The 288,358-nt window shown below is 38.2% G+C and overlaps 3 protein-coding genes and 2 pseudogenes across 4 annotated transcripts; 3 read left to right on the forward strand and 2 right to left on the reverse strand.

Moving 5' to 3' along the window:
* Positions 1-7,287: 7,287 nt before the first annotated feature.
* LIN7C (lin-7 homolog C, crumbs cell polarity complex component) lies at positions 7,288-14,264 on the forward strand. The gene is made up of 5 exons (XM_037838852.1): positions 7,288-7,399; positions 10,884-11,002; positions 11,280-11,351; positions 12,941-13,150; positions 13,725-14,264. Exons 1-5 carry the CDS (start codon positions 7,363-7,365, stop codon positions 13,878-13,880), a joined length of 594 nt encoding a protein of 197 aa, XP_037694780.1. The 5' UTR covers positions 7,288-7,362; the 3' UTR covers positions 13,881-14,264.
* An 18,661-nt stretch (positions 14,265-32,925) lies between these two features.
* Positions 32,926-140,778, forward strand: LGR4 (leucine rich repeat containing G protein-coupled receptor 4). 2 transcript variants are annotated; one of them, XM_037839138.1, is made up of 19 exons: positions 32,926-33,486; positions 34,594-34,665; positions 90,377-90,448; positions 113,081-113,152; positions 114,378-114,449; positions 121,885-122,100; positions 122,926-122,997; positions 124,505-124,573; positions 125,490-125,561; positions 125,748-125,819; positions 126,168-126,236; positions 128,339-128,410; positions 129,535-129,600; positions 130,309-130,380; positions 132,045-132,116; positions 132,414-132,539; positions 133,395-133,510; positions 133,762-133,845; positions 136,031-140,778. In XM_037839138.1, exons 1-19 carry the CDS (start codon positions 33,302-33,304, stop codon positions 137,305-137,307), a joined length of 2,928 nt encoding a protein of 975 aa, XP_037695066.1. In that variant the 5' UTR covers positions 32,926-33,301; the 3' UTR covers positions 137,308-140,778. The 2 variants fall into 2 exon arrangements, with proteins under 2 accessions (XP_037695066.1, XP_037695067.1); XM_037839139.1 differs by lacking the exon at positions 34,594-34,665.
* A 1,097-nt stretch (positions 140,779-141,875) lies between these two features.
* Positions 141,876-174,967, forward strand: CCDC34 (coiled-coil domain containing 34). The gene is made up of 6 exons (XM_037838838.1): positions 141,876-142,269; positions 147,260-147,398; positions 153,323-153,430; positions 171,876-172,034; positions 172,584-172,725; positions 174,444-174,967. Exons 1-6 carry the CDS (start codon positions 141,923-141,925, stop codon positions 174,656-174,658), a joined length of 1,110 nt encoding a protein of 369 aa, XP_037694766.1. The 5' UTR covers positions 141,876-141,922; the 3' UTR covers positions 174,659-174,967.
* Positions 174,968-212,991: 38,024 nt separating this feature from the next.
* Positions 212,992-213,321, reverse strand: LOC119536930 (annotated as a pseudogene).
* A 33,771-nt stretch (positions 213,322-247,092) lies between these two features.
* LOC119536931 lies at positions 247,093-248,812 on the reverse strand (annotated as a pseudogene).
* Between the last annotated feature and the right edge of the window lie 39,546 nt (positions 248,813-288,358).

Below are 288,358 nucleotides of genomic sequence, written 5' to 3' on the forward strand. Positions count from 1 at the left end.
TTTATTAAATTTCTAAAGTGGTCTATTATTTTGGCTATTTGTTTTTTATTTTGATTTTGTTATATTTGATTTTTTAAAACTTTTAAATAATGACCATTTATTAATTATTTAAACTTAGTTTGATTTTTTTTACTTTCTTTATAAACTGGTCATTTTTCTGTTAAATTAAAAATACTCATTTTAACTTTTTTCTTTACTCTTTATTCATTTATAATTTTGAAAGATTATATCTCTTTAAATCTTTAATATCATTTACAAATATGATTAAATTCTCTTAACATAACAAAATATAAAAACAAATTTAATAACCCAATTCTCTTAAGCATTTTAAACATCAAATAATGCAGACCTATAAATCTAAAAAATAAAATTTTCTTATCATTAAACATTACATACAAACCTAAGTCTATGCTTTGTGAAATAAATCAGGTTCTCTTAAACACTCAAATATTGCTTACAATCAAATTCTCTTACACCTTTCAAGTAAAAGTTCCTGGCCCAATAGCAAACATTTCAAATTGAAAATATGTCTAACACAAATAAGTGATTTCAAAATAAACTATACCAAACAATCTCTTATTTAATATTATGTTTGCTAAATGTTTTACTATTATTTAATTTTCTTTTTTCTTAATGTACATAGTTTTTAAAAAGTCAAATAGCATTACAAGGTTTATAACTAATAAAAAACAAAAGGAAAAGCAATCACCTATCACTCTTTATGTTCTATGTAAATGTTATATGCAGCTAATCCATCTTTCACTCTATTATTACATTCCTTTCTTATACAAATTTTTGGTTTTCTAGAGACAATAATTACTTCATTTCCCCATGTTTATTTAGTTTTCTATGTTCCTATCACCAATTTATCCCCAAGCTCTTCACTAAAATGTATAAAAGTGTTACCAACATGGGTGAACCACGAATTTCACCCTGGGCTTCTGTTCTGGTTTGCTAATGCTGCCATTATGCAAAATACCAGAAATGGATTGACTTTTATAAAGGGGGTTTATTTGGTTACAAATTTACAGTCTGAAGGTCATGAAAATGTCCAAATTAAGGCATCAGCATGAGTATACCTTTACCAAAGGAAGGCCAATGGCATCCGGAAAACCTCTGTTAGCTGGGAAGGCATGTGGCTGGTATCTGCTGATCTTGGGCTGTGTTCCAGCTCCTCTCTCAGCTCCTGTGTGTTCTTCAAAATGTTGCTCTTGGGGCATTTTGTTTCTGCAGAGCAAACACTGGGCTAGCATCTCCAAAGTGTCAGCAGAAGTCTGCTTTTCAGCAACCATCTCCAAAATGTCTCCCTCGGCTGCTCTGAGGTCCTTCTGTTCATGAGCTCTTTTATAGGACTCTAGTGATTAAATCAAGACCCAAGATGAATGGGTGGGGCCATACCTCCATGGAAACAATCTAATCAACAGGTCACACCCTAATCAAAGGTGTTACAGTTGGGTGAGTCACATCTCCATGGAAACATTCAATCCAAAAATTCCAACTGAATGAATGCTAATATGTCTGCCCCCACAAGATTGCATTAAAGAACATGGTGTGTTGGGGGACATAATACATCCAAACCAGCACAGCTTCCCTTCATGATCATTCTGAAATCCTCTTAATCTCTCCAGTATTGGATCCTCTGCATCCTGGACCCCATACTTACCTCTTTCTTGGTAACTTCCCAATTTTAATGGAGAAGATTTTCTAGTAGCTCTTAAGAAAGCATACATGGAAAGTTAAATTATTTTAGAACATACATATCTAAAATATTTTTCTTACATACTTGATTGATAATTTGTCTGGGTACAGAATTCTAGGTTGGAAATAATTTCTCCTAAAATTTTAATTGTTCCCTGTATCCTAGCTTCCAGTGCTTCTGATAAGAAGTCCAAACATGTTCTGCTCCCCAGTCCTTAGAATGTGATGTTTTTATGCTTTCTAGAAATTTTGGGATTTGCTATTTGTCCCTGAAGTTCTTAAATTTCATGATATTGTGTGTTAAGAAATTGTCCAAGGACAGGGAAAGGACACTCAAAAGGAGCAAAGTGAACAATCCACAACCCCAGTTCATAAGAATAGTTCCTGTTCCATCTAGTCAGAGTAGATAAACACATAATTAATGGGATATGGGGTAAAGGACTTATAAGAGTCTTTCCTCAGTAGTGGGGAAAAATTAACCCTAGATGAAAGACTACACTGGCTCCACCTTAAAAAGCTTAAAATTAAGCCTCAAAGGAACAAAATTGTTTTCAATTGTCTTAACTGCATTCTCTAGAACAAATACCAAAAATATTTATAGGAATACAAAATTATCCAGCACCCAAAAAAGATAAATTTCACAATTTCTAGCATCCAGTCAGAAAAAATACCAGGTATGCAAAAAGCAGAAAATATCACCCATAAAGAGAAGATAAATCAATCAACAGAAACAGCCTTTGAAATATAACAGAAGATAGAATTAGTAGAAAGGACATTAAAATTATAATTATAATTGTATTCTATATGTTCAAGAAACTAGAGGAAAGACTAGAGCTATTACATAAAAAGATGGAAGGTGTAAAAGAAAAAAACTATACATGTGAAGGTATAATATTACTTGATTTTGATAAGATACTTGTACACTATAAACCATAAAGTAACTATTTTAAGAGAAAGAGACAGAGGGTGAAAGAGATAGATGCAAAAAATAAGCCCAAAAAGAAATAAAATGAAATCATAAAAAATACTTAACTGATCCAAAAGAATACATAAAAGGTAGGGAAATGAAACTAACAACAGATGGCTCAAGTAGAAAGCAAATAGCAAGCTGATGTATTTAAAACCAAATTTATTAATAATTACATTAAATGTAAATGACCTAAACACCCCAAATGGATCAAAAGCAAGACCTAAATATATGCTGGCTAGAAGAAACCTACTTTAACTATAAATACATAAATAGTTTAAAAGTAAAAGAACAAAAAAAGATATGCCATAGTAGCACTGATCAAAAGAAAACTCAAATAGCTATATTAATATCAGAGAAAGCAGATTTCAAAACAAAAAATACTACCATGGATAAATAAATAAAAGCATAATGATAAAGGGGTTAATTCATCAAGAGAAAATACAGTAATTCTAAATACTTATGTGTTTAATAGCAGAACTTCAAAATACATGAAGCAAAAATGAACTGCCAAAGTATTCATGATTTGCAATGGGTGGAGGTATCCTAAGGGTACATAGACTGAGGAACAGAATTGTGAACTGTGGTGTATGCATACAATGGAATATTGAGCAACTACAAGAAGGAGTGAAGCTGTGAGACATGCAACGAGGTGAATGAATTCTGTTCACAGCATTTTGAGTGAAGTGTGCCAGAAATAAAGGCAAACGCTATAATGCTTCACCAATATGGACTAACTACAATGTGTAAACTCAGAATTGAATCTTAGAACACAGTCTAAGAAGGCAACAATTGTTGTAATGTTCCCTAGATTGTAAGCTCTTACAGCAGTCAAATCTATTCCTGAATTGTAATGGCTATCTCCAAACTTTGAGATGCTGATCCCTTAGTGGACAGCCTGATTGGTCTCTGGAACATCGGGTATCTCTCTGATGCCTGAAACTCAGAGCTAGAGCTCAGCAGATATGAATGTCAGTATTAGCGCATACAGCGACTGTTAAAAAGAAAAAAAAAAAAAAAAAGCTGAGAAAGAGCCCAGACTTCAATTAGAGATATGAATGAAGCAGATCTGGTTAAGACTAGGGCAAACTGGCCAAAGGGTAAAGGTCAAAGCTGACTGTGTTAAAACTTCAACTTCCATGTGAGACCAAAGGAAGAGATGTCTATTTGGTGCAGGATCTACATTTTCTAAACAGTATAACTCTACAGTCAGTTTGTTCAAACATCACAATTACACGGAACTTTGAATAGGAAGTGAGATATGGTAGGTTAGTATAGGTTAGAGTGAAATAATGACAGATACCAAAGTAATTTGGGCAGAGAATAAAAATATATTTGCAGGGCCCCCCTGAGGAGCTGGGGGAAAATGCAGAAGTGTTGGACTTTTTCACCTGGACTGATGCTGATGTTGTCACAGACATTGAGGACTGGTGGTTTTATGTGTCAAGCCCTCTTTCATGGGACTTGCCCTTAAGTAAAGAGATGGAAGGTGTAAAAGAAAAAAAACTATGCATGTGAACATATAATATTAGGCACAATATAATTGTGCCTAAGAGTCTCCCTGAGTACCTCTTTGTTGCTCAGATGTGGCCCTCACTCTCTCTAACTAAGCCACCGTGAACTCACTGCTCTCCCCACTACGTGGGACTTGACTGCCAGGGATGTAAATTTCCCTGGCAATGCAGGATATGACTCCTGGGGATGAATCTGGACCTGGCATCATGGGATTGAGAGTATCTTCTTGATCAAAAGGGAGATGCAAAATGAAATGAAATAAAGTTTCAGTGGCTGAGAGATTTCAAATGGAGTCGAGAGGTCACTCTGGTGGACATTCTTATGCACTATATAGATAACACCTCTTAGGTTCTAATTTATTGGAATAGCTAGAAGTAAATACCTGAAACTATCAAACTCCAACCCAGTAGTCTGGACTCCTGAAGATGATTGTATAACAATGTAGATTACAAGGGGTGACAGTGTGACTGTGAAAACCTTGTGGATCACACTCCCTTTATGTAGTGTATGGATGGATGAGTAGAAAAATGGGGACAAAAAGTAAATGAAAAATAGGGTGGGATGGGGGGATGATTTGGGTGCTCTTTTTTACTTTTATTTTTTATTCTTATTCTGATTCTTTCTGATGTAAGGAAAATGTTCAAAAATAGATTGGGGTGGTGAATGCATAACTATATGATGGTATAGTGAACAGTTGTGAACACCATGGATGAGTGTATGGAATGTGAATATATTTCAATAAAACTGAATTTAATTAAAAAAAACGAACTGCCAAGAAAAATAGGCAAACAATTTTAATCAGATAAATTTTAACATCCTTCTTTCAATCACTGATAGAACAAGCAGAAAATCAGTTAGGGATTTAGAAGATTTTAACAACACTATCAGCCAGCTTGATCTAATTGACATTTACAGAACACTCTACTCAAAACAGTAGAATTTATATTCTTTTCAAATGCACACAAAACCTTTAACAAGATAGACCATATTCTGGGCAATACAACAAATCTCCATATATTTAAAATAAATCAAGTCATACAAAGTATTTTCTCTGACCACAATGGAAATAAATTAGAAATAAATAACAAATCCACAAATATTTGGAACTAAATAGCATACTTCTAAGTACCCCTTGGATAAAAGAAGTTATCAAAAGAAAAATTAGACCAAATTTTGAACTGAATGAAATTTATGAGATGTACATAAAATGGAAGTTAAGAGAGAAATTTAAAGTCTTAAAGTCCTACATTAGAAAAGGAAAAGGTCCCAAACCAAAGAACTTAGTTCCAACCTTAAGAAATCAGAAAAAAGAAAGCAAAGTAAGCCTAAACTAAGCAGAATTCTACCAAATATTTTATGAAACAAATACTGTTCATACTACACAATCTCCTCTAGAATATTGAAGAGGAAGAAATACTTCCCAACTCATTCTATGAGTCCACCCTTACTTACACTGATACCAAAACCAAAGACATTATAAGAAAACCTCAGTCCAATGTCTGTCATAAAAATAGATGTAAAAATTCTTTTTAAATATTAGCAAATCAAGTCTAACAATATATATTAAAAAGACAAGTGGGATTTACCCAGGAACTCCAAGGTCACATAACTGGTAAGAGACAGAGCCAGGTAGTACAAGAACAATGTCTGCATTTGTCTTGCTCCACATGATATTCCCAGTGCCTAACAAGGTGCCGAGTAGATATTATACATTTAATAAGCATTTACTGAATATATTTGTAACTGAATAAAGGACAACGATGAATAACAGATAAGCACAAGAGTGCTACTGCAGGGCATAAGGGCCATCAGAGGCCAAAGAAGGGAGGCAGTATGGGGAAAGGGAAGTCTTAGTGGAAGAGGCTGTGTCTTCAGCAGGGATCTGGAAGATGTGTCCAGTTTGAGAGCGTACACAGTTTAGACTACATCAGAGGAAATGCAGAAGAGCATTCCAGACAACAACAACATGAATGAAGACATGGAAGCAGGAATAAACATGGTGGGATAATAAACATTATGGGAGTGATGAGTGCTCTATGGAGCAATTAGAAAAGAGGTTAGATGGATGAGTTAGGGTCAGAGTATGCAAGGCTTTAGAAATAGGAGAGAAACCACTGGAAGTTTCTGAACAGAACCTTTTGATGATGAAATCAGTGTTCGAGAAAAAAGAGTGTGGTCCTGACATTCATGATGGATTAGAAGCAGAAAATATTACAGTTGGATGGAGAGGGTGGGCTGGGGGCAACCAGGAGGTTATTAAAACAATCTTGTCATGAAGCATGGAAAGCCTGTATGTGAAAGCATCTAACACGATGTCAGCAGATACTAGGGCTTGGATAGATGTTAGTGGAATCTAAATATTGGTGAAATTAATATTTCATTTAAATTAGGGACTAAAAGTTTCCTTAGTTCATAAAATTTTCAAAAGTGACCCTAAGAATTTGTAATGCATTAAGAATATTATTTGCTTTATAAAATTTCATTTATATAACTTTTATCAGCTATCAGAAATTATATTGTAGTGTATCAAAGTGCCTTGTTCTCTTCCTCACCAGGGTGTTTCATGCTCTTTGTACCTTCCACCATCCTTTCACCTTTACTCTCAAGCAGATCTGCAGGGAAGATTCGAGTCCTCAAGTTTTAAAATTGAAGAACGGCTTACCACAAAAAGAGAATTTGCCATGCATAGGCACTTTATTCACAATATCTCATTTACACAATCAATTGCCACCTTGTAGACAGGACCCCTTCGTCGCACAAATGAGGAAACTGAGGCCGAGAGCAGGCAGGTAAGCAGTCCAGGGTTGTAGCTGCTCATGGTGACGCCGGGACTAGAATTCCAGGCTTCCTAACACCTCTACCTGGAGCCAAGGATTCCAAGAGAGTAGGATAAAGCTAGAATCCCGAGGCAGGGTGCAGGAGATGGGAAAGAAGCTGTTCCCAATCTTCGAGGGCCGGGGGATTCGAGAACCTCGCGACTGATAAAGGAGCGATGCAAGGTAGACGGCAGGAGCTCCGTACCCGGATAGCCGCGACCTCAAGAAACCCCGGCATACCTCCAGCCCTCTTCCTGCTCTCGTGATACTGGCCGGCCCTCTCCCTCAGGACTCCCGCCAGGCCCCGCCCCTCCACCACAGCCCCTCTGTCGTCATTTCCTGTGGATCTGCGGGCAAAAGGAGAAGATGGCGGCTTTGGGGGAACCTGTGCGGCTGGAGAGAGGTGAGTGTGGCCGAACCCCGACGCGGGTGGGCGGAGGGGTTGGGGGAGTGCTGTGTCGCCGGAGGGGAGGAGGGCTGGCCCAGGAGCCTGGCACATCCCTGGCGCTGGCGACTGCGGTCGTCGCGGCGCCCCGCCCTGGCGAGGTCGCTTGAGGTATCTTGACTGATACCAGACCCCGCCTCTGCTCACACGGACTGTCCCGGAGCATTGTACAGTCACACACAACCTGTCCCCCTTCGTAGACATACGCCACACACGCGCTGCCTGGATGAGCACAGCAGACGTGGCATTCAGAGACGAATAAACCGGAGAAGTAAACATCACACTCCCGGGTCGTACAGACGGCACCTGTACACACCATGTTCAGCTTTGGTTATGTAGACTTCACGCGCTACCTGTATATATGCGCGCACAAACCCAGTGACCCCGCCTTCACCCCCATGTCGCACACTTCCCGGTCGCACAGCACATTCCCAGAAAACCCTACTTATTTACACACATATAAATGCCCTTATTAGTTTAAAAACCACAGCCTCACTTTTAGTTGGGGTGGGTCATTTCCTGGCTTTGTGCCCCTCCCAGTAGGAAGAAAGTGCTTTTAAAACAATTCTTATTTGGTCTTGGGGGGAGGGGGTACTGGGTTCCAGTTACCTAGGTGGAATAGTGGTAGATTGTAAAGTATTTGAGGGTGCGGTCTTAATCCTTTTTTATAAACCCTGCTGTTGCTAGCTGTGGTTGGTTGGTTGTTTTTTATAGCATGCTTTCAAGGAAAGTAGAACCTGTTCTGCTGAGTAGAGAGAGAAGAAAAAGCCTGTGAAAAATACCTGCCTATACCCGTACCGGTGTCTTGTTAGAGATTTTCAACGTTCTATACTCTTTTCTCCCCAGTTCCTTTGTTTCAAACAATTTCAAGCATGCTTTGACAGACCAGTATTAGACGTCACTGATCAGAGCCAAGAAGTACAAAATAAACATTTTGAATGCTAGTAGTAAACAAAGCCCAGGATGAAGATCGAAATTGTCTTGCATGTATTAATATTTGCAGTTACAGTCTGAATATTCAGTAACTGCTCTGGGAGGAATACATTTTTAGAATGATTCTACCTAAGGAAACCTCTTTCCTCATCACTTCACACAAACAAATGAGCATATTGTTAGTTTGTTCCTTGTGGTGTTCAACATTTAGAAACCTCTTATAAATGAGATTGTTTCTCTGCAGTTTACAAAGACATTAATTAAAGCATCCTTTCTGACAGAGGAGTAGTTACTCTGAGAAGATTTGCTAATTTAAGCCTAAAACGGGAACATCTTCCTCTTGAGCATAATGGCCCTGTGCTTTGTAGATGAGAACAGATCTGTTTGGTGTTAACAGGAGTAGGTGTTTCTTCCTTTGAAAGCTAGTTGTAGCATTCTAACATGTTGGCATTTGTATTTTTAAGTGCAGCACAGAATAATGTGGAACTTCACCTCTGACATTTAGTTTTGGTAGTTACGGCTTTGTTTTTTGCTGTTTCAGAATTATGTTCGTTGGTTCCACAGGCATTAGAATGCTCATCACCTTTAGTAGGATGAATTACTAATGATAGCCATTTAACAGGATGAGAAAGTCAGATTACATCAACTCTTAATTCTTATTTAAAATTCTATTTCACAGACTTTATTAACAAACACTTGTACCCATCCTACAGTTTAAAATTGGTGCACATAATCAAGATCCTGAGTGCCTTCTAAATCATCAAAAACATGATTCTTTGGAATATATTTGAGGATATATTAAGTACAATTTAGATTCAATAAAGAGAATTTAAATTTTTCAATCTGTTAATTGGAAGTTTTTATTTGGGTTATGTCCTATAACTTTCTAAACCAAAATAATTGTTGAACCAACAGTCCCCATTCTCCAACCGTTCTGGCAGTAGAAAATCAGAATAGAGAAGGTATGTTTGTTTACATTGCATTTGATTGGCATCAGTTTAAGCTTTTATTATTTGAAACTGAAAAATTTACTTCTTTCTTCACTAGATTTACTCCTAGTTTTCTAGCTGCAACCACAGAGAAAGCCATACTATTTCTATAAAGCAAGTTTTCCAGCCCTTAAGTGTAACATAAAATTCAGAACTTCTTCCACTTAAGACAAAAGGAGGCAAAGGAATAGTAGGAAAATATGGTAGCCCCCAGGGTACAGAAACAGTTAAGAAAAAAATAAAAATAAAAACAAACATAGTAATAGTGTTGTCACATGAGCGCAAATCTTATAAAATTTCTTAATTGATAAAATATTTGAACACCTTAACCTCATACTTCCCAATGAGAATTGCCTAACATGATTAATATGTTTGTATAAATGTAAAAAATCCCTCATTTTTTATGATTAATTAGCACCAATATAGCATTTATGTTTGCTATATGCCAGGCATTGTTCTAAGCACTTTACATGTATTATTTGGTTCGGTTAGGTAACTCTTATGATACAGATATTGTTATTTCCTTTTTACAGTAGAGGAAATTGAGACTTCAGGGAGGTTAAAGTAGCTTGCCCACGATCACACAGCTAGAATTGAAACCAGATGACAGAATTGTTTTTATTTTTTTATTCTGTAAACATCTGCATTTGATTGTGCTTGTTTTGCTTAAAACATCATGTTAATGATCCTAAGTTGAAAGCATGCCAATCAGGTTATTTCATTAATTTACTGTTGTTTCAAATGTGTCCCTGGCACTAGCTACATGTTATTAAGCAGTTCATATCTTCGTATGTGTTGTGTTTTTCCTTTGGAAAATAAATAGTGATTTTACTAGCAGACAGTGGTTTGTACTGTTCAGTGCTTTGATTACTAATAATGATAATTAGCTAAATTTTTTTTCTTAAAAAATTTTTTTATTAGAGAAGTTGTGAGTTTATAGAACAATCATGCATAACATACAAAGAGTTCCCATATGTCACTCTATTGTTAACAGCTTGCATTGGTGTGGTCCATTTATTAAAACTGATAAAAGCACATTTTTCTCATTGTACTATTAACTGTAGTTCATGGTAAATTTTTTTTGATTAAATAGCTCCTGATAATACTGTCAGCTGTTTTGAAGTCATGCAGTGTTCATGCATCTGTAACATTTGAGCTTCTGTCTTTTCCTGTGGCATCTATAGTGTTTTATTTTCAATTTTCCTTTGTCTCTCAAAGATGTGGTTTTCCAAGTTTATATTTGTGACATCAGTATTTCTTCCTAATCTGTAAAATTTAGCATTCTTCTCAGTTTTTACATTCCCACCCCCTTATGTGTACACACACACAGCTTTATTCCCTCTCATATACACATGCACAAGCTCATGCCTTACCCTTTTTTCTTCTGCCTTCTACGTATTTTTTCTTACTCCTCACTGAATGAATCCTCAAGGAATGAATCCCAGCTGCTGCACTGTTATATAAGTATTATGAGAATCCTCAGAGAAAATATCTTTCAGTGTGTGTTTGTTTAACTCTAGATATTTGTAGAGCAATTGAACTGTTGGAAAAACTGCAAAGAAGTGGAGAGGTACCACCACAAAAACTTCAGGCTTTACAAAGAGTCCTTCAAAGTGAGTTCTGCAATGCTGTAAGAGAGGTGAGTAAATGAGATTAAAATTTACTTTAATACTTGAGTTAGGTGCTACTATACGATAACTCCGAAATTTGGTTTCAGCATTTTTTTTAAGAAAATAAAACAAACTTCAGAAAAACACAGAAATTACCCCTCTCATTAATGGGATTCCTAATGGAAAAACTTTTTTAAAAGATGCATAGTTTTGCCTAAAATTTTAACACATTCACTAAGTTTACAAAGAACTCAAATGTGGTATATTATAAAATTTCAAATTACAGTATAACTGTGGGTTTTACAGGTATATGAACACGTCTATGAAACTGTGGACATCAGTAGCAGTCCTGAAGTGAGAGCTAATGCAACTGCAAAGGTAAATTTTTCGTTTACCAAAAGTGAGAGAATTCTTCCTAAATTAGAGGTTTAAAACATGTAAATATGCAATTACTAAACTGATAATATGCTTATTTTGGAAACTAACAGTATCTTTCAATCTACACTAAATTCAAGCAGTAAGGTAAATACGGCATTTTTTATTTGGATCTATATAGGCTATTTTATGCAGTTTAGATAATGCATTAAAATACACTCAAATGATAATTTTATATATGTTATGTCATTATTTAAATTAGTCAACATTCTAAAGTATGAATCATTATCCTTATTTAATTTATGAAGAAAACTATGGCATATGAGAGTCAGTTATTCAGTCCCCACAAACAGTAAATATTTTAGAACTTTGGGATACTCCTCCATGTTGCTCATTCTCTAAAGCCTTTTCTCTTTCCTTTACTTCAATTCGGCATATGAAATACAAAGTCAGTAATAGATTACCTCTTCAAAACTGAAAGTGGCGCATCTTATGTGCTTTTCTGTACTGGTGTTTTCCTCAGATAGCTTAAGCATTGACTTCAATGTTGATTGTCTGTTAGAATACGTAAATATCAAGAGTAAGTGAAATACTAGAATTAGTCATTAGCAGGTGATTTTTCGTTTCTAGTTACTGGTTCACAAAAGGAAATAAAGGATTCTCTGTTGCATACAAACCCTTCAATATGTGGACATAGTTTGACAAAGTATAAAAGACCATAGAGACTTAGGTTTAATTCCTGAGTTAAATGACTTTCACAGCGTACTGAATTATTTATATTACCTGTAAAATGAGGCCTCCTCAGAGCTTGGATCGTAGTAGGTGTTCAGCAAATCTTGATTTCCTTCCTCCCCCCTCCAGATTTTGCTCACAGACCAAGATCCATCACCAAAAATGGTACCAAATCACTTACCTTTAAAAGTAAACAAAACCAAAAATCATAATTTTTTGTTAGAATTAGTCTAGATTAGTCTAAATTTTAAGGGAAACGTGGCTGTTTCCATCCTCTGTGGGGTTTTAGTAGCAACTACGTAGTTGACTAAAGCAACAAAAAAAGTTCACATCAGTTATACTGTCCCTCTTTTCTTAACATTGGGTTATTCAGTGATGTATAAGTCCAAATAGTGTAGCAGCAAAAGTGACTTACTACGTGTAAGGATGCCTCCAAATGCAGTTATGTAAGTAGGTAGGTTATGCTTCTGCACAAAGGTCCCTGAGGAAACAGGGCTATCAATCCCAGAGCTCAGGGCTGCTGACATGCTAGAGAAGGGGTGCCCCTCGTTAATGTGCACAAAGACAAAGTTTATCTGTCAAGCCAGCATGCTGAGTGCTGTGAACATGAGGCTGCTCTGAGAGTTCTGGCCATTGGATGGGCTAGGAGTGACCTGAAAAGTCTTAACGCTTCTTCCATAATCCCAGGGTGTTCTATCCAGTCATCTTCTCTAAAAAGCCATCCACTTAGCTCATTTTCTTAGAACTACCAGTGATTATGTGGACATTCAAGTACTGAAAATATGTACCTCAGAAGGAGACACAAAAAGAACTTAAGTAAACAAAGGCCATATTTTTAAATATGTAATATTTTCTCTCAGGCTACAGTCGCTGCGTTTGCTGCCAGTGAAGGACATTCTCATCCTCGAGTGGTTGAGCTACCAAAAACAGAAGAGGGCCTTGGATTCAATATTATGGGAGGGAAAGAACAAAACTCTCCGATCTATATATCTCGAATAATTCCAGGTGGTATTGCTGATAGGCATGGGGGCCTCAAACGAGGAGACCAACTCCTTTCTGTTAATGGAGTGGTAAGGATGAATATTATTTCTATTTGTAGTAATGTGTTGTGACCACTTGGGGATGTATTTGAGTTAAAGACACAGAGAAGTTGATTTAGGGAAAAATGAAAGCGACTTTGTAGTTTAGAAATCACCTGGGAGAATCCTGGGCAGTGCTATTTAGTTCAGTGATCCTTCTTAAAGTACGTTAAGTGTGTTTTACTTCTTTCCAATGTAAATTAGCAATGCATAGTGTGATTTTTATGACTGAATTAAGCCCCTTAGTAGTTAAATTAACACATTTAAATTAGAAGACTTATCCTCATTTAGTCTTATAGAATGGCAATTGCTTGATTTACTTCTGATTGAGTGAAATAATAGAGCACGGAGATTCATAATTATTTGGAACTAAAACAGTACCTAAACTACAAACAAAATAGGATTTAGTAGAAGATTTCACAATGATTAAAATGATAAAGAAGGATTTAGTTCATAGTTTTATAATGTTGCATTTAAAATTTTTTACTTACATGCATTTTAAACATTTTTTGCATTTTGAGATACTTACCGTAACTGGAGACTAATTGTGTGTGTTTTTTTCTAGAGCGTTGAAGGAGAACATCACGAAAAAGCTGTAGAGCTGCTGAAAGCAGCTCAAGGAAAGGTTAAATTAGTAGTACGATATACACCCAAAGTCTTGGAAGAAATGGAGTCACGATTTGAAAAAATGAGATCAGCAAAACGCAGGCAACAGACCTAATGCAGTTCAAAACTTTATATTCCATTTTGCTTTTAGCTAGAGAAGGTTTACTTGTGACCTACCACAGCTGCAATGTCAATGATTGTAAAAAGCAAAAACTTCCCTTGAAATTCTCCATGCTATTTTATAAATACCTATTTTAACATCATGTATGGCTCCAGAGAGACATCACTTTTTTCTGACAAAATTAAGTAAAAGGTGATGAGGGCAATTCTGTCCTGCTGTTTTTACAGGCCTTTTTCAAATGCAGATTTTGTCATAAAATTGTTATAGATTTTTAAAAATACTTTTTTAATATTAAAATGTACTTTTACATTCTTAATCTTTTTTTAAAAAAGCTTTCATTTGGCTGCTTATTTAAAAATGACAATTCTCCAATTTCTTTTTTTGCTTACTCTTTTTTGTTTTTTTTTTTTTTACCTGTGAGATTCCTTTACAGTTCTCTGAGAAATTAAACATACAGTCTCAGCTACAGAAGTTCATTACACTGTCAGTGTTAACATCACTGCTGCATTTTGTAGTTTTGAAAGCACGTAATATATCTCATGAATGGTAAATCATAACCTAGCACAGTGGAAGTTTTTTACTTTTATTTAAACATAATGTATAATAAATATTCATTTGTACTGATTTATAAAAGTAAGTTTTTAAACACTGAACAATCATTGCTAAAATATGTGTTCTTTCATAATATTTGAGCAGTGATGCAAGAGGATGTAATTTGATTGTTAGCATTCCTGATTACATCCTTTTCTATTTATATTAGTATGTCATAAATTACAAATGCAAAAACAGGTTCAATTTTCATCTTTTACAATTTTTTTTAATGCTGTTCATTTTTATTTAAATATATATCTTATATTTTGTTTCTTTCATTCCTAGAGATGAGCCAGTTAGTTTGTAGTGGGAAATAGCAGAAGCAAAGATTATACCTTGAACCTCCCTAGCCTCGGGAGTTACACACTCTTCACCAGTTCAATTTAAAGGTGCGATTTTAAATAGGAAGAAGAGAGAAGGATATATTCGAGATGTATAGAAAGTATGAGGTTGATGTATTCATAAGAATCTGCAGACTCCTTGTCAAAATGCGCAGGAATTAATTCATGTTAAAATTACTGGATTTAGAAAATGTCATCTTTGTTTACAATTCAAATTATGAAAGGAATTTTGAAGGGTTTCTTTATTTCACTTGTCCACTGGATGTCACTGTTTTACCGAAAGGCAGCTATTAGTGTATGACTGTGACTGAACTCCTTTTTCAAGGCTGAAATTAGAGTTAAGGTTCATTTTTAGTCAGATCTTTCAGAACTTAAAGGAGAATTTGTACATTAAAGAAAAAAATTTAGCAAGTGACAGATCCTGAAAAGAAGATAATGGATTGGAAGATAATGGAAAATGGAATTTGACATAATTATCTACCCTGTATAAAAAGTGGGCATTTTGTAACATTCCTTCAGGAAGACTAGAAATATATACCTTTTCTGCATGTTTGTGAGCACTGTGAGTCTTAAAAGGTTATTCCAGTTTTCAGAGATTTTCGGAGTAAGAAGTCAGTCAGCATTGTTATTTATCATTTAGGTATTGAACACTGGATTGCATGGCTGAATGCATCTTTAGTCCACTACAAAATGTGCTTGTTATTGATAGGATCATGTTGTAAATTGTATATTTTCAAAATTAATTGATGTTTTTAAAATGTTGAGACCAAAGTAGTGTAGAAGAATTATGGACTTATTTTATTTAATTGTAAAATTATTAAAGGTATTTGCTGTGGAGATTTGTATATATTAAAGAGAGGTATTGGTACATATAAAAACAGTAATATCATTGTTAAGCTTGTATTCTTGGATTTACAGGGTGATGAAGCCCTAAAGAAATCTTTATTTAGTATAGCTACAGCTGCCATAGTTTTTAAGGGCGTGTCAACATTTCATTATAAATTATAGCTTCCTGGTTCAGTAGCTCAGCAGTTTCAGAACTTTCAGCCAAATTAAATCTTTTTTGGTGTTGAAATTTAGTAAATTGAGTAAGCTATTTTTTTTCCTTCTACAGTAATCCACAATCTCTTCTTTGTGTAGGTTGGCATCTATTTATAATTCTTGAAATTAGGATAGCTTAAAGGAGCCAGATACTTGCTACTGCTGAGCATGAGTAGCTGTCCGGCGCCCTCTCGATCTGTCCCGCGCGTCCTGTCCTCGGCCGGCGAGGAGAACAGAGGGAGAGAGAGAGAGACACAGACAAACTAACACTCGAGGCACACAATGGCTGTGAGCGCAAGCCTTTTACTGGAGTCAGGAAGAAACTTTCTCTGTTACATTTCCCACACGAGGCCTCATACCCCGTGGGAGAACAACCTCTGTGCGGCCGTCAGGCACGGCTCCTTGTGGGCTGTCTCCCCGAGGCTAGCCCGGGTAATTTCTTATATACAATAGTTACAACCAATGTGCTGGCAGTACGCAAGCGTGTACAATAGGCTAGCAGCAACCGCTGCCTCATGCGTCATATGCGGAAGCAGGATACGGGCGCCATCTTGGCTCAAACGATGGGCGGGGGCTACTCTGGAGCAGGTCGCGGCGTGTCCACTAGGCCCTAACCCGGAAAGCGGCTCTCCACAAGTAGCAGTACTTGCTACTTGCTACTGCTAAGCATGAGTAGCAGTACTTTTAATTAATGCAGTTTTCACAGTGTATCCCAGAATTTTAAGTCTTGATCATAGAAAAATTCAGTTTTTCAGTGGCAAAGATGTACAGTAGTGAGCTAGTATAGGGAGAAAATGAAGGCAGTTTTGGTCTTAGAAATGTATGATTCATGAACATAACTAGGCATATAGCAAGTATATAATAGGTGTTTGATTTATAAAGTTTCAAATATAAATTTTCCCCCCTTCTCAGTTTCCTTTTATTTTTTTGATATTTCAAAATGAGGTGACTCAGTGGTTTTCAAACTTGGATAGATAATAGAACACCCTGCAGAGCGCTAAAAATTATTGATACCTGGGTCCCATCCCACACCAACTAAATGAAAATATCTGGGAGTGGAGCCCTGACATTTATTATTATTCGTCTTTCCAGGTGGTTCTAGTGGATATCTAGGGTTGAAAACCTCTATTTTCCCCTTTTATAAAATATTCTAATTACACTGGACTCTGTTTAAAAGTATCAGAGTAATTCAATTTGCAGCTATGTAATGAGTGATTACATTTCTTAATAATTTCTTTAGGAATGAAAGGTACAGATGTTCCTTAACCTGGGAATAATTACAGTCTACCTTCATGGTTTATTAAAAAAAAAAAATCTGCCAGTAGCTTAAATGTAAAATTTTAATGTCTGGCACCTTTGTGCTCCCCTCACCTTTAAAACTTACAAAAATAAATATTATTTGAAAAAGTTAAAAATGCAGGTGAGAAATCATATCATAGGTAATAACCTACTTTCTTATATGGCCATTGCAACTGTTAGTATAATACTAGAATATAGTGGCCTAGTTCTTTGGGGTTTGATGATTCAGACGTGCTTTTTAAAAAATAATTTTCCTTCTTTAAATTTTTAAGTCATTTTGCCCAAGTACTTTGTTTACAATTAAAATGGATACCATAGCATTTAATAGAAGAAATGGTTATGATTTCCTTGAAAAGAATGTCTGCATGACTTGGTGTAGATTTAAGAGAATACATGTGAATATTTTATGATGTGGAAAGATCATTGAAATATCAAGGACTTGGTAATTGTATTTCCTGAGTAAATGTATGTTTAGGAGTTTTCTAACTTACATTTTGTTGTCATTTCCTCTGCTAACTTTTTGTTGCCAAAAATTTCATTAAAATTGTTTCTTCAAAGGTTGTCAAGATTCTCTAATTGTTAGATTAACCTGCTTGTTAATTATCCAGAACTTCCAAACTAATTTGTTTCTGAATATTGTTAATAATAGTGGCAAACAGTATGCTTAATCCCAACTTTAGTTTGAGGTAAAGAAATACATTACTAAAAAAGGGACTTAAAAATAACATTTTTTCAATAGAGTACTTCAATTATCAATTTAATTCTCATTCTAAGGCTAATTTAAATAAATTTGAATTAGTTATATTCTTGCTCTTTGGATTTGAAAAATAGCAGGTATAAGTTTACACAATAGATCTATTTCTGAAAGCTATGTGAGAAATAATTTTAAGTGGGGTAAAAGCATAATCTAGGATGGTTGCTGAAATGAAACTTAGAATTCATATATTTTACTTTTTCATGCATAAAATATAATACAGAAAAAATTCTCTTGTATTATTTCAAGAGCAGCAGTATGTCATGCTGTTGAGAGCACAGACTCTGTTTTGAATCCCGGGACCACCATTTATTAACTGTGTAAATTTTAGACAAATCATGTAACTTCTCTGTCCCTTAGTTCTCTTACCTGTCATCTTTAATAAGAGTGCCTCTGAGTGTTGTGCAGATGTTACTATTTGTAAAGCCTTTGCAACAGTGCCCCACATAATAAACATTGTTTGTGTTTGCTATTAGTTTCATGCAAAACAGCTTCATTAACTAAAAGAAGACGTAGTCAAATAATTCAGATTAGCAAGTACTTATTTTTGATGCCTAGAAAACCAATAACCTTTAAATTATAAAGAATAATATTCATGAAGGAATTTTTGGATTTGTTTTTAAGGGAGGAGGCCACATTGAGAATGCAAATCGTAGGAAAATAAGTCCTAAGTGATTTATTCCATCAGAACAGCAACTTGTAGGGAGGCTAGTCCCTAGCTCCAGAGACTGGATAGTTGATTCAAATTCAAAATTCGCCACAGAACTTTAAAAAGGCATGAAAAGTGGTCCAATTCAAACCAGTCTGCGCTCTCAACAGCATGACATGGGCAACTACGGGCACAACAGAAATCATTTATTGTTAAGACCTCAGTTTCTTTGAAATTTCAGTAAACCAAAGCATCCATTCTCTAAATCTTTCAATTCTGGCTTGTTATACTGTATTCACTATTATGATTTTTCTGATTTTAATGTAAAAAGGCAGTGACCAAAGTTTCTGTATGTTTATTTCTTTAGTCACAGATAACCTCCACCTGATAAAGTATTTAAGACTTATTTTATATATGGAGCAAAGGGTAAATTCATACAGAACTCATTGGTCAATTTTATTCCTTTTGATTTTTTCTTTCATAAGGACAAGTGCTTCAAGTCAACAATGTCAGTGTAAGAGCACTCTGAATTTTCATAAGCTACAGAAGTATATTTTGGAAACAGTCAAGACTTGGTCCTTTTAAAAAGTGTTTTCTAATTCTAATTTGTTACAATCTCTCCACAACAATCTCTCCACAACTGTTCTACCTAATTGGATAAAAAGAAAATTTAGTCATTGGCTGCAAGTAAGTCATCTTTGCATGTCAGCTATTGAAGCGAATTCATTTTATTAGAGAGTAACAAAAACCCAACCTTTATTTTTGTTTCATTTGGTTTTTTATTTGCAAACAAATACAATCTGGAAGCATGAAATAGCTTAGGAAAAAAATTTTATTACTGTTTTATTTGACATAATGTGGAGCTAACTTGTGAGGGAATCCATGTTTCAGTGGCGTCACAACCCAAACTAGGTACTGAAGCCAAGTTAAATGCCTTCTGCCATATGGCAGTATAACGTTTCCAGAAAAAGTGGCTTTGACCAAGAAAGGGGACGATTTCTTGCCTTTGGGCTTGAGGGAAATGCTGGGTTCTTTGTTTTCTGTGGTTGAAATGATTCCTTAGACACCTAGGCGGCTCTGGAATTAAACTTGTGCCTTGAAGTGTCCACCTGCGCTCACCAGACTCTTGGTGTAGCTTTTAGGTCCTCATTTTAGTTGCTGTTACTGCAGGTCTGCATCTTTCTCCACTCAAGGACTTTTCAAGTTGGCATAGGCAGGGGAGGATTCAGCTTTGAAAAGAGAAGTTCCTGCCGCAGCCCTTGTGGCAATTGAAGAATACTGAGGATTTCTCTCTTGCCAGGGTTATTTCCCCTTGTAAAGGTTTGTGTATGTTTCTTCTGATCTGTGTGTCTTATGAAAAGCATGACTTCAACTAGAACCAATTGGCTCCCTCAAAAAAAAAAACAACAACAACAAAAAAAAAACTCTTGTACTTTTAATAAAATCCAAATTCCTTGTCATGACTTGAAAGGTTCTGCATAATCCATTCTCTGATTTCTCTCAAACCTTAGTCCACTTTCCCACTTGCTCATGTTCAAGTCATGATCTATTTTGCTGTCTATGCAACTTAAAGATAGTTTCCTCATCCCCAGTTAATATCACAATACCTTATTTATTTCATATCACCTCGGTCTGGTTATTTTTAACATTTTTAAAACTTACAAGAAAGACATTGCTTACCATGTCTCACTAGAATGCAAGTTCTAGTCCATTCCTATTCTGCAAGTTCAGTGATGTTAAAATGCTATTGGTTTCATCATGGGGCATTACAAACTAGTTTATGTACAAAGAAGCATTTGCTATAAAATCGTATCTATAGTAATATCTGCCTTTTATAAGCATCTACTAGGCACTGAGTCTTAATCTTTAAAACCACCCTTCAAGGTAGCCATTATCTCTTTTACAGAGTCAGAGACACCAAATAGTTTTTGCAGAATCACAGTCAGTAATCAGCATAGCCAAGATTCAGTCCCAGGTCTATCCTCAAAATCCATAAATCTTTTTTTCTAATTTTACATTGCACTTTAAGCCAATTTTTGCCTCTTATTTTATTTTTTAAGGCTTCTTCATGTTTTTTTGTTGAGATGTTTTCCTTTTTGAGCTACTGTCCTGTATCACAAAAAAAAGATTGACTTTACTGAATTAGCTTATGTCAGTACTCACTTGGGTATTTTCAAATTGGCAATGTTTTCCCAGTATATAAGAATCCATTAAATTGCATTAGCACATTGAAAATACCACTTCTACCTAATGAGTTATTTTGTATGATGAAATTACAAATAACGAGTAGGTTGTAAGCAGTTAAAAAATTCTAAGCTATGAACCCTATAACAAATGGCAGGAATTTAAATGGATTATAGCCATAGCAAAAAAAGTTAAAAAAAAAAAAAAAAAAGGCATTTTAATGACTGTTTAAGGAAGGTGGAAGCACTAACTGAAAAAATGAGAATAGGAAAAGTGAAAAGCATAAAGTTACTCATTTTCATAAAATGACCTTGATTTTGAGTCCCATCTCAGTAAGTAGAAACCATAAAATTCATTCAGTCATTCAACAAGTATTTATTGAGCATTTATTATGTACTAGGCAGTGTACTTAGTGCTTAGGATACAGCAATAGTCAAGACAAAATCTTGCTGATACTGAGCTCATGTTCTGGTGGGGGAGATAGATGAACAACAACTCAATTTTAAGGTGTTGATGAGTCTTAAGTTGAGCAGGGTAGGAGGGCCAGAGAGTGGTGAGGAAGAGGAGACTTGGGGACATGAAATCACTTGTCAAGATTCACAAGTAGAAAACCTACATTCCCCTCTCCTCATACGAGACTGGGGCTGGGGTTGGGGGGTGAGGTGGAGGCTCAGGGACATGGGCCCAACACATCTGAGCAGCTACCTTTGTGGTTTTTGTAGGAAGCTCCATAAAGCAGCAACTGCACTTCCCATAATGCTTCCAAATACTAAGTACCAGTAGTGTTTTTTAAGCACCACATCCATTCCCCACCAAACGTTAGAATAAAAATCTAAGCACCTCACCATGACCCACCAAGCCCTGCATAATCTAGCTCCTGCCTCTTTTCTCCAAACTTCACTCATATTTTTCCCCCTATCTCTCACTTCTCATGAAGAAAGTTTGGCACAACATAAGAAACAGCTTTTTAAAAGTCAGAACTGCCCTAGGTTGAACTCTACTACCTGTGGAGGAATCCCTAGGTATACCCAGAAATTCACCATCCCTGGAGATATCCAGGGATACCAGCATCCAAGGATGCTGTTGGGCATTGTTAAGCCTTAAGTCTCCAACATGACAGGCCTTTACAATTGCTGTTCCTCTACCTGAACTTCACTCCACTCTTTGCTGATGTGTACTTATATGTCTATTTTGTCAGTCCACCCCCTCCCCAGAATTACCAAGATTCTTGAGGGAAGTCAGTGACTTAGTTGTTTTGTTCACCATCTATTCTAGTTTGCTAAAGCTGCTGGAATGCAAAACACCAGAAATGGATTGGCTTTTATAAAAGGGGGTTTATTTGGTTACACAGTTACAGTCTTAAGGCCATAAAGTGTCCAAGGTAACACATCAACAATCAGGTACCTTCACGAGAGGATGGCCAATGGTGTCCGGAAAACCTCTGTTAGTTGGGAAGGCATGTGGCCGGCATCTGCTCCAAGTTCTCATTTCAAAATGGCTTTCTCCCAGGACGTTCTTCTCCAGGCTTCAGCTCCTCAAAAATGGCACTCTTAGTTGCTCTTGGGATGTTTGTCCTCTCTTAGCTTCTCCAGAGCAAAAGTCTGCTTTCAAAGGCCATCTCCAAAATGTCTCTGTAAGCTGAAGCTCCTCTCTCAGTTCCAGTGCATTCTTCAAAGTGTCCCTCTTGGCTGCAGCAAGCTTGCTCCTTCTGTCTGAGCTTATATACTGCTCCAGTAATCAAGGTCCATGCTGAATGGGTGTGGCCACAGCTCCATGGAAATTATCCAATCAGAGTTATCACCTACAGTTGGGTGGGTCACATCTCCATGGAAACACTCAAAGGATTCCAATCTAATCAGCACTGAAGCATCTGCCCCACAAGATTGCATCAAAGAATATGGCTTTTGCTGGGGGACGTAATACATTCAAACTGGCACACCATCTGTTTTATTTTCCTAGGCTGCTGAAAGCAGATATTATGAAATGGGTTGGCTTAACAATGGGCATTTATTAGCTTACAGTTTCAATGCCGAGAAGAATGTTCAAATCAAGTCATCATTAAGGTGATGCTTTCTTCCCAAAGACTGGCTGCCAGTGATCCTTGACTCCTCTGCCACATGGCAAGGCTCATGGCTGTTTGCTAGTCTCTCCCTTCTCTTCCAGGTTTTGTTTCTTTTAGTTTCTTGCATTTGTGGCACTCTCTTTGTACTCATCCCATTTATAAAGGACTCCAGTAGGAGGATTAAGACCCATCCTGAAGGAAGTTGGTTACCCCTTAAGTAACTTCATCAAAGATCCTACTTACAATGGGTCCACACCCACAGGAATGGATTAACTTTAAGAATATGCTTTTCTGAGGTATATTACATATAGTTTCAAACCTTCACACTGTCATATACCCCAAGCCGAGAATAGTGTCTGGCTCATAGTAGACAATATTTGTTGAGAGAACAAACGATTGAAAGGATGTGCTATTTACAATAGGCCAGAAAAGGCCCCTCTGAGGAGATGATATTTGAGGAGACCTGAATGGTATGAAGAGAGGACGCTAGCAGTGGGAATATCTGAGGTGTTAGGGTTTTTGATGGGGCCCAATAAGTAGTATCTCTTTTCCCCATGAGGGTTATGAGTACAGTAGGAAATAAAGAGTGACAGATGTAGGCCAAAATATCACTTTTATTATTCACTCATACCACAAATATTTATTGAATGTCCTCTGTGTGCCAGTCATCCCCATTCTGCAGGGGCAGAGCTACTCACTCCCTAGAAGGAAAGGAGGGAGGTGGCACACTTGTGCCTGCTCCTTCTTCCCAAGTTTACCAACTAGATCCTCACTCCAGCTCCCATAGGGATAGGGAGATAAAGTTGCAGAGAAAAACCAGGAGTCCTCTTGTGCTGGTTTGAATCTGTTATGTACCCCCAAAAAGACAATGTTCCTTTAATCCATCCCTGTGGGAGCAGGTCTTTTGTTGGGTGGGACCCTTTGATTAGGTTGTTTCCATGGTGATGTGACCCAGCCCATTCAGGATGGGTCTTGATCCCCTTGGTGGAGTCATCCATGAGAAGAAAAAAGACAGATGAAACTCAGAGTGCTCAGAGAAGCTGAGAGAGAAATGCTCAGAGATGTTTTGAGACAGCCATTGAAACCAGAACCAGGAGATAAGGACGAGCAGACATTGCCATGTGCCTTTCCATGTGACAGAGGAACCCCATATGCCAGCAGCCTTTCCTCTGAGAAAGTATCTTCCTCTTGATGTCTTAATTTGGACATTTTCATGGCCTTAGAACTGCAAATTTTGTAACCTAATAAATCTCCATTGAAAAGCCAACCCATTTCTGGTATATATTGCATTCCAGCAGCTTTAGCAAACTGGAACACCCCTTAGAAGAAGGCAATGGCAGGAGTGGAGGAGAACTTTCCCATCTAATGAGGGGACTGCAGAGGACAAGTGCACAGACGCATACAGGCCATGTGGAAGGGAGGGACTCAGGATGTTAGAGCAGCAGCGAGAGGGCCCATGTGGCTATGGGAGGCAGAACCTTGCAAAGAGGCTAAAGCCCAAGGGAAGAACCAGATTCTAGAGGTTATCATGGGCCATGGTAAAGACTTTAGGTTTTATTTCAAGGTAAATAGGGATTCATTGGGGGCATTTAAGTAGGGAATGTATATAATCTGATTTATGTTTTTAAATACCATACTGGCAGCTGCATGAAGACTAGGCAGTCAAAGGTCAAGGAGAACCGGTTTGGAATGGCCATGACGTAAGAATTAAAACCTAGAAAGTATGGTGTCCCTGCAGCCTGGTACAAACATGGAAATATAAATAATTCTGTGTGCAGCAAGGCTGGAAACAAAATGAAAATATGTTTTTCATGACTTTTCTAGCAAATATTGGCAAAATTGGAATTTTAAAAACCAAAATGTAACATTTTATAATATGAATATTTTTCTTTTAAAGCTGACTGAGGAGGGGGGAATCAATAACATACACACACACACAGACACACACGCAATCTTTGTCCCTCACCTCCTTCTGTAAATACATATTGCCTAAAAGGTTTATTATACTGGATAGGGATAACCTTTTACTCGCACCTCTTCATATTTTATCACAAGGTGGCGCCAAAGCACTGTTGTTTCTATTTTGGAATTAAGTTCTCACTAACTGAAGTTCTACGCTTAAAAATTATACCCGATCTTTTCTTTTAATCTCAAAATTATAATCAAGTGTATTTTTTAAAATTATAAGTCTTGTAAATGTGGATAAATTAGTCTTCCCAAACATATCCTGAAACAAAACAAACCTATATAAATTACCAAACTACATGAATATCTATCACTCACTATATAAATTTTCAGCGGGTGAGGGGTGGAGAGGGAATGCATTTAGAATTGTTTTGATTCTCCTACTAAATGGAAATTATCTTTGGTTTTACATCCCTTAGATATCTTCACACAAGCTCAAACAGGATGTTTCATCCAGAGAAAAGTAGATTCAGAGACATGACAACTTCCTTTAAATAATCCAAAGCCCATTAGAGGTACTGACATTAATTTTTTTTGTATTACACTAAATTTGTCAAAAATTTTCTCTTCTCTATAAAAATTAAAATTAAAACAAAAATACAGTGGAAAAAGCAATTGACCTAGACATTAGCTCTAGCTCTGCTAGTAATTTAGTTATCCTCTATGGATCTGACTTCTCACTGTTAAATGAAGGAACTTAACAGATGATCTCCAAGGTCCTTGTGGGATCTGAAAAGCATTAAGAAGAAAGTTTGATGCAACATAAGATAGAACTTTCTAAAAGTCAGAACTGCCCTAGGTTGAACTCTACTACCTGTGGAGGAATCCCTAGGTATACCCAGAAATCACCATCCTTGCAGGTATCCAGGTATACCAGCATCCAAGTATGGTGTTGGGCATTCTTAAGCCTTAGGAAGGTGGTTGAGCTAGCTTTAAGGTCCTTTCTAACCTAAGTTTTTAAATTCCTTAAATTAAATTGTAAGCTGAAGGGCGGTAACTCCATGTAATCCCTTATATCTTCAGGCTGCAATGAAAACGCTCTCAGGATCTCTGACTTTGAGGAGACTAATTGACTAACAGCCCTAGCTGTGAAATCTTTCACCACATTTGTGCCAAGGCTACACTCACTACAGGCTGCTCCCAGCTAATGACTAAGCGTGGCAGAGGTACTAAGACAGGTCCATTTCTGGGAGACATGAGATTCATTTGATAGACGTTTTTTGTCTTAGGGACTTCCCACTGCCTTGCTGAGCTTTTATAGAACTGCCTACAGTCTGAGAGTCTTTCACCAACCTCTTTTCCTTCCTTCTCCCCCTTTCCGGGGGTCATGCCTGCATCTTGGTCTGACAACTCTCCAAGCCTCCTTTGCCTCCCTTCCCATTTTCCTTCACCAATTTTTACTCTAAAAAATTTCTTGCAAAAGTAATTGCATCTTGGTGACTGCTTCTCAGAAGACAGAAACTAACAATCCTCTAGCTGAGAGTCACAAATTGGATGGGGCAGGGGTAGGGGAATATATCAGGATCAGGAACTTCTTCACCTTTGAGAATCCAGGGCCCATCCAGGATCAAGGATACCCTGGAATTTCTATTCTTCAGAACTTCCCCAGGTGATTTGTACATAGCCCTGTTACATTAGTCTAAGCTGCGCGGCTCTTAGCGGACCAGATTCTGAGGAATAGGTGCATAGTAAATATTCCTTGGGAGAACTCCAAAAAGTGATGAAAAGCTTTACAATTTTACATCATTTTAGAATAAAAGGAGAAAACTGGAAAAGTAACTATAATTTGTTTCCCTAACACCTCAAGATCTTCCATTTTCTCTTTTGCATTGACATATTTTAAACTTTGCTCAGCAGTGCTCTACTAAGTAAATGCATATGTTTTAACACTTACATGAGGCCAAAAAAGAGTTTAATAATCAGTATCAGTTCTTGCCAACCAGACCCTGAGATCAGCATTTCCTGTCTCATCCCAATGTCCAGCACCATCCATCTAGTCTTGTTTCCTCCTCCCCAAAGCTTTATTTGTCTTGCCTCCTTCCAAGGAGAATTACAGATTTATGATAGTTTGCCCATGTTCTTAAAAGCATAGTTTCAGGATTCTTTATTTTGAAGGTTATTTTAAAGACATTTCCACAACCTTAGGATGTTTAAAAATTTCATTTTGATTGACACTCCTCTTATTTTGAAGCAAATCATGGTAGCAATCACTACATAAAAATAGAGGTTTGGGAATTATGCAAGAGGTGTTCAGGAGTATCTTTTTGGAGACAATATTAGGTGTTCAGATCGGGAAAAGAAAGACAATTTATAGAATGTGAAATCTTCCCTCCACATCCTTCCGCAGTTTCTGGGTCTAAATCTCTTATTCCCTCCTCCTTTTTTGGATGTCTTCCCACAATATGTTTATATAAACAAAGAAGCACTTTCCGGGACATTTCAGCAGCACTACCACCCCTCCCCACCCCACCTGTTGGTTTTCTGCATGTACATTTTTGGTGGGATGCATAGATTTTCCTTACAGTTCCTTGAACCAATTGCCTCATGCTGAGATCTTTTTAAAATGTTTAAACATTTATTTGGAATTCTGAAGGCATGGAAAGCAACCCATTTCCAAGACTATACTCTGTGTTGATATTTTGGTCTTAACAATTCTCAGCATGACCTCTCCTGGTTTTCTATTCTGGTTTTTGTACCTTCACTTTGCTGTTACAATGCCCAATTTCTTTAACACTCATTTAATTTTTTTTTTTTTTTTTTTTTTTTTGGCCTAGTTTTGTTTCTTACCAGTAGTTTATGCACCCAGACTTGGGGACCCACATATGATTCTATAATTCAGAAGTTGTTCCCTTGAGTAGCATTCTCAGTTTTCCTCTTGGGTTAGAATTGAAAAGGATAAGATAAATAAAATTAGATGTAGAAAGGATTAGGCATCAATAGGGAAGTATTTCTGAACTTTATCCAAATGTTTTGAAATTTCAGGTCAATGTGGGTCTTCAGAAATACTGAAAAAAGATATCTGGCCCCAAAAGTGCACCTCACCCCCTACCCCATCCCCCAACAAAGAGCAGATCAGAAGATAAAAGAGCTTTTTGGTAATGTCATACAAAGGGCTGACTTTAAGAGTGGCCTTCACCCGAGCACACCAGAAGCCTCACTCCCAGCTATCACATCCCAAAGATCCACCAGTTCTGCAGAAGTGGGGCCTGCTGCTGCCAAACATCCTCAAATCTTGCCTGAGCTCCAGGGAATTAGTGGAAAAGGCCCAGCAGCACAAAGCTGCCCAGGTATGCAGGTTAAAAGCTGTTTTTGATCTGTTCACAATTTTACACTGTTATTTTTTGAGCTTCAAAATAATTGTTTTAAATTATTCCTAAAACATAGGTGCTATTCCCAGTTTCTTAAAAATCTGTGCACAATAGGTGCACCCTGAGGACACTGAAACACAGAAGGACAGGACAGGTGAATGAAAGCACATCATTTAACAACCGGATAGAATGACCGTATGCCTCTGGGACCTCCATCCTAAGGCCCCAGATGCAAGTGTGGAGGCATTAAAGCACAGAAACAATCTGATGTCAATTAATGGTGGAAATAGCTCTTGTCTTGAGGACTCAGTTATTAGAATAGGTATGTATTAGATGCCTGATGGATAGAGATTAGACCCGATATTCTTTCTTTAGTCCCTGAATTTATTATGCTTGAAATGTTTATGTATGTATGTGTATATATATTATATGTATATACATGTGTATATGTATGTGTGTATATGTACATACATGTATATTTCTCACATACATATTCAACTTCTAACTTTGGCTGGCCAGTTTGGCACCTATAATTTTATTTAAATTCAATAGCTGTTTACCACAGGTCATGTAATTACAACAGGTCAAAAATACTTTGGGTGCCTTTTGGATAAAGGATAAGTAAACCCTAAGTACCCAGGACTTCCTCTGGGCCATTAATTTCAGAAAGAGGGACTTTTTAAAACTTGTAATGGATTCTTCTTGGCCTGATCTGCAACATACTCTTTAGCATGAGATCACCATGGAGGCCAGAGCTTTGAAAGTGCTTGCTCTCGATTTGCAAGAAAAGGTATTGATTTTTGAGGTGTGTTACTCTGAATTTTACATAATACTACAAATGGATTTCAAAATAATCAGTGGATTTCAACAAGGATCGGTATCCTATAAAATAGGTTGGCAAACTATGGCCAACTGGCCAAATCTAGTCTACGACCTGTTCTTTTCAATAAAGTCTTATTAGAACACAGCTGCATCTTTTGTTTACTTATTGTTTATAGCTGTCATGCTGTAATGGCAGAGTTAAATAGTTGTGACAGAGACCACATGGCCCACAAAGCCTAAAATATTCTCTGGCCCTTTACAGAAAAAGTTTAACAACTTCTATAAGACAGTAAAGAAAACTATGAACAAGCAAATAGAAAATAAATAAACAAAAGAAACAAATAGGCAGTGCATATTGGCACATGGAATAGCCAATAAATACATGAAAAGGTGTGGCTATAATTGGTGAAATTCAAATTTAAACCACACTGAAATTCCATTTCATATGCATCAGATTAGCAAATATTTAAGTCTGATGATTTCAGGTGTTGGTGAGATGTAGAGCCATGGGAACGTTTAATCTCTGCTAAGGGTAGCATAAATAAATACAATCACTTTTGAAAGCAATTTGGCAACATCTAATAAAGGTGAGTGCAGATAATCTATGACCCAGCAATTCTGTTCCTAGTTTCTCTCTCTCCGTCTTTCACACACACACACACACACACACACACACACACACACACACAGCAGTATATAAAGGAAGATACACATTTTACAGAAACTCTTGCATATGTACACAAGGAGACAAAAGAATATTCACAAAAGCATTGTTATAACAAAAAATAGAAATAAATTAATATTAACAAGAGATAGATAAATACTGAGTATATTTTTTAAATGGGATACCACATAGTAGTGAAAAGGAATGAATGAGTCATATATTTCATGAACATGGATAAAACTCACAGTGAAAATCAAGTTGCAGAAGAGTACAGCAAGATATTATTTAGTTATACAAAACAATACTATATATTGTTTAGGGATATATAAAAGAGTGAAAATATGCTTGGAAATGAATGACAAAACTTAGGAAGGAGCTCATTTCTCAAGGAGAGGAAGAAGGAAAGAAGGAATATGGTTGGGGAAGGGTACAAAGGGACTTTAAACTTCCTTTATAATATTTCATTTCTTAAGCTGGGAGCTGTGAACCCAGGTGTTTTCTTTTCTGCCTTTTTAAAACTGGAAATATTTCATAAAAGGTGAGATTCTATATATGTGAAGACTTATCATCCATTCAACCATTATAGCACTGCCTGAGAGCCCCCACTGTCTTCTAGCTTTTGTTTTCTTTATGGAGTACCTTGGACCATTTGCCCAGCATACACTGGCATAGGTTCTATGTTTAGAAGAGTGCCTGGATAAGGGGCCAAAGCCCATCTTGTCCAGCAGTCAGCAAGTACTGCTCCCTTTGCCCAAAGGCACCAAGGTGAGCATCACTGGGTGGGGTGGGGAGACCGTTCTTTGTCAAAGGCATGGTGCAGACTATGGCAGCACTGCAACCAGGCTCCACTTCCTCTTATCTAGCCTGTGGCTGCTCTAAATTTATTCATCCACTGCCATGAAAAACTAGAAAGAAGGACCAGACCTGAGGCAGAGATTCTATTAGGTTTATTTTTGCCTGTCACCAAATTTTTATTTGATTTAGCTGGATATCTTTCCAGGTCATTATGGTTTATATAAGAGCTGATCATTTTTTTCCAGTTAAGAGACAGTATCTTAAAAATTAGTAAATTTTTGCTCATTTGGGACCTCTTATCCAAGAAGTGAAGATTAATTGGCCAATTTATTTTTAATACTAAGGAAAGAGTATATTTAACATAGCAACTTAGCAGATCTCACCTCTTTTCTCCCCAAGTCCTTTGTTCCTGATTCTTTATCTTCTTGACTGAGCAGCACAACTGAATCCTTCTTTCTTTTGCTAGATAATAGGAATTTATTCAACAAACTTTACATTTCTCCTTTCTCAAAAATCTGAATCTCTCCTTTCGTCTAAGTTGCCTGCCATACAATTTTATTCTCTGACAGCAAAGCATAAAGTTCTCCAAGTGTGGTTCATGGACCAGTTATGAATCACTTTCACTTGGTGTGCATTAAAATGTTGATTCCTGGCCCCACCCACACCTATTAAATCAAAATATTTGTCAAGGGGTTCAGGACTCTGCATTTTTAATCAAGCATCCCATGTGACTCTTATGCTCACTAAAATTTGCAAACAACTGCTATAAAAGAAAGGAAATGCATGACTTGGGAAAAATAAAATTAATCAACACAGCCTATAATTGTTATTTTAAAAAAGTAGAAGTGATATCCTGGCAAGAGAAATTCTGTCTTTTATTGTTGTGAAAAAAGACAGATGTTAAAGGAGTCAATTAGAGAAACTAACTTGATAATTTTCTCTTCACTTCACTTGTTCATGAAATTTGGTAGAAAATAATGGAAAAGATTTAGGCAATGAAAGCCAATTTAGGGAAAGCTCCAAGAGTACAAGACAAAGTGCCAGAGGCTCAGGAGTTGTTCTGTAATGACCTTAGGCAGACTGCAATATCGGAGTGCTTCCGATTCCTTATCTATAAAACCAGAGGGTTGTCTACCTATCTTTATGTTCTCCTTCAGCCCTACAATTAGAGAAAATGTCATTCTGAAAACTTGAGGTCAAGTCGTGTCCACATTTATAGACTCTCTAGCATATAGATGGCTTTATTGTATGTTACTCATGTGCCCAGCCTGGCATTATTTTTAACATAAACTCTTGAATGCAAAGATGATGGAAAATTTTCATTTTAAACTTCTGGTTCTGCATCAACTTGTCTCCATTTTCTTTAAGTTTACTTACATGAGATGACTAGTATACTTTGTATGACAGCGAAATTTTAAAACCCTGCCTGCCTTAACTTTAAGTATTCATGAAAAAAAAAATGTCTCCAAGATAAAGTAACAACTCAAAGATAAGAAAGGAAGAAAGGAAGTGCCCATAAGTCAGTACTTGGTACAGATAATGGTTCTGCAGGCTAGATTAGGCCATCCCGACTCAAAGTCCAGAAGAGGAGGGAATGCTTATAAGTAATTACTTAACACCAAAATTGCCGCTGGCTTCTCAACTGCATTCACCTAGTACTCAAATGTTTTGTTGTCGGGAGGACTGTCCATTGTTCACCATCACCTGGTTCGACCCTTACAACAGCCCTGTGGTTTAGGATTTTAAACTGCGTGAAAGAAAGCAGTCTAATTTGCATCACCAAAACACTTTATCGAGGACGGTTAATTGCTAAGATTTAGCCGCCAAGTACATATCAAGATAGATCTAAAGATTCCAGGTGAAGGGAGAGGATGGCGGGGGTACATTGTTTTAATTTAGGATCTAGCCAAAACCTCAAACGATTTGTCAGCTTAAGGGAAACATTTTCCCTCATCTTCAAAATCTTTTTTTCCGTTTCCACAGCTCCCAGTGTCCTCGCCCTTTGGAACAGTGGAGAGTCATTTGAAACTTAAATGAATGCTGGAGGCAAGTTATAACTTTTCAGGTCATCCAATTGAGGAGCTCCAATTTCTGCAGACGGAAGAAAAAAGCGGGGGGAGGGGTGGTAGGGGGAAGGGAAAGCCAGACTTCTAGTCCTCAGATCCCTCTACCTTCAATCCACAACCTGCCACGCAAATCCAGTGAAGTCAGGGATTTTGCCTTGAACCACTACCACTACCAACACCACCAGCACCTTGTCACTCAGGCCCAAGAGACACACCCCTCTGGTCCCACTCTTGGCCAATGGCGGCCCCTCTCTCTGCATAGTAATGAGCTCGAGACCTTCCCGGGCCAATGGCGCTCGGAGAGAAGGGTTAGTTTTGCATGTACCTAAGTGATTTGCATAACCCAGCGGCCGGGGGCTTGGGAACCCGAGCGTGCAACCCTAGAAGGGAAAAGGACGCGAAGAGACTGAGCCTCCGCGGGGAGAGAGCGAAAAAGAGCCTGGGTGTTTGTGCGAGAGCCGGGGCGGGGGCTGGGGCGAGGGGCCGGCATGGCTGAGGGCTGCGCTCTGCAACCTTGAAGAGCGGCTGCGGCCGGAGGGTGGAGAGGGAGGCGGGTGCAAATGGCAGAGCGCGGCTTCAGCAGCTGCGCCCGGCCGGGCCGGCTGGCCTGAGCCACGGGGGAAACAGGGCTGCCTCCGCGCTTCCATGGAGCAGTGGAAAGGGCGAAACTCCCAAGCGCCGCGTCCCTGTGCCGTTGCCGCCGACTGTTGAAGGGGTCGAACCTGAGCGGATTGCCGAGGGAGGAGGAGGAGGAGAGCTCCCGCCCCAGCCCGCAGGCCGGCTGCCCGGGGCAGCAGGGCGAGTCGGAGGGCAGCGGAGGCGCGCGGAGCAAGCGGCGCCGCGGGAGAGGCCGGCGCGGGAGGCGGCCGCAGCAATGCCCGGCCCGCTGGGGCTGCTCTGCTTCCTCGCCCTGGGGCTCCGCGGCTCGGCCGGGCCCAGCGGCGCGGCGCCGCCTCTCTGCGCGGCGCCCTGCAGCTGCGACGGCGACCGTCGGGTGGACTGCTCCGGGAAGGGGCTGACGGCCGTGCCCGAGGGGCTCAGTGCCTTCACCCAAGCGCTGTGAGTGCGGGCGGCGGGGATGCCTGGGGGAGGCCGGGTACGGGGCGCCGTGGGGGCGGAGCCGATGATCAACCGCCCAGTGCCACTCCGGGGAGGGCACCGGCCACCTGGGGAAGGGGGAGTGCCTTGCACCCACTCCCGCACGACTGGCTTTCCAAACTTTGCCAGTCCGGGTCCGAGCCGCCGAGAGTACTCCTTTTCACTGACTTTTCGGGCACACTCATCGCCCCGCCCCAACTCCCAAGTGCATCTGGGGCCCGGGAGGAGGAAGCAATCTGGAAACGCTTGCCCCTGGCAGCCTTTTTACGCGACCTTCACTTCTCACGCGGGCCCCTACTCAGCTGGCAAGCGCTTCGCAACTGGCGGGGGTCAGGGCGCGGAGAACTTGGCCTGAGTCTGCAGACCCAGGCAAGTTTCGCGGGGAAGCACCTGGAGCCTCCTGGGTTCCAAGCACGTGGGGAGAGGAAACACCTGTGTCTTAGCCCGGACGACTCTCCTTACAGTTTGCCCCATCCAGGTAGAGCGACCTCGCATCTCGGCCCAGTTCCATTCTGGGCTCACCCACAAACGCCCAGGGTTCTGGCGCACGCAGGGAAACCGGGGCAACACAAGGGAGGAGGAGGAGGAGAAAATTACTTTCTTACCTAAAACTACTTTTCTTACCTAACAAGATTTTAAAAGAAGGAATGCTGGAAGAAAAAGTTTTCTGCTGTCCCTTAACTAGCAGAACTTTTCTTTTGAGCTGACCTGAGGCCAGGAAAGTCATTCACTTGGTTCTGCTTTATGAAATCTTCCTCCTCAAACAGGGATCTGAGAGCTTTAACTATTCCCTTCAGAAAAGAAATCTGAAATGGGTGTTGGAGGTACTGTTGGCAAATATCACCTACAGAAAAAGGATAGGGTAATTTGCTTCCCTGTTGTGTTGTGTGGCCAGTTGTGATTAAATCAAGAGCAGTGAAAGAACTGTTGGAGAGAGGAAGGGATTCCGAGAGGCCCTTGGGTAAAGGGGAATTTCCTTTTACGTTATAGCTACTGAAAGGGACCTCTTAGAAATACAGTTTTAAAGAAATAACAGACTCTGTGATGAAACTTTTTTTTTTTTTGCAGACCAGAACATTGCTGTATTTCCAGGTGGTTGTTGGTGAGGTGTTCTGCTTGTGTTCTGCAGATGGGTTTCCAGTGAGCATTGCTGCCTGTTTCCTTGGAACCTGTCTCAGTCTTTGGCCTACAACCCTTCTTTCTTGGTCTTTTCCCTGTCTCAGGTGTTAGTTACAGATTTGAAGTCATTTTCCTTCAGTATGGTGAAACTGAACTTGTAACCAGCAAGCTCATCTTTGCAGTGAAGAGCGGTTTATCCACAGAGGTCTATTAAATGGGAAAGTTTGGGCTGTGGTATGGAGAAGTAAGGGAAGGAAGATGTGGGTAGAGATGGGGCTCTTCCCCTCCCCCATTAAAAGTCCTCTAGAAGCTTTTAGGGAAACTGTAGAAAGAGGTATGCCTTAACCTGACCCTCTTTCAAGGCTCTTATATAGTAGAAAAGCATGATTTTACTATTTTGACCAGTTTTAAAGAACTCGTTTAACAGACTCCCTGAGTTTTAATGACTAGACTTGCCCTATAAGGAAAAAGGCTGTTTTGCCGTGTTACATTAGGTCCTATGATGACCCAGAAATTATCAAGTTTCCGTAAGAGTATGCCCCTTTCTATAGAGCAGCAGGCACCTCCTCCCTTTAGGGTTTACCAAAGAGAATGAAATGCGGTATCCTCAACTTTGAGTCTTAGAAACATTAACTGTTCATGCCTTGGGAAACAGAAAAATAATTGGCACCAGTCCAGATAGCATTGCCTAAACTGGCATCATCGTAGCATTTTGTGAGCTGTGGTGGTAAGCAAATGCCTTATACTTTCCTTTACAATTGTGACCGATAGGTAGGTGCCCATATATCCTGTAACTTATTTCATGCTAATACTCCTCATTTCACCCTTAGTATATCTGGGTATGATCACCCTGTCTATAGGGTAATTTTAAGGGCAGTATATTTTATGCATGAAGGAACCAGCTGGTTCAGCGATTCCCAAAAGGCATGAATGAGGAGAGGCAGGTGCTATGGGCTGTGCACACCAGTCTTAGAGGACAATTTGGAACCATCTAGGGTCTCTTACAACACTTCCAGGTACTTTCCCACAATATCTTTAGTGAGCCACAGTTACATACTAAAGAACTAAATCTGTAGTCCCCAAACTTTTTATCACCTATTCCTAATTTTTGAACATGTGCACCAAAGCCTATTTATTTGTTCTTCCATGTTAATGTTGTGTGTATTTATAAATGAATTTTATTTATACATAAAATTACATCCACATCTTAAAATGGTAAGACTATACTCATTAATAAGAATTCTTATTATTTTCTCATTCCTTAATAGATAGCCCTGTGGCATCCCGTTTAGAGACCCTAGGACTGATGGTTAAAAAGTAGGGATTTTATTTTACTCAACTTGATTCCACAGAGCCTGATACACGGAATAGGCTTAACAATGTTGGAGTGAATGAATAAGGGCTTAAGGTCACACCAAGAGGCAGAACTGGAGCTTGGAATTCAGACATCTTCCCCAAGTGAGATTGCCAAGTTCAGCATGCTCAACACTTATCCTTTGTCCAGAGATTTGAGAAGGCCCCTAAGGATGCCTGCTTCTTCTCCTTTAGGCTGGTTTGGACTTGTTGGGTTTAACAGTGTCTATTTCCTGCTGAAAGCTGCTTCACCAGAGCCTGCAGGCAGAGTAAGATGTAATCCTTGATATTGTTTGTGGGGTTCCCATTTTCCCATTTCCCATTTGTGCACCATTTGCTGCACCTGTAGTGATTATTTATATTTTAGAACAGCAGCTCTCAATCCTGTGTCACAATGCACTGGCTTGTCACAGTTCACCCCGAGGTGTGTTAAAGAAAGTACATGTTACTTACTAATATTAAAATTGCAAAGTTTATTTTTTTTTCCAAAGAATTCAAAAATCATTCTATTTAATGGTAGCTCTGTGGTAGGGTAACTCTTAAATCATCTATCTTCCAGGATTCTTGATTGGGGGAGAAAGTGCTGGTGGGGAGGGTATCCTGCACCTGTGTCCTCTGGTTGTGTTACTATCACAAAGTTTGAGAACTGTGGGCCTGGAGCACAAATTATCACCATCCGAGATTATATCTGACGCATAGTTTAAGATTATAAAGACTCTTTCTTTGGTTTCATGGAGAGGCCAATGGGTCATCACAGTCCTCATTACCACACCTCTGGGTAATTTGGTGGCCTGGGATAAGTCATTTCCCTTTTTTTGGTGACAGTTTCATCATCTGAAAAAGGAAGCAATTGGATTTACTAGATTATTTCTAAAGCTGCTTGTAGCTTCCTGAAATTCCATAATTTTATAATTTGTATACAATTTGGGGATGGTTAAGTGACTATATTAGGATCCTTTCACATGGAGATCCAAGGAGAAGAAGAATATCGTTCTAGTTGAAGTTGCACTAGGCTATTTATTACTGCTCATTTGGAGGAGTTCTTTGTGTTTAGAAGCGTGCGTTAGGAAATTTGCCATGGAGACTTGTTGCAGAATGCATGACTAGCTAAGGCGCTTTGCTAGGGTAGAATAACCCTGTTTGTTTCCTGTGGGTATGGCTTAACACTTGGAAAATAAGATCACTCTGTTTCAGTTATTTGGACACTGTAACAAAAGTTACTCAATGTCCTCACTTAGATACAATTAGTCTTAATCTTGCAGACCTTCACAATGTGACTGTCCTACTCATGAACAGGTTATTAAACTTTCTATATAGAACTGGTGGTTACCTGAGGGACTTTTAAAGTGTTTTTTAAGAATCTGTTGCTTTTTCTTCCCCTTTTGGAAAGACCTTTTCAGATTCTTTCCTAAGGTATATTTTTTCACTAACTCTACCACTTTTAATAGTATTGTTTGAAAGTATTTTTCTTATACTTCCTCCTATGTCTACTGTATTCTCTGGCAGGTGATGAATCAGTGGCTAAATAGATGTACCTTTATAGATCTCAGCAGTTTTGATATCTCTTAGTTTCTGAATTATTACCTGTACATTTCATTGTTAGCTTAGTTTGTGTAGTACATCTTTTAAAAGATGTATTGTTTCATGTGCAAGTGAACTTTGTTCTAAACAAGGCCAATATATGACGATCTTTAAGTGTAGATCCTTTGTTTTGCAAACTAGCTAACTACTGAGTTCCCTTTAAATTTTAAATACAAGGAGGGAAAGAGCATTATGCTGGGAGTACAGACAGCTGGGTTCCAGATCTGTCAGTAAATCACAGGAGTGACCTTGAGTGAGTGATGTACTGGACCAACTTCAGGGCCTTAGTTTCTTCATCTGTAAAACAAGGTTGTAAGCAACTCTACTGCCAACCATCTTCTTTTTCTGTTTGAGATCGGACATGCACGCATTTCTTGAGTCTCCTCTGTTGTGTTAAGTGAAGTAGAAGGTGTGTAAATCATGGATTCTCTTACCCTTCCAGAAGACTCCTCCATTTGTCCAACCTTTGGAATATTTCTGTTGAATGGGGGAACTCGTTGCCTCAGAAAGCAGTATGCTGGATGTGGTCCGAGCAGTCCTGAGGACTTGAACCAGTACTTCTTTTATCCTGAGCTCATTAAGGTGTGCATTAACCACTAATACCTTATCATTACCAGTCAAACTAAATGCTCATGCCAGGTATGGTATCATAACTATTTAATGTCCAGGGACTTGACTCTTCACATTAGAATTCTAAAGTAACATTTGAAAACTTAATCTCTTAGGAAAGATCAAAGTTCTGTATTAGTAGGTGGATCCAGGCAAGTTTAGGCATTTTCTTGGCCTCTCTGGGAGTCTCTCTCTTTCTCTCTTATATTCTTATTTTAGTCATCTTTATACTAGTGGAGAGCACTTACAACCTGGAAGTTTGCAGTTTGGTTTCTAGTCTCCTTGGTTGTGTGTACCCTTTTATTCTATCTCATTTTTCTTATCAATAAATAATGGATGTTGGACCACATGATAGCTGTCTCTCTCTGCTTTGAATTGCTGTGAATCTGGGTAGAATATTAAGCAGGTGAAGTTGTAGAATCCCTTTAGTGATTCTTTGAAATCTTTCTAAGATTGCTCCACATTGATATTTGCTGTCAAATATATATGTGTATATTCATAAAAATGTAATATTTGTTGGTGTTCCCATGTTTAAAGTTAAACCCTGCCTGCAATTAACAGCACTGAAATATACGTCCAAATATGATTAAAAGGGGAAATGTTGGATTGTATATATGGTAACAGAATTAAAACTTTAAAAAAATCCATGGAACTGTACTACACAAACAGTGAACCCTAAGTTAAACCATAGACTTTTTTTTAAAATTCAGTTTTATTGAGATATATTCACATACCATACAGTCATCCATGGTGTACAATCAACTGTTCACAGTACCATCATGTAGTTGTGCATTCATCACCCCAATCTATTTTTGAACATTTTCCTTACACCAGAAAGAATATAATAAGAATAAAAAATAAAAATATAAAAGAACACCCAGATCATTCCTCCCATCCCACCCTATTTTTCATTTAAAAATGAAAACGTGTCCCCATTTTTCTACTTATCCATCCATACACTGGATAAAGGGAGTGTGATCCACAAGGTTTTCACAATCACACTGTCACCCCTTGTAAGCTACATAGTTATACAATCATCTTCAAGAGTCAAGGCTGGGTTGCAGTTTGATAGTTTCAGGTATTTACTTCTAGCTATTCCAATACACTAAAATCTGAAAAGGGATATCTATATAGTGCATAAGAATGCCCACCAGTGACCTCTCGACTCCATTTGAAAACCATGGGCTTTATTTAATAGTACAATCATAAAATTGTGCTCTCATCAGTTGTAACAAATGTTCCACACCACTGCAAGGCATCGGTGGTGGGGTGGTACAGGGAATCCTGTACTTTATGTATGATTGTTCTGAAACCCATAACGTCTCTGTTAAAGGAAAAAAATAATTAAACCCTTCCAAGTAGGCTTTTAACTCTAAAACATGTAGCTAATATGCTCAAACTATTCTTGATGACAACTTTGCTCTTTTAATTTTTTAAAGTAGATCTCAAGGTTTTGAGTTTAGAAATGTGTTATTTATTTTGCTCTTTAGCTGTCTGGTAGGACCTTCAAGTTTTGGGCAATGCTAAAGCTTGTTTTCCTATACATAAAAGAGTATGGGTAAATTTTTCTAACTTTGTTCAGTGAAGTGTAGCTTTTAAAAAGCTTGATCAAAGATGGTGACATGCTGTAATTTTAAATCCTGTTAGCGTAAAAGAAAATCTGGAGTATTTAGCAAATTGGTACTCTTACACAATGGCTAATTTATGTAGCCTTTCTTGACATTTCTTTTGTGTCTTCAGGCACCTGATGGTCAAACTGTATCCCAGGTGTCAGCTCTGTGGTTTGAAATTGCACAAGTGTAAAATTGAATTTAGAAGTCAGTCTTAGCATGAGACAAATCATGATTTTTGTTGCATAGTTCATATTTTCTAAAGACCTTAGCAAGAGTATTTAAGACTCCTTTTAATTGGCGAGATATAATTATGTAGTAAACTCTAGATTCACCCACACATGAACAAATATTTGCTATTACCTTTGTATATGGCTGGGACTATTTTTAGTAAAATTCCTAAAGTGTACTGAAATATTGTGTCATGTACAGGCAATTACAACTCTGGATGTTTGGTGATTTTAGTCTCCAAAGCTAAATGTTTTATACCATCATGTTTTTATACCATCACATATTTTTAATTGCTAAAAAGCACACTAGCCAGGTCATCTCCCACCAAGTCTATAGCATTTCTATTTTAGATTCAAGTCACTGGGGTTCAGGAATGCCCTTCTAATAGTCTAGGCCCAAGAAATGAACATTTTTTAAAAAAGTATTTTTGTTCTTATAGCTTGCTGTTTTGAAAGGTTTTATGAATAAAACATTGAACCACCCCCATGTGTCAATATGTTGGCCCATAAGAACATATATCTAACAATATCCTTGTAAGGAAATATAATCATAGATATTTTGGGAGTCACTTAGATCCCAGGCTGGTCTCTTGTCTGTCCTCATGAGAAAACATGTGTGGAGGAAGCATATTTAATGTATTACAAGATATTTATTGACCTTGTGTCCTTCATATTTTATTTTGTATTTCAGTATTCTGAATCAAGATAAGTAAAAGGGTGTGTAAGCTGCCTTAGCTGATTCTTTTTTTATTTCTCTGTTTTTACACTAAGACAATGTAGTTTTTTCTTTTTTTAACAAAGTTATAAAAAATAAAGTTGACCATTGGAAGAATAAAATTCTCAATGCACCCTGACCAAAAAATATTTTGGATTTTTGAATTAGATCTGAGAACCCTGTGTCTGGCAAAATCATGAGTTAAATTCTCCTCCGTTCATTCATATTTTTAAAGTTCTATTTGGGGAAATTTTCGTTCCTAAGGAGAGTGACATAAATTTGGCAGGGAGACAGCCCTTCACCTTGGAGTTGTACTAGGGCATAGCTAAGGAATGTAGCTAGGATTGCTTCAGGTCTCACTTGCCCTCCATCTCCCTAGGCTTCGAGGTTCCCATGTGCAGCTTTCACTGTAAGCCTCAAAGTAATTTAGTATAAGTGGCAACATTGAAACTATCTTAACGAGCTTGATTAGAGAGAGCTTCCATAGGAGGTTGATGAATTTTATAATTCTTACTCTCCTCCTGTTTCTTGTTTTGAAGATGCAAGATGGGAGATATACTTCAAACTTGGCAGTCTTTTCTCTGACATTTAGGGATTGGGCTCTAACGCTGATTAACTTCATTTCCCTAAGGGGCAAGCTTCATGCTTAGCCTTTGAAGAAACTATATGGATAATACAGAATGCCTTTCTGAAAGGCTTGACAGGCCAGATATTTTTTCAGGAGACTGGAGACCAGTGTTGTCCTTCAGTTCTAGATTGTCATCCTTACTGTGTATCTCCATCTCCGAAAGCTGCTTTCTTGGGGAGGAATTCCGCAGAGAATGAGAGAGCACTGTCTCTTGGATAATTTCTGCCTTAGGGACACTGTCCTAAGGTTTGTCAACTCTTCTCTTATCTGTAGTGGACAGAGAAAAATCAAATCATGTCCATAAGGACCTTTAGGTTTCTGAATGTTTCTTGGAGACTGTTCATATGCTCTTCAGCCTTGTGTCTTATGTCTAAATTAATCCAGTCTTTGCATTTTCCAAGTTTGATAATTGCCCTTGGGGTCCTCTTCTAGCTCTCTATCTCATGTAAGTTTAGGCCCATTCAGAATTCTCATACATTTGAACTGAGTTAATTTAAGAAGGGAATGTTAAGTGCATTTAGTATATCTCAAATATTTCAGCATCATTTTTATACATTATGGGTTTACTAGCTATATTTAGCAGTTATCATAATCCCAGTTTTCACCCTATGCTACTTCTGCTAGTTCATCTCATTTGATTAGGATTTTTAAATCTTAAGAATATCTTGCTCTCTTTGTCTGTAGCAATGATGAATTTTCTTGTCGTCCTTCTGTTCTCTCCGAGGTCATTTTGAGTCCATGGTCCTGTAATCCAGTTTTTCATGTCACTGTCTACTGCCCAGTCATCTTTTAAAGTGTATTTGTATGAACAGGCTTTCAAAAATGGTTTTATTTTTGAGAGTGTGACACAGGGCTCAGGATCCCTGAGTTCATGAGGGCATTAAACCTGTGAGTTTGAGCAAGTCACTTAATCCACTTTGGACATGGGTCTTCCCGTCTACAAAAAGATGCAATTTTTATCTTCAAGGGGTTGCAACTGTGAAACACTCCGCGCTCTGAGGAATGCTCTTTGGCATGACCTCTCTGAGTGGCAGCGAAGGACCCAATTTGTTTTCGTTTCTTTTGTGAGTTAGCAGTTGAATAGGTGTGTTATGTGATTTAAAATTCTAAGCCCTCTTTCTCTAGTTCTTTGCGTGTCATAGAGTATTGTAGACGTCACAGGTGAGCCACTGTGCTAATGGAAAAAGACAACTCGTCTGGCAGGTTTGTCATTCAGAAAACCATAAACATCCTGGTGGAGGCAGAATAGTATATATATTTTTATAGAGATACCTTCTTGTAGGCGGAGCTACTCGCCTTCTAAGAAGAAAGTTAGGAGTTACAGGCGGGGAATTACAGTTTTTGTGGAGTAGCGAACTCGGGAAAACCTTATTGTCTTGCCTCCGTCTTTGTGACTTGACACTGCTTTTCTTAGATAGCTGGTCAAGTAGTTTCCTGAGATAGCTGGTCAAGTAGAAAGGTACAGTGTTAATGGAGGAGCAAAGAACTTGTGACCTTGTTGTTTAAAGTCTGGTTCTTTAAAGACAATATCAGTATGATCTTTAGCTACTGATTTTGTACTTCCAGACCTTAGACCTGTGGTTTCTTAGATCACTTTTTGAGGATGGATAAGATTTACTCAGAATTGATAATTCAGTTGCATTCTTATTTTTTCACATCACTTTGTTTCTAGAAATATTCAGATTATGAGCCAACTGTTTCTTTTAAACACCTTGAAAATGTATTTTGCTGGTTATTGGACACCTGTATATTCTTTTTTACATTCAAGACTAATCTCATGTTTTGTGGATAAAGAGAAGCTTATCTTAAAGTTTTTCATATTTCTAAAAAACTTAATCACATTCTTGTTAAGCACAATTAAATCTTTCTCAGAAACTTTAAAAACTTTTCTGGGTTTTGATCCAGACCAGATTTGAAAATGAATTATAAAGCCAGAACAGCAGCTAATGTATGCAACAGTGCCCACGGATTTGCTGAGTGTTTCAAATACAGTTGTGCATTTTCTACCCTTGGTCTCTTTCTTTAAAAAAATGTTTGAGATTTTTTCCCCATTACCATCTTGACATCTGCCTGGTTACACATGAATAGTTTGACCCAGTCCCTCAGCAGGGAGACTACCATGGCCTTGCTTTCAATAGCCATGTCACTGACAAAGAAAACATATGGAATATTTCATTCCTGTCTTTTGCGAACAGAATTTGGGGCTGTAAGGGCATGTAGCAGAAGGCTTTTTACTTCATGGTAGGTTGGCAAGTTTGTGAGCTAACCACAGGCTCTGCTGTTAGCAGTGAAACTGTTTTCCAAAGCCCTGTTGCATTCTTTTGAGAGGAAATCTCATATTATGGATAAATTGGTTCCTAATATCAGTTTGAGTTAAGTTCACATGCCCTGCTTCAATGGTGGGGCTTCTTACTTAGTCACACATTTCACCAAAGTAATTTGTGCATGTGTGGATGCAGGGCACTGCAGTGCTGCTCTCCTAGGTTTCATACGGGTGTATAAGTGATGGATGTACAAAGTGGAAACACAGATGTTTGATTCTCAATAGAACATGCCTTGAGGTCTCCACGCTTTCATGTTTATCTTCTTGTCAGTCTCCAGAAAGTGATCATTGATCATTCTCATGCTAGCCAAGGACTGTTGCAGTGACCTTTAAAAGTTTAAAACTGCATAGTACCAGTTTTCTACTTAGGGGCTCTGTTTCAGTTTAGCCAGCATTAGGGCTTTGCTTTGTGGCATCTGGACTTACAATGTGAATACTAGTCAGCAGGTGTGGCAGGAGAGGGCCAAGAACGTGGGAAGGAGGGGTAAGTTCATTGCTGTCTTTCTCAAGTCTTCAGTGTTAAAAGAATTTGCCCTAGGCACCACCCTGGCTAAGGTGGCATTCCAGAAGGAGAGAAAAAAACTGTGACATCCAAAGATGAGACAATTCATGACTTTGGCATAGGAAATAAAAGACATGCATTTCTTCAGGGTTCTTTCCAGTCTTTAAGTTACCCTAGCCTGAATTTCTAGTTTCATTGTTTGACTTGATAATTTATCTAAAAGGAGGTGAGCCCTTGTCAATTAATTTTCCCAGACATAGCTAAGTATTTACAATTATAAATAAATCTCATCAAGAAGCTCTTTCTGGATATTGCAGTTCTTGATTATAACAGATTTCCTTTAACTTTGTTGACTCTTAGAAGGTGAAATTTGTACGTTTCTATTTTATGGTTCCTCAAATCTATGAGAGGTTCCCCTTTTTTAGTGTCTCAGTATTTACATCTTAAAATAAATATTCAGTCTTGAATATCCTTCTTCCTTCAGTTTATTCACTCTGCACAGTTGAGGGACATTTGCCTTGTTTCTAGTTTTGGGAATTACAAGTAAAGCCACTATCAATATTTGCATAGTGGTTTTTGTATGAACACAGGTACTCATTTCACTTGTGTAAGTATCTAAGATTCAGACTGGCGGGTCATATGGTAAGTGTGTGTTTATAAGAAAATGTTTGGTCTAGATTTTAATGTCTCAGCGCTGTAGTGAAGTTTGATACCACCAATTACTATAGCCTTGATATGTTGTTATATGGTGTGTGGTAGTAGCAGAGTTATAAAAATTTTTTTTATATGTCTCCACTTCTAAAAGAGTAGTATTCTTGGCCTTTTTGATACCCTACAGTTACTGTGATACCCCCAAAGACTCCTGGAGAAACGATCACAATGTGGAGCATTTTGTTTGTAATGTAAAAACTTTGAATTAAGAAGTGAATCCCATGTTTGGAAAGTCTGATTTTTAAAAAATGGAAATTTGAGGATGAATTGTGGGGTCTGTTTGTGTATTAGGCATGCTACATGTGTTAACTATAATTTCCACAATAACCATTGCAGGTCTGTGGCATGGTTTCGATTTTATAGCTGAGCAAACTGGTATTGCAAAGGGTTAGTAACTTGCCCAAATGTCCCACAGTTAGTAGATGGTAGGTAACTTGTCTGTGAAGCTGAGGTGTTTACTATTTAAGTTTGTTCATCCCTGTAGTTTGGTTATTTAATAGTCTGAGAAAGCGAAAAAGGTAAAATGGGAAAGGAAATGGTAAGGAGCTACAGGATATTACAGGGAAAAAAATCAGAATTGAAAATAACACATCCCCAAGAAGCACACAAATGGATGTGGGAGACTATAACTTGATTAGAAGTAACTAATATTCAAATATCTATTTACTGTAAAATGAAGTTATGTTTTATTCATAGCAGGATAAGAAAATCTCCCCCTTAATCTTCCTGCTACTTGTACGTCTTCATTTAAAAGCTTTCACATTGTTTTCCATGTTAATGTTTTTCTGTTTCAGGAAAATGAGTTCTCAGTCGTGTGCCTATGGTTGCTCTCCCTTTCTTTTGTGGAATTTGTTTAGGAGGATCAGATCCGTTAGTGTACTCACTCTTGCATTTCTTAAGAAGCAAGTTTCTGAATGTGCTTTTTCAAAAACCAAAACCTGGAAGTAAATTAAAAAACAAAGTGTGCAGTATGATGGTTTCATGTAGCTGCCCCTTTCGCTCAATGGAATTTCCTGCCTCTCCTGTTGAAGATGTTTTTATAGGGAAGTCAGCATAAAAGTGAATCACCCATGGGCCTTTTTTCCCCCCAAGGCATTTCATTTAGTCAACTTGGCATTAATTTAGTTGGTACTCTTTAGTTGACTTGAGCACTGTGTTTGTTGATTGTGTGAGCTGATGTTTATTAAGCTGTTAATATTTTACAGACTTGATGGGTTCCTATTTAGATCTGCACGCTCTTTCCTTTAGGAGCAGAGCTGTTCATGAACAGATCTGTGGCCACAGTTTCAGTGTTGAATGTGCCAGTGATAGCTAGCCAGCCTCATCCTGGACAGTCATTTGCTTGGCGGCCTTTAAGGTTGTCTTCTGGAAGCATTTTGCTTTTTTATTTCATGCATGTTGCATCCTTAGTCATGGAGAACTTTGTTGTGGTCTGTTTTGGCATTCAGATACATCATCATCATCTTAACTTAGTTGCTAATGATAAAAGTTATTGAGTACCTGCTCTGTGCCAGGCATTGTGTGGAGTGCTTTACATGTATTATCTGTTCAGTTCTCACAACAGCCCTTTGAAGCACATGCTGTTTTTTCTCCCCATTTTAGAGATGAAGAAACCACAGAGGTTGAGGGCCCAGGTAATAAAGCAGTTTTTTTCAGATGGAGTCGGATCTTATTTTTTTTATTAGGTTTCATGGTGTGAGTAGGTTGAATGGCAGCATCCGTCAGTGTTCTGCCTACGTGTAAGCAGTCTTGTCTTACATGTCTTGGATATCACGATCTGCTCATTTTATAGATGAGGGATTAGTTCTGGAGAGGATTAAGGGACCTGGGGTGGGTACCAGAAAAATCAGAAGTGGAGTAAGATCCAGCCCCAGGAATTTGGCCTCCCCCTGGCTTGCTTTCTGCTTTGTCTTTTGCTTGAAGTGTTCTCAGCTCCTGAGAATGTAGGTTTGGAAGAGGTCTTCATGATCATCTAGTGCAGTGGTCTTAACACTCTATTATGGGGTCACCTGTCAGATGGGCTAGGTTCTGCTATGGGAGAAACAAAAAGTCTGTTTTCCCCAAGGATATATGTTTACATTTACATGTTGATAGAGATATTTATTTATTATTTACTAAATCTTTCAATTACATAAATCACAATCACAAATTCTCATTAATATTTTTGGGACTTTCCCTCCCTTCTCAGTCTACTTCCATGAAGGACTGGTAGAAAACTGTTGATCTGGCTCAAATTCTCCATTTAACAGGGGGGATATTCAGTTACATTTAGTTGTGTGATTTGCACAAAGCTACTTGTGGCCCTTCAGAGTACGTTAAAACAAAAACAAAAACAAAAACAAGATAAAGCAAAAAGAAGCACATTGTCAGAATAGATATTGGATATTGTAAACTTTCAACATTTAATAAGACTTTTGGTTTGTTTTGCTTATGGCATGTGCCTATTGGATTGTAAGATTTCCTCTGCTTCTCTCTTGTCTTTTATCCAGTCTTCTGTGGGCCCAGTACTCTGTTGAAGTTGTAGGAGATAGTTAATTTGTGAAGATGAATAAAAAGGCTTAATGTAAATCTGTCATTTCAAATTCTGTCTGTATTCTTTGAGAAATAATATTTGCATAGTGATTCAAGGAATCAATGATTTTCAACTTTAAAATAATACTTACTTTCAGAGATAGTAGGCCAGTACTTAAAAACTTCCATTTATTCGACATATTTATAGAGTGCCTTACGCGTCGAACTCTTTGGTGTTGAGGACATAGAATTGAACATATCTGACAGAGCCCCTGCCCTAATGTAACTTACCTGGATTGGGTATGGATAGTAAACAAATAAAGACAATAATATCTAAGGTCACATTAAGAACTGTCAAGAAAAATAAAATAGGATGAAGGGGGCTTGATATTTAAACAGGGTAGTCAGGGAAGACTTGAATGAAGTGTTAAGATAATCAGTCAATATCTGTGATATTTTGAATCCATCTTAAGCGATGGCAAAACATGGTGATTCTACAAGTTCTTCGCTGCCTCACAATGGTAATTTAATTAAAACAAAAACAATACGAATCGATATACCAGAATAAATGGTGGCACATATAATGGCATACAATGCACTAAAAGAAAGGAACGAATTCTTGATATATGCAACCACTTGAATGGATCTCAAGGATATTATGCTAGTGAAAAAAGCCAATCTCAAAAGTTTATATGCTCTATGATTCTGTTTATAGCAATGAAATGAAAGAGTTGTAGTGATGGAAAACAGATTAGTGGTCGTTAGCGGTAGGATAGGAGGAGGAGGGTATGCCAATAAAGGGGTTGCATGAGAAATTTTTTTGTGGGGACAGAACAGTTCTTTATCATGATTGTCTTGGTGGTTACATGAATCTATAAATGTGTTTTATAAAAGAGATGACTGCATATAAAATGTAGTGAAATCTGAATAAGTTCTGTAGTTTACTTAATGGTGCCTACCAACATAAATTTCCTGGTTTCGTTGATGTATTATGGTTATGTAAGATGTTACTATTGGGAAAAGCTGGGCAAAGAGTACATGGGAACTTTATTATTTTTGCAACTTCTTATGTGTCTTAAATTATTACAATACCACCACCACGATAAGTACACCACACCCGTTTGGAGTCCTGAAAAGTTTTAGTCTTGGCCTCAACCGCCTATTTGCAAATGAGGAAACTGAGTCTCTGAGGTGAAATAATAATCTGAGGTTGAAGAGCCAAAGTCTGAATCCAAACCTTTTAACTTGCAGATCAACATTATTCTGCTGCCTTAGAGCATAACCAGTTTTAGTTGCTATTAGGTAGTTCTTTGAAGATTGAGTGGTGTCTTCATTTTTCTCTCCAGCTTCCCCCTCATGTCACCCCCAGCTGTGTGTGTGTGTGTGTGTGTGTGTGAATTCTCTTCTATGTCCTGGCGCATAGGAAGTTTAATAGTACCACTGCATGGGTTCTAACATGCTTTGGATTTTGAGAAAAAATAAGCAATGGTTTTATAACTTAAATGGTTTTAGTCATATATTTGAATGACACACCTATGCATCTCTTAATATGGAGGTATTTTCATACTGAGCGCTTGCTACAGGCTAAGTAGTATGGGGAATGATGTTGGATCTCTGCCTGTGAGTTAGTAGCTGAGTGGTGTTTTACTTCTCATGATTCAGTATATTTGCCTTAATTGCTGGATTAACCAATTTCTTGCCTCCCACAAAAAGGACACACATTGGCACATTTTTATAAGACAGGATGAATGAATGAAATTTTAGGGACTAATTTTTGTGGTATTTAAACAACAGACCAGATTACCCACAAACTTTATTTCTTTTCATGAGTTCTGTAGCTGGGTTTTGTTACCATTTACACTTGATTACTTCATTGTTAACTCCAGTGATGTGATTTAGCATGCAAAAACCCAATTATTCTTTTCTGAACTAGTGAGAAATTTCCTTCCAATGATTGCCTCCACTGCCCTTTAGCCTCTTAAACTTTTAGTTTGTTTGGAACAACATGGTTGCTCAGTAAGCAGTTCCAAGGGTGGCAGTGCCTGGAGCTGTCCTTGGACCATAATTTATATCTTTGACATAGTAACTTAGGCCCCAGTTCCTGAGTGATGACTGGTGGGTGTCCTTCATTAGAGTAGTGTTGTGAAGCATTTGTCTAAAGTTACAGGAAGCAAAGTTCACTTACCACACGGGACTACGCAGTTCTGTGGTGGTTGCTTTTAAAAAAATTAACATTTCCTTATCTTAAGTGAAAAATTATGCTTGCCTTGGAAATAAGATGAGAGTCTTAAAATACTTAAATATTTTTAGAAAGTGATTTGGTCAGACAGTCACATGTAATTATAGTTATAATCAGAGTTACAGTAGAGAATAGACCATTATGGGACATGTCACTGGACGTCATTCAGTGAAAAGGAGGCGTAAGACTGATTGGATGAAATTGAGAAGTTTATCCCGAGTCTGTTGGCAAAGAGAGGTCTTTGTTTTATTTTGTGTTTTGTTTTGTTTTTGGTGTAGATTTAGTTGCATGTAGAGCCTTAAACCAAGGAATGGAGATGAGAGAAAAGCTAGGGAGCAAAACTTTATGTGAGAAACATTTTTTCTTTTTTCACAGCATTACACCATGGGAAGTTCTCTATTTATTTTCCAAGGGGCTGTCTGTGGAATTGAACCTGTATATTTTCTATGAGGAGGAATTGAAAATACTAATTCTTCTGAAGGCTGTGTTTCAAGTGGAGTAATATGCCAGTGTCTCTAAAGACAATTTACAAGGCTTGTTTAATATCATTTTTTTTTTTTTCTTTTTGTGGCAGCAATAGTTTTAGAACTTTTGTCCTAAAGGGCCCTTGTCACCCAGCTTCAAAGTTCTACGCCCATTTCTTTAACAATATTTACTGCTCCAGTTCTCTCAGAGAAGGTCTAGAATAACAGTGGCATCATAGGGTAATTGGATATTCTACAATAAAAATACTCATATGCCAGTCTGTTGTTAGGAATGAAATTACACTCTGTTGGAAGGTAGAATATTATATTTATTAAACGAATTACAAATGTTTTTAAGGGAAATGTTTTATGTAACCAGTTTCCACCTTTAAATTTCCATGCTTACAAGAGGTTTTTTTTGGCCTTAAATCATCAGTTTTTATGGGAACTGACTCATTTTACTAATGTAAGAAATAAAGGGACAGTAGGTAATAAAGCAGTTCCAATCATTAAAGGATTGCTCAAGAAGTTCAGCAGAAACAAGTGAAGCCCTCCAGTGATATATTTCCTACAGTATTTTTAAAGAGTTAAAAATATTTGACATAAAAAATACAGGAACTTGCCACTTGATTTCTGTAAGTAGCAGCTCAAGTCATAGAATTTTGCTCATAGTGTATTATTTTCAGAATACCATGCAATGATTGAAATAGGAAATTTCTGTTCTGAAACTATAATAAATTAAATATTATTCCTTTTAAATTCTCGAGGATGTCTTGGGGAGTCTTCATGTTTAAGTAGGCATTAATTATTGGACAGTGTTAAGGTTATGGACACTTACTTACTCTTAGATGAAGGTTTGTTAGAGACTTCTTACATAGTTTGATTTATTATTAGAGTAGCTAACTTATGATTGATAAATGTCAGCTAGCTACTGGCTGAAGTAGATATAGAAATTCTTCTTTCTGACTGCTGAAATCATCAGTGCTCCCACTAAGGCCTTCAAATGATTGAATGAGCCTTCTCTTATTGCTGAAGTTAGTTTCCTTTGTTGATTGGAGATGTAATCAGCCATAGATGCAATCAACTGACTGATGATTTAAATCCCCCAAATACCTCACAGTAACAATCAGGCCAGTGCTTGCTTGACCATACTACTTACTGGACACCATGACCATAACTTAGCCAAGTTAACACGTGAATGCAGTCATCACAGTCCACCCCTTGTCAACCTGGCACCTATTCACATCTCCTTAAGCCATATTTGATCTCTAAATGAAAGCAGTAACAGTTATATTTTCATCTAATATAATTCAACTGTCTACATACAACTAAAAACACACTAATTTTCCCCAGAAGAGTATGCAAGTCTTGGGTAAAATATACTCTTAAACTTTTTGATATCCTGTAACTTAAGTACTATGACATTAAGTTGCAACAACTTTTGTTACATGATAAGGGGTTAAGATGGGGAAGAAAACAGAGATATTTGCTTTATGTGCACATAAACATAAAACAAGGAAGAAATATTTGTAACCATTATAGTCCTTGTAAGGACTATAATGGTGTTGTGGATGTAGCTCATATTTATAACTGCCTTCTTCCATTACCCATTCCATATTCCCTTTATGCTCAGCAAGCACCTCAGCTGGTCTTGGTTCTTTTTCTGGTAGGATGACCCAAACCTTCATTTCTGAAGGGTCTGGGCCATTAGTAGTCCTTCCTGGATTGGGTTGTTCAGTTTTCCATTGACCTTAATCCCAGGGCATGGTAGAGATCCTAGGGAATCACCTGTATTCCAGGAAAACTCTTCTGTACCTCCACTGTGTGGCTGAGTCCTATTTCCCCTTAATAATCAGGATCAATCACCCCAGCCAATACAGTAATTACCTTCTTTGCCTGTTGATTCAGAAGCATGAGTTGTTCAGAGTTGCCGGGTAGCTGTCTTAACTTCCAATTCAGTGGAATCATTGTTATGTCTCCTGGTGGAAGCACTCCTCCCTTTGGAACTAAGACCTATACACCAGCAGAGCTTAAGGCTGCAAAAATATTTTGCAGGAAGCAAAATTCTTCTAACAGATCTCTATGGGAAATAGTGAGTGGTGCCTTTTCCATTTCCACACCTTAATTACTGAATCTGAATCCTGGCTAGGGGAGAAACAGCACCATAGAATGGATGCTGATTATAGCATATACAGCCTCTTGGAAAATACTGCCCCTACCCTGCAAGGTATTGCCACCAGTTGGTGCCATAATTGAGTCTTCAACAGTCCTTTCCACCATTCTATCAATCAAGTCGCTCTAGGATGATGGGGAATATGTAAGACCAGTGAACTCCTTAAGCATGTGTCCATTCCCATACTTCATTTACTGTGAAGTCGGTTCCTAGATCAGAAGCAATGCTGTGAGGAATACCATGACAGTGGATAGGACATACTGTGAGTCCGTGCACAGTAGCTTTGGCAGAAGTATTGCACGTTGGGAAGGCAAACCCATTTCTGGAGTATGTGTCTATTCTGGTTAGAACAGATCTCTGCCCCTTCCATGGTGGAAGGGTCCAATGTAATTAACCTGCTACCAGGTAGCAGACTGATCAGTTTGGGAAATGGTGCCGTATTGGGGACTGAAAGTTGTCTCTGCTGTTGGTAGATTGGGCACTCAGCAGTGGCTGTAGCTAGGTTGGCTTTGGTGAGAGGAAGTCCATGTTGCTAAGCCCATGCATAACCTCCATCCCTGCCACCATGGCCAGTTTCTTCATGAGCCCATTAGGCAACAATAGGAGTGGCTGGGGAAAGAGGCCAGCTAGTATCCAGAATGGATCATCCTATCCATTATTTATTAAAATCCTCCTCTGCTGAAGACACCCTCTGGTGAGATTTCACATGGGACACAAATGTCTTCATGTTTTTCACCCATTCAGAAAGTCTATCCACATACCTCTTCCCCAGACCTCTTTGACACCAGTTTTCTAATCATGTTCTTTCTAGGCCATCTAGCCAAACCATTGGCCATAGCCCATGACTCAGTGTATAACCACACCTCCAGCCATTTCTCTTTCCATGCAAAATGAACAACCTGGTCCACTGCTCGAAGTTCCACTGGGAGGATTTGCCCTTTAGGGATGTCTCAGAAAGGAGCTGTAGTGCTGCTGTTGTCTACTTTCAGGTGGGTACCTGTATATTATGCAGAATCATTGGTAAAAGCAGGCCTGAGTTTTCTCTTCCTCAGTCAACTAATCATAGGGAAATCCCAAGAAGGAGTAACTCTGGGCTGGGAAAGAGAAGGTAATGTGGCAGGAGTGGGGGTGGTAGGCATCTGGTCTACTTCCTCAAGTAACTTACATGTGCCTTCAAGGACTGCTTGAGACCTATGTCATATATACTACTTCCATTTGATGATGGAGTGCTGCTGTGCATGCCTGAGTTGATGACTTGGTAGGTCAGACAACACCTGGTTCATGATGGGCATCTTAGATCTCATGGTAACTTGGTGGCCCATGGATAACCATTCAGTCTCTGTTAGGTCCCAGTAGCAGGCCAGTAGCTGTTTTACAAAAAGATAGCAGTTATCATCATAGGATGGCAGGGCCTCACTCCAAAATCCTAAAAGTCTGCACTTTAGAATAGAAATCTGTCAAAGGCTGCAAATAGCGTCCCTATTTGCCACTGAAACTTTTAGCACCATTGGATATGCTGGATCATATGGCCCAAGTGGCAGAGCAGCTTGCACAGTAGCCCAGACCTGTTGCAGAGCCTCTTGTTCCAGTCCCCACTCAACTAACAGCTTTTTGGGTCACTCATTAAATGGGCAGGAGTGGCACACCCAATGAGAAATATGTTGCCTCCAAAATCAAGAGACCAACTAGGCATGGTGCCTCTTTTTTGGTTGTACGAAGGGCCATGTGCAATAGCTTATCCTTCACTGTAGAAGAGATATCTCAACTTGTCTGGCACCATTGGATGCCTAGACATTTTACTAAGGTTGGAAGGTCATTTATCTACCAATCTCTGACATGTAACTGCTTATGCCAATAAGTCTAGAGTAGTTCTGATTTCCTGCTTACTAGGTCCAATCAGTGTGGTGCCTTCAGTATAATCGGTGTGAAGTCTTACAGAAGGGAAAGGTGATCAAGGGCCCTGCAGACTAGTTAAGACATATGGGTGGAGAGTTGATTATCCCTGAGATAGGACAGTGAAGGTCTATTGCTGGCCTTGCCAGCTGAAAGCAAACTGTGTCTGGTAGTCTTTATTAATAGAAATTCAGAAAAAGGCATTTGCCAGATCAGTATCTGCATACCAGGTACCAGATGGTGTGCTGATTTGCTTAACCAATGATACCACATCTGGAATAGCAGCTGCAATTAGAGTCATCACTTGGTTAAATTTATGGTAATCCACTGTCATCCTTAAAGGCCATCTGATTTTTGCATAGGCCAAATAGGAGAGCTGGATGGGGGTGTCGTGGGAATCACCATCCCTGCATCCTTTAAGTCCTTGATGGTGGCACTAATCTCTGCAGTCCTTCCAGGAATGCAGTATTGCTTTTAATTTACTATTTTACTTGTTAGAGGCAGTTCTAATGGCTTCCCCTTGGCCTTTCCTGCCACAGTAGCCCTCACTTCATAAGTCAGAGAACTAATGTGGGGATTTTGCCAATTTCTGAAGGTGTGTTCTAATTATGCATTCTGGAACTGGGGAAATAACCACAGAACAGGCTCGGAGACTGTACAGTGGCCCTGTCCATTGATCACCTGACCTCCATAAGCCCTTACTCTGACTGGTGGACCATTAGTGACATTTTGGGTCTCCTGGAATTAATGCCAGTTCTGAGCCAGTGTCTTAATACTCCTTGAAATGTCTGATCATTCCTTTTCTCTAATTCACAGTCACCAGTCAAAGGCTGTAGGTCCCCTTGGGGAAGGCTGGGAGGAAGATTAACCTATCAATTTTTGGCAGTGTAGCAGAGTCCTTTCCTAAGGGAATTTTGCGCATTCAAGGGGTTCTGGGTCTGTAAACTGTTGCAAGTCTGGGAACTGATTAAGGGGCCATGACTTTTTGTTTTGGTTATTATAGTTCGATTTTTGTTTACTCAATCTAGAGCACTTCTGCTTATACAGTTCTGGTAAGAATTTAGTAGACTGCCCATCTGTTTCACTTCTAGGTACTTCATGAGCAACTAGCCAATGCCATAGATCTCTGCAAATCAGAGTATTCTGATTACTCCTTTGACTCTGCTTCCATTATGGTAGCCACAACCACCTTGTCTTTGGTGATTAAGTGCTGCCACTTGGCTCCTGCCAATCTGAGATCCCATCACCCCCATTCTGTTTAAGGATCCAAATTCAGTGGCAGCATTTCCCACATTAATAGCTGACCTGCAGAGAAGAGCGATCATAGAGCTTTTCAGGGATGATGGAGCTGCTCTCCCAAATTTATTCCTCACAGTCCTAGTGAAAGATGTGTCTTCTGGACATTACTGGGTGGATTAGCAGGGTTTGCAATGATAAATCCATTGTAACATTCCAATCTCTCTAAACTTTTGGATCCCCACGTCTACATTATGCTGAGGCAGTTTGGGCATTTCAGCTTAAGATAATAATGTAGGCCACCTTTTGGTCCATGCTTCAACCAACCACCTGAACAAACTTTTAGAGCCTTTTTTTTTTTTCTTTTTAGGTTTTATTCTAGTAACATATATATGATCTGAAGTTTCCCCTTTTAACCACATTCAAATATGCAATTCAGTGCTGTGAATTATGTTCACAGTGTTGTGCCATTATCACCACCATCCATTACCAAAACTTTTCCATCATCCCAAATAGAAACTCTGTACATTTTAAGCCTTAACTCCCCATTCCCTACCCCCAGTCCATCCTCTGGTAACTTATCTTTTAGATTCTGACTCTGAATTTGCTTATTTTAATTATTTCATATCTGTGAGATCATACAATATTTGTCCTATTGTGCTGACTTACTTCATTCAACATGATGTCTTCAAGGTTCATCATGTTGTCACATATATCAGAATTTCATTCCTTTTTAGGGCTGAATAATATTCCATTGTGTGTATATACCACATTTGTTTAGCCATTCATCATTTGGTATAGAGCCCTTTTAACCCTTCAAGCTACAGAATCTCCGCTTAGTGGGCCTGTATCAATAAATTTGGCCTGATCCAACTTTTTTCCTCTACCATTGTCCCACATCTTCAATATCCATTCCCACACATTCCCCTGATTTCTAGCTATAAAAATTGGAAAAATCATGCTGTTATTTGGAGTATAGCACACCTCCTCATGGATCCCACTTTGTATTGCACCTTTCAGGGCCTGTTGGTACTTCATTCTAGGTCTGGAAGTAAAGAGGGTTGGTGGGAGTGGGTCATGAGAAGAATTAGCAGTGTCTTGCAGGCCAACAACCTCAAGGCATTCCATACAATTTCATCTGGTGAAATAGGGTCAAATTTTCATATAGAAGTATGAGAGCTGTTTCTTCAGGGGAGGTAGACACAGGTATATCAGGCACAGCAGTGTTAATCTCTTCAGATGGAGGTTGGATGGCTGATTCCTCAGGGAAGAATGGATTTCGAGTGGTTGTTTCCTCCAGGCAGACCCTTAACAGATCTATCTGACAAAGACCCCTCAGCAGCATCTAGAGTTTCAATGTCCCCACCATCATCATCAGCCCATGTGTCCTCATGCCAGTTTTCAGGGTTTCATTCCTTCCCAGTCAATGCCTTTACTTTAGCAGACACCCTGGAAGGTCAGGAATTCAATTTATGTTGTAATTCAGCCACTTAGACAATGAGAGTCTGGTCCTGGTTTTCAGAAATCTCAAGTCTGCAGCTATAAGAAATAAGAATTTCTTTCAGGGCACGCACAGAAACTTTCATGTCCTTCATGCAGTGCTTGAGCTGGGAATTGTAAGCCTTGCGTTCATCCCTTTCTTTAGCAGGATGTATCCAGTACATTTTCCACCAACCAGCCAACGTCATTATACTTTTTAACTCCACAAAATTCTGTTAGCTATCAAATACGCTCTCACCCACCACCAAATACGCTCTCACCCACCACTAAATATACTATCTTATAAGCATTTGGACAGCAGTATCCATGGTGATATTTTGCATATCTCTATTGTGGAGTATCGGTGCCATCTTAATCATTGGAAATAGTCTTTAGTGGCTTTTAATCTAATCAGATTAGAAAACCAATTCCCAACCCCCCAGAAATATCATCCTTAAGATTCTGTTTCTCAAGAAACCACTCCCAGTACCAAAATCTGGGTCAGTGTTCTCCAGAAAAACCAATTGTGTGTGTGTAATGTATAGTATGTATATGATACATGTAAACATTGTGGGATAAATTATAGGAATTGGTTTACATGACTGTGGGGATTAGTAAATCTGAATTCCATGGGGGGGGCCAAAATTTGGGAACTCTGATGAAAGTTTCAGTGAATTCCCTGTAAGAGGCTGGCTAGCTGAAATAGAGATAGAAATTCTTCTTTCAGTTCTCCCACTAAGGGCTTCAACTGATTGGATGAGACTTCTCTCATTGCTGAAGGCAATCTCCTTAGTTGATTGTAGATGTAATTAGTCGTAGATGCAATCAACTGATTGATGATTTAAACTCCCCAAATACCCTCACAGTAACAATCAGGCCGGTTGTTGGACAACTGGACACCATCACCTAGCCAAGTTGACATGTGAACTCAACCGTTCCACAGGCATTGTGCTAAGAGCTTTACATTTGTTGTTTGACTTCATCACCATAACAACAGCATGAGAGAGTCACTCTCTTTGTTCCCATTTGAAGCTGAGAAAACCTAGGTACAGAATTTTTAAGTAATTTGTCCCATGTCCTGTGGTTTGTCAATCTCTAACTAGGATTGAAACTCAAGTTATCTGACCCCAGAGCCTGTGTTCTCCACTACTATGCCGTGCTGCCTTACCAGTGTCCCTGGGTAATACGGTTTGGTGGAGGAGACAGAAACACAAACTAAATACAGTGTAATCCTGCCATAAGGGAGGAATGAACAAAGGGCTGCAGAAGCAAAGAGGACAGGAACTTAGTCTGCCTTGAGGAGTTGGAAGGCTTCACAGCAGAGGTGACATTTGAGCTGGGTCATTTAGACTTCTGCAGGGCAGCTGCCCGAGTTCTGCCCTGTTTGAAATAAGCACATTTACAAGAGAATAGTGAAGCACATTCCACTTGATGGATCAAATTGACAGATTGGAAGTAACTCCCCAGAATGATGGCTTTGTTAGGTATTTGTTCTCCAAGAACCCTACCTGCCACTCCCCTTTGGTGAATTGTGGCAAGAAAGCTGTCACATAAACCTGTCACTCAGGATATTTGTGAGAGGGGGAGGGAAGAACAGATTATGGGCAGAACTAGATATTTTCAGAACAGTCTAAAACCCGGAAAGATTATATTTCAGAGCATTTAAAAATGAACACAACAGCCTCTTTAAAGTTGTGCAGAAAGAAAATCTAATAATGAAAGTTAATTAGGCCATGGATATTTTTAAAGCTAGACATTCTGATTCTTATCCCACCATAATTATACAAAGCTTTTTTAAGGCCAAGATAGGAGGAAAAAAAAAAAAAAAAAAAGTAAAGGCAGAAATCAATTATAAAACTATTCAAAATTCTTATAGAGCTTGCTAAATTGTAAAAATACTTGATCTTTTTCTATGCAGTTTTTAAGGAATTTGTTAAGAAGCAGAAGCAGATTCAATTCAAACTTGTTTTAGCTTTTGTCTCAGTTGTCTTTCTGTTTACTTTAAGAATATCTCACATGTTTTGCTGTTTCTTTAAATTTGTATGTGCTAGGCTATTGAAAGGGTTAGAAGACCAATCCAGGCCTTCCTAAATTAGGGCTGTGAACATTCTTATTTCTGGAAAAATGGTATAAGGAGAGTTTGAGTTGGCACTCTCCTTCTTTACTCCGGCTCCTGCTTACCCCACCTCCCTTCTAACCAACCCCATTCCGCCTCCACTCCCCAAGCTGAAATGGAAAGAACCTGCTTTGTTACTGATGATAATATTTAAGCTCTAAAATTTTAACAGTATTTCAGTTGCAAATAAATGGAAATTGTGTATTCTGTTTAATGTGTTTCAGAAAATCCCTGCTATTTTTTTTTCTTTAAATACAAGAAAACAGGCGTGTAATGCCTCATTGAAAAAAGCCTGTAGGAGTGCTTTGTGCAGGTCTTAATTAAGGGCTTTGAAAGACCAAACAAAAGTAAAAAGGAAAATGCTACAGGGTTATTGTTATTCCACTCCATTGGCTCCACTAGCTGACCATCCATTGGAGCATTTTGTCCATTTTGAAACTGAATGACACTTTTGTTCGTGATTAACAGAGGTGAAAGAAGCCAATTATTGGGCCGGCTTTTTCCATAGAGCAGCTGCTGTTGGATTTAACTGCAGGCAAATATGGCCTTTTACTACCACAAGGATGTTGTGATGACAGTTTATTTTTATAGAACTATGTGGTAGAAAACAAAATCTGTCTGGCTCCTGTTATGAATATGCACTGGAATTTACCATGAAAGGGTGGTTTTAACTCGAGTTGTTCCATCATTCTTTTTAAAAAAGTTAACATATATTTAAACATATATATGAGTGTGTTTAAAATATGTATATAATATAATGCATATATATTGTATACATACATTTGTATCAGCTTTTTATGTATTGGATTACGCCATTAAAGTTATAAGAAGTACCTTTGTATGCTGCTTCATATTTTATCTATTTTAATTTTAACAAAAGTCCCCATAACTTGAGTTAAAGTTGAAGAATAATTAGTGGAAGACTGAGTGGTCTTGCCTGAATCTCAAACCATTTTGATATACAGAATACTTAGGGTGGGACAAATGAGTCCTAGAGATCACCTACCCATTTAATTCAGACTCCCAGCCCCTCGAGCATTCACTGGTAGGAATGTTACTTTGGCAGGGGAGGTCTTCCATCATGCCTTGGTACTAAATGAATGTGTAATGATGGGATGCAGCTTGGAGGTAGCGGTCCAAGGTTCAAGTTCTCAGGGCCCACTCCTATCTGATGAGCTCTTAGAGCACAGGGCAGGAGGTGGGATTGAGGGACCAGGGCTCAGCCAACGATTGTCTTCAGTAAAACCTTAGGCCTTACTTTTGATCTTTTGAGCCATCCTGGTGTAGTGGAGAGAGCACTTCTCCAGCACTTGCCAGAAGTGTCTCCTTGGAGAGGTTTCTTACTTTTCTGAGCCTTAGTTTAGTCCTCTAGTTGGAGTTAATAATTCCTACGTTTTAGAGTGTGTTGTGAGGATTAAATGAATCGAGCATGTTTCATGTCTAGCACAGTGCCAGGCATGTAGGAAATGGTTGCTCAGTACTAATTCCTTTCTTTCTCTTTTGCTGTGAGCATCTCCTCATAACCAAATCTGAAGTGAAGAAACTGGCAAGAGTCCAGAAACTTTGCTGTTTACCCAATTAGTTTTTTTCTTACCAGGCTTTCTAGAAGCAGAGGGTTGAATTTTCAAGGGTAACTTAATGAGTATAAATGGCATCTCTCTCTTTCCAGCCCTCTCTCCTTTCCTTATTGGCTTAGCTATATCACTTTTAAGTAAGACAAGTGATTGCCCTGGGCCTCGGTTTCCCGAATTGTAAAAAGGGACACTATCCTAGCCATGCCTGCTTCATAAGGTTGTTGCAGAGTCCAAATAATATGAATATAAAAGTGTTTTGTAGGATCCAGGCAGTGGTTCTCAATGTGCCACTTTAGTATGCATCCGAATCATCAGGGGAGGGCGGGGTGATGGGTGGGGGTGGGGGTAGGGGTGCTTGAAACAAGATTGCTAGTCCCCACCCCAGAGTTTCTGATTCAGTAGACCTCAGTGGTATCTAACAATTTGCATTTTTAACGAATTCTCAGGTGACATTGCTACTCCTAAAAGTACAATTTGAGACACACTGCCTTAAGTAGTTCTAGGGATGTGAGATATTTTCCCTTATTATCCTTCCAAACCGTTCCATACAGGTATGTTGACCTTACTTTTAGGGTCTTTGTAGGAACAAAGTTACAAATTAATTTGAAATTCAGACTCTTCCGGAACATCTTGGATCTACTATTGTCCTGTGTGTAAATATGTAAAACTATGTTTCATGAAAACTATTGAATTTGGATCAAAGGTCTACTCTATAGTGTTATTGTATCCTCTAAAATCAGAATCTTTTCCCACAGGGTAGGTGCATGCCAATAAGAGATATCAAAAATAGAAAGGCCCTGTCTCTCAAAGAATACAAACAAGTGCCACATAGAAAACTCAAGATGATGTGGAATACTTCTATCAGGTTTCACAGATTGGGGTCAGTAGTAGCTTTCAAAAATGGTTTGGAGAAGGGTCATGTGCTGGACATGCAAGTGTGTGCCTTCAGCGTCCTCCTTGCCTTTCCTTACCCTTGTGCAAGGATGCGTGTACCTAACGGTAAATTAGAGATGACTATTCATATCTAAAAACCATTCACTGAGGTTTCTTTACAAATGCTCCAGTTTCTTAAGTATAGGCTCCCTGCCTGCTTCATGAAAGGGCCAGAGTGTGAGGTGGAAAGTGAAGCAAAGTGCTGATATTCAGAGGCTTGTGCTATTGAAGATGCAGCTGAAGTGAAGGCAAAGTGGGCTTTAAAATGAGGATGGAAAATATATTCAATTCCCACAATTTACGAAGAACATCTCCATTATGAAAGTGCCAGATTCTAGTGCATCATGGTTTCTCAACTTCAGCGCTATTGTTGTATTGGGCCATCAGATATTGAATAATACATAACAAAGTATTTGTTGTGGGGGCTGGCCTGTGTATTGTAGAATGCTTAGCACATCCCTGGCTTCTACTCAATGGATGCCAGTAGCACCCCCAGTTGTGACAAAAAATGTGTGTCTAAATGTTGCCAAATATCTCCTGGGGGAATACATCACCCACAGCTGAGAACCAATGCTATACATTATTCAGAAAAGTGTAAATGTTTTAGGCAAGAAAAACAAGTTCTTTCTAAGTTTGTATTAGTTTCGCTATCCTCTCTTGAGCTTTTAAGATTTTGATGTGTGTCACGTAGGTAAGACATAATAGTTATCAGATCCTATTCTTTCGAACACAGGAATTACAGCGACCTGGATTGTGGTTTTGACTCTGGTTATGTTGTGTATTAGTCAGGGTTCTCCAGAGAAACAGAACTGACAGGATATAGATGTGTGTGTGTGTGTGTGTGTGTGTACCTGTATGTGTGTATAAATATTAAGAAATTTAATATTGGAATTGGTTCACATGACTGTGAGAATTGGCAAGTCCAAATTCCAGACGGTAGGTGGCAAGTTTGGAAACTTCCATTTTGATGAAGGTAATTCCCCAGGCTTGCTGTAGTAGAGGGAGAAATTCTTCGTTCTGACCTCTGAAATTCCCTAGTATAGCTTTAAGGCCTCCAACTGATTGAATGAAGAGACTCCCTCGTTGCTGAAGGCAGTCTCCTTTGTTGAGGGTAGATGCAATCAGCTGTAGATACAATCAACTGACTACAGATGCACACACATCTATGAAATACCCTCACAGTAATAATCAGGACACTGCTTTTTTTTTTTTTAAGCAGTTTTATTGACATATATTCACATACCATACTATACATCCAGTGTGTACAATCAGTGCCTTTTTAGTGTAATTACAGTGTTGTATATTCATTACCACAATCAATTTTAGAACATTTTCATTACTCCAAAGAGAAAAACCCCATGCTCCTTAGCAGTCACCTCTTTTTCCCTCTATCTTCTCCAGCCATACATAACTATTAATCTAATTCTGTCTCTATAAATTTATTTATGTTTATATTTTACATAAATGTAATCGTACAATATGTAGTACTTTGTACCTGGTTTCTTTCACTTAGCATGTTTTTAAAAATTATTGTTATTTTTAATTATGTAAACCTTTCTAGGTTTACATAGAAGTTGTGTAAAAAATACAACATTCCCATATACCCCCCTATTACTGACACACTGCATTTGTTACTATTACTGAAAGAATATTAAAATATTGCTGTTAATTGTAGTCGATAGTTTGCATTAGATGTATTTATTTTTTCCTGTATACCACCTTATTAACACCTTGTAATAGTGTTGTACATTTGTTATAATACATGAAAGAACATTCTTAATATCTGTGCTATTAACCACAGTATATCGTCCGCAACAGGGTTCATTGTATTATACAGTTTCATATTTTATCTTCTGTCTTTTCTTCTAATAACATACACAACCAAAAACTTCCCCTTTCAATCACATTGACTAAGATAATTCAGTGCTGGTTATTACACTCATAACAATGTGCTAGAATCACCTCTTTCCATTTCCAAACATTTTCAATCAACCTAAACAGAAATTCTGCACAAATTAAACTTCAGCTCCCCATTCTCTATCCCCATTCTATCCCTTGATTACCTGTATTCTAGATTCTGATTCTTTAAGTTTGCTTATTATATTTAGCGCATATTGGCAAAATCATACTATATTTGTGCTTTTGTGTCTGGCTTATTTCACTCAACATAATGTCCTCAAGGTTCACCCATGTTGTCGCATGAATCCGGACTTCATTCCTTCTTACAACTCAATAATAGTCCATTGTATGTATATACCACATTTTGTTTATCCATTCAGCAGTTGATGGACATTTGGGTTGCTTGTGACAATTGTGAATAATACTGCCATAAACATCAGCGTGAAAATGTCTGCTTGAGTCTCTGCTTTCAGTTCTTCTGGGTGTATACCTAGCAGCGGGATTGCCAGATTATATGGCATATACTTAGCTTCCTGAAGAACCACCAAACTGTCTTCCACAGCGTCTGCATGATTTTACATTCCCATCAGCAATGAATGAGTGTTCCTATTTCTCCACATCCTTTCCAACACTTTTAGTTTTCTGTTGTTTTTTTTAAAATAATGGTCATTCCAGTAGGTGTGAAATGATATCTCATTGTGATTTTGATTTGCATTTCCCCAATAGCTAGTAATGTTGAGCATCTTTTAATTTGCTTTTTAGCCATTAGTATTTCCTCTTGGGAAAAATGTCTGTTCATTCTTTTACCCATTTTTTAATTGGGTTGTTTAACTTTTTATTGTTGAGTTGTAGGATTTCTTTATATGTTCTTGATATTAAACCCTTATTGGATGTGTGGTTTCCAAATATTTTCTCCCATTGAGTAGCTTACCTTTTCTCTTCCTTGGCAAAATCCTTTGAGGCACAAAAGTTTTCCATTTTGAGGAGGTCCCGTTTATCTGTTTCTTCTTTTGTTGCTTGTGCTTTGGGTATAAACTCTAAGAAATCATTGCCTACCACAAGATCTTGAAGAAGCTTCCCTACATTTTCTTCTAGGAGTTTTATGGTCCTGGTTCTCATATTGAGGTCTTTGATCCATTTCGAGTTAACTTTTGTATGTGTTGTGACATAGGGGTCCTCTTTCCTTCTTTTGCATGTGGATATCCAGTTCTCCCAGCACCGGTTGTCAAAAAGACAATTCTGGCCTGGTTGAGTAGTCTTGGTAGCTTTGTTGAATATCAGTGGAGCATAGATTGAAAGTTTATTTCTGAACTCTCAATTTTATTCCATTGGTCAATATATCTATCTTTATGCTAATACCATGTGTTTTGATCACTGTAGCTTTGTGTTCAGGAAATGTGAGTCCTCCAACTTCATTCTTCTTTTTACAAGTGGTTTCTGGCTATTCCCTTACCGTTCCAAATAAATTTGATAAATGGTTTTTCCATTACTGCAAAGTAGGCTGTAGGAATTTTGATTGGGATTACATTGAATCTGTAAATCAATTTGGGAAGAATTGACATCTTAATGATATTTAGTCTTCCAATTCATGAACGTGGATCATCTTTATTTAGGTCTTCTTTGATTTCTTTTAGCAATGTTTTGTAGTTTTCTGTGTGCAAGTCCTTTACATCCTTGGTTAAATTTATTCCTAGATATTTTGTTATTTTAGTTGCTATTATAAATGGAATTTTTTTTCTTGATTTCCTCCTCAGATGTCTCATTACCAGTGTATAGAAACACTACTGATTTTTGCTTATTGATCTTTTATCCTGCCACTTTGCTGAACTTGTTTATTAGCTCTAGTGGCTTTGTTGTAAATTTTTTGGCACTTTCTGTATATAGGATCATGTCATCTGCAAATAGTGAAAGTTTTACTTTTTCTTTTCCAGTTTGGATGTCATTTATTTCTTTTTCTTGCCTAGTTGCTCTAGGTAGAAATTCTAGCACAATGTTGAATAACAGTGGTGACAGTGGGCATCCTTGTCTTGTTCCAGCTCTTAGAGGGAAAACTTTCAGTCTTTCACCATTAAGTGTGGCGCTAGTTGTGGGGTTTTCATGTATGCCCTTATCATATTGAGGATGTTTCCTTTTATTCCTATCTTTTGAATTGATTTTCCAAGAAAGGATACTGTATTTTGTCAAATGCCTTTTCTGCATCTATTGAGATTGTCATGTGGTTTTTCCTGTTCAATTTGTTAATGTGGTGTGTCACATTAATTGATTTTCTTGTGTTGAACCACCTTTGCATTCCTGGGATAAAACCCACTTGATTATAATTCTTTTAATGTGCTATTGGATTTAATTTGCAAGCATTTTGTTGAGAAATTGGTCTGTAATTTTATTGTAGTATCTTTATCTGGTTTTGGTATTAGGATGATTTTGGCTTCATGGAATAAGTTAGGTAGTATTCCTGCCACTTCAATTTTTTGGAAGAGTTTGAGCAGGATTTCTATTAATTCTTCTTGGAATGACTGGTAGAATTCATCTGTGAAGCCATCTGTTCTTGGGCTTTTCTTTGTTGGGTTGTTTTTGATGACTGATTCAATGTCTTTATTAGTAATTGGTCTGTTGAGGCCTTCTGTTTCTTCTAGATCAGTGTAGGCTGTTTGGGTGTTTTTTGGAATTTGTCCATTTCATCTATGTTATCTACTCTGTTGACATATAGTTGTCCATAGTATCCTTTTTTGATCCTTTTTATTTTTGTGTGGTCAGTAGTAATGTATTCGCCTCCCCTTCTCATTTTATTTATAACTTCTCTCTTTTTTTGTCAGTCTAGCTGAGTGTGTCAATGTTACTGATCTTCTCATAGAACCAGCTTTTGGTTTTGTTAATTCTCTCTTGTTTTTTGTTCTTAATTGCATTTATTTCTGCTCTGATCTTTGTTATTTCTTTCCTTTTTCTTGCTTTGGGATTAGTTTGCTGTTTTCTAGTTCCTTCAGCTGTGCCATTAGGGCTTTGATTTTAGCTGTTTCTTCTTTTTTAATGTAGGCATTTAGGGATATAAATTTCCCTCTCAGCACTACTTTCCCTGCTTCCCACAAGTTTTGGTATGTTGTGTTCTTGCTTTCACTTGTCTCAAGATATTTACTGATTTCCCTTGCAATTTCTTCTTTCACCCACTGATTGTTTAAGAATGTGCTGTGTAACTTCCATATATATGTGAATTTTCCAGTTCTCTGATTGTTATTAATATGAAGCTTCATTCCGTTATGGTCAGCAAAAGTGGTCTGTATAATCTCAGTCTTTTTAAATTTATTGAACCTTGTTTTGTGAACCAAAATATAGTCTATCCTGGAAATGATCCATGAGTACTTGAGAAGAATATATATCCTGCTGTTTTGGGGTGCAGTGTTCTGTGTATGTCTGTTAGCTATAGTTTATTTATCACATTGTTCTATTTCTGTTTCCTTGTGGATCCTCTGTCTAAATGTTCTATCTATTGATGAGAGTGGTTTATTGAAGTCCCCAACTATTATTGTAGAAACTTCTATTCCTCTCTTCAGTTTTGCCAGAATTTGCCTCATGTATTTTGGGGCACTCTGGTTAAGTGCATAAATATTTATGAATGTTATTTCTTCTTGGTGGATTGCTCCTTTTATTAATATATAGTTCCTTCGTGGTATCTCATAACTGTTTTACATTTAAAGTCTATTTTGTCCCATATTAGTATAGGTACCCCAGCTCTTTTTTGGTTACTGTTTGTGTGGATTATCTTTTTCCAACCTTTCACCTTCAACCTATTTGTGACCTTGGGTCTAAGGTGAATCTCTTGTAGACAGCATATATATAGATCATATTTTTTATCCATTCTGCCACTCTGTGTCTTTTGATTGGGGAATTTAATCCATTAACATTCAGTATTATTACTAAAGGCAGTACTTCAACCATTTTATCCTTTGATTTTTGTATGTCATATCTTATTTTTTTTCTCTCTTTTTTACCCTTTTAGTTATCCTTTCTGATAATCTTCATTTTTACACTCTCCTCCAAGCCACTCTCTCCTATCTTTTCTTTCTAGCCCGCAGAGCTCCCTTTAATATTTCTTGTGGGGCTGCTTTCTCGTTGACTAACTCTCTCAGTTTCTGTTTATCTATGAATATTTTAAACTCTCCTTCATCTTTGAAGGACAGTTTTGCCAGATAAAGAGTTCTTGGCTGGCAGTTTTTCACTTTCAGTACCTTAAATACGCCTTACACTGCCTTTTCACCTCCATGGTTTCTGATGAGAAATAGGCACTTAATCTTATTGCTGTTCCCCTGTATGTGACAAATTGCTTTTCTCTTGCTGCTTTCAGGAACTCTCTCTCTGGCATTTGACATTCTGATTATTATGTGTTTTTGAGTAGGTCTATTAGGATTTATTCTATTTGGAGTATGTTGTGTTTCTTGGAGATGTATATTTATGTCTTTCATAAGAGTTGGGAAATTTTCAGCTGTTATTTCCTCAAATATTTTCTCTGTCCCCCTCCCTTCTCTTCTGGGATATACACGGCGTGTATGTTTGTGCACGTCATTCTGTCATTCAAATCTCTGACACCATGCTCACTTTTTTCCCATTCTGTTTTCTGTCTTTTCTTCTGTCTGTGAGATTTCAATTGCCCTCTCTTCTAGTTCTGTTTCTTTTTTCTGCCCATGCAAATCTGCTGTTGTATGCCTCTGGTATATTTATCTCTTTTATTGTGCCTTTCATTCCCATAAATTCTGTTATTTTTCTATTCATACTTTTCAAGTTCTTTATGCTCACCCAGTGTCTTCTTAATATCCTTAATTTCTTTAGCCATAATTTCCTTCTTCTTGAATTGATTTAGGAGATTTGTTGGAACATCTTGATCAGTCGTTCCAAATTTTTTGTCTTTTCCAAAAGATTTATTCTTTTGACTAGGTCATATCTTCCTTTTTCTTTGTATGGCTTGTAATTTTTTACTCATGACTATGCATCTGATTATCTTGATGAGTTTACTCTGAAGATCAGCTTCTCTTTCTTGCCTAGGGTCTTATTGTTGATTGGCTTTGTGTTGAGGCTCTTCGTTGACACTTGGTTTAATTCGTTCTACACTTTTAGAATTGCCTATGTTTGACTGATCTGATCTGATTTATTTATTTATTTATTTATTTATTTTTAGCAATTCTTCATCTGATTCTTGCCCTGTGTGTGCAGTACAGTTTTTAAGATGGTACTATTTGTACAATTGTTTCACCCACAGGAGAAAGCCTCCTTTCCTCTGTTCTTTCTCTGGAAATTGTGATCTGATCTGTTTGTTTTTGTTTTGCTTCTATACTTTTTTTTTTTTTTTTTTAAACTCTCCTTTCATTGCCTTTAGCTTCTTTTGCCTGGAGAGCAGTTTGGGCCAAGAGTCACCATGGAGAGGACTTTCCCAAGTCAGTATTTCCCAGCCAACACAGGACCAGGTCTCCACGAAGAGGGCACAGACCATTTCTAATGGGCCTTGGGGAGAGGGTCAGGAAAGACTCCCCAAAGCCTTTTTGATGGCTCTGTGAAGCTGTGCTTTTTTCAGGCCAGTGCTTTCTTGACCAAGCAACTGGATGCCATAACCTAGTTTAGCTGAAACATGGAGTTAATTAACCTTCACATGTGGCTCTGAATAAAGACAATGTCTCATTTGGGGCCTCAGATTTACGCACCAGTGCATGTTCTCGGGGATAGAGAGGGCTTGAACCAGACCATCTCTGTGGTGTTTTCTTGGCCCTGTACATATTTGTGTATGTGTGCAAGCATGTGAATGCATTTGTGGTGCCAATCCTTTAGAAGAAATTTAAAGATTTTAGAAGGAGAATCACTTTATCTCCCTGCCTTGTACAAGGACAGATCTAGTTCCTGTTCTTGCAGGAAATACCTGACCAGGTGACATTCAGTTAAAATTATTAATCCTTCCAATTTTAACTCACTGTTTATTTACAAAGCACTTTGGGAAACTGCACTATATGGTACTACATTGGTTTTAATGATTGCTTCTAGGTAGTATTTTGCAAACTTTTCAGCACTAGAAAATAGCAGTGTATCATTGGCTTCTCCACGCAAGGATAATGATGATTTCTCTTAAAAATAGCAATTTATATATAAAAAAAAATTGGTCAAAAAGTAGGATCCCTTGGCTATTTTTAAGGAAGAAATTACTAAGATGCAAAATAAGTTTTAAAATAAAAATGAGTGTGTCTATATTTGGACTAACATGTTTACATTTGTTGTCCTGGCTCAGCCACATAAATAACAGTTTGCACCCTGAACCAAGCTTTTTAGCTGTGGCATCCCTCAAATCTTAGACCCATCCCAACTTGTATAGCTCATGTTGCATCTAAATGTTGGATAGAAACAGCAGGATAACCAAAATAAAAGGTGGTGGAATTATTTGAAATTAAAAATAGTTAGTAACCCAAAAGGCAGATGCAATACCCAGTTTTTAGTGTCCCTCTTCCCTGCTTGCAATGCAAAGATTGGCTAAGGTATAGCCAAATAACAAGCCCATCTATCATACAAATGTAGGATTTGCAAGTATATAATATGTAGGTCTAGAGTTACTTGCAGGTGTGTGATAGTAACATGATAACATTATGAACAAGTAATATTAAGTTAACACTTGCGACAAGGGCAAGTGGTCTTAGTAGTGATTTTCACTGTCATGTTGTAAGCTATAATTATGAAAATTGTAGGACTCTTAGAAAACATCTCTACTGCTATCATGATTTATTTTCCTGAGGTTTTCTTTGTCTTTTTTATTTTCTTCACATGCTTGATGAAAAACTATAGTGGAAAAACTGAAATATAGGTTTAGCTGTATGATAAATGGCTTCCCTTTCTACCAAACCAAACCAAACTTCCATTATAATGGGATAAATTTTCTGGGTAAGTGAATAGTTGTAAAGCATTACTTAAAATTGTATGTTTATATCTGACAGTTTCTTTAAGCATCATATTGTAGTGATTAGAGACACAGGTTTTTGGAGCTAGGCTGCCTGGGTATTTAAATCCTTGTTCAACATCTCTGCTATTTTGGAAAAGTTATTTAATTTATGTGTTCCTCCATTTCCAGTTCTGTAAAATGGGAATAGCAATGATACTACCTGCCTTTGAGGATTATTGTGAGGCCATAAATGTACCTAGAAGCAATCATTAAAACCAACTTATTTCCATTCGCCACGTGCCTGGTATATGGTAAGGCAGAATAAATGATATATGTGTGCCAGCCCATTTTAGTATTGAAATTAATATTGATTAACGGAAGTGGCACTTGGTCAGATAAGTATTTTCTACAAAAGATAATGCTGTTATTAGAAATTGGTCCTTTAATTGAAACTAGAGTCTGTATCCAGTTGTAACATCAAAATCTCTGAACCTGAAAATTATAAGGAGTCAGAAAGATGAACTGCTGTAGTGGTAGTGGTTCTTTGCTGCCTGGATGACAAATTGCATGATGAAACATGAAAAGTGGGGTAACATGATTTTTAAAATCTATTTTTAGTTATTTTAAGGGGCTATCTTTTATTCTGAGATTATTCCCTTTTGACTTTTTGGTGTTAAATGTCCTTTTTTTAAAAAAATTGATGGAATTGTTTTTTTAAAATTCTCACATGTCACAATAAAGGGTTGATAACCCTGTGTTGGTTCCCCCCCCCCCCGCCATTGTGTGGGATTTGGGGGGCATGAATATTGTATTAATTTAAGATATCAGAATTCTGGGAGTCACATCCATGTATGCTAGTGTCTCTGACAGATGGTCAGATATATCTTCTCTTGTCTACATGAGAGCTCTTCTGAATTCTCCTTTCAATCTCATTTCTCCAGACCAGATATATCCTCTTTTTCAGTTGTTCTCCTCATTAAACTATCGAGATCCCTTACAATCCTGATCTTCAGTTTTGGAAACAGAATACACTGAAGAATTTCTATATTTGGTTCATAGTTTCTGCAAGTATGTTTGAATACCTAGGATATAGAGAGTTGTAAAATTAATACCTTACGTTTACAGAGGGCTCTATAGTTTTAAAAGTGTTTTCCTATCTCCCCAGCCCTGTGACTGGCAGATGTTTTCCCCGTTTACCCATGAGGAACCTGAGAGCCTATCTAAGAACATGCAGACATCATTTAATTTTAGAGCTGGAAAGGCTTTGCATACCATGCTGGCCTCACATCCCAGACAGAAGCTCAGAAGAGTTAAGGGACTTGCCTCAGGCCACACGGCCCGGGTTTAAATTCCATTTTAACCCAGAGGTTGAACCATCCCACTGTGCTGTCTGTGTTGTGCATTGGGTAAAGAGAAGCATAAAGCAAATAAGATCAGGCTCCTTGGCATGGAGAATTTGCACAGGAATAGGGTGCATGATTTGTTTTGCCTTGGAGTTTAGTTCCTTAAAAAAATTTCAGCAGATGACTGTTAATGGGTCCAAACTTTAGGAGAAAGGTCCACACAGAGTGGAGTTATTCAAGGAGAGCTATTTTAGAGGAGACCTTGGAGAAAATTAGGTTAGGTTGTAGAAGAAACGAGTATTGGGGTGTACCATGTGAATGATCTTGTAGATGCTCCTTAAAATATCAGTGGTGATGGGCCACTTTTTTGTTGTGTGTGTGTCTGTGTGTGTGTTTAAATTTCTAATCGAGTGTGGGCTGATACTTATTTAAAATATAATAAAAATGAATGATTAGAAAAATGAAATGGCAAAGACAAAACATGCAAAGTACAAACCCAAAGTTTTTATTATTCAACTTCAGATAGAATTACTTTATGTTGCTATGATGCTAATTTTTAATATTTCTGCTTATGTCACTGTGGATGGTCACAAGCAGTTTACAGACTAGCCCATGTTTTGATAGCACTGGTCTTGTGTGAACAAATGGGAGGAAGCCAGCTGTGGTGGTGGGGCGGAGCTGGGGGAAAGGGGTCTCTAAGGGATGAGGACCTGTGCTGGAGCAGAAGAGTGTAGATGAAGCATGGGAAGAAAAAGAAAGTTCAGGTGTTGCTAGCTGAAAGAGGATCTCAACTTGGAGGCAGAGGAGTTTAAGTTTGACACCATAAGCAAATGGGAAGCCTCTGCAAGTTCTTAAGCAGGGGAATTGACTTGTCAGTTATGCTGTATAATATTCTTGGATATTCCTAGTGACTCTTAAGGTATTTGTTGCTGCCTATGAACTCTATGCACATCTAAAACTCTTTGGTTGTATGTCACTTGCTCTTCCATGATTTGTTTTTTCTTCATGTTCCTCTATTATGTCATCCAAAGGAGCAGAAAATAGGCTGCTTTTGCAGTATCTTTCTCCTTGAATTTTGCCATTGAGATTGAATTATCCTCTGCTGGGCCTCTCCAGGGATGGACACTTTGTCTGGAGTAGGGTAGACAGTTCCTGCACTGCCTCTTCTCTTGCTTAACCATCTCTGTGCAATTGCATTCAACTGCAATCATCTTCCAGAAAATTTCTAAACAAATACTTTGTTTCTGAGCATTTTGAAGGCAGGGTCAAGGAAGGGGGTGGGGAGAGAAGGATATTTAGGTGGAAAAGACTAGAGGAATACAGTGGGAAGCTATGGGAAGGAGTGTTTAGCCCATCTTAAGTAGGATCCATACTCCTGGTATGTGGAATACCTTTTTATTCTTTGGGTAGGAGAGAATGTCAATGCTGTGCTATAGGGACTAGTATTTTGGTGCTAAAATACCATGTTCAAGAATTTTCCAAAGTTCTAGGGATAATACCCAACAGGATGTGACCTACAACAGCTAAAGTGTATGGAGTGCAAGGACTGCTTACCATATGACAAGCACGATCTAAGCACTTTACATTTGTTAACTCATTTAATTCTCATAGCAACCTTGTGAGGTAGGTGCCATTCTTTATCCGTTATGTTTGGGTGAGGAAGCTAATGCACAGAAGTTAACTAACTTGCTGCAGATCGTGCAGCTAATAGGTGATGGAGCTTGGATGGGAACCCAGGCAGCCTTGTTTCAAAGCCTTTGTGTGCTCCTACCCACTCTGTGATACTGCCTGATAGTGATATACTCTTAGAATGTGGATGAAGTGCTCTGAAGGTTGGTTATCTTGTACAGATTACTCAAGTCTAGGAATGGCTGGTCCTTGTATCCTGAATGCTGAAAAATATGGAAGAAAAGAAAACAGTGACCTAAGAGTCAAGAGAGAAAAAGAAGCAGAAGGAAGAGCTTATCTAAGCTCGGCCGTGCCTTTGTGGGATGATGAATAACAACAGGCCATTTAACCATCCATGAAGCTGAAGTAATTTTCATTCAGTAGCCTGAACATTGGTTATGGAATAGAGTGCCAGGCCCTGCTTCCTCCCCCAAAATACCTGCAATGTTACATCCCGAGTTAGGAGCCAGAGAATTGATGGTGAACAAGACTGACAAGATCGTTGCCCTTGGAAATGTTCTTTTCTGATACATTTCTAATAAACTTCCAGGTGATGCTGTCCACACTGAGACCCCCTGGTAGGGTGGTTTTTACTGGCGTATAGTAAGTGCTGTGTGGGAATTTAAAATAAAAAAAGGAAAGAAACAAGTAAGGCAATTCGAGTGGTAAGAGCTAGAGAGAGGAAATAAACTGGATGATAAAATAGAGTTAACTGGGGGCCACTTTAAGGAGATTAGGGAAAGGCTGCCTGAAGGGATGACGTTTGAGATGAAACCAGGAAGATGAGAGCTGTTGGGCCAGGGAAGAGCTGCCTGGGCAGAGGGAACCAAGGGTGCCAAGGCCTGGAGGCAGAGGGCTTGGGGGGTTAGACAGAAGGAAGCTGCTGTGAGTGGGGCAGGGGCAGGAGAGAGAGAAGGGTCCGAGACGAGGTTGGGGAGCAGAGCAGAGACAAATGGAGTTTTAAGGAGAGGATTGGCAGGAACTGTTTCTTATTTTTAGGGAGTGCTTTGACTGCCATGTGAAGAATGAATTGGAAAGGGGCAAGCATGGAAGCAGGGAGACTTGATAGGAGGTAGCTGCAGTAGTCTGGAGAGATGGCTTGGGTTTGGGTGGTAGCAGGGGAGGAGGAAGAACAGCTATAGGAATGTGTCTGGAGTTACGTCTAGTGGCTTATCACAGCATGGGATTCTCATAAGGGACACCTAGGAAAAGGTAAATATTTTATTGTGCTGTTTCAGAAAGCAGAGAAGGGCAAAGAACATTTTAGAAAAAATAGCTTTTATTGAAATTATTTCATTTTAACAAAAGTATGCTTTCCTCTGAGGATGAACCTTCAACTATCTGGAAAACTTGGCTATCCGGGACAACTTGTTCTCTGAGATTTCTGATTTAGCTATGTTCATGTGAAGTATAATCTGTGTGTGTCATTGCTTAATTGTTGGCATGTAGTGACTCAACTGGTAATTTAACTTAATAGACTGTGCATATAAGCACGCTATTGTTCTTCTTAGATCACGATGGAGCTTTGATTGGCACTTAAGTGTTGGTGTAGTTGAATTAATTACTGTAGTGAGAAAGAGCTGGGAAAACACGTTAGGAGAAAAATAGTTTGTTGTGATGTGATGCAGGAGCGAAAGGAATTCGTTCAACACAAGAGTGAGCCTAGAGATATAAATGCTGCTGCACTTAGAGAATGGGTAAATAGGTGCCACAGGCAGTCCAAAATACTCACAGGCATTCTGGACTGTCTCCACCATGGTACCCTTGGGAATTGTCCTCCGCTGGGAGCCCCACCTGTTCAGTGACGGCTGAACCAGCCCTCCTGATCTGGCCCCTCCTGTTCTTTCCATCCCCTGTAGGGGGATAGTCACATCATCCATCTCCCCCTTTTTCCTGTGTCTCAGGATCCTGGCCCAGTCAGTTCTACCTCAGGCAGGCGCTTTCCCACATGTTTACACACATCCTCTTTAAACCTTGTGTTTCTTTTCCTCCTCTCTCTCTCTCTCTCTCTCTCTTTCTCCCTTCCTCCCTCCCTCCTTCCTTCCCTCCATGTCTCTCTCTCTCCTTTTTTCTTTCCTTTTCTCTTTTAAATCTTGCCCTATTACCTCAGAAAATTCTCTTTCTTTCTTTGTTTTATTCCCGAGCGAAAATAAGGAAAAAGGAATCTAGTCAAGGTTAATATGCATAAGAGTCATACTATTACGAACATATTGACAAATGATATAATTATCAAATCCCGTGGCTAATATATTTACCAGTTTCTCAGCAGCATTTGACAGTGTAACACTTTCTGCCCTTGAAACTCTTCCTTCAGGTTCTTTCCTCACCTTCCTGATCATTCCAGTTCTCTATCTCCCTTTTCTCTTCCTCAGGTGGAATTATTTCTAAATATTCTCTATCAGGCATTTTCTTTGTTTTTCCCTGCTTCCTCTTTGGGCAGTGCCATTCAGTTCTCAATTTTAACTCTCCATGTTGACAACTGTCACGTCTTTATCCCCTCTCTGCCATGTCTCCTCAGTTCTGGGCTCGAATTTACACTGGCCTGCTGGATAACACTTCCTGACCTGACAGACTTTTTTCTCCTCTTGTGTCCCCAGTTGATGGAGCCTCACTTTCCCGTTCCATGTACAGGAAGTCACAGTATCATCTTCAAGCTGTGTCTTTACTCTTTTCCAGCCTCTCATCACTAATTAAGTTCTGTTCTGCCTCTGAGGGGGCTCTTATCTCTCTTTCCCTCTCTGCTCCTCCTGTGCTGTTGTGGTGGTTCAGCTCATTATCAACTGTAGTTGATCTCTCTTCCGCAACCTTCTTGCCTCTGCAGTCTTCCTTTTATGCTACCACCAAACCCTGTATGTTCATGTTTGTTTATGTTTGCCAGACCCATGGGAAGTGCTGACATTATCCATCTTACTCCAAAAAGAATTCAAGATCGCTTACCAAAAATGTGTAAGATAGAATGCGAAATAAGTGAATTAGAAAACCAGGAATGCTCCACCCCCCAAAAAAAATTTGAGAAGAAAAGATGAATTGAAGACTGGAATTACTGAAGCTATCCACCTAATGTATACTTTTGTGAAAGGTGGGGGGCAATTTTGGCTCAGAGAATCTTAGTCGTCAATAGGAAGAGGGCGAGAGGGTCCGTTTCTGTGGTTCTATATTGTCCATTACATGAAATTAAAAAACAAGTGGTGCAGAAGCACAGCTGTTGTTGGTATTGAGGTCAGACAGAACTTTTTCCCAAGCCTTCTGATAAAGGGAATACTGTGTAACATCCTGAGTAAAAAGCTCTTCAGCATTCTTCTAATATCCATAGCAATCAGTTTCACGGGGCTGCTGATTCCCACATCACTCAGTGTGGGCCAGTAGCAGAGTGCCAATGTGTCATTTCAGTAAAGGTGGTTGTAAAGGCATAGGCAATGTAGAAATTGTACCAATCTACCAGAATTTCTTTGTAAAGCAGCCTTCTTTGTGTGCCTTAAAAAATCTAATGTTCCCATCCTCAAATTCTTTATTATATGGACGCTGTGCCTTCTATAATCTGACCCTGTGCTGTCTTTCCAGGTTTGCCCCCATCCCTGGCTGCACATCCCAGCTAGGCAGTCTACTTCCTGAAAGGCTATGCTCTCCAGAAGATATCTTCATGCGTGTGGTTTCTTTGCTTTAAAGGTCTTTCTCTCTCTCTCTACCTCTTTACCTGACTGTCTTCCCCACTTGAATACAAGCTGTTGCTGCTTTTTTTTTTTTTTTTAAAGTTCAGAGGGAGTGTTTTGCTCATTATGCTGATAAGATTTGTTGAACAGCAACAACTAAAAGCTGTCAGTATTTAAGTAAACCAAAATGTTAGAAATGTTGCCTCCTTTTAAACTTACTTCATTTTTAGTGATCAGTATTCTTAGTAAGTAAGAAGAGACTTTTCATGTGTTTGATCAGTTTAAGTACGAATAGTACTGCTTTTTGTTTATTCTTGATATTTTAATTGTAACATTAGTTCATTAGTTTACTTACAGTAAGGAGCATAGCAGACCTTGCAGAGTCCAAGCACCATTTAATACATTGTTTCAAGGGAAATTGTTTTCCCAAGTTCCAAAGCATATTTCTAAAACATTGTAGCAGAGCCGCTCTGTTTAGGTTAGTAGAAAAAACCTTGAACTGGAACTTATTTGGATTCTGATCTTGGTCCTTTGATTAATTGATTATTTAACTCCTCTGGGTCTCATTGCCTCATTATTAAAATGAGATGGCCAGATTAGATGGTGATCCATTGATGGTGGTGATAGTAAAAATGATAGCTGACACTGAGTTTTTGTGGTGGGCTAGCTATTGTGCTGGGCGCTGGCCAGATGTGATATCATTTAATCCTCACATGATGATCTGAGGTATGAATTATCCCCTTTTACACTTGAAACTGAGGTACAGAGAGATTAAGGGATTTACACAGGGTTATACTGCTAGAGAGTGGGCAGAGCTGGTTCGTATTCAAACCCAAGGCTCTTGGTCTGGCTTCTGGGGTAAACTCTTAACCACTATGCTTTCTAGTTCAGTGGTTCTTGAGAAGCTATTTATAGGACAAAGGCTGTATTTTGAAATTTTGAGGAAGAAAAATTAGTTTTACTGAAATCCAATTTTACATCATTCCTCCCAAACTATTTTTAAATTCAGTAACTCGTATTTAAGTGAAAGTATTGCTCTCCTTGTTTTTCCCCCAAATGCATTGCTGGGTAATATGTAAGGCTATTATTTGGTTATAGCAATAGAGTTTGGGAGGAAATCTGTCAGTAGCACTCTTTGCTGTTCATAGGAAATGTTGTGTTCTCCATTGCCTTTCCCAGAAACAGATCAGGTTTCACTTGTAAAGAAGGGGATATTTTCTATGCCCTTCCTTTCCTTCTGCAGCCAGACCAGGCCTTCGACTTCTTTGAATGGTTGGAAGCCCTGTAGGGTGGAGGGGAGCACTATGTAAGTACTTGTACCATTACTATGTAAAGCATTTAACACAGTAGCTGACACATCATTCCTTCTACAATAGATATTGTGGCCACACATTGTACTAGAGGCTTGGGATATAAAAATGAGCAAAACACAAGACTCTACCCTAATGGAACATAGTGTCCACATGGAGGAGCAGGAAATTGATCAAAGAAATATTTGCAAACTCTGCAGATGCTCAATAAGTATACATTTTTCATATCATTGTTAGCATCATGTGCTGTAGTTGAGGAATTAGCCTTTTATTCAATCCTTCCCAAAGGCATCCAAATCAAGATTTACATACACCTTTTCCTATCACAACCCATCCAATGTCATTCAGCCATACATAGTGCTACTAGTGAGATCATCATTTAGTGTATCATACAAAACAGGAGGCCTTTGGGAGTAAAAGGAAACACTGTTAGTAATTATGCTGGAAAAGAACTGTAAGCCAGGATTGTCCCAGGCAGAATAGGGCAGTCCTACTTATTGATATCTGGATTGACCCTCCAATCTTACATTCTTTAATTATGGTTAAGCACTTCACAGAGGGTGTGTGTGTGTGTGTGTGTGTTACTGGAAGTGTGTATTAGTGTGTATGTTAGAAGTGTGTACGTGGTGTGCTGGGGGCTGAGAGAATTAGTCATTCCCTTTTGTGAAGGAGTTTATTTTCTAAGACTCTTTCTTCTATGCCTACCAATTTCATAACAAAAGTCCTTCAATAAAACATCAAATCAGCTGCAGAATTGTGAGACTTTCTTAGATCAACATCCTAAGGCAGTAACTGAATGCGTTTAGGGTTCTTAGTCTCTCTCTCTCTCTTTTTAAATAAATAAATTTTATGATAGTACACTGTTTTCTGTCCAGGGAAAGAAATAAAGGACCATATGATCCTTATTGACTGTAAAAATTAAAAGGAATTAAACTTTTTGTTTTGGGGACTTTTTAAAACTTTAAGACACATTACAAATGGAGCTGTCCAGGGATATTTACAAAACCAAGTTTTAGAGTATTTGCTCCCAAAGATTCAGAACCATCCCATAATTTAATTAAATAGCCTCTCCCATACAAAATAAGTCATTAGTGATTTTAATGAGTTGGAAGTCATTCCCAAGGGAATATATTGACTGTCTTTTTTATAAACTGTCATTATCAGTGTCTGTTGTCTTATGATCAACAGACATGAATGAGTCATCCCAGTTACAATTTTGAGTCACTGATTTAAGGATAGAACACATTTTATAAGCCTGTTTTAAAAATGGCCACCAGATGGGGAAAGGTGGAAAGTGTGTGAGAGTGCGCGTGAGTGTGTGTTTGGGAGGGATGTTGCATGGCTCATGGTCTGATTGCCCGACAAAGCCCGCTTTACGGGATGGAGAGATCCCAAAGAACCTGCCTTTGGACCATTGGCAATGGCCTTCAGGGTAAAGACTGCCTCATCATTTTGAATTTCCCCCTTGCCTCAACATAATGAGATCAGTGCCTCAGTGTCTTGGAAATTGGAGCTGTCTTGCATAGGCTGATTATTGGATGTACAAAATATGCTTATTGGGAGGTCCCTTTTCGATTTGGGGCATTAGAAGGGATTTACTGGAGTGTGGGGTTTGTGGTTTTTGTTTTTGTTTTTTTTTTTTAATCTTTAAATCATTATGTTATTTAGGGATAGTTTTGTCAGTGTTATTTACAAACATATTGTGCACAATAAATGAAAACTATCACGTTATCGCATACTTCTGAAAACCTCAATAGAGCCCAGAGTAGCAGAGTAGAAATTTAGCAAATTCAGCTTATTTATCACTAGTTCCATTGAAACAGTTGAAAATATTGATGTAATAAAGTTTTTTAAATATGCTGTGGATCTCAGAGACATTCTCTCATACTGTTACTGTCAATATTAGAAAAATTATTTTGTTCCTAAAATACAGATATACTGGCCTTGTGGACAAAGATGAAGGAAGACATTAAATGGTTAACAAATACATTGGACCCACCATGTGGTGCTGGCAAAGCAGCTGTAGTTTTGACTCAATTTAGATGGAGGAATAAGAAATAATTGGCTTGAATAGCCAATTCCTTGAACTTAATGGTTCTGCCTGTTTTTCACTGACAATATATACGAACTTGAGATTAAGCCAGGGCCTTCACGCTTTGTGATCAGGAAGAGAGAAGCACACATGCTGAAACAAAATTTCCTAAAACAATATCTATCTTTATTACATTTGATGTATCTTAATATTTTTCTATTTTATTCTTTCCTATTTCAATTAAAAAAAAAATGTTGGCCATGACCCATTAAAATGATTTCACATCACAATTCATTAATTGGTTGTGATCTGAAGTTTAAAAAACACTTGTCTATTCAGAAGTTTTTGTGGGTGTGTGAAGGCAAGGAAGATGAAGTAATGTTTTCCTATCAGTGGGTTAGTAATAAGTGTAGCCATAGTAAAGCGTACACCATTTAGTTAATTAGAATATTTACCATAGGAAATGCTGTTGGATTGATTTCTTTATGAATAGTGCATTTTTGTCTGCTAGGATGAAGTAATTGAGTGTTTCCAATCTGCCCAGATGACAGTCCTTACAATACTTCTTGTTGATGTTAAATGGACTATTGAAACAGCATTTTGTCTGTGTGTCTTGGCTGGTAATGAGCACTGTTTTGTTATCATTAGGGTTACTAGAACAGCTGTTGACACCCAAAGAATGCCTGAGAACACCCATTAGGTAGGAAGATTACAGTTTAATCCTTGTCTGTTCCCTGTGATGCCAGATGCTAGGGTACTTGATCAAACTATAGAAAGGAAAGTAGTGTTCTTTTTTCACAACTTTGGCGTTTCTTTTTCTTTGCCATTTAATAAAAATTGCTCTAGAATTAGAGCATTTAAAATTTTCCTCTTTAAAACGCATCCCACAATTCAAAATAAAAACAAAAATCCTCCAAAACAAGCCGAATTCATTTTAATATTAGAAAATATTAAATTAGCCTAACTAGTTTTATTTCTTAAAATTATCTTTTACAGGATGTGTAATTTAAACCACATATGCCTTTCATTGTGATATATTATTTATACACAAGTGTTTTGCTCTCTGTCTTTTCCAACTGGTAGGGTTTGCTTTGCCTTGAAGAACACACCCTTAAATGTCTCCTGGGCTGTGTTGCTTCATTGAGAACATAAACAATTACAGCATAAAATATTACCTTTGGAAATGAAGTCATGCGTCCTTCTTAATTGCTGAACTCTTGTAATTCTGAAGGGGGTATGTTTAAGTCTGTACTCTTTCACACACACTTGCTAACACAAGCAAATGTGCCTACACACATAGGAAAAAAAATGAATCTTCGAGTTTCTTGTTTTCTAATTATGCATGGTATGCACAGCAGCAGGAATGTCAAAGTAAAAGTCATATGATAGATTTGGAAAGGACTATAGAAGGTAGCAAGTACAAATATTTTACAATAGAGGAAGCTGAGATACAGCGAGGCTTTGCTTTCATCCTTTTGTAATATATGGCTGCTGGAGTGATCTTTCTAAAGCAAACTTGTCATGCTTAAACTTCCTCTGTCAGCTTTCCATGCTTTTAGGCTAAAGTTCTGATTTCTAAAGGTCACTTATAAGGCCCTTTGGGATGACTTTCTGCTTGTCTTGGTAGCTTCTCTTGCCTCTTGTAGCCATACTGTTTGTAATCCTTGAATTCCTTGATGGTCTTGTCTCTTGACCATATGGCTTGTAATTCTTTAGTTCCTTGATGGCTTTATTTCTTTGACCATTCTGCTTTCACACATGATATCCCCTCTGCCTGGAAGGCATCCTATCCTTGCTTACCCCCAAACACATAAGTTCAAGGGCATTCAATATTTTCTTTTTTCTTTTCTTTTCTTTTCTTTTCTTTTCTTTTCTTTTCTTTTCTTTTCTTTTTCCTTCCTTCCTTCCTTCCTTCCTTCCTCTCTCTCCCCCTTCCCTCCCTCCCTCCCTCCCTTCCTTCCTTCCTTTTTCTTCCTTTCTAACTATGAACCCAGTGTGAAAACTACATTTTATATCACGGATATATATGTATTTGTGTGTGTGTATATATACATATGTATGTATGTGTGTATCTGTATATATACATGTAATCCAAGTAATTATCATGACACAATACTCATTCTTTTTATATGTCATGTATTTACCTTGCCTTTAGCTATTCATTCTATTTCTTTGGAAAAAAAAAATGCTCTTTGCTACCCACTAGTAGATTTCATGTCCCTCGTTGACTACCAGCTTCCTAAGGGAAGGTAGGAAGTATTTTCAGTGTTTTTGGTTGCACTGAATTAGTGTTCTGGGGGATGCCAGATGCCCTATACGAGCAAGATTGTCTTAAGTAATGACGAATTATCATGCTCAGTGTGTCAGTTGCATCCCTATGGAGAAACATTGTCAGTCTAAGGAGTGAGACTGTAGACTGAGATAACAGCTCTCTATAAAGTAGTATCTCTCTCTTTCACCCCTCAGAACAAGAGCCCCACCTTTGGAAGCCTTTCTTGAGCTCAAGATGTGATTTGGTCATCTTTCCTAGCTGTGCCATCCTTATTATATCATTTACCTGTATCATTTATTGTCTTCTCCACAGCCTCTGGAAGCTCTTGAGGATAGAGACTATGTCTTACTTGCCTTTGTGAACCTGGTGCCTACCTCACAGGCACAAATCTAATAGGTGCTCAATAAATAGACAATGAAGAGGTTTGTCTGAATGTCCCACTGAGGGTTGATAGCAGAGGTTGGACAAACAAACAAAATACTGCCCAGGCTTCTTGACTCTCAAACCATTGCAGTGTATCACATTTTTTAGTGTTGGGTAGGACTTGGAATAAGGACCTCTAGTCAGTGGATGAATTGTTTTTTCCTGTGGAGGAACTGTGAGGAGGCAATATCATTTATGTTCTTATTTATAAAATGATAAATAATAGTCTTTTTTTGTTTTGTTTTTAGTCAGGTATTGAGGTTAAATTTATATACAGTAAAATTGTACGGTTCTGAGAGTTTTGATAAATGCATAAAATTGTGCAGCCACCAATACAATCAAGATATAAAACATTTGCATTAGTAACCAACCTTTCTCCCACCACCAGCCTTTGGCTACCACTCATCTGTTCTTTGTCTCTATAGGTTTGCCTTTTCCAGAATGCCCTATGTATGGGGAATCATACAATATGTGGCTTTTGTGATTCTGGCTTTTTGACTTAACATAAGGTATTTGAGATTTGCCCATGTTATTGCTTCTATCAGTAGTTTGTTCCTTTTTGTTGCTGGATAGTAATACCTTGTTTAGATGTATCAAAGTTTGTTTATCCATGTGGCCAGTTGAAGACTATTTGGGTTGTTCCAGTTCTGGTGATGTACTTTAGAGTTTGCTAGGTCATATGGTCGTAAGTGTATATTTTAATTTATAAAAACTGTCAATTTTTCAAGTGGTTGTACTGTTTCGCACTCTAACCAGCAGTATATGAGAATTCTGATTGTTCCACATCTTCATCTGTTATTATTATTTTTAAAATTTTAGCCATTCTAATAGTTGTATGGTGGTATCTCATTGTGGTTTAATTTGCATTTCCCTAATGACTAATGTTGAACATCTTTTTATGTGCCTATTTGCCATTTGTTTATCTATGGTGGTATCACTTCAAATCTTTGACATATTCTTAAATTTGGTTTTTCTTATGATTGAGTTTTGAAAGTTAACTATACAAATCTTTAATCCTTAATTTCTCCCAATCTGTCATGTGTCTTTTCCTTTTCTTAACAATGGCAACACAATTTTGAAAGTCTTTAATGGAACTGTAGTAAAGGGCCCTAAAATAGGCCCTAAAATAAGTAGAGATCATAAAAGGAACTCAGCATTCTTCATGTCCTACAGCAGAAAATTTTTAGTTTTTAAATTTATTTTTGAGATTTGAAGCTGGCATTGTCTCTAGCCTCTATTGTTAAGAAGATTATATACTGGAATGTTCATATACCGTAAATAAATAATGACTTTGTACAAGATAATTACTTTTCTCTGTAGTAATTAGCATTTTTTTTTTAAAGTTCCAGTATTATAGCAGCTGTCTTAAATATTCCAAGGCTGCAGAGAAAGAAGCATTGGATTCCTTCTGCTGGGAATCTCTGTGTCACTGTATTTGAAACACCAGGGAAGATGCTAGATAGCATGAGGCCAATTTACCTTGCTGCCTAAAACTAGTAGAAATGTTGTACAAGACATTAGAAAGGTGCCTATTGTTACGTCTAATTCAATTCTAGAGGTACTAAAACATGTAATGTCAGAAAAATATCTCTAGAACAAAATCTGACTAAAATGACATACATATTGTTTTGGTCACATTTCTGCAGTGTGGAGAGCAATATCTTCATGGATATGTGGCTGTTCTTATTTTCAAAATGCGATAATGGGATTTTTAAAGTTAAATTTAATTGAATGTTCCAGTGATATCTTAATAATAGCAAGTTAAGAATATAGTGAACTGGTGGATTTTAATCCAAAAAATAATTTTTAAAAACCACTGCAAAAATATCCTTCGAAGCAAAAGCCTCACCTTCCTAGCACAGTGCCTTTTTTGTACATACGTAGATAATGGATACTTTATAAATGTTTGTTGAACATATGACAGGATATCTCCCATTTTCTTTTAAAGGAAAACAATTAAGTTGCAAGTCTTATTCCTTTCGGCTTAGTGGCTTCCAATAGCAAAGGCATTCCCATCCTAAGTTATACAGACTGCCAGAAATAGCACTGAGATATTAAAGTCTCATTAGATTTTTTTTGAAAGATATTTTCAAGGATTTCTTTTTTCATTTTGCAAATGAAGAATCCAGGTGTCAAGAGATGAACACGTTTCTAATTATATGATTTTATATTTGTAAAGCTATGTCCCGTACATGGAAACAGATTCTGGAAGAATACTCACAAAACATGACTGTGTTCATCACTGGGAGTTGGTATTGTGGGTGTTTATATCTGTTACTTCAGTTTTTAAAAACAAATAGCATAAGTTACTTTTGTTATTGTAAGAAGGTGTGGAGTAAAAGATTACTTGCCCAAAGATATGGAAAAATGGCAGATAAGAAATTAAACACTTAATTAGCTTTGGCTAGAACTTAGGTGTTATGTGTGCATCTACACTATTTAGGGACAAGAGAGACCTTCCCTTCAAAATTTGTTCCATCTGAGGCCTTTCTCCAAATTTAGCCCCCCCCCCCAATTCTCATACTGTAGACATCTATTAATTGATGATTGGCCTTAAATTCTGATGATTGAAAAAAAGAAGCCCTGGAGAAGTCACGGGGCTAGTATTAGTCTTGGTCATTATCGCCATGTATTTGTTGAGTTAAAAGACCCATCATCCTTAAAAGACCCTGTGTTCTTTAGAACCTATATGTAATTTAGTGACTTTTTAAACTGCCAAATAATATTTGAGATATAATCAGCAATGTGGCATCAGCAGTACTATTTTATCTAACACAAATAGGAGGGCTTATTCAAATTTAGATAACACTGGGTTAATCACAGTATGTTTAAAATTAAATAATTCCATGGCAGAAGGCCCAGACCGGCAAGATGGAGCCCACAGGGGTACACGCTTGGCAATCAGCAAACAGGTCAGGCTTGCTTAGGGAGAATTTTACAGGGAATTTTAAAGGCACCTTGTTGAAACATGATGTTCTTCCTTACTCTGTAGATACTTTAGCATTAGTGAATTTTATGGGGAAGAACAGATCAGAATTTAACCACTGGGGAGTTGTAGCAGTTTGAATTAAACAATTGCACCCTTTAAATTTTAATTTTGAAATCAGTGTGTACTAGTGTTTGGGCGTTCAGCTTTATTTTTCTAGTAAGGTGATGTGCTTTTGTAATTTTGATCTCTGTGGTAAAAAGTTTGGAGTATTGCATTGTGTGGGTGTAATTTGCAGACATGTGCTCCATTGCAGTTGGCATGCCCTGAGAGACTTAACTATAAAGAACTCTGTTACCAAAAAAAAAAAAGTATATAAAACATAAATCCGTGTGTGTTTTTTTTTTTCTCCTACTGAGTAAAGTTCTAACTTTTATCTGTGCTTTGTCACTAAATTGCTTAAAGTCATTCTAATCTTTTTGAGAATGGATCTTGTCTTCCTTTGTCCTTCCACAAATGTCTTATTAGGGATGCAGTTTCTTGTCAATTAAGAGTTCTTTACTCTGTCAAGCTGACCTCAGCTTATTTTCTTTTAAAATGAAGTGTTTGATCTTGAAGGGCTGTTCCAGCTCAAGATCGTTGACTCCATGTTCCTAGAACTTAAGAGTCCAGATCTGTAGTTTTGACTGACTTCCAGTTCTAGGGTTTCTACACCAGTTAGTGTTTCTCTTGTGTAAAAGAGGTTTTTTTCCCTAGGAAGAGCACCAAAGGATGTGTGATAGTTGGCCTAGTATTAGTCAAGTTTCTGTCCACTAGATTCAGACAGCTCTCAGGAGCAGCAAGAACTGATGATAAGATAATAGGTATAACTGTTGAGCTCATTATAGTTACTTGACATTGTCTGATCTTCACAGCACCTTACAAGATTTATTATTTTTGCCTCCGTTTAGAAATGAAGAAGCCAGGGCCTCAAAAGATAAACAGCTTGGCCAAGTTCACCCAGCTAGTAGTCCATAGTTAAACCTTGGTTAGCTCTGGTTTCAATGTTATGCATTTCCAACACTCCCAGGCTAGCTCCAATTTGGAGCAAGTCAGCTCTCTTTGAATTACCCTTCAGTGGCCTTGTGAGTTGGTGGGGTGCTCTGACCTTGTATGATTTTGTTGTTGTTCCTGTGTTATGTTTATTTCTACTTAGGAACCCAGGATGACAGATCACTGGGTTTAATTGCAGATGTTACTGGTGAGATTGTGTTGATCATGTGACTATGAAGGCACTGATCCAGAGATGCATCTACTAGCTGAAAATTTTCTATACAGCTTTCTTTTATTTATGTATTTTAATATTTTTATGACTTATGAACCTAAATACTTGTAATTATGGTGTAGGGCTTCCATTTGTAAATTGTTCACAGTTTAACCCATCACCCAGCATCCTTTCCTAACCATCTGAATTTTAAGTCTGTGCAGCTTGGATTCTCTTGCGGGTGCTGGTGATGTCAGGTCTGGAATCTATTCTTAAGACTTTCTGTAGGTTGTTTATTACCATTAGCCCTCATTATTTTAAATGAATAACTGCCCACCTTGTTCTCTGTAACTACATGTTTCCAGAGCTTCTCTAGAGATAACATCTTGTAGTCATTTCTTGTCCCTTTTTTACTTTATTCATAAATGTTTTGTTAAGTCAAGCCCAGAAAGTATGAGGGAAAACACCTAAAAGACAGAACCTCTCAAGGTGCATGAAAATCAGTACAATTTAGAAACAAATGTTGCTTCTGAATCTGAAGCTTTGAAACAAACCTCACTGTGAGTTTAACATATATTAGTTTGTAAATATGGAGTCCCACTAATTACATTTACACCTCACAGCAAAACTACCTGTTAATGTCTTGTTACGCTGAGGAAAAAATGGGAGAATTGTATACGTGTTTTAAAACAATTGGAATGCAGAGAATAGTGTGGTGTAAATCCTCTCTAATTATGTGTGTTTTTTCTGATGAGGCAATTAATCAGTTTTTCTGTTGCTGTGATTCTCGCCTGAATTCAAATTTTGCTAAGCTTATAGTTAACTCTGTGGCATGCTTCCTTTTATAAAGCAATGAATTATTGGTTGTTCTTTCTCCTTGTATTGGCATCACTAAAAAGTACCAAAATGGTGTGATATTTAACAGAACCACTGTTTATTTATATCAGATTATTTTGCCTTTCAATATGATTAAAAGTTTTGTTGTATTTTTAAGAATGATTTCATTGGTGAAGGTCAAATAAGTGTGCAATGAGAGTGACTCACTAGTTCATAATGGCAAACTAATAGTCTTTAAATTTCGCTATATGGCAAACTTTTCAGAAATGTCTTTTCCATAAAATGAACATCAGGTACTTTGATCAGTTAGAGTGGGCCCATCAATAAAAACTGCAGAAGAAGGTGAATCATAGAAGTATATAATGTCAGGCCGGGAAGTTACCCGATGAATCAGTTCAATCAGCTCATTTTGCAGAGAAGCAAACTGAGGTTCAGTATTACAGCTCTGTGGCAGTGCCTGGAGTTGAGCTTGCTTCTTCTGACCACTATTTTCCTGCTACTTCCCTGGTATCTTGCTACAACAGTTTATGAAAAACAAAAGGTTTCCCTCTCCCCCCAGGGATGATATCTGACTAAAACAGTATTGGGGCCACTGCTTAAAAATAGTAGTTCTCAGAGAAGTATTTTAATTTACTTTTTCTTAATAGGTATTTTTTAATTGAGCCTGTTTTCAACGACATCAAATTGTGGCATGCATGTGAGTCTTTACCATCATAAGGAGTCATCTCAAGAGAAGTTTCATGGTTCTTTAATTGCTAAAGCTACTTACAGTTTTTCTTTTTTAAATTGTCACACATATGTTCTCTTTCTGAGATTCATTGAGGATGCACCAAAGTCTTGGGATGTAACCCTCCCCCAGTTTAACCTTGGTAGGACTCAGGGCCTTGCTTGATTTTCTATCTTGACCACCATTAGAGAGAAGCAGCAGGATTTAACTGGTACTTAGGAAGGCTCAGAATTTGTAGTTAAGGTCATATACTCTGGATTTCATATTTCCTGCTACATCACTTGTTGACTGGCCTTGGGGAGGTTATTTTCCTCATAAGCCCCGCTTTCCCCATTTGTAAAGTGGGATTTTGGGTAGTCTTATGTTTTGAGCATTTACTCCATTTTGACTGCTGCTTTTTTTTTTTTTTTCCTTCTGCTTTTGTTGTTGTTACTGTTATTTCTAAGACAAAAATCTTTCCTGATCTGCCTTGGGAAAAGCTAGTAAAAAAGAATGCACATCCCATTCCTAAATATCGGTGGGAACAGAGAAGGGGAAAAGGGATTTACCTACCTCAGTCCTGTAGGTGTCACCTCCTTTAAAAGAAAATTTTACCTGGCTGAAATGATGAAAGTAACAGAATGTTATGTTAGTTACTGTTATTAGCTGACTTTGTTCTGCTTGATTTCTCTTCTCCTCATATGAATGTGTGTAATCTAGTAATGGGAATACCCCACATAATGAATTTTCATGGTGATTTCTAGAGACAAGAGCGCTGGGGCCTCCAATAGAATTAAACAGCAGGTAAGAGGCCGAGGACCCTGAGTGAGGCAACTGATTCCATGCATGTTGGGATTTTCCCCATAAGAAGGTGCCTTACTCAGTCTTTGAAAGTATTGATATTAAGTGAAGTTTGGAAGGGGCTAACTCAAAAGGCAGCTGCAAAGTAAGAAAGATAGTTAATGAAGTATTTTATAGCTGTTTGAATTGGTTAATTGTTGTGAGTAGCATTGAGTGGGTTCCCTCCTTTCTGCTGACTCTCTAAGGGAAAACTGGAATTGAACTGCATACCTGTCGTGTATGCACTTGTCTCTACCCTGAAATCTGTTCATAGGCTAAAAATGAAATCCACTTGAAACTATTACCTGGAGAACTTTTATAGGTTTTGCAGAAAATATGACTGTGGCAGAGCTACTACATGTTTTTACTGTCCTTGTCAGTGACACTAAAAACCATCCTTGTCTGCAGATCTGTTCTATCAAGTCATGGGGTATTCATTTGTTTATATTTATTAAGTACAGCACTTTGACACTGAGAAGGCATCCTGGCTCACTCATAGTAGGTAGTTTGCAACAGTATTATCAAGGATACTTCAAGGGAGAAAATCCAGGATCTGGGTAAAAGGAGAATCAGGTTGGATGTTTCTAAATTATGGAACATAATTTATAAGAAAAAATTAACTTTTCTGTTTTCTGATCATTGCTTTCTGAAGCCAAATTATGGCTAATTCCGTATATGCCTTCTGTACTCACTGTTCTTGCTTCTTTATAAATTTTCAGTACCTAATAATTTTGCCTTTGAATTATATGTTTTAAAACTAATATCACTTAGTCAACACTCCTCTCAATTTTATGTTTTCTAGGGACATCAGTATGAACAACATTACTCAATTACCAGAAGATGCATTTAAGAACTTTCCTTTTCTAGAAGAGCTGTAAGTATTACTTTGGAATTTTATTTTTTTTGTATTTTGCTGTTCTTTGGAAGCTCTTACAACAGAGATAGTTTAGTGTTTTCTGTTAGGAGGCATTTGCATAGCTTAATTTTGGTGAGCATTGTGCAGAGGATAGCATAGTTTTTTTTTTTTGTTTTTTTTTTTTTTTTTACTGTGGGGCATTCTTGATTTTTTTTTTTAAGCAGCGTAACTGCTGAAGCTATTTTTGAAAGCCAGAACTTTAAAAAAAAAAATGCTACGTTCACAGAACTTTTGCTGCAATTATTTTAACCATGAAAGCTGCAGTGACACAAGTTAATTACAGCGTTATCCTGAGATAACAAGGCTGCTGTGTAATTACCATTGTTGCCAATGGGAGTTGCTGTTGTTTGGGTAACACAGCCATAAAGAAAAATAATACTAGGTGTTTCAGGGTCATGATGCAGCAAACAACTTTGACAGCTAGTACAAAGCAGAGTGTAGTTTGGGGGCCCCCTTGGATGTTTGCAGCTGACCTTTGGGGATGGGATGAAAACATGGGGCATTTTCTGGGTCTCTAAGAACACCTTTCACTTTAAGAATGCTTCTGAGCTTGTCAGTTGCATCTCACATTTCCAGTTTCTCAGAACGTGAGTAGAGCTGAGGCAGGGGAGTGATCCAGGATGAAGGAGATGTCCTAGATGTCCTTTGAAACGGGTCTACTGGCGAATTGTTTTGGGGAAGTTGTGGATTTGGGTAGATTTTAACAGTTTACATTGTGGAAAATGTTTTTCTACTTCGGATTTTTTTTTTTTTTTTTTTTTTAAGAATTTTTAAAATCTCTGTTCTGTTTTGTGCTCCACACTTTTTTGAAATTCTTAAGTGAAACATGCAGTTTTAGATCTTAAAAGAATGGGAAATTATATTTTAAGAATCTAGGTGAAAAAATAGAATAGGACTTGAATCAAGTTAAATATAGGCTGTGAAAAGCCACCCTAATGGATTATGTAATATGTGGAGGTAAGAAGGTGAAAGTTTGATACTAAGAACATCAAAGAAATATAGCCCTGAAGGAATCTAAATTCATATTACAGATTGTGTCTCACAGCCAAGCTGCTGAGTAGTAGATCCCAGCTGAGTGACTGCCTCGTATCTTGCCTCAGCCCCTCCCCCAGAATGGGGAACAGGACTTAAAAATAAGACATACCGGTTATAGATTATGTTTTCTGTTTCTAATAGAATATTGAAATAGCAGTTAAGGATTTAATAACATTAAGGAGAAATTTTTTCTTCCCACATTTCTTAGTTGAACCTAATGCTCCCACCACAAAAACCAAACAGATTATTTGCCACTTCCAAGCTTGTGAACTGGGTCAGTTTATTTAGCCTCTCTGTGTTCAGTCTCTTCATCTGTAACATGCAGTTAAGAATAATCCCTCCCTGGTAGCGATCGATCGGTTGAAGACAAAATGAATTAATTTACATTTACATATTTAAGACTGAGCATGAAACAGAGTGGTGTTATGTAATGCTAGTTAGTATTTATTTTAAGATGTTGAAAGTGCATAGGTAAAGAAAAGGCTGTAGTATATCTGCTAAATGTTATCTTTGGGTAAGAGGATTAAGTATATTTTTTCTTTTTGCCGATCTGTATTTTTTGCTGTTGTGTTTTTCTATAGCGCATATCAATTATTTTTAGTAAAAAGTTATTAATTTTTAATTAAAATTTTGAGTCAAAAAGGGGTATTTGAAGTCCCCACCCTGATGAGGCTTTAAGCTGTTTTATCTATACCTTTTTAATTTCATATGAAGACTTTAGGATTACTCTCTCTATAGAAGTAATTATGTAATGAGAGGACATTAACAAGTGGTTGTTTAAGCATCGTATAACCACTGTGGGATATGTGATGGTACCTGACATGAAACAGAGGTACGCAGTATCTAGACGACCTTTGTTGTTGCCTTTGATTGCCAGTTATAGTCTGAGGAATTTCACATGAGGATCTTGATATGGAGTCAAACCTGGCTAATCTCTGCTTTGTGAAGTTCACATCTTGGATTTCTTAAAATCTCCAAAGAACAAGTTATATGTCAACATCATGAATTGTGTCAACTGAGACTTAATTGGAACCAAATTGGATTTGACCACTAGTTCTTTGTAGATAGGTCATGTTCTCTCCTCCTTATTCCTAGTGATAAAGCCCATCAAATCAAGTCAGTTCAACTTTCCAAATACGGAATTTGAAAATGAATTCAGTTAGGAGAGCTGATGGTTAATTTTAAAGAATACTTAGAAATAGTCTTTAATATTGTGGGTTTACTTCAGGCATTCAAGGGAATTGGTTTTCCATGTTAATATAAGCATGGTAAAAAGTCCATGTATTTTTTTCTTCATAAAATATTGTAGTTGGTCTTGACATTCCAAAATGATACTGCCATGACTATTGCAGTATTTCATAAACAGCATAAACGTTTGTCCAGAAGTCATCTGGAAATCATTTAAGAGTGATTGTGAAGCTGAAGTAACCAGAGTAGAAATGAATGATTTGCTGAGTGTTTTTTCCATGAGAGTTAATGGGGTGTGCTTTACAAGATATGACTGGTTTTGGCCAAATTTAATATGGTAATCCAGAATGTTTGTAGTAGTTTGGTGCAATGGATATTTACACATTCACTTTTTCTTGCAACAAGCATTGAATTTTAACTCCATGCCAGTCCCTGTGGAAGGTGGTGGTGATACTGAGACAAGTAAGCGTGGTCTCAAACATTTGACGGTCTGTCTAGAGCTATGTGCTCTCTGACACCTTAGCAACTAGCCATAGGTGGCTATTTAAATCGGTATTTAAAGTAATTAAAATGAAATAAAATTAAAATTTCAGTTCCTTAGTTGTACCATCCAAATATCAAGTGTCCAATAGTTATGTGTAGCTAATGGCTGCTGTATTGGGCAGTGCAGATATAGAACATTTCTTCCATCACTGAGGAAATTTCTGTTGGACACTTTTGATCTAGAGGTAGAGTTGGAACTTGCAATTGGTGCAGCGTGTTGAAGACTGATGTAGAACTGAGTGCAGGGCCAGTGGAGCCTAGAAGCAGTGTATCTACTTGAAACTGTGGAATTGGAAAAGGCCTCCCAGAATAGCTTCATCTGAGCTTTGAAGGACACAAAGGAATTAGCCAGATATGAGTATGGGTAGTGAGAGTGTTCCAGGAAGAACTTCACAGCATGTGCAAAGGCACTGGTGGAATTTCAGAAGAGGACGTATGAAGTGGTTGGTTATGGCAAGATTGAAGGGTTTGTATAGAGAGAAATGTCAGGAGATAAGGCCGGATCATGAAGGAACTTTTAAAGCTAGGAGTTTAGACTTTTTCTGAAAGTTTAATATGAAATGAGGGGCAAGTGATAGGGAAGAGACTAGGATTTTTGCCCTGAATGACTGGATGCTTTCCACTGACCCTGGAAGCACAGAGAACTGATCTATTTAGGGCATTAAGATTAATTTTGTAAAGATATGATGACAAATTGCACGTATATAAAGCTTTGTACACATTTAATTCTTGTAACTCTATGAGAAAAGATAGTGTTACAAAGGTAGAAGCTGAGCTGAAGAGGTTAAATGCCTCATTCAAGTACACATGCCTGGTATGTAGTATTGCTGGGACTTGAAGTCGGGTCTCTGGAGCCCTGTACTGTCTGCAACACTGTGAGTAACGTGTATGTAATCTCAGGGGAAATATTTCATCCAACTTTTTCAGTGAAACATACTTTAGAGACTGTTGTTGCCAGTTGTTTTATTTTCCCATTTAGCTTACTTTTTAAAGTTTTATAGCTCATAAACATCTTTACCCAGTGATTTCCCCACCCCTGCATCCCCCACTCTGGAAATACACAAACTTGGATTCTGGCTCCTAATTTCAATACAAGGAGGGTCTGAAATCTTGGGAAAGTCTCTTGACTTTTGCACCTGAGTTTCCTTGTCTTTAAAATGGGGATAATAACCTCTCCTGTCTGCTCATCACAGGACTGATGGTAAAGGGAAATGGGACAGTATGTATAAAAGTGCTTTGTCATCATAAAGGGCTGTGTTCATGTGTGGTAAGATAAATTTCTCTAATCATCTTAAACATTGCAGTCTGTTTTTTCGTTTGTTTTTTTTTTAATTTTTTGTTTGTTTGTTGTTTAGGGAAAATGTTTTTCTTGGGGATGAGAGTTGGAGTTGGCCACTATTGGTTTGTATTTAGAAATGTAAAAAGAAAGTCAGAATTTTTGGAAAACATTCATTTAGCTTTGGCGCGATCTATTTGCCTGAGGTGACGGCTTTCTTTTAGACTTGTCAGGGCATTTGTAGCCATTTGGGGAATGGCTGAAATTTGGAGTTGTGAAAATGATTTTGCCAAAAACAGCAGAAAAAAATATCCAACTACTTTTCCATAGGCTATCACTGAAAAGTCCCTGAGGATGTTACTTTGGGCTTGGATGTTGCAACAGCAGTAGAAGCCATTGCCAGTGCTGGCACTTGCACAGTTATTGTTTAATACATATGCTATGACTGGGATAATTCCATTCACTTCAAAATGTAATTTGACTTTGGAAGACTCTATAGTGCTAAAATGAAACTTGGGTCTGTGCGCACTACTTTCTGATCACTCATGGGTATTTTTTTTTTTTTTTTTGTCTTCAGGACAATTAATTCTTAATGGAGGCATTACTTTACAAAAGAGGAGTAATAAATAATTTGAATGGGGAAATTTAAAATTAAATACAAACAGAGGTGGGCCAAAACTAAGTAGTTAAAAAGAAAAGTAGTTTTAAATAGTTGAATTTGGCCAGTACTCCATTTATTTCCTTGTTTGTTTGTTTACTTGCTCACTATTAATATTCTGTACCAAAATAATTTCAGACTTACAAAAAGTTGCAAACATTTTCGTACATACCTTTCACTCATATTCCCCAGGTGTTAAATTACACCATATGTGCATTATGATTCTCTCTCCATGTATAAATACACACACATTTCCCCTAAATATTGCAGTGTTTGTTCCAAAAACATAATGATACTCTCTTATATAACCACACTACAATTGTCAAACTCATAAAATTAGCATTGATATATACTATCATCTAATCTACAATATTTATTCAAATTCAGCAGCTATCCTGCTAATGTCCTTTATACCAAAAGAAAAAAAAATTCTGGTCCAGGATCTCAAATTGCTTCAGTTTGCTGTACCTCAGTCATTTATTTTAAATTTGTGAAACTACTTTTTTCATATTCTCTGCCTGAGTTAATGGAGATGATTAAAATTGGTCAAATCTGGGAAAGGGAAATTATTTTGGGACATAATAAAAATAATGGCAGCCAACATTTATTGAGAGTTTATTATATGCTAAAAACTTAATACACAGTACCTGATTTAATGCTCATAAGGTTTCTATGAGATAGATAGTATTTATTCTTGTCAGTTTACAGATGGGGGCACAAATGCTTTAGAAAGGTGAAAAACCTTATCATGGTCATGTTATAAGTAGCAGAGCAAGGATTTGAATTCATGTTGGTCTGGTTCGAGTTTTTCCTATTGACATCTAAGATACCCTGTTGCCTCGAGAGGCCCAGGATTGGAGGAAAGCTTAGGGACTGTCCACTTAACTATCACCTGCAGTTCTAAGTAGTCCACAGCTAACCATCAAAGGTGATTGGCTGCCCCAAATTTCCCTCAGTATGCTCACTGAACAAATTTATTAGCAAGGAGTTACTCCTAGAATGACGTTTTTTGTTTTTTTTTTTTTTAATTTTATTTTGAAATAAATTCAGACTTACAGGAACAATTACAAAAACAATACAAAACCCATACACAGAGCTCCAGCATACCCTGACCCCCCTCACCCGATACCCCAATCCACCAACTTTAACATGCTGTCACACCACCATTTCTTTCTTTCCCTCCCTCCCTCCCTATCATCCATCATCTATTGCTCTGTCTTCTGATCATATGAGAGCAAGCTGCACACACAGAATGACGTTTTTTAATAGACAATAGTAGCCATACCGTTTTGGAGATAAGACTATTAAAGCCTAATAGCAGACTGTGGTTTGTCCAAGATATCACAGTTAGCAACTAACTGACCCAGAATTAGACCTGCATAGTTCAATGTCATATCCACTATTTCCTATCAACTTTTACATCTCTGAGATGTAAAAATAGTCTTAAGTAGTCTTTCTGGGTCATTTAGAGCTGTAGAAAGTATAGCTGACTATTGTTCTCTTTTAATACTTACAAGAAATTTCTTTTGCTTCCAAACTAAAGTTTGACTTAATGTTTACTCCTTGAATGAAGCTTTCGCAGATACGCTCTGTTGACTTCAGTGATTTCCCAGAAAAAGCAAAATAGTTCCTCAGTAACTAATATTATATTCTTTAGAAGTATTCTCTTATTGCACTTTGTAGCCCACTGGTAAGATGAGTTGGTAGCAAAGATCTCTGCCCTTACTTTTGGGAAGTACTCAGTGAGCTCATAGAGGGACCGTTACCTAACTGATACGTACCGTTTCCTATAACGTGTCATTTGGAGAGCCCTCAGATCAGGAAGTGGGAGGGAAAAGAGAGAAATGGAACCAGAGCAACTATTAAATAGGAGCCTCCTATGTGCCAGGTAGGCCATCCTAAAACATTGGTTTTCTTTTTTAATTCCTAAAACTCTGTGAGCTATGTTTTTTCCTGTCTTGCTGATGAGGATGCTGAAGTTTTTCCTCAGAGAGATTAAGTGGCTTGACCAAGGTCATGTAGCTCATTTGTTTTTTTTTTTAAATTCATTTTTACTGTGATATATTCACATGCCATGCACAACTGTATAATGGTACTGTAAACAATTGAATGTATGCTTTGTTTTGCATGACTGCATGGCATGTAGCCCATTTGTAAAGGAGCCAGGTTTCAGTACCAGGATTGGCTGTACTCTCTAGATGTGGGAAGGATCAGGTAAGACTTATTAGACAACTAATAAATTAAAAAAAAATTTTGTTAGGCAAAGCATCATGTTCAGTGCTGAATGAAATGGGGTTCTTGCCTTCAAGGGAGATGAAATGTGTACTAGAATTACCAAAGTTCAAAGGAGAGGGGGATTACTTCTAGCAAGAAAGATTAAGGAAGACCTCATCAAAGAGTTGGCATTTCTGAAGAGCCTTGAGGGATAGTAGGAGTTATTCATGAGGAGATATGGAAAAAAGGAGCACAAGCAAAGATATGGAGACAGACTGGAATAGGTAGGAGAAATGGTGTGCTGTTAGGCTTGGCTAGAGTTCTGAATTCTTGAAAGGAAATTATGAGACAGAAACCTATGAAGGAGTTTGGGGCCAGACTGAGGGCCTTATTTGGCAGACTCAGGCATTTAAGCCTTTGAGTGGCTATTGAAGGTTTTTGAAGTAGGGAATGACTTGATCAGGTAAATATAATCTCACAGCAGAGAGCAGGGTGTTTGGAATTGAGAGAGGGCAGGTGGAGAAGCTAATCTAACAGTCCAGGTGGGGATTATGAGAATCTAGATGAGGGCAATGGAAGTGAGAGGGAAGAAGAAAAACTATGCACAGATGTTATGGAAATAGAATTGAGAGGATTTCTCAGCGGAGATGGTGGGGGTGACATAGATAATACTAAGACGACTAGGAGTTTGGTGGTGCCTTTCACAGAATTGAGAGGCAATACTGAAAGAGAAATTGTTTTGGATGGGACACTATTAAATTCAGTTTTGAAAACACATATTGAGTTTAAGTGGGATATGGGTGGATGCATTCTGGAAATACAGGACTGGAGACCAGAAAAGAGATGAGTTAGTGTCGTGGGTGTAGATTTGGGAGTCTTTTATTTTGGGATGATTACTTAGAAGCATTAGACTGAAAGAGCTCGCCATGGGAGAGAGGATAGAAGAAAAGGGAAGGAACCCAATGACAACTCCTTGGGAAACACTTGAATCAGGGTGTGGGAAGAAGATCAAGTGTCGGAGGAGCAAGAGAACTAGGGCAGAACTATGCCTCAGGAGCCATCAGAGAAGAGATTTTTCCCAAAGAAATAAAGGCTTAACGTTGACACACTGCAGAGAGGCGCCCCTAGCTGGGTATTGAGAAAAGGCCTTGGCTTCTTTACAAATTTTTTGGAATCATTTTGGTAGGTTGGTGACTTTGGCATAAAGAAGTTTATCGAGAAGCAAACATTTGAGGACTACTAGTAAGTCACTTCTGGTTTGTGGAGAAAGAAAAGCTGGAATGTGCTCTGTATTTGAATGGCAGAAGTTCTCTGGTGTTAAGAGATAGAGACCCAGCATAGGGATTTATTGTTTTACGTAGAACTCTTAAGGGTCTAGAGCTGAAGTTGGCTTTAGTTGGTAGTAGATCTAGGAGTTTAAAAGTTATCATTAGTTTTCTCATGTTCTCCATTTTTTAGCTTCTGTTGTCTTTAATTTTGTGTTTTGGCTTCTTTCTTTTCTGTTGCAAATAGACTGTCTCCACATAGGGGAAATATAAACTTTAGTAGCCCCAAGTATACGTTTTTGCATCTTGAGATTAAAACAGAGATTAAAACAGAGATTTAAAGAGATTTAAATCAGGACTGATTCTCCAAACTTGCCCTGTATGCCTATCCTTGAACCAGTTACTCTGTTCAGGATGGTATGGTCCAACCTGGGCCATGCACTTATCCCCACTAGGACTACTTGGAGTGGAGAAGCCCCACAGAAACAGCAGAAAGAAGGAAGGAAGGCATGCTGGGTAAAAAGAAACCACAGTTATCACAGTTCACTAGAATCTAGTGACTAGATACACTGTATGATTGGGTCAATCTGAAATGAACAAAAAGACTGCTGAAGAATGGAAACTTCCCAGCTAAAACCTAGGTAAATAAATTTGTAGTAGCAGCAACTGACTTTGTAACTTTGTCCTAACATGCTTAACATCCCAGGAGTGAAAAGATGAAATGTGATGTACTCAGAATTTGGGTTTTCTAATTCAGGCTTTCATAGGAGGGATCAAGCCAGAGAATCAAGTGGTTTGTTGTTAGCATTTGACATGGAATTCAGAAAGTGTAGAGAAGCAACTGAAGGCAGAGTTTGCTGATTCATTTATTTGTATTAATCAAAGCTAATAATTTGTTCTTTGACTAAAAATATTAGTTACCGCAAATAAATGATGTGGTGATTTCTACTAGCATGGTTGAATTTTCCAGCAAGAAAAGAAGCTAAGTCATTTCTTTCATGTATTGTCCATTCTTAGACAAGCCATGCTTATTCAGTACAGTATTGTATGCTTTAGTACAACCTTTAATTCGAGAATGTGCTCATTGTTTTCCTGTATTAGTCTGTACTACATGTATACATCAAAAAAGCTTATGTTGGTAATACTAGAAGTGCTTGCATCACAGACATACTTGGCTTTATTAAAAAATGATCATAAAACTGATGGATGCTCAGTTTTTAAAATCTGGATGCATAGAAAAATATAAAGAAGAAAAGAAAGAAAATCACCCGTTATCTCACCACTGAGAAATAGCCATCATTATTATTTGATTGTATTTCCTTCCACACTTTTCTGGAATGCAATTTCTTTTTAAAATGGAATCTTACTATGTATACTATTTGTACTGTATTTTTAACATATTATAGTCTTTCCATATTAATAGATGTAGTTTTGATCTAACTTAATTAATATGTAGTATGTTTGCATTTGGATGCATCACATTTTATTTGACAATGACTTATTGATTGAGTTTTATTCACTCTGTTTTTTATTATAAATAGCAATTCTGGAAACATTCTTATCTTTCCTAAGTCTTTGTGTATTTAATACATTATCTTTAATTGTGCTGCTTTTACCATAGCTTGACATTCTCTCTTTTCCTAAAGTCCTGTATTAAGACTAGGTTGGACTGTATGTAACAGAAAACTCAAAATAACAGTGGCTTAAACATATGAGGGTTTAATAATAATAATAATTATATATGTATATATATAATGAAATTTGAAGCTTGGCACCCTGGAGCTACAATGGTGTTTCACAAAGGGATGCAGGCCCCGATGTTCTCCTTTGCAGTTCTTTATGTATAGCTTCTATCACTCATCATGACCAAATTCTCAGCAGCAGGATGAAAGGGGAAAGAGAGAGGGGAATATTTCCCGGTAACCAGCTTCCTTTAAGAAGCCATCTTGGACATACTACATAGTACTTCTGCTCACGTTTCACTGACTATAATGTGGTCACATGGGCATACTTAGTAAGAGGGGATGCTGGGGAATGGGACTTTTGAATTGGGCATATTATATTGTCTGGAATAAAATCAGGATTCTACTATAAGTAAGAAGGGAAGAATGGTTATTAGTTAGGTAATTAGGGTACTTTTAACTTCAAGTAATAAAACTTCATGGTAGATCAAGAGAAAAAAGAGGTCCATCCCTTCCCCCTTTTGGAAGAAAGTTATCTTTCCCAGAAGCACCTAACAGACTTCCTTTTACTTCATTGACAAGAACCGGAGTCATGGGCTCTACCCCAAAATCAATCACTGGCAAGAGGAATGGGTTCAGCATGATTGTTTAAGACCAGTTGGAATTTATTTGTGGAGTTGAGTCATATCAGGGAGGGGATACTTGAACCAACCTGGACTGTGCCGGGAAGGCATGAATGGGTGTGGTCGAACAACAATTTCTGCCACATTTCCTCTCTATACTATTCAAACCTTACGTATATTTTACAGTCCATTTCAACCCTTTTCTGCCATCTGAAGCCTTCCTTGGTCTTCCCTTACGCAGCCTGCTTTGCACGCTCTCTCTGTTCCTCACCACTTAGCACTGGAGTGGTGTTATACTGTGTTCTCAGTGTGCCAATGTGTACTTGTCTTCTCAACTCTGCTGGATTTTCTCTAAGGGCAGGGCATATTGGCAAACTTCTCCTGTTTTGACCTTTGGTCACAATCACCACATTTTTCAACTTACAATTAAGGGAGTGGTTAAGATAAAGGATTTCTTCCCATTTGTAAATTTATTGACGTTAGAAGCCTTATCAGCCTATATCAGAATTAAATTCATTGAAGTTTTATTTAAGTGAATGATCCATATTTTAAAAAAGTGAAATGAGAAATGTCCTGGGAAGACTCATATTTACTTTGCCATACCTATGGTGCTTGGCCTATAGTAGAAGCTCAGTGTCAGTTGATGTTAGTTATAAATTTTTCTAAAGCTGTTACATATTATCTCCTCATATGGGTGGATATTGCAAGTGTTTATTGCAAAGGATAAATGAACTGGGCTGTCAGAATAGCTTTGCTCAGGAAATGCAACCACAGCCAGAATTTTTATTAATTTACCTTTAAAATAAACTCTGCTATGGGTTACTATAGGAGGAAGTAGGACATACAAGGCTAATTGGGAACAACATTAACATTTTAAGTTATTTTGTGCATTAAATTCCTTGATGTTAAACTGAATATAATAATTTCCCCCTTCTGTGTGAAGGAAGACTACTTAAAAGACCTTGGGAATTTCCATAAGAAGAGTTATTAATGTGTGCGTGGTCTTAAAACATATTTGCATTTTACATATACTTACATATAAGTCATATGAAGATGCAGAAGTCTTCCCTGATATGAAAAGAAATAGGGCAAAACATTGTTAGTTGACATAGGACTCCCTGATATATACTGTATGGGATGAGGTTTAACCCCCATAGAAAGAAAGTCCAAGGGGAACTATAAAGGATTTATGTAGTTGTTAGCTCTCATTTCCCACTAAGAACATGATCACATCCTTTGGTCCTCTTGAAGACGTGTTTATAAAGTAACGCAAGACAACATTGTTCTTTTATTTCTAGGATTTACATTGTTTAGCTGTGCTGTAGGACCTTAGGTAAAACACATAGGGAAAAGAAATTCACTTTCCTCATCTGTTAAAAAAATAAATGGGGGTGGGGGGTGTTGGAACAAGCTTGTCTGGCCCACTACACAGGGTTGTTTTAAGGGTCAATATAGTAGAATAATGAATATGAAAAGTGCTACATAAAAGTTAGTTTTTATTAATGTGTACTAATACCAATTATCCCTCAATAGGAAATAGTACATATAGGTCTTTAGTTTTCATAGGCTCCAGCTCATTCTGAGTACATTACTGGGGCCTTAAAGTATAAATAAATATATGATTAAGGATTTATAAAAGGTGTTTATTGTAATGCAGATGCCAAAATTTTGGATCCTGATGATTTCAAATCATATTTAGTAAGAGAAGAGAATGCCACTTATTTCGTGTCCAGTATTTTCCAGAGGCCATATTTTCCCAGTTCAGTTTGGACATAGAAATGCCTTCTCTGAAGACAGTGTCATGGGCTGCTGGCTGGACCTATTGTACGCTGCATGTATCACAACACTGCACTGATCCTTTCACTTGAGGCAGCCTGGATGGGTTTGGGTACCATCTGTGATGGGTCACAGGCATGGCTTCAAATGAAGCTCTGTTGGGTGGGGAAACGTAGGTATAGAAAGAAGTTGTGAGAGAGGATAGAAGACCTTGCTGAGGGGTAGATAAACATAGATCAGAAGAAGGGAAGGGTGTCAGTCAGGAGTTGACAATAGCACAATGTCTGGCTGTCTGGTAACCATTTCTGTAAAATGAAGGTAAGCATGAGACTGGATGGGAGGCTGTGGCCACTCTCCTTTGCCTTTTGTGGCCCTTTGCCACCTATTCCTCATTCTTGTCAGATAAACTGCTTTTCGTAAATCTCTCTGTTCGAATGCAGTGTGTGCCCGTGCCTTGCGTCTGCAGTTGCTATTGCTGCTGATTGCCTCCCTCTGCTTGCTCACCCCATGTCTCCTCACAACAGCTGCTGCTAGAGGCCGCTGACATGCCCCCCACCCTGCCCCCCTACATGTATCTGTCCAGTGTATATATTGTATTCCTTACTCTGCTAATTCTTGGCTAGAATTCCAGCCAAATGGCTACAGTTGCTGTAATAGACCAGAACAACCTTAAATCCAGGCATTTCTCAGGGAAACACCACCAATTGGTTTATTCCCTATTTTCACACTTGCCTCTTTGGTTTCTTTATGTGCTTCCCAAGTAAAGAAATCCCATTCTAGTTCAGGGCATTTCATGGAGGGATAGCCCCTCTGGTCCAGATTACTTTCTGAAATATGGCCTGCTCATTTATACACACTCTGACCAGTGTCCCATGTTTAACCAGCCCTGTTCCTGCTTTCTTCCTTGTGGGAGGGAGGGCAGATAGAATATTTCATCTAGCGTAAGCACTAAGAGGGGAGGATATAATTGAACACTCTAGCCTCCCGAAAAGCTTCCCCTGGAAGGAATCCCCTAATGTAAATCCATGGTCCTTATAAAAAAATAAATGCACACAAAACAGATTCATAAATACATTTCACACTGTGCCACTTACATCCTGTTTCCTGGAAGGGTTCCAAATCGAGGGAGAGATTGAAAGTCTAATGGAGTATTGCTTCCATCTCCTCCTCCCATTCTCTGGTGCTCCTTTTCTGTCTTTTTTCTCCACTTCTGGGATGGTTGTAACTTGCAGAATAAATAGGAGTTGCCTTGAGGTAGGCCATGTCCCCATTTGAAGTCCTGCTAGACTTGTTTTAATTCTGTGATCGTGTGCTCATGGAGTGTCAAGATAAGGCTGTTGACCAGTGGGCTGGTGTTCCTGTGTTTAAAGGGTGCCTCGTCCTTCCACCTTCTGTAAGAAAATATACTCCCCCAAAACAAAAAAAAATTGCCATAGCACTTGATATTCTAAAACCTAGCCAAGTAGTTCTTTCTTGCTTAGGAGAGTGAAGGGGAGTGGGAGAGCAGAAATGAAACGAGAAGAAAACATGCAGAAAAGTGAAGATAATCATTAAGCTTTCCCACCCTTTAAGTAGCAGTGCTGTCTGTTTGAGGCTTAGCTGAGGCATTGTAGCAAATTCCAAATGTCTATTGTGAACAAGGTTCCATGCAAGGCAGGGAACACAAGGTAAAATGACCTAGTCCCTGCCCACAAGAGGCATATAATATAATTGAGGGAGATGAGACAAGTACATAATAACTAGAGGCAAAAATAAGGTGTGCCTAGTGAGAGAGCTTTGTCTAGGATATCTGTGGAATAGAAGGAAGGTGATATCGTAATGGGTTCATATTGGTGGTAGTATCCAGTTCGGACAGTTATGATGAATAAGGTTTCAGTTGGCAGAGACTGGAGTTGGGGGATTTCAGGCAAAGGAAATGGCATGAGCAAGAGTCAAGAGGTGGAAAAGCAAAGTTGTGTTTGGGCAGAGTAATCATGTAAGATACAAAGAACACCAGGGAATAAGATGGGAAATGAAGACAGGACTGAATGAAGGTCTGGCTATTTCAGCAGGGTAAAAAGAACCTTTAGAAAAAATGCTCAGACTTATAGTTTTTAAGATTTAGATCTGATGGTATTGTAATTAAGTGGGTTGAGTCAAGGAATTTTGTGGAAAAACATGGCAATAATCTGGGATTAAAAAGAGTGAGAGCCTAAACTCAGGTGACAGCAGAAAGAGTGGGAGAGTGGGTGGATTGAAACTTTGCCGACTGAGGCTTTCTATGGTCTTTGGAGACTGAGGAGATACACAGTGCAGAGGGGAAAGAAAGTGATGTCTGGAACTGTCAACCTTTAGTAAAGCAGAAAATTACACCATTTACACCCTTCCCTTCTCACCCTAATGATTCTTTTTTTTCTTTAGCACTTCATAGTCATTTTAAAATTAGTAAAAAAAATATTGTCATGGGACAAAAGAAAACATATTGGCAAATTAAGAAGGTTTTGTGGAGCCAGCCAGCAAGTCCCCATGAAGTGAGAAGCTGAGAAACCTCTTGGGCATAGGACAGCAATCCAGACCCAGACATAGAATAGGAAATAGTTGGTCTTTGCTGATAGAGGGACTTTGGTGACAACTTCTTTTTAGGGATAAGCCTCCTCTTTTTCTTGGGAGTTCCTTAACAAGCACAGGAGAAAGTGCTCTATATCCTAAGCCAAATCCCAGTGAGTTTAGGGCATGCGCTCCCCTTGACAGTCAGAGGCACCCCCACCCCCCACCCCCCAGCCCTTTCCTACTGGTTGTCTTTGGTTGTGGGAAGGATGCCCTGTTGCTCTGTTGGGAATTCCTTTGTTGTGGCAGTTCCAAACTCTGTGTGCCATAGTCCCTGTTGGTTTGCTCATATATGCTGGGTGAGAGCTGTTAACACTCTTACACGAGGCTAATGAGTTGCCCAAGTCACCTCTGCTCCACGTTGAAAGAGCTGTCTGCCACCTTTCTTCACTGGGAATCATTTCCCAACCTCCGTGTCACCCAAAGGCAGTGCAGTGCAGGAGGAAGTAGATTAGCTTTGGAGGCAGCCAGGGGAGAGCTGGAATGTCAGCTCCTACACTTACCAGCTGCGTGACTTATGCCAACTCACCTAACCTCTCAGGGCTGTTGTGATGAAAGGATTAAAATAAGAGACTATCTGTAAACCACCTATCACACACTGTGCCTGCAACTACTACACACCATGAGCTCATTTTATGGTAGACTTTTCCTCCTAAGATTTTGGAACGCTTTCCCTAACCCTGCTATTTATTCAGTTTGCTGTCTTCTGGACCTGAGCTTTTAGACACGAAGCATCTCCAGGTCTCCTATAAGAAATACTGTTTCATAAAATAAGCAAAATGTGAACAGGCTCTGGAGGGTGCAATTTTTGAAGCTGCAGAACCTTTACCAAGCTGCTATGTTTATTATTCATTAATATAGCAGCTTGGTAAACTTAGGTGGAAGCATTCCTAAAGGGTCTGAAGATATGTTTACTCTACTAAGAAACAAAATAATCAAAGTAGTGCATCATCACCATCCATCACATAGGAGTCATGTTTATTTCACCAGATAGTTGGCTTGTATTTCAGGATAAGCTACATGCAGAGAGTTTCATTTTGTCATTTACATTAGCAATAAGTAGTGGAGAAAGAGAAGATGCTATTTGAAGCTAGGGTACTTTAGTTTTTCTGTAGTTTATAAAGGGGTAGAGATTTGGAAAAAGAAAACAAATATTTTGGCTGAATGCGGTTAAGCACTCTTCATTGTCAACAAATAAAGATTTTCAGGTGTTCTGCATTTTGCCACTTCCTTCCTTCCTTTACAAAATGCTGTTTTTCATGATTCTAGCACCTCAGGCTGGACCCTCAAGGAAAGCCCATAGATTCAGGGACACTAAAAACTATTATTAAATACTAAGACTAAGACTCCTGTAGCAGCCACAAAGTCTAACATACAGACTTTTTTTTTTTTTTTTTTTTTTTGAGAATCTAGCTTTTTAACACTAGTCTTTCTGGCAGCTAGTCTAAAAACACAGTCACAGGACTCCTCAAGGCCCTAGGGGAAAGATGGCTATTGCTTCTTCTGGTCCTTAAGTAATTTGATCTTTTAAAATGTGACCTGTTAAACACTTTGCATTACAGCTATCAGCATTATCAATTGAATTTAATTAGTAAGCCCCTTGGAAAGGCTTGCACTAAGCTTGCCCCTAGGGTAGCCTATGGGATGCTATGGCTTTGGACGGTGAGCTTTTTTTAGGAGGAAATTTTGAGAAAGCAGCATGCTAATGAGTTGGCATGTTGGTAAGGTGGTAACAAGTGTGAGATGCATGCCCTGTGCTTAGAATTTGTGATTGGCCTATAAGACTAATATGCAAGAAACAGCCAGTAGAAGGTAGCCAGTGACTGAGTTTAATTATGAGCACTAAGAATTCAGATATGGGACAGGTCCATAAATACTGAAGTTTTCAAGGCAAATAGCATTGGAGTTTGATATTTAAGGGCTTGAAGTGCAGTTGTTAGGTTAAGCATTTAATCGATATGATGGTGGAGCTGACTAGTCTAGAACCAAGAAGATTTGCTGAGGAGACGTATTTTTAAATGGAAACATTGAGGAGTCCTTAAAACCATCTTCTTCAATCCCCCATTTTATATATGGTGAAGACTGGCAGATAATAGGACATGGGGCTGATGGCCCAAAGGAAGGTATCATGAACCCAGATTACGGCAAGCCTTGAAAGCCATGCTGGGGCATCTCATGTGAAAAACAAAGTACATGGTGAAAGGAGTTTTAAGGAAGAATTTAATTCAGGGGCATGAACCTTATGTGAAAGTAATGGTGTTATCTGGCAATCCAAAATTGTTATCCTTGCCATGGAGGAAATAATTTTATAAATTCACCCTTTTGATTGAACTCTCAAGTCACAAGGCAGAGATGGGCAGAATGGATAAAAAAGCAAGATCTGTGTACAAGATATTCAACTCAAATTCAAAGACACAAGTAGGTTGAAAGTGAAAGGATGGAAAAAATATTCCATGCAAATAGTAAGCAAAAGAGGGCGGGCATAGGTATACTAATAGCAAATAAAACATCAGAAATGTCCAAATTTGTTACAAGGGATAAAGAAGGACACTATATACTGATAAAGGGGTCAATTCAACAACAAGATGAAACAATTATAAATTATCTATGTACCAAACAACAACAGTGTCTCCAAATATATGAAGCAAATATTGACAGATTTGAAGGGAGAAATAGACAGTTCTACATTAAAAGTAGGAAACTTCAGTACATCATTTTCAATAAGAGAACATCTGGACAGAAGATCAATAAGGAAATAGAAGATGTAAATGATACTATAAACAACTGTTCCTAATAGACATGTATATAACATTTCATCCAATTACAGCAGACTGCACGTTCTCCTCTGGTGCCCTTGGGTTATTGTCCAGGATAGACTATATGTTACACCACAAAACAAGTCTCAATAAATTTAAAAATAATGAAATCATGCAGTGTATCTCCTCCAGCCACACTGGAATGAAGGAAGAAAGCAATAACGGAGGGAGAACCGGAGAACTCACAAATATGTGGAAATTAAACAACACACTCTTAAACAACTGTGGGTCAAAGAAGAAATCTTAAGGGAAATTAGGAAATATCTTGAGATGAATGAAAATGAAAACACAACATACCAAAACAGGAGATACAGCAACAGCAGTGCTGGAGAGGGAAATTTGTAGTTCTAAATACTTACATTAAAAAAGAAGAAAGATCTCAAATCAGAGACCTAGGTAACCACACCTAGAGGATCCAGAAGATGAAGAAACTAAACCCCAAGTGAGAAGAAGGAAAGAAATAACAAAGATTAGAGCAGAAAAAGAAACAGAGAATAAAAATAAGTAGAATCAATGAAACAAAAGTGGGTTCTTTGAAAAGATCAGTAAAATCAACAGACCTCTAGCTAGACTGACAACAAAAAAGAGGATACAAATAACTAAAATCAGAAATGAAAAGGGGGACTTTATACTGACGCACAGAAATAAAAAACAGAAGAAGAGGGTATAATGAAGAGTTTTTTTGTTGACAAATTAGATAACCTAGGTGAAATGGATAAATTCCTGGAAGCACACAAGCTACTTACACTGACTCAAGAAGAAATAGAAGATATCAACAGACCAAAAACAAGTAAAGAGATTGAATCATTAATAAAAAACCTCCTAACAGAGAAAAGACTGGGACCATTTGGTTTCACTGGTGAATTTTACCAAACGTTCCAAGAGAAATTACCACCAATTCTGTTCAGACTCTTCCAAAAGTCTAACTCGTTCTGTGAAGCCAGAATTTCCCTACTACCAAAGCCAGATAAAGATATCACAAGAAATTGTAGACTAATATCCCTTATGAATATTGATGCAGAAATCCTCAGTAAATTGCTAACAAACTGAATCCAACAGCACATTAAAACAATTATACCCATGATTAAGTGACACTTTTCCCAGGATGCAAGGGTAGTACATCATAAGAAAATCAATTAATGTAATATACCTAACAGAAAAATCATTATCGTCTTAATTGATGCAGAAAAGGCATTTTACAAAATCGAAAGCTAGGAATAGAAAGAAACATTCTTAACATGGTAAAAGGCATATATGAAAAATTGAAAAATCCACAGCTAACATCATTTTTAATGGTGAAGGACTGAAGGCTTTATCCCTGGGATCCAGAATAGGACAAGAATGCCCACTGTCACCAACACTATTCAACATTGTCGGAAGTTCTAGCTAGAGTAATTAGGCAAAAGAAAGAAAGAAAAGGCATCCAAATTGGAAAAGAAGAGGTAAAACTTTCCCTATTTGTTCCTATATATAGGAAATCCTGAAAATTACACAGCAAAGCTACTAGAACTAATACACAAATTCAGTAAAGTGGTGGAGTACAAGGTCAACAAGCAAAAATCAGTACTGTTTCTATACACTAGTAATGGACAATCTGAAGAGGAAATAATATAATTACATTTATGATAGTGACTGAAAGAATCAAATACCTAGGAATTAATTTAACCAAAGATATAAAGGACTTCTACATGGAAAACTACAAAACATTGCTGAAAGAAATTAAAGAAGAACTGAATAATTAGAAGGACATTTGGTGTTCCTGGATTGGAGGACTAAATATTGTTAAGATGTCAGTTCTGTCCAAAGTGATTTACAGATTCAACACAATCCCAATGAAAATTCTTTGCAGAAATAGCTAAACCAATCGTCAAATTCATACGGAAGGATAAGAGGGCCCCGAATAGCCAAAACCATCTTGAAAAGAGGACAAAGTTGGAGAATTTACACTTTCCAATCTTATAACTTATTACAAAATCACAGTAAGCACAACAGCATGGTACTGGCACCAAGACAGATATGTAGATCAATGGGATCAAATTGAGAGTTCAGAAAGAAACCCTCACATCTCTGGCCAATTGATTTTTTTTTTTTTAATGACCTAGATTTTTTATTTTTAGAAACAAAGCATCCATTTTTAAAGTTTATTCTTCTATTAAAATTTTTTTTATAATTCAATTTTATTGAGATATATTCACATACCATAGTCATACAAAGTGTACAATCAGTTGTTCACAGTACTGCCATATAGTTGTGTGTCCATCACCAAAATTAATTTTTGAACATTTTCATTACCACACACAAAAAAGTAATAAGAATAAAAATTAAAGGGAAAAAGAACAATTAAAGTAAAAAAGATCACTGGGTGTTTTGTTTTTTTTTTTTGCCCCCCATTTTCTACTCATCCATCCATACACTGGACAAAGGGGAGTGTGATCCACATGGCTTTCCCAATCACACTGTCATCCCTCATAAGCTACATTTTTATACAATCATCTTCAAGATTCAAGGGTTCTGGGTTGTAGTTTATAGTTTCAGGTATTTACTACTAGCTATTCCAATTCATTAGAACGTAAAAAGGGTTATCTATATTATGCGTAAGAGTGCCCACCAGAGTGACCTCTCGGCTCCTTTTGGAATCTCTCAGCCCCTGAAACTTATTTCATTTCATTTCACATCCCCCTTTTGGTCAAGAAGGTGTTCTCCACCCACAATGCCAGGTCCAGATTCCTCCCCGGGAGTCATATACCACATTGCCAGGGGTATTTACACCCCTGGGTGTCAGATCCCACATAGCGGGGAGAGCAGTGATTTCATCTGCCAAGTTGGCTTAGCAAGAGAGAGGGGGCCACATCTGAGCAACAAAGAGGTACTCAGGAGGAGACACTTAGGCACAATTATAAGCAAGCCTAGCCTCTCCTTTGCAGTAACAGTCTTCCCAAGGGCAAGTCCCGTGATTGAGGGCTCAGTCCATTAAACCACCAGTCCCCAATGTCTGTGAGAACATCAGCAACCATCAAGGTGGGGAAGCCCAACACCCCATGCATTCTCCCCCAGCAATGTTCATGTTAGTGGTAGCATATAATATTTCTCTTTTTGTGCCTGGCTTATTTTGCTCAGCATTATGTCTTCAAGGTTCATCCAAGTTGTCCTATATTTCACGACATCGTTCCTTCTTACTGCTGCATAGTATTCCATCGTGTGTATATACCACATTTTATTTATCCATTCATCTGTTGAAGGACATTTGGGTTGTTTCCATCTCTTGGCAGTTGTGAATAATGCTGCTATGAACATTGGCTTGCAGATATCTGTTCGCGTCACCGCTTTCACATCTTCTGGGTATATACCGAGAAGTGCAATTGCTGGATCGAAGGGTAACTCTATATCTGGTTTTCTAAGGAACTGGTCTGGCCAATTGATTTTTGACAAGGGTGCCAAGTCCACTCAATGGGGGAAAGAATAGTCTTTTCAACAAATGTGCTGAGAAAACCGGATTTCCATTTGGAGGTGCACCTCTACCTCACCCCATATACATACTCACCCCTTTGTTTTCTGAGCCCTCTGGTTATCTTCTCTCCTCGCCCCCCTCTTCCATACACAGGAATCTTACTCATTCACACTTTACTTTTAGGTAAGCATCATGTGTTGTCTTCTACAGGGATATTTGCATTTTAACTGGGACAAAACTTCAAGAGAAAATAGCATATCTAAATGTAGAGTTTCAGATATCAGTGGCTTAAATTTCCTTGTATCCCTAAAATCAGTGTATGTAAGTGGAACAGATTGGAAGAGTGTGAAAAGGATGTTGTGTTAGCGGAGTCATGAGGGTCCTGGTTATCTAGCACAATGCCTGGCACTTAGTAGGCTCTCGTATTTGTTAATTCAATGAATTAAACTTTTAGTGAATGAATGAGTTGATAAATAAGGCTCAGAGCTCCAGGGTGCTTACAGAGGGAAAAGGACAGATGAAAATAGACCTTTTAAGGGAGAAATTAATGACTGATAACTCTGTGATACCAAGACACCAGGGGAAGAGAACATTTTTTAAATATTATAGATACAGAATCTAGTGCTTGTACCACTGACAAACCAGGAGAATCCCTTGTTTAATTATAGGGCCACAGAGTTATCATTTTTAAGTGAATACTTGAAAACATTCTTTCAGTTTACCAATTTATAGGTTACTTATGTGAATTGGTGCCCTCCTTCCTGCTTCATCTCCTTAATGTTCTCTGCTCAACTTTTCTTCTCATTTCTGTGTGCTCAGGAGAATGAAAGGAAAAGTGGGGCTCAGTATGAAATAATGACCCCGATGATTTGTATCCTTTTCTTACTCCCCTCCTGCTTCCAGTTAATCGCTAAAATTTCTTTAGGATGCATTTTTTTTTTAAAATATGCCTTTGTTTTGGAAAGTTATGTTTACAACAACTTTCATTTTTTATCTTTCATTTGCATGGAATATGCTAACCTTGGTTATGCAGAGATAACATGCTGATTTGCCTCCAGAAGGCATTCCTCCTATGACTGACTGGTTTACTCTGATATGTATAAACACTCTTGCCTGCTGACCAGTAGTCTGTGTCTGTATTTATGAGGCACTTGGAAACCACTGCAAGCTACAGAGAGTGACCATGAATAGCAAAAGTAATTTGGTTTAATGTGTTTTGGCTTGCTTGACCTCACCAGAATAAAAATGTGCCTGTTTAAATGATTGTATTGGGAGTTTAAAAAAAAAAAAAAAAAAAAGTCTATAGACATTTATCTCTTTGGAAGAATCCTGAGATCATTTAGCAAAGATTCAGATGATTAATGTCAGCTAGATTTCACAAATGTTTAACATAGAGCTTTAATCACAGATTAGGCTGTTGTGAGTTCTGAATTTTGAGAGTCTGAATTACTATTTTCCTCTTGCTACCTTTTTTTTCTAGACGATTGGCTGGCAACGACCTTTCCTTTATCCACCCAAAGGCCTTGTCTGGGTTGAAAGAACTCAAAGTTCTGTAAGTAATGCAATTTTAGAGTTTCGCAGCTGGCTGTGTATTTTCCTGCTGCATAGTCAACATGCTTGGAGCTAGTTAAGCACAATTTCTTTAGTTCAGGATTAAAAGATTTAAGGAGTGGCCAATGGATAGTGTGGGAGGCTAGAGGTTGATTTAGGCAACTTAGGTCTAGGTGACAAAAGTTAAAACTCTAAATAACAGGCATTCTGACCTTAATGCACTTCAGTTGAATGTTAGGCTTTTTGTTTGGCTAATGCATTGAATCAAAACCATATTTCAGCTTTACTGGTTGGGTTTTGTTTCTACTTATTATATAACCCTAAAAACTTTGAATTAGCTGACCCTTAAGGGAAAAAGGCTTACAAGAGCTCCAAATGTTAAAATTATTGTACAGCTAAAGGGAATAGAGGTGCCTGTGATTTATATAGCCTGTGAGAAATCAGGAAATAAATTCTTGGCAGTGGTCAAGAGCTTTGAGTGTGGCAGATTGGGATACAGATGAACTGGCCACTAGCACCACTTCTGTCATAATCTTGCTGGGTGACCCTGAGGAAGTCACTAAACTCCTGGTGTAATGGGCTAAGTGGGCCCTTTACCTCTTCCATTCTTCAGTTATGATTCATGTCAGGCAGTCATTTTATTAATGTGACCAGGAATGGCTTTAGGTAAAAATTAAAAGGACTTAATTTTCAGAACTCCATTCTTCAGACCCTAATTATTAGATTATTAAAGTTCTGTTTCTGCCCTATTCCCAGATCCCCTGAGAACACTGCTGCTTTTCTTCAGCGCTCAGGGTCTGCAGGCTTTCTGGAAGAATTGACTTTATGGCACATCCATATTTCTGGGCTCTTCAATCCAATTTGAAAAGATATTGGGGATTCCAATGGGATTGCTTGTTATACCTCCCAATTAATATTAACAAGCAGTAACTAGATGATGAATGTTAATTAGAATGTTTGAACTCCTGGAGTGAAACAACCACTGGAAATGTGGGTCACCCAGTGACTCTGTCATAGCTGATGGCTTGGGATAGCAGACTAGGTTTCATTTTTAGCTTTACAACAAATGCTTCTTTGCAATTGTCTTGTCTTGTGTACTTTCCACCAGCCCCCCTTTCCTTTTTCTGCCATTGGAAGTATTATTTTGGAAAGACATGCCTTTGAATTCATCTAAGAAAAGATGGTAACAATTGCTTGTTATTCACTAACTGAATATTTCCTTCTAGAACCCTCCAAAACAACCAATTGAAAACAGTACCCAGCGAAGCCATTCGAGGACTAAGTGCTTTGCAGTCTTTGTAAGTAACTTTTTGGTTTTCTGCATTCTTGAATCAATTAAAGGAGAACACTCTGGCTGCTAAACATGCGAAGAACTGGAATCCCAGGGAAAAGGAAATTTATCCTTTCATCTGGGGATAGCCAGCTCCTGTTATCTAAGTATCCTTTGGTGAGAGATAAGAAAGGCTCATTTTACCTCCCCTCTTGTTTCAGAGGCTGGGAGAGAGCTATGAAGTGCTCACCGCTGAGTACATAGCTTGTACATAGTTGGTGCCATCCTCTTTGGATGTGTGTACAGAAGCTCTAGTTTCTTGTGCCATGACTGTCAGGAAATTGCCACAAAGAGATCTCTGTTTCAGGTGGTAGTATAATCAGAACAAACCAAATATAATTCTTGATCTGCTGACATCAAACACACGTTGGGGGTAACGCAATTCCCTATGCTGCCTCCTTCCAATTTTTTACTTTCCAAGGAAAATTTGGTTTTATATGAAGTGTGTGAGGTTTAAACTTTTGGTTTTTATCATTTTGGGCTACTAATTTCAAGAGCTTTTCCAAATAGCACTTCACTTTGTTGTTTTTTCATTCTTTTCCCTGTGTGTGTGTGTGTATGTGTGTGCATGTGTGCATTTTATTCCCTTCTTCTTTTTGACCTGAAGAATGGGGATTATTGCTTCCAAGGCTGGGTTATGCCTATATTTCTGTGCCCCTGTAGTGGGTAGATCAGGTGAATAGTGGTATCACAGAGGCCATGCAAAGCCACAGAAAATTTTTGAGAAACAATCCTTTTTATATTAAATAAACAGGAATTTGTTAATAATCAGAATGCATGTGATGGACTAGTAACATTAGGGCTAAAACTCCAGAACTTGGATCTCCTAAAACTTCATGGTAGAAGGTCAAGTTCTACCTTTAAAGGAAAAGTTTGAGAAGCACTGAACCAAAGCATATGTTGTAATTTGACTTTTGCCAATATTTAAAAAAGGTTTTTTTGTATTTATCTCTCAAAATGTTGACATTGTTCTAAAAAAAATTGGATCAGTTCAGATTGACTGGAATTTTGAAACAAGACTGTCTGGTTTCATACCACCAGTCTGCCACCACTAGCTGTGTGATGTTGGGCAGCAAATTATGGTAACGTATCCATACTGTGGCTTGCTCATTACCTACCATGTGCTTTAATGCATGAAAAGCATTCAGAACAAGAACAGTATGTGGCTGTAATAAGTGCTCAATAAACGTTTACATAATCTATTAATAATAATAGTAATGATGATAGATTTTATCAGTTATTTCCCTTGATTACTAGTATGTTTAATGCCTAACTGATGGGAGCCTATTGAAAAAGTATTCTTCAAAACAAGGAACTTTTTTGTTAGGTTCTAGAAGACTGAATAAAAATTTGCATTGCTTCCTGCTTTATGTCTTGTCCTAAATACAATAGGACTAGGACACAGTTTCTCAAAGTGTGGCACTGTGACCCCTACAGTAGAATTGCTAGGTGAAGATTACTGAAATGCGGCTCCCTAGACCGTACCCTAGAAGTACTTGATATTTTCTCGTAAAAGTAGAGGGCAGGAAGTCATGTTTTTAAAATTCTCCTCCAGGTGTTTAAATCGCATGCACACTGAAGTTTTGAGAAACACCCTGAAAAACATTGCATTAGTTATAGTTATTGTAATGGATATTATACTTACGTGTTCTTGGTTATAAAATTACACTTTAACCATATCACATATTGTATACTAATCAGTTGCTTAGATTTTTTTTATTACCCTTTGAAATAACTAAATTTTTGTAGGAAATGTGTAGGAATGTGAATGTGAAATGTGTATGAGTTAAGACAAGTTAGGTGAAAATAATGGAGCTGTATTGAAAAAACCATTTTACCTGCACCACAAACACTGGAGATTGTAAATTATAGGTTATCTTTTGATTTTAGATTAGATATTCTAGTAGTTCATGGGAAGTGAATGTGAAAATAAAAATATGTGCTAATAAAGCGTATCATATGCTGTAAAAGTTACTTTAAAATGTATTTAATGTCATAAGGACTATCCAGGGTGTTGGCTATTTAATTTTTAGTTTAAACAGAAGTTTAATTTAAGGTAGAAATAGATTAAGTAGCTCATTTCTCCAAAATGCCAAGTTATAGAATACAAGAATTTATTAGCCACAGTTAATTGGGAGGGTTCTGAGTAGACTCTTAATGAATTGATTAAGACGAGTTCCTTTACAGAAAAGTGACTTTGTTGATGCTGTACCCTGTTCTACATTTGAGGGATGTACATAGCAGAAACTGTCTTACCTCCCATGGACCTGAATTCATTAGGCATTGTGAATACTTCTGGTTTCTTTTGCTTCTTCAGAATTCATTTTACTTTAAGACTTTACTAAAAAAAGAGAAGGCTACAATGTCATTTTTGAACTTCAGAGCAGAAAAATTGCCAAGAAAACATACACATTGTTTCATTCTAATTTGTGGTCAATAAATACATTAATGTGCACGTCATTTATTGATAATTTGGGTGATTTAAAATGACATTTTTCACAGAAATCATGGTTTCCCCCTTCTCCAAAATAATGTTTTTAAAAAGCATACTGCGCTCATCATTCATTGAATGAGTTATATAGTTTAAATTATCTCCAAAATTGGCGAGATGGGGGTAGGGAGTCAAAGCAAACATTTTTTTTAAAAGGCAATGGAATATTTTCATATATGTCCAGAACACAAGTGGGTATGTGCCACGTCTGTTTTATTTAAGAAGGAAATGTTCGTAGTTTTTGTTAGCATAGTGGGTGCAGTGGTCAAGTTAGATACAATTGAAATTCTTTCATGATGTAAAACAATCTTATCAGCACTTGAGTTAGTTTGAAAATCTGATCTTCAGACCTGAATTATAGGAAAGATTTCCTTATGGTTTTGAAGTAGTGCTTAAAAGGAGCAAAGTTCATTAGGGGTTGTAACTGACCAGAAGTGGGTTGAGGCAAGTATGTGCTTGATGATGACTACAAAGTATGAAAGTGAACTGTTGATATGAATAAAAAGGTAGCGTAACAGCATCCCCACAAAGCCATGAAAATGGCTAAACATTACTTTAGCAGGATATTAAAATGACATACCAGAATTAGCTTTCCTAGAATTTTTCTTTATATTATATTACATTTATATTGAATATTAAAGATCTCAAAGACTGACTGTCCTGGGTTTTCCACAATAATATAGTCTTAAATATTTTAAAGTATAAATTGGTACCATAACCTGATTATAATACTATAATAGTTACATTACTGGTAAGTTAGAAGTAGAGGAAAATTTGCACTTACACTGAGTTTAGTGTTTTACAGAGAAAATGTCTTCTTCATTTCTTTACTTTTTTTCCATTAAAATCCCCGAGGACTTCATCACAGTTTGGCTACAAAATACCTGTGCCCTTGTCTGCACCTCTAGGGTTGTAAAGGATCACCCCTTCAGAGGGATAAAGTACACCTAGTTGGCTTATTTAATCAGTGTGCGTTTTACTGTTAAAAGGTTAACAAAGTGTTAACTGAAAAGGGAGAGCCTTTGATTGCATAGAATGGGTATAAAACTTGTGTGATATCTGGTACTGTTTATCATCTAATAAAAGAGTCAATTATAGTATTTTCGTGCTCTATTAGGATGAATATTAATACTGTAGGTCATTGGTAGAAAGCCACAATTCTTGTCCCCAGTAATCCCTTCCTAACTTTGTCACTTTAGTGCTTTGTCACCAAGTCATTTTCTGTGTTGTCTCTTGCGTCTGGATTATAAGCATTAATTTGTATCTGCAGGAATGGAGATGATTGGACATTCCAGGCTCGCTCTCCAAATCCATTAACCACTGGGATGATTGATAACTCTGGACCTTGATGTCTCTCCTCAGGAACAAATTTCTGCCTTTCAAACCATCCTCTAATCCTCATCCCTACCCGCAAACACACACTGATTAAATAAGCCAACTAGGTGTACTTTATCCCTCTGAAGGGGTGATCCTTTACAACCCTAGAGGTGCAGACAAGGGCACAGGTATTTTCTAGCCAAACTGTGATGAAGCCCTCGGGGATTTTAACGGAAAAAAAGTAAAGAAATGAAGAAGATGTTTTCTCTGTAAAACACTGATCTCAGAGTAAGTGCAAATTCTTCACTCATACCCACAGGAGAATTGAGGTTTTAATTAATCATTTGAGTCACCACAAATCCTTTTTCTAAATGAAGTAAGTTATAAGATCCCATTTTCCCAAAGTTCTTCCTTTAAATCTCTATGTTTGACTTTAACATTTTAGGAATGTTTAAGTACAGAGAAAATTGTACACTTATTGTTACGTTATTGTTTTGCATAGGAGGTGGTTTCATAACTCTCTTAGCTCAAAACTCACGTGGTCACATACTATATAATTTAAGGCTAACCCTTTTCGTTGATGGCCTATTGCATAGAGTTCTGCAGGAACGTAAATGGTAAATATAGCACCAGATTTATGTTAAAAAGGTGCTGAGCTGATAACTTTCCTTATTACAGTGTTTTGCTACATTTTAGTGAATGCTTTTATAGGGAGATGAATTTCAATGTGGATATTGTTTGTGTATGTTGACGGGGTCACTGTTCATGATTTTGTTGAATATGGACATACATTATCATCACTGTGATAAAATAAGCAATTTAAACTTTTAAATTGCTGTAACACTGAGAAACCTGGGGAGGCCCTTCTGTTTATACTTATATTACCATCCAAATCGCTTACCTTGCCTGCTGCTGGGCTGCATCAGCTGGTGTCTGCTTGCATCTCCCTGGACACTGCCCTCCCCCTTCCTTCTGTGTTCTAATCACTCTCACCTTTTGGCAGTTACTGGATCATACCAAGCTCATTTCTGCCACTGGATCCCTGCTCTTGCTGTTTCCTTTGTCTAGAACACCCTTTGCCCAGCTCTCTCTGTGACTCGGTCTTGCTTATTCTTCAGGTCTCAGTTTAAATGTTACCTAGGGGAGATGATTTTCCTGGCCAATGTATTGGAGATACCCTCCCCATCAGCCTCCATTAATCATTATTTCAGTGCCCTGAGCACTCTGCAATCATTTTATTTGTTTATTACATTGGCTGTCACCCCCACCAGAATGTCAGTTTCATGAGGGCAGCCTCACATGTGTCTTGGCCACCATTTTATTTTTGGTGCCTAAGGAGACACTCAGTTAGAATGTGTTGAATGAAGAGCAGGTGTGGAAGTAAATGAAGAACACCCAAATGAGAACAGAGGCTTTTTGTTCACAGCTTGCTGTAGCAAGGGAGTCAGCCACCATCACTTGCCTTTGGAGTGTGAAAGCTTTGTAGTAAAAAAAAGGGAGGGCTTCAGGTATGCCCTGGTGGCCTGTGGCTGTCTGTGGGAGGCAGGAGGCAGGCTCGCTAGAAGCAGAACATCCTGTGTGATCGGTTAGAGGAACATATTTGGACTTTCTCCTGTTGCTCTTAAGTCAGAAACAGAGGCAAAAATTAGGAAAAGTGTCCATTATGGATCAAGTAATGACTGTTTTGGGTCAATGGCAGGGTTATGGTTTAGCTTCCTGGACCTGTTATGGAGCTAGTGGGTATCTGCCTGGACTGATTGCTGCAGGTAGTGGGTCAGCGTTTTCTGGTTGTCTGTTTGTATTTTCAGTCTCTCATGGGTGATTAAATTATCCAAGAGCATAATTTAATTACATTGTATTTTGTTATAATATATAGTTAATAGTTTAATTATTTGTTTAATGTCTCTCTCTCCAAAAGAATGGAAACTCCACAAGGTGGTGGATTGTATCTATGTGTGCATGTGTGTGTGCATGTGCTTGTGCAAGATTGAATGCATTCCCTATCTACTCATTGAAGACAATCTCTTAAACAGCTCTGTAGCCAATACTTTGCCAGCCTGTTATACAGAGGATTCTTATCTCTTCTCAGTGGTAGTATCTAGAAAGCCCGAGGAGTAAACAAATCTAAAAATCTTTGTTTCTATGTGGATTTGTAAGGCAACAGCTCAGTTTTCCTAAGCTTTCAGTTATTTTGACTACATCAGAAATAAAACTTCAGTCGTACACTCACAGGGATCAGAGGTCTTGAACCTCTGTTTAAAGGGAGAAGGGGAATGCATCTGGGGCTGGGGGGCAGTTAGTTGAGATCTGGGACCCAGTATTTGCCTGGAAGGGAAGGAGATGATTATGGCAGGAACTGAAATGGGAGCAGCACAAGGGACAGAAAGCAGTAAATATTTGAAATCACCAAAATCACTTAAAATTCACAATTTCCTGAACTTGAAAGCTTCCAAATTCTATTTCTTTAAAAATATGATATTTTTTACTTTCCACCAATTCTTTGAATTCCTAATTTTTACCAAGAGGTCCAAGCCTGTGAGGTGTGAATTTAAGTGCTAAAAATATATCAACAGGGAATTTGTGAGGAAAGTTGTGATTTGCCTGGAACCTACTGACCCCTATCATATTAATACCAGGTTGTCCCTGTGTTGAAAAGCTATTATTCAAACAATTATACCTGGTTGTGCCAACAATAACACTTAAATCTTAGTTTCCAGATTTTCAAATGGTGACTTAAGTTTTAAGTATGAGTAACCCTGTTACTAAGGTGTCCTTAATTCCAAATTTTTGGAAAAATAAAATAAACTTTACAGCCACAGTAACATTAATTGGAGTAGCTGTTTAATTTTTCCTATGAACAGTTTGACTGTTTTTTGATATTAGTTAATTTTGGCAAACTAATTTCTTTAAAATACTAAGTGCTACAAGAAGAGGAGAAAGATTGCTTTGCCAATACATGACATTTATATTTTTAACTTTCCTGATGGTAATAAGGATAGTTGATAATCGATGGAAATGATTTATTGCTTTAAAAATTTTTTTCTAATTATTTTTCTTACCCTTTATTACCAAGTCAGAGAAGCAATTAAATTTATTATCAAATATTAGTTAAAATATAAAATTGGGAGTAAAATAGTTCATTTGCTTAGTTTAGTTTGTTGTTGTTTTTCTGTATTTTTGACAAATATATTCTGAAAAATAAAGTTCAAGCTTGAGCTTTGTGAGGGTCCTTTCTTTCTTTCTTTCTTTCCTTTCTTTTTTCTTTCTTTTTCTTTCTCTTTCTCTTTCTCTCTCTTTCAATATATGCTAATGCTATAGACTCATGTCTTAACCAAAGATACTTGAAGGATTCAGATTTTGATAAATCCCTTTGTTATAAAGGAAAGAAAACTTCTGACTTTCAAATATTAGTTTTGAAAAAAATTATTAGATTTTATTAGATCTTCTGGTGGAATTATAGAAATAAGGGATGACATGGCCCTGATCATTTTTATAACTCCTTTTTATTATGAAAGCTCTGAGACTTGTGTGACTTGGATTGACTCATTCCACTAAGATTTGTTACTGAATGTGGTTGTTTCTCTTTCTGCATCAGGCGCTTAGATGCCAACCACATTACCTCAGTCCCTGAGGACAGTTTTGAGGGGCTTGTTCAGTTACGGCATCTGTGGCTGGATGACAATAACTTGGCCGAGGTGCCCGTCTATCCCCTCAGCAACCTTCCGACTCTGCAGGCGCTGACCTTGGCTCTCAACAAAATCTCGAGCATCCCTGACTTTGCATTTACCAACCTTTCAAGTCTGGTGGTTCTGTAAGTACCCACCCCTTTTAATCACGTGTATTATTGCCACCAACAATTAAGAAAATGCCTCAGATCAATCTTCTGAAATAGCGTTTAGTGGAGTTGCCATTTTACAAGGGTAAATACGATGACTTTTTAAAATACAAAATGGGACAATTTTTAAAAAATTAACGTCTGATTAGAACTTTTGACTCTCCCTGAAATAAGTGGTTATTTGAAGCCATGAGAAGAATGGAAGAAATTGGGTCATTCGGGAAATACTTGCCCAGCTTTCGCAGTGTGCCAGCAATGTATTCGGTGTTAAAAGACATAAAATCATTCGGAGATGCTTACAGAAAATAAGTTCCAGGGATATTTCATGCATTTGCTGGTTTTTCTATTCAAAAAGTACGTGATTCTCTGTGTTTTTAATCTGTCGAAAGCTGGACATAATAGAATGGCTTTTCTTTTAAAATCTGTAACTGATTTCTGCTGATGTAAACTGGAACGTGTCCTCCATACCATTTTCCCTATTACCTATAGGAGAGCTCATCACAGATTTACTTCATATAACAGATAATCATAACTTTTATTTTGATGTGCATATATAAAAATGATCTTCAATGTGTCTACCATTTTTCTGCTGGAGAGATTTCCTTTTTCCATTAGTGTTTCATGTTCAGTGAATTTGAGTCTGCAGTGTATATCAAGAGATGACTAACCAGTGCTAATTGTTTTCAACATTTAAGTGTTGAAATGTTTCGCTACACCATTCCTTTAAGCCATATGGACCTAGACATGTAAAACAGTTGCTGTTGGGAAATGTAAAAGTCATTTTCATGCTTTTTTCCATAGGCATCTGCATAACAATAAAATTAAAAGTCTGGGTCAACACTGTTTTGATGGACTAGATAACCTGGAGACTTTGTAAGTTTATTCATTTTTTGGGTAATCATGTGGTTTTACAGTGAATTTGGTATTTCATTGCTAAAAAATGGAAAAAAAATGTTGATTTTTTGAGTTCAGCTGGTCATTAAATTGTTTTAATACATGACTGAATTCTTACAATTAACTAACCCAGTTATAAATAGTAATCTAAGTTTATTATTGGTTAAAAATGGCACACAAGTTTAAACTTCATGTTTCAAAAATGTACACTATAAGTAGCTCAGTCTGTGAAGAAATGTATCTTTTCAAAAATTTTGGTTTTCTTAAAATGTATGACAGTTTGGGAACTCTGAAGCTTATAAACTGAATTTTGGATGAAATTTCACATTGATCTCAGAGAAATCAGTGTTTCGTTTATTTTTTTTAATCATCTCTATTGTCTTGCTATTTACTAACGGGTTTGAAAAAGATACCTGTTTTCATATGCTAAAATGCAGCAAATTGAGTTTTTCTATTTTTTGTTTATGATACTTTTATTGTTTCCATTAGTTGAAATGTTTGGGGCTTCTGGCTGTTTCAGCTATACATTGCATTACTTTATGAGTAACAGTGTACAGCTGTGTGTAATCAAGAGTAGGCACTTTATCTTTGCCGTATTAGTTTACATTGGTTGCCTTTATTCAAAGAAGAATAATATTTGCTATTGTCTTGTAGTAAATGATTCATGAAATGATTCAGTTAGATGGGTATTTATACTTTCCTAGATGGTGAGGATATACCAGTGTAACAGAAGAATGAATAGGTCGCCTGATCCTAGGCCATGTATTCTGTTCCAATTATATTAAAATTAAACCTCTTCTTTCCAGTTAAACTTCTATTTGCCATTTTTTTTTTTCTATGTTGGAAAGGAAAACCAAATATGTGTTCAAGGAGCTGGGCTTTTAAATTTTAAATTTTACTCTCATTCTAAAATCAACTATTCAAATCATCGCATGGCTGAATGCTTTTTAGATTAAAAGAAATTGAAATTTAAATGTTCTTGGTATTAAGAGTGGTGGTTGTATGAGTCTTCCCTAGTTCTGCTTGTTCATGCTTATCACAGGTAATCGTTCAGATAGTCAGATCAGCTGTCTGCATGCCAGAATTTTAGGAAGCCTTTCTAAACACTAATCGAAGCCTCAGTTTCATGGTATTATCACTTATATACGGATAGTCAACAAATTATGTATTATGGTGAATTTCCTGAGAAATGCCATTCAGAGGATATCTCTGTCTAATGCATCAGTAATATGTGATAGTGAGAGTTCTTTGAACTTGTAAAATTGTTGATCAAAAAATATTTTCTGATTCTTTTTTTCTATTCAGTATTCTAAGGAAAGGTATAATTTAATAAAACTCCTACAGGATTTTGATGATACTATAGTTGGTAAAGAAAGATAACCAATGGGTGATGTGATTTTTAAAAATGCATTTGTACCAAAATACCTCATAAATTGTTATCACTTTTCAATATTCTTGGATATTTCCCCCATTTTTTTTTCTCTAGAGACTTGAATTATAATAACTTAGGGGAATTTCCTCAGGCTATTAAAGCCCTTCCTAGCCTAAAAGAACTGTGAGTATTGCTTTATTCTCTTTATGCCTTAATATCCCTATAACCCACCATTCAATGTTTGAACAATGATATTTTAGAACATTTATGGATATATAATAAATATATCCATACTATACCCACATTAGCATAACATAATTGTATAAATTGGATTGTGTTTGCTGGCATGGACAGCTTTGAGCATAGAATACTATATAGGGCAAGATACTGGTGACACAAGAAGGTGTAATGTACTGTTTCTACCTTTAAGGAATCTGTATTCCTAGTCTTACTGGGGAGGCAGACCATATAAGACAGACAGATAGCAGTTTCTTGATTGAAATAAGTGCTGAATAGGATAAATAAATCATTCCTGAATGTTGAACACTGATGCATGGGGTCATTGGAAGACACCGAAAAGGAGGAATTTGAACTTTAGAGAATAGAAATATTCAAGTAAATGAAAAGAATGAAGGAGCGTTTTAAATGTGTTTGTCATGAGCAGAGATAGTAATATATAGAGAGATAACTGGGATTATATGTAGTGAATTGGCAGCTAATATTCTAAGACATATTGCTTAAAGACTAAATGCAGAGTGTTTTAAAAAAAGAAGACTAAATGCAGGCAACAGTGAGAGAGATTTTGGGGAAGAATGCTTCATGAATCTCCAGGGTCTAAAGTTCTTTGATGATGAAGTAACATGTATATGGGACCCCCTGCTAGGTGCTAGGCTAAGCAGTGGGTTTAAAAAGGATTAGGTATGGTCCTGAAAAGGATAAGATGGGAATTAAAAATTCATTTTCCCCACATTTGTGAGAGTTTTCATGTAGTCGTTATCAGTTGTATTTTACATAATGATGAACAGCAGTAGAATCTCGGGTTTTAAATTATTTAACAAGGAGATATGTATTTCAAAATATTTTTCTCCTATCTTTGTAGGGGATTTCATAGTAATTCTATTTCTGTTATCCCTGATGGTGCATTTGGTGGTAATCCACTCTTAAGAACTATGTAAGTATTTTCAAAGGTTTCTTTCAATATATAATCATGTAAAACTATGTCTGTACAATGCCAAACATATGGCTGAAGAGTGAAATTCAGACTTTAGATATATGGCCTTCGTGAAGGATTTAATATTGGATTGCTTGTGAATTTACGAAAAAAATTTTTTTTTTTTTTTTTTTTTAATTTTTACAGACATTTGTATGATAATCCTCTCTCTTTTGTGGGGAACTCGGCATTTCACAATTTGTCCGATCTGCATTCCTTGTAAGTATCTGCAAATTTTTAAACAAACCTGAATATTTACACAATTGGTTTAATGGAAATCAACGGTTTATTTTTGCAGCTCTGGAAAATAAGATCTTAGGTTGGGGGAGGGGTGTGTGTGTGGAGGGGGGTGCAGTTCCAAAGACCAGCTCTGAAAATTTATAACGATTCTTTTTGATGTGAAAACTTGGCCAAGTTATCGAACTTTTAAGCACATTCAAGAGATGAAACTAATTTTGTCTTTAGTTATATTAGTATTCTAATTTTAATGTACATAAGAGAGAAAAATGAAAATGCTATCCTCTATGAAAATTTTATTTTAAATTAATGTTTTCCAATTTCTTAAAGAGTCATTCGGGGTGCAAGCATGGTGCAGTGGTTCCCCAATCTGACCAGAACTGTCCATCTGGAGAGTCTGTAAGTGTGGCCCTTTGAAGAGGGGCCATGGAATATTACACTGCTGGCCTGCAGGGTGCCAGTGGTGACAGTGGGTTTATGTGGAGTCCTCCAATCTCTCCTACATGATGTCATGTCATAGATGGAGGTGGAGATAAAGGGTTTGGGTCAGTTAGCACATGTAGAGGGTCGAACTAGTATGTGGGGATGACATCTGAAAAGATCCCTGAAAATAGAAGGCAGTAACTAGGTGTCAAATGAGAGGCAGTGTTTTAGGAATTCAGAAGTGGTAGTGATTGCTATAGGCTATCAGAGTAAGCTTCATGGAAGAGGTGGAATGTTTCAAAATTGAACATTGTCAGATTTCCCAGAATTGGACTTTTATTGAGAAGGCAAGATTAAGTTTTAAAAAAAAAAAAGTACTCTGAATGTATACCCAGGAATGGCATACAGATGATCAAATATAGCCAGAATGCTTGTTCATAGTGGGATAGAAGGTGACATGGAGAAATTTGGAAAACTGTTTGGGACAGATTTTTTTTTACCATTTTTTTATTGAAATATATTCATGTACCATACAATCATCCAAAGTGTAAAACAGTTATTCACAGTATCAGCATATAGTTGTGCATTCTTATCACCACAATCAATATTTGAACATTTTCATTACTCCAAAAAATAAAAATAAGAATAAAAATAAAAGTAGAAAGAACACTCAAAACATCCCATACCCCTCCTCCCCCATATTAGTCATTTACTTTTTGTCCCCATTTTTCTACTCATTTGTGCATACACTGGGTAAAGGGACTGTGAGCCATAGAGTTTCACAATCACGAGGTCACACCATATAAGCCATCAAGAATCAAGGATACTGGATTGCAGTTCAACAGTTCTAGATATTTCCTTCTAACTATTCTGATAAACTAAAAACTAAAGAGGGATATCTATATAACGCGTAAGAGTTACCTCCAGGATGACCTCTTGACTCCGTTTGAAATCTCTCAGCCACTGAAACTTTATTTTGTTTCATCTCTCTTCCCCGTTTTGGTCCAGAAGGCTTTCTCAATCACACGATGCAGGGTTCAGGCTCATCCCTGGGAGTCACAACCGACATTGCCAGGGAGATTTTGGGACAGATTTTAAAATGGCAAACCTTGAACATCTGGTTATGACAAAGCTTCCCAGTGGGTTGTATGTGAATGGTGACAGGGGCATCCAATATGGTGATTAAATCAACCAAATAGACAGCAAGGTGGTGCCTGAGATGGCTAGGGTCCCCAGTCACAGAGTCTTACCACAGTGTGCCAAATATATATTATAATTTTCATGTGGGCCAAGAAGTAAGAAAGAGAGATGGAAAATACTGAACTGAAGAGTTTAAGGTTGACTCTTAAGACACTTTGGAGGTATGTGAATGTTTGAGTATGTGTTATGAGAAGGCAAAGGAGAAGAAAGACTAGAGATTGCGGGAATGTGAGGAGGCCGGAGACTAGTCCCCCTGGCCAAATGAACACATCTTACCGTGACAGTTCCACGTCTTCCATCCATCACTGGAGTTGGCTGTGCATCCTTTTGTTATTGATTTGCATATTAGCAGTAAAAATGGAGAGAAAGGGTCAGATGCTACTGATATTGCAGAGGGAGCAAAAACAGGAGTTGGTGATTGTTACAGATGGGAGCATAGGAAGGGGAGGAGAAGAGAAAATGTGAAAATTTTGAGCCAGGTTGACTGAAAGAAAAGAGCTTGGAGGCAGGATGCTAAGTTGGTTTCAAATGTTTTGAGTGTGAGAGGATGACGGAATTTGCAGGTGATTGTGGTGCAGGCTGTGACTGTCGATTAGTGTTCTTTTCTGTTGGTCCGTGTGGGAAATCAAGTCTATTGTCTGAAGGTTATTGATACCTCATTTCATTTGCTTTTCTGCGTTACTGGGAAGATGATATTGGGATCCAGGTTTAATTCACCTTCCCACGTGCCTAACTTTTGGGAGTAATTAGGCAGTGGCATGCATAATCTCTAGTTCATATGCAAGTACGTGAGCATCTGTTTTTTCAATATCAGAACAGTATTTTGTTTACTGTCTTGCCTTGAATCATTTCTCAAATGAAACAATGTTTTTCCACAGGACCTTGACAGGTACTAAGATAAGGAGTATACCCAATAATTTGTGCCAAGAACAAAAGATGCTTAGGACTCTGTAAGTTGAATTTGTCTTCCCTTCTCCTCATGCCTTTCTTTTATGTGCTTCACCCGTGTTGAGTTTTATTTTTACTGAACCATTTTCATAGCATGGTTTTAAAGTACACTTGGTTCTTATTTGTTCCCTTCATGGAAATGAGCCGGAGTTTCAGTAGTCCCAAGCGTAGGTAATGTGCATTTGAATTTGCTTTTAGAGTTGTGTGTGTGTGTGTCTGGACACATATATTTATATCACATATCTTGTGACTTTACTTTGAAAAAGGAAAACCAAGCTAAGTTCTTCCTTGATTTCTTTCGTATCCTGACTCCTTGTTCATATTCTAGTACCGAGGGCTTTTGCTCCGCATATTCTGCTCTCTTTCATTAAAACCTATGCAGAGCACAAATCTTTCTTGGATTAGGAACCAACCAAGCATGTAGTTTTCCAAAAACCTTAAGCTGACTTAGAAATTAAAAGTAAACAGAGGTTGTAAAAATGTCACAAAAACAAACAATTAATTAACTAAGTTGTTAATAAGTTTCAGTGGAAGAAGATGGGAACAAATAAATGATTGATTGATTAGGCAAGTAATTAAGCTCTCAAACTTGAACATGATGCTCACATCTGAGAAAAACTGCAGTGGGGTTAGCTGAGAGTTAACTAGTTCCAATATTTGATTTAATATAAATTTTTTTTTTTTAAATGTGAGTATGCATACCATGCCTTGTATAGATTTTTAACTAATGGACAACATAGGAATTACTTGTGGCATGATCAGTGTTTTAAAAATAAGAATTAAAAAAAAACCCACCATTAACTCACCATTTCAACATGATTTTATATATTATACTTTTATATGTTTAATTTTATGTATTTGCTACATATTTTAATATACATTTTTAATATTTTTATATTGTCCACACTCAGCATCATGTACTTGAATTTTATAAATGATAAGAGTGTTATATCATTGAGGTGCTCCAGAAGCTTACAGGTCTTAGAAAAAAACATAGTTGCTTTTCTTGTTCAGCCATATCCCTTTATTGCAGATCTTAGTACTGCTTTATTTGCTTCTGAGTACAGCTCTTTTAGTATAATGTTTTGATAACAAAATTAATTTGTTAATTTCCCATTGTTTTAAGGGACTTATCTTACAACAATATAAAAGACCTTCCAAGTTTTAATGGTTGCCATGCTCTGGAAGAAATGTAAGTTAATCTTTGACTTACTCTTTTTGCTATTGTGTATCGTTAGTTCATTGAACATTCCATTTTTAAATACATGGTTTTAATATTAAGAAATCAGAAATTCATAGAATCCTGTGTTTCCATGAGTAAAATCTCAAATTGAACCAGATGTATTCATGCAGTGAGCATTTATGAGGCATCTATATGCCAGGCATCCTATACAGCAAATGCTGTGGGGGGACGGGAGAGGAGGATGGGGTATATAGATTTTTGTTGAGGGAAACCACACATGGATACTGGTATACATGTGTGATGTGTGTACCTCTGTCAGACTGCTCTGATAGAAGTTGGTGGAGAGGCATTAATTCTCCCACTGTTGCTTCCCTTCTTGCTCTAACTGTCTTCCTATGTTGGCTGTCTTGGTCACAGTGTCTTGGATTCTTTCTCACTCTGTCATCTTCTCTCTCATTCCTGAGGTCAGTTGATTAGGAATTTAGATGGTGTACCAGTTATCTCTCCCAGCATAATTTGGGATGGGCTACCATTTAGCCTAATCTTTTCACTTTTATATAAGAAAACTTTGGTTCTCTTTACTTTCAACAAGAGCAACTAGTGTTAATATGAATAGCTATTGAAACTTAGAAAAAATTTAACTAGAAATGTTATCTTTTAAAATAGAACATTATTTCTTTTCCCTTTTTTCTTTCATTCTTTTTTTTCTTTTGTTAGTTCTTTGCAGCGTAATCAGATCCATCAAATAAAGGAAGGTACTTTTCAAGACCTGATTTCCCTAAGGATTCTGTAAGTTTATCTATGATTATTAAAGACAAAATTTTTGTCATGCTGTAAATTAATAGCACACCGTCTTGGTTCCTATAGTAGCAAATTTACCTAAAGATACTTAAAAATAATGATTTATTTTACATACGTATTTTTGTGAAAACTTTATCACAATGTGCTTTATAATTTAGTTTTGGTATTTTTTTTAAACCTTTGTTAATTGATGATATTGTACATCAGTGAGTAAAAAGTGTAATGTGTATACCCTGAGAGATACAGCCTATTTAATTCAAGTTATAATAGTGAGGTTTGCCAAACCATTAGGACAGGGGATGGCAAACTATAGCCTGTGGGCCAAATCCAGCCTGCCACCTGTTTTTGTAAATTAAAGTTTTATTGGAACACAGCCATGCCCTTTTGTTTAAGTGATGTCCGAGGCTCCTTTTGCCTTAACTCTAAGGCAGAGCTGAGTAGCTGCAGCAGAAACCATACGATCCACAAAACCAAAAATATTTACTGTCTGGTTTCTATCAAAACAACTAATATGACATATATAGCCAATATGCAGCAGAAAGCAGACATTTTAAAAATTACTTATATTTGAGTACATATTTGTACCAGACACTCTGTTAAGCACTTGGGAATATAGAGATGATTCAGACAAACTTCATTGCTGCCTTCATAGACCATTAGTGCAGAAAACACAGATATACTAAATTAGTGAACATTTTTTTAATGTAGGAAAAAAATGGAAAAATTGACAGTGAAGTGAAATTACATATATTGAATCCTGTTTTCCAGTAATCCCCATTAAGAAGTAAAACATTCTTCTACTAGAGAATATCTTCTTGATAGTTGGGTTTGCAGGATCTTTCCTTGTTTCCGACAGGCTTCTGGTGGGGCCCTACCAGTAGTGGGGAAGGATCTGGTTCCCAGCTGCCATCATTTCTAGAGCCCTGGTTATCAACAACAATGAAGAGCTGGCCTTTTCAAGATTGGGAACCAAGATTGTCGAGTTTTCCTATAATCCAGGAGATTTGTCATGGAATAAATTTATCCAATCTTTAAATTTTCATTAAGGCCTAGTTTAAGTGTGGTTGGAGATTATTTTTCTGGTTTATTAATTCTGTAATATCAGAATTCCTCAGGGTATGTTTCTGAATATAGAGTGTGGCTCTGCTAGTGATATGATTTTTTTTTTTTCCTGCTTAGGAAAAGAATGATATCTGAAGCCCTTCTCCAGTGCTTTTGTTTGCATATTGATTGTTTGTCTTCTCTCAGGGCCTTATCACTAACCTTTGAGAAGGCAAATAATGTGAAACCTATTTTTATTTTCAGCTTTATCATGAGCTGAGCTTTTCCTCACCTAGTTGTAGTACCAAAGGTTATATCATATCATTTATATTTTTGAACTAGTACCAGAATGATAAGGTAGAGAAAATTAACAGCTGTCTTGAAACAGATGCCAGCTAGAGTTAAACTGCTACATTGAACACATCTTAAGAAAGAGATTGTTGTGAAGGATGTATTCAACGTCAACCTGAAAATGTTGTACAAGACTGAAGATCTTTGTTATCTTTTCAGGGATATTGTGTGATTACCTCAGATTCTAAGGCTTAATGGAAGTAACTAACTGGCATTTTAGGTGTTTGTTTGAAAAGATTAACCTGATATTCTAATTGCAGAGATCTGAGTAGAAACCTGATCCATGAAATTGATGACGGAGCTTTTGCCAAACTTGGATCAATAACTAACTTGTAAGTAGATGATTTTAGTCAGTTATAACATGAAAGTAGTGAATAGCACTACAGAAGCTTGTGTTTTGAAATTGGCCTATCAAAATATTTTTCTTAGCTGTTGTTCTCTTGTGTAAATGCTACACTGCAATGCTGTAGTAAAAGCTTCTAAGATGGCAAAATGAATGCTCAACCTATCATTTTAGCACACTTAAACTTCACTTTAGAGCTCTAATATTCCAGACGTTAATACATCTGCAGAAGTTTTTATGTGTCTTGTATCTTACAAGTTAACTTGAAGTCTCATTCCCATTTTAGAGATGTAAGTTTTAATGAATTGACTTCATTTCCTACGCAAGGCCTGAATGGGCTAAATCAACTGAAGCTTGTAGGTAACTTCAAGCTTAAAGAAGCCTTGGCAGCAAAAGACTTTGTGAATCTCAGGTTTGTTTTTGTTTCTTTTTTATTGAAGTTAAAGTAGGCTCCAAAATTATGGTATGTCCTGGATTATTGCCATAGTCCCCAGATTTTCTGGAAGGCTATAATTTAAGAGTATTTTCTATTTCAGTCCTAACAAATTTGGCCAAAAATAGAACATTTTCTGTCACATTTGAGAACATGAACTGGAGTGGTTGATAATCTCAAAGGGATGATATAGCTATTCATTAGAATGTTTTTTACATAGGGAACTGGTCATTAACAGCATGATGGCTGAAACTCCGTAAGTGTGAACCTACAGAAAGTTGATACAATGCTATAATACTTAGTGGAGAAATTAGAGTTATAGAAAGACCTCATTAAATACAGTAGATAGAGGGCTTGGGACTATTACTGTGGGAGAAGAGAATAAATATTTTCACTACATTGAAATGAACAAAGTAAATTCATTTTATGGTATAATGTCACAAATGACCTGTATTAATTTTAAGTAAAACTGCCAGTTTCATATGATAAATTGGGAGTGACTAATTCATTTATAAAAGGAGACTGATACAGTTTTACTTTAAATTGCAGTTTTGCTATTAAATTTTAAATGTAGTTTGAGATATATATTTAACTTTTTATGATATATGTTACATAATGGGAGAAACTCGTGGTGTATCTGATACCAAAGCACTCTTTACACATGAAGAAACTGAGGCCCAGAGAGGATGAATGACCAGCCTAAAGCATTTGTCTGTCAGGTCTGTCTGACTCCTAGGCTGGGGCTTTCAAGATAAAAAGTATTTAAAAAACAAAACAAGACAAAAGCATGCCTTTGAAGTTGCTATTGAATGTAGAGTCTCCTATTTTTTCCAGGTCTTTATCTGTACCATATGCTTATCAGTGCTGTGCATTTTGGGGTTGTGACTCTTATGCAAATTCAAACACAGAAGATAACAGCCTCCAGGACCACAGTGTGGCAAAGGATAAAGGCAAGTGCATGGACTTTTTAAAGTAGAACACTGTTAAAGGCATCCATCAAATTGCTATTGTAATCCATTTGTGAAGAATCAATATGAAATCTCTGAGAAAAATGGCATTTACTGTGTTAATGGCATCTTTAATATGTTATCAAGCCTTGTACAAACTTACGTCATATCCACAAAAGAAAATTGTGGGAAAACGTGGTTCTTTTGAATTGCATAAAAGTTTAAATTAAACATGCTTCGTGTTATCTATTCAGGGACCGCTGAGGCAGCAGGTGTCACAAGCAGTGCTGAAAATGAAGAACATAGTCAAATAATTATCCACTGTACACCCTCAACAGGTACGTTCACACATTTGGTTGCAGTTTCTACTTTTAAACAAATATTAGGCAAATATATCCAAAACATTGGAGAATAGATGTGCGTTATTTAATAGGGATGGAGCTAGCTGATCTCTTAAGGCCTCTGACACAAAACATGGTCTGTGGCAAGCAGCTTAGGCAGCTCTTGCAGAATCTCAGACCCAGACCCAGTGAATCAGAATCTGCAAGTTAGCGAGCTCCCCAGGTGAGGGTTATGCACATTAAAGTTTGAGAAGTACTGCCTTAAAGCTCCTTTAACTCTAGGACTGGTTCTATATGTTACTAGTCTATAAGAATTTTGAGTGTTATCCTTTTTGTTTTTTTTTAAGTATAACTTCACATTATACCTTGTATATAGTTTAAGCTTAAACTAATCAGATAAGTGAATGGGATTGCCAAGAATCACTAGGTCCATGTCCATGTAATTTACTTTATTGTGTGTTAGTTTCTGTTAATTGTTGGAGGTAAAGGCGTGCAGATCATTCACTTGCCCCACTGGGGTTCAGATGTTGGAAAATATACATAAAAGAACTGACAGCCAAATGAGAAGGGAATAGCTTTATTAAATGTGAAGCTAGACTTCAAAATCAGTGAACTCCATTTCTTCCATACTGCCTCTTACACCTTAGCATTGGCCAGGGGAAATGTGGCTGTGAGTTGATTTCTCTGCCCAGGCTTCAGCAGAGATGAATGACGGGCCTGCCTCCTGCAATCAGTTGCAGTAACTCAGAGTGTGCCAGCCGATGGTGCCCCAGCCATCGGAAGTGGAGGAGAGCCTGGGTCCTTCTCTTAGGACCAGAGGATGAGAATACGGCAGGCTTGCCAACACAAAGACTGGGTGGAGCCTGCTTCCCAGGCATTTGAGGCAAAGTAACTCCAACCACCGGTGAAACACTTCCTGGCCCCCTTTTTCCCGGGTCAGATGAGCTCTTCCTTATTCTTTGAAGAAGGATGAGTTCAGATACAGAAATAAAGGTGAAAGTTTCCCTGAGTGGGGAGTTAAAAAAAAGTTTAGGAATTTTTTTTAAAGTCTCTTCTGTTATTTCAGATCTGTATAAATAGTGCTGCACTGGCCTTTTAGGTTTGTGAATATTTCAAAGATAAAAATGTTTTATGGGGCATATCAAATTCCATGATATTCAGAAAGAGAAATCAGAACATGTCTCTTAGGCAATAGCAATATATAGTTTTCTTGTGCTTTGTAGTCGAAATTTTGTCTTTCTTTGGTAATTTTTAAGTAAAACAACTTGCTTAAAACTAGTATGTCAGAGTCAGTCACCAGAACCCACAATCGGGCCTACTGAATTAATTCTTGTAGTCCTACTTTACGTTATAAAGGGTTTTATTTGGCATAGCATTGTATGAATAGTTAACATTACTGTGTTTTCAACCTATCTGCACTATCATACTGAGTAACCTTGGTCAGGTTAACCAAATATTTTGAAATCTCAGTTTCTCTGGTTGGAAAATGGCGATAATTATCCCTATCTTAATCTGCCTTATTAGGTTGCCTTTGAAAGTCATAAGAAATGTGTAAAATATGTTTAGGTATTTATTACATGTCTATATATATATGTGTGTGTGTATATACACATACCAATATAATTATTATAAAGTATATTGGGACTAGGAAGGAAGAAGAAAAGGGAAGCAATATTAATTGAAATCTATGTGTCCAGTAGCTTGCTTTTGTACCTTATATATGTAATTTTACTTAAGGTGTGCAACTGAATGAAACACTTTAAGTTGCTTTCTCAAGGTCAGATTAACAAGTAATGAGCCCTGAATTCACACTCTAGTTTATCTGATTCCAAACCCTCTGTGCCTACAGTATAAAAAGTACTTTCTATGTGTTAGATGCTGTGCTATGTATATTAATTTATGTATAAGAGAAAGTGAAAATTTTCTTTTAAATATCACTGTCTGGCCTTACCAAATTTTAAATAAGAGAAATTAGTGTTGTTGTTGTTTTTTCATAACCTATTCCTTAACTAAATATCTTAGAAGTAGTGATCTTTTAAAATTTGGTTCAATTCAATTGGGTAGCAATTTTAATTATTTTAGATTTAACTATCATTAGTAGTTTCTTTATCAGACCATATCATATGGACTATGGTGTTTTCTAAATTGTCCTTTATTTATCTCTGTCTTTTTTTCATTTTAGGTGCTTTTAAGCCCTGTGAATATTTGCTAGGAAGCTGGATGATTCGTCTTACTGTGTGGTTCATTTTCTTGGTCGCATTGATTTTCAACCTGCTTGTTATTTTAACAATATTTGCATCTTATACATCACTGCCTTCCTCCAAGTTGTTCATAGGCCTGATATCTGTGTCTAACTTATTCATGGGAGTCTATACTGGCATCTTAACCTTTCTGGATGCTGTATCCTGGGGCAGATTTGCTGAATTTGGTATTTGGTGGGAGACTGGCAGTGGCTGCAAAGTGGCTGGGTTTCTTGCAGTTTTCTCCTCAGAAAGTGCCATATTTTTATTAATGTTGGCAGCTATTGAAAGAAGCTTATCTGCAAACAATATAATGAAAAATGGGAAAGGCAGTCATCTCAAACAATTCCGGGTTGCTGCCCTTTTTGCTTTCATGGGTGCTGCAGTAGCAGGTTGTTTTCCTCTTTTCCATCAAGTAGAATATTCTGCATCACCCCTGTGTTTGCCATTCCCCACAGGAGAAACACCATCATTAGGATTTACTGTAACTTTAGTGCTTTTGAATTCACTAGCATTTTTATTAATGGCCATTATCTACACTAAACTTTATTGCAACTTGGAAAAAGAAGACCTCTCAGAGAACTCACAGTCCAGCATGATTAAGCATGTTGCTTGGCTAATCTTCACCAATTGCATCTTTTTCTGTCCCGTTGCATTCTTCTCATTTGCGCCACTGATCACTGCAATCTCTATCAGCCCTGAAATAATGAAGTCTGTTACTCTGATATTTTTCCCATTGCCTGCTTGCCTGAATCCAGTCCTGTATGTTTTCTTCAACCCAAAGTTTAAAGAAGACTGGAAGTTACTGAAGCGACGGATTACCAAGAAAAGTGGATCAATTTCAGTTTCCATCAGTAGCCAAGGTGGTTGTGTGGAACAGGATTTCTACTATGACTGTGGCATGTACTCACACTTGCAGGGTAACCTGACTGTGTGTGACTGCTGTGAATCGTTTCTTTTGACAAAGCCAGTATCATGCAAACACTTAATCAAGTCACACAGCTGTCCTGCATTGGCAGTGGCTTCCTGCCAAAGACCAGATGGCTATTGGTCCGACTGTGGCACACAGTCTGCCCACTCTGATTATGCAGATGAAGAAGATTCCTTTGTCTCAGACAGTTCTGACCAGGTGCAGGCCTGTGGACGAGCCTGCTTCTATCAGAGTCGAGGATTCCCTTTGGTGCGCTATGCTTACAATCTACCAAGAGTTAAAGATTGAACTGATGTCTTTGTAACTGTTTTCCCCACCAACCAAAATCACAGTGTTTATAGAGTGAAGCCTATTCTGATCTTTCATCTGGGAAGCACTTCTGTAATCACTGCCTGGGGTCACTAAGAAGTAGGGTAAGGTGGTAGTATATTTTTTAAACCATACATTTTCAAAGAACAGGTGCCTAAATTATAAATTGGTGAAAAATGCAGTGTCTAAGCAATGTGTGGTTTATTTGAAACAAATTTGTAACTTGAAAAGGCTTTCAGATATAGTAGCAATATAACATTAGATTTCTCTGATTCCTAAGAAACAAACTTTATAATTATTTCTGAATTAAGCACAAAAAAAAGAACAGCTGTTAATATTTTTTAAAAAAATATTTTAAAATGTGATTTTATGTAACTGAAGAAAAAGTCTTGCTAATTTTACCTAATGTTTCATCATTAATCTCAGGACAACTTAACTGCAGGGCAAAAGAAGGGATTGTCTCCCAGGTAAAACTGTGAGAGTATATATAGGCATTACCTTAATTGTGTTTTCTGTTTCCATCTTTGAATATAATACAATCATGAATTTTAGATAATTTATAAACCTGAAGCCCGGAGATGTTTTTAAAACAATATTAACAGCTGTTAGATAAAAAGAAAATAGCTGAACATTTGTTTTCGTAATTATACATTGCTTTGGTGCAATTGCAATAGTTTTTTTCCTCAGTGTTTTGTGATCACACTACTAGGAGAAAGTAAAGGGCTAATTGCTGTTGGGTTTAGTGTATTTGGCTTGACAACTAACTAATATGGGAGTTTTAATAGTATCTGAGGAATTTGTTGGCTCCGTGTAATATTCCAATTAATAAACACCTCCTGATATCATTGGCTCTACTGATACTTTCCAATTTCATTGATATATCTATTTATAGTTTGAATTCTACAGAAAGTAGACTGTAATAAATAAATGCATTCAATTAGGAGAGACTGGGAGTAATTATGATGTAAAGCACTTACATTTATTTTTTAATGAGCTGGATTCTCTTGAACCTGTACTATTACATGGAGGCATCCATACATTTTCCCCTTACTGTGATTTATAGGAGTCCATTCAACAGCTTAGATGATGAGTTCTAGTGAGACAAGACATAGATGTCATTAAGAAAAAAAAATTGAAAAGGAGAAAAAAAAGCTTAGACCTATGTTTTTAAAAATTAAAACTTAATTCTTATTTATGGGCCTTTGACATGTCACTGTTTGGAGTCTTAAAGTTATAAATGTTCAGCATGTTTTTTGGAACAATATGCTAAATCAGTACCAAACCCATTGCCATATTAGTTATTCTGGATACACTAACAAAAGTTAAGCTAGATTGCAGTTTAATAATTAAACTGTATATACTGTGCATATAATGAATTTTTATCTTATGTAAATTATTTTTAGAACACAAGTTGGGAAATGTGGCTTCTGTTCATATTTTTAATTAAAGCTACCTCCTAAACTATAGTGGCTGCCAGTAGCAGAATGTTAAATTGTGGTTTATATACTTTTTTTGCATTGTAAATAGTCTTGGTTGTACATTGTCAGTGTAATAAAAACAGAATCTTTGTATATCAAAATCATGTAGTTTGTACAAATTATGGGAGGGATATATTTACTGTGTGTTGTAATTTTGTTAGGCCAACTATTCACAAGTTTTTAAAACTGTTATGTTTGTATATTTACACATCTGATAAATATTAAATCATAATTAATAAATATCCTAGTTAAAGGTGTTTTTTCCAAGTTACTGAAATGTTTTCATTTCACTCATTTAAACAGTAGAACAGCTACTATATAAAATATTTGGTAAACTGTACTATACATATGGTATGAAGTACAATATTGAACTCAGTGTTTGGAATTATTAAAGTTTTCAGAAAGCAATCCATTTGCCATAATTTATAACTAGGTACATTAATAAATTTGCTTAGTGTTAGAATAAGCAAATTAAAGTAAAATTATATATTTTTAGTGAGAAGTATAAGAAAATATGTTGGAAGTAAGCATTAGGAAATATTATTTTGGTACTTTTCTATAATAAGAAAACTTTACTGAAATTTAGAAGTAAGTTTTTATCCTTACTTGAGTCTGAACCATTCCGGTGGAAAACAAATTATGACATTTAAGAGAATACCATCAACTAGATGTTTATTTAAAAGCAAATGATTAAAAAGCCTGCATGATACCAAATGTAGTCAGTTGCCCAAATCCTTAGAAACTCCTCAACGTTCATGATCCTCAAGCACTCATTTTACAGATGAGAAAAGGGAGGGTTTAATAAAATTTAATGAATAGCTGAGTCACACAGCAAATTAGAACCCAACCCAGAACCCAAGTCCTCCTAATTCTAGACAGTTTTGTTGTTAACTTCAGTATATGTTTGAAATTTCTGTAACAAAAAGTAAAATAATATAATTATAGTCTACTCATCACTCAACTTTGACAATTATCAACAGCACATGATCAGTTTTGTTTCATCTTTATCCCCCTCTAAACCACTCTGCCCCTTGGATTATTTTGAAGCAAGTCTAAGACATATTGTTCCACCTGTAAATACTTCAATATGTCTAGAGAATTTTTTTAAGTTACATAATACATTGCCACAAAGAATGGCATTATGTTAGTAATATAGTCAGAAGCTCATGGATATGAATTTTTAAATAAAAGCCACTCTTCACTTATTTGAGGTTGGTACAGAGCCAGCAAGAAATTTCAATTATCTCAGATATGCCATGACAGTGAAAACGAGTAGTAAAAAGAGATATTACTACATCAATGCCCTAAAACTTCATGGGAGAGGCCCTCTTTTGAACATACTTGTTCATTTATATATAATTCAACTAAGCTTGATTATGGCTTCTAGGCCCCAGTAGTGAAAAGGCACTGTAAGAAGAGACCACAGGACCCCAGCACCAGCACCGTGCGGCAATTTGCCTCACAGCCTTTGGGGCTCCAGTGTTGGTTACAGCATAATGCAATAGTTGATCATAATGATGACACTGAGGCATCAAAGAAAGGCCATACTTTGGAGTAAAACATTTTAAGGAGGCAGAGAAGTATAAGGCATTTTAGATTCCCATACCAAGAGGTTAAAGGGTAATATTTTGGGGTTTTAAGCGTCATAATTCACCATTTAACTGTTAGGCCCTGTGCTAGAAACTTTGAGGATTAATGAGTTAATATCACTATCAGGTAGATTATTTCCCTGTTTTACAGAAAAGTGAGTTAGGACTTGGAAAGGTTAAACAGCTTGTTTAAGGACATCTAGCAAGTCGAAAGCTATTGATTCAAATCCAGGTCCTTTTTATGCTAAAACCTGTCACATGATTCCTGCTGGGAAATAGATTCTCAAGCTTACCTCCTTTATGAAGCTCAAAAGGGGCCCAAGGCCTTTTGATGCTGTTGTATTGCTTCTCCAGATGTTCTAATAAAAGGTTTTAACCAGAAATGTGCCAATATTGAATAATTGGGGTAGAGTATGAAAACTTTAAGCCAGTTTTATTCCTTGATTGATTTTCTTTATTACTCATATCAATTGTGCCAATTTTCTTCCATTTTCATTTTGTTTTTATTGAAATTTTTAATAAAATTAATTTTCCATTTAAATAGTTTTGACCATGTCATATTTCATTAATCACAGCTTCTGCCTTTTGAATTGTCCTTGGCTGCTGTTACTGCTACCGTTATCTAATGCCCCTGTGCCAAATTTTGCTTATCTAAATCTTGTCAAAGACTTTGCTATCACTCTTTAGTCAATAGCAAATTTTCTGTGTGCTGTTTTAGCCACTGTCAGTTTTCACTTTGTGATCTATCAGTACTATAATGAACTTGAAAAAACATATAAGTGTATGCACTCAGCAATGGCAGGAATCAAGTATCCAACTTTATTGCCTGTACCTCTTCAATGCTGCCCTCACCCCCATCACCAATTCGTAAGAGGAATGCTCCTGCTGAGATCCCACAACATTTTTTTTTCCTCATAAAACACATATATCCCCAGTTCTTAAGACCCAGCACACACTAGAGGCTTGAATGAGGTCAAAAAATTCACATGCATAGAAACTGGAAGATGCCAGGCAAACAAGGAGCTACAAAAAACACTGAAAGTTTGCCCCAAAAGTTCATTCTTGGATAGTTAAAGTTCGCTGGCTCCCGACTACGATAAAATATGGCCATGTGCTGTAAGAACTCATGACCGATGTTTACTGTCCTAACCTTGTAAAGATACGGGAGTACATTTGGCTTCTGCTTCTTTCCCTTTAAAAGCAAATGCCTTTTCTCAGTGACAGCGGATTTCCTGTACTAAAATATCGGTAACTACTTTCGATCCCACAGCAGGCGAGGGAAGGCACTGACAAGCCCCCAAACAGCAGGCACTGTCCTGGTCTGGGAGGAGGAAGGGCCGGCAGAGGGAAGCCTGGGCAGAGGAAACCACTCTGGGCAAGTCAAGACAAAGCCCGCGCGGCCTCCACGCGTTGCCACGGCAACGCTTGGCCTGTGCAGTCTCGGATTGGCCGGGTCTGGCGCGCGCGGGGCCTGCTGGGAGATCCCGTCTCCGCTGCGTCTCCGCCGGTTTGAACTTGGCGGGCCAGATGTGGCCGGCGGAGTGGCGGGGGGCTGCTCCTCCCCCGCCCCACACCCGTCTCCCTGCGGCCTTCCCGCCCAGGTCTCGGCCTTCCTCGGGCTCCTTCTCTGTCCTCATGGCGGGCGCCCAGGAACAGGGTCTGGAGGTAGTGGCGGTGTCCGTGTACTCTCCGTCGCCGTCGCTGAGCTGCAGCAATTCCACCATGTCGCTGTTGTCTCCCCTCCGCCACCATAGCTTCCCGTTTGACGAGGACGATGGTGATGGGGAAGATGAGGAAGATGAGAACGAAGATGCTCATGACTCGGAGACCAAGGTGGCTAGTCTGAGAGGAATGGAGTTGCAGGGGTGCGCAAGGTAAACCCGAGGCCGCCGGGCCGATACAGCCCTTCTCGATTAGACCCTTAAGTACCTTCCACAGCCAAACACACTCCTGTCTTCCACCTCAGAGGTGGTGCAGGCGTCCGCACCCGGAGGTGCTGCTCGTTTTTACACATGAAAAGAATCCTGGGCCAGTTCTTACAAATAACTCCAGCTTCTCTATGATTCCTAACTCTTTTTCCTGAAATTGTTGCTACAATCTCACTTCCCAGAAAAACGCAGTCTCAAACAAAATTTTGCTACCATTTCAGGAGTTTTATAAGTCCTCAAAAGCCAGATTGTGGATTCCATAATTCTTGTTCAAATCCAAACTCTAGTCCAACACCTTAAAACTAAAATGTGCTTTACTTGCACCTTAGTAGTACCTGTGGATTTCTGGAGGAAAAAATCTACCTTTTTCTAGTGAAGTAGATTGTAGTTAGCAGTACACTTACTGTATCATAGATAAGGAGCTGAAACAGAGGTTAGAGATGTTAACCTCAGCATCCAGAGATAACCTTTGGGTCTGATCTGAGCACTTAACAATAGTGGGATAGAAGTCACTGAATCGAAGAATGTTAGAACCAAAGGCATTATTTAAACCATCTTAATTTATTTCTACAGTTCATTCAGCAAACATTTATAATGTGCCATATGCTAGTCTAAGTACTAAAGCCAATAAACAAGATAGACTTGGTCTCTGTCCTCAAGGAATTAAAGCCTAGATCAGTTTACTAATTTTACAGATAACAAAACTGCAGCCCAGAATACAAATAAAAATTGTATTCAAAGGCATATACCTAATTATTAGCAGAGCTGGTCCTAGTCCTGAGGTATACTGATCAGATTCTCTCTTCTCTGTATTGCATGTCTGTAATGATATATAGAAATAGGAGCAAAGGGCCTATCTGCAGGAATATCTTTTATTTAAGATGGTCCCAAGTAATGCGGGTCCATTCTTGAATAGCTCATTACATCATCTTCGAAAGCAGTTTACAAATTCCTAACTGTCAAACTATGCAAGGCACATTATGGGCGATCTAAGAAATACAGACCAAAGAACACAAGCTTTATGTACAAACAGTGAGAAAGCCCCCTTCAGTATAAGGCAGTCAGACCCATGGTGAGTAAATGGATATGGAACCATATGAAATGACCCATATACATGGTTACAAGATTGAGTCTCTTAAGGATGAAAAGTCAAATGGTTGGAATAGAGAAGAAAACATAACTGAACAAACCACTTAACCAGACTGGTTGTAGCAACAAGAAGCAGGCCTTCTCTGATCAATGTGAGAGAACTTAATGGTAGAATTAGAGTTTCAGGAGTCCATTTTTATCTGGGCCTAGATAGGGATTCTTCAGAACTGAATTGGTACCAAAGTTTTTTAAAAATAGTTTGTTTAGGTCTTGGAAAATACCATCCAAGCATAATCAGCAGGACTGAACAATGTAAACTGAGTTTGGTGGTCTGAGCAGTGAATGGCCTTTAAAATTACAGCTCAGCTTACTGAGACCTTGCACCAGCTTCCAAGAACCAAATCCCTGATCAAATAGAGCCCACTAGGGGAGGAGCCAGAGTATATTTATATCTCACCTTAGCCAATATCTGAGTGAGCTGGTAGCACCCTAGGGCTAGGGCTGCCTTCTTTATCATAGTTCATTTCAGTCTCTACAAATCAAAGGGATAGGTAGGATGTGAGACTAGAAAGAGAAAGCTGGAATCCTCAGGACTTCTGTGTGGCAAGTATTCAAGTGTGCTGAATAAATGCCTATTTCCCACCTCCTAGAAAACAGATAAGATAAGGTGATTGTCTTCAAATGCTTCGGAAAACCTGGTACTTACTTTCTGGAAAAAGATTAGTGTTTAGAAAACTTCCTCAATCCTCCTCCCTACTTCTAACCTTTACTTAGTGCTTTGGATCCCTTAGGAGGGTGATGGCATTTCCAAGGAAAGCAGGCAGCCCTAGTTTTCTGGACTATGAGCATCCTCTCTGGAACAAAGAACAAACCTTCTGTCTCCCTCCAAGAGCTACTAAGAATTTTATGCCTTTTTTCTACCCTTCATCTGCCACAGTGATTTGACTGGCAAAGCTATTAAGATAAGGTTTCTTTGAGATAAACTCAGGCATCAGCTGCACATGGTGGATATGAGCCAGAAGTATTTTAGGTGTTAATTCAGTCATGCTTAGAGAATGCATTGACCTTCAAGTATATTGCACAGGACTGAGATAAAGCTCAGTTTTTTGCAGACAAGATAATGAGAAGTATTTTCCTGGAGGTTTATAATAGGCTTTTGGGGCTGCTATTTATCTCTTCAACTTTATTCTGGTTTTTATATATCCATTTACATATATATATCTATGTGGAAAACCATGCCTTAGTAAATATGTTGGTCATAAATGACTGCTTATCAAGCCTCTTTATGATTATGGGTAGAGCTGTAGTATGTACACCAAACATTTTGAACTCATTTGTTAAAATTGTTAAGACAAGAAGTTAAATACTTAAAATATAATTTAAAAAATTAATCTCACTGATTTCTTCTTTCAACAAATATTTCTTAGGAACCTGTCATAGTCTAGATCCTATGCTAGGCCTTGAAATAAAAATGAGTTAAGACAAGTTTTCTGTTTTTAAGGAACTCAAGGTCTGTGGCAGAGATGGACAAGTGACAGGAAACCCAAGGCAAGGCATTAAAGAAATGCCTGAGTTGAATTTTGAAGGGAGAGAAGGAGTTATCTTTTATTTAATTAATTAATATTAATTAAATAATATTAATCTACATATACCAAGTACTTACTGAGTGTCCAGAACTCTACTAAGTGCGTTAGCCTGGACTGTCCCATTCAATAGTACCTGCGAAGTAGCTACAATTGTCCTTCATTTTACAGTTGAGAAAATGGAAGCTTGAAGTTAAACAATGTGCACAAGGTTATATAGAAGGAAGCCAGCACAAATTCATATCCAGGCTATCTTAGTGCCAAATCTAAACTTGTAATCTGACTGTGTGTGGAGGTGATAGAAAGGACTTTCAGGCACATGCAAAGCTGCAGATGCACAAGGAGGTGGTAGAATCATCCACCTGCAGGAGTTCAGCATGACTGAAAAGCAAAGCCTGGATCAGCCATTGATGAAAAGAGAGACTCGACAGATAGGCAAGACCCAATTCATGGCTGTTATGCTAAGGAGTTTGTATTTCATCCTGTGGGCAGAAGAACCACTGAAGAATTTTGAGATGGGGGGCGGGTTATGTGACATGATGGAAGGATGCCTTTAAAGGATGAATCTAGCAACAGTGTGGAAAATGATTTGAAGTAGTAATATGGGAGTGAGAGAAACTTATTTCCAGACAGTGGTTATAGGATTGGAGAATAGGAGATTGACTTGAGAAAATTGAAGGAAGTAGAATTGACATGACTAGATGATTATATAGGCATGAGAGGTAGACAGAATCACAACTGGAGGGGGAGCAGGAGGAGTCAAAGATCTCCTGGGTTTCCGACTTGAGTAGGTAGATGATGGTATTCATCGCTAAAGTAGGATTATAAAAGGAGAAGCAAAATATTTCTTGGGGAAGCAGGTGGAAGGTTAGTGGTGGCAGATGATTAGTTGTGTTCTAGAGTGTTTGAATTTGATACCTAAGTGGATATATCAGGTGGTTGGAAGTAAAGGTCTGGAGCTCAGGGAAAAGGTCTAGCCTGGAATTGCTGATCTGATCATCATCAGCATCTAGTGAGAGTTCAAAGTGTGGGAGCAGATGAGGTCATTCTGCAAGACTGAGAAGGAAAGGCGTGTCTAAGAATTAAACAACACCTCAACACTGTCTCTTTCTCAGTAGAATACAGATTCCACAAGGGCGTGGATGAATGAAGAAATACAGCAATAGGAAAAACACGAGTAAATTGAAGCTATAAGGTAGAGAAAATTGGGGCATCCCAGTGAGGGAATTATTTGCTAGAGGCAGGAATGTTAAAGAGACAAAGAGGAGCTGAGTCTGAATGACTTGGTTTCTAGAACTGCTTTGGGTTCTGAACAACCTTTCTTTCCAACGGTGCTGATGGTTCAGAATTTCCTGTTTTGTGCAACTTGTATATCTGACAAAGTCTCCCTGTTCTTTATGTATATACTTACAGTGTACATACAGTACCCTTCCCACCTTCTCTCATCACTAGCTTGTGTAAGTAGTTACTTTTCCTTACACCCAGCAGAAACAGATGGACAGAGGGTGCAGGGTGGAGATGGAGGCAACCAGACTGTGAAGTGTCTTGTAGGCCTTGTCTAAGAACCTAGAGAAAGGGAGTCAACCAAAATGTTTAAGAAGCGAAGGGCCACATGATTTATTTTTTTGGTAATTTTTTATTTCAAAACATTTTCAGACTTACTGACCCTTTGGCTTTATGATTTTTTTCTGTATGTATACATATTCTTTTTTTCCTGAACCATATAAGAGTAAATTGCCAACATGATGTCTCTTTATTTCTAAATACTTCAGGGGTTATTTACTAAGAACAAGAACATTCTTTTACATAATTGCAGTACAGTTATTAAAATCAGGAAATTAGCATTGTTGCAGTACTGTTGTCTAACCATTTGTTCAGTAATGTCCTAGAAAAAAAGGAAGGAAGGAAGGAGGGAAGGAGAAGGGAAAAGTCTTTTCCAAGTTCTGATCAGGATTATGTGTTGTAATTAGTTGTCTAGAGATTAAATGTTTAGGGAAGAAAAATTGTTGGCATTGAGGCATTTGGATTGGTGTGGATTATCCCAGTGGGGTTTTAAATAATGTAGTTTTAGAAAAGGAAGGAATTCAAAGGTGTTTTGATGGGTAAACTAATTTGAATGTTAGACTCCTTTTCACGATTTTTCATATATAATTTATATAAAAGTAATTCATATATGTTGATTTATAAAAACACATAGTTAAGTGATTTTGACTAGTAAGCCAAAGAGTTTCATGTACAAGTGCTACAGAATCCTCTCTTTGTAGTGGTGAGGTTGAATCAGAAGATAGCCAAGAGGAACAAAAACAGGTGCGCTTACCAGAAAGCAGCCTGACACCATGGGAAGTGTGGTTTGTTGGCAAAGAAAAAGAAGAACGTGACCGTCTACAACAGAAAGCTCTAGAGGTAAAACTAGACAGTTTTCTTTTTATTTAGTCTGTGAGCTCATGAAGTAGAGCTGCTACTGAAATTAGAATGCTAACGTTATTTTCCCCTAAAACAAAACATTTGCTATATCAATTTACTGTATAAATATTAATAACTCTTATTATAGAAATAATATATGTTATTATAAGAACATTTGGAAAATATAGATAAGCATAATTAAGAAAATTAAAATCTCTAATCTCACCATTTGAAGATAACTATTATTAATATTATGGTACATAGCCTTCCAAATTTTCTTCTAAATAAAATTAAAAAAATAAGTATATACAAATATATATATATAGACACATGCACTGGGCTCATTCTATGCACAATTAACTAAGGTAAATTCCACTGTATACATTTAGTAAACTTTCAGAAAAGAGAGAAGACAAAAATTGAAATAGAGACAGGAGTCTACTACCCCAAAGTGCGTGTGCCTAGAGTGAGTATGTGCTGGGAAATGGGCGTCTGCTGGTTTTTCTGGGTGTTCCAGTTTCTCTGTGACTCCCTGACACGCTTATGGACATTTCTGTGTGTGTGATTGCAGTGTATAAAAATACGAATTTTTTGTGTACAACACGAATATGATATATAAGTCAGCTACTTTATCGGGATCTCAACTGAAACAAGAGAACTAATACTTTTTTCATGGATAGTTTTGACTTCAGACAATTTTTGACTCACATATTAACTTTAAAGCCTAAACCCTATGCTGTAGTGGGGTGAGTGTTATCCACTGCTCTCTGAACTCTCACTTCTAAACTCAAAAAGCAAATCATTTTAGATACATTTTCATATAAATTCCTCACTCTTTGAACTCTTATTCTTTGCTGTCCAAAATTTAGCAACCAGATTTGGATAATTTGGTATCCCTCAGTGTCTGAACTCTGTCTGAATTGTCCTTATCCAAACACAGGAACTAAATAGATTTGGATGGTGAGGGAATACTTGTTTTTAATGAAACAGTATCAAACTCTTTTGTAACCTGCTTTTTTCTGCCTGTTACATTGTTAATGTCTTTCCATATTATTAAATAGTTTTACAGCATCGTTTTTAAATGGCTGCATAATATTTTATTAAAGTATGTTTAAAATTTCTTACATATATATTAAAATACATTTAACTGATTCAGTGTTGTTTGATATTAAAGTTTATTCTAACCTATTAGTAACTGTGTTGCTATAAAAATCCTCGGGACTAAAGCTTTGCTCACATCCATGACCTTCCTTGGAATACATTTTCCACATCAGTTTTGAAGCTAGTTGTTTACTTTTGGGATGGGTATCTAACCAGGTAGGTAATCACATGTTCAGAAAGCTTGGCATAATTCAAATGATTGTAAAAACTAGTACATTCTGTCATTTCCCTATTACATGAAACTCTGTATTCTAGTAATACAAATTTATTCCTGGAAAAGTGCGTGGTGAGAATAGTAGCACTTGTTTCCACAGTGCTTGAGAAAGACCTTAACAGTTTGGTGTTAGGCAGACTTAATAAAAGTCCTAGTTCCAGCCTTTTTACTTGCTGGGTAATCTTAGGTAAGCTATTTAAATTTTTAAGCTTCAATTTCCTCACCTGTACAAAAGGGAGAAAATAATACCTATGTCACAAGATTTTTGTGAGATCAAGTGAGAAAATGTATAAAGATGGCTGGTTTTGTTTTTATTGGTATTATTTATATCATTGATATTCATAGCTTTCTTAAAGCTTTTTCATTTATGTTCAGAATTAATGTATATTATTAGGACTCCAGATTTTCTTACTTATCTCAATCTCAAATTTTAACATTACTCATTCCATTATTTAGTGGAGTCACTTTCAAAATGTTGATTTGCAATGAGAAATCTACTTGTTTCATGTCACACACAAACACCTACATTTGCACATACATACATATCTGAAATAATATTTTAACTATGTGCATTGCACCAATATTGTATTCTCTTCTTATGGTATTTGGCTTCATATCTAGCCTTGCTAGAAGTCACATGTTACATTAAGAAAAGGAGGGTCACTTCAAGTTGTTTTTAGAGCCAGTATATAAAGAAAGAAGTTGATTAAATTACAGAAAGTTAATGAGTTCTGGGCTTTGGAGTTACACAGAACTAGGGTGAAATTTTACCTCTGTCTTTCTAACTCTGTGACTTTAACAAAGTTATTTAACTCTTATGAACCAGCCATTAAAAGAGGTATAAATTCTTGACCCATACTTCCTAGGTTTAAAACTTGGACCATGGGCAAATCCTTAACCTCTCTGAGTATCGATTTCTTTATCTGTGAAAGGGGAGAAGAGTACTAACCTCATGGTGTTATTGTGAGAATGAAATGAGCATCAGGATATGGCCCAGGATATAGGAAGCGCTAAATAAATATTAGTCATTATTATGTGTGAAAAGAAGATAATAGTAGCTACCATGAAGATGCATTTTGAGAACAGATTAAAATAATGAATATAAAGTCCCTACCAAAATGATTAAGCACACAGTATGTTATAATTTATAATTTGGTTGAGAGATGAAAACCTTTCCTGTATTTCTAACTTGACATTTCTTATTATGGCTACTTCATTGCTCACTTTGAAGCAATTATTTTAGCATGACTCTACAGTATAAATTATGCAGGGAAATTGTAATACATAGGCCAACTACTCAATTATTGTAAGTTCATTTTGGGTTGTTACGAGATTTACATTCTTTTCAGGCCTCTCTTTGTTTTATTTTCTAAGTCATGCTTTCCTTTTTTTTTCTGTCCTTATTTATTGTATTCTTTAATTTGTTTATAAATCATGTCATTAAAATCACTGGTTTTTAACCATAAGGAACAATTCATTTCAGGTCCTATTAAAGCTAAAATGCATGAGTGCCAGGGAAATCATTTTGCCAAGGTTTCAGTTAGTGGCAGAGCTGGGACTGGAACCCAGTTCTTTTGACTCCAATTTGACTGCTTTTTTTGTGACACAAAGAATTATTTTAGAAATAACTGGATCAGGCTTAGTATTTATTTTTGAAGTTATCCTGCCTTTCTTATTTTCTTCCTTTAAAATTTAAAGGAAAATTTAAAGTATAGCTGTATCATTAAAAATATCACCACCACTAACTTATAAATTCAATTTCAGCAGTGGACATTTAGATTTGTTTCAAACAATTCTGTGGGACTGAGATAAAAAGTTCTTTTAACCCATCAAAATTACCTACTTACAATCTTTTTTACATTTGTAACCATTGTTGAGATGATACTTATGGTAAATGTCACACAGCAGTTGTATGAAAAACTGTAGTGTTTCGTAGGTCATTTAAATTTTATTTCCATTTTTATCATTATTTTAAGAAATTCTTTAGCAGACTGCCCTAAATCTCTATTACCTTTGGCTAATTCTAATTTTTAACATTTGCTGTAACATTTTTGTACAGTGTTCTAAATTATAAAAGTTTTCTAGTTTGTGAATAATCCAGGTTTTTTTTTTTTTCTTTCTTTTTTTTCTTTTTTTTCCCCATCATCTTGCCTTTGGCCATTTCATTCATCAGCACTTAATGAAGGAATAGGGCAGGATATAGAGTTGGTGAAACTCAAAACTCGGTTTTCTGATTACCTTTGATGGTAAAATGTTCTTTGAAAGTAGGCAAAAGTTATTGAAATAAGCATGCATGCTTAGGATGTTCTGTGGATTTTGGTTATCTATAATCAAATATTTACTCTTTGGCAAAATAGCTATAATTCTATTGAAATTCAGTGGTGAACCAGAAGACAATGCCAGGACCATGTGAAAGAAGGCTGCAGCTGTGTCCCAGAAGAGGCTCATCTTGGTGGTGAACAGATGGAGTCATTCAGGATGGGAAGTTCTAAGAGGGGCCAGCCTTGGAGAAGGGAGAGGTGTACCTCAGAATGCGATGTGTATTCTGGGTTGGCAAATTGCTTGAACAGATCTCTTGAGATTGGAGCATTGTTTGGGTCAGTGGTAGTATCTTCTAGGCACTTCTTGACTCTTCCTTCTTTAACCTCTTTCTCAACATTAGCTAATACTTATGAACTATAAAATAGGAGTACAAGTTCTGATTTTGTTTTCTGAGTTTTGAGTTTAGTTACACAGTGTGAAGAATCTTGAAAAGGTACACAAACATAATCATATCTTTAGTTGTATGTTTAAATAATTTTCTTGAAAATAAAATTATATTAACTCAGGACTATTTTAGAAAAAATTGGATATATTGTTGTCAGATCTATATCTAGCCTGTCATTGTCTTATTTTTTATTTATATTCATATTCCTCTATCTTGTTACCTGACCCAAGTCCAGACCTTTCTCTTAAAATTCATATACTGACTCCTGGTCAGTCTCCTTCACAGTAGTTCTAATCCCTTCAAATGCAGTCTTCAACCTTTATCATCATGAGTTCTAAGTCATCGCTTTTGTCATGTATTACTGCTTCATAGTGTTCAATTTTTTCTGCCTATCTCAAGAGACCTTTCTACATTTGGTTAGCACCATAATCTGATTTGCTTCTGCCCCTGCCCCCGTACTCTTCTCATCTCTCCTTTCTGGTTCTGTGATGCTCATTTCTGACTACCTTGGTCTACATTATTTCTCTCCTTTCCTTTGCTTTCTTTCCTTTCTGTTTCCTTCTCTGAACTCCTCCTCTGAACAATACTTTACAATGTAGTACTTAATTCTTCGTATAAAATAAGATTAGATCAGATTAGAACAGAGACTTCTGAAATTTCATCTTCGGTTTCTCAGTTCTTGCTAGCTCCATAGTAGACACTCCATAAATATATATTGAGTGAGTAATCAAGGAATAGCAGCTGCAGTGGTAGTGAAGAATCCTTTTACCCAAGATGGCTATTTTGCTTGTTGGAGTATAGTGTTTAAGAATTGGAAGACTTTTCAGAGTGAGTGAGGGCAACTATTTTCTATGCAGCAAAATTAGAATGAGAGGTCTTGGGAGACAGGAATCCTGGGACCAGTTCTAAAGTGCAAAAGATATGTTCTTGGTGTGTCTTCATATATGACACCGGAATTGGTCTGAGAGTTAGAAAAATGTCCTTCCCACTACTACCCATCCCCAGGTAGAAAGGTCTTTGAGAAAGTCAGGAGTGGGGACAGTGGGAGATACGTAAAAATATCTGATTTTATCTAAGGAGAGAGAAGAAAAATAACCAGTAATTATGGTAGTACAGTCCTAGAAGTCTAGTTTGAACAGCATTCTCAACTATTGCAGTAATTTAACTGATGAGTGACAGAGTGGTGGCATTCAGCTTGTAGTTTTATTTGGCCATACCCGCCACATTCTTTCTACTGAGGAAATGCCCAAACGTGTAGATTCGAGTGACAGCAAGGTAGTTAAACAATCTGGGATATGAATGTGGTTTTGTTTTATACTCCAGCAGCTATAAAATCAGTTAAAAAAAATTGGATTCTTTTTCCCTAAAGAAATTTGAATGGAATCTTCACATTTCTTCTTTGGTCTAACTCTGAATTAAATTTTTAATTTAGGGATTATTTAATTCCTATACTTTGTCTTCACCAATAATATAAAAGCTTTTTATAACTCAAAAAAAATGTTGGAATTCTCTTGAGCTTCTGCCAATAGCTTACAGTGATGCCAAAATTTATATGTGGGAAAGTTGATTTCAATGAGGGTAATTTAGCTGAAGTTTAGTCTAAGAAACTAGTGTTTTGCTGCCAAGCAATTATTTGCATTTCTAAAAAATGACTTATACTTTTTACTAGTGCTTTCTTTCATCATAGACTAGTTACTTAAGTAAGTTAGTGCCACTAATGGTATGTTTTCTATAAAAGAAACTATATTCTTGTTTAATTTGGTTAACCTCAGCCTTTTTAAAAAAAATGTGACTTTGGTACTCGCTACTAAATGTTGCTTTTTGTTTAAATAAAATCCTTAGGAATTAAATCAACAACTAGAAAAAAGAAAAGAAATGGAAGAACGTGAAAAAAGGAAAATAATTGCTGAAGAAAAACACAAGGAATGGGTTCAGAAAAAGAACAAACAGGTAAGGAGGAAAAAAAAATACACACACTAATACCTCGTTTGTAAAGTCTTCCCATTACCTCTCATTTCCAAGGTTTTTCTTATATTTCTCTTAGATTCTTTTTTCTCTGGTTTGCCTTTTTCTCCCCTGCTCCTCATGGGCCCTCATCAAGGCTCTGTCTTCTTCCCTTTGCCATCACTTTTCTCCCTTTCCCTTTATATGGCTTCCCCTAGTGCATGCCTGAAGGCTGTCACCAAATCTGTATATCTAGACCTGATCTTTTGGAGTCTTGGATTTCCTTCTATTAGGTCTGCTGGTACGTATGGTACTGCAAATCTAAAATACTTTATTGCCCATTCTCCCTCCATAGAACTGTTCTCTTAACTCCTTTGTTATTACTAATATTTTCTCCATTACCCAGACATAGTCAGAATTCTTCTGTCATTGGTAGTCATTCCTTCCTTGAAAGCACCATAAGGGCAGGAATTTTTGCGTCTTTCATAATAGTTCTCCAGCAACTAGATAAGTACCTGGCACATAGTAGATGCCCCCAAATTTTTGCTGAAAATATGAAGCCACTCTCTGCATCTCTGCTAGACTAATCTTGTTGAAGAAGTCCCCAATTCAAAAATTATTTTTCATAGTCCCGCCCTGTCCTCTGAATAAGGTTTTAACAACTCTTTCTTGGCTGGTTAAATTCCTTTTCTCTGATCCAAGCTTCTTTTTCAGCCATGTCTCGTAATTACCCATTGCTCCCTTCATCTATGCTATTGCTTCCTCTTGGTATTCTTTTGGGAGCACACACAGTGTAATCATGGCATATCTTCTTGCAGTATTTGTTTTACTGGAAAATTTTGAGAGGAAAAGTCTTATTTTTATATTAAAACAAGCACAAATATGTAATGGGAGTAGAAAATAAATTTTATATTGTTTTTAGGATACACAGTAGATTTCAAAGAAGTCTTAAGTTTTGGATTATGCTTCCTAGCCCCCAGGATTATATGTTCATGAGAAATTTTGAGACCACTCCGTTCTTGCTGTGTCTCATTTCTGTGTTTTTATGTATAACATTTTGTCAGCATGGACTTTCATCATATCTTCTACCCTGCCTTACCATTTACCATTCAACTCAAAACATTTTCTGCATGAAGCTTTAGCTGATTGCATACTAAAAATTATCTTTCCTTCTCTGAAACCTTGTAATTTGTATTACTTTTATGGCATTTTATCATATACTACATTGTATTATGTATATATTACGTTGCTGTTGTGTATTATGCATATGCTTTCACTTTCCTTAAGGAAGTAATTTTAAGACCCTTAAGGACAAGAATTATTTGTATTACTTTTGATCCATTAAAAGATCTAGCATAATACTCTGCATACAATAAGCATGTGTTAATTGAATGACAAATGAACATTATCTTCTATTCAATTTTAATATATTCCTATATTGGATCAAAAATTCGAAATTTAAAAATACTCATCCAATTGTTAATTTGTTTTCGCTATTTTTATTCATTTTATTGAGATATATTCACATACCACACAATCATACAAAACAAATCGTACATTCGATTGTTCACAGTACCATTACATAGTTGTACATTCATCACCAAAATCAATCCCCGACACCCTCATTACCACACACACAAAAATAACCATAATAATAATTAAAGTGAAAAAGAGCAACTAAAGTAAAAAAGAACACTGGGCGTCCTTGTCTGTTTGTTTGTTTGTTTCCTTCCCCCACCTTTCCACTCATCCATCTACAAACTAGACAAAGGGGAGTGTGATCCCCATGGCCCCCCAATCCCACTGTCCCCCCTCATAAGCCACATTTTTATACAATTGTCTTCAAGATTCATGGATTCTGGATTGTAGTTTGATAGTTTCCGGTATCTACCACCAGCTACCCCAATTCATTAGAACCTAAAAAGGGTTGTCTGTATTGTGCATAAGAGTGCCCACCAGAGTGACCTCTCGGCTCCTTTTGGAATCTCTCTGCCACTGAAGCTTATTTCATTTCCTTTCACATCCCCCTTTTGGTCAAGAAGATGTTCTCCATCCCACGATGTCGGGTCTACATTCCTCCCCAGGAGTCATATTCCACGTTGCCAGGGAGATTCACTCCCCTGGGTGTCTGATCCCACGTAGGGGGGAGGGCAGTGATTTCACCTTTCAAGTTGGCTTAGCTAGAGAGAGAGGGCCACATCTGAGCAACAAAGAGGCACTCGGGAGGAGGCTCTTAGGCACAGTTATAGGGAGGCCTAGCCTCTCGTTTGCAGCAAGTCTTCCCAAGGGCAAATCCCGTGGTAGAGGACTCAATCCATCAAATATATTCCTATATTGGATCAAAAATTAGAAATTTTAAAAATACTCATCCAATTGTTAATTTGTTTTCTGTTTTGATTTTTTTTTACATCTTTAGACGGGTACTGATTTTATTATTATAATTTAATTTTATAAGTTTAGACAGATGTTTACACTGAGAACAAAATTTTTTATTTTTTAATTCTAATTTTTGTCTTTCACTACTATTGACTCTAATACCGTGGTGCTAATTTGAGTACTGTTTAATGTAAATCATTTCAGTAAATTTAAGATGACATAGCTTCAGCATCAAGGTATGATAAGAAGGAAATTTGTTAGACTCATATGTTTTATAACCATAAAAGTACATATTTCTTACTTCAGAAATAAATTATTGTTTTTTATATTAAGTTTGCTTCATCCCATACTACAACAAAAAAGGTTTTTTATGAATTAATGCCAAAATCAAAATGTCTTTGTGCCCATTACAAAACTTTGGGTGATGCTTTAATGAAATTTATAACTATAAAACAAAGTAGTTTTACATGTGCAGAATAGTCGTCTTTCCTCTAAAAGCCTGTCTTATCTTCTAACTCCATTAAGCTAACTTTACCATGCCTATCAAACATAGATATTGTTTATCTAAGAATATAAGATACTGCTGGGAGATGATATATTCTCTGTTTAATTAGTGACAGTAGACCTCATTCAATTATTTGAGATTTTTCATTTGGAGGGAAATGGCTTGCCCTGACATAAATCTCTAATTATTGAAAGCAAAATTTGATGAGTTTAAGAATAGTGCAAAAATTAATCCGGAGAAATTAAATTTTACCTATTCTGTAGAATTCTTGTGCATGTTAAGGAATAATTGATTACTCTAATTTTTTTTCTTTAAAACCTATCAGATTTCCTATTTCAGCTTCAGTTACATTTACCTCTATTTGTAAAGACTGCTCTCCTGGTTCTTCTCTTCCTGTCTGGCATCTAGTTTTTTCCTCCTCTGTTTACATTTCGTGGTGTGTGGTCCTCCACTGCCTCTAGCTTCATTCTCATCTTAGTTATATCTGTGACCGTTATTTTCTCCAAGTCACTTTCACTGTGTTCTGTCAGACAAAAAGGATTTATGTCTCCATTAGCAAAGCTAGTTTTTTGTAATATGACTGTAAATTTTTAAGTCCTTTAAAAATAAATGGTTTATCTTATTTGGTCATCTTACATCTGTGTTGTCATACTAATTTACTTTCTCGATTTGTTTTTTACAGTGTGTTTTCAAATATTTTGTACAGCGTTTTTATTTTAGTGCTTTAAAATTATTTAAAATAAAAATTGCTTTTTAGTTCTCAAAACAGGAACTGATTTTTTTAATGTAAAAAAATCGGTTCAGATCAACAAACTCTATGTTTCATAACTCTGTCTCCCATCATTTATGCATTCAACAAATGTTGAATAATGTGCTAGGCATTATTTGAGGACCAAAATGGAAATTCAGAAGATTTTAGTAGTCTCCTTTAGTTACAAGAAACAAAGATTCTCTTAGAGCACCATTTTAAGAAAAGGGAGATTTATTGTTGTGGTCTCTGTTTGGTGTTGAACTGGAGTGCCAAAAAATCTGAAGCCATTGAGGGACTGGCTACTCGCTTTCTTGGTACTTTTTTCTGAATGTCACTCTGTTCTCTTCTTGTTAACTAAAGGCATTATTCTGTCTTCTCTAGGTTGCGTACTATAGAGAGCCTGTTTGATGTTTTAAAATCAACTTTGAACTATAGTTTTCATAAAATAAAATGCAGTTTAATGAGTTTTGACTAACTTGTAACCACCACTACAACCAAGATAACAGAACATTTCCATTATCCCAAAAAGTTTCTTTGTGCCCCTTTGCAGTCTGCACTCATTTCACCTGTCCCCAGCCAGCCCCAGTACCAAGAAACCACTAATCTGCTTTCTTTCCCTGTAGATTAGATTTGCCTTGTTAAGAATTTCATATAAATAGTCTCATGGCGTATAGACTCTTTTGTGCTGGGCTTCTTTAGTTGTTAAATTTGTTCTGCTATTGCATGTTCCTTTTTATTGCTGGGTTGTATTCTATAGATATACCACAAATTGTTCGCTAGTTGATGGACAGTTGGGTTGTTTCCAATTTTACGGTATTAGGAATAAAATTCTATCATCAGTCATGTACAAGTCTTCTTGTAGACGTTTGTTTTCATTTCTATTGGGTAAATACCAAGGAGATGAATAGCTGGGTTGTGTGATAAGTATGTGTTTAACTGTATAAGAAACTACCAAACTGTTTTCTAAAGTATTTGTTCCATTTTACATTTCCATCACCAATATATGAAAATTCTGGTTGCTCCACATCCTCTCCAAACATGGTATTGTCAATTTTTTTTTTTGTTTTTATTCTAGGGAGTGTGTAGCATTGTTTTAATTTGCATTTCCCTGAGGTCTAATGATCTTTAGCATCTTTTCATGAACTTCTTGACCATGTCTGCATCTCTTTTGTGAAGTATTGCGTCAAGTCTTTTGCCCATTTTTTTGGAGGGGTTGTGTGTCTTCAGTTGTAAGAATTCATATATTCAGGTTACAAGTCCATTGTCAGATATATATATATATATATGTATAAATATAAAATATTTCCTCTCAGTCTGTGGCTTCTCATTTAATTTTTCTTAATGGTCTTTTTCAAGAAGTTTGTAATTTTGATGAAGTTAAACATTTCATTTTTTTCCTTTTACTGCTTGTGGGTTGTTGTGTCCTAAATATTTAAGAAATGTTTGCCTACCCCAAGATTGTAAAAAATATGGTCCTTATTTTCTTCTAGAAGTTTTGTAGCTTTAACTTTTACCTATATGTCTATTTTGAGTTAACTTTCATGTATAAGGGTAAATGTTCAATTTTTTTGCGTATGTATATCCAATTGTTCAAATGTTTGTTAAAAAACTAATTCTTTCCCTGTTGAGTTACCTTGGCACCTTTGTTTAAAATCAACAGACCATATAGGTATGGGTCTATTTCTGAACTCTGGTCTGTTCCACTGATCCTTAGGACAATACTGCACTAGCTCATTACTTACATCTTTATAGTTCTTGAATTTATAATTCCTGAAATCAGATGGTATAAGTTCTCCAACTTTTTTCTTCTTTTTCAAAATTGTTTTGGCTATTCTTCATCTTTCTGTATACATTTTAGAATCAGTTTCCCTCATAATGCCTATTTGAATAATGTCTGGCACTGTTGTCCATGCATTAAATATATACATCATTTTGGAGAAAGTTGCCATATTAATAATATCTAATAAACATGGGTTTTGTTTCCATTTATTTAACTCATCTTTAATTTCTCTCAGCAATGTTTTTAGTTTTCAATGTATAGCTATTAACCATCTTTTGTTAAATTTGTCTGTTAAATATTTCATGTTTGTGGTGGTGAGAGCAGACATTTTGCCTTATACCTGGTATCATCTTTTACTTTGTATGCCTAATTTGATGTCAGGGTACTTCTGGACTCTTAAAACAAGCTTGGATGTATTACCTTTTACCTACTTTCTAAAATGATTTTTGTGCAGAACTTGGTATTATTTCTTCTTTATATGTGAAATAGAGTACCATTGAAGCCATCAGTGGCTTGAGTTTTCTTTGTAGAAAAATTTTAAATTCTAAATTCAATTGTTTTTACAAGTAGAGTGTTATTCATATACTCTGTTTCTTTTTGGGTCAATTTTGGGAAGTGATATATTTCAAGGGATTTTGACATTTCATCTGAGTTGTTGAATTTATTAACATAAAGTTGTTTTTCAATGTCTAAAAAAATCTGTTGCGATGTTACCTTCCTTATTCATTCCTGATATTGGTTATTTGAGTCTTTTTTTTTTTTTTTTCTGATCAGTCTGGCTAGATGTTTATCAATTTTATTAATATTTTTAAAGAACCAACTTTTGGTTACACTAATTTTTTTATTTTCTTGTGTCTTCTGCTCTCTTTATTTCCTTTTTATCTAATTTAAGATTGATTTTGCTCTTCTTTTTCTAGCTTCTTAAGTTGCAAGCTTTGTTCATTGATTTTAGACCTTTCTTCTCTTCTAATATAATTACTTTAAGCTATATATTTCCCTCTGATCACTGCGTTAACTGCATACCACAGTTTTTGATATGGTATATTTTTATTTTCATTTGGTTCAAAATGTTTTCTAATTACTTGTGATTTGTTCTTTGACCGATGGGTTATTTTTAGATGGGTTGTTTGATTTCTAAATATTTGGAGATTTTCTGCATGTCTTTCTGTTACTGATTTCCAGTTTAATTCCACTTCAGTCAGACACTATTCTCTGTGGTTTAAATCCTTTTAAAACTAATATGGCTTGTTTTATGGCACAGGATATAGTCTGTCTTGGTGAGTGTTGCCTGTGTTCTTGAAAGAATAAGTATTCTGTAGTTGTTCAGTGCAGAGCTCCATATATTTAGTTAAATCACGTTGGTCGATAAGGTGTTCAACTCTTTTTTTAAATTGTTACTGATACTCTGTTGGCTGCTTCTATCAGTTTCTAAAAGTGGAGTGTTGAAATCTCCAACTTATATTGTCAATTTTTCTTTATCTTCTGTCAGTTTTGTCACTTTTTCCTTCATGGATTTTGCCTTGTTTTTTTTTTTTTTTTTTTTTTTTTTTTTTTTTTTTTAACTTTCTCTTCTTTTTTAAATCAACTGTATGGAAAAAAAAATTAAAAAAAAAAAATACAATAAAAGAACATTTCAAAGAGACCATAACAAGGGAGTAAGAAAAAGACAACTAACCTAAGATAATTGCTTTACTTCCAACCTATTCCTACTTTACCCCAAGAAAGTTACCTAATATAGCAACATTTCTGTGAACTTGTTTCTACTATATCCATCAGAAATTAACAGACCATAGTCATTCCTGGGCATCCCCAGAACGTTAAATAGCTTATCTGTTCTTCTTGGATTATTGTTCCCCCTTCCTTAATTGCTCTCTATTGCTAGTTCCCCTACATTCTACATTATAAACCATTTGTTTTACATTTTTCAAAGTTCACATTAGTGGTAACATATAATATTTGTCTTTTTGTGCCTGGCTTATTTCGCTCAGCATTATGTCTTCAAGGTTCATCCATGTTGTCATATGTTTCACAAGGTCGTTCCTTCTTACTGCCGTGTTGTATTCCGTCGTGTGTATATACCACATTTTATTTATCCACTCATCTGTTGAAGGACATTTGGGTTGTTTCCATCTCTTGGCAATTGTGAATAATGCCGCTATGAACATTGGCGTGCTGATATCTGTTCGTGTCACTGCTTTCCGATCTTCTGGGTATATACCGAGAAGTGCAATCACTGGATCGAATGGTAACTCTTTATCTAGTTTTCTAAGGAACTGCCAGACTGACTTCCAGAGTGGCTGAACCATTATACAGTCCCACAAACAATGAATAAGAGTTCCAATTTCTCCACATCCTCTCCAGCATTTGTAGTTTCCTGTTTGTTTAGTGGCAGCCACTCTAATCAGTGTTAGATGGTATCTCATTGTGGTCTTAATTTGCGTCTCTCTAATAGCTAGTGAAGCTGAACATTTTTTCATGTGTTTCTTGGCCATTTGTATTTCCTCTTCAGAGAACTGTCTTTTCATATCTTTTGCCCATTTTATAATTGGGCTGTCTGTACTATTGTCCTTGAGTTGTAGGATTTCTTTGTATATGCAAGGTATCAGTCTTTTGTCAGATACATGGTTTCCAAAATTTTTTTCCCATTGAGTTGGCTGCCTCTTTACCTTTTTGAGAAATTCCTTTGAGGTGCAGAAACTTCTAAGCTTGAGGAATTCCCATTTATCTATTTTTTCTTTTGTTGCTTGTGCTTTGGGTGTAAAGTCTAGGAAGTGGCCGCCTAACACAAGGTCTTGAAGATGTTTTCCTACAATATCTTCTAGGAGTTTTATGGTACTTTCTTTTATATTGAGATCTTTCGTCCATTTTGAGTTAATTTTTGTGTAGGATGTGAGGTAGGGGTCCTCTTTCATTCTTTGAATATGGATATCCAACTCTCCCAGCCCCATTTGTTGAAAAGACCATTGTGACTCAGTTCAGTGACTTTGGGGGCCTTATCAAAGATCAGTCGGCCATAGATCTGAGGGCCTATCTCTAAATTCTCAATTCAATTCTGTTGATCTATATGTCTATCTTTGTGCCAGTACCATGCTGTTTTGACTACTGTGGCTTTATAATGAGCTTCAAAGTCAGGGAGTGTAAGTCCTCCCACTTCGTTTTTCTTTTTTAGAGTGTCTTTAGCAATTCGAGGCATCTTCCCTTTCCAAATAAATTTGATAACTAGCTTTTCCAAGTCTGCAAAGTAGGTTGTTGGAATTTTGATTGGGATTGCATTGAATCTGTAGATGAGTTTGGGTAGAATTGACATCTTAATGACATTTAGCCTTCCTATCCATGAACATGGAATATTTTTCCATCTTTTAAGGTCCCCTTCTATTTCTTTTAGTAGAGTTATGTAGTTTTCTTTGTACAGGTCTTTTACATCTTTGGTTAAGTTTATTCCTAGGTACTTGATTTTTTTAATTGCTATTGAAAATGGTATCTTTTTCTTGAGTGTCTCTTCAGTTTGTTCATTTCTAACATATGGAAACATTACTGACTTATGTGCATTAATCTTGTGTCCCGCTACTTTGCTAAATTTGTTTATTAGCTCTAGTAGCTGTATCGTTGATTTCTCAGGGTTTTCCAGATATAAGATCATATCATCTGCAAACAATGAAAGTTTTACTTCTTCTTTTCCAATTTGGATGCCTTTTATTTCTTTGTCTTGCCGGATTGCCCTGGCTAGCACTTCCAGCACAATGTTGAATAACAGTGGTGACAGCGGACATCCTTGTCTTGTTCCTGATCTTAGAGGAAAGGCTTTCAGTCTCTCACCATTGAGTACTATGCTGGCTGTGGGTTTTTCATATATGCTCTTTATCATGTTGAGGAAGTTTCCTTCAATTCCTACCTTTTGAAGTGTTTTTATCAAAAAGGGATGTTGGATTTTGTCAAATGCTTTTTCAGCATCTATTGAGATGATCAACTGATTTTTCCCTTTCGAGTTTTTAATGTGTTGTAATACATTGATTGTTTTTCTTATGTTGAACCATCCTTGCATGCCTGGAATGAACCCCACTTGGTCATGGTGTATGATTTTTTTAATGTGTCTTTGGATTCGATTTGCAAGTATTTTGTTGAGGATTTTTGCATCTATATTCATTAGGGAGATTGGCCGGTAGTTTCCTTTTTTGTAGCATCTTTGCCTGGTTTTGGTATTAGATTGATGTTAGCTTCATAAAATGAGTTAGGTAGTGTTCCATTTTCTTCAATGTTTTGAGAGAGTTTGAGTAAGATTGGTGTCAGTTCTTTCTGGAAAGTTTGGTAGAATTCCCCTGTGAAGCCATCTGGCCCTGGGCATTTATTTGTGGGAAGATTTTTGATGACTGATTGAATCTCTTTGCTTGTGATGGGTTGATTGAGGTCTTCTATTTCTTGTTTGGTCAGTCTAGATTGTTCATATGTTTCCATGAAATTGTCCATTTCCTCTACATTATCTAGTTTGTTGCCATACATTTGTTCATAGTATCCTCTTATAATTTTTTTAATTTCTTCAGGATCTGCAGTTATGCCACCTTTTTCTTTCATTATTTTGTTTATATGGGTCTTCTCTCTTTTTGATTTTGTCAGTCTAGTTAGGGGCTTGTCAATCTTGTTGATCTTCTCAAAGAACCAACTTTTGGTGATATTTATCCTCTCTATTGTTTTTTTGTTCCATATGTCATTTATTTCTGCTTTAATCCTTGTTATTTCTTTTCTTGTACTTGGTTTAGGATTGGTTTGCTGTTCATTTTCTAGCTTCTTCGGTTGATCCATTAGTTCTTTGATTTTGGCTCTTTCTTCCTTTTTAATGTATGCATTTAGTGCTATAAATTTCCCCTTCATCACTGCTTTTGCTGCATCCCATAGGTTTTGGTATGTTGTGTTCTCATTTTCATTCGTCTCTCTATATTTAGCAATTTCTCTTGCTATTTCTTCTTTAACCCACTGATTGTTTAGGAGTGTGTTGTTTAACCTCCAGGTATTTGTGAATTTTCTAAGTCTCTGATGGTTATTGACTTCTAATTGTGTTCCATTGTGGTCAGAGAATGTGCTTTGAATAATTTCAATCTTTTTAAATTTACTGAGGCTTGTTTTATGTCCCAGCATATGATCTATTCTGGAGAAAGTTCCGTGAGCACTAGAAAAGTATGTGTATCCTGGTGATTTGGGATGTAATGTTCTGTATATGTCTGTTAAATCTAATTCATTTATCAGATTGTTTAGGTTTTCAGTTTCCTTATTGGTCTTCTGTCTGGTTGATCTATCTATAGGAGAGAGTGATGTGTTGAAGTCTCCCACAATTATTGTGGAACCATCCATTGCTTCCTTTAGTTTTACAGTGTTTCTCTCATATATTTTGTGGCACCTTGATTGGGTGCATAGACATTTATGATTGTTATTTCTTCTTGTTGAATTGCCCCTTTTATTAGTATGTAGTGGCCTTCTTTGTCTCTCAAAACATCCCTGCATTTAAAGTCTATTTTATCTGAGATTAATATTGCTACACCTGCTTTCTTTTGGCTGTAGCTTGCGTGAAATATTTTTTTCCATCCTTTCACTTTCAGTTTCTTTGTGTCCCTGTGTCTAAGATGAGTATCTTGTATGCAACATATTGATGGTTCATTTTTTTTGATCCATTCTGCGAATCTATATCTTTTAATTGGGGAGTTTAATCCATTTACATTCAACGTTATAACCGTGAAGGCATTTCTTGAATCAGCCATCTTATCCTTTGGTTTATGTTTGTCATATATATTTTTCCTCTCTCTCTATTAATATCCTTTAATGTACCCATACCGAGTCTCTTTAATACTGAACCTTTCTCCAAGTCTCTCTGTCCTTTCTTTGTTTCTCTGTCTGTAGGGCTCCCTTTAGTATCTCCAGTAGGGCAGGTCTCTTGTTAGCAAATACTCTCAGCATTTGTTTGTCTGTGAAAAATTTAAGCTCTCCCTCAAATTTGAAGGAGAGCTTTGCTGGATAAAGTATTCTTGGCTGGAAATTTTTCTCACTCAGAATCTTAAATATATCATGCCACTGCCTTCTCGCCTCCATGGTGGCTGCTGAGTAGTCACTACTTAGTCTTTTGCTGTTTCCTTTGTATGTGGTGAATTGCTTTTCTCTTGCTGCTTTCAGAACTTGCTCCTTCTCTTCCGTGTTTGACAGTGTGATCAGAATATGTCTTGGAGTGGCTTTATTTGGATTTATTCTATTTGGAGTTCGCTGAGCATTTATGATTTGTGTATTTATGTTGTTTAGACGATTTGGGAAGTTTTCCCCAACAATTTCTTTGAATACTCTTCCTAGACCTTTACCCTTTTCTTCCCCTTCTGGAACACCAATGAGTCTTATATTTGGACGTTTTATATTATCTATCATATCCCTGAGGTCCGTTTCGATTTTTTCAATTTTTTCCCCATTCTTTCTTTTATGCTTTCATTTTCCATTCTGTAATCTTCCAGGTCACTGATTCGTTGTTCAGCTTCCTCTAGTCTTGTACTATGAGTGTCCAGAATCTTTTTAATTTGGTCAACAGTTTCTTTAATTTCCATAAGATCATCTGTTTTTTTATTTAGTCTTGCAATGTCTTCTTTATGCTCTTTTAGGGTCTCCTTGATATTCTTTGTATCCCATACTATGGTCTCATTGTTCATCTTTAGTTCTTTGAGTAGCTGCTCTAGGTGCTGTGTCTCTTCTGATCTTTTGTTTTGGGTGCTTGGGCTTGGGTTATCCATATAGTCTGTTTTTTTCATATGGTTTATAATTTTCTGTTGTTTTTGGCCTCTTGGCATTTGCTGAACTTGATAGGGTTCTTTTAGGATTTGTAGACCAATTGAAGTCCTTATCTCTAATTTAGAGATCTTCAGCTTCGTGGAGTACACTTTCTCTATCTAACCAGCAGGTGGCGTCCACGAGCCACCTGTTCTCCACAAGCCAGTTCTCCCCTGCTTTGCCTTTGTGGTGAGTGGGGGAGTGAGTCTTGTGGGGTCCAATTGGTGTACCAAGCTTGCGTGTGTAGTTGGTGTTGCCTGCCCTGTATATGGGCCGTGTTTCTGGGCGTTCAGGGAGGGGGGGTGGCTCTAACAATCAAATCTCCCTGGTGATCCTGGAGTTTTAAAGCTGCTGCAATTGTCTAATCCTTCAGTTCAGTCTTGCCACAGTTTGTCTCTGCCACTGACCCACAAGTCCTTGGTATTGGCGTATGGCTTGTGAGATTTGCAAGTGGGTCCCTCTTCCAGGCCGTGCACCCCCTGGTCCTCTGTTGAGGGATGACTGTGCTATGTCACAGGTGAGTGCCGTCCTCCCAGGGCGGTTCTGGGCTGCTGGGCTGTGTAGGGAGGCTCTGAGTCTCCTGAAATGATGGCTGAATGGGGCTTTGTTAATTCACACTGCTCCACCTTCCCAACTCTGGGACAACCAGCTCAGGGTGCAGGGAAGGCTAATGTCCATGCCCAGTTTTGTGGTGTGTGCCTGTTATTTGAGGCACTTCCGTCACACTTGGTTGTCTGGGGCAGCTTGGGCTGTGGGGCTGGCGACGGGCAGGAGTGTTTCCTGTCCACCAGGATGATGGCTGTGAGCAGACACCCCCCTTTTCTTGGGAAGTTGTGGTGTTTAGTGAATTTTCTCAGCCACTGGATTATTGCCCTTTGTCTCAGAGCTCTCTTAGTTCTGCTCTTGTCTTGACCTGCCCAAATTGCAAGTCTTTGAAGCTTTCTGTATTGGGCTTCTTAGAGTAATTGTTTTAGAAAAAGAAAAAAGGATTGGAAAAAAAAAAAAAAAAAGGCCCTCCTCACAGATCTAATGGGTTATTGAAATGCTAAGAGACAGAGCGATTAGGGCCATTAAGGAAAGGTCCACAGGGCAGAGAGATCAGCTTTTCTTTGGGATTTGCATATGAGCCTCAGGGCCTGAGCTCTACCCTTCCCCTTTCTTTGTTCACCAGAACTCCAAGAATCCTCCGCTTTTATTTTGGAGTTTTTCGTGCTGTTTTTTTCTATGCCTGTCTCCTCTCTGCTGGGCTGGCTGCTCTCAGATTCTCTGGTGTCTGGTCTCAGTCTATCTATGGTTGGAGTTTGGGTCAGTAGAATGAGTTTCTGATAAGGGCTGCCACTGCAGTTCTCCCTTCTCCTTCCCGGAGCTGACAGCCCCTCCTCCCAGGAGACTGAGCCTGGCAGGGAGAGGTGTGGGTCACCTGGCCACAAAAACTTACAGATTTCGCTGATCTCAGCAGTTCCACATTTTCATGAGTGTTGTATGAAGTATGCCCAAAGTCAGATTGCTCTGTGGTGTCCAGTCTACGCAGTTCCTGGCTTTCTACCTACTTTCCTGGAGGAGTAACTAAAACATACAGCTCACCAGTCTGCCATCTTGCCCCGCCTCTCTACTTCATATATTTTGAAGCTTTGTTATTAGGTGCACACAATTTTATGAGTATTATGTCTTCTTCATGAATTGACTCTTTTAGTATTACAAAATGTCCCTCTTTATCTCTGGTGAGATTCTTACTATCAAGTCTACATTTTCTGATATTAATATAGCTGGAAATGAACTAATCCAGCTTTCTTATAATTAAGTGTTTACATAATATACCTTTTTCAACTCTTTTATTGTTGACCTAAATGTGTCACATAATTTGTCCAATCTGACTTTGTCTTTTAATTACATTAGATGCTATTATTAGTGTGGTTGGGTTTAAGCCTACCTTCTTGCTATTTTTTTTCCATTTGTTCCACCTTTTCTTTTTTCCTCCTTTCTTAGCTTCCTGCCCTCATGTGGATTAACTGTGTAATTTTTAGTATGCCATTTTGTCTCCATTATTGGCTTCTTAGCATATGTTTTGCTTTATTTATTTATTTATAGTGTTTTTTTGGTGTTTTCCATATGCATTTTATCATATCATTGTCTATGTTCAAATAGTATCACACCATCTCCCATATAATATAAAACCCTTGTACATTTGTTCTTCCATTTCTCCTCTCCCATTCACTGTGTGCTATTTTTGTCAAACGTTTTACTACGAAATATGTTATCAACCCCATAATAGGTTGTTAGACTTTTTCATTCTTTCAAAGAAATTAAAACAAGAGAAAAGAAAGGTCCTTTATAGTCAACATTTCTAGCCTTCATTTTGTAGCTACATATTTCTATCTTGTATCCTTCATTCCATTTGACAAACTTTCTTTTTCATGTCTCACAATGTAGGTCTGCTGGCAACCAATTCTCTAAGCTTTTGTTTGCCTTCAAAAGCTTTATTTTGCCTTCAGTTGTAGAGAATATTTTTATTGGATGTACAATTCTAGGTTGACAGTTCTTAAATTCTTTTTTAGCACCTTGAAGATGTCATTTCATTGTTCTGGCTTCCATAGTTTCTGACAGAAAGTGTACATTTGTGTCTTGGTTTCTTTGTATGTAATATGTCTTTTTCTCCTGCTGCTTTTCTCTTAATCAGTGTTCTTCAGTAATGTGATTAATGATGTACTTTGTTGTGGGATGTTTTTTGTGTTTTTTTTTCCCCTTTTATCTTGCTTGGGGTTTATTGAGCTTCTTTGATCTGTGGGTATATATGATTTTCATTAAATTTGGGAAAATTTAGGCCACTATTTCTTCAAATATTTTTTTCTGTCCCTCTATACCTTCTGGTATAGAGATGCTAGATGACTTGATATTTTCCCATAGGTCACTGAGACTTTGCTCATTTTTTTCTGCCTTTTTTTTGCCCTGTGCATTGCAGTTTACATAGGTTTTGTTGCTATATTAAGTTCATTGATCATTTCTTCAGTGCCAAATCTGTTGTTATTCTCATCTAATGAAGTTTTCATTTTGAGATAGTAAATTTTTCATTTTCAAAAGTTTCATTTGACATTATTTCTATATATTCCATTCCTCTCATTATGTTCTGTTTTCCTCTAAATTTTTTAGAGTGATTTAAAAATAGCTGTTTTAAAATTCTTATCTGCTAATTTCATCCCTTTTTTCATTTTTGCACCTTTTTTTTTTTATTTTGGTTGATTTTTCTCCTGGTACTGTTTCACATTTTCCTGCTTCTATGTATATCTACTATTTTTTATGGAGTGCTGAATTGTGTTGTCTTCCTTTGTTCTGGTAGGCATTTAAGTTACTTTTGGATCAGTTTAATATTTTTAAGACTTTTTTTTTTTTTTAAGTTTCCTAAGCTTTTTTAGAATGGGTTAGAATGGCCTTTACTCTAGAACTAGTATAACCCTAGTAAACTATCTGGGTGTTCAGGGAGGATTTTCTGCTCTCATTGGTCAGAACCAAAATGCCTCCCAGCCTGTTTTAGGTTTTCAGCCTAAAGCTCCCCAGTCTTTCTTTTCCTGACTTCATGAAGTTTCACATTTGCCACAGAAGACTCAAGGGACTACTATGCTGTTTTCTGGAACTGTTTCTCTGAATATTTGTCTGGTAGCCTTTGAAATTTCCAGCCTCCCCAAACTCCAATATTTGTGTCCTCAACTCAGTGAGACTATCAAACTCTGCTGGGGATTCTCCTCCTTTCACTGTAATCTGGAAACTGCCTGCAGCTAGGAAGCCAGGGTGATGGTAAACCTCATCTCGTTTGTTTCCCTTTTTTCGGTGATCACAGTCCTGTACTGGTTGTTGTCCAGTGTCTGAAAAGAGTTATTACATAATGTTTTCTTCAGCTTAAGGTGGGAGGGTAGATCCAGATCTAGTTACTCCATCCTGCCCATTAGCAGAAGTCCTTTTAAACTGTGTACTGTGGAGTAGGTAGGGTTCTTAATAGTTTCATACTAAGTATTGCAGCAGGAGATTAGTTGGGTTGGAGTGGGAGGGATACTGAATGTATGAGGCTGTGCATAATCTGCTCCACTTCAACCAGGGCAGTTCCATTTTGATGTGTTTTGCATTTGGGGGCTTTCCTGTAAGATTTATTGAAATTTTTTTTAAGTTCCTCAACCAAATAAAAAAGTTTGAATAAAAGTTTGGACAGTGAATGGATGATGAGGGGATTTTTTAAAAAACTTGTATTAATGCCTATTGCTTCTAATGGGCATATGTGCCAGTCTGCCTCAGCAGTCTCCTATAGTTTTATGAATAGGATTCTTTCAAACACCAACCCCTTGCCACCCCATAGCAGGTCAATTCTAGTTAGAAGGGGAAATCGCATATAGCAGGGACCTTGACTTGAGTTGTATAGTCGATGTAGCAATGGGCAAGGCTCATTTATAGGAATAGCAAGAGGGAGAGTATGACCCTGTGGGAGGCATCTGTGGAATGTGTAGCTAGTGGGAGGGCCTGAAAATACCAGAATGGAGTTCAAGTGAATCTTCTCTTTTCTCATGTTCCATATGGCTAGGAACTTCAGATGAATAAACGGCATATGGATCCCAAATTAATAGAAATTCATATATTTAAGGCTTTTGCCTATTACTGATAAACTGATACAAAATCCTAATAAAATAGACACACAATTTGATCATGTATAGAAAACTTGTAGTGGTTTATTTGAAGCGATCGTATATGGAAATCTTTCATAACCAAATAAAGGGATATTATTAGAAGCATACATGATTAATAAATGGGAAGCATTTGTGTCTTATTCACTTTTTTCCTCTCCTTGTTTGTACATTGTTCATTAAAAAAAAAATTTTGCCATTATTACTGGTGTTCTTTTTTGACGTCTCAGTTAAAAACTTGTCTTCGTTACTTGGATTACTGCTGTCACATCATTTCCTTTTTTCCCATGTGTTATCTTTCCTTTCCCCTCTTTCTATATTATTTGTTTTGCCTAACTCAAACACGGTAGCCAAACTATCTCTTCCCCTCTTATCCTTATATCCCAACCTTTTACCCATGTTCCTTCTCTTTATTTTTCCTAGCGATTAATATTTTTCTTTATACTGCTAAGTTTTCTGCTGTTTCCTGGAGATAGGAGACCTATGGTTTCAGGATACATAAAACAACAAAAAAAAAATCTTTGCATTTCCCTGATGTTTCTTTGTTGGGTGTTAATTAAATTGCCTATATTAAAATATTTTACAAGAGGCTTTCAAAGGAAAAGTTTGTTTCCTTGGCTCAGATTTTTTTGCTCCATGAAGGGTGATGTGTATGGCATTTGTGTTGCATATCCTCTTTTTGCCTTGCAAATTATTTTCTAAAGAGAGGTAGCTATGTCATTGGTTATTTAGAATTTACCTGTCTTGGTGGATTGTCTTTGGATTAGAAAAGAAAAAACATTGAGATATGGTCTGTGTGAGGAGGTCTGCAAACTTTGTAAAGTACCAGATAATAAATGTTTTAGGCTTTGTGGGCCATACAGTCTATTGCAACTATTCAACTTTAATGGTTGATGTAGTGTGAAAGCAGCCATAGACAAAAATATATCAACAAATGGGTGTGGCAATGTTCCCATAAAACTTTATTAAATGCAGGTGGCTGGTGGGCCAGTTTTGTCCTGCAGGCCATTATTTGCCAACCCTTCATCTACATAAGGCATAAGAATTACATTGTCAGATTTTTACCTGTATGGGCCATTATAGCAGTATTTAATGGGTCAAAGTGTTACTCATTTGTCCATCTATAACTCACTTATGGGGAAAATTTATCCAAGTATTTGTGTTGGCAAACTGTCAAGGAAATGTTTATATATGTGACTCCTAGATTAGAATGAGGGTAGATATCCATACCAAATTGGTAAAAATATAACAGATTGCAATTGTTATTCATTAATTTATTCAGCAAATCATTATGGAGTATCTACTATGTACCCAGCACTGTTCGAGGCTCAGGGTTTTACTTTGGTGAGCAAGACCTTTGTCACTGTCCTCGTGAAACTTACAGCCCTGGCAGTAGACTAACCCTTGAACAGATAATTTGCAGATATGTTATGTATTTTCATAAGCAACATTGTACCAACCACTGCACTGCCACCTATTTTAATAAATAACTTAAGTTTAGCAAACTACTGTATATAACAATCCTTCCTGGTATAAGCATACTTATAAATATTACAATTAAAATCCCTCCTTTTTTATTTAAGAAAAGGAAAGAAAAGGAACAAAAAATTAATAAGGAAATGGAGGAAAAAGCAGCAAAGGAACTACAGAAAGAACATTTGCAAGAAAAAGCAAAAGATAAGTATCAAGAATGGTTAAAGAAAAAAAATGCTGAAGAATGTGAGAAGAAGAAAAAAGAAAAGGTATTTTTATTAGAATAACCAGTTGGAATACATAGCTTTGGTTTTCACATGTGCTAGTTATATTTTAGAAAAAATATCTGATATAAAATTGACACTATCAGCATAAAATAAATACATGAATCTACCCTATTTATTCCATTACACTATATTTAAGTCTCAGAAATGAATATGCCCTTGTGGTTTTCTTAGATTGAGAAATATTAATTAGCCTGTTGACATTTTTGTCATATTTAAAACGTTTTGTTGTTATTGTTGCTTTTAAATATTTCATGATGCACTTTTATGGAAGGTTTATTACCTTATTGTAAATTACCATTCTTGTTTTAAAACCTCAAATTGCTTTTTTATTTTTGGATTTGATGTCTTATTGTTCAGACATAGGCAACTTAATGTTAAATTTTACTCTCGAATTATAGAAATATAATTCATTTTTTTATGGCCAGTAAGCAATTAGGCTGGAACACTTTTGGGGGAAAAAATCAGTAGAATTTGAGTAGAATTTTTAGTTACAGAATAACGCTGGAAATTATTTCTTCTTATCGTTTTGAGGAAAAAGAAAAACAACGGCAAGCTGAATTACAGGAAAAAAAGGAAATAGCAGAAAAAAAGTTTAAGGAATGGTTGGAAAATGCAAAAAATAAACCTCTTCCAGCTGCAAAGAGCTATGGTTATGCCAATGGGAAACTTACAGGTTGGTTTTTATGTTAGTGGCTAATGTAAATTTGATTTGCAAGGGCAAATATTGTAGATTTAGTTTCCTTTAACAGAACTAGAAATATGTAAAAATCAGTTTTCCTTCATATTACAATTCTCCAGAAGATTATATATGTAACATACTATGTTGTACGGAGATATAACAAATTTTCTTACATTTCTTGGATGATAAAACCTTCTTTACTGTATTCCTATAGAGTTACTACAAATTTATTATCATTCCCCATAAATCAGGTATTTATTATTTTCTTAAAGGCAATGGTTGCAAAACTCGAACGAATGTTTTAAAGTAATGGTTTCTAACATTAAGACACAAGTAAAATTTTCTTATATTTCTTGGGTAATGAAGCCCTAATCAGGATGTAGTTAATGAGTTATTTTACTTCCTCCTTCTTCTAACCCTCTCTAAGGCAGAGCTCCCAGTGTCTTTGGCACACTCCTTTTCCAGCCTGGAAAACTAGGCAGCACATGAACCAGACACAAAACCGGTTGGCCTTTAGGCTTGGTTATAAATGGCAATGCATGTTTTTCTTTGTCTTCATGTTGGAAGCTCATACCTTGCTGACAACTGCCTTCATTTGTTTAAGTGATTTATTATTAAAAATACTCCCATTTTGTTTTGTTCACACAATAGAACATATTCCAGACTTTGTTTTGACCACCTTAGTGAAGTGTGTGTTGACATATCTTTGCAGTCAAAATGGGCTGCCTATGTCTAAATGACACATTCCTGCTGTCAGGATTTAGGCCTGTCTTATATGTCACAGGGTTATCCATTATATCTACTGAGCATGGTCTTCTCCTTTTTTTTGTTTTCTTGTTTAAGAAAAAGCAGTAATTAAGTTGTGGTTTTAATCAAGTGATTAGATGGTAAAGTTAAAATTTTAGATGGGCATATACGTATTGACTAAAAATGAATTGCTAAAATAATGGATTATTTTATTAATTTTTTTGTGCTTTTAATTCTAAAAAGCAGTACGTTTGCCTGCAAATGTTCTCTATTCTTTAGGCCCATATCATTTTTTAAAATTATGAAATAAATGAATTTATTTAGATACGATTTGCAAAATATTTCTTCTTCACACAGTTACTAGATGTCAGGCATCACAATTCATTAAACACCTCATATGCATTCCAGTAGGAGAATACTTCATGATTAGAAATGAAATTATAGTGATATTATGAAATCTTACTAAATCTTGCTAATTTGAATGACAGTAATTCAGAATTTCATATGTGCTTCTAAACAAGAATTTTGATTCATTTTTGCTATACAAGCAAAATAAAATTTTTGTTTATAAACTTTGAAGTCTGACAAAAGGACCCTACTACACAATGAGTAGTGTTACATATTGGTTTTTGTTCAATTTAAAGGTTCTGAAATTAATTTCTTAATACAATTTAAAACTTTTGTGTGAGTTTTTATTTATATGGGTTTTAACAGTAATATTATTTGGATTGTTAGAACTGTTATTATATTTAATATTTACTTTAATATTTATCTTATTTGAAAAGCATTATTTTTTTCAAAATATTGAAGGGTTCAAGTTTTAAGTAAGACATACTGGTTTATCAATGATGTTTTGCCCTTCTTATTTTTAGCATTTTTTTAGGAATTTAACAATAAGTAGTTTTTTTAATCTCAGGAAGTTTCTTTCCTTGTTTTTGTCTTTTTTTTTTTTTAAATACTTTTAGGTTTTTACAGCGGAAATTCCTATCCAGAACCAGCTTTTTATAATCCAATTCCATGGAAACCAATTCATATGCCTCCTCCGAAAGAAGCTAAGGATCTATCAGGAAAGAAGACTAAAAGACCTGTGATAAGTCAGCCACACAAGTCATCATCTCTGGTAATTCATAAAGCCGGAAGCAATCTTTGCCTTGGAACTCTGTGCAGAATTCAAAGATAGTATATGTAGGAAATAGCATGTTTTTACTTGGAGCTATTCAATCTTAAAATCAGAAATCATTTTTTACTGCTCAGTCAGTAATTTAATCTTTGACATAATAATTGAGAAGTTCCCATTTTTGCATTTGTGTATGGAGTCCTTAGAATTAATTTAGGAAAATATTTTATACATTTTGATTTTTATAAATGTTTCAAGGTTGATTTTTGGTATATTGTTTTGCAGGATAAGTAACTGAACACCTAATTAAGAATTGTGTTTGTGTTTACCTTATATTAAAACTACCCTGTGGTACCAGTAAAACCAAAAATTTTTCTTGCATTCTTTTATACTCTGTTGTTAGTTTTATGTTTATGAACATAATAAGAATAAGATTAAATCATTCAAACAAGCCTTTCTAAACTGCATGCTTCAGGTAACTCAGGGTAATCTATGTGGGTTGGAGTCCTAGAGAAACAACATAACAGTCTTTGTTGATGGTTTTTGGTTTATTTTTCCCAATATAAGTATTTCAAAAAAATTAATTTGTGACTTGTTTGTCATGCAAAATTGAGGACTGAAGTTTTTCAAAGGAAAATTTAAAAACATTGTTTTGTGCTCTGTATCTTAGATTAATAATATTTTGACACTTAGACACTAATAATATTTTGCTGCACTTTGTAAAAATACTTAAACATTAATTGTAATTAGGTTGCTAATTTTCAATACTTTTTATTGAATTATCAGAGTATTTTTTAATCAGTGAGATTGAGATCACAGATCTTAATACATTTTAAAAATAGTTTAAGGGATTACTAAAGTAGCACTCAACACTTTTGCTGAATTTTAAAAATTTCTCTCTTTTAGGAGATGATCAAGAAAGGAAAATTTGTAGTGACAATATAAAGCTCAGCAAGTTCATTTAAGAGTGACTCCTATTTAGAATACATCTCCATGTTTCTGTTAGTTTAGTCATCTGGCAAATTTCTGATGATTAATTTGCAGTAGTTTCATTCACCATGAGAAAACAACAGCAGAGCCTTTGAAGGGTATTCATGTCATCAGAAATCTATGAAAATTCACTTCACAGCAGAGGAAATTTTGAGGAATCAGTAGACTTTGGTGGGTCAAAATATTGATGAAGTATAGGGATCTGACCATCCATCCTTCTCAGAACCTCTTGGATACAGTAAAACTTCCACATGATTATTCTACTTGAGCAAATTCTTTTATACAAGAGAGAATATATAATTTTCAGGTTGCAATAACTTTTGTGTAAAAGAATTATATGTATATTGTATATATGTATGTACCATATATATTTCCAGGGTGACAATAACTTTTGTGTAAAAGAAATATATATGTGTGTGTGTGTGTGTGTGTGTGTGTGTGTGTATAAAATATGTACCATATTATCTATATGGTACATAGGTCTGAATTCCTGGGGGTTTGAGATATAGTTGTAATATGTAAGAAACCTCTAATTTCACAGCAGTAAATTAGTCATTTAGGCAATTTTTAGCTATAACAGTAACCCTAATATGACTTTTTATTCATTCAATCATGAATTAATTACTTAATTTGACCAATATTAACTGAACTCTGTGACACATTTTGCATATTTATTTAGGAATTTAAGTGATAGATTATTTCTTTAATTCAGGAAATATTTATAGCCTATCCAGGAAACATGTAACAGGTACCAGTGAAATGGGGTAAATGCTATAAAAACACTATGCCTAAAACATATTCAAAGTTCATCTGGAAGCAGATAAAGGACAGTTCAGCCTGTGAAGGAGTTAAGTAGGGCTACAAAAAGGAGGTGATATTTGATCTGGTAGAAGATAAGCAGGAATTCTCTGGATGGTCACAGGGCTGAGTATACCCATGGGCATGTGGCAAGAAGTAGCCAAGGGAGAAGTAGGAGTCAGATTGTAAAAAGCTATGTGGCAGTTTGGACTTGATTCTGTGGTTTGTGATGTCCTGTTTTACTACCCCAATGAAGTCCCCCATTTTTATTAATCGAAGACTTCTTCAAACCAATTGAAGCTTTTGATTACCAGATTAGTGTTTCTTACCTGAGTTAGTTTCTCCAAAAGTTGAGAAATTTGATATTGTAGACATTACAACTATTTGAATTTCCTGTTGAGGTTTTTGATATATCGCTTAGATATTACTACCTTAATTGGGACTGCTCTAAAATATCCAGATAAAGTACAATTTTAACAAATTCATGATCTAATGGAATCCAGGGATGATAGGACTCAAGTCTATGTCTGAGTCTTGGCTTTGTCTCAGTATTTGTCTAGAAGGTACCTCATTTTATCCAGTATTCCTTATCTAAGAAAGTTATTGTGGGGGTATGAAGTAATAAGTGGAAGTGCTTAAAAAGGCAAGTCTTTTTTTTTTTGTATGATGGTAACTCTGATTATAGACGTACCAATTTTTTTTCTTTAGCGATAATTGAATTACACACTTATTGACTGGTTAACATACCAATCGTCACTGATGATGTGCCAAGAATAAATGAACTTGCCATTGCTTGGGGTGGACTTTCATTACCCCTATGCTAACAGTAAAAAGTAAATACTGGTATTCTAGTTTGCTAATGCTTCCAGAATGCAAAACACCAGAAATGGATTGGCTTTTATAAAAGGGGTTTATTTGGTTACACAGTTACAGTCTTAAGGCCATAAAATGTCCAAGGTAACACGTCAACAATCGGGTACCTTCACTGAAGGATGGTCAGTGGTGTCCGGAAAACCTCTGTTAGCTGGGAAGGCACGTGGCTGGCATCTGCTCCAAAGTTCTGGTTTCAAAATGGCTTTCTCCCAGGACATTCCTCTCTAGGTTACAGTTCCTCAAAAATGTCACTCTTAGTTGCACTTGGGGTATTTGTCCTCTCTCAGCTTTTCCGGAGCAAGAGTCTGCTTTCAATGGCCATCTTCAAACTGTCTCTCATCTGCAGCTCCTGTGCTTTCTTCAAAGTGTCCCTCTTGGCTGTAGCTCCTTTTCAGAAGTTCATTCTCAGTTGCACTGAGTTCCTTCTATTTGCCAGCTCATTTATATGGCTCCACTGATCGAGGCCAACCCTGAATGGGTGGAGCCACACCTCCATGGAAATTATCTCATCAGAGTTATTACCTACACTTGGGTGGGGCACATTTCCATGCAAGTGCTCAAAGAATTCCAATCTAATCAGCACTAAAATGTCTGCCCCACAAGATTGCATCAAAGAATATGGCTTTTACTGGGGGACATAATACATTCAAACCAGCACATACTGGTATTTTCACTTTCTGCAATTTGATTCAATAAATATTTACTGAATGTCTACTATATGCTAGTTAATTAAATTCTAGATGCTGAGGTTTCATTTGTGAATAGGACAGAAAATATCCCTGTTGCCCTCATGAGGTCTTATAGTGATGAAAGATAGACATTAAACAATTTAGCTATAAATTCTATGAAGAATATAAGACAGGGTATTAGGATAAATAGTGACTGGTTGGAAGAGAGGGGAAGGGTACACTACTTTAGTTGGAGTGAGTAGGAAGGCTTCTCTGAGATAGTAATATGCAGCTAGCCAGCCTCACAAAAATCTTGGAAAAGAGCTATCCAGTCAGAGGGAACAGCCAGTACAAATGCCCTGGAGTGGAAATGAGTTTGGCATATTTGAAAAAAGTGTGGCTGGAATGGGAAGGTGACAGGGCAAGTAGTAGAAGGTAAGTTTGGAGAATCAGGCAGAGCCAGATTATATATAACCTTGAGTTAAGAGTTTGAAACTTGGTCTAATAATTATAATGGGAAGCTTCTAGAAGGTTTTAAGCAGAAAAGTGATATGATCTGGTTTATGCTTTGAGATTACTCTGACTACTGTGAGTAGAATGGCCTGTTGAGTTTATACAATGGAAGCTGGGGGACTGGTTGGGAGGATTTTGCAGTATCCAGGAATGAAGTGCTGTTGGTTTGGATTAAGGAGGTGGCAATTAGATGGTAAGAAGTAGAGATGGATTTGAGATATATTTTGGAGGAGGAGCAAATAGGACTGATAACATTTGGATGTTAAGTTGAGGAAAGGAGGGACAACTCAAATACAGACTTCTAGTTTCGTGGCCTGATCAAATGGAGAATGATGATTAACACTAACAGAAATAGGAAGATATGATAGGAGCAGGTTTATGGGCTGAGATGTGGGGAGTGGTCTTATTAAAAATTCTGTCCTAGATATATTAGGTTTGGGGTACTAGTTTAATATTTTGGTGGACATGGTGGTTGGATCTGTGTCTGATGTTCAGGGGGAAGCCAGGATTGGTGATATAAATTTCAGCAACATCAGCACATAGATGGTATTTAAAAGAATGGGACTAGAAGAGGTTACCTAGAAAGAATTTAGCTAATAAAAAGAGAGGGCTGACCTCTCTCTCTCTCTAACTGGGTCACCTCAGCAGGTGAACTCACTGCCCTCCCCCCTACGTGGGACGTGACTCCCAGGGGTGTAAATCTCCCTGGCAACGCAGGATATGACTCCCAGGGATGAATCTGGACCTGGCATCATGGGATTGAGAATATCTTCTTGACCAAAAGGGGGATGCAAAATGAGATGAAATAGTTTCAGTGGCTGAGAAATTTCAAATGGAGTCGAGAGGTTACTCTGGTGGACATTCCTATGCACTATATAGATAACACCTCTTAGATTTTAATCTATTGGAATAGCTAGAAGTAAATATCTGAAACTATCAAACTCCAACCCAGTAGTCTGGACTCCTGAAGACGATTGTATAACAAGGTAGATTACAGGGGGTGACAGTGTGATTGTGAAACCTTGTGGATAACACTCCCTTTATCTAGTATATGGATGGTTGAGTAAAAAAATGGGGACAAAAACTAAATGAAAAATAGGGCGGGGAGGGGATGATTTGGGTGTTCTTTTTTACTTTTATTTTTTATTCTTATTCTGATTCTTTCTGATGTAAGGAAAATGTTCAGAAATAGATTGTGGTGATGAATGTATAACTATATGATCGTACTGTGAACAGTTGATTGTACACCATGGATGATTGTATGGTATGTGACTATATTTCAATAAAACTGAATTTAATTTTTTTTTTTTAAAAAAAGAGGGTTGAGCATGCTTCACATTTAGAGATTGAACAGCAGCAAAAATCCCGAGGAGCAGCCAATGAAGTAGAAGGAAACCCAATAGAGCATGATGTCACAGAAGCCATGGGTAGAAGTTGTTTAAAGAAGTGAGAAGTCATGGACAATTGTCTACTGCTGCTTGAGAGATAATAGAAGGAAAAGAGACTTCATCGTTGGATTCCGTAAGATGAAGAAAGGTTGTTACTGACCATAATAGCTAACATTGAGTATTTACTATAGCCTGCCACTATTCTATATGTTTTTGTATGTGCTAATTATTTTAATTTTCATCTTCATAAAAACCCTGTGAGATACTTTTATTCTCATTGAGAGGAAATTGAGGCACAGAAAAGTTATGTCAATTTTATAACTAGTGAGTTGCAGAGCAGGGATTAGAACCCAAGACGTCTAACATTGAAGTCCATGCTTAACAACCATACTCTTATTTCCTCTTCTATGTAATATATATAAGAAGAACTGGTATGAAACCACAAAGTGAGTTGAAGAGAGAATAGGAGGTAAGAAATTGGGGACCATAACTCAAGACAACTCTTCGGAGAGTTGTATATTGAAGTGGGAGAAGATAAATTGAATGGGAACTGGAAGAAGACATAGGTTAAGGACATTTTCTGTTTGTTTAGCTGAAGATGGGTAATATTAAAGTCCCTTTTTCTGCCAATGCTGATGATCCAAGCAAAAAAGGGAATTTAAAGATGTAGGAGAGATCAGTGATGATTTAGCAATGCAGTCCTTGAATAGTCACCTTTAATGGTGAGTTTTTATAGAAGCAAGGAAATTTCTTTCATTCTAATAGGAGAAAACACATTGGGTGTTGGTACACCTACAGCTGGGTTGATAGCCTTTGTGGTAAGAAGGTGATATAGGTAGTTCTCGTTTGATAGTTTCTGGTTTCTCGATGAAGTATGAAGGGAAGACAGGGTCATTAGAGGGATAGAATAGGGTATTGCAAGTTTGAGGAAAAAGGAAAAGTTAATAGGGAAATAAGCATCTTGGTCAGGGGAAAGCATTTACCAGAGAAATTAGTGGGACAATGGGCAGTGCTGTTTGCAGTTTGATATTTTTGGTCATAAAGTGAGAATGTTTAGCAGAGTTCTGTAATGTTTTCTCCATTTCTAGAGGAAAGTTAACTACTTGGATTTAGGCCCAGAGTAAGGCTTAGTTGGGGTAGGACAAATAGGCAAGTAGGATGGAGGGAGAAAGGAACAAAGCAGTTAAAGGGTGTTTTCAAAGGAGTGCTTTTCATGCTTAAATATAGTATTTAAAAAGGGCAGATGATTAATGGTGAAGAAGAGCTCTTCAGTAGATTAGTGTTTCCAGTGGTGTTACATAATGTCGGATTGGGGGTACTAGAGTAAGAGAGTTGGAGAGGTAGGAGCGTGAACTCAGAGGGTGGTGGTGACAAGATCAGAGTATGACCATGGCAGTGGGTGGCCCAGATGGAGTATATCGATGGAGTTGAGGAAGTCAAGGCCATGGCAGGATGAGGGGTAGAGACCAAAAACAGAGCCAACAGTAATGAGATTGTGGTACCATTCCAGGGAGGGATGAATTGAAGACCAGATGAGGGCAGTGGGGATGGAGAAGAGAGGAAATATGGGAAAGAGCCATCAAAGGTAGAACTTAGAGGATTGTTTTAGAGCTAACTGGTGGTGATAATATTAATGGAAAAAGGGAATATAGAAAGAAGGGAGAGATTTGGGGATAAGAAACTGAGGATTTTTTTTTCCTTTTTAACTGTTTATCGAAATAAGATATACACTTAGCTTAAAGTCAAATAGTACTAAAGTACAGCCTTTTGGCTCATTTCTCACTACCTCAGTAATCCTCCTCCCAGACGTACATTTTCTTTTATTATTATTATTTTTTTTGGTAATTTCCTCCCACAATATTCTCTTTTCTCTTTTTATGGACTTTCTTTTAGGCAATTATTATACTTCCTTAATCCGTTATCTAATTATTTTTTAAAATTGTTTTTTTCCTCCAATCTTACTTTTTAGTTTTTTGTTTTGTTTTGTTTTTTGTTTTTCCTGGTGGAGAGTAACTACCTTCTGTGAGATTTCTTTGATGTCATCTTTTAATTCTTGAATAATTTTTTATGGCTATCATATTTTAAATTCCAAGCCCTGTTTTCTCTGGTTATCCTTTTTCATAGCATTTTATTCTTATTTTATGGATATAATATCTTTTCTCATCTCTAAGTATATTAATGACAGTTGTAATTTTTTTTCTTCTTTATTAATTGGCTCTGTTACTTGTGGGTGTTTTTCCCCTCACCTTTCTTTTCTCTTTCTGTTTAGAGGTATCCCTCAAATGTTTGTTAATCCCTATCTGTCATAGTCATATTCATAATATGAATCTCTGTCTATTTATATTTAAGAACAGGACACTTAAAAGCTGAATGGAGGCTATGTGGGCACAGGCAGGACTTGTTAATGGTAGATTTTTTGTTGTGGTGGGATGGTGAGGGGGTGGCGGTCTTCAGATACCTGCAAGTCTTTCCCCTTAGGCTGATTAGTTTCTTGGAGAAGATTCATCTAACTTTCCTGGGGGGTATAAGCCTGGCTGCCAGTGGTCCAAGCAGGGTCAGGGAAGGTGGCTCTGTGTATCAAGTTCATTATGTAAGCTGTCACTTTACCCGTGTTTCAGTGTAGCTACTGCATGTGTCCTACTCTCCTTGGTACCTGGGGGGGCCTCCATATGCTGAGCCCTTCCAGGGTTCCTCAGGCTGAATCATTTATTATTTTTTTCCCCTCCCAGTATCTCCCTCTCAGCCACTTAGGTGGTAGCTGCTTTTACTCTCCTAACTTGGTTATTTCCCCTCCATCCACTTTCTACCTTCCAAAAATGTGTTGGACTCTTTGGTTAACTGTTGTATTCTCTGTGTTCTCTTTGCCCTTGTGGGTTTACAATTTTTTTTTCCTTAAAGAAATTCCTTTGCCATCATCTTAGCAAACTTTGCAGAGGAAAAGGAAATAATTGTGTGATCGATGTGCTGTGATTAATAGGACTTCTTGAGTTTAGTTGTGAACATACTGACATAAAGGCGCTCATGGAGATCTATACATTTGTTGCCCAAGTGAGAAATAAATTTAGGGATAGAGTTGGGCCTCATTGGTTTAACATAATTATTGAAGCTGTGGAGATGGATAACATTTCCCAAGGAGAATCTGAAGCATGAGATTCATTCATTCGTTCATTCAGCACATAGTTATTTAGTGCCTACCATGTGATGGCAGTGAGAAGAGAGACTATGATGGAATCGAACGAAAGAGCAAAAAGATCAGGCAGAGGGAAAGAAGCCATTGGAAGAGCAATGAGAATTGTGGGAGGATGACAAGAGAAATGTGCTGTCACTGTTTGGGAAAGAAGTTTAAAGGAAGGGGGAGTGGAATGTTTTCTCTATTATCAAATGCTGCATAAGAGTTCAGGTAGAATGAGTAAGGCTATTTGATTATTCCACCAGTATTTACTAAATGCCTGGTACTGTGCTGAATTCTGGGTATAGATTTTAGCGGAGATGACCGTTAAACCAATACTTACCTGAAAGTGCAAGGTGTGAGAGGGCGTATTAGCAGGTAGCTAACCTTTGTTGGGGGACAGGAAAAGCTTCCAGGAGGAAGTAATTAAGCTGAGACTAGGTTTGAGGCTCCTGAATAAACATAACTTAGAATTTAATCATTTTGGAGGCTGGAAAGTAAGGAATGGGTTCAGAACAATGATGGTTCCACATGTACCTTTCTTTCAAAGACCAAGCCTAAGGTGATATGACAGTTTTTGAACATCAAAGGAATGTTCAGATGGCGTGTATACATCGACACTACTAGAAAGTTAAGAAGGAAATTTCTAAAATCTTAGTCATTTGTAAGGAAAATCTTTAGAATTCTGTGGAAAAGTGCTGACGTTTGAGGATAAAAATAGAACATCTGTGACCTCAGAACCCAGAGTAATATAAATATGCTATTTATTTAGAAATAAATAGCTAGTGAGCCAATTAGCAATTCAAGGGTTGCACTTCCACAGACTTGCTTATTATGATACAGCCCAGGTAAATAATAAAGTATAGAGTAGTTTGCATTACACAACAAATCCTATGTTATGACTTAAAGTAAAAACTAATTTTCCTTTATCCAAAGAAAAAAAAAAGAAAACATAAATAATACTCAAGTGTTTACCATGCCCATTAGTATCCTAAATTAAATTCATGTTGGTTTGAGAAAAAAAAGCACACAAAGTTACTTTTCAGTGAATATTTACCTACTACTATTGATAATGGCAGTATGCCTGAGAGAGAATATTTTCAGAAAGGGCAGTGGTATCTTGAATTTCCTCTTAAAATTGGAAGGGGGTAGGAACAGTTGAGAAGGGAAAATATTCAATTATATGTCAGTCAGGAGAAAGCTGTGCTTTATGCGCAGGAGAAAAGAGTCTGGAAGGAACACTACCCTTTTCTTTCACAGAAACCACAGAGCCCCCTCCTTTCCCTTCTCTAGTTCATATGCTCTTGGCTGATAGAATGGCATATGAACTTAGAAAAAAAGGAGGCTCCTCTCCCTTCCAACCAGCTCTGGGAACCACCTGAGGGCCAAAAGGAGATGGAAGCAATCATTGTTTTTCTTCAGTGGCAGCAGCACAGGTGGCATAGGAGTGGAATGTTTTTTTAGTTTGAATAAATTTATCAAAACAACCATCCAACACACCTACCTCTCTACAATTCCCATTTGCTCTGCCAAGGGCTTTCCTCCCTTGGAGTACACTGAGATACAAGGACTCCTGTAACTGAATCTGAAAGGTAAATCTTAAAAGGCCTCTCAATATAATAGAGGAAATTACCCACTGATTTTTTTATCTGTCCAATGAAGATATTAGAACTTGATGATCTCCAAGGTCCCTTGTCCCTAAGAATCTCTTGAGTTTCTGTTATTCTATGTGATTCATTTTTATACTTTTAGAATGCAGATTTTAGGTGGCTGCCGGTCTCTATTAAGGGCAGAGAAGCCAACATCATTTCCGTTTTAGAGAGGGAGTGTATGGTAAAGACAGTTGACTCTCAGGAAGTCTGCCTATGGGCTGTATCTAGCTTCTGCTGGTTGGCAGAATGGTTCAGAAGTAGAGATTCACCAGGGTTTGAATATGTGCTGTGCTACCTGTGCTGTGGGACCTTAGACAAGTTTCTTAACCTCCCTAAGCCTCAGTGTACTCTTCTAAGAAATGGAGATAATACTCAATAAGATAGTTGTGAAGATTATTAACACACCATGTGAAGTCCCAATACAATGTTTGATGCCTAGAAGATGCTTAATAAATGTTTTTGTTTACTCATTAAAAATGATAATAGTATTTTATCTCCTGGCAGTAGATTATATGAGGTTTTCAGATTTTCCAACAAGTTGTACAATTAAGGGGGGTTCCTCATGGATGCTATTGTGATGGTCTCTTCACTGGATTGTGGTGTCAATCTAGTTGTTTTATAAAATGCTTCAAAGTTACAAAAGCATCTTCAGATAGGCCTATGCTTCATGAGACATCATCTTTTAGATGCAGAGCCTTTAATGTAATATTTCTTTTTTATTTATAATTTTGCATAAATCTTCCATATGAATTTGATGAGGGAAACCCAGGCATGTGTTTGTTTTTCTCAAGCAAGCTTGGTTTGTCTAATTAAATTTGAAGCTTTGTTAATATGCTCCTTGGAAATTCATTTAAGTTGTCTTTAGCTGAAATTAGGGAGAGTTTCCAACATTTCATGAGAATTAAATAGAAAAATTAATTAAAAATAGTTAAACCTTATTATGTTCATTTGGATCTTCTGAGAACTAGGCATCAAAAGAGGATTAATCATATTAGAGAATTTATTTGGCTAATAGCTTGTGAGGGAAAGTGGGGAGGGAGCCAGAGGAGGCCGAGAGAGCCATCAGACCAACACCACAGAGAGAGGAGAGGAAAGAAAGTTGGATAGGAAGAAGTCTTCAATTGCAGTGCAGTGCTAAGAAAGTTTCAGTAAGGCTGCTGAGTCCTCCAGCCCAAGATGCCCAACAGAGGGGTCCATGTCTTGCAGTTGTGGTCTTGCCTTAGAATCCCTGCTGTGTTCCATTATTGGCTAGAAAGCATTGCCTCATCTAGAACACAGTGGCGGGTTCAGAGCACAACAGCTGGGGCCATCAGTCAATTCTGTTTCTCACAGTAGGAGATCTTTGAGTCCCATTTCCTTGGCCACCACATTTACATACAGTTCCACAGTCTGTATTACAGTCGTTTATACTGTGTAGCTAATATATACACAAAATAATTGAAAAGAAACATGTAATACTGCATTGAGATACACTCAACAGTATTCTAAAACACTTTCAATAACAAACTGTGGCTAGGGAAGGAGACTGAACCACAGTCCTGTTCTCCCAGGTGTCAGTGACATTCCAGTTAAGGGCAGGGTACAAGTGGTTCACTGGGTGCAAACAATAAGAAAGTGATTTATTTGTAGAGATCTTAAAAACAATAAAACCAACTAACACTTGGTCTGCTTTTAATCACCATGTGCTGGCAACTTGACACAATGTCAATGATAAATATTCCACCCCACCAGGGCATGCTGCTCCAATTAACCTTCTCTTCCCCCCACCTCCACCACACCTTAGTGTGCCACTGCCAGGCTTCCTATCCCTTTTCTGTATTTCCAACCATGAACGTGAACCAAGAAATTCAGACAATTTTTCTCATCAGATTCCTGAGATGAATGGGCTTCAGAGCCTCTTGAATAATCCTAAAGGTTGGAGGGCTTTAATGTACAGGACTAAGTGATGTCAAAAGGGAAGAAATTACTTCTTTGTGGGTGGTCAATGACTTCTCTGGAGCCAGACCTGGATTTTGAAAGATGGTATAATTTGACTTGGAGGAAGAAAGAAGAAAGGTATTGCAGGCTGGAGGAAAAGAGTGGGAGCTGAAAGGGCGCAAAAGTATAAGATATATTTGGGAAGATGTGAACAGAAAGAAATAACTAGCTTCACTTAGGGGAAGAGTGGGAAATAAGACTAGAAAAGTAAGTTGTAATCAGAATTTTAAGATCCTTGAATGCCAGGCTAAAGAATATGTAGATAAAAATCTGTTAAACATTTTTTAATGCAATTTTATTGAAATATATTCACACCATGCTGTCATCCAAAGTGTATAATCAGTTCTTCACAGTATCATCATATAGTTGTCCATACATCACCACAATAATGGTGACTTCTAGAGAGAATTTTTAGAGTTCAATAAATAATGGAGGTTTCTAAAAATGTAACATGAAATCTGGGTGAGAAAAAAAGGTGGAAGTAGTGTGCATGAAAGCACATTGTCTTAATCAGTTACATATTTGATTTTTTAAAAAATAAAAGTCTGGATATAGGATGAAAAATGCTTCTGTTGCACAAGGGGATTGTTAGAGTGATAATCTGTATGGTACTCTTGTGTTGGATTACATGACTGTGTGTTTCAAAACCCATAGAATTGAACATGACAAAGAGTGACATTTACTGTAGCAAATTAAAAAAAAAAAAATAATCAGGATGTCAGTGGAACCCAGGATGGAATGCAGACTGATAATTGAATCTAATTGTATTACAAATATAGGACATAACCTCTCTGAAGGGAGTAGGGAAGAAAGGAGTTGGCATAAACAGCTTTGGAAAGCAGTGTTTTGTCTGGATACTGTAAGGATAAAGACAAAAGGAAGTATACAGAAACACTGTATTCTAATTGGTAAATTTGTTTCTCTTGGGGGTACAGTTTAGGAATTCTGAGACCACTTTACATGTATACTAGGTTTGGACAAATAAGTAATGGGAGCCAGGTGCTAAATTTTTCACTGTCAGACAAATAAGGGATGGGAAGGGAAGAGAGAGGGGTACTTGATCAAAGTCAATAGGTACAGACATGAATATAAATAGGTGTTTTTACAAGAATTATTATGATTTATTTCTCAGTTCTGTTCCCTGAGTGGGCTGAGAAGCAGTGGCACCCCAAGAGCAACAAGTACAGCCAGCACCCAGATCTTGCTTTCTAAATACCATTCTGCAATAAAAGGAACCAGGGCTCCTTGGAGAAATAGCTGATTCTAGGGTTGGGGCAGGGAATATAAAAGATGACCCTGAAGCATCTTGTACTACCAGAAAGTAAGGGGGAGAAGGAAATTGGGGTATGTCAAAAAGAGCCAGGAACCAACCTGATAGGTCTCCAAAGGTAGTCAAAGCTGGAACAATTTGAGAAATGAAATAAATAAAAATAGCATTAGATTATAACCTAAGGAGAAAAGTACAATACTATTAATTAAACTACAGACTTTATTTGGATTTCTCCAGTTTTTCCAGTAATGTCTTTTTCTGTTCAAGGAACCAACTCACTGCATTTAATTGTCATGCCTCCTTAGTTTCCTACAGTCTTTTCTGGCTTTTTGGACTTTCCTTGTCTTTTATAATTTTGGGCATTTTGAATAGTAGGGTTAAGATGTCATGTACAATGTCTCTCATTTCAGGTTTAGCTTATGTTTTCTCATTAGACTGAGGCTATGGATTTGGGAGAAGAAGACCATAGAGGAAAGTGACTTTCTCATTGAATCACATTAAGAAGTCCATGATGTCAACCTGACATCAACCTTGATATTAACCTTGACCACTTGTTAAAGGTGGTGTCTGCCAGATTTCTCTATATTGTCTTTATTAGAAGTGAGTCACTAAATCTAGCCCACACTTAATGGGAGGGATTTAAGCTCCACCTCCTGGATGAAGGAATATCCAAAAATGTATAAACTATGTTGAAACTGCCACAGTAATTAATGAATTTTGTGGAGGAGATATTTGAAGCTGTGCAAATATCCTGTTTCTCCTTAAAGTTTCACCCAGTAACTTAGCATTCATCAATGGCTCTTCCCTGTAGCAATTACTACTTTGGTGTTCTAATGGTTATTTTCTATTTCCCTCTTTTCTTCTTCATTTATTAATTGGAATTCTGTAAGGAAGATTTGTTCCTCCCCACCCTTCCTAGTCATTCATTCTTTTAATTTATTTATTCAATCACTTATGGATAATGGACTTGTGGATATTTATTTTATTCCTTAGGTTATAATCTAATGCTACTTTTATTTATTTTTTTGCTCACATTGTTCTTAGTTTTGATAAATGTACCATGATTATATGAGATGTTAACATCAGGGGAATCTGGGTGAAGGCTCTGTAGTAACTCTCTCAGTACTATGTTTTCAACTATTTTGTAAATTCAAAATTGTTTTAATATAAAAAGTTAACAAAGATGCTTCTCCCAAAATTCATAATTTTAAATTCAGAGGGTTTTTATTCTTACAAATATTGGTTATTAAGGTATTCTATTTTAACAAGATAAGTCCTAATTTGATAGGAGAGCATTTAAACATAGCTACAAATACCTGGAAATTATTTTAAGAGCTTTGCTCCACTTTATTTGTAAAGGCTTGTATTAGGGTTCTCTAGGGAAACAGAACCAATGGGAGATGCGTGTGTGTGTGTGTTTGTAAATATTATGAGATTTTTATAAGAATTGTCTCGTGACTATGGGAATGGCAAGTGCGTATTTCATTAGGGCAGGTAGCAAGCTGGGACTTCCAATGAAGGTTTTCGATGAATTCCCCAGGAGAAGCTGGCTGGTTGAAGTAGAGATGGAAATTCTCTCTTCTGACTGCTGAAATCATCACTGCTCTTTTCAAGGCCTTCAACTGATTGAAACTTCTCTCATTATTGAAGGCAATCTCCTCAGTTGATTGTAGATATAATCAACCAGAGATGCAATCAACTTACTGATGATTTAAATCCACAAAGTATCCTCACAATAACAATCAGGCCAGTACTTACTTAACCTGGCCAAGTTGACTTATGAACTTAATCATCACAACTCTTAAACAGAACTGAGGTCAAATTGAATACTGATCAAGGATAAGGCAAGTTAGGTAATGAAATGTGCATGCACAACTACGTTTCATTCAACATAACACTTTTGCTGAGCAGAGAAGAAATCATGTTTGGGATGTTATTACCGGATTTCATCCACAGAGAAAAAAATGTGTAACTTCAAATTAAATACATGAAATGGAACTTTAATTTCATGGTGTCATTGGGGGTAGGGATATCTAATTTTAAATCATGAGACAATATAGTGAGTTTATATACTATTAAAAATAATCTGATTTAAATTGGGATTGGCTGTGCTAGAGTTTGCAAATTGGTGGCCTTTGGGCTGGGGTATGTTTTCCATTTGACTGCACAGGTTAAAATGTTTGAATTAGTGCCAATATTTAAAATAGTGAGTTTTCTCATAGCAGCCTGACTTTCTTCTGTCTCTTAAAGAATAATATCTGAACATCCATTCTAACAAGGCAGCAATTGGCGAGTACCAAGTGGTGGATTCCCCTATTACCACAGAGTATGTCCCTTTCCAGTTTGCCACAGTTATTAACACAGCTTGTGGCCTCCCATCCTGGCTGTTTCATTCAGTTAGTTTTACCTTCATGTCCCATAAGCTCTTGAATTTGCAATCTTTGGTCTCTGTAAAGGGTGTGGGCATATCCATTTTCCCTCAATTCTTGCACATTCTTCCGGCACAAAGCCTCAACTAATTAATGAAATACCTCCTTCATTTTTCTTAAAAATGCACCTCTACACTAGATTTCTTTGTTTTTTCCACTTCAGTTGTGGTCATTCTCTGATAATAGACGGGTAGTTTTTATTTTCTTCTATTTTTGACATTAGAAATTGGGCAGTTTGAGAAGAACTAAAAGTGGGGAGATTTGCCCAATTCACAGTAAGCAGTGACTTTACATATGCATTTGGGTTTAGTTATAGTTGGCATCTCTGAACTCTAAGGCAAACTGTGCATTGCTGAGATGTCATGTGCTTCTGGCAGTCCAAGAGTATAATCACTCAGATATATAATCACTCTGGCTTTTTTTAACCTGGCCTCAAGGTCTTCCCTTTCCCTCCCCCTGCACTACTGGAAAGACTTCTTTCTCTACTGTCAGTGCTCCCTCTGAATTCTCCCTTATTTGCCATTTAATCACTCAAGTAATATGATTTAACTTCTCTATGGTTATATCTTGCCTCCCTAACTGTATTATAAAGCCTCATTGAACGGAAGCTGGTTTTGTATTTATTTTTTATATGTTTCAATGCAAAGCACAGGTAATAGGCATACAATAAATATTTGAATTAGTGACTTAACAAACCAAAAATTTCCCTTTTACGGTGTACCTAACTTCTCAGTGTAAATAAATTTAACAAGTTTAAAGGTGTTCAATTTAATTTTTTTTTAATATAACTCTTAGAATGAAAAGACAAAAAGTTGAAAAAAAGGTTTCGTATTATAGTTATGACAACAAATTCTTTTTCAAATCTAGCCAACGTTTTAGTATAAATTGGTGTTTCTAAAAATGTGTGTTACAAACCCAGAACCACCAATGATGTTGGTTAAAAATGGAAATCCATGAACCTTATCCCTGAATTTATAGGCTAATGCAGTCTGATGTTTGAACCCAGGAATCTGCATTTTAAATACTTTCCTAGAAAGTCATATGTACACTGTGTTAAAGATCACTGGGGTTTATGGGAAGCAGTCAATGCATTTCACTTGGAATAATTCAGGTAGATTGGAAGATCAACTTACTTTGGTATGAAGGAAAAGAAACAATGAAATTTGTATATTTAAAAAATGAAAATTTCGATTTGATATTTGGGAAGTTAATTTTTTTGGTGTAAGTCTACAAATGAATGCCATTGATTTTGTATCTTTTAAACCCTGGCATTAAAATTCTAGAAACCTAACAAATCCAAAAAACTAACCTGAAAGTGGCTGAGCTGAAACACAATGAAATCATTGAAAAAAAAAACCATTGTATATAAGTAATACTTGTTACTTATAAGGACATAATTAGATAACTAAATGCCGCGCTTCCAAAAACTGAAAATGCAGTTGAAAAGTGATTACTGCATAACACCCTCCAAATACAGTTAGTATTTACTGATATTTTTAAAATCCTTGGCTATTGTGAAGAAATTCTGGAATGTGTTGAACAGGTTTTTTAAGGCATTGCATTCAGATATTGCAGACTTTTGTGTCCTAGAGGTTAAATAAACAAACCATTTATAAGTAATCCATCAGTATAGTGAAATGATCACCAAACAGAAGTGGCACAGTACATTGCTTCCTGGCAGCAAGTAATTGAAATGAAACAAGCTTGTTATATTTTGGGTAATATAAGGGAATAAGTTGCAAACAATTGAGTTAGAGCTTTTTGTTGGAAAATATCAGGATTTTCCTGGCTGTGTTTTTCATCCCCATATGCAATGTTTTCCTACCTCTTGACCTTTTGACATTTGCAGTCCTTAAATATATGCCTGGATGTAGGTCCCAATTGGGTAGTGGAGCAATGGTGTTTTTCCTTTATTCTTCAAAGGTGTTTAAACTATATTTTCTTTTGGGATTATATTTAATTCTTATCCAGAGATTGATAATTCACCATGTGGTTTAGCAGAAGGGGAACTTCTTTTAACCTCAAGCTCATAATAATGGAGCTATCATTTATATAGAATTAAATGTTTAACAAGCACTGTATTGAGTTTTCTCACATCATCTCATTTAACCCTCACTTGAATCAGCATGTAAAATAAAGGAAACTGAGGGGACAGAGGGCAGTAGCCTAGTTAAGTTCACCTAATATTTATAATTGTTTATTCTTGCTTCATACATCATGTAGCCCTACTGGTGCTAGAAAAGAAGGCTTTTCCACATCTAAAGGCAATTTTCCCTCACTTAATGGATGCTGTCATCCAAAAATTGCAGTTCAAAGAAGAGAAAGGTCTACTTATTTTGGAAATCTGGCAAATGAAGTTTCAACTCATGATGGAATCAAAAACAGATAGAGCTGAGGCAAGTTCAAGGTAGAGTATCTGGACTCCTCCTCCTGGTTCTTTGAGTCACCCAGTGTGAATTCATTATTTTGTTTCAATTTTCAATTCCAAGAACTCCAGATACACCCAAGATCAAATGTAAATACCAAAACACATTCCAAAATCAAATAAATGCTTTTCGGATTATCTGGGTCACTGGTTCCCTCCACTAATGTGTATAATCAAGATCTGATGATGCTACCTGTGATAAGCAACACTTTGATGAAAGATTTGGATGCTTAATTCCTTGTAGGAGTTTAGAATTCTGCCAGTTTTGACAGGCCTAATTTTGAAGACTGTCCCATTCAGTCCTCTGTGTTTTAGAATGCCTTTTGAAATTCATAGCTATTTAAAAAAAGACGAAGTTAAGGTTCAGGGAAGAAAAAAAAAAAAAAGAGGAGTCCAACTGGGAGTAACAATTTGAGCCAAACTGGACAACATAAAGAATTAACTTATGACTATTGAAATAAGTTAGCAATCATAAACTAGACTGCAATCAAAGCATAGCAGTCATTCTTTCTCTGGACCCCCTTTATTCTTTTCTCTTACATACAACTTTTATAATGTACTTGTCAGGCCAGTCATTAAATTCACATTTCTATGTAGACCATGAGGATTGTTTTGGCTTCCAAGTTGGTCAAGTTGAACTGCTTTGAAGCTAGTAATCTGCTGAATTAGCTGGCTTCTTTCATGATATTCCAGAACAAACAGATCCCCTTTTAAAATCCCCACTTGTGTTATTTCAGGTGGTTTGAGATGTTATTCTTACATAAAGATGTTAAGGTTCTTCCAAGAGAGGTTCAAAGAGAAATTTTAGAAATAAAATGTTAAACAGATTAAAGGAGCCTTCAGTATAATGATCATGTCACTGGCTGAAAGATGAGGTTAAACTTGGTCATCACATTACTGTGTTGCCAGTCATTTTTTTTTTTTTTAATTTGCGTAGAAAGTCTGTCGGTGGCACTATGTTTGAGAAAGGAATGTCGTCATTAGAAAAAACATCATCATCGTTATCATCATCATCCTAATTGAGTGCTTATTCTAACAATGCTGGGAGGCAGGTACTATTATTATCCCCATTTTACAGATCAGGAAACTGAGGTACAGAGGGGTTAAGACATATGCCCAAGGTAGTAATGAAAAGTTACCAGATTGAGGAGACAATGGAGCTTAAGATGGAGCATGGGCTTTGAAGGCATGCAGAACTAGGTTCAAATTCCAGTTGTGACACTTATTAGCTGAGTAACTTTGAGTACATATCTTAGCCTCTGAGCTTCACCATCCTCATCTATAAAATGAAATTGCAATATCTGCTTCAAATGGGTGGTTTTGAGGATTAATAATAATAATAATAGTAAATGATAGTACCAAATATTTATTGTTCAATGCTGTGCACTATTCTAAGCACTCTGGGTTAATTTGATTAAATCTTTACATCAACCTTATTATGTAGGTACTTCATTTTTGCAAATGAGAAAACAGTATTAGCATACGGAAGCTAAGTAACTTGCTAGTTGTAGCACTGAGTTTCAAAATAACTAGCATAACACCTGACATATGAGAGTTATTTGATGATAATTATATTATTGGTACCTAGAGAAAGAAATGTTTACAATAACATTAAATTTTCCCTTTTCCTATAATGCTTTTGCAAATAAACATTGGAGAAGGACAATGGTAGATAAAAAATAACAGATCCGTGGGGCCTATTTAGGGTGATTTAAACTTCTGCATCAGAGAAATAAGCAAGGAATAAGCTAATTTTTAGCAAATTTGATTTAAACCCTTTTGTATATGATATATTGAATCATCTGCTGCTACTTTTTCATAAAAGAAACCAGTCAAATGCATGTACCTAGGCAAAATATGAAGAATATAGCAATCATATCTAGATTTGTATCCACATTTGTGTGTAATCAAGTTTTATTGTCACCTAAATTAATTTCGTCAGTATGAATCCTAAAATTATGTTTTGGGGTTGTTTTTCTTTTACACATTTTGCTATTTATCTTTTTTGATTATGAATGGTTGCCATGTGTGTTTACTTTAAAAATATAGTCAGTCCTCCAAGCTTTGCTTTCCCTTCTTCTATATGCCCAGCACTAACTATGGCCCCAACACGCCAGACCTATACAAAAGTAGGCTTTTAAAACTCCATCATTAAGTACAAAAAGGCCAAGGAGAGTTAAGAACTGGTATGCTGGAGCCAGAAAGCTTTATCACATTCTGAAAAAGAATCTTTGGCATTAATGGAGGAAACCAGACCAGTTGTAAAGTATAATTACTGCACAAACATGTAGTATGTGTGAAGCTATGATCATTCCTTTAATCTCCCACACCAGAGAAAATCTAGACAATGTGTCTTGTTTAAATCCCCACACACACTCCTCCTGTATCCTGCTAAAACGTTGCTTTGCTTATACATACTTGCATTTAAAAATGCAAGCAAATACCTAACCTCAACTTCATGGAAATATGGTTTGAATTCTTGAAGTAGCTTCAGAGTTTTGGTTCTTCATGCAGGTCAAAAAGGCGGGTTGCATAGCTTTGTGGCTGGTTTCAACAGCCAAATAAATGGTCTATGCAAATGAATGGTCACTTTCTACTTCCTAGCACTGTCACTCAGGGAAGATAGGTGGTGAATTCATTTTAAGAAGTAAACTGATTTTTTACATTTGTGAAAATAATTCCCCAGCAGTGTCTTAAAGGTGTTTTAGGTTTCTTCCTACCTACAAAGATTCTGTAACCTTCATAACCATTTTTTTTTTTTTTTTTTTTTTTTTGGTGCTTTAGGGCTCCATTTCACAATAATAATGATAATGATGATAGCTATAATAAGTGGGGGCTTACCATGTTCCAAGCACCTTGTAGGCCCTTTCTGTGCATAGACCATATTATGTGCTCAACACCACCACTAGATAGATGCTATTAGTTTACTTATTTTATTGGTGGGTTTTTTTGTTTGTTTCTTTGTTTGTTTGTTTTTGCCTTTGTCAAATTTATTAAAACTTTGTTACTGACTCTTCACATTTTGGGGGAGGAAATATTCTTTCCTGAGAGTGGGTCTATTGTGTGTTTCATTAATTTCTTAAAATATGTTTTCATTTAATCCATGCATAATCTGGGGCACATGCTATGATCACATTGTAGTATGTGCTGGACAGATAGAATTCAATGGGATATATCCCCCATCTTCAGTGCTCGTAGTATAGGAGGGAAGGAGAAGGCAGAACAAAAAGTTACCATGCAATAAATCCAGTAATAGAAATAAGAGATACAGAGATGGCAGTGTGGAGAAAGTGGAGGGTGGGGGATGAACGCTATCAAGGAACACTGGTTGGATAAGCAAATATATGAGCTGGAATTTAAAGGACAAAACAGAATTAACCAAATAGGAAAGAGGGGAAAGGCATCCAAGAGAGCAAGCAATGTCCTTAAACTTAATCCATTCTTGTGGGTATGAAGCCATTGTAAATAGGACCCTTTGATGGGGTTACTTCAGTTAAGGTGTAGCCCAACTGAATCAGGATGGGGTCTTAATCCTATTACTGAAGGCCTTATAGGGACTGCCATAGAGAGAGAGAAAGCCACAGGGAGCAGCCAGAGCTGGAGGTGAATGGAACCCCGAAGAGAAAGGAGAAGCCAGGAAAGGCTGCCATGTACATTATCATGTGACAGAAAAAGACCAAGGATCTGTAGCCAGTCTCAGAATGCCACAGACTTATGGGAAAAAGCATCACCTTGCTAATGCCTTGATTTTGGATTTCTCCTAGCCTCACAACCATGAACCAATAAATTCCCACTATTTAAGCCAACCCCTTGCATGGTAATTGTTTTAGCAGCTAGGAAACAGACAGACACTGTTTAGGACTTTCGCTTCCAGCCAAGATCCAAGATGGAGCAACAGAAACCAGATTTATCCTCCCACCTGAAACAACCATGTATTTTAAAAAACCCAACATGAAAACAACAGTTTTGTTGCAGTCTTAGGACATCAGGTAAAGAAGGACTGTGATCTCTGAGAGATGAGAAACCAACCAGGTAAGCCCTACAATTCCTCCAGTTATTACCTGGAGAGAATTACAGCCTGTATGACAGGAAGGGGAGCCCAGGCGGAGGACAGGGGTCAGCTTGAGTTGAGGCGATGGAGCTGGAAGTCTGGAGAGGCCAAGGTGACTGGAGTTTGCAGGGCAGAGTACTAAAGAAAGAGCTGCACGGAAAGAGAACTCTGGAGATCAGCAGAAGGTCCCTCTTGAGTTTTCTGCTAAATATTGATCAGTGTGTATCTGTGAGGAAACTGCCTGGAGGCTGGGGAAAGAAACCCCTGAAGGGAGTACAAGATACAATCCCCAAGGCTCACACAGGGCTGGCAATAGTTCCTGCTTCTACCAGTCAGAGTCGAAAACCTCATAATTATAGGGCATCAGATGGAGTATTCAGAAGAGCTTTGTCTCAGTGATGGAACAAAATTATTAGAATAAATGCTTCTGTTGTCCATCTTAACAAGGCTTAAAAGCAAGAGCAACAGGATCGAACTATTTCCAATAATTTAACTGTGCCCCAGAACAAGGCTCAAGAATAATTTATGTAACAGCTAAAACCTGGAAACAACCTAAATGTCCATCAACAGGTAAATAAACAAATGTCAGTGTATCACACAATGGAATACTACTCAGTAATAAAAAAGAATGTACTATAGACCTATTACAGGAATGAATCTCAAAATAATTACAATGAATAAAAGGAGTCAGATTAAATGAATATTATACTGTATGATTTCATTTATGTAAATTTCTAGAAAATGCAAGCTTATTGATACTGACAGAAATCAGTGATGGCTTGGAGACAGGAATGTGGGATGGGCAGGAAAGGGCCAGGAGAAAAACTTGGGGAGAAATGGACATATTCATTATCTTGATTGTGATGATGTTTCATGGGTATATACATATGTCAATACTGATCAAATTGTACAGATATGTGCAATTTGTTGTATGTCAATTAAACCTCAATGATGTTTTAAAATACACAAGGAAAGGAGGAACCACAGTGTTACTTAAAATAATATAAACTCTTACTAAAGAAATAATTTCCTTAATTTGATAAGAGTAGCTACAAAATCCTACAGCAAACCTGTTTTAAGATGAAATGCTAAAAGCATTCCTTTTAATATTAGGAGGAAAACGAGAGGTTGGCTTGTACCTACTGGCGGTCCATGGCAGTACAGTAAGATAAGAAAAAGAAATAAAAACGATAAAGACTGGAAAGTAAGAACAAAAGATTATTATTGATGGCAAATAATTCTGAAAAGTTCTACAGATACATTATATTGCTTAACAAGAGAGGCAAAATGACTGGAATATGGTATCAATATTAAAAAGTGTCTCACATTTCTATTCACTAGAAATGATGTTAGTTATCCTTTTACAACTAGAATGAAGTACTGAGGGTACTAAGGAATGTGGAACCCTTTATGGAGAAAATTATAAAACATTATTGAACATCAGTAAAGAAAATCTAAATGAAAAGAGAGATATACTATGATCTTGAGTAGAAAAACTCAATGTTGTAAAGATGCCTGGTATCACCAGATTTTTACATAGAGTAAATGTAATTCCAATCCAAATTCAAATGGGTTTTGTGAGAACATTGAAAAGGTGATTCTAAAATTTGTATGGAAGAGAAAAAGGTCAAAAAGTAGAACAGAAATTTGTGAAAAAGAACAAGGTATAGAGGGGCTTGCCTTACTAAGGATTAATATCTGTTATAAAGCTACAGTGATTAAAGCATTGTGTTGGCCCAGGGGTAGACAAATCAATCCATGGATCAGAATAGAGAGCCCAGAGAGAAATTGACCCATGCATGCAAGCTTGATTTATGATGAAGAAATCATTGCAGATCACTGGAGAAAAGATCAACCATTTATTAAATGGTACTGGGATGGTCCATGAAGACTGAAAAATAAGAAATTGGATCCCTGCTCTACATGATAGAAAAAAATTCATTTTTGGGGGATGAAAGACTTAAATGTGAAAGCATAAGCATTTAACTTTTAGAAGACTATATAGGGCAATATAATCTTTTGGAACAGAAGGCGTCCATAAGACATTAAACAAACAAACAAATGTAAACCATAAGGGAAAGATTGATAAATTCAACTGTGTTAAATAACTTTAGTTCATCAAAAAACACAAGAAGTCAAAAGACAAGCCATGAAATGGGAGATGATATTTGCAACTCATTTCCATCAAAGGATCAGCATTCAGAAATATGAAGGACTTTTATGGATATATAAGATGTAGAAAACCTAACAGAAAAATGGTCAAAATATATGGTCAGGCATTTCATGGAAGAAGAAACACAAATGGCCCATACACATGTGCAGATGTCTTATGTTTCACTAATAAACATAGAGATGCAAATTAAACCATAAGATACTCTATAATATCAGTAAATTGGAAAAACTTTTAAAAGTTCATTTGTCACCAAGTTAGCAAGGCCATGAAACAATATAACTTACATGTTCTATTGGTGGAAGTATAAATTAAGAGAGCCCTTTGGAGCATGATTTTTCATTACCTAGGAAAGTTAAAACATGCACATGCTCAATAATCATGCATTTTCACAATTAGGTATATGAAAAAAAGTTTCCATTTTTCTTGACTGGGGTCAAGTCACACTGGTGGATGCACTTGCATTTTCATCTCTTTTTTTTAATGAACAACAGGATGTGATAGAATTGAACAGAAGAGAAATAGAAAATATCAGAGTGCATTGCTGATAGTAAATTTATATATTACTTTATTAATCTTTTGGGGGTGCTAATAGTAAGATTTTTTATTGTTTTGTTATATATTTGGGTTGTGTTGTAAAAGTTTTTCTTTTTTTTTTTGTAAGTTGTGTTACAAAATTTTTGAAAGCCAACTCCCTAGAGGAGAAATCTTTATGTGCACCAGGACACAATTACAAGAATGTCCATAATAGTATTGTTTACAATAACAAAAAGCTGAAAAACTACTCAAATATCCAACAGGAGTAACATGAGAAATAAATTGTGGATTAGTCATGTAATGGAATATTCTACAGAAATAAAAATGAAAGAACGTTGTGGCTTAGTCACAAATGGAATACTCAACTGAAGTGACAATAAAGGAACTACTGCTATACATACAAAAATGGATAAATCTCAAAAATATAACATCAAGTAAAAGAAATGAGTTACAGAGTACCATAAGTATGATTCCATTTACAGAAAATTTAAAACTAAGCAAAACAAAACAATATATTGATTAGGTCTACACAGGTAGGTATTAAACCTATAAAGTAAGGTCAGAGGTTTCCCCTGAGTGGGAGGGAGAGAGATGGAATGAGGAGGTGTACAATGCATGTTGCAAGGTACCAGTAGTAGTGTATTTATTAACCTGGGTGATGGATACACACATGATTTTTTTTTAAATGTTTTTTTGTGGTAACATATATACATCACAAAGTTTCCCATTTTAACTACTTTCATGAGTACATTTCAGTGATATACTAATTACATGCATAATATAGTGCTACCATCACCACCATACATTATCAAAACTTTTTCATCACCCCAAACAAAAATTCTATACCTATTAAGCAATAACTTCCCTTTCCTCCTTCCCCATTTCCCTCCCCCACTCCCCTCACAGTTCTGGTAACATGTAATCTACTTTCTCTCTCTATGAATCTGTGTATTCTAGAGATTTCATATTAGGAGAATCCTTTTTTGTCTGACTATTTCACTAATATGCTGTCTTCTAGTCTCATCCATGTTGTAGCCTATATCAGAATTCTTCTGTTGTATGTACATACCACGTTTGTTTACCCATTTATCTGTGAAGGGACACTTGGGTTGTATCCCTGCCTTCTGTCACATGGCACTGTCTTCTCCTTTCTGGCTTCTGTGACTTCCAGGTTCTCTTTATAAGGCCTCCAGTAATATGGTTTAAGACCCATGCTGATTTGGTTGGCCACACCTTAACTAAAAATAACTTCTTCAAGAGGTCATATTTACAATGGGTTCATACCCACAGGGGCATGGATTAAGATTAAGAACGTGTTTGTTGGGATACAGAATTCAACCTATCATTGAGTTTAACTCTGATAAGACTCTCTCTTTTCAAAAATGTAAGAGGTGATGTGGTCTGCTGAGAATGAAGGCGTAGGTCTGGGTAGGAGACATTAGGAGGGTAGCAAGGGCTCAGAAAAGTATTCACAGAGTGAAACAAGTACATCAGTGATGGTACTCGAGACAATTTTCATGCATACCTAGACATTTTATATGAGTGGAATCATGCAATATTTGTCCTTTTGTATCTGGCTTATTTCACTTAGCATAATGTTTTCAAGGTTTACCCATGTTGTAGCATTTATCAGAACTTCATTCCTGTTTATGGCTGAACAATATTCCATTGTATGGATATACCATGTTTTGTTTATCCATTAATCTGTGGATGGACATTTGGGTTGTTTCCATCTTTTGGCTATTGTGAATTATGCTGCTGTGAACACTGGTGTACAAGTATCTATTTGAGTCCCTGCTTTCAGTTCCTTGTGGTATATACATCTAAGTGTGGAATTGCTGGGTCACATGGTAATTCTTTGTTTATTTTTTTGAGGAACCGATAGTTAATTCTCAACTCAGCAATTTCTGCCACTCTAGTTGGGTTGGTTTACTGTATATGGAAAGAAGACCAAAACATACATAATCACAAAAAGATCATAAGTGCAGTGATAAAGGTATGAACTCTGTTATGAAAAGACTTGGAAGTTGCTAGCCAGCAGAGCTGAGAAGACTTGGTGGGCAGGAATGAGAAGCAGAGGGAAGTTGCATGAGAAAAGCTCAGCAGTACAGAAGGGCATGAAGAGTCTAAGGTATGTGAGATGATCCAAAAAGGCCTTCCCAACTTAGATGAACCCATACCAGTCTGTCAGGATGCCTGAGTTTTCATCTAGTCATCAGAGTCCCTCTTTTTCACCCAAATTTTAGAAGATTCCTTTAAAACTGTGACACCTTCTGGGAGGGGTGAGGCAGGAAGAGGTTATGTTTCCTTAAATGTGTCTGTCATCCAATATAGACTCAGACTGGGTCATAGAATAAGGAACAGAACCCTTCATAAGAGCAGCCAAATATCCAGAGTCTGAGGTTGCCTGCATGGAGTGTTCTAGGGGAATGTCCCAGGTAACAGAGGGCACTGATCAATTAGTGTGGAAATGACCGGTTTCCTAGAAGGGCTGACTCAATGAAGATCATTCATGTATTGATTCAACAAATATTTTTTGACTGTATATTATTGCCAGGGGCTGTGTTGGGTGTTGAGAATGCAACTGAACGATATAGACATGGTCCCTACCCTCAGAGAGCTTACACTAAAGAGACTTATACAAGCTAGTAAACCCGTTGGAACCCATTGGAAATGCCAGGATGAAAATAGCAAAGAATTTAGAGGCATAACTGGTTTGGAGTCCCTGAAAAAATGTTCTTTGTATATTTGCTATGCTGTGTCTTTAGGCTCTCCACAAAGCCAGGCAAGTGAGGCTGCTATGCTCTCACATTTGAAAAAATGCTTCCAAATTGCTGCTTTTCTAGAAACATCTCTGCCACTAATCTCAGGCATGCCTGTGGGAATGCGAGAATGCCTTGATGGCAATATCCCCAGGCTTTTTCTTAAATATTAGCAAATATATATTTATTTGTTCAATCCTTTCAAATACTTTGAATAATGTCTGAAGAGATAACTGGATAGGCATGGAAAACGTCATAATTAAGGGGAAGTGTAATAGAACATCAAACTTCATATTCCTTGGGTTTTTGATATATCAGGATTATATCTAGCAGATGTCAGTGGGTTCTAAACTTGGGTCCTTGGAGGCCTCCAGGGTCAGTAAATACTGTATCTTCAAGGTTGTCCATAAAATTGACTGTTGTATGGAAAATTTTAAGTATGGAGCCATCAGATAAGTCTTATCTCAGAGAGACCCATTGAAAGTTAAGGTATCTATATAGAGCCTTTGCAAATTCTTCCACGAGTGTAAGAAAGATAGCAAGAACCATGAGAGTATTTGTGGATGCCTTTGCATAATTATCATAGAATCTGATGCAGTGTGGCATAAAAACTCTGGCCTAGGAGTCAGAAGATGTAGTTGCCTTGTTTCCAGCGACATCATCTTGTACATGTCTCAGCCCCATATGAACCTCAGTTTACTTACCTGTTAAGTGGGAGAGAGGATCCTTCTAATTCCTACTTCATATGGTTTTTGTGTTAAATGATCAGATGTATGTGAAAATGTTTTAGAGACTGCAGGGTATTATCTAAAAGCAAGAGTATGAAAGGTTGAGTCTCCACACCATAGCAGGAGTGAGTTCTTGGTCACTAGATGGAGCTTTAGGATTCAAGGGAAAGATAAGCCAGTGATAGTTATTTTTGAAAACTCAAGGCCTCTATGAGGAATTACTTCTTAGTTTTTCTTGCTTTTTATTCAGATAAAGGCTCAAAAAACAAATATTGCCATCCATGTTTCCTTATGATGCAGATTTTTCCACCCATTAATCCATAGTATACTTCCTTTTTATTTTCTTTATGATAAATTAGTTTGTGGAAAATCCAGTACTTATGAATAATCAATTTAAAAACAAAAACAAAATTAAAATTGTAGAAAACACATTTTTCCCGAAGAACATACGGGAGAAATTACTTATGTATCATCAAAAATGATCTGTTGTCAATTCTATGGCATGTGACAATGTTGTTAGAGGATTTTTGTACGCAGGCAGGGTGGGGAAGCACACTAACTTTGGTACGCACTTAGAATTCTTGCTTTGGATTTCATAATGGCACCCTCTACAGTTCTTAACCAGTGCCCTTTTCTTATGCTAGGGCTGGAAGGGGAGGAATCTGATTCTTTGAAAGCTCCAGAGTACCCCAGAATGGTTTGAGGGAGGAGGTATGTTAAACGGAAAGACACATTGGACTTGCAAATTAGAGGATCAGAATTTCACTGACTCATTATGTGTTTGGGGGACAATTTTTGTCCCTTTGTGGGCCTCAGTTTTTTTCTCTGATTCTGACCATTAGCTCCATCCTTCCCACACCACACAAATACACAGGTGGTCTTTTGTCATGAAGTGTGAATACCAGGTGACCAAACACGGGTTCCAGACCCTGAAAGGCAAAGTTTTGCAGGAGCACAAACTCTCAGATATATCAGAAAGTATTTGGACATCAACTCAAATGTATTTGGACCAGGTGGAGTCTTGATTTTTCTAGGCTGTAGCCCTCCAGCTTGTGTTTGAATCCACAGCAAAAGATGCCTTTAGAAACCTGTGAACATCATATTTCGGCATACATTTTCAGAGAGCAATGTAAATGCTAATATCCATTGGCAAATCTGGCCAATTCAATTGTCAAGTGGTGATCTGCCAGATTTCCTTCATTCTAAGATGTTCCCACCCACAAATCCACTCTCTTCAATCTTACTTGTTTTTTTTTGTTTTTAAATGGGGACATGGATATGTCTTATTTAAAGAAGTGTTGACACCTCCCCCCCAAAAAGCAGTTAGTAAATAAAATGGTAATTCCTGCAATCGTGGTCTTTTTTAACTGAGGAAGTATTCTAGGAAATAATTTATTTTTGTTTTGTGTATTTCTCACACCTGATGCTCAAAAAGCACCCTCCATTACGGGGTTAGAGCAGCTATTGGTGTCTCAGATACCAACCCCCATCTCCAACCTCCATGCAGGAAGGCATTTCTCCATGTGTGCTGACAGAGAGGCAGGAGATTGCAGGTCATAAAGGCTGAAGCCCTGCTAGGCTCATTCATTGCAGTTTATGAGAAACAGCTGCCTTTCCTTGTAGAGGCACTTAAGACTTTCCTCTCTCTTCCCCTGACGTCTAATAACTAACCAGGACTAATCACCTGATTCGGGTCAGAGCAAGATGGAGACTCTGCCACTCCGCTTTGAGCATGGCTGTCCCACGTTAGTAATGGGATATTTTCCAAAACAATGCAAATTGCTCCACTGGTGATTCCACTAATGATCACAATTCAAGTAGTTTTCTCCCCTCTTTGTTCTCCAGAGGCTGCTGTTTCTTCTTAAAACTTTCAGGTAGTGAAGGTCAGAAGCTGGGCATTAGACTCACTGTTCCCTAGTTCAGGGCTTCTAAAATTTTAATGTACAAAACAGATCACCAGGGGATCCTGTTAAAATGCAGATTCTGATTCAGTAGTTCTGGGGGTGTGGCTGGAAGTGGGAAGAGCAGATACTCTGCATCTCTAAGAAGCTGCCTGGTGATGCCCATACTGCTGATCCTTGGACCATGCTGAGAGCAAGGCCTTACTTCATTTTTATCTCTATTTCCTGTTTCAAGCTGCTGCATCATGCTAGTAGGATGAGAAATACCTTTTCTAATCTGACCCTCAGACACTGTCAGACATGAAGAATAAGTAATGATTTCAAAGCCCATGGGAAATATGAGGTTACAGATTCTATTTTCTGACTTAACAGTTCATTTTGGTAAGCCAGGACTTTGAATTCTAATTTTTTACAAATGAAAATATTGAGAATAGACCTATAGTGTATGCATATGCAGAACAGAATTCAAACAGACCTGTTTTTTTCTTATCTGATGGCAAAGCCACTGTTTGCAGTAGTTTTTTTTTTTTGTTGTTGTTGTTGTTGGCAAGCATCATGCTCTGTATTTCATTTAAATAGGAACCTGCTTGGAACTGGATTAGAGTCTGTGTACCAATTCCTCTGGCTCTCAGTGCTCTGTGTTCTTCATCTTTATCCTCACTACCAGCAATCCAGCTCAATCATTTGTTTAATGCAGAGAAATGAATCTTCTTTGGGCCTGGAGAAATTTCAGGTTATTCTTAAATATTGTCAGGAGAACTACATTTTAGAATTGCTTTACTGAATTTTAGACCCTTAATTTGGCTCATTGTATGTTGCTTTGGATCTGCTGTTTTGACAATTTCTGTTTTCTTTGTTAAACTCTAAGTTCATCATAGTTGGAGATCAAACCTGTTTTATATTGGGCTGGAAGCTTGCACATAATCCTTAGAGTCATAGAGTCCAATTTCCTCTGTAATATTTGAATTGTTACAAGCCAGCCTCTGTTTGAAATCCCTTTGGTGATAAGGATCTCACTACTTCACATTCTATCCTTTGAAAAGCTCTGACTGTTGGAAAGCCTTTCTTCATATTGGACCAAGAGTTTTCTCCCGTGGCTTACACCCATTAGCCCAATTTTACTCAGTGGGGACAATTCCATTGTCTGGTATAGAATATAGACAATTAATGCATATTATTAGGTAACTGACTTTTCAGGGCCAGGACATGGGTGCTCTCTGTGCCTCTGGAAATTCCTCACATGGCAGGATAACCTTCAACTCCTGACTTGGGGGATAAACCTAGGGCAAGGTCCAGAGGTGCGTTTGCCAGAAATAGCATGAGTCAGGGCGAAATAGGGAAGTTGCTGCTTATAAGGAGTTCACCCTGCTTCGTAACAGGGACTTAGGATTTCCTGCATTGCTTTCTTATATTCAGTCTGACTTGAGCCTTAAATGAAATGCAGAATGAGGACTCATGATTACTCATGGATTTTCACATAGCTAGATCGTTCAATAGGAATCTTAGAAATGGCTCCAAGTAATGAAATATTTATCTTTTCTTTAGTTTTCACCTGAATTAGAATTTTAAATTGGCAAAGTTGAACTTCAGTCCTCTTTTCCTATTCCTCCTATGTAACTTTCTACCTTTTCTATTTTATGCTCCAAGGACAACCTGGTTTTCCAAGGCTTTCCCCTCCCAATCTTGCCTATCCTTCTACGCCTTTGACAATTCATGATTTCTTCCCTCATCAAAATTCACTTGTCCTCTGTCTGATTCTCTCAGTAGCTGCCTTTATTTGGTACAACCCTGATTAGTAATCGCTTTTGTTCCCTTTAACAAATCCTTGGTAATGCGTAAGATAACTCTTGCCTTGTCTGCCTGCCCTGGCACCATAATTCCTTAATCCAGTCAAACACATGTCTCCAGAAGACCCTTAGGTAATGACTTTACAGTAGGGAGGTATAGGTACCATGATAAATCCATGGACAAGACAGCTTTGGTCTGCTTAATAGAACTTCACATCAGACATCTTCTTAATATGGTCCCAGCTCTGTTTTCTTTAGAAAGTAATAATAATATTTCTTGTTATCTGTGATTACTAATTATAACTACTTACTATGTACCAGGTATGGTGCTAAGGGCTTAACAGACATCTCATTTAATGTTCACAACAACCCCATGGTGTGGGAATTATTATTTTAATTTTACAGATGAGCAAACTGATTTTCAGAGAGGTTAGTAATTTGTCTAGCACTGCACAGCTAGTACATTGCAGAGTCAACGTTCAAACCGAGGTCTGTATGACTGAAGCCCATGTTCTTAACCATGCAGCCTCCTTTTCTTTATCAACCAACAGGGCAGAAGCTTATCAGTGAGATGATTTCTCAGACAAGCTCTGGTGTGTTCTCCTTGAACATAACCTTCCTACTTCACCTAAGTATGAAAAACTACCACCTTGCTCATCCCTAGACTCTCAGCTCTCACTTCTCCTACTCTTCTCAGCTGAGAACTTCTGGCTTCTGCATGCACAAGAATAAGAAGTATTTGTTATTTAATTACATGGAATTATTATGGAGTGGGAGGAGGGATACTAACAAATCCCATCTGGGGCCAATTACAAAGAAATATGTTCCTGAGTATATGTGATTTTCTCTTCTCAGGAGGGGAACAATTCCAAAAATTCTTTGGCTCACAAAGCATGGCATGGTTTAATAGGAGCCAGGTGACTGATCTCTATGCTATTTCTGAAAGAGCAAGATGGTTCTTTACTGTTAATGAAGGGGAAATGAAGTTTCCCTCAGTGTTAGCCTTGGGCAAGTGGGGCAGATGCATTTGTACCTGTGTCTGGATTTGCTATATTTCTTTTTTATAGGACAGCCTCATGAAAGTCTTTTGGAACAAATGGAATAAAAAGATGCCAAAATGCTGCTTTCACGATAAAGGCATCAGTTTGCAAAAATTCACAGGGTTTCCCAGAGCGGCCAACCACAGCAGGAGCAACATCTGGTTGTCACACTGTCACAAGAGGAGAGAGCAGTGCTTGAGCACAGGGCAAGAACAAACGTTCCTCAAAACTGGATGGAAGACGTAGTTAGACTGGAGCTGTGGGCTAACAGACCTCTCAAGGCCCAGGAAAGCACTGACCTGAGTAAGGTCACTGGACTATAGGCAGGTTCTTACTTGCCTGTGACACCTTTAGCAATTTTGAAATGCACATACACATCAATCAGAAAAATATGAATCTCCAGAGAGATTGTTGCATGTTTTCAGAATACAAACAAAATATATTAGTACTATTTAATAATAATAAACATCCCCATCCTTGGAAATATATTTACCTGAAGACCTGTTTTCTGTGAAAGACAATTTCCATTCATTCATTCATTCAGCAAATGTCATTCATTCATCCACTTATTCATTCAGCAAATGTTTACCAAGTGTCCCCAATGTTGCCAGGATCTGGGCTGTGTGCTAGAGATGTGAAGAACAATAAGACACTCTCTACCCTTGGAAAGGTCATAGACAACCAGAAGAGACTCATAAATAATTGTGGTTCAGTGTGCTTAAATCAGGGACCCTGAGGAGGGACCCCTAACCAGCCTGCAGGCATCCAGAAAAGGCTCTTGGAGGAAGTGTCTCCTGAGCTGGCTCTTGCAGCATAGTCAGTAGGTGTCCTCCAGAAATCTGTAGTTGCACAATGTCTCTTTGCCATATAGTAAGAGAAGGCTAAGTAGATATCGTGGGAGTGGGGGCAGTGGGCGGTGATAAGTAAAGAATGGGAATTTAAACATTCAAACTGGAACATTCAAAAGACAGTGCAGGTCAGCTCTGGATAACTAGGATTGGGATAGCTACTGCTTCCTAGGGTGTGAATGAGCAGATTACTTAGCCTCTCTAAGACTCAGTGCCTACTGGGGTTTTAAGGTTTCAATGAGAGCATAGGTGTATAGCACTTTGCTCAGGGTCTTGCTTATTTAAGTGTTAATAGATGTCAAGTCTTTTTAACACTTATCATCAGCAGCATTCATTCACTGATTTTCCTTCTAAGCTCCCTCTCCGATTTTCTTGTCCCTGATTTTTTTCTTCCACAGGACAACATGGACAGGGAAAGAAGAAAATGAAAAGGATGTTAAAAAATCAGGGTATAACAGGGATTATCATTCTCTTGTCAGAATTGGTTTAACAAAGAAAATATCCTCCAAAGAGCAGGAATACAGTGCTATTTTATCCATCTTATTGCAAATCCTGCTTTCAACCCACTGATCTCTTTGGGCCGAAAGGCAAAGGCATCTAATGACATACAGTTATGAAATGTAATTTAGACAACTTTCAGTTCTGCTGGTACTAAATAACCTAAAACCCTCCTACTATAAAACTCCTTTTCTAAGTGCAACCATGCTTTCAAGACACTAAGTAAAATCCCTAGGGGAAAAAAGAGGAGGAGGAGAATGGGGAGGAGGAGGGGGAGGAGAAGGCAGCTATGAAAAAGCAAAGCAGAGAGAGTGTGAGCTGATGCTATGACTACACATGGGGATGGGAGATGAGCCTTGAGCCCACCTGAGATGAACAGTTGGAACTGAGACCCCTTCATAAAGCTGGGACCATCAAAGTGTTATGTCTTCACTTAGGGTGAACTAGAAAAAAAAAATCTACCCACCAGTACAGGAAGACCACAAAGAAGAGAGGCCTACCTCACAGGAGTTAACGACTTGAATTTAAGCTATCTGCATGGTCCTGTAACTGCCTGCCTCACTCCCCAAGCTGAGAAATTAACATAAAATGTGATTTGGGAACAGTGATTTCTCAGGCAGTAATATCCCTGAGCACCTGACAGAAGCAACCCCTCTGACAAAAAGATGAAGTACCTTATCAGGGATGAAGAAGGTCACCTCATAGTCCAAAATAAACAATGACATGGCCTTAAATGTATTTAATATATTATATAAATGTTCAATTGAATTATAAAGAGAAATTTAAAAATCTATACATAGTGGGTTTTAAACACATCTGTCTTAGTAATTGATAGCTTAAGGGGTCAAAACTTATAACAATATTGTAGACTTAAACAACCCAGTTAACCAGCTTGATCTAATATGGGACCTTGTACCCGCCAATTGACTACTTGCTGGTTCATAAAGGAAATCTCATCAAATACCAAAGAATCAGTAACACGAAGAGCATATTCTCTGACCACAATGCTATACAAACTTGAAAGCTAAAAAAAAAAAAATCACTTGAAATTACCCTATACATTTGGAAATGAGAGAGAAGGAAAGATACTTCTAAAACATTACAATAGTCAGGATAGGGTAAGCTTTGCCGCAGTAATGCGTAGACCTAAAATATCTCAGTATCTCTAAAACAGTGAAGGACTATTTCCCACCCATGGTACATTTGTAATGAAAGTCAGCTAGGAGTTGTGTTCCATATTTTCTGTGCTCTGAGACCCAGACTGACAGAGCCTCTACCACCTGGCATATTGTCAGTGCTGTGGTGGAAGGAAGGAGATGTGACTCTTAAAGTTTTCTGCCCAAAGGGACCAGGGTATATTGAGTTATGTACACCCTCAAAATACATTTTCTTAATCTTAATCCGTGTTCCTGTGGGTCTGAACCCATTTGTAAATAGGATCTTTTGAAGATGTGTTAATACTTAAGGTGTGGACTCATTTGTGAATAGAGTCTTCTCAGATCCTACTAGGTGTGAACAAACTGAATCCGGGTGGGCAAAAATCTGTATTACTGAAGTCCTTTATAAGCAGAAGAAATTTGGAAGCTGTCAGTCAGAGAAGGCCACACAAGAAGTAGCCAGAAGTCAGTAAAAACTGAAAGTGCACATAAGGAGAGAGAGATCGCCATGTGACAGGAGGAGAAATGCAAGCCAAGGAACCCCAAAGACTGCAGCAAGCCAGCCCCAGAATGCTATAGACTTTTGGGAGAAAGCATGGTCTTGCTGATGCCTTGATTTTGGACGTCTAGCTCCTAAAACCATGAGACAAAAATTTCTGTTGTTAAGCCAGCCCAGTGGGCAGTATTTTTCAGAGTAACCCTGGCAAACTAAGACAGTGAAGTACAGCACTTTCACTCATAAAATGTTGACCAAGGCACATCCATTGTTTCTTAGACTTTACGCCCAAAACACAAGCAACAAAAGTAAAAACAGATAAATGGGACTTCCTCAAAATTAAAAACCTTTGTGCATCAAAGGACTGTTACAAAAGTGAAAAGACAACCTACTCAATGGGAGGAAATATTTGGAAACCACATATGCAATAAAGGTTTAATATCCAGAATATTATAAAGACATCGTACAACTCAACAATAAAGGAACAAACAACCCATTTGAAAAATGGACAAAAAAAATAGACATTTCTCCAAAGAAGACATACAAAGGCGAAAAAGCAATTGAAAAGATGCTCAACATCTCCAGCTATTAGGAAAATGCAAATAAAAACCAAAATGAGATATCATTTCACACCCACTAGAAGAGCTGCTATTAAAAAACACAAAATTGCAGGTGTTGAAGAGGATGTGGAAAAATAGGAACACTCATTCATTGGTGGTGGGAATGTAAAATGGCACAGCTGCCATAGAAGATAGTTTGGCCATTCCTCAGGAAGCTAAGTTTAGAAGCACCATATGACTCAGAAGTCCTGCTACCAGGTATATACCCAGAAGAATTGAAAGCAAGGTCTTGAACAGATATTTTCACACTGATGATCATAGCATCATTATTCACAATTGCCAAGGGATGGAAGCAACCCAAGTGTCTAATCAATCAATGGATAAGCAAAATGTATTATATACATACAGTGGAATATTATTCAGCCACAAAAAGGAATGAAGTCCTGATGCATGCGACAACATGGATGAGCCTTGAGGACATTTGCTGAGTGAAGTAAGCCAGACACAAAAAGGACATATATCATATGATATTAATATTGTAAGATATTGAGGGTGATCTTAATGATATGGGAATGCTCAGGTGTGACTATGGTTCATTAATTTTCTTTTGGTATGGTAGGAGTATATTGGAAGGAATGAAGTTATTTCAGGGTATTTGTTTTTCCCATTGCTTTGCTTTATTTTGTTTGGAAATTTTTTTATTTGATAAATAAAGTAATTTAAAAATTAAAAAAAAATATTGTATGATCTTACTGATGTTAACTATTATATTAAGCACACTCACAGAGTTAGAATCTAAAATATAGGTTACCAGGGGATAGATTGGGATTAGAAATGGGGAGTTGATGCTTAATTTGTACAGAATTTCCATTTAGGTTGATTGTAAAGGTTTGGAAATGGATGATGGTGATGGTAGCAAATTATTGTGAGTGTAATTAACAGTACTGAATTATATATGTGAATGTGGTTAAAAGGGTAAACTTTAGGACTTATATGTTATTAGAATAAAAATTAAATGATAAAATATAGGACTGTATAACACAGTGAAGCTATTGTAAATGATGGGCCATAGTTAATAATATAAGAATGTTCTTTCATGAATTATAATAAATGTATAACACTAATACAAGGTGTTAATAATAGGGTGGTATGTGGGAAAAATACAGCAAATGTAAAGTACAGATAGTAGTTAATAGTACTATTTTAATAATCTTTCATTAGTTGTAACAAAGGTAACTACTGTTAAAACAGTAGTACAATTATAGAAAACTACTATCATCAATCGTAACAAATGTTCTACACCAATGCAAGGTGTTGGTGGTGTGGTGGTGTATGGGAATCCTGAATTTTATTCAGGATTGTTCTGTAAACTTACAACTTCTCTAATAAAAAAATTTTGTTAAAGATAATTTGGAAGAACATTTCTATGATTTGGGGATTTTTTTTAATCCTTAAACCATTAGAAAAAAAATCCATTGGCTTATACATTTGTTGAGTTTTATTCACAATCTCTTTTTCAATAAATTTACAACCTCATCCCTATTTCCAGTCTGATTATACAAGTGTGAAGTGGCAGAAAAATCTGTAATAAATATACCAAAAGGAAAAACAGACAAAACTGTGAAACTAAGTGCATGCAACAGGTTCTATGAAGGTGAAGTAAGGTGTCTGGGAAATAATTTAGAGTAATACAAAGTAACTGGAAGGTTTTAGCTACAGTTCTTTCTGTCATCCTTGTCCTTTGCTCCATGTTTAAGGATGCACGTGAACTCAATGTAGCTGAAGTTTCCCTTTTTGTCCATGGGCACCTCTCCATACAGCTGGTCTACCTCTTCGTCTACAAACTGATCTCCCATGGTCGTCAGCGGCTCTCTCAGGTAGTATCTTCCTTGTTGATGAATCCATCTCTGTTATGATCAATCATGTTGAAGACCTCTTGAACTCCTGAATCTGTGACTGGTCAACTTGGCAAGCACATTGGATGTTGCATGCCAAGGGTGCTTCTTGGTGGTCTTGGTCTTTGTCTTTTTACTCGACATGGTTGGAGGCTGTTTAATTCCGCCCCAGGCTCTGCAACCAGCTTGCCTTGTGCAAGGCGACCAGGGGCAGTGGTGATGACCTAAGGGGCACCCCTTAAACCATTTTTTTTGCTTTTTTGATTCTTAAAAAGAGAAAGGACAGAAGAAAAGAGTGATAAATATGACTCCATTTAAAAGCAAACTTCTATAAAAAAACAGCAATTGTAATTTGTGAAGATGAAATATGTTAATACATGTGAAGCAGTAAAGCTTTCCTGTGCCTGAATACATAATAAGCACTACTAGGTATATGCTATTATTATTTCATTTCTAGGGTACTTTCTCCCCACAATAATTACAATAAATTTATTTTTACAGTGTTTTAAAATTTCCTCTTTCAGATTCAACCCTTCTAGATACTATACACCAAATGATGTAGTAAAGGAAGAGAGTTTATCATCTGAAAAACAATTTGAAAATGAATTGTATGACCATTCTCAGGCCAACATGGCAATTATTTTAATACAGGAAGCTCTTCCATGGGAACTAGTCTTCATTTGCATGAACTCTGTAGCTTGTGGTCTTTTCTTGGTAATGTTAACATGGAGCCAATTCCTCCTGGTGACTAAGAAAGCAGCTACTGCTGTCTCATAGGAATCTGCTTGTCTGACATTGCCATGCTGCTGGAAACTGAGCTGGTTACTGCGAAAACCAGGAGCTTTCTCTGTTCTCACTTTTGACCCTGGGTCATCATTTTACTCTTCCATCTGGGCCCGGCCATATTTATCTCTTGCAGCTGCTGAAATAAACAAGTGAACTTGCATTCCGGTTTCTATGTTAGACTGCACCAAAATATTGGCGTAATCAGAAGAGAAACATTTGTAGAAGCTCTGGAGGTCTTAGATATTTATCATTTGACAGATAACAATCAGATGATTGTGGCTTTGAGTGGATCAGGGAGGCGACGGGTGACCTTTTTTTTTTAATGCCATTCCTCAAAACGTTATTATTTCTGGCCCCTTGGCGGGGTCCCTACATTTTAAAAGGCCATTTCTCTAAACCCAATCTCTTCCACATTACAAATAAACTATTATCGTGCACTCCTCAAGCAGCAGCAAAAGCTGTTTTTGCTTCAACCCATAGCACAGTTCAGAAGGTCAGACGTGACCACAGCATCTCCTGTTATTTCAGGGCTTGCATGTGTTTGTCTTGGCTCCATTTCCCTGGCATTTGGTTTCCGTTATTTTTTCATGGGTTTGGCTTGCAGCAATCAAAGAAACATATTTTAAAAAGTAAGCAAAGTTGGCGAAGATGAAGTGTTCTGAACCGGTGGTGGGTGGACGCAGTGGGAGGGAAGGCGTGCCTCCTAGGTTAAGTTCAGTAGCGTGACCCTGACGCTGCTCGCAGCCGGAGGCGTCCCACGGCGCAAGGCTGGCTAGGGCCTTTCTCCTCGCTCACGGCCAGTCCTCAGTCCGCAGCGCGGCTCAGCTCTCGTGGTTCCGGAGACCTATTGAGGCCAAAGTGAAACACGCTAGAGAGCTGAGGGGCTCCCTTGATGAAATGTTTTCTATTTCAGCCTCACTTAATGCGGGTTGTTTTCTATTGGAAGATCCCGAGACTGGCCCATAGCTGTGGCTTGTTTTGGTTCCTGCTGCGAGCTCTTGGCAGAATTTGTGTCTGGGAAATAGGCACCGACTGTGCAAAACCTGATTAAAATTGCTACTGTGGGGTTAAACCGACAGCAGAGATCTCAGGGCCTGATTTTATCAGCCTGTCTGTGTGGTATGATAAAAGCGCAGTAGACTGTGGTGGAAGGGTTGGGTGTAATATAGTGGGTCCCACCTTGTCTGCAGTTGGCATTCCCTGGGGAGTTCCAAAAATGACCAATTCTTGAGTCCCACCTGAAGTGGTTGTGATTTAATTGATCTGGAGAGTGACCTGGACTTTGAAGTTTTAAAAGATCCCTAATTTGAGAAATGCTGATGTAGTGGCTAAGAGTCCAAACTTTGAAGTTTACAGGCCTGGTTTGAATCCCAACTCCAGCACTAGTAAGCTATTAAGCTGTGTGACTTTGACCGAACCACCAAAACTTTCTGAGCTTCAGTTTTCTCATCTTTAATATGGGGTGAGATTTTCTCCCTTATGTGGTTGTTTTGGAGAATGAGTATAAACACGCCACATTTTTAACAACAGTCAGCAAGCCGGGTAGCAGTGCAAACTCTGCACTTCATGGCCATATACTAAAGGGGCCCTCTGGTATAGACCTTACTAGTCTGGATTTTGGAGTCATACTGTTCTGGGTTGAATCCTGTCTCCACTGTTTGACCATGGGCAAATGTCTTGACTGCTAAGCCTTCATTCTCCTTGTTGATAAAATGGGGATTTGTTCTTACCCTATAGGGTTGATATAAGGATAAAATGAGACTGCACTTAGCATTTAGATTGAATGATATGGAATTACTTTTTATTTGGAGGTCAAAAATAATGAATGTCAGCAATTTAATGTGTTGAACCTAATATTGTCTTCAAAACATTAATATTAGTAACTACTACTATTATTAATGAGCTTGACCTTGAGGGAATTACTTCCATGAGCCTATTTCCCTGTCCATATAATGGGCACAGGTTCTGCCTTCGTCATAGAATTGTTATGAGGTTTAAATGAGATGGTGATTATGAAATCACTGAAGATTATGAAATATGAGAACATCACTATAATTTGGAAAATGTTCTTGGAAACTGGGCACTTCTTGTACACAATGGTAAATATTCTCAAAAAGTTAGAGAGGTATGTGTGTCTGTGTGAAACTTAGGAAGGGCACTGAGTCACATGGAGTTCTCCCTTCAGGATTCAGAAAGTCATTCATTTTAAAAGCCTACTCTGTTCAGCACAATTCTAGCATCGCAGAGAATGGAAGAGGCTTGAAGCCTGTGACTCCAGCCCAGGGCAAACTTGGATTGTGATTCAGGAGCTGTATCTCACTATCTGTGTAGAAAACGATGACTGACATATAATACTTATCACATGCCAGATTCTGCTAAAGTTCTCTACATGCATTATCTCGTTTTCATCCTCACAAAATCCTTTTAATATCCCAGTTTTTCACAGGTGAGGAAGCTGAGGCACAGACAGGTTCAATAATATGTCCAAGTCACACAGGTGTAATAGTAAAAGGCATTTAGTAAATGATTACGAAAAATGCTTGTGGTAAATGAATATGTATTGCCCTCTTTAACTTTATTAATAAATAACACAATATTTAATCTAGACCTCTTTTGTGCTTTTTTAACTCTTCACTTTTAATATAGACTTTTTAGCCAGCGCCTAAACATTCCTCATACAAAATGTCTGATGGCTTTTGCTGACAACGGATTACCCATGTATTTTGTTTCCTAACCTCATTTTCATCCCTGACACTTTGGGTGGTCTTGGGTGAGGGAAATAATTTCCCTGTGTCTATAGTTTCTCCACCTATAACAGGGGTCTAATAATACCTCCTTTGAAAGCATGCTGTGGAGGCTAATTATCATCAAGCCATTTTTTTTTTTTTTTTTTTTAAATTCTGATGCAGACTGGAAACCCAAAAGGCCACCCAGACTTCAGTCCTGTGGTGAAATCTCAGCTTCTTTTGGACAGAGACAAGAGTATTGCTTCTTGGTGGGCTTCCAAATCCTCTTACTGTCTGTTCTTTGCATAGGGCAGTGCCAGAACTCCTTTTTCACATGCAGCATTATTTGGAGTAAGTTGCCATAAACACCCCATGGTCAAGGAGTAAGTTACATCGTTTATTATAAAGTTATTTGGGAAAAATTTTCCACTAATAGGGGTCATTAAGGTAGTGACGATGTCACTTGATATGCTCATGGTCCAATAGGGAGAATACTGTTCCACACAGGAAAAACTTACAAAGAATTTATGTTCTTTAAGGGCAGAGACAGTGGTTTCTGTGGATTCTAGAGCCTTGCCTCTGCAAGTGTGGTCCACAGTCCAGCAGCAAAGGCATCACCTGGGGGCTTGTCAGAAAAGCAGAATCTCAGGCCTCCACCCCACAAGACTGCTGAATCAGATTCTACATTTTAACAAGATCCACAGGTGACTGGTAGGCACATTAAAGTTTGAGAAGCACCACTCTGCTTCTCAGTAACATCGATGACACAGTAAGTGGTGGAGCTGAGATTCCAATAAAGGTTGATCAGACGTTCCATCTTCTTTACTGCGTGGCCTCCTCAGTAGGTAATGCATATAGTGTCTGATTTATTGCTCAAGTGCAATCTGACCTTTCTGTAAGCAATCTGACCATTGCTACTGTGGAAGGGTACATACTCCTCCGTTCAGGAAACTTCTGGAAAAAAGCAACTTGTAACTCAGAATTTGTGATTATGTTACATTTTGATTTGCTGCTTTCAGTTTTTTAAGAAAGCTCAAGATATTTCCTTACCTGAAAAAAAAGAGCATGTGTGAAAGAGTGTGAGAGAACGAGAGTGAGCGAGGAAGGGAAGAAAAGAGAGAAGGAAAAAGGGAGGGAAAAGAAAGAAAAGCAAACATTTGAGCAAACCACATATTTATTTTAATACTTCAGTAACCCATCCTAGTTGCAGGGTAAGAAAAAATTGTTAACCTTTAAGGGTTGATGCTTTATTTTCACTGTTTTGTTATTAATGGAAATATTTATGGGATGATTGAAAAATATCACTGAAAGAGTCTGCCAAAAACAATTTATTTCTTTTTGAGATAATTTGTACTATAGCCAGAATGATCTTTGAAAAAAGCAAATTTGAACTCCTGATGAATTGCTTTATTTAGGCAATGATCATAAATGGCTGCTAACTTCATAAAAAGAGAAACCACAAGATATTATTTGCTTGCCAATGGAAGTATACAGTACCACCTAGTAAATATTCTTACCAAAAAAAATAGAGCCTGAATCTCATCAAAATTCTATAACCTCTTACCAATGTACAGGAAATATGGGGTCACTTAACTGTCCTCTGGGCCTTTTGGAATGCTTGCTCTTGGGTTGCTTTATCTCAGACTCCAGCTGCCATGCTTTGAGAAACCCAAGTCACATGGAGAAGCTGGGAGTAGCACTTTGGTTGGGTTCCCGGATGACAGCATGTGAGTGAGCCATCTTGGATGTCCAGCTGACACATGACTGCAACTGTATGAGAAACCCCAAGTGAGAAGTGCCCAGCTGATCCCAGCCAATCTACAGAACCAAGAGAGTTAATAATAACTCTCCTGGGATGATTTGCTAAATAGCAACAAATAATCAGATCAGTATGTACTGCCCCATTGGCTATGGAAGAGGAGACAGTGAGGAGACTAAAATGATCCCTGTTTCCGAGTCTGGGAGAATATGTGGATGAGGGTGTTATCAACAGAGTCAGGAAATCTAGGAGGGGGAGAAGTTTGGGGATGGGAGGGCAGGAAGAAATAAATGTTTTCCTGATGATCTTATTAATATATACTACTTATAGAAAATTCTGAACATACAAAAAAAGTTAAAAGAAGAAAATAAAAAATCACCTGTAATTCTACTACACAGAGCTAACCACTTTCATTATTTGTTGTAGTTCCTTCCAGTGTGCTTGTTTGCTCTTTGTTTATTTCCCTAACTATCTTAAAATTTACCAGTTTGGCAACTCTATTGGAGAGTTTTACTTAATTCAAGATTTTGGACAAAAAATTCCGTCATGAATCTCTGGCTGCATCTCTGGTTTCCTTCTATAAAGTTTGAAATAAAAATAAATGAAACAAATGTTGCTGTGGAAAATTCTCTGTTTGGGAAAAACAGTTTGTCGTTTTCCATAAGGGTTAAATCTTCAGGGAAATCCCAGACATTTATCTCTGTAACAGAATCACTGGCTTGTGACTTAAGGAACAGATGAGATCATGCTTTCAGAGCTTGCAAGAAACAAATTCACTAGATAATTATTAGTCTATACCATCTAAATAGAAAGAGTAAAATGAATTTGGATGCATTCATGAAAATGGTATGGATCCCTGCTTGTGCTTTGGGTCTTTCATTCATTCATTTGTTCATTCATCCTTTATTTATTCTTTCTTTCTTCAATAAATATTTATTGAACTTCAACCATGTACCAGGTCCTGAGGTAAGTGCCAGAGATCAAATGGTTAGAAAACAGTCATTAATTCCCTCCTGTCCAGTAAGGGAGACAATCATTAATCAAATTGTTTCATAAATAAGTGCTTAAATGCTATTACAATAAGTTCATCAACAAGTAGGTGTCTGGTGCCTGCTATCTGCACAATCTTGTGCTTAGTGCTTGGGGGCTATCCAAAAGGCTAAGATGGCTTTCATCTTCAAGGTCATTACCACCCAACTGGAGACACATAAGCCCTCTGAAGTGATGGAGACTTGTATGTGCTTGTTCTGGTCTTTATGCAAAATACCAGAAATGGATTGGTTTTTATAAAGAGGGTTTATTTGGTTACAAAGTTACAGTCTTAAGGCCATAAAAGTGTCCAAGTTAAGGTGTCAGCAATAGGGTACCTTCACAGAAGATGGCCAGTGGTGTCTGGAACACCTCTGTTGTCTGTGAAGGCACAAGTCTGGCACTTTCTTCCTTTGCTCCCAAGTTGTGTTTCAAAATGGCTTTCTCCCAGGATGTTTCTCTCTAGGCATCTGGGGTATTCTTTTAATTTCTCCCAGGCAAACACTGGAGAAGCAAAAGTCTACTTTCAATGGACATCTTCAAAATGTCTCTCTTGGCTTCAACTGCTCTCGAAAATGTCACTCTCAGCTGCTCTGAAGTCCTTCTCTTTGTGAGTTCTTTTATAGGATTTCAGTGATTCAATTAAGACCCACTGCGGTCGCGGTTGCTACTTCTAGGGGGAGAGGCGGCCGGTAGCCGAGCCCTCAGCTCTCGGGGCTGCTCAAGGGGTACCGGCGGCGGGGGCTCTTTCCCGGAGGCGAGGGCGAGGCGGAGGACGTGGCCGGGGTCCTCGGCGAGAGGCGTGCAAGGAGGGCGGCGATAGGGACAAGACACTCTTCATCCAGTAGGAGTATGCGCCAAAGAGATTTATTCAGGGGTGATTACAGGTTATATAGGCTGGTAAGAAGGGCAGGGCTGGAAAGGAGGTGAAGTAGCCTTAAATGGCAATACTGAAGGGATAGGGGCTAGGATTGGTTCTGAGAGAACGCCGGAGCCGTTGCAGCGGGGCGGGGGTTGTTCTGGCCACGGTGCATGCGCGCTGGCGGTGGCAGAAGTGGCCTTGGCACCAGGGAGCGAGTGGGTAAGATAAGGAAGTGGGGAAAGGGCAGTTGGGAGAAAGGCGGTTTCCTCCGGCAAGCCTCCCCTGCCAGTGGCATTTTGGGTGAGGAAAAGGGAGCTGCCTTGACCTCGCTCCCCAGGCTCGGGGGGGCTGCAGAGGGCACTCACGCCCGTACCTACTACCCTCCCCAGGGGGTGATCAGGTCCCCTGGCCCAGGCCTGGTAAGTCGAGGTACAAGCTCAGTCACCCGCAACCCACCCTGAATGGGCAGGGTAGCACCTCATGGAAATTATCCAAAGGTCTCAGCCCACAGTTGATTGAGTCACATCTCCATGGAAACACTCAATCAAAGGATTCCAGCCTAATCAACACTACTACGTCTGCCCCCATAAGATTGCATCAAAGAACATGGCATTTTGGGGGACGTAATACATCCAAAGTGGCATGGTGCTCATCTGTGTAGTGCAGACTGGTTTGAATATAAGATCAAGAAAAGGAGAAATCAGCACATGGAGCAAAGAAAAATTTTTAATTGAAAAAGTAATGTATAATAAATATGTAGCATGGTAAAACAAATTCAGATAGTTCACAAATATTAAATTTCCCTCTTACCCCAACCTCTAGACAGAAAATGTTAATAGTACTTGTTTATTCTTTTGTATTCTTCCCATGCATTTTTTTTAAAATTTTGTTTTGAAATAAGTTCAAAGTTATAGGAACAGTTGCAAAAACAACACAAACCCCATACACAGAACTCCAACATACCCTGACCCCCCTCCCTTGATACCCCGATCCACCAACTTTAACATGCTGTCTCACCGTCATTTCTCTTTCCCTCCCTATCTATCATCCTTCATCTATTGCTCTGTCTTCTGAACGTATGAGAGCAAGCTGCACACATCCTTGAACAAACACTATAGTTCACATATACAATTCCCATGAACAAGAACATTCTTTTATGCAATCCCATTAAGCGCAGCTAAGAAGTTCAAGAAATTCAACAGTGATACAAAGCTTACATTCTATATTTTTTTTTTTTCTCCCTTATGTCTCAACTGTGTCCCTTTGAGCCTCCTGTCCTCCATCCTCAGATCCCATCCAGGATCATCCTTGGCATTCAATTGTCTTCTATTTAGACTTTTTTTTTTTTTTGCAATTGTGGAAACATGTATACAGCCTAAATCTTCCCATTCCACCCCCTCCCTAGCATTCCATTAGTGGGATTAATCACATTTAGAATGTTGTAATGCTATCACCTTCCCACCATCCATTACTAGAAATTTCCCTTCACCTCAAACAGCAACCCTACACTCATTTCTTAACTCCCCATTGCCCCTTCCCCCACTTCTCATAACCCATACTCTACTTTTAATCTCTGTGGTCATATTCTCTGATAATTTCTTTGTGTTTACTGTGGGGCTTAAAATTAAACTCTTAAATCCATAACAATCTTGTTTTTTCTTTGATACCAACTTAACTTAAATAGTACACGTAAACTATGTTCCTATACTGCTCCATTCTCCCACCTTTATATAGTTCTTGTCAAAAATTACATATTTTTACATTGAGTCCAAAACCACTGATTTGTCATTAGAGTTTGTGTATTTTATATCATGTAGGAAGTAAATAGTGGAGTTACAGTTCAAAAATTATTGACTTCTATTTGTATTCCATTGTGGTCAGAGAATGTGCTTTGAATATATTCAAATTTTTTTTTTTTAATTTATTGAGGCTTGTTTTATGTCCCAGCATATGGTCTATTCTGGAGATAGATCCGTGATCACTAAAGAAAAATGTGTGTCCTGGTGATTTGGGATGTAAGGTTCTATATATGTCTGTTAAAATTCTCTATATCTCTTTCTCCTTTCTTTGTTTCTCTGTTGGTAGGGCTCCCTTTAGTATCTGAAGTAGGGCAGGTCTTTTATTGGCAAAATCTCTCAGCATTTGTTTGTCTGTGAAAACTTAAGCTTTCCCTCAAATGTGAAGGAGAGTTTTGCTGGATAAAGTATTCTTGGTTGGAAATTTTTCTCTCTTAGAATTTTAAATATGTCATGCCACTGCCTTCTCACCTCCATGGTGGCCGCTGAGTAGTCACTACTTAGTCTTATGTTGTTTCCTTTGTATGTGGTGAATTACTTTTCTCTTGCTGCTTTCAGAACTTGCTCCTTCTCTTCAGTATTTGACAGTCTGATCAGAATATGTCTTGGAGTGGGTTTATTTGGATTTATTCTATTTGGAGTTTGCTGGGCATTTATGCTTTGTGTATTTATATTGTGTATAAGGTTTGGGAAATTTTCCCCAACAATTTCTTTGAATACTCTTTCTAGACCTTTACCCTTCTCTTCCCCTTCTGGGAAACCAATGAGTCTTAAATTTGGATGTTTTATTTTATCTATCATATCCCTGAGATCCATTTTGATTTTTTTAATTTTTTTCTCCATTCTTTCTTTTGTTCTTTCATTTTCTGTTCTGTGGTCTTCTAGGATGCTGAGTTGTTGTTCAACTTCCTCTAATCTTGCATTATGAGTATCCAGAGTCTTTTTAATTTGGCCTATAGTTTCTTTTATTTCCATAAGATCTATTTTTTTATTTACTCTTGCAATTTCTTCTTTATGCTCTTCTAGGTTCTTCTTTATGTCCTTTATATCCTGTGCCATGTTCTTCTTCATGTCCTTTATATCCTGTGCCATGCTCTCATTCTTTGATTGCAGTCCTTTGATTAATTGCACCAAGTACTGTGTCTCTTCTGATCTTTTGATTTGGGTGTTTGGGATTGGGTTCTCCATATTGTCTGGTTTTATCATATGCTTTAAGATTTTCTGTTGTTTTTGGCCTCTTGGCATTTGCTTTGCTTGATAGGGTTCTTTCAAGTTGTAAAAAATACCAATCCAATTTTTCAGATCTACAACTTGGTGGTGTACGCTTTCTCTAACTAACCAGCAGATGGCGTCTGCGAGTCACCTATTCCCCTCAAGTCAGTTCTTCTCAACTTTGTCTTTGTGGTGTGTGGGGAAATGATTCTTGTGGGGTTCAATTGGTGAACTCAGTTTGAGTGTGTTGTTGGTGCTGTCCGCTCTGAATGTGGGGCGTGTGTCTGGGTGGTTAGGGAGGCAGGGCAACTTTAATAATCAAACCTCCCAGGTGTTCCTGAAGATTCAAGGCTGTTGAAAGAGTCAAAGCCTTCATTTCAGTGTTGCCCCAGATTTTCTCTGCCACTGATTTACAAGTCCCCGGCATTGACATAGCGACCCTGGGTTTTCCGAGTGGGCCCCCCTTCTCAGCTGTGATCTTCCAGCACCTCTGCTGAGGGAAGGCTGTACTACATCACAAGTGCACGCCATCCCTCAAGGAAAGCCCTGAGCTGCCGGGCCATGCAGGGGCGCTCCCAGCCTGATGCAAAGATGGCTGAATGGGTTGTCTCAATCCCCCGCTTTTCGCACAGCTCTGCCTTCCCAGCTCTGGGACAACTAGCTGTGTATGCACCCAAGGCCACCATCCACGGCCGATATTGTGGCATGTGCACGGTGCCATGGGATATACTCCCCGTCACACTGGGTTTCCTGGTGTGGTTCTGGGCTGTGGGACCAGCCCTGGGGAGGAGTATCTCCAGCCCACCAGGGAGCCAGCTGCAAGCAGCGTTGTTTCTTTCTCCTTTTGGCTCTCCCCTGTACCCCCTGGCCCTGAGGGAATCAGCAGTGGTCTATCGTGCACGCCAGACACCGAGAGGTTGGCACAACCCACTCCTGCCGTGCTTCACTGCGCGGTTCTCACCATTGTAACTGCAGCCACTCCTCCTTTGTTTTTTTTTTTTTAAAGAACTAGTCCATCTCCAAATGCCAACCACCAGTTTCCCCACACCGCAGCGCGGCCACGGAACTTTCAGCCAGCTTACTCACTCGTTTCAGAATGCAGACTCCCGGTTTCACCAAGTGCATGGTCCCTGTGATTTTAGCAGACCTTGTCCAGCTGGCACATCACTGAAACTGGTGTTCTTGGTCACTTTCTGGTTTTTATCTAGTATTTTTCATGGATGTTTTTTTTTTCCCTGTCTCACCTAGCCGCCATCTTAGGTTCTCCCCCCATGCATTTTTGAGAATACACACTGTGTTGGTTAATTTCATGTATCAACTTAGGTAGTTTATTGTGTCCAGTTTTGTGTCAAACAAGCACTGGCCTGATTGCTACAGCGAGGGTATTTCTTATATGTTTTTACATTGTTAGTCAGTTGATTGCATCTATGGCTGATGGCATCTACTGCTGATTGCATCTACAATCAACAAAAGAGATTGTCCTCAGTAAGGAGGGGAGTGCCCTCCAATCAGTTAAGGTCTTAAAGCAGAATTGAGGCTTTCAGTGGTCAGAAAGAATTTCTGCCTCTTTTTCAACCAAATAGTTTCTCCTGGAGAATATAACTTCATTTTCATTGGAGTTTCTAGTTTGTGGCCTGGCTTATGGATTTCAGACTTGCCAATCTCCATGGTCATGTGAGCCAATTCCTATATTAAATCTATCTATCCTCTTGGTTTTGTTTTTCTGGAGAACCCTAATACACACACTCTCACACACACATAAACATACATAGATGCCCTTTTGTTTTAAATAACATAATGAATTTTTAGTATTTATGTTCCATTGCCCAGTTAACCACAGGGAATATTTTAAAAATATATAAAGCAATATGCAAATAGATTTAGAAAATACAAACTATATGCAAAGGTACTTAATGAAAGTAAAAGCCTCTTCTAAGAAGTAGCTTCTTTTGAGAAGTTACTCCTTAGAAATAACAGTTAAGTAACTCTTTATTGTATTTCCTTCTGGAAAAAAAATCCTATAAATAGAAAAAGAGACTCCAGGTTTGCCAACTCAGATGATCAAGACATACAACTTTCTTAGTTGGCACTCAGTAATTCAAAATTTTTATGGGCCACCAATTTTCTTGGGGGATAGAAACCAAATTTCAGCCAATGTGGGGACACACTGCTTTCTTCAATATTGTTCCTAAATTCTGAGCAAGCCTACAAAATGACAAGGTGCTGGGGCCTTCATCTGGTGCCATTTGGGGCTTGATGGATCTTCCATGCAGCTTGACTATTGCTGAGAATTCTTTTTTTCCTACCTTATGCATGCTTTTCTGGGCCACAGAGCAAGGCTGGAAGAGGCCCACCTGCCTAGACACATCCCATAGCTCTTCTTTCTTGGGATCTTCCTGTCTTTGTTGCAAAGTGTCTGGGGTTCAGATGCCTCCTTGAGACCTTACAGGAAAGAGGGTAGAAGACCCTTCTCTCTGGGATCCATTGGACCCTTCCTATCACTAACTTCTTTTGTCTCTCATCCCCTCTCTTCACCCTTACCTGGGGCCAGCTTTTTTAAACCTTGTAAGTGGTATTGGTCTCTCTTTGATGACTGCTGCATCTGTCCTTGAAGGCAGATGGAGATCACTGCTGTTTGAATGGTGAGGGCTGGGGTAATGGAACATAAAACAGTAAGAGAAGGAGTATTTTAAATACTTTAAAAACTCTTTTCCCAACACATAGTTCCAATCTCAACTTGATAACTTGCCTCTAAATCCACTTCTGGCACCTTAGAGTACGCGCTGTCAAGTGAACCCACGCAAGATTCTGTGGCTGTGAGGTGGATAGAGGATGAAGTTGGAGCATGTGGTTCTACTCTTGCCCTGCTCAGATATTAGGCAAATGCCTTCCCTTATTTGGATGGCAGTCTGATCCATTGAAAATGGGTTAAGTTAGAGTTGGACATTGAATTGAATAAGAAATAAGCACATATTAAAGGTAGGCATTATTCTGTAAGACATTTACAGTGTGTGTGTGTGTGTTTGTGTATGTACTGAGTCACAGTATAAAATATATGGCTCTGGTGGGCTATGGTCAAAAAGTTTGAAAGTCACTGGTCTAGAGAACTCTGCTCTCTGGACCTGTAAGTGATTGGCCGACAATTATGAAAATGAAGAAACTTGCAATTTCTTTTGCAGTGGATCCCTTGGGAATGCAGGCAACTTCTTGCTTTTGCTATAAGCAATGGTGACGGAACTGCTTCTTTCTACTTGTGCCAATTAATTAATTATTTTAATTTCTTAAAAGCTTTAGTTAATGATTTGCTTCTCTAGTCTAACAATATAGTGGGTGTTATATTTTTATTTCCCATTCTCCACTTCTTCCTCTCTTCTTTTTCCCTCTTTATTTTATTCCTTTTTTTCTTTCCCTCCCCACATCCCTCCCTACATATCCTCCTATTTTTTTCTCCTCTATTCTCTTCCCCCCACCCACTTTCTTCCCTTTCCTTCTGCCATGTTGCCTTCTGGGTACAGATTTACTTGCAATACTATCCCTCATATTATTCAGCACTAAAGACATCTAAGATATCATTAAGCTATTAAATTAATTACCGTAGACCCTTCCTAATCAAAGTGTACCTCATTGGATAGCTGCCTCAGCATCACTTGGGAGCTTGTTGGAATGCAGAAACTCAGGCCCTGGCCTAGACTTACTGAATCAGAATCTACCTTTTAGCAAGACTCCACGTGCTTCTTACGAACATTCAAGTGTGAGAAGTACTGCTATAGACGTTGATCATTTTCTTAATCAAACGACTCTTTGAAAATTTGTCATTAAACCCTTAAACCTAATTATCCACAGATGCTTCCCATCAACATGATTATGGAAGGTACAGCATTCCCTTGGGAAATATATGGGGTTAGAGGTGGGGCAGGTTTGGAGATGTGGGGGTTTTGATGCCTTAGATGGTGAGGCTGTGGTTTTCTCTGAGACTCTGGACAAAAGGCATTTAGTCATGGAGGCAAATGTCTGGGTGTCCCAATAAATATCAGGTCTTCTCTTGTTTGTCAAGGGATGGCAGGTGATGTGGTTTGTGGTTTCAGGACCTGTTGTATGTTGTCAGACGCCAGCCCGAGGATATGTTGGTTTCAGTTGGCTCAGAAAGGGGCATCATTCTACTTGTTTTCCTTCCCTGGGAAACACAGAATGAGCTGGAGGTTATAAGGAGGATGACCATAAGTCCTGAATTTCCTGAGACAGTCCCTCATTAACACATTTCCCAGAAAAATTAATAGTGCCCACTTTCACTTCCAAAAATGTCTCAGTTTGAATAATGAATTGTGGTCACACACTGGTTATAATAGAGCTCTCTCTAACAAGCTAGAGAAATAAATACTCCTGGTTCTATTTGTTACCATGAGCCAAGGCCAGGTAAAAAGATGATTCCTCCTCAATTTATGGCCCTGACAAAAGATATTTGGAGACATCGTGGTCACCTGGCATGTTTTGGGCACTTCCCAGATTGGTGCCAACTCTAAGATCATGTCCTGACATCTTGGTCTAACCTATCACTTCTCTAGTCTTGGTTATCTCTCTTGTTATGCTGCCTCCACCCAGAACCAGATGGTGCTTTCTACTCCCTTGAACATCTGTTGCCACCAGTGAAACCATAAAGAGTGCATTTCTGTCACTCTTATATGGTTTCTTTGGTGTTTGTGTCTCCTGATCTGTGACGGGTGGTGGTGCTCCAAATAGCTGAAATGCCTTGCATTCTAGCTTGGAAGGAGAAGGCCACTTTAAAAGTGCTGGTAAGGAGGCAAAATATTTTGGGGTCAGTTTATTGCAGATTTGCCACCAGATTTAAGGGTGGGAAGATGGAGGGTCCTCAAGACACAAGCTTACCAGGACCCCAGCATATTCATTCTCAGTTCTTCCCAGTGCCTTGCAAGGGCCATGAAGCAGATCACAAAATCCAAGGGTCTAGCCTCTGAAGCTCGTCCTTGCAGTTGACCCTTGCAGATGTAAGGTGGAGCTCAGAAAATACTTTTTCTCTTCCTGCTGTGCCAGGTGGCTGGTGGGCAGACCTTCTGCTGGTGCTAATGGAATTTCAGCTGAGTTTTGCTTATCAATAGTAGGGCAGGCCCTGGCAGGTTTGCAATGAGGGAGCATGACCAGGTGGGCTCCGAGGTTGTGTATGCTCGGCCACAAAGTGTTGTGGTGCTGTCTCAGGGAGTTTGTGTTTATTTTTCCAGTCATGCTTAGTCCTGGGAGGTGTTAGATTTCTCTAATGCCTTCATGACTCATGACCCCATGAGCACTCAGATTCCACTTCCCTATCTCTTCAATCCCATTTGCCTTGCTCTACAAAAATGAAAACAGAAGAATCTCTTAGAGTGGGCACTTGTTGAAAAGGGCATCTCTGGCCAATTCTGGGAAATCACTTTTTTTTTTTTTATGGTCAATTGATTTTTTTTCACTTTTCTTTAATTTATTTTTTTATATTCATTTCATTGAGATATATTCACATACCATGCAGTCATACAAAACAAAGCGTACATTCAATTGTTCACAGTACCATTACATAGTCGTGCATTCATCACCAAAATCAATCCATGACACTTTCATTACCACACACAGAAAAATAACAGGAATAATAATTAAAGTGAAAAAGAGCAATTAAAGTAAAAAAGAACACTGGGTGCCTTTGTTTGTTTGTTTGCTTGTTTTCTTCCCCCATTTTTCTACTTATCCATCCATAAACTAGACAAAGGGGAGTGTGGTCCATATAGCTTTCCCAATCACATTGTCACCCCTCATAAGCTATATTTTCATACAATCGTCTTCAAGATTCATGGGTTCTGGGTTGTAGTTTGATAGTTTCAGGTATCCACCACCAGCTACCCCAATTCATTAGAACCTAAAAAGGGTTGTCTATATTGTGCATAAGAGTGCCCACCAGAGTGACCTCTTTGCTCCTTTTGGAATCTCTCTGCCACTGAAGCTTATTTCATTTCCTTTCATTTCCCCCTTTTGGTCAAGAAGATGTTCTCCGTCCCACAATGCCGGGTCTACATTCCTCTCCGGGAGTCATATTCCATGTTGCCAGGGAGATTCACTCCCCTGGGTGTCTGATCCCATGTAGGGGGGAGGGCTGCGAAATCACTTTAAAAAGCACCACAGAGTTGGGTGGTGGGATTGTCATTCCAAGGAATTTGTTTCTGGAGGTTGATTTTTCACAAATGTTTTCAAGTGACCAAGTGAAGGTTATCTTTCAAAACAGTCACCTTCAAGGCCTGTTTCCTTCTTCCATATTTGCTGCCAGGGCTCCGAATGTCTTTGGAATTACCTTCAGAGCCAGTGTTTATGAAACACATGAGAGATTTTGGCTCTTAAAATTTCACCTCATTTTTGACCAGTGTTCTAGGTGAAGGGGAGAGGAGTATAAGAGCAGACAAGAGAGATGATGGGGTATTAGAGGAACAGAAAGGAGTCTAGTATGGCAGCTGCTCAAAGCATGGTAGACCTGACAAGTAGAGAGATCGCATAATTTATCATCCAAACTAGGGCACTTCTGAGAGTAAAATGAGGGGCTATTAATAAATACGAGGTCTTCTGCCAGTGCAGATCTAGAGTTGCATTCCCTAGTGAATTTTTCATTTCAGTTGTTAAGCTTTTCAATTACAGAATTTCTATTTGCTTCTTTAAAAATATATATATTGAAAAGATCAAAGTGTGGAGACTGGTGAGCTGTATGTTTTAGTTACTCCTCCAGGAAAGTAAGTAGAAAGCCAGGAACTGTGTGGACTGGACACCAAAGAGCAATCTGACTTTGGGCATACTTCATACAACACTCATGAAAACGTGGAACTGCTGAGATCAGTGAAATCTGTAAGTTTTTGCGGCCAGGGGACCCGCGCCCCTCCCTGCCAGGCTCAGTCCCGTGGGAGGAGGGGCTGTCAGCTCCGGGAAGGAGAAGGGACAACTGCAGTGGCAGCCCTTATCAGAAACTCATTCTGATGATCCAAACTCCAACCATAGATAGACGGAGACCAGACACCAGAGAATCTGAGAGCAGCCAGCCCAGCAGAGAGGAGACAGGCATAGAAAAAAAAACAACACGAAAAACTCCAAAATAAAAGCGGAGGATTTTTGGAGTTCTGGTGAACATAGAAGGGGGAAGGGCAGAGCTCAGGCCCGAGCTCAGGTCCTGAGGCGCATATGCAAATCCCGAAGAAAAGCTGATCTCTCTGCCCTGTGGACCTTTCCTTAATGGCCCTGGTTGCTTTGTCTCTTAGCATTTCAATAACCCATTAGATCTCTGAGGAGGGCCCTTTTTTTTTTTTTTTTAATCCTTTTTTCTTTTTCTAAAACAATTACTCTAAGAAGCCCAATACAGAAAGCTTCAAAGACTTGCAATTTGGGCAGGTCAAGTCAAGAGCAGAACTAGGAGAGCTCTGAGACAAAAGGCAATAATCCAGTGGCTGAGAAAATTCACTAAACACCACAACTTCCCAAGAAAAGGGGGGTGTCCGCTCACAGCCATCATCCTGGTGGACAGGAAACACCCCTGCCCATCGCCAGCCCCATAGCCCAGAACTGCCCCAGACAACCCAGTGTGACGGAAGTGCTTCAAATAACAGGCACACACCACAAAACTGGGCGTGGACATTAGCCTTCCCTGCAACCTCAGCTGATTGTCCCAGAGTTGGGAAGGTAGAGCAGTGTGAATTAACAAAGCCCCATTCAGCCATCATTTCAGCAGACTGGGAGCCTCCCTACACAACCCAGCAGCCCAGAACTGCCCTGGGGGGATGGCACTCACCTGTGACATAGCACAATCATCCCTCAACAGAGGACCCGGGGTGCACGGCCTGGAAGAGGGGCCCACTTGCAAGTCTCAGGAGCCATACGCCAATACCAAGGACTTGTGGGTCAGTGGCAGAGACAAACTGTGGCAGGACTGAACTGAAGGATTAGACTATTGCAGCAGCTTTAAAACTCTAGGATCACCAGGGAGATTTGATTGTTAGAGCCACCCCCCCCCTCCCTGACTGCCCAGAAACACACCCCATATACAGGGCAGGCAACACCAACTACACACGCAAGCTTGGTACACCAATTGGACCCCACAAGACTCACTCCCCCACTCACCAAAAAGGCTAAGCAGGGGAGAACTGGCTTTTGGAGAACAGGTGGCTTGTGGACGCCACCTGCTGGTTAGTTAGAGAAAGTGTACTCCACGAACCTGTAGATCTGATAAATTAGAGATAAGGACTTCAATTGGTTTACAAATCCTAAAAGAATCCTATCAAGTTCAGCAAATGCCACGAGGCCTAAAACAACAGAAAATTATACAGCATATGAGAAAACCAGACGATATGGATAACCCAAGCCCAAGCACCCAAATCAAAAGACGAGAAGAGACACAGCATCTAGAGCAGCTACTCAAAGAACTAAAGATGAACAATGAGACCATAGTACGGGAGACAAAGGAGATCAAGAAGACCCTAGAAGAGCATAAAGAAGACATTGCAAGACTAAATAAAAAAATGGATGATCTTATGGAAATTAAAGAAACTGTTGACCAAATTAAAAAGATTCTGGACACTCGTAGTACAAGACTAGAGGAAGTTGAACAACGAATCAGTGACCTCGAAGATGACAGAATGGAAAATGAAAGCATAAAAGAAAGAATGGGGAAAAAAATTGAAAAAATCGAAATGGACCTCAGGGATATGATAGATAATATGAAACGTCCAAATATAAGACTCATTGGTGTCCCAGAAGGGGAAGAAAAGGGTAAAGGTCTAGGAAGAGTATTCAAAGAAATTGTTGGGGAAAACGTCCCAAATCTTCTACACAACATAAATACACAAATCATAAATGCTCAGCGAACCCCAAATAGAATAAATCCAAATAAACCCACTCCGAGACATATACTGATCACACTGTCAAACACAGAAGAGAAGGAGCAAGTTCTGAAAGCAGCAAGAGAAAAGCAATTCACCACATACAAAGGAAACAGCATAAGACTAAGTAGTGACTACTCAGCAGCCACCATGGAGGCGAGAAGGCAGTGGCACGATATATTTAAAATTCTGAGTGATTAAAATTTCCAGCCAAGAATACTTTATCCAGCAAAGCTCTCCTTCAAATATGAGGGAGAGCTTAAATTTTTCACAGACAAACAAATGCTGAGAGAATTTGCTAACAAGAGACCTGCCCTACTGGAGATACTAAAGGGAGCCCTACAGACAGAGAAACAAAGAAAGGACAGAGAGACTTGGAGAAAGGTTCAGTACTAAAGAGATTCGGTATGGGTACAATAAAGGATATTAATAGACAGAGGGGGAAAATATGACAAACATAAACCAAAGGATAAGATGGCTGATTCAAGAAATGCCTTCACGGTTATAACGTTGAATGTAAATAGATTAAACTCCCCAATTAAAAGATATAGATTTGCAGAATCGATCAAAAAAAATGAACCATCAATATGTTGCATACAAGAGACTCATCTTAGACACAGGGACACAAAGAAACTGAAAGTGAAAGGATGGAAAAAAATATTTCATGCAAGCTACAGCCAAAAGAAAGCAGGTGTAGCAATATTAATCTCAGATAAAATAGACTTCAAATGCAGGGATGTTATGAGAGACAAAGAAGGCCACTACATACTAATAAAAGGGGCAATTCAGCAAGAAGAAATAACAATCGTAAATGTCTATGCACCCAATCAAGGTGCCACAAAATACATGAGAGAAACACTGGCAAAACTAAAGGAAGCAATTGATGTTTCCACAATAATTGTTGGAGACTTCAACACATCACTCTCTCCTATAGATAGATCAACCAGACAGAGGACCAATAAGGAAATTGAAAACCTAAACAATCTGATAAATGAATTAGATTTAACAGACATATACAGGACATTACATCCCAAATCACCAGGATACACATACTTTTCTAGTGCTCATGGAACTTTCTCCAGAATAGAGCATATGCTGGGACACAAAACAAGCCTCAATAAATTTAAAAAGATTGAAATTATTCAAAGCAGATTCTCTGACGACTATGGAATACAATTAGAAGTCAATAACCATCAGAGACTTAGAAAATTCACAAATACCTGGAGGTTAAACAGCACACTCCTAAACAATCAGTGGGTTAAAAAAGAAATAGAAAGAGAAATTGCTAAATATATAGAGATGAATGAAAATGAAAACACAACATACCAAAACCTATGGGATGCAGCAAAAGCAGTGCTAAGGGGGAAATTTATAGCACTAAACACATATATTAAAAAGGAAGAAAGAGCCAAAATCAAAGAACTAATGGATCAACTGAAGAAGCTAGAAAATGAACAGCAAACCAATCCTAAACCAAGTACAAGAAAAGAAATAACAAGGATTAAAGCAGAAATAAATGACATAGAGAACAAAAAAACAATAGAGAGGATAAATATCACCAAAAGTTGGTTCTTTGAGAAGATCAACAAGATTGACAAGCCCCTAGCTAGACTGACAAAATCAAAAAGAGAGAAGACCCATATAAACAAAATAATGAATGAAAAAGTTGACATAACTGCAGATCCTGAAGAAATTAAAAAAATTATAAGAGGATACTATGAACAACTGTATGGCAACAAACTGGATAATGTAGAGGAAATGGACAATTTCCTGGAAACATATGAACACCCTAGACTGACCAGAGAAGAAATAGAAGACCTCAACCAACCCATCACAAGCAAAGAGATCCAATCAGTCATCAAAAATCTTCCCACAAATAAATGCCCAGGGCCGGATGGCTTCACAGGGGAATTCTACCAAACTTTCCAGAAAGAACTAACACCAATCTTACTCAAACTCTTTCAAAACATTGAAGAAAATGGAACACTACCTCACTCATTTTATGACGCTAACATCAATCTAATACCAAAACCAGGCAAAGATGCTACAAAAAAGGAAAACTACCGGCCAATCTCCCTAATGAATATAGATGCAAAAATCCTCAACAAAATACTTGCAAATCGAATCCAAAGACACATTAAAAAAATCATACACTGGGAAAAAATTTTTCGAAACCATGTATCTGACAAAAGACTGATATCTTGCATATATAAAGAAATCCTACAACTCAATGACAATAGTACAGTCGGCCCAATTATAAAATGGGCAAAAGATATGAAAAGACAGTTCTCTGAAGAGGAAATACAAATGGCCAAGAAACACATGAAAAAATGTTCAGCTTCACTAGCTATTAGAGAGATGCAAATTAAGACCACAATGAGATACCATCTAACACCGATTAGAATGGCTGCCATTAAACAAACAGGAAACTACAAATGCTGGAGGGGATGTGGAGTAATTGGAACTCTTATTCACTGTTGGTGGGACTGTATAATGGTTCAGCCACTCTGGAAGTCAGTCTGGCAGTTCCTTAGAAAACTAGATATAGAGTTACCATTCGATCCAGCGATTGCACTTCTCGGTATATACCCGGAAGATCGGAAAGCAGTGACACGAACAGATATCTGCACGCCAATGTTCATAGCAGCATTATTCACAATTGCCAAAAGATGGAAACAACCCAAATGTCCTTCAACAGATGAGTGGATAAATAAAATGTGGTATATACACACGATGGAATACTACGCGGCAGTAAGAAGGAACGATCTCGTGAAACATATGACAACATGGATGAACCTTGAGGACATAATGCTAAGCGAAATAAGCCAGGCACAAAAAGAGAAATATTATATGCTACCACTAATGTGAACCTTGAAAAATGTAAAACAAATGGCTTATAATGTAGAATGTAGGGGAACTAGCAATAGAGAGCAATTAAGGAAGGGGGAACAATAATCCAAGAAGAACAGATAAGCTATTTAACGTTCTGGGGATGCCCAGGAATGACTATGGTCTGTTAATTTCTGATGGATATAGTAGGAGCAAGTTCACAGAAATGTTGCTATATTAGGTAACTTTCTTGGGGTAAAGTAGGAACATGTTGGAAGTGAAGCAGTTATCTTAGGTTAGTTGTCTTTTTCTTACTCCCTTGTTATGGTCTCTTTGAAATGTTCTTTTATTGTATGTTTGTTTTCTTTTTAACTTTTTTTTCATACAGTTGATTTAAAAAACAAGGGAAAGTTAAAAAAAAAAAAAAGAAAAAAACAAGGAAAAAAAAATATGTAGTGCCCCCTTGAGGAGCCTGTGGAGAATGCAGGGGTATTCGCCTACCCCATCTCCATGGTTGCTAACATGACCACAGACATAGGGGACTGGTGGTTTGATGGATTGGGCCCTCTACCACAGGTTTTACCCTTGGGAAGACGGTTGCTGCAAAGGAGAGGCTAGGCCTCCCTATGGTTGTGCCTAAGAGCCTCCTCCCGAATGCCTCTTTGTTGCTCAGATGTGGCCCTGTCTCTCTAGCTAAGCCAACTTGAAAGGTGAAATCACTGCCCTCCCCCCTACGTGGGATCAGACACCCAGGGGAGTGAATCTCCCTGGCAACGTGGAATATGACTCCCGGGGAGGAATGTAGACCTGGCATCGTGGGACGGAGAACATCTTCTTGACCAAAAGGGGGAAATGAAAGGAAATGAAATAAGCTTCAGTGGCAGAGAGAATCCAAAAGGAGCCGAGAGGTCACTCTGGTGGGCACTCTTACGCACACTTTAGACAACCCTTTTTAGGTTCTAAAGAATTGGGGTAGCTGGTGGTGGATACCTGAAACTACCAAACTACAACCCAGAACCCATGAATCTCGAAGACAGTTTTATAAAAATGTAGCTTATGAGGGGTGACAATGGGATTGGGAAAGCCATAAGGACCACACTCCACTTCGTCTAGTTTATGGATGGATGAGTAGAAAAATAGGGGAAGGAAACAAACAGACAAAGGTACCCAGTGTTCTTTTTTACTTCAATTGCTCTTTTTCACTCTAATTATTATTCTTGTTATTCTTGTGTGTGTGCTAATGAAGGTGTCAGGGATTGATTTGGGTGATGAATGTACAACTATGTAATGGTACTGTGAACAATCGAAAGTACGATTTGTTTTGTATGACTGCATGGTATATGAATATATCTCAATAAAATGAAGATTAAAAAAAAAAAATCATACACCATGACCAAGTGGGGTTTATTCCAGGCATGCAAGGATGATTCAACATAAGAAAATCAATCAATGTTTTACAACACATTAACAAGTCAAAAGGGAAAAATCAATTTATCATCTCAATAGATGCTGAAAAAGCATTTGACAAAATCCAACATCCGTTTTTGATAAAAACACTTCAAAAGGTAGGAATTGAAGGAAACTTCCTCAACATGATAAGGAGCATATATGAAAAACCCACAGCCAGCATAGTACTCAATGCTGAGAGACTGAAAGCCTTCCCTCTAAGATCAGGAACAAGACAAGGATGCCCGCTGTCACCACTGTTATTCAACATTGTGCTGGAAGTGCTAGCCAGGGCAATCCGGCAAGACAAAGAAATAAAAGGCATCCAAATTGGAAAAGAAGAAGTAAAACTGTCATTGTTTGCAGATGATATGATCTTATATCTAGAAAACCCTGAGAAATTGACGATACAGCTACTAGAGCTAATAAACAAATTTAGCAAAGTAGCGGGATACGAGGTTAATGCACAGAAGTCAGTAATGTTTCTATATGCTAGAAATGAACAAACTGAAGAGACACTCAAGAAAAAGATACCATTTTCAATAGCAACTAAAAAAATCAAGTACCTAGGAATAAATTTAACCAAAGATGTAAAAGACCTATACAAAGAAAACTACATAACTCTACTAAAAGAAATAGAAGGGGACCTTAAAAGATGGAAAAATATTCCATGCTCATGGATAGGAAGACTAAATGTCATTAATATGTCAATTCTACCCAAACTCATCTACAGATTCAATGCAATCCCAATCAAAATTCCAACAACCTACTTTGCAGACTTGGAAAAGCTAGTTATCAAATTTATTTGGAAAGGGAAGATGCCTCGAATTGCTAAAGACACTCTAAAAAAGAAAAACGAAGTGGGAGGACTTACACTCCCTGACTTTGAAGCTTATTATAAAGCCACAGTTGCCAAAACAGCATGGTACTGGCACAAAGATAGACATATAGATCAATGGAATCAAATTGAGAATTCAGAGATAGACCCTCAGATCTATGGCCGACTGATCTTTGATAAGGCCCCCAAAGTCACTGAACTGAGTCATAATGGTCTTTTCAACAAATGGGGCTGGGAGAGTTGGATATCCATATCCAAAAGAATGAAAGAGGACCCCTACCTCACCTCCTACACAAAAATTAACTCAAAATGGACCAAAGATCTCAATATAAAAGAAAGTACCATAAAACTCCTAGAAGATAATGTAGGAAAACATCTTCAAGACCTTGTATTAGGCGGCCACTTCCTAGACTTTACACCCAAAGCACAAGCAACAAAAGAGAAAATAGATAAATGGGGACTCCTCAAGCTTAGAAGTTTCTGCACCTCAAAGGAATTTCTCAAAAAGGTAAAGAGGCAGCCAACTCAATGGGAAAAAATTTTTGGAGACCATGTATCTGACAAAAGACTGATATCTTGCATATATAAAGAAATCCTACAACTCAATGACAATAGTACAGACAGCCCAATTATAAAATGGGCAAAAGATATGAAAAGACAGTTCTCTGAAGAGGAAATACAAATGGCCAAGAAACACATGAAAAAATGTTCAGCTTCACTAGCTATTAGAGAGATGCAAATTAAGACCACAATGAGATACCATCTAACACCGATTAGAATGGCTGCCATTAAACAAACAGGAAACTACAAATGCTGGAGGGGATGTGGAGAAATTGGAACTCTTATTCACTGTTGGTGGGACTGTATAATGGTTCAGTCACTCTGGAAGTCAGTCTGGCAGTTCCTTAGAAAACTAGATATAGAGTTACCATTCGATCCAGCGATTGCACTTCTCGGTATATACCCAGAATATCGGAAAGCAGTGACACGAACAGATATCTGCACGCCAATGTTCATAGCAGCATTATTCACAATTGCCAGGAGATGGAAACAACCCAAATGTCCTTCAACAGATGAGTGGATAAAGAAAATGTGGTATATACACACGATGGAATACTACACGGCAGTAAGAAGGAACGATCTCGTGAAACATATGACAACATGGATGAACCTTGAAGACATAATGCTGAGCGAAATAAGCCAGGCACGAAAAGAGAAATATTATATGCTACCACTAATGTGAACTTTGAAAAATGTAAAACAAATGGTTTATAATGTAGAATGTAGGGGAACTAGCAATAGAGAGCAATTAAGGAAGGGGGAACAATAATCCAAGAAGAACAGATAAGCTATTTAACGTTCTGGGGATCCCCAGGAATGACTATAGTCTGTTAATTTCTGATGGATATAGTAGGAGCAAGTTCACAGAAATGTTGCTATATTAGGTAACTTTCTTGGGGTAAAGTAGGAACATGTTGGAAGTGAAGCAGTTATCTTAGGTTAGTTGTCTTTTTCTTACTCCCTTGTTATGGTCTCTTTGAAATGTTCTTTTATTGTATGTTTGTTTTCTTTTTAACTTTTTTTTTCATACAGTTGATTTAAAAAAGAAGGGAAAGTTAAAAAAAAAGAAAAAGAACAACAAGGGAAAAAAAAAAGATGTAGTGCCCCCTTGAGGAGCCTGTGGAGAATGCAGGGGTATTCGCCTACCCCACCTCCATGGTTGCTAACATGACCACAGACATAGGGGACTGGTGGTTTGATGGGTTGAGCCCTCTACCACAGGTTTTACCCTTGGAAAGACGGTTGCTGCAAAGGAGAGGCTAGGCCTCCCTATGGTTGTGCCTAAGAGCCTCCTCCCGAATGCCTCTTTGTTGCTCAGATGTGGCCCTCTCTCTCTGGCTAAGCCAACTTGAAAGGTGAAATCACTGCCCTCCCCCCTACGTGGGATCAGACACCCAGGGGAGTGAATCTCCCTGGCAACGTGGAATATGACTCCCGGGGAGGAATGTAGACCTGGGATCGTGGGACGGAGAACATCTTCTTGAGCAAAAGGGGGATGTGAAAGGAAATGAAATAAGCTTCAGTGGCAGAGAGATTCCAAAAGGAGCCGAGAGGTCACTCTGGTGGGCACTCTTACGCACACTTTAGACAACCCTTTTTAGGTTCTAAAGAATTGGGGTAGCTGGTGGTGGATACCTTAAACTACCAAACTACAACCCAGAACCCATGAATCTCAAAGACAGTTGTATAAAAATGTAGCTTATGAGGGGTGACAATGGGATTGGGAAAGCCATAAGGACCACACTCCACTTCGTCTAGTTTATGGATGAATGAGTAGAAAAATAGGGGAAGGAAACAAACAGACAAAGGTACCCAGTGTTCTTTTTTACTTCAATTGCTCTTTTTCACTCTAATTATTATTCTTGTTATTTTTGTGTGTGTGCTAATGAAGGTGTCAGGGATTGATTTGGGTGATGAATGTACCATTATGTAATGGTACTGTAAATAATCGAAAGTACGATTTGTTTTGTATGACTGCATGGTATGTGAATATATCTCAATAAAATGAAGATTAAAAATAAATAAATAAATAAATAAATAAATACGAAAGTAGGTATAACCCCCAACTATACTGGGAAAAACCAGGCCCTAAGATCACCCTACTTATAGACCATGTTAAGGATTTCAGTCTTGTCCATTTTTTAAAAAACAATGCTAAGCCACTGTTGTTTTGAAGGTTAGGGATGGGGATGAGGACATGTTCACATCTGCATTTTGAAAAGATCTTTCTGGTTACACTGTCGAGAAAGGAATGGTGGTCATTTCTTTAAATGCCAAAAGGTCTCATTTGGTTTGGATGAATCTTCATTATGCTGCAATCTCCTTTCTCTCTGCATCCTGCTCCCACCCCAATGCTCAGTACACATCTGTTCAGCAGCTGCAGAATTGGGATTCCAGGGGCTCAGGCTAATTTGTAGAATGATGGGGAAGGTGCCTGGCAATTGAGTGTTCCCATTAGTGCTGCTCATGTTCACATAGTAAGCTTGGTGCCATCCACATGCTCTTGATCCTCCTGGGACCAGGCGGGTAATTAACTCTTTGGAGGAATTTGGCCCAATCTAGTCTTTCATTGTTAAAATTTTCAGGAAAACAGGGTCTGTGTATGAAGATCAATGGGAACAATGTCTTGAATCTACAAGGGGCTTTGTTCCCATCCCCATGTTGCTTCTAGAATCCTAGAGTCAGAAAGTTAGAATGGCTTTAAGAGATCTGAATCCCCTCCATGGCCTGTTGATGGGTGGTCATCATGGAACACACTCCCTCCCAGGATTCTACCCCGTATTTGCTCTCTTCTTTCTGTCCCCATTGCAATCACCCTAGTCCAAGCCACCGTTGTCTCTCACATGGATGACTCTAATAGCCTCCTGACTGTCAGAAATAAAGTGGTACCTGTAAGGGAATACACGCTTACTTGGTTCTGGAAGAGAAAAGAATTTATTTACGCTCTTGCAAGATAGGGCGCACAGCCAGAAATGCGGCGGGCTGGCGTGCTGTAGGAAGAACGTGGCGATCTTTTAATTACCTATTCCTAATACGCACGTCCCTCCCGTTTCCCCCATTGGCTGGGTACTGCAGAGGTTACAGCCTATCCGAGAGAGCTAACTAGCCCATCATGGAGATTTTGAATTATATAGCCTATCCGAGAGAGTTCATTCAGTTTAAATTTCCTGCTGGGAGTTCCTGCCTCTGATTTTACCCCATATCTCTTTACATTCCAGTAACCACAGTTACTTTTCCATATAAGGAGCTGGCGCAGATTCTCTCGCTCTTCCCTTTATCACAGGGCCTGTTTAAGCTGGTTCTGCCACCATTTTCCCTATGCCATGCTGTCTCCGTGTGAAAGCTAAACTTAATTCTTTCTTACACTGCCTGGTCTCTCTGCTTCCACGGCAGCCTTTCTCTAGTCCATTTTCCACGTGGCAGCCAGAGTGATCTTTATAAAACAAAAAACAGTCAAGTTCATTCCCTGCTTAAGCCTCTTCAACAGCTTCTCTTTGCATTTGTAATACATCCATAGTCTTTACTGTGCCACAAAGCCCGGCTTTCTGCCTATTACTCCAGCCTTCTCTTACCACTTTCTCTTCCTCACACTACGCTTCTGTTACACTTGCCTTCTTTTGGTTTTTCAGACACAAATTCTTTTGGCCTCAGAGCAGTTGCCTGCAACACTCTTCCCATTGCTATTTATGTAATTGGTTCCTTCTCATTCTTTAGGTCTTGGCTGAAGTGTCACCTACACAGTAAATTTTTCTGGTCTATTTAAAGTGGGTCCCTCTTACTAATCTCTTACTAAGAGATCTTTTTATTGTTTCCTTTACAACACATACTTTGCATTTTTATTATGGTCTATTTTCTTATTTGTTTTCTTTTTGTCAGTCTCTCTGGCTAATACGTGAACATGCTGAGGGCAGGGACCACGTTTTCCTTGTTCACCGTATGCCTGGCACATAATAGGTGCACTCAATAAATATTTGTGGAATACATGAACAAATGAAAGCAGATTGCTTTTTCTTTTATAGCTCCATTTGTTACAAAGTAATTTCTTGTTTTTAGCCTTTCCGTCATGTTTATCTGCCCTCTGGAATTCCCTTTTTCATAATGAAAACACCTCAGATATTTGAAGCCTGTTGATTACCTTGTCCATCCTAAGCCTTTTCTCTCAAATTGAAACACCCCCAGTTCTATCCCCTCTTACCCTATGGAATGCTGTATTGTTTGATTCGTCCTATTGTTCTTTCAGCCTATTGAATTCTTTTTGGATTCGGATTCTGTCAATGTGGCAGTTGTTATGCCTCCCATCTCCCATCGCCATTTACTAATTTGATAAATATGCTAGCTATGCCCTCATTCAATTCACAAGCAAATAGGCTGAATGCCCTTAGAGAGAGGCCTTTCTTCAGGCATTGATAACTTAACTAGCCTATGAAAATAGCTACTGAGAGAAGCTTGCACTAAATAGAAAGCAAGGAGCTGTTGAATGCTTCAACCAAGACATGATTTTTATACAGCCATCTAGATGTCATTTCCAATTGGATGTCTTACCTGCTTTGTACATTCAGCATATTCAAACGGAAACATGTACCTGATACATTAATAATGGGTGGTTGTGAAGATTAAGTAGCAACATGGAATGATGCCCCTGCTATATGATACATGGTAAATGGAAAAAGTGGAATGCAAAACTATATTATGGACAGATTTTCTTATTTTGAAGTATGTGATTTTCACATTAATAATGAAAAACATACATACATAAGAAAATTTTACTTGCAGTCCTTTTCTAAAAAACAGTACTTTCTATTAAAGAACCTTGCTTTCTTGCAGAAAAGGGGATTAGGAGATGGTCTGTAGGTAACAGAAGGCACACAATCTTTTTTGTATTGTATTAACCCCCTTTTGTCCTAATGTCTCATGTTGCTTAAATTTTTTTCACATCCTGTTTTCTAAGTTTGTGGTTTCTTTTGAATGGTACTGACCCCCAATTTTTCTATGAAGCTAATTTTTAGGAACAAAATGTGAAATGGATAATCTGATTTGAAATTTCCCTCCTCTCTCTACCTTTTCTTTGTTCTCAGGTACCACGCTTGCAGCCTGTCCCTACGCTTGCAGCCTGTCCCCACTATAGTCACCCTTTGAATTACAGACCACCCCTTGCGGTCTCCCAGCCTGCATCAAATCTTATGGATCCAGATTACTATTGCCTCATAGCATCCATCTCTATCTCATTATGGATATTTCCTTGACTCTAAAAGTAATTCTGATCATTATAATCCATGTCTATATAAAGAAGAATAAAAACATCACTCATTGCTCAACCACCCACAGAAGATCCCTTCATTTTAAAACATTTTAGAAATCTGTTTTAAGGAGTCTATGGGTGGTAGCAGTGGTCTTTAAACTCCTGAATTTAAAGGAGTAGCTTATCGGTGGATATTTTATTCACTGTAATGGGGCTGTTAACAAGTTTGATGCAAGCTTCATTAGCACTTGCACGTTGCAGCATGTTCTCTTATAACACTTCCTCTTGGAATCCAGGCTCCATGCTGTAAAGAAGCTTAGAGTAAACCACTGAATGATGAGAAGACATGTGGAGAGAGACCCTGGAAAGTAAGAGTCAACCTGGACATTCCCATCCAGAAAGAGGCAGCCGTTCTGCATTCTACAAATGAAACTCCATCTTCTCAGAAATGCATCCCTTCTCTTTGGGATCCCATGTGGAGAAAATGCAACTTAATACTCTTCCTCTATTTCTTCATTAACATTATGCATCTCAGTCCTCACTCCCCATGCCTAGGCAGCTCTCCAACTCCCACTTATGTTTATTACGCACAGGCCACCCAGTGAGACTGTGTCTTCTCAGAATTCCTATTGCACTTTGTTGTCTCTTCTACTTTACTATTTTGGCCTTGTGTTTTTCTGCAGTTGTTTCGTATAAAGAAGGCCTGCTTTTCAACCAGAGATGACTCCAAGGGCCAAATCTGTGCCTTACACAGATTCTCATTTAATCAGAATACTTGAGGGCATTAGGGCTGGTGCATTTTATTGTAAATGTGTACTCAGAAAACTAACCAGTTTTTTTTTTTTCTTCAGAACATATCTAAGAAAACTGAGTCTTCTTTCATGCATCAGTAATAAAGCCTGAGAATGTCATGAAATTTCTGTAATGTGTGAAATACTTGTAGGTTCAGCATTCTGAATGAGTGTTCTCATTGCCAAAACCTGACTGCTCAGGTGAGAAAATAGGATCCAAGATTTCCTTATCTCTCTCAGTCTTTAATCTCAAGTCTTGACCTGCAGTCATTAACAACACTTGCAATGCCCAGGTCAATAGCAGTGATGAAGAAATATTATCATCAATGAAGCAACTGAAAACCCAAAGGCATGGCCAGGCCTATTCATGTGATCAGGAGGGACTTCAGAGCAGCAGTATCCCGAGATCAGGGAGATCAGTGCTTTGAGCTTCTAAGGGGAAATGTAATGAATTCAAGGAGTAGTGTTAGTCAGGTGTAACATTTCATGGGGCCAGAGTGGGGTGGTGCTTTGTGGTTCTGGGTTCCAGAAACTCAATCTTTGACTAGAGACAGAAATTAATTTTGTTGTAGTTTTTTTCCCCCAAATCTAATCATCTATTCTCTTTGGAATTCCTCTGGGCATGTGATTGAGAAGCTGCTGTTGAACATGTAAGGGTGAAAATATAGAATTTTGCATACTCTGGCATATAAAAAGCCTTTAATAAATAGCTGATAGCTGGATAAATTAGTATACAGATTTGAATTGTGGCTTTGCCCCTAATTTCTTGAGTGGCCTTGGAAATTTGCTTAACATCTCCAAGCCTCAGTTTTCTCATTCATAAAATGGTGATGCTAGAACTTTACTTATTGAATTGCTGTGAGGATTAAATGAAGTAATGCATGTAAAATACACAGTATAGTGGCTTTAAAAATATAAATAGTGTTAACAGAAGTAGTAATCCTAGGAATTATTGTTATTAGTATGTAATGCCAGTAAACCAAGTCTCCCTTTAGTTATAGTTTTGTGTGTTGAGGTTTTTATTATACTTTTCCTGTACTGCCACAGCCTAGTTGCCCAGTACAGATCTGGGAGCACTGCAGGGGCTCAATATATGTTTGTTGCTTTGCCCTTCCAGATGCAGAATTTAAATCCATTCCTTTGATTCTTCTCTTAGCCCTTCAGACCATATAGCCTCCTCGTTATTCACTGGATTATTGCAGTGAATCTGAGTCAGGGTGTCAAAAATACTGTATGTATCATAAAGGCCAGATAAGTGCTGTAATGCTCAAAATCCTGGTTATGTCATGGGTGTATTTCTGGGGAAGAAATTCTTAATGATTTCAGGAAGCTGATTTATCCTAGCCAGTAGCAATGACTTCCAGTGGCCTGGTAGAATCTGGAGAAAGTTCCTTGGGAGAAATGAGCAATCTCTGTAGCAACATCTTAATCTGTAAAGTCCTGTATCCATTTTGCACTTCCTGCTCTTAAAATGAGCCAAGCCTTCTGGTACTGATGCCCTTGTGTGATCCTCTTCTTCCCCCACCTTGAGTCTGGGCTTGGCCGTGTGACTTGCTTTGGGCAGTGGGACGTTAACAAGTGTGATGCAAGCTTCATTAGCACTTGCACATTGAGGCATGTTCTCTTAAAACACTTCCTCTTGGAATCCAGGCTCCATGCTGTAAAAAAGCTTAGAGTAGACCACTGAATGATAAGAGGACATGTGGAAAGAGAACCTGGAAAGGAAGAGTCAACCTGGACATTCCCATTCCAGTTGAGATTCCAGATGAATGCAGTGCTTAAGTGACTTCAGCTACACATATGAAGCAGGTGAACCACCCAGCTAAGCCCAAACAACCCATTGACTTGTGAAATATAATAAATCATCATTATTTCAAGCTATTAATTTTGGAGGTGGTTTGTTTATGTAGTAATAGATAAGGGATACATGGCTTCTCTCTTCCCTTCCTCCAGGACCCAAGGACAGAATGAATGGAAGCATTCCCTTGATATATACTCCAAAAAATACTATGGTGTTCATAACAGTCACAGCCCATGTTATACTGGAAGAGATCATTCATCTTCTCAAATGCCTTCATCCTTGTTGTTGCAGTGTTGTAATATTTATTGGTAGAAATAGATCATCAATGCATACTTTGTGTTTATATACAAAGTCTACATTTTCTTAAAGGGCTTTGTGTTTTGTGTTATTTGGAGTTATTTTTGTTTTGCTTTTTTTGGCCTCCAGTTGAACTTAACATATTATCTATGCATTTGATTCTTTATAGACATTTAAAACATGTTTAACCTAAATTCAAGAAACCATTCATATTGTATATCTTACTTAATAATCCAAGGAATTTTTGCATTTTCAAAAAAAATCACAAAAAAGAGTGAGCTCAGTTAAATAACTTATATGTTCTAAAATTTCCATTTCTACTTGAGAATAAAGAAATATTTGTTCAATATTATATATTGCCTGCTGTCTAATAAATCAGATTGTCAGAGGCACTCGAGTAAATTATCTCTGTTTTGAAATGATATCTTAATCCACTTCCTCTGAGATGATCTCATTAATAATAAACATTGTGCCATAGGCAGAAATAGCCAAAAAGCTTCAATAGGAACCAGACTGATAGCTTTCAGATTGACGATTTTAACCTTAAAATTATATACATGTATACACACAGATGGTATGCTGCGTATTAAATTTAACAATTCAAGTAACTTAAATACATTTAGCAAATACCCAGCCAAATATTCTTTCATAAAAAGACATTGTCCTTACAATAAAAAGTTAATGAGAGACTTATGTAGACCTCTGTGTCTGGACATAGTAGTGAGCCTATGAAACTTTAAAGTCCAAGTAAAGTCTGCTGTACTATTAAGAAAAAGGTCAATTTTTAACCTACTGAGTTTTGCAGATACAAAAGTGCTTAGCATGACAAAATTACCAAAATACAAATACCTTAAAGATTATTTGATTCTAGCAATATAAGTGTTCTGTATTTTTGGATAATTTAACATTTGCATTTTAAATTTTATATAAATTTCCTCTTTTTAACAAGTGAAAAGAGCACACAAAAAATAGTTTAAACTATAATCTGTTAGTTTTCATCCTGGTTAGCTTATCACAAATAAGTCAACAAAAGAATGTTTGGATACTCAGCTCTACCACAGTGCAGAACCAGGACAGATCCCACTTCCCCCACTGTTTGCTGTACTGGACCCCAGAAAAAGCTGCTGACAAATGGGACAAGCACAATTCTTGGAGAGCCATCGATCAATACAGTGAATGTGGAACTCACGCATGCAAGATAATTGCCTGAGTTTGTTTCCAGTTGATACCAACAATACAGATTTTATTTAGTTCATTGTCTATACTGCTATGCTCATAGTTCTGCAAGGAAAGATTGTCAATCTGCTCTTTCGTTAAACCCTGTATGTGGCCATCATCACTGCTCTCATTTAGTGAAAAGAAGTGAGCAAAGCGAAGAATCAAAGAATCTGGAGTGTCCCTGTTTCAACTAAATTGTTTGCACTTCTTACCTGCCTGTACCTCTGTTTTCACGGTGTGGGGCATGAGACTGGGTGGTCTCATGTGTGCCAGGCATTTCAGTGCTGTCATCTTGAGCCTGCTTGTCTCGAGAGGAGCCTTCACTGTGCAGGCTGCTATCATCACCCGTACCTACGTTAATCAATTCTGAGTGCATCTCTGGTAAATGCTGACCATTTCTCTGAACCTCTGACTTGGAATTGGCCTCCATTAGAGAACTCAGTTCTCCAAACCTGGTCATGATCTTCCTTAAAATTGACTGAAGGGCCCCTGATGATGGCTCAACAAGCTCATTCTCAGATATTCTACGAAGAGGCACCGTTATGGTGCTAACATAGGTTTGAATACCTGACCGCTCTAAATGAGAAATAGTTCTGGGAAGGCCCCCAGTCTTGCTTTTCAATAGTGGCTGTATTCTCCGCTAGTCCTGCTTTGGTCAAGTTTGCAGTATTATCCCGATTTCTGTTTTCTCTAGGGTGAATCCTTCTTAGTTGAAGATCCAGTGTAATCGGATGCTGACGTACAGCAGCTGAGGACCTATTAGAGTCTTCTTCTTCCACTCTTATTCTTGACACAAGTCTTGAATTAGAGAATGGGGTATATGTAGAACTTCTGGATTCTCCTTCTTGCTCTAAAAAGACACACATCACACCTCTCCTCCCATCAGATCTTCTAATGGTTCACTGTGAAGGTCTACTTTCCCTCTGTGAATTATGATAAACAGTGCTGCTCAGTCTCTGAATTGGTGACCGGCTTCGGCTTTGAAGGAGGATGGTAACCTTATTGGCTCTAATCTTTGGTTTGTGTTCCTCACTGTAACATTAGTTCCAGCCCCACTTTCCCAAACATGTGCTGCACCAAATTGTTGTCCCTCCCTTTGCCTGAGTTCACTACCACCTGATTGGTTTGTGTGACCACTGAAATTAGCATGTGGAGCATCCTTTATAGGAAAACCAACTGATCCCCCAATTCCATTTCTTAATTTTCCCATTGCAGAGAAAGATACTTCTACTGAATTCTGCCCCCTTGAAGCAAGCCTAGTCCTTGGAATGTTAGAACTACTACCACCGAAATCCATTGAGGTTTGACTTCTTGTTTGCTCAGCCACAGGACTATTTGATCTTTGATTCCTTTTTCTAGCATGAGCTCTGCTAATACCTGAAAGTGGAATGCCCATATAATGTTCTCCATGATTTTCAAATCCTCTATTCTCATGATTTATGTGGATCTCCAGACTAAATAGAAACTCTCCACTATTGGGGTTTGTTTGACTCACAACTCTCCAAGTTTGGTTCCCATTTTGCATTTCCAGTACAGCGAAAGGTGTTCAACCATTGTAACAGAGAATCTTCATTTGAGCTTTCCCTAGGGACTTCTGAGTCTTTGGTAATGGGCCCATCTTCCCTATTTCCCAAGTCAGGCTGAGTTGCTAGCTGTTTCTTGACTCCATCTAATTGCTGCTGTAATTCTTCTGATGCTATTTCTCCAGGGGTGCCTAAAAGATTATGGTCTCTCATTAACCAGTCATCTTCATCACTGAGTTCATTAAATTACTGATAATAGGCATCTTCTCTGTGGAGATGCTCTTGCTGCCGTCTTCTCTCACTTTCATGATAATTATGGTCTTGAGTTGAGGTTTCTGCACCACCATCATCTGATCTAGATCTAGACTGAGTCATACTGAGATATCCTGGTTTTCTTATTTTTCCTTTCAACAGCTTTTAAAATATGCAATGTTACCCATCCTTCAATTGTTGATGCTTTTTTTGAGAGCTGCCCGTCTGAAGCAATAGAAAAAAGCTGAATTATTCAAATTAAGCTGAGTTTCTGAAGGCCAGGAAATGTTGATGGTTTCCCACCTCTCGCCAGCCAGCAACTCGGTGTCCTCCTCCTCCTCAGTGGGAAACCTGCAACAACTCCCACTCCAGTCCACTACCTGCGCTGCGTGTTGGAAGGGTCTGGCTTCTGCAACCTCCTATGGCGGTCGTGCTCGCTGGTTTTGTCCTCTAAGCTGGAGTCTGCTCTGCAGTTTGGGGTTGTCTCGCTGGAGGGGAAGCTCCGAAGGAGCAAGGGAGGCTCCTGTTCGCCGAACCGCCCTGGGGGTGTGGGGAGACCTCAAATGCCTTCATTTTACAAACGCAAATATTGAGTTTCAGACAGAGTAATTAACTTGTTCAAAGTCACTTGTCTGTGTCCTGCCTGGTTCACCATCCATGATATTTCCATGAAGGGTCATCAAAATACCTTTACTTTCAAAGGGGATTTGAAACAGAAATCATGTCATAATGTTCAACTTACATGTAGCAGTTTTCTTCTGCTCTCATGATAATCATGTTGACTGGACAGGGATTCTTTCGTAATTTGGAATAATAATTAAATACTCTAATAAGAGTCATGTTGGCCATGGAAAGTAACAGCTAATTTAGCCCAAGGAGTGCAAATAAGGTGTGAACAAACATATAAATGGCCATCTTCATAAGAAATAGAGAAATAATTCATATTGATTAGTGCTAAAAGTTACACTAGCCCTTTAATAGCATAAATTATGTGCTCTGTTTGCAAGTTGTATAGGATGAGTTACTGAGTTTTACAAACCTAATCTTTCAGCATGTATTTATTGGCCAGTTCCTTTGTGATAGGCATGGTGTTGGGTGCTAGGGATCTACAGTGAATGAAACACAGTACTTGCCCCCAAGTGAATTTGACACAAAGGTTAAGTGACTTGGTTAGGCTCACACAGCTAGTTAGTGATAGATCTGGGGCTATCACCTGAGTGCTGGTCACTTGAATGATTGCTAAACAAATGCCCAGTTGCCCTCTGGAGTTGTCAGCCATGCTTGATTTTAGTCATTATGGCCTCAATAGTTGGTATTCTCTTTAGAATGTCTCCTTTTACGATTATAGTTGTGATTCCTGAGAGCTTCGCTGTGGTTTATTTTTCCTAAAACACTCCTTTACGTGTCAAGGAAAGCTTTCTTGTAAATCAGCTTCAGCTTTTTCTCTTGCATTCATTGAGGCAGGAGTATGATCTATGTTTTAGTGTTATAGTTGCATTCCTAAGAAGCCTCTTTATATATATCACTTTAAAATTATTATTTCAAAGAGAAAAAAGGGATTTGGGACTGGAGCATTTCAGACTCACAATAATAGAGTAATTTTGCCTGCAGGCATTTCAATAATACCAGTATTTGTATAGCTCTAAGTCTGTAGTTATAAAGCTAAACATCCCTGGGCAAATTCAGCCTTGATTACATCCAGCTTTTGATCAAGAGTAATGGTCTTTGTTTTCGTATACTCATTCATTGGCACTGAGCTTCTTAGCCATTTTTTGTCACATTTATCAGCCCTTGTTGGATAAGCATATCACAAAGCCACTCAAACAAAGCAGCTGAGAGCAAGCTTTATTTTTCTCTCTTTGTCTGGTGTAATGTTAGTTCTAGAATTATAACCATGGGCATAATGAAAATCATGTGTCCCACTCATTCATTTGACAAAATATTTCTTGATGCTTTCTTTGGACCAGGCCCTGTAGGCAAGGCACTGGGAATATAAATAAGATAGAGAAGTACCTGCTGTCATAGAGATTGCATGCCAATAGAAGAGATGGTCCATAAACAGATAAATGAACACTGTAATGTCATGTTGTGGTAAACAGAATGGAGAAAAATAAAATAGGGTTTAAGAGGGGGTTGGTAGCTGTATCATGCTGAACCTTGGGAATAATTGAAGGGACATGGGGTTGTATTTTAAGTATGATGGAAGCCTTTAGACGTTTTTGAGAAGGGGAATGGAATGGTAGGGTTTATAATTTAGGAAACCTACTTTGGCTGCTGTAGAACAGACTGTAGAAGGTTAAAGGTGAGAGCAGGGCAAACAGGAGGCTGTCTTACTTTGGGTTCTTCTGAAACACTGAGCCTGAGACAACTGGTGTATAGGTAGTTTATTTGGGGGAATGATCGAAGGATGAGAAGAGGGGACTGGGAAGTGTTAAAGAAAGGAACAAAGTAAATTCAGTACTGCGGAAGATGCTAATAAATTCTGTAGACATCTGAGTCTCATCCCACCGGGGACCCTCTACGAGGCAATGTGGGAATATACCTCCAAATTGTCCACTTGCTGTCCCCCTTTGGGGTGTTAACTCCCTTGCACTTCCAGATTTGTGCATGAGGCAGAATGATCAAGCAGTTCCCACTGGTATATCATATCAAATGACAGGCACAAGAGGTCCCTGGAGCAGCTGAGGTACAGCAAGGCTATGTTATACTCAAGGGATATCTGACACAGAAGCTAGCACAGTGAGAGATGATGGGGTTGGTGAGGTGGTGAGAAGTGCACAGATCCACAGTTTACATCCAAATTGCTCGATGAAAATTTGCATTGCAATTGAAGTATCTATCATTCCACAGTGAGCACAGGTCACTACTTTCACACCACCTTGCTTCTGTGATGTTATCTCTGCTTCATAATCCTGCTCTCATTCCCACTCCCATGACCACCTGTTTTCTAGGAGTCAAAGTTTATCATCTAAAGCAAGGGAATTGATGAATGAAGATTTAATAACCTGCACACAAGGCTCTCTAGCCTTGGATGTCTTTTGTGTTTAATGTATTTGATAGATTGTTGAGGTGAATGAGGGTGAAGTAATGGGAATATGTTCAAACTTGCTATATATTTGGATGGAAAAATGCATTTTGGTTTAGACAAATCTCTGAAAGGACAGGAGACTTATGGGCAATGTCAAGAATGTCTGTTTAAAAGCTAAAAAACAAAGAACGATCCCTCCATTGGTCATGGTTATTCAAATTCCTTATATCATGCTAACCCAAGGCCAGGAATACAATTTTCATGGCATGAAACTCAACATTTTGAAAAATAATATGCATTAGGGTGATTTACAGGAAAAGAAGAACATCTGTAACTCGTCAAAAAAAAAAAAAAATTCTCCTTGTAGATGAAGGTACCTAGGAGAGTGATTCTGGAGAAAAGCAGTCCAAAGAATGTTGCCAAAAGCCGCAGTGGAGAGACTAAGTAGAAATGCATTATAGCATCAGGGGTAGCTGTGCATCTTCTGGGAAGTGTCTCCGGATGTTCCCATGGAAGTATTGTGTCACTTCACCTAGAACTTGGCCCTTATGCATTTTTGTCATTCTCTACAGTCACTGTGAGCTTTCTGTTTAATGTCGTTTATAACAATAATTTTCATTTAATGAATCCTCTTTTGCACAAGCCCTATGCCAAGCCCTTTACATATGCATGATAAAGAACAAATACTTCCCTAGCAGAAGATGCAAGAATTTTTTTGTGGAGAGAGAGCTCCTTAGCATAAAATTTACTTTCTTCAACCCACAGAGAGTATTGAAGGAATCCTCTGTGGCCTGAGGGTCAGGTTATGCCCAGGTTTAAAAAAAGTTAGACAGTGGGCAGATGCTGATACTAAAGGACCCCAGAACTGCTGTATGCAGAGGATGAGGGGAGAAGAGTCACTCCAGGGCTTGAATCAGGAGGAAAGACACAGGAATAAAATCTGTCCAGTGGGGACTCTTTCAAGGAAACCACTGTGCTTCTTGTACTGTGAGCCCCTCTGGTACCAAATCTTTATTCAAATTATGAAAGTCATGATTGACAGTGAACTGACTGTTTGGTTTCAAGGTGGACACGGAGCTGTGGCACTCAGTCTTTGCATATAACAAGGAGAAAAGCCTATCAATACTTCACCCTCAAGAAACAACAGAGAAATTAAGAGTGTGGGTTTGAGTCCTAGCTCTACCATGTTTGAGGTTTGTCTCGATTTGCCCCTCCTGATTTATTCTCGGTTCTGCTCAGTGCCCTACTTGGTGACTTCTGTGGGCTCCCTTGTCCTCTGGCTTCCAGTTGAGTTTGATCAATGGGAGGTGCTGGCTGGAGATTAGAGAATGGGAGAAAAGAAAGGTCAGAATATTGATTCGCCCTCTCCCTTCCTGCTGAGCTGTTGTTTGGGTAGGGGCTAAGTTTTGCTACCTATGGCCAACTCTCCTGTCTACGCCTCTCACCTGGTTTCAGCGACACCAGTTTCTCCTTTTGTCCCTTCAGTTCCTTTCTGTTGGGTAGTCCGTGCATGCATCACTATCCAGGTTCCCTTAACTTGCCCGTGCCTTCATTAAACATTATCAGTTTCCCCTTTGAATAGGCCTCCCTTCCTTATTGATACAGGGAGTGACCTTGAGCAAATTGCTTCACTGTTTTGTGTCTCTGTTTTCTCATCTGCAAAATATGGTTGGATAATACTGTGTATCTCATTTGGGATTGTTGGAGGACTAAATAAATTAACATATGGAAAGTGCTTTGCAGATCATGTGTTAGCTACTATTATGAATGCAATTTTTCATTTAATCCTTAAAACAATCCTAGAATGTAGGTATACTTTTCTTCATTTTACAGATCAGGAAACTAGACCTAGCAAAGTTTGCATAACAGAGTTGTGGTTCATAAACCAGGTCTGATATGGACGCCTGGGCCTCGTTCTCATCTCACTGCTTACAATAGGACCTCCCACCCAGTTAAAGGAGAGAGAAAAAATGGTTAGAGTAGTAGCCAGCCAAAAGATACTGAAATACTCGAGTGATGATGGAGTACTGAGTGGATTTGTTTTTTTAAAGAAACCAATCTCCTAAAAGTGGCTTCAAGCAGTAAAAAGAACATTTATCAAGGCTGTGCCAGTACCACCATAAAACATGGCTTTTCTTTTTTTTTTCCTCAAGGAATGCTTGTCACTGAGTTTTTTTTCCCTTTGTTTTTAAAGATGATTTTTTTTTTTTTTTTTTTGATCTTGAACGCCCTTCTCTTTAGTGTGCTTTTATGTCTTCAAGCATCAATTCCGGAAAAGGACTATTTTTGTCTTCCTTGTGACCCATTGGAAAGATCTGAAATCCTGTGATTAAACAAACAATTCTCACTCTTGTTTTCCAAGGAAGGGCTTTGGTGCTGAAAGTAGGATGAAAAAAGTGAAACTAGAGGGGCTCAGTTTCACATTAAACTTTCATTAAAAAACCTGACTGTTGTGTGAGGGGAGACAATGAGACAATGAATGTCATCAAGCAGGATTTGTCTAAACCAGTGATATTGCATCTCCTGAAACTTCTTTTGAAGGAAATAAATTCTTTTTGGCTTCTGTAGCTTGGGAGAGGCCTGATATTTCAGTTTGAAAACAAGATGATGGGCCCTAGACAAAGATAACCTGTGGATCTGTGAGTGCCAAGTTCTCTTCAACCGTCTCCTCTGAGGCAGCTGGATCAGAAGGAAGTAAGGAGTAAGGGCAGAGTAACTGTTCAGAAAAGAGACTGACCAGCCATTTCAGGGATGCTGTTTCTATCCAGAAAGGCACACTGAGAGTGGAAAATTAGAAAATTACTAAATAGGAATAGGGAAAAAGGTTTTATATATATGTACATATGTGTGTGTGTGTGTGTGTGTATAGACACACACACACACACACACAAGTATAAAATATCTCCCAGGGAAGAAATAATTCAGTTGGAACAGAGTAGTTAGGGGAAAAATAGATTAGGTGGCATGTGAGAAAAATCAAGCAAAAAGCATTTGATCCGGTAAGACCATTATTCACTCATCTCTTTATGTCTCATATCCAATTTACCAGTCACTTTTCCAATTTACCAGTCACTTTTCTAAGGCTATATGTTAGCTATCGTATTGGCTGGTGAGTTGCGGTGCTTGCGTTAGCATACATAGTCTAACTGCAATAAGAAGCAATCCCCTCGTCTTAGTGACACAGCAAAGTTTATTTCTTGCTCACATCATAGGCCAGTGAAGGTTAATAGAGAAGATTTGCAAGATTCATTTCCTTTTCTGCATCTTAAAAATCTGTCGAGCCATTCTTTTTACCCTCTTGTAAATACCAGAGCGTTATACTCAGAAATAGTCATTGTCAGCATGGTCAGTGTCATCATCATCTTCACCAACCATAGTTGAGGGTTACTATGTGTCAATTGCCAGGCCAAGCATTTCACATAGATTGATCCTTTGTAAGGAATGACTATCATAAGGAATGCATTATTTATTCTCATTTAATAGTTTAGGAAACCGAGGCTTAGAATCAGTCAGTAAAGTGGAGCTAGAATTTATATCCATGTCTGTTTATACTCTAAATTTGTATTTACCACTTCTCCACAGTGCTCTAATATGTCTTAAACATAGAGATAAAAGTTGAAAAAATGTAGGAGGTGTATTGATTCAATTCACTTTCCACATAGAAGAAGTATAGAGAGCACTAGAAGATTTAGTCAATTCTTAGGGTTGAACCCAGTGTCACCCTGTCGTGTAAATGTAGTTGTAAAAAACCAAAAGCAGATAGAAATAGGAAGAAAACTTAAAGCAGATCCCATACGACTGAAGTTTGAACCCTTGATGCAATTTATTTGCCTGCTTAATTGCAGCATCCCATATGACCAATGCACAATAACCAGCTCAGGGCACACAAAGCTTTTAAAGGTGGAGGATACCAGGATCTTTGAAGTCCCTTAGCCTGAGAGCTGCTGGACCACAGGCGAATACCTTTTAACGAGTGGATGCAGGAGGCAGGTCCCTGGCCGTGTCAGTGGAAGATCTAGAGCTGATGGTGGGAGATGTTGGTCTGACCACAGGGTGTCAGCAAGAAGGGCAGCAAGTCTCACAGCATGGGACTTGTAGCCTGGATTTGGAGACCTGATGTCGATCTGCCTCACTCTGACGCTCACCAAGGCAGCGTATGCTCTGGATTTTTATAAGAAGTGCCAATCTGGCCAGCATTAAGCCAGTCCCTATCATTTCTTTGCACAAATTCCTGATTATTGCTTATTTCAAAAACACATTTTTCTCAATCTGTTTATGTTCTAATTATAATCAACATGTTTACAAGTTTTTGGGATTCAAGATCATTGATATCATTTCAATACACCTCACAACACTATCCCAAACCTCTGTACCCTGAGTTTGCCAACACACAAGAGCTATCACTTTTCTGCATCAATCCAGAAGTAAAACTTAGGATTTCTCTGGATCTTCACAGAAGGCTCACTCACATAAAGCTATGTATGTATTTACTAGATTTTACTAAAACTTTGTGGTGTTATTAAGGGATAGAGGAGCAGTTTCTATTGCTAAAGGGCAAAGAACTTTAAATTGAACATTGGGCAACTTGTCCCCCAGATCCTCCAGGAGGCCTTTGCCCCAGGAGCTTACCCTGAGCTCAGGCTACTTTCTCTCCTGGCCCCTTTCATCTTCTGTCCTGTTTCACCTTCTGTCCTGGATTGCCCCCCAAATTCCCAGTTTTTCTTATTCTTTAATAAGAGTCATTCCATTTTCTCTGGCTTCAAATTATGCTTCTTGTCTACCTTTGTGAATCCAAATCCATTAGGGTGCTCAGTAGGACAAAAGGGCTTTCTGCATAGCATGTTTCACCTTCCTTAGAAGGCTGCTGGTAGAGATTTCCTGTTCTAATCTCTCTAGAGCCATAGCACTGGAGAGACTGGGCCCGCTCTGGCAGGGATGGAACAGAGCCTGGGATCAGCGCTGGTGATGACTCTAGCATCCCAAACCTCTCTTGACAGACTGAATCGAGCAGATTCACTGAAGATTAATTTGACCGGGTCTGTGTCTTTCCTTTCTGCTATTGCTGTGCTAAGCTGGGGTTTCTGGAACCCAGGGGAGTGCTCTGGTCTTCTGGGCTCCTTAAAGGGCATTTGGCACCCTGTAAACGCTACTACTGGTTAGAGCAAACAGTAAGACTGCTTCCCCTTTAATAGCCTAGCCATGGAAAGCCTGACCCACTTGGGGAAGTTGGAGGGGAAGGCTGCAGTGGACTTTGAGACGGTGGGTTGAGCCTGTCTGGCAAGGCGGTAGCAAGGCTACAGAGGGCCCCTGTAAGGAGAAGAGGCCCTTGTAGCAAGACTACGTGACCCCTGGAGCTCTGAGGCTTAGTTCCCAATGGTCAGGAAAGCCCAGTGAGGGCTCTTTAAAAAAAGTGACAGCAGTTAAGCCATTTAAGGGTCCAGCTTTGGATCAGATTTTGCATTTTCCCCCTGACTCTTGAGGTTTGGCTCACCGCTTTCTCCCCTCTCCTGAGGTCTTGTTAACACATGAGTGCTATTAAGTCTCCCAGAGGGTGGGGTGAAGGGTGGCCATGTCACAAAGGAAGGCTAATTGTATGGAACACCCCCCCTCTACCCTCTCCAGCTGGCCTGAATCTCTTTAGTTTTGAGTTCTTCCTAAAGGGTCTTGGCATTGGTCGCTTGCCTGTCTTTTTCAAAATAATTAAAACCAAAGAAATTCAAATTAGGTCCTTTCATGCTGTCAGTGCTGTTTTTCTATTATTTGCTGTGGGGTTGGTGGGAGCAGGGGTGTGCCAGTGGACAGTTTGGTTCCCTAACTGTAGCTGACCTATTAGCTGCTTTTTCAGAGTGAGTCCAGGTTGCAGAATCCCTAAAGCAGGAATGGCAAATTCTGAGCATGTGTGCAGCACCTCCCACTTCCAAACTCGTGACAGATATTCCTAACCGACCAAGGCATTTGTTTTTCCAGTTGAGGGCCCCATGACCCTTCCTTAAATCAACTCTCCAAGCAACTACCACCAGTAATCAAGGGGTTGGTCTGCAAACTGCTGTGAGGCTCAGAATGCTTTGCCTTATTGGTAGGGGCTAGTCCAAAGGCTAGTCCAAAAGCAGTGTTAATTTGGTTTGCTTCCAAATCCAAAGAAGTCCTTCGTAGTCCTTTGGGCTGCTTGTAACTCCCCACTCCTTTCCCTCACCTACCTCCATATTCTATTCTTTGAAATGTACCGTCACTTCCCAAAGATGGCTCTGTTCTTTCCAAGGTGACTTCTACCAAGAATCCCAAAATCAGTGAGGAAAGGCCCCACCTAATCCAACTGAATCTCCCCAATCTTGGAGCCAATCTTTTTGATTAGCCCTCAATTAAAACAAAAAATATGTTATCTAGAAGGAATTGAGCTCAGTCTGTAGTTCGTGTGATATTGAGTGGATACAGTAAAGTGGTTAAGGCTCAGGGCTCTAGAGCAGATAGAGCTAGACTCAAATTGCCCCTGGACTGCTTACTTGCTGGGTGACCCACTAGTAAGTTAACTGAACTCTAAACATCCGTTTCCACATCAGTAAAGTGGAGGTAATAATAAGTCCTTATTTTGTGTTGTGTTGTGAGGATAAAATGAGTTCATGCCTGTAAGGCATTTAGTTTGGAACATAGTTAACATTGAATAAAGTTGTGCTCATATTGTCAGCTACTTATTGATCACTTGACCAAGAGGTCAAATAGCTAATAAGTGAGAAAAACTAGGCTTTGATTTTAGATTTGCTGGACTTCAAAGCCTATATTCTTTACTTCTTTGATGCATCCTTTTAGATCTTAGAAAAGCTACTCTGATCTTCAGCTTCTTGAAGGGAGAAGCAGTTTCCTCACTTGTAAAATGGAGATAACATAATCTCTCATTGAGTTGTTGAAGAGAGTAAATGTGTAGACGCCTGTAGCACAGTTATAAATACATGCTTCATAAATGTTATCAACATCATTATTATGATTTTTTCTGAATCCATTCCCTCCTTTCCCACACATAGCACTGGCATTGTCACATAACAGGTGTTTGGTATATGTGAGTAGCTCTGTTGGAACAATACATAGTATTTTTACTCTAGTAAGGAAGGAGGAAAGAATGTCTGTTTGGGACTGTGATCTCTGGCTGACCTTCTAGGATGCTCATAAACAAGTCCAGGAAAACTCTGGCTACCTTGGGGAAGGCCTGGAAAAGGAGAGCAGTTGAGCAAGGATCAGAAGCTCTTCCCCAATCCACAGGGATCTCTTCTGTTTGTGGCTACCTGTAGGGGTTAGCTTTCTGAATGGTCAGTGAGATAAGACCTGTTCTGTTCCTGAGGGAATACCTCCTGGCCTCATATGTGTGGAAAGGGCAGAAGATTGGCTCATGTAGGGAAGGAGATTTCATTTCATGTGACATCTTTGTATTTAACACCCACTGCCTGGAATACAAAGCTCTTGTTGAAATTGTCTAGTGCATTTCCTCACTCAGAACTCTAAGAAAGCTAGAATTCCGCAAGCTTTGTCCTGAACTGTACACAGACAAATGCTAATGTATGGTTTATTATCTGGATTCTTATATTTTCCCATCTCCATTAGGGAATCATTATGATTTGGGCAATTTTCCCTAAGCTCTGGATGGTCATTTCCTTATAAACATGTTTGTTCCAGTAATGGCAACTTCATACCTCCACTGGGCAAATGGCAGTGTTATTTCTTGCTTCCGGTCTGCATATATCTGCTATTCCACATGGCTCACCCATTTAAAAAATTGTTTTGAAAGCTTTTTATTTCTGAATAATTGTAGATTTACAGTAAAATTGCAAAGTACAGAGGGTTTCCATATACCTTCATTCAGCTTTCTCTAACATCTCACACAAGCATGGTACATTTGTCAAAACTGAGAAGTTAACATTGGTACAATGCTATTAACTAAACTACAGACTTGATTCGGTTTTCACCAGTTTTTCATTAATTTCCTTTTTTTTTTTGTTCCAAGATCCAATCCAGGACATAGATTTGTATTTAGTTGTCATGTTTCCTTAGATCCCCTGATCTTCAACTGTTTTAAAGCTCTTCTTTGTTTTCATGACCTTGATCAAATATTTTGTGGAGTGGCTCTCTATTTGAATTTGTCTATTGAGTCCATTTGTTTATTTCTTTTAATAAACTTTTAATTTTATAATATTTTAGATGTACGTAAAATTACAAAAATATACCCATACCTAGTTTTATATACTAACATCTTACCTTAGTATGGTATATTTTTCATAATTAGTGAACATATTGATAAATTATTAACTAAAATCCATAGTTTGATCAGATATCCTTAGTTTTTAACTGATGTCCTTTTTCTGCTCCAGGATCCTATCCAGGATACCGCATTGCATCTAGTTGTCTTGTCTCTTTAGGTTCCTTTTGGCTATGATATTTTCTCAGACATTTTTTGTTTTTTATGACCATGAATTTTGAGGAGTACTGGTCACGTGTTTTGTAAAATGTCCCTCAGTTGGGATTTGTTTGATGTTTTTATCATTATTAAATAGGAGTCACTTTTTGGCGGTGGGAAGTAAGAGGGAGAAGACTACAGAGGTAAAGTGCCATTCTCATCACATCATATCAAGGGTACATGATATCAACGTGATATGTGACATTGATGTTGATCTTGGTCTCCTGGCTGAGGTAGCATTTGTCAGGTTTCCCCACTGTAGATACTCTTTTTCCCCCCTCTATACTTCTATAGAAGAAAGTCACTGTACACAGCCCACACTTAAGGAATGCGGAATTATGTTCCACCTCTGTGAGGACAGAATATCTACATAAATTATTTGGAATTCCTCTGCATGGAAGATTTGTCTATTTTCTCCCATTTATTTATTTATTCAACCATTTATGTATCTCAGTATGGGCTCATGAATATTTATTTTATACATTGAGTTATGATCTAATACTATTTTACTTTTTTTGTTGCTCAAATTGTTTCCTCAACTTTGGCCATTGGGAGTTCTTTAATTTGGTTCTTATATCCCTTGACACACCCTCATCCTCATGTTTTTATTATTATTTTTGAGCACTCCTTTACTTTCTGGTTCTTCAAGATGCTTCAAGCTTATCTTATATATTTTTTCCTGCCCCAGTCCTAGAATCAGTCATTTCTCCATGAAGCCTTAGTTTCTTTTATTGGAGAATGATATTAGAAACCAAGATCTGGGCTCTGAGTGAACTCATTGCTCCTGGGTTGTTCTTGCTTTTAGGTCTCAGATGCTCAGTTGACTGAGAGAGAAAATATCTGTAAAAGATAACATGTGTATCTATAAATATTTCTGTATGTAAATATCTGTATCTATATCAGGCTAAACATGAATTCATACTGATGTCTTCAAATCTAATCCATTATCACATTGATCATTCTAGCTTCCTCCCCTTGCTTATTTGTAAACTCCCTGTCCAACAGTGGGAAATCTGGACCCTACCATCTGCCATCATTTGCTTGTCAATTCCAGTATGTGTGAATAGTGGTTGTAGAGTTGTTAACATATATCCCTGTGAGAAAGAGCTTTATTAACTAGAGTACACTGCTTATGTCTGTCCATTTTGCCTTTAGTCTTACAGCCTTCACTTAGCACTTTTCCCCTTTCTCCTTCAGTGAAGTTGTTTCAGAAATGTGTAATACAATTAGAGTCTTTTGTTATATTCTGCATTCCATCCTGAGATTCCCACAAGCTCCTAAACAATTTTTATTTTTTTTAATTTGCAGACATTACGTTTCACTCTTTGTACTGTAAAGTTCAGTGGATTTTGACAAATGAATAATGTTGCCTACTTATTTTTTATACCTCTTGTTAAAATATACCTTTAAGAGTTTTTTTAAAAAATTACTCTCATACAAATATAATATTGCAAAATATTTTAATTAACTCATTAATTACTGAAGGAAATTGTAAGATATTAAAATCAGTACAAAGAGCATTTGAGAAACTAGTACAACGTTAAGATAAGAATGCTAGGTTAGGTACAAATCTGTTTATGTCCAACAGGGCCATAAACTATAAAACCATAAACCATAAATCATAGGGAAGAAATTACTTCCTTCTTTACCTACAAGAAATCTACAAGTGAACCTCTGCACCAACAGATTGGTAAAATAGCACATGCAATAGATTGTTAAGCCTGGCACCACATTGGAAGAGCTCCCAATAATTACCTTTCAAGTTTTTAGCTAATTTTTCTGATACTGACTTGGTCAAAAAATAAATTTAAGATGTCTCACAAAAGTACATACTGGGAAATAGGAAAAATATGTAAAGAGATAAGACAGAAGAATTTGAGGTAGAATGAAGCCAAGGGTAAATTTAGAAGTCAGGAATGTATACCTGAAAATCTTGCACAATAACTAAGGGTCAGTGGCAAATTCAGCTGTGAGCTTTCTAGCTTTCAAAGCAAAGACAGAACTAGGAGACTTTCAAGATTTGTTATGTCCATAGATGGTTCTGAAACACAAACTTTGGATCTGATTTTTCATTGAGACATCAGAAAGAGCCACTGGTCAAATTACTGGCAGAAATGTCTATAACTTTCAGAAGCTGAGAAACTTATGGGTCTAGAGAAGATCCCAAATAAAGCTTAAAGGATCCTTTTTGTCAAACCACATTTCTCTCTTGGGTGCTTGTAGCCATGGAATTCAGGAGGCATTAGCCCTTTTAATTAGACCAAGGCCATGTGTTGAAGTCTGCTATAAGTCAAACAGCGAAGAGAGTGCCCTTCGACATTCCTCACTGTAATGTGTCTGAGTGGCTTAATTTTCTGGAAATATAATTTGACATTTCTAAGGATCAACTCTAAGGACATATCTAAGGATCTCTTCAGACTTAATATGTTCCCCTTAATCTAAATATTCTTTTCTTTAAAAATTTATGTCCCATTTGGAATATGATATATGGACAGGCCAGGAATTAATTTTCTACCAAACTGATGAGCTGGTATCCCAACCCCAGCCCAACCCATGGAGGAATCAGAAGGCTGCTCTTTGTCTGCTGTTGCTTCTAGATCATTTTGACATTTCCTTGATTTATCTCCCTGTTGTTTCCACATTTTAGGTAAAGCTTCTTTCAAAATGTCCAACCCTTGTTCCTTTGTCTGTATGTAGGCTATTGAGACAGGGCACACTGAAAGTGGCATCAGGGGTATTAGGAGAGAAATCCTAAGAGGGGAGGAAATGTCAGAGGCCGAGAGCTGAGGTTACTTGTGTGACTGGGTCCTCCCCAGAGCTGCCCTTCCCAGGAGCACACTTCTCCCCTGATTTTTTTTTTTTTTTAATTCAATTCAGTTTTATTGAAATATATTCACATACCATACAGTCATCCATGGTATACAATCAACCGTTCACAGTATGATCATATGTAAATTCATCACCACAATCTATTTCTGAACATTTTCCTTACATCAAAAAGAATCAGAATAAGAATAAAAAATAAAAGTAAAAAAAGAACACCCAAACCATCCCCCCCCAATTCCACCCTATTTTTCATTTAGTTTTTATCCCCATTTTTCTACTTATCCATCCATACATTAGATAAGGGAGTGTGATCCACAAGGTTTTCACAATCACACTGTCACCCCTTGTAATCTACATTATTATACAATTGTCTTCATGAGTCCAGACTACTGGGTTGGAGTTGATAGTTTCAGGTATTTACTTCTAGTTATTCCAATACATTAAAACCTAAGAAGTGTTATCTACATAGTGCATAAGAATGTCCACCAGAGTGACCTCTCGACTCCATTTGAAATCTCTCAGCCACTGAAACTATTTCGTTTCATTTTGCATCCCCCTTTTGGTCAAGAAGATATTCTCAATCTCACAATGCCGGGTCCAGATTCATCCCCGGGAGTCATATCCTGCGTTGCCAGGGAGATTTACAACCCTGGGAGTCGGGTCCCACATAGAGGGGAGGACAGTAAGTTCACCTGCCGAGGTGGCTCAGTTAGAGAGAGAAGAGAGTCTCCCCTGATTTTTGAAGGAAATCTGTATAATTGGTTCTTTTAAGGGTGATTCCCTTACTATGTCTTTATGTAGAGCTGGAGTTGAGACTCATTTTGCATAAATCATGATCTCTGTGCATTTTCTATCCCTGCCACCCACCCCACCCCCCACTCCCACAGGATTTGCAGAAAATGGCTTTTCTCTTTGAGATGGTGTTAGAAATACAATCCCTTCACTGGTCTCACTTTTCGGCAGATCATTTCCAAGATAAATGTTCTCTATTGAACCATTTTAATTTTCCCAGTGAGGTCACCACTCTGTCTCCCTGGGAGGCCTCCCCCACTGGGAACAGCACACCATCTTGCTCAGCCCCGGAGATCCTATCTGATTACCCTGGCACAGTTGGAGTCTGAGACATGGGGAGAACAGATATGTCCCCTCCTTGTCTCATGGGTGCAAAGATGTGAATTTCAGCACTTTGAGTGACGGTTTTGTGGTTTGCAGATAGTAATAAGTGCTGGTGGAATTGAAGGAGCAATTGTTTTATCTGAGACTGCTGCTGGGTTTAAGGCTGCAGCAATCTTTGAGGAATTTTCCATTTTCATTAGTGTTTCTGTATCATAAATTATCATAATGATTAGCATCTGGGACATGCTAGAGGCTAGAGTAACCATGACTTTCAAAGTAGAGAAAAGTCTAAGCATCACAAGAATGCACTGTCATATTTATACCCAAATGCTGTTTTTTTCATTATTTACACCACCACTACTACCACCACCATAAAAAATAACAATACAACAAAAGCTGCATATAGATGCTTAAAATGTCTCCTTCATACTTCCTGGGATTTACTTACAAAGGATTCACCTGAGTTAAGAAAGCTTTTCTCTTAAGTTACAAGTTATCCTCAAATTGAGGATAACTTCATTCATTGAGGATAACTTCATTCTCACATTGGTGTTGTTTAATTATATGGCTTGCTTTTTTTCTTACATCCTGCTGAGAATTAGCCCCTAAGGAAAAAGAGACTTTAAAGGGAAGAAGTGGGAAAGGGGGCGGAAAGGACTTAAATTGGAGAACACTGGACATATCTAAGGATCTCTTCAGACCTATTATGTTCCCCTTAGTCTAAATATTCTTTTCTTTAAAAATTTATGTCCCATTTGGAATATGATATATGGACATATTAATACACACCCTAGGATAGTCACCTAATATAAACACACAGTCGGGGTCTTAAAATTCAATTTAGGCTGTAATAAGAGAGCAGTTCTAAATGAATGGTTTATTGTTCCATGTCTGGCTCTTAAAGAGATTTCAAGCCATTGGTGACTATGACTATATAGCAGGTCAGAAAGGAGGATGAGAAGGCGGTCTCCCAACCTCTGTGATGCTCATAGGCCATCAGCATATAGCACATTCTACATTTTTCTCACCCTCTTCTACCCTACATTACCCATTTCAACACTCTCCTTGAATGTATTTTGACCTATTGAAACATGTCCTCATCCATCCATCAATCCATCCATCCATCCATCCATCCATTTATTCACTTATTCCCAAGCAAGTATCAGTTAGGGGTTTTTAAGTTACAAACAACAGAAGCAGACTTTGACCAATTTTAGTTAAAAAGGGACTTATTGGAAGATTAATTAACTAGGAGTTGAATAACAAAGATGTGGTCATTTGCAAATATGGCCCCTATTCTCCATTGCTCTTTGTATCCACATCCTTTGCACTGTGACTTGCGGTTCCTCCCCATTGAGGAGTAGAGCCTAGTTCCTACCTCCTTGTATCTGGAATGGTTCTATGGCTTGCTTTGGCCAATAGAATGCAGTAGAAATGGTGATGTGCCAATTCTGAGCTCAGGCCTCAACAGGCCTTTTGTGCTTCCACACCCCACCCTTTCCTGGAACTCTGCATAGCTGCCATGTGAACAAGTTCATACTAGACTGTGGGAGAAAAAGACACCATGTAGAACAGATATAATTCCAGCCGAGGCCACCTGAGATTAGCTAGTCTCCAGTTCACCAACAGCTGATTGCAGATGCATGCTTGAACTCCTCAAATATCAGGAGAATTTCCCAACTTAGTTCAGCTTAAGTTGCTGACTCCCAGAGTGTCAAAATAAATAAATGGATATTATTTCATGCCACAAATTTCAGGACTATTTGTTACCCAGCAAAAGCTAACTGATACAAAAGCCTTAAAAAGAACAGGATCCAAGAACCAGGACACTAGTGTCTTCTAGAGGGCTACCACTAGATGACATAGCTCCAGTTGCCTTTCATTCTTTTTGCACCTTGCCCATTCCTGGATAAAATAGTTTAATTGGTCCAGCTTGATTATGTGCCCTCCCCTAGGATGGCGGGGGGTAGGGTCCTCTGGTTTAGTAATCTTGCCTAAACTGTAAGGAACAGAGAAAGCACAGCTGTTTAAAGGAGAGTGTAGTGGCTGCTATTTGCAGGGGAAGTGAAGAGGAGATCCTGTGTAGACAAAGCACATGTCCACTATGGGCATTTCATCTCTGTACTTGCTCAAGAAAGAGTAAGACATTCACTTTCACCAAGGAAGTCTTGGTCTAATGGTGGACTCAGGCAAGTGAACAGAGTATCGGTACAATTTAGGTAATGCTATGACAAAAGGGTCATAAATGAGTTTGAGAGCCTGGCAGAAGGTCACCTAACACAGATCCACTGCCAGGAAAGGATTCTTGTAGGAAATAGCATTAAAACTAAATTCTGTGAGACAAATAATAAGCTAAGAGAAGGAGTAGCTGTGGTGAGGAGAACTGGAAACACTTTCAGGTGGTAGCATGAGTGAAAACCTAGAGTGACATTGTTAGCCTTCCACCATGGGCCAAATGTGTGCCAAGCTTAAGTCTTCATTGGCCAATTCTTCTAAGAATAAAGTTCCTGTTATCTTAAGCTCTCCCAGTTCTCATGTTTGTTGTCTGCTCGGTCCCTGTAGGCATTTGAGTTTGCCACACTGGCTTATGTTTCCAGAAAGCTTCATTTGGTTAGAGTGACAGAGAGAGGGTGAGAAGGTTAGGGTTGGGGCTTGAGGCTGGAGAGGTAAACGGGGCTATGGAGACCCCTCTGTGCTTGCTACAGAACTTCTGTTTTCTTCTATGAGCAATGGGGAGGTACTGAAGGTATTTAACCAGGGGAATCATGCTCAGGTTTGTGTTTCAAAAAAATCAATCAGGCAGCAGGAAAAAGGAGGATGGAAAGGGGCAAGAATGACCCTCTGAGACAGGAACACTGATTAGGAAGCTATTGCTGTTTTCTGGATAAGAAATAAGGGCCTCAACTAAACGGAGTGCGATGGAAGGGATGATGAGGATGAGGTAAATCTTTTTATTTGTATTCTCAAAGGAGATACAGAGACATCAGTTGCTTCCATCTTTAAAACCACCGTTGTTCCCTTAAAGCAAAATCAAATTCAAAAGGCCTTTGTGTCCAGTAATAGATCCCCCCTTCTGTCAAAAACACACCTGTTCTGGGAGAAACTGGGGATAAGTTTAAGTCTACACAAAGCCGAGACACAAAATCTCTCCTTGTACTTGCTTAGAAAAATAAATAGCTCTCTTTGGCCTCACTCAGCTTGCCAGAGACCCAAGCAATTTCCACACCCACTTAGGGTCACAGTGTGAGACAGAGGGCCGACACGGGCCAGCCCTGAGCTGGAACCAGATGGGAGAAGATTCTTGCCAGAGACATCATCCCAGGTTTTTTTTTTTGACCTGGCCTCTTGCTCACAATGACCAGAATATTCCCTGGAATATTCAGGGAAAGTGCCTCTGTTGCTTTAGTTACAACTGGATCAACTGAAATAACAATGCAAGGAGGTGTCTGCCTCATGGGGGATAAAAGGAGCAGCTGCCAGAAGATCCATGTTCTACTTTCTGGGGGCTATGAGTAGTTTCCTTACTCAAAAGGTTTGATTTGAGGTTTCCTCCTTCAGTATAATAGAGTATGGTTGGAGAATAGATGGCAGGTCTCTAGGATGAGTACGAGTTAGGAAAGTGAGGAAAAATTATAGATTTTAGAGTAGAGAGAAGTGCAATTTTTGCAAAATATTTGATATTGGTCAAGTATCAGCAATTCAATCAATTCATATTTGCATGCTTGTTTTAAGCATGAAAAGTCATAGCAAAGTATATGATTCTTCTACTCTGGCTGGGAATCCCAGACATATCCATGGGAAAATGTCAGTATTTTTACAAGGAATAAAGGCTAATAGTGCATCCAGGACCTATCAATGGTGGTGCAGGGGTGGAGGTATCTATGGAAGGCAATTTGGCAAGGGCTCAGGTTCCCAATGAGACTGAAGTTTAGACTTTTGTTTTTAACTCCAAATGATAGCAGGGAATCCCAGAGTTTCACTGACATAACTGAAAGGACTTTGTACACTGTAGAACTTTACACTTTGTTTCCTTTACCAGGCCACATTTCCTGTCACTCACAATGTATTGTTTGCTTTTCAGAAATCTTAAAATTATATTGTCAATTGCACAATTCTAATGCATTGTGGTTTTTTGTGTATATGTGTGTTTAAAACATTGACTTGTTAAACTAAACATTTCAAACATACCACATGATTTAAAATCTCATTTCCAATTTTCAAAATTAAAATCCCCCCCCCCTTTTTTTTACTATACTAACCAGCTCCAAAAATATGGAAATGAACTTGTCTTCTCTTGACCCTTGAAAGCTCCTGATTGCGATGTACAAAATGTTAGGGCTCTGTCTGATTAATTGTCAAATAATAGTGATTATCCATTATGTCAGTTACTTTATATATATACTTTTAAATTTTTTAAAAATTAAAGTAAATACATTTATAGCAGAAACATAGAAAGACAGATGAGGATGAAAACACGTTACTATAACATTGTGGGAAACACTATCATGAGGACTGCTGTTAAAAGGCAAACCATATTACCTGAGTTTTAACACCATAAAAGCAGAGTCGGGGGAGGGGGGATGGTGGGCAACACTGTTTAGCTCTGGAAGGAATGGGAAAGAGGTGAGGAAGATACTTTTGGAGAGAAGAAAGATGAGAGAGATCTCTGTGATACTGGGAAAGCCATAGTGAGGTACAGTGAGGGTAACAGCTGCCCAGAACAGAGGCCTGGTGACTGTTTTGCCTCATGCTGGCCAGTCTCCAGGAAGCATCCCTCAGTCTTTTCCTTCAAACTTTCTCTTTTCCTAGTGAAATGCCCAGGGTTCTTTTAAGCCATCAGCCTTCCCAAGCTCATGCAGGATGATGAGGGCCTGGGTGTGAGAGCTATGCTCGCTCCTACTCAGGAGACCATGGACCGGCTGGCGGTGCCATTGCCCAGTCCTGCAGGACAGGAGAGTGTTTGGCCTGTCTTTCCTGTGTTTTCTTGCCCTTCTGACTAGTTTATTGTATTTTCATTATGCACTTTTCTTCCCAAGTCCTGCCAAAGGTTAGGGGAACTGTTTGACCTGGTGCAAACATCTCCTTTGCCTGCTGAAGATATCTCATTTCTTAGAACCGTTTCTCAGGAGGGGTGTAATTTAAATGAAATGAAATGATGTGCTTTGAGCAGAACCTTTATGAGCCCTAGATATTATGACTTTTGGAGGCCCCATATCAAACACACTAACTGTACCCATACCCCACATTAAATATATACTTTTGGTTGTAAAAATTTTTGGAAGGATTTTTAAAAATATTTTTGCTTTATAAATTTTTTGGATCTATGTAACTCATTTAATTTATAATTGGTCCTGCGCTCCCAATATTCACTATGTATACTTAGGGAATTGTGTGACATGAGAAAATCTAACTTATAAATTGTATTAGATATAATGGAATCTTTGTGAATTCTAAGTTTAACAGTTAATGAAGTTGGCATGTTTGTGCATTTTGTAGACATTTAATTAAGCATTTATGAATTTTTATTTTCATAGTTTTCTTTTTGTACTTTTTGAGCCAGCAGCTTTTTTTCTACTTGGATCTCATGTATTTTTCTAGGCCTATGAAAAGCAAGTCTTAGCTCTAGGGTCTCATTGCACTAGTAAGATTTTAAAATAATAGAGGCTCTCAAATATTTTGGCTTTAGGACTCTTTTATACTCTTAAAAATTATTGGGGATTATTGAGAGTTTTTTTTTAAATAAATATGGTTTATATCTATCCATATTTATTATATTAGAAAATACAACCAAGAAATATAAAAATTATTTATTTACTAATTTATTTAAAATAAAATATGGAACTCATTACATGTTATATAATTAACATTTCCAATGAAAAATAACTATATTTTCCAAAAAAGAAAATTAGTGAGAAAGAGAATATTTTTGCAAATCTTTGTAATGTGTGATGTAATGAAAGACAGCTGGACTCACATAATCTCTTCTGCATTCAGTCTGTTGCCATATATTGTACTGTTCACAATATAAGAAAAAATATTAGCCTTATGCAGATATGTAGTTGGATGTGGGAAGGGTATTTAATAGCTCTTTTTGATACTCCACCATGATTCAATAACCGACAGTTTCTTAAAAGTTAGTTGTAATGGGGAATTTGAAATATCAGTGAAATTTTCCCTCTGTGACATTAAAATCCATTGGTTATTTCACACCTTGAATCAGTGCTTTACCTGTGCATGATCTCGTAACTTCTATTGGACATCTGGAAAATATCGGTTCACTGAGTTATGCAGGTCTTTCAAATGTTGATGTTTCATGATACAGAATCAAAACACCACAATTGATAATGCCACCACAAACTTCATCAGAAGTCTTAAAGTATTGGAAGGCTATCAAAATAATGATGGCAGACACGCTTTTCAAAATTCTAATTTTTCTTTTTGAATGTTGCCATTGGCAATAAACAATATCAGTTGTTTTCCTTGCAGTGACAGGCTCACTTAGTTAATTTTCAAGAATACATCTGCCAAATATCCAAGTCTGAATACCCATAGTTTGTCCTTTGTTCTTTCAAGTAAAATGATGATCCATGAGAAAAGGTAAGTTGAATTGAGATTGCAACTCAAATAATCACTTCAGAGCTTTTCCTTGCAACAACCATAGTACTTGGACATGCACAGAAAGTGCTTTATTTGGTCTTCCCGTTTCATCATATAGAATCTTAAAAAGTTGTATACTTGAGGATCAAAATTGAGTAAAATTAGTAATTCTTCTGCTTCATCAAAGACATCCTTTATGAACTGCTATTCCTTTTTTGCTATGAGTGGAAGCAGTGAAGAAAATAATGACCATTTTAGTACCACTGCGTTGACTCATGGTACAGTGCTGGCACTTTCCCCTGTGTTTCTTTTGTACCATCAGTGCAAATGTGAACACATTGGAAAAGGTAAATCATGTCTTGGTGTTTGTTATGGATTATTGTGCACCGCCCCCCCCCCCCCCAAAATAGTTATGTTCAAGTCCTGACTCCTGACTCCTGGTCCTGTGAACGTGGCCTTATTTGGAATAGGGTCTTTGAAGATGTGATCAGTTAAGATGAGGCCACACTGGATTAGGGTGGGGCCCTGATCCGGTATGATGGGTGTCCTTATCAGAAGCGGGGACAAGACAGGCACAGGGGAGAAGGCCATGCAAAGATGGAGGGGGCAGAGATGGAAGTGATAGAACAAGTCAAGGAACATAAAGCTAGAAGAGACACGGTGGTGCAGACTTCGGAGGGAACAGGGCCCTGCTGACACCTATTTCAGACTTCTAGCCCCCAGAACTGGGAAACAATACATTTCTGTTTTGAATGACTAAACTGGTGGCACTTTGTTACAACATCCCTACAAAACTAAGACAGTGTTATTTCGAAAATTGTTTTTGACCTCGAGGATCTCCTGTAAGAAACTTGGGGATGCAGAGAGGTCCACAAATCCCACTTTGAGAATCGCTGTGATACACTGCTTTAATGGAAGCAATGAAGATGCTGCCAAGCATGTGATAAATGCTCAATCGATTGTGGCTAAAACTATGTTTGTTTTGCCTTTGTGAGCATCATTTTTCTTTTTTTAAAAATAGGGTAAAGATTATTCACCCCATTGGGTTGTGATGGAGATTAAATGCAACAAAGTAAGCAAAATGCTTAACACAGCATCCAGCACATAATAAACATGAAATCAATATAAAGTGCCATTATTAATATTGTTCATAATAAGTCATTTAATAATTTTTCTTGGAGTGCACCTGTAGGATCCCTTCATATTTCTACTGCCTGAATGGACTCCTTCCTATTGAGATTTTTAAAGGAGGTACCTCTTTTTCACTTTGAATCTTCATTCTTTAAACCGAGGCTGCTGCTGCTTCTAGGGGTTTGCTCCTGGGTACTCAGGGAAAAGAACCCTAAGAAGGAACTTCCACTTGTTCAAGAGCCTCAGAAAGCTGCAGTCATTTTTTTTTCCAGGCTTTGCAATCTAGTCTAGACACTCTGAGGAGGTGGAGGATGTAATTACAGCTTGAAACACTTCACATGCCCCAGCAATGCAGCAACTCCTGCACGTGTGTGACTCAAGCCCCAAGAGGCCAGTGAAATCCGATGATTCGCTCTCCCAGATAAGCTAGAAATGAAACTCTAGAGGTCTGGGGTCCAGTTGTCTTTGCCGCACAGCATGCTCTATTCACAACCTATTTCTCCACTCAGTTCAGTTCACTTCAAAGCAACACATGTGTCTTGAGCTCTTAGGAGAGGCTCATCCTGTGTAACCATGAAAGTACAGAGCTGCAACAGATCTCACGCTGCTCAGCTCTGCTCTGCACCAGGGAGGCTGGACTCTATGGATGGCATCACCAGGCTATTTTGCCCTTTGGCTTCTGGTTGGATTCCGTCAATGGCAGGCACAGGCGGGAAGGGGATTGGGGAGCCAGAGGACCAACAGATTGGCCCTCCCCACTCAGAGCTGGTTTTCTGCTGGGTGATCTTTCTTTCAGTGCCATAGCTGGCTACACCTCTCACAATAATCTGGTAATACCATTTTCTCCCCTTGTCCCTTCTGGGGCAATAACAGCCTCCCTCTGTGGCTAGTCCCTAGTGCATCATTATTTTCTGTTGTTCCCTTATTCTGTCTACACCTCTGCAAATAGTGCCTTCATTACACTCTTTTCAACTTAGCCTTGGAGTGTGCCTTCCCTTCCCTGCCTGGTCCCTGACTGACACAGACAGAAGCCTGCCCTTGAGAAGCTCAGGGTCAAGTTAGTTGTATCCATCCTGATGGTTTTAAATCCAAGAACCATCCCTACTACTATGCACTTAATATTTCTGCTTAAGTTGTCTCACTTTGTACCATACATTAATTCAGGTTAAAAAGAGAACTCAGCTAAATAGAAAACAAGTATATGTGCCAAAATCAGACTAAAGTAAAAACAAGTCAAATGAAAAAAAAAAAACAGTATTGCTAGATTATAGCTCAGTATCATTGCAGTTAAGAGCACAAACTCTGGATATTGCCTGCATTGCAATCCTGGTTCTCCCCCATCCAGTTTATGACTGTGAACAAGGCAATTAACTGCTCTGTACCTCAGTTTCTTCATCTGTGAGATGGGAATAATGATTGAATCTACTTCATAGGGTTGTGAAGATTAGGTGATTTAATGTGTGTAAATATATGTAAGGTCCCTAGATCACTGCCAGGCGTGCAGAGAGCACTGTGTGATTTTAAGTGTTGTTTTGGTGATGGTGATGATGACGAAGATGCCATTAGAATTGCCTGACCCAGTGTCTAAGCTGGAGGAAAATTAGCAAGAGCCCAGAATGAGGCTTTCCTGGTGATGTAATCAGTAGAGTTTTGTAGAGAACTGAAAATAATAGCTTCTTTACCATATGGTACCCCAAAAATTCATCTCAGGTACCACCAGTGGAACACCTCCTATATATTGGGAAATACTGACAGTGAAACAAATAACTGCTACACTAGTACAGCAGCACAATAAGAGGCAGCCCAGAGAAACGAGTGAGGAACTCCAGAATGTGGAGTTGGAGGGAAGTCGTCGGCCAGGCTTAACAGAGTCTGAATTAGGGTTGGAACATTGGCAGGTAAAGGGAGCTCTTGGTGGTAAATGAAATAGCTTGCTCAGAGGCAGGGGGATATGTTAGCATGGTGTGCTTGGGAAAGTACAACATCCCCAAAGAAATAACAGCTCCTCAACAAAAAGAGACAGTGATGGTTTACAAGAGGTGCCAAAAGCAGCAATACTTAAAGTTTCTCCAGAACTGAAGCATCAACATGAGAACCAGGAACTTGTTAGAAATGCAAATTATCAGACTCTGCCAAAGACCTACCAAGTCAGTGACACTGGCGGTAGGTCCCAACAATCTGGGGCTTAGCAAACTCTCCAAGTGATTCTTATGTTTGCTAAAGTTTGAGACCATTGGCCTAGAGGAGGACGGGAGAGCATTAGCAATAACTGAGCACAAAATTTTGTCAGCAATAATAATAAGAGCCATTTATTGAGCACTTTCTCTGTGCCAGATATTATGCTAACCAATTTACCTCTCCTTTCTCCTTTAATTCTCACACAATCCTGGCAGATAAATAAGTTATTGTGCTGATTTTAGAAATGAGGAAACTGAGGCTTAGATTAAAGTTTGATGACCATTTGTTCCCAAGGCTATGAACTCTAGAATTATGAGGTGCTGGATGGTGGAAAGAAGGGTAGAGGATAGATTTGAACAGATTGACCGAAGATTGGCTATTGAAGTGTTATGCAATAGAACTGTCTTTGATGGTGAAAATGGTCTCTATCTGCGCAATCCAATACAACAGCCACTAGCCACATGTAGCTATTGAGTTGAAATCTGTCTACAGCTAGGGAGGAAGAGAATTTTAAATTTCATTTGCTTTTAATTAATGTAAATGTAAATAGCCACCCATGGCTGGGAGCTACCATCTTTGACTGCGCAGGCCTAAACGTATGGAGCAAACAAGCTCAGGGGCGGGACTTGATTTTAGGGCTGCCTAACTCCCAAAGGTGTGGCTTTGTCCACTACTGTTCCTAATATAAAGACCCTCTTGCCCACTGTCTGGGAAGGACTGGGATCTCTTCCAGGTCAAGTCTCTGGGAAATTATTTCTCTGATCCACAGTGGCTCCAATGACTACCTGCAGATTCTTTAGCTGGTCAGTGTTTGCAGAGTAGTTGGAGGGCAGGCATAGGCTAGCCTCAGAAAGCAACCTGCAGATATGACTCCTGGGGATGAATCTGGATCCAGCATCGTGGGATTGAGACTATCTTCTTGACCAAAAGGGGTATGCAAAATGAGACAAAATACTTTCAGTGGCTGAGAGATTTCAAGTGGAGTCGAGAGGTCACTCTGGTGGACATTCTTATGCACTATATAGATAACACCTCTTAGGTTTCAATGTATTGGAATAGCTATAAGTAAATACCTGAAACTACCAAACTCCAACCCAGTAGTCTGGACTCCTGAAGATGATTGTATAATAATGTAGATTACAAGGGGTGACAGTGTGATTGTGAAGGCCTTGTGGATCATCCTCCCTTTGTCCAGTGTGTGGATGGATGGGTAGAAAAGTGGGGACAAAAACTAAATGACAAACAGGGTGGGATGGGGGAGATGGTTTGGGTGTTCTTTTTTTACTTTTATTTTTTATTCTTATTCTGATTCTTTCTGATGTAAGGAAAATGTTCAGAAATGGTTTGTGGTGATGAATGCATAACTATATGATCGTACTACGAACAGTTGATTGTATACCATGGATGATTGTATGGTATGTGACTATATTTCAATAAAACTGAATTAAAAAAAAAAAAAGGAAAGCAACCTGCAATGGGAAAATAAGATCTGACTGGTGGCTTTCAGGGCAAAGAGAGTGTATGCTGATCTTGTAGTCTCTGAGTCTTTTCTGGGCCTCAGCTGGCCCTTATGTCAATATTAGACATTGGGTGGGCCAGACATAGACCCCCAGAAGATCCCCTGGAAAAGATGTTTTGTTAAAGTAAATGCCAGAACTTGAGAACATTTTATTTTTCCATTTGCTTACTTCTCCATGGAGCTGATAAAACATTGAAAATTTCTGCTCCCAGGAATTCTTGGCTTCATCATCCCTACAAGATGTTCAAATCCATCCTCTGTCTTTCTTTCCACCATCCAATGGCCTCATTGTTCTAAGCCAGTGGTTGGCAAACTTTTTCTATAAAGAGCCAGATAGTAAATATTTTAGGCTTTGTGGGCCATGTAAGGTCTGTCTTGCATAGTCTTCTTTATGTAAGATTTTATTGTTTTTGACAACCCTTTAAAAATGTAAAAGCCATTCTTAACTCTCCTGGCACGATTTGGCCCATTAGCCATAGTTTGTCCTCTGTTCTAGACTCTTTTGTCTTGGGAACAAATGTTTATCAAACTTCCTGGGCACATAGATCTTCTGGGTGAGCTTGCTTAAAGTATAGATTCCTGTTCTTCCAAAAGATAATAGTTTAGTGGGTTTGGGCTTAGGAATTGCATGTTTTAACAAACATTGTAGGTGACCATTCTAATGCAGATGGCCTGTGGTCCACTTTTTGAGAAACACTGTTAGAGACTGAAGGATTCTTACAGGTCATTTAGTGACTGACCCGTACATTTTGCAGGGGAGGAAGTTGAGTCCAGGGAAAGGAAATGATTTATCCTGAGAGTTTCTGAGTTAGAGCCACAGAGAACCTCGCTGTGGGAGGAAGATGACACTGCCCAAAGCAGAGCAAGGAGAAGGAGAGAAACTGGATCTTTAGTGATTTAACTTAGCTGCTGGAACAGGTTTCCCCCAAAGGTGGCCATACCACTGCACTTTCAGTTACATGAGCTAACAAAATCTCCTTTATTACTTAAGCCAGTTTGAGTCAGATTTTCCATTCCTGGCAATTAACAGTGCCCTAAACTGGTATAGGCCCCTCTTTCCACCAGCCTTCTTTGATCCACCTCTTTTGAGAGAACTATCTTTGAAGAAATACTCCCAAGGCATCATCCAAATGTTTAATCCTTTAAATGTCAAGCCCTTTGTAATGAGCTGGGTAGGCCACACATACTTCCCTGCACCTGAAGGCACAGTGTGCAGAGTCGAAAGTGGGCTAGGCCAGGAATTGGGAAATTTGGCTTTTAATCTTGTTCTATCATCACATAACTGTTTGAAATGGACAGATTACTTAACTTCTCTGGGCCTAACTTTCTCGTTGGAAAATGAGGATGGAAAGAGCCATTTTAAAGGATACTTTTGTCCTAGATGTTATCATTGCATTCTAATAGTCCATACTACTGGCCTTGGTTTTCACGATTCCCTTCTTCCCTCCTTCTTTCTTCTCTCTTACTTCCTCCCTTCCTCCTTTCTCTTTTCTTTTCTCTTCTATTCTCTTTTCTTTTCTTCTCTTTCTTTCTTTTCTTTCTCTCTCTCTTTCTTCTTCCTCAGTTCCTCTCTTCCTCCTTCTTTCTCTTTCTTCCCTTTCTTTCTTTTCTCTCTCTCTCCCTCCCTCTCTCTCTTTCTCTTTCCTTCTTTTTCTTTCCTTCCTTCTTTCTTTCTCCTCTCTTTTTCTTTTTTCCTCTCTTCAAGAGAAGAAATACAAAAATGAAAAACGAGAGCACTGACTTTGGCTCAGTCTGTTCTTTCCTGGCAGAAATTATATTCCTGAGAAGCTCTATTATGTTCACATTTGAATCAACAGCCCTCAATGGTTTCTCAAGGGAACTTGAACTTTTCCTTCCTGGCTAGAAGAATGGAGCTAATTGACACAACATGAATTTTGATCACATGGAAACAAATTGTTTTTTTTTTCCCCCTTTGGTAAAAAATAATCAGGCTAGTCAGTTGAATAGCAACAACAATTAAAAAAAATGAACTCATCTTTTAGCTTGGTGGTGCCAGTGGAATGAATTACCTGTGCCTGATGCCCCTGGGATTGCAGCCACCCCCTCTTGGCAGGTTGTCCTTTTCATTGAGGGAGGACATTACCTAATTCCCCTTCAACATGCTGTGAAAGGAGCCAGGGGATCCCAGGTAGTTAGAGCTCACACTCACGTGAAATTGTTCTTCTTTGGGTTTTAATAACGTTTGTTCTTTTTTTCTTCTCTATCCGAAGGCATTACAGTTCAAAGCAGAAAATATAGTAAAACAGAAAACACAAAGGAAAAAAGCAGCCACACAAATCACCCGTAATCCCACAACCCAGAATTGACGACGGGCATTTTTTAACTGTTCATTTTTAACAAATTCTTTTCTAATCACCAAAGCAATATGTACTCAATGCTGAAGGAAAACATTAAAAAGGAAGATTAATCACTGCTAATCCTACAGTCGATGATAGTCACACGAAGTCTTTGACTGTCCCTACCGCGCCTAGCCGCCCAGCCCACTGCCTTTCCGCACGTTTGTGTCGTTCCCAGGCTCTGGGATTTCGTGTTCTGTGAACTGCAGGCAGTGGGCCTGGCACAAAGACACAAGCATGTTTGCTTTAGTGCTTTGGAACGATGCCTCGCCCGGGGCTGGACCCCAGGGAGGGTCTGTGCGTAGAAAAACCAGCTCTGCAAAAACACACGGCCACCCTTACTCTCCTCCCCTCCCCTCAACAGAATTTAAACGCTTGTTTGGCGCTCTTGCCAAAGGGGGTTTTCAAGCTGGTTTGAATGCCAGCGGTACTCACAGGCAGAACTATGGCCTAAAACACTGTGTTTTATTTGCAGCGTTAACTTCTTATGACATTATGTAATTGACCATCTTTCCCCAGAAACCAGTTCCCTTTTTCTTCTTTCTTTCTTACACCTGAAATACCATCACTCTCCCTAAGACCCAGGCTCAACTTTCTTTAGCTCTCTTTTTTTCTACCTAGAAAAAGTCCTAAATATTTTCTTACTAGGTAGGTGATAAAGAGTAATAGAATAAACATGCCATACGCTTTGGAGTTTAAATTCACTTGGCTTTACATTCTGCTCCTGTTTAATCCTCATACCACCTTATAAGGTAAATATCATTATTCCCATTTTGCTGGACAAGGAGTCTTGCCCAGAGAGGTTAAGCCACATGCTTCAGGTCACACAGGTATTAAATGGCCAGGTCAAGGCTCTGACTCAGACAGCATGTTCCCAATCATTCTGCTACACTGCCCCTCCAGTGAGGGAAGTATTTACTCCAAAGGATATTATGAAGGTTGAATGAGAATTTAGGAATAGTTCCAGGAGCAGGGCCTGACCAATCCCCTTGTTTTACTTTTCTCTTATATATTCTTTGAAAATTTTCCTTTTGAAATTTTGTCATCCTTGTCCCTCCTTTTTTGGTAGGGGGCAGAATGTTACGTGCAGAAATTGATGTTCTTTTAGGAATGCCAATGATCTATAATTTCTTAATGGCCAGGTCATAACAGCATAATTGTTTACTGAGCATGTACTGTGTTTCAGGTACTGCATTGAATATTTGAAATGAATGATTCAAATCATCCTTATAATGGCCCTATGAGATACATACTGGTAGCATCCTCATTCCATGGATGACATGATTCTGCTTGATGTGGTTAGCTAACTTGGCCAAAGTCACATAGGTAAGTGACAAAGCTAAGATCCAAACCCATCCTGCTTCATTTCATTTCAGAGCCTGATCTCTTACTCACTTTGCTAAAAGATGTCATCCATCATGGTGTTCATGTCTTTGTTGGGTGAAGATGGGATGCTCTTCGGGAGAATGTGGAACAATCATCCAAAGAATGGCATTGGTGAACATTGCTCTGACATCATGAAGCATCACTACAGAACCCCAAGTCAGTGAGAGCAGAAGGGCAACAGCTTTGGTAGGGGCTGGGCAATGTGATCGCCCAGCCTTCTCCTTGTAGACACTTAAATGCTACCTTAGCAGACATTGGGAAGAAGATTTTCAAACATTTTCTTAGTATGGGGATCAGGGTTTGAGAATTTGGGGCACATGTGGCAGGATTAGCAAATAAAGATGGAATCACAGTAAATCTTGGGGAAAATGGTTTGAGTTGCAAGGGATGTGTGTGTGAGTGTTTTTCTTTCATTAATGTACTATTTCCTTTGCCTGGTGTGAGAAGGAAGAAATTTGTTGAGCAGCTACTATGTGCCAGATGCTTTCTAGAAACATTATCTCTTTTGAACCTTACTACAATTTTTCAAGGTTGATAGTAACCAACCCCCACCCCCCCCTTTTGCAGATGAGAAAACCAAGACTTGGGAAGCTTAGGCAGCTTGTATAGGATCTAGAAGAATACAAGAAAATGGCTGAGCTGGCATTTGAAATCAGACCCCTGTGACTCCAAAGCCCATTCTCTCTCCTAGGCTCAGGAATAAAAGTACAGCAGTGTGATCTAAGGCCAACAGACACATACAAAGTGATTTATAGATCTATCAATGTATAGATGAGTGGAAACATAGTGACCTCCCACAAGAAAAGGAGTCTTTGACTTGCCCACGCTGTTTGCAAAAATGAGTATTTTGTGCTTTTGTCCCAGATACTACTTTTTTTTTTTAAATTTCAGTTGACAGAGTGAAGAAGGTGCTGAATTATGGTTAGAAACTGTTTTCAGGGAGTGAAGTAGTTAGTGCAACATGGTGACCTTGGTTGTAGTGAGTGACCTCACAGAAGGGCATTTTTATTGGAAGATTCTTACAATTCAACTCTGCCTGCCTCTGGATGGCTGCTCCAAGAACCACGGCAGACCAGTTCTCCCTTACTTGTTTGCTGGATTCCTTTTCTCTGAATGGGAAGAACTCCATCCCTGATCCTTCCTTCTGTCAGGAGGGCAATTCAGCCCAGACATTGAGGAGATCTGGGCCTGGGCCTGTGAGATTTGCCTTAAGGTACTGGTCAGGGACTTAATGACCCACAGCCCTGAGACAAACAGCCCCTGGGCCTTTTCACCATCTTCTCCCCCTTCTTGGAAAAGTGAGCTCCTTCAGGCTTGGGCTGCTTCCTAGAGTTACTCGGCTTGCTTAGTTTGAGAAGTGGGGTAGGGTGGAGAGAGGAGGCAACCTCTAAAGTTATCCTGGGAAGAGGGAACTCAGGGCCTTATACTCCTTTCACCACAGGCAATCACTCATGGAATTTTCCCTGATGTGTGTGAGGTTCTCAAGTTTCTCAACCTGTTCACCCTGAGCACTTGGAGTTGGCTTTTTAGCACAGAGAAAATACTCTGAACTGCTAGGCCAACAGTTTAGCTTTGGGACTTTGACTAAATAAATAATGGGGACTCTTCCCCCTACTGAATCAGTTTATTTTAAAAAAACGAGGCTTTCCACTGGTGTTGCCCATGATGCTGACAGTAAGGACTCTGGGCTGTGAGCTGCTGTAGCCAGGGGAAGCTGGGGGGACTCATTGTCTCCAGTCCATTCTAATCACATTGTGATTGATGGTTCGCATGGAGAAAAACAACTGCAGATGGGCAGCCCCAGGGGCAAGCAAAGAACAATAGTATGTGTTCCTGGCATCCTCTCTTGCCTGAAGTTGAGGAGACACTGTGAGTAGTACAGTGACTAAAAGTATGGGCTTTGGCCTCAGATCTAAATCCCAGCAACATCACTTACTTGGGTGACCTGGGGTAAATTTGTATCATTATTCTGAGTCTCATTTTTCTGGAATGGGGGTAGGGGGTGGGATAGGGGTAATAATACTGTCTCTTTAGGTTGTTCCCAGGATTAAATGAGATAATACATAGGGGAACTACTTACAGCAGAGCTTGGAAAATAATCAGTGTCCAGCCAATATTAGCTGCAATTATTTTGTGATTATGTAAAATATTCAGCAACGTCCTTGGCCCTAAGGAAATACTCAATAAATGGTAGCTGTTCCTTCCATAGGATCATGAAGTGCCAGGGTTGTAAGGAATCTTGCCAGAAGTCAAATTAATTTAGGCTTCTCCTTTTACAGAAGAGGATGCTGAGGGCCAGAGAGGGAGCTGGACTGGTCCAGGGTCACACTCTTAGCTAGTAGCGGAAAGAGGACTGATTTATCATGCCCCCTGCCTTCACTCCCTTGGAAGGACACCCAGCCTCCTGCTTTGCTCTTTAAACTTAGTTTGGGAGTTATAAAGGTGGGTTTGCCAGAGGAAATTCCATTTTGCAATGTCGCTCCTGCAGAATACAGGCTGCCAGTTTGGTTTGGTTTGGGAGCTGGTGTCATGGTAAGAAAACAAAAGAAAATAGCAACAACAAAAAACGCTAGCCTAGGATCTGCAGAACTAGGTCCAAATTTTACCGGCACTCACCAATTCTGTGGCCCTGGGCCAGCAACTAAATTCTCTGAGACTCAGTTTCTTCTTTTGTAATATGGGGATATAAACAGTTCTTAATGCAAAATGTTGTTGGGATGATTAAACGAGTTCATTTAAACTGCTTAGAACAATGCCCGGCATACAGTGCTCAATAGCTCAGCACATGCTGCTGTTATTATATGAGGTTGTTCGCAAAGACCAAATACTTGGGAACTCTTTCCTTGGCCCTGGCCAATTTTGCCCCTCAGTGGCAGGCTAGAGCCTTGGTCAGGGGACAGGGGGTTGGCTGAGTTGCAGCTGGGTGGAGGGGAGTTACCAGGATTCCTGGGTCTCTGAGGGGAGTGCAGGGAGGTGGTATGCAATCCTGGCATGGATTCGTGGTGGCGATCTGGAAGTCTGGACTTTCTCTGTGGCTGGTGGCCTTGAGAGACACGGATCTGCGTCACTCTTCTTATTTTTTGTCACTGGAGCAGAAGCTTTTCGTGGGTCAATCAGGAGTCACGGGCAAGGCCAAGCAGAGAAGCAGGGCAGCTGTCTGGAGAATTCTGGCTGGAGTGGGCTCCGTGCCCAGAACTTGCAGCCTGTGATAGGGAGGAATGTGACAAAATGTGTCATCTGCTGCCCAACCGCCCCCTCCCCCTCTGCACCCACCCCTCCCGCATCCAGCTGCTAAGGAGAAGGAAGGAAACTAGGACTTTCCCACTGCCATTGTGTACCTGACAGGTTCATCAGTCTTGGCTCATCTCATCATTATAACTCTCAGGCTCTCACGGAAGAGGAAGAGGAGATTGAGAAGAGCCCAAGGGCACTTAGAGGGGCAGAGTCAGCATGCAAGCCCTCTGACTCCAAAGACAATGCCACTGCCATGGCCTCATGGCCTGATGGTCCTCGCTGGCCCAGCCAGGATATCCCTGGCAGCATCTGGTTTACCATAAATCAGTGCAGTATGAGGACAGAGGAGACAGAAATACACCTAGAGGCAGGCAACTCCTGGCATTGGCGGCCTCAAGTAAAGACAAGATGGAGCGCAAGACTCCTTCCTGGTTCGAGTACTCCTCGCTGCCCCCCTGCCCCTGCACCTTCCTGCCCGCAGCGCCCTGGCTGGACCCTTGGCCTGGAGGGGCAGACTGTCCCGGTGCTAGCCCAGCTGGCTTGGCCCCAGCAACAATAGCTGGAAGGGCCTCTTGGAGCAAGTACTTCCTGAAGTGCCCAGAACAGCCACTGTCCCTGCAGCTCAGGAACAATCACAGCGCATGCCTGCTTCCGTGTTCCTTCCCAGAGACGTCTGTGCTTCCAGTAGCCCCTCTGGGCTCGCTTCTGAGGGCTCCAAGTTATAGGAGGAATGGGCAGATGTTAATCTCATGAGGCCAACGTTCAGATGGCTCCAACACCTAATGGTTCTGGGAAAGACCTCAGGATTTGTTTTATTTTCCTAACTGTAGCTAGAATAAAATTCTAGACCCTGACTTTTCTTTATGCTCCCTGTAAACCAACTGCCTCATCCCTGAGTTATGTTCTTCTGATATTTGTCCTTGGGCTTTGTAAACAGAGTCTTGAGAAAAAAGAAAGAAAGAAAAAAAAAAGAAAAGAAAAAGCACAAAAGGGAAAAAAATAAATTCTGGAGTCAGATTATACATTTATTCATTCAGCAACACTGAATGAGGCCTGATAGTTGCAAGTATAGAAAAGAATTATTCAGTGTTTATTCACTTATTGATGTGTTTATTTACTCAATTCATAAAAATGATGGAGCCCCTACCATGTTCTAGACATTGTGGATGTGACAATGTCTGTGCAGCTTGGACCCTGCCTGTCCATCTTCAAGTCAAGTGTGGATGGTAGATGAGGGCATCAGCAGTTGAAATACACAGTTTATGTGGAATGTACTGGGATAGGGGAAGTACCGGGCCATGGGGGCACACACAGGAGGGCAGCCCACCCAGAGCAAGCATCCTGGAGGATGGAAAAGACGAGGTTAGGTGGTAGACAGGAAGATATATAGGAAGAGATACTGGCAATTGTGAAGTTGAAAGTGAGAAGGATGGTGGGCTTTCTAAGAAATATAAAGGAAGTTTGTGTGGCTGGACTGTGAGAGGATTAATAGTGGATCGTGCTTACAAACCCAATCTCTGGATCAAGCCTGCCTGGGTTAGAATCTTCATGGGGTCTCTTGTGACTGGGTGTCATTGGCCAAACTACTCAACTGTTCTGTGACTCTGCTTCCTCAGCTGCAAAAGAAAGAAAAGGAAAATAACAGTACCTCCTCCATAGGTTTTGATAAACAGTAAAATGTGTTGATATGCATAAAGTGCTGGAATCATAACTGGCATGCAGTAAGTGGTATAGAAGAGGTGTCAGCTATGGTGAGGTGGGGAGGGATGGACAGGACATTTGGAGAAGTGAACAAATCAATGCCACATGCCTATAATGAGCTCTGATCATGGGCCAGGACTGGCAAACCAAGCAGATTCAGAAAGACCAAGCTCTTGCCCTCTGGGAACATGCAGTATTGAATTGTTATTAAAAATTTAGACTTTATTGTCAGAGAGACCTGGAGTCCAGTCTCGTCTCATCTGTGTGACCTTGAGTGAATTATTTGCCCTTTTTGAGCCTCACTCTTCTCATCTATAAGATGGGTATAATGATACAGGGTTGGGGTGAGGATTGACTAAGATGACGTATGTAAAGTAAATAGCATAGAAGACACAGTGCTAGAAGAATGGTCACTATTATGACAGCTTGTAAAAGATTAAAGGGAACTAACCACAATACATGGGAGAATATCTTATAGTAACCAAGATGATGGTGTCTTTAGTACTATGGCTACAGTCTCTTAGATGTTCTCATTGCTCTTAGAATGAAGGTGTGCTTGGCCCACTGACTTCATCTCCTTTCTTGCCATTCCTGCTCTCTTTCTACTTCAGTAGCCCTGCTTTGTACATGCACTGCCTGCAAAGTTCCATCCCTAAACCTTCAGATTACAGATGAAGCTTTTACTAGGGGAAGACTTTCTGACTCCCAGATGCAGTCAAGTTCATTTCCCTCTGCTAGACACCCTCATAGCATCTGTCTAGACTCTAAGCTCTAGGAAGCCTGGGACCACATCTCTTTTACTTATTATTATCCTCCCAGCACTTAGCATGATCCCCATAGTGAGACCCTAATAAATATTTACTAATTGAATGAATAATTGTTGGAAAGGCAACCCTAGATTGAACTCGTAGAAAGGGAGAAGCTGGAACCTGTTCCTCAGGCCCAAGCAATCCTCTCAGAGCACAATTGTCAAAGGCACCTCTACCTTCTCTAAGTCAAAACAGCAGAATCTGAGAAACCCATTCCTATGCGCAGATAGCGGTATAATTGATACGTCACACTGTAATGAACTGGAAGGCTGAATTAAGAGCTTATGTAAATGTTGAAAACTTTGGCAGCGTTTGTTTTCCTCGGATTTTGCCATGACTCAATCACGGGAATTTTTCAAAAGATAAGAGCTTTCAGAGAATACCCACACCCAACTGTGGAAACCTTAGAAGAATGGAGAGCGGAGGAGCGTCCCCAGGCGCGGGATTTGGGGACTCTGAACAGGTTTTCAAAGGCATCTGGAGACAAGATGTCAGTGTGAACTTGTTTCTCTGACACAATCTGAACTGCTTTTAGCCAGCAAGTTTCCGAGAGGCTTTTAAGCGAAGAGGCTAATGTAGGTTTATAAATAAATGGATGTTTGTGGTGACTGCACTGCGGTTCATGTGACAGGGTGAACTTCAGGGAGAGGATTACGCCTTGCATCAACAGTTTAATTGCTGCTTCTGCCTCTTGGTTGAGTGAGCAGTAGGGGAGAGAAACCTGGATGAGAACTTGGGGACCTTTTTTCTCTAATCCTAGGCTTGTCTCTGATGAATTGTGTGACCTTGGGCAAAGTATTAACTGTTCCCTGCCTCAGTTCTCTCATCTGCCCAATGAGTTGTAAAAACCTCACCAAAGTGTTATGAAAATGACTTGTAATAAGAGGAGCTGAAAGTCACTGAGCAATTAACATGTGTCAGTACTTGTGTGAACTTTGCCTATCTCTGCTACAATCTATGAGGTAGGATACTACTATTACCTCCATTTTAGAGATGGGGAAACTGAGGCACAGAGAAGCTAAACACCTTGCAGAAAGTGTTATGGTTGGTATTTGGTAGAGTCTGGATCTGAACTCAGCTTGACTGGTTTTGGAGCCAGTTTTAGTGACTGTGATTGTACTATAATGCTTTCTAGGTAGGGGATGAATGCGCAGAGAAGAGCTTCAAGGAGAATAAAGGCCAATTGCTTGCTGGCTGGTTAGGCATTTAACAGAGAGACCTCAGTGGGAAAGGGGAAGGGTAGAGTGGCTGCCAAGGAAAGACATTACGTCTCTATGGTAACTGCTACCTCCAGAAGGTGAGGTTTGCATTTTTATGGCTAGTATCAGGGAATGAGAGTGCTGAGGCCCTGGGCTTGGGAGACAGAGATGGGCTTGAATCCAGTCTCGGCTGCTGACTTGATGTTTGACTGTTGGGGTAAATTACTAATCTGATCTGAGTCTCATAGCTCACCAAAAAATAGGATGGTCCAGGTTATAGGATGTCTCATGGATTGTACAAAAAAATGGCTGGCAAATAGTGGGAGCTCAACAAATTTCTTCCCTCTTTTTTTTTTTTTCGTGGTCCCAAGAAAATGGATTTATTTGGTGGCAACCATACCCTGAAACTGGTTAGCGATATGTTTCTCCTCTGGGTTCTTGGGATATTCTGCATTTTAGGTTGAAAGTGTTTTTCAGGTCAGGGTGATTGATAGTTTTTAGGCTCATTTCCACACTCACACTTGTTTACCAAGGAATAATTTTCCTTGTACTTTGGCCTGAAGCAGATGACTATTTCCCATAAACTTTTAGCTTGGTTGGGGGTAAGGGCTCCACCTCATTCCAGTGATGAGAAGGTAATGGACATGAAACATGAGACCATTGGATCCCACACACTTTTCCTGTGCCAGGCTGCTGTGCCAGGTGTCTGGACCCAGAAGGTTTGGTTGTTCAACCAGGAAGCCAGCTGACTGGGTTGGCTGTGACCTTGGACGGGGGAGACCTGAGAGCCTGAAAAAAGCTTCCTATCAAGGAAGTAGGAAGCCAGGAGAGTTGGCAGGCAAACCCAAGCCGGAGTCTCTGAAGGATTGTTTGACTCATGGGCCAGATAGAACGAAATCCAGTAGGTTCAGGTTGGATGGAGATTGTAAATAAAAAATAAAAGTTAGATTAGATCTGGAGTAGGTCAAGATACAAGTGAGGAAGGTTCTGGTCAAGCCCAGGTAGATATGTATGACCTGAATTTATGGAAAAGAGGGTACAAGTTGAGTGAGATGCCAGGTGTTTTAAAGATAGAGGATGGAGATGGGCATCAGATGGTGTTTTTGACATTGGAAGACAGCCAGATAAAACCTGGAATTCCCTGGCCATGACAACCTGGGAGCAAACATTCAAGCCAGTCGGTCTCATTGTAACAAGAATGAAAATCGACCTTGGCCACCCTGCCTAGGTGATGAAAATAACATTTGCACGTATTGATGACTTCCTAAGGGCCAGGGACTATAAACATGCAATTTCTACAGCAAGCCTGTAACATTAGGACCTATGGTCCCCCCATCTATAGCGGACCTGTTTTTGGAGTTAATAACTGTTGGCCAAATAGCCAGGAAAAAGGAGGGCTGGACTAGTTATGTCAGACTTTTGGCTTCTTCTCAGCATTTTTGTTGGGCTCCTAAATGTCCCACATCCCTTATTTTTTCCTGGAAGTGTCCTGGCGGGCTTCTGTGGTTTGAGAACCAGAAAATTTTGCTGGTTGCTGCCCTTTTTCCCACTTGAAGGTTCTTAACAAGTTGCTGGTGTCTCTCCTCTCCCTCTGTTGACCTGGCTGCCTGCTCCCGAGGAAGGCTTCCTCTACCAGTGATAGGATTTCAAAGGGCAGTGTGGTAGGTGGAATTATGTAAATTGGACCTTTTGAAGGTATTATTTTTAGTTAAGTTGTGGCCAACTGAACCATGAGGGGTCTTACTCCGGAGTTCCTAATAAGCAAAAGAAATTCAATAATGGTAAGAGAAAGCCACATGGAAGA

This window comes from Choloepus didactylus, chromosome 6 (assembly GCF_015220235.1).
Source record: "Choloepus didactylus isolate mChoDid1 chromosome 6, mChoDid1.pri, whole genome shotgun sequence".
Taxonomy (NCBI): domain Eukaryota; kingdom Metazoa; phylum Chordata; class Mammalia; order Pilosa; family Megalonychidae; genus Choloepus; species Choloepus didactylus.

What these genes read in the sequence shown, in the direction of transcription:
- LIN7C (XM_037838852.1), top strand. Translation starts at nt 7,363, where the DNA reads ATGGCGGCTTTGGGGGAACCTGTGCGGCTGGAGAGAG. An exon ending in GAGCTAATGCAACTGCAAAG is followed by an intron (nt 11,352 to 12,940) that starts GTAAATTTTTCG and finishes ATTTTCTCTCAG; the next exon opens with GCTACAGTCGCTGCGTTTGC. An exon ending in TCCTTTCTGTTAATGGAGTG is followed by an intron (nt 13,151 to 13,724) that starts GTAAGGATGAAT and finishes GTTTTTTTCTAG; the next exon opens with AGCGTTGAAGGAGAACATCA.
- LGR4 (XM_037839138.1), top strand. Translation starts at nt 33,302, where the DNA reads ATGCCCGGCCCGCTGGGGCTGCTCTGCTTCCTCGCCCTGGGGCTCCGC. An exon ending in TTGAAAGAACTCAAAGTTCT is followed by an intron (nt 113,153 to 114,377) that starts GTAAGTAATGCA and finishes ATTTCCTTCTAG; the next exon opens with AACCCTCCAAAACAACCAAT. An exon ending in ACTGTCCATCTGGAGAGTCT is followed by an intron (nt 126,237 to 128,338) that starts GTAAGTGTGGCC and finishes GTTTTTCCACAG; the next exon opens with GACCTTGACAGGTACTAAGA.
- CCDC34 (XM_037838838.1), top strand. Translation starts at nt 141,923, where the DNA reads ATGTGGCCGGCGGAGTGGCGGGGGGCTGCTCCTCCCCCGCCCCACACC. An exon ending in GAGTTGCAGGGGTGCGCAAG is followed by an intron (nt 142,270 to 147,259) that starts GTAAACCCGAGG and finishes CTCTCTTTGTAG; the next exon opens with TGGTGAGGTTGAATCAGAAG. An exon ending in TGCCAATGGGAAACTTACAG is followed by an intron (nt 172,726 to 174,443) that starts GTTGGTTTTTAT and finishes AAATACTTTTAG; the next exon opens with GTTTTTACAGCGGAAATTCC.